Source organism: Cricetulus griseus, chromosome 2, assembly GCF_003668045.3.
Source record: "Cricetulus griseus strain 17A/GY chromosome 2, alternate assembly CriGri-PICRH-1.0, whole genome shotgun sequence".
Taxonomy (NCBI): Eukaryota; Metazoa; Chordata; class Mammalia; order Rodentia; family Cricetidae; genus Cricetulus; species Cricetulus griseus.
In genome coordinates this window covers 35,838,010-36,126,367 of record NC_048595.1, presented here as the reverse complement: position 1 = coordinate 36,126,367, position 288,358 = coordinate 35,838,010, and the positions used below count along the sequence as shown (strand labels likewise).

The 288,358-nt window shown below is 41.0% G+C and overlaps 3 protein-coding genes across 11 annotated transcripts; 2 read left to right on the top strand and 1 right to left on the bottom strand.

The window, feature by feature from the left end:
* Window positions 1-6,030: 6,030 nt before the first annotated feature.
* On the top strand, window positions 6,031-85,252 carry LOC100774067 (phosphatidylinositol 3-kinase regulatory subunit gamma). Of its 2 annotated transcripts, XM_027402548.2 has the most exons (11): window positions 6,032-6,497; window positions 6,732-6,841; window positions 38,170-38,278; window positions 48,972-49,070; window positions 59,829-60,009; window positions 62,494-62,619; window positions 72,084-72,226; window positions 73,091-73,267; window positions 78,098-78,169; window positions 78,533-78,703; window positions 81,848-85,252. In XM_027402548.2, the coding sequence occupies exons 2-11, from the start codon at window positions 6,736-6,738 to the stop codon at window positions 82,044-82,046; spliced, it is 1,383 nt and encodes a 460-aa protein (XP_027258349.1). In that variant the 5' UTR covers window positions 6,032-6,497; window positions 6,732-6,735; the 3' UTR covers window positions 82,047-85,252. The 2 variants fall into 2 exon arrangements, with proteins under 2 accessions (XP_035295586.1, XP_027258349.1); XM_035439695.1 differs by lacking the exon at window positions 48,972-49,070 and having other exon boundaries at window positions 6,031-6,841.
* A 2,551-nt stretch (window positions 85,253-87,803) lies between these two features.
* On the bottom strand, window positions 87,804-229,433 carry Mast2 (microtubule associated serine/threonine kinase 2). Of its 8 annotated transcripts, none has more exons than XM_027402541.2 (31): window positions 229,309-229,433; window positions 208,954-209,101; window positions 202,647-202,789; window positions 172,197-172,228; window positions 150,318-150,512; window positions 130,401-130,492; window positions 118,599-118,674; window positions 114,841-114,861; window positions 111,585-111,663; window positions 108,994-109,148; window positions 107,464-107,539; window positions 104,263-104,472; window positions 99,906-100,007; window positions 99,266-99,398; window positions 98,436-98,497; window positions 97,606-97,691; window positions 96,976-97,184; window positions 95,832-95,970; window positions 94,935-95,067; window positions 94,165-94,330; window positions 93,634-93,735; window positions 93,288-93,410; window positions 93,019-93,128; window positions 92,567-92,721; window positions 92,067-92,341; window positions 91,777-91,971; window positions 90,843-91,069; window positions 90,535-90,657; window positions 89,982-90,118; window positions 89,662-89,855; window positions 87,804-89,381 (listed from the first exon to the last, which is right to left on the bottom strand). In XM_027402541.2, exons 2-31 carry the CDS (start codon window positions 209,096-209,098, stop codon window positions 87,850-87,852), a joined length of 5,427 nt encoding a protein of 1,808 aa, XP_027258342.1. In that variant the 5' UTR covers window positions 209,099-209,101; window positions 229,309-229,433; the 3' UTR covers window positions 87,804-87,849. The 8 variants fall into 8 exon arrangements, with proteins under 8 accessions (XP_027258342.1, XP_027258338.1, XP_027258339.1 ...); XM_027402537.2 differs by lacking the exon at window positions 229,309-229,433 and adding an exon at window positions 228,430-228,869; XM_027402538.2 differs by lacking the exon at window positions 229,309-229,433 and adding an exon at window positions 228,430-228,869 and having other exon boundaries at window positions 89,662-89,852.
* A 25,047-nt stretch (window positions 229,434-254,480) lies between these two features.
* Ipp (intracisternal A particle-promoted polypeptide) lies at window positions 254,481-285,890 on the top strand. The gene is made up of 9 exons (XM_027402551.2): window positions 254,481-254,523; window positions 257,410-257,740; window positions 261,199-261,630; window positions 263,866-264,021; window positions 265,996-266,163; window positions 271,229-271,366; window positions 273,216-273,338; window positions 278,192-278,412; window positions 285,468-285,890. The coding sequence occupies exons 2-9, from the start codon at window positions 257,449-257,451 to the stop codon at window positions 285,690-285,692; spliced, it is 1,755 nt and encodes a 584-aa protein (XP_027258352.1). The 5' UTR covers window positions 254,481-254,523; window positions 257,410-257,448; the 3' UTR covers window positions 285,693-285,890.
* The last annotated feature ends 2,468 nt before the right edge of the window (window positions 285,891-288,358 follow it).

Sequence of the window (288,358 nt, the reverse complement as noted above, 5' to 3'; positions counted from 1 at the left end):
ACTCCAGTGAATACTGGGGGGAAAGCCCCAAGTTTATTACACACAGTCTTTACGACACACTGGGCTACATTTCAGGATTTATTTGCTTATTTATTCTTTTTATTATTTAGCACCATCACTCTAACTGTGTGGTGTATGGACTAAAGAAGGCAAGAAGATTAGGAAGAAGCTATTCAAATGTGATTCAAGAAATTGAGGGTTCTAGGGACAGAGGACACAGCTCAATTGGTGGGGCACTTTCCTAGTATGTAGGAAGCCCTGGGTTGGGTCCCAGCACTCCATACAATCAGGTATAGTGGCACATGCCTGTCATCTCAGCACTGAGGAAGTAAAGGCTGAAGATCAGATGTGCAAAGTCATCCTTGGCTATATAGTGAATTGGAAGCCTACTAGGCTACATGAGACCCTACCCTGAGTAAACAAAATAGAACAAAACAAAACAAAAAATTAAAAGTTTCTGGCAAGCTACAATCTGGGTTAGCTTTTTCAATGAAAAAATTTAAAATTTATATATATATGTGGCTGTCCTGGAACTTGCTATGTAGACCATGCTAGGCTAGAACTCGGAGATCTGTCTGTTTCTGCACTGTCTGCTGAGTGCTGTGACTAAAGGCATGCACCACTACTTAAGGTATATTTTTATTTATTTTATGTGCATGAGTGCTTTACCTGTATGTATGTATGTGCACCATGTGCATACCTGGTGCCTATGGAGGCCAGAAAAGGGCATCAGGTTCCCTAGAACTGGAGGTAACAGACAGTTGTGAGCCACCATGGGGTGCTGGGAACAGAACATCAGTCCTTTGCAAGAGTAGCCAGTGCTCTTTTTACTGTTGAGCCATCTCTCCAGCCCCTCAGTGAATCTTTTTCAGGCTTGAACTTAATTGTATGTGTTGGAGAAACAGAAATAAAGAGATCTCATGTCTAAACCAGGTACATAAAAAGTTCAAGAATGTAAAAGTTCAATCCCAAATATGTCTACTGGGAAGCTTCTACTTACCTGCTTATATGTCTAGACCACCAGTTCTCAATCTGTGGGGCACAGCCCCTTTGGGAGGTTGAATGACCCTTTCATATGGTCATCTATCAGGTATCCTACATATCAGATATTTACATTATTATTCATATCAGTAGCAAAATCAGTTATGAAGTAGCAATGAAAATAATTTTATGGTTGGGGGTCACCACACACGAGGAGCTGTATTAAAGGGTGGCAGCATTAGGTAGGTTGAGGACCACTGCTCCAGATGATCACTTCTTTGAGGCTCCTACAGCATTCTGTCAATTTCACTTTCCATGTTTACCATTATTTAACCCTTTGTTGGCTCTGCTCTATGAGTCTGGAGAACTCAATGTTAGGGATTCTTACTATTTTTTGTATCTCTAGGTAAAAGCATTTGCCAGCTGAATAAAGAGGTGAAACTATGATGTCACCCAAACAGCAATGAATCTGTAGTGGAGACATGGGGCTCTAGTGTCAGCTTTGTTACTAAGTGAGTGCATGACTTTCAACATGTTCCTTCACTGATTTGGGTCTCAATTTCCTCATCTGTAAAATGAGAATAAAAATACAACCTTCTTCTCCAGGTTTATGGAGATTAAATGAGGTAACAGAGCTCACCAGCTGCTTGCCCTGTTTGTGCCCTGCCCTAGCAAAACAGCCTGGACTATTGTTCCTGTCATCTGGCTCTCATTTGCTCTGTCTCCTGGTGAGAGCCAAGCTGAAATCTGTTGCCTTGTTGAAGGGGACGTTTGTAGAAGTGACATACATATCATTCAGGTGGCCTCTGTGTTGCTAGAAGGACATATATTAAAAGAGAGGAACATGTCAGGCTACAGAGAGATGTACTCTTATATCCCTTAAAGCTGAAGGAGAACCCAAGGTGGGAGAGTGTGGCAGAACACATCTCCATCGTGTGCTGATGGGTCTAAGCTCCCTAAGCCCAGGACGTCATCAACATTTGGACAAATGCCACTTCTCTAAAGCCTTCTCATTCATCTACTGTCATAATTTTTCAGTGCCTTAGGCTGATATGATTAACTCTATCATGACTATCCAAGTGTTAAAAAAGATGAGGGGAAGTAAAGAAATTGTAAATGCCATATAAAGGAGATGATATTCAGAATGATTTTAGGTATAGCTATCTCAAGAGATGTCTATCGGTTCCCAGGTGAAATGTCTTTCTAGAAGATCTTCTAACATTGCTCTTTTTGCAATATAGAGGAAACTTTTCCATCCAAAAGCATGTGGCTTAGGGACGCCCTAGAAGCTGTTAACTGGTAATTTTTAGTGTTTTCTTTGCTTTCCGCTTATTAAGTGAATTTATTTAGCTTCATGGACTGGGTCTCAGGAGATAAGTGGTCAAGGGAAGGTGATGAGAGGGGGAAAAAGGAGATTGAGGTCAGTGGAATTCTTCCTCAAAGGCAAAAGTCAGTCCTGATGTTAAAGCTAATGACCACAGGGAAAAAGACACACTTTCATTTTGCCAAGCTTAAAAAAAATATTTTGTGTTCAGATGGCACCTTTAATCATGAATAACTTTTGGCTGAGTTCCAGGCAGATTCTGCTGGCACCGAGGACTCTGAGATCATATACTATATTCAGAGCACAGAAGTAAATTTTCATCCATTTCTATAATATAGGGGGTGGGTGGAGCATATTTGAACAGTTTCGTAACAAAACCATACCAGGGTAAAAAAAAGAACGGGCATTCTAGCTATTTGGAGTTCAGAAAGGTACTATTCTAATTATTAAGTGGCGTTTTTTTTTTCATTCTGAGTGTTTCACAATCAAGTAGCTTTTATAAATCCAATGGCAATCTCCTATTACAAATATATAAATGAAGGTAGATAGTTTTTGTGATTTACCTAAGGCTAATTTAAACTGAAGAAAGGAGGGAGGCAAAAGAAAAAAAAGCCCCTCCCAAAGTAGCAGGTTGTGACCCTGGAGTTTGAGCTCTTAAAGCTGAATTTAATCCACACTCAGGCCAAATATAATCCTCCAGTATGGAAGTGGTCCAGGACACCAGAGCTAACATTTTCTACCTTTGCCAAAGAGCCAGAGGCAGTTAAATGACAAGCAATCAGAACATTGATTCTGTTTCTTAACTGAAGGGAAAGCCAACATCATATGGTAGACACTTCCCACCAAGGTAGGGCAGTGATTTAAGCATCTGAAAGGGAATGCTCTCTTTCTGGATGTCACCGTAGCCTCTTGTGCCACCCATTTCTTGGAAGTCTATTCGACGGTCTTCTAGAGATTTGGGTCATACAATTTTTGGTGGCAAGGTTGAATCATTGCTATCTTAGGGTTACTATTGCTGTGATGAAAAACCATGATCAAAAGCAACTTGGGGATGAAAGGGTTTATTTCACTCACAGTTCTATATAATAGTTAATCATCAAAAGCAGTGAGAGCAGGAACTCAAACAGCGCAGGAGTCTTGGAGGCAGGAGCTGATGCAGAGATCTCGGAGGAGTGGTGCTTGCAGGCTTGCTCCCCCTGGCTTGCCCAGTCCTATAGAACCTATGACCACCAACCCTTCCACATCAATCAAATTAAGAATGCCCTACAGCTTTGCCAAAAGCGTGAGCTTATGAAGCCATTTCCTTAAATGAGGTTCCCTTCTCTTCCATGACTTCAGCTGTTTCAAGTTGACATAAAACTATGCAGCACACTTGGTTTATGTTGTGTATCAACCCCGGAGCATATGACTTATGTTATTTTTCACACCATCACCCTAAACCTTAGATATGGGAAAGGCCTGGGTAATTCCTCTGTACTTTAGAAACTGAAAAGCCTCACTAACTGATAAACAGTGATCCAGGCAAAAGCTGCTGTGGAACCATGAAAGCCATTATCATTTTCCATACTCTGTCTCTTGACTTTTTGTTTGGGAATGCAAAGGGACACCTGTGAGCAAACATTCACCAACTTGTACTTGACCCATTGTTCTGCCTTTTGAGTTATCAAATGTGAATACTCTTGGCACTCAGATATGGTGAAGTAGAGACTGCTGGGAAGTCAGCCGCAAATTACAGTTGATCTTCCAACATCTTCTACCTGAAGGAGCAGTTCAGGAGATTAAAATTAATGAGCCTTGCCCCAGAAAAGCTGCTCTAGCTTTTGAAATACATTTCAACTCAAGAGATAGAAGAAAGCATCTCAAGGATCCTAAAGGAATTCTTCTTGCGTGCTTTCGAAATTTGTTTCCTTTAAAGCTTAACCCTATCTGTATTTCCTGGATTATTTTTATCCCTTTACTTTGTATCTAGTCTGTACACTTTTTTTTTTTTTTTGATTTTGACTGTTTCTTGGGTCTGTCTCAATGCAGGACTTTTTGTTGTTTTCTTTTGTTTTGTTTTAGAAACAGTTTCTCTGTTTCAGTTGCCTTGGCTGTCCTGGAACTTGCTCTGCAGACCAGGCTCACACTCAGAGATTCACCTGCCTCTGTCTCCTGAGTGTTAGGACTAAAGGCGTGAGCCACCAATGCCGGCCTAACTCAAAACACTTTTAAGAAAAGCAGAACCACCTCAGTAGGATGAAAAGTGGCGACCTTTCCAGAGGCTAATCAATACTCAGGGTAGGTTTTGCTAGGGTTTAAATCAGGTTGTCAACTAAAACACAATGGGCTTTGTTGCTCTAGTGTAAAGAGGAAACAGCAGTTTTTGGCCTCCTCAGACTGTATTGTAGAGCAGGATGGCAATTCCAGGCACAGGTTAGAGCTATTCAGTGTTCCCCGGCAAGTTAATTAGCTGTTTCTGCAATGAATGGAAATGTTCAGCATTTTTATACTGAAGCTAGTCTCAGAGCTTTAAGCTTGGAGGGAGGGGACTGTGTGAGGAAGGGGGTCTGTCAGGGAACAGAAATAGCGGCTTTTTGGCGAGAGAATCCAACACCTGTGATTTATCTCAGAAATCACACACCGTAATTCCAGAAAAAAAATATGAGTACTGGAACTGGAGGGCTTGCTGAGATGCCTATTTACTTGAGCGTTGAGTTACTGTGGGTTCAAAAGTCCTTCAGCGGGAAGCAGAGTAGCGGCAAAATGACTCCCCAAGAAATGCCCAAGGTTCAGGTGCCCGTAGGGAGTTGCGGGGGGCGATGGGCGCCTTGTCTGGACAGGAAGTCATGCAAGTGGGTTTGGCGATCTTTGGGGTATCAAACGATTTAACACAGGGGTAGGGGAGGGAGCACGCAGCAAGGTGAAGAGGTTTGTGAGGAGGAACTCTGCTCTGAGACTTTCGGTGGAGCTGAAGAGTGAGCGCGCCCAGCCAAGTGACAGCACGCCCCGCTACCACCGCTCCCCTCCCCCGCGGCTAGTCTCCAGGCAGAAGAGTCTAGCGCCAGCCCGTCCTCCCCCTCGTCACTAGTCCGGGCGGACCGAGCCACAGCGGGAGCCCCGCCAGTCTCCGGGCAGCTTGAGCCCCCCGAGCGCTCGCCCAGCCTGTCAGTAACCGCCGTTTGCGCCTTCATTCTTTCTCCCCAACCCCTCCTCTTCCTCCTCTTTTCTTTTCCCCTTCTGCCTTTGTCCCGCTTAGTAACTGAAGTCCGACCAATCGCCGCCTTACCGGCCGGCGCCGGCTATCTTCTGATTGGCCCGCTGGGGGCGCGCAGCCGTCTCCGCTCCTCAGCTGGAGCAGGGCAGACAAAAGACGCAGGCTCGGGCTCCGGCAACCGCGATCAGCCAATCACCTTCTGCCCCCCTCTCCGGGCTGAGCTCGTGTGCGCCCGGCTCTGACTCCTGGCGAGCGGCCAGCGCCCGGGCTGTACCATTCTGAGTGAGCCTGGGGGTAGAGACAAAGGTTGACTAAAGAGTAGAGTCTTACACGGTGACAGGGAGAGCTCAAAGTCGGCGTGAAGGACTGTCGTCGCAATTGTATCTCAGGCACTTGACAATCTTTGCATGTCAAGATGGTGCGGAGTGGGAAGGACAGTCGAGCCGCCAGCTCTTCCCCCTGCCCCGCACGGTTGGGTGGCGCCCCAGCGGGGGTGGGGAGGGCGGGCGGGGGAGGAGGTCCCCTCCGCGCAGTTAAAATGAAACTCTAGTGGTTGGAGCCCGGGCAGAGCGTGAGGGAGCCGGCGCTGGCGGGGCTACCTTTACTACCCGCGCACAGCCGTGCTGACTGGACTCTCCAGCGGGTCGCCATCCCGAAGCGGCGGAAGCTTGGGTTCCCAGCCCGACGCGAACACAGCCCGAGTCCCTGTCCCAGAGGGAATCGCTCTCTGCAGACCAGTGGGACCCCGAAACTTGAACGCAACCCCCCTTTTCAAGCCTTTGTCACTTCCCCAGCTTTCTCCCAACGCGTTCTTTTTTTTTCCTCCTCTCCCATTCTCTCTCCTCCGAAGGACACAAAAGTGGCTTCCGCTGAGATATTAGGAGGCGGCAGGGAGCTTTTTTTCCCTTTGGAGAGCGACTGTGTAGGAAGGATTTTTCGGGAGGCGGCTTTTTAACACCACTGCTCTGTGCTTTCAGAGCCTCTCTGTAACCCTCTGAGGTAAAACCCCGTAGCTTGAAAGTTCGGGGCATTTTGTTGGGTGCTGTAAGGAGAGAGGGGGAGGACCTTGTCCTCATCCCAGTAGTTGGCTGGACTTGTACTGGCCGTTGGAAAACCCCGAAGTACATTTCCGTTTGGAACTTTAGCAAATATATACATAAATATATAATTATAAATATCAGGTAAAAGATATATATGCTTTCTATATATTTCCTGACGACCTGCCCCTGACAGCGCGATGTACAATACGGTGTGGAGTATGGACCGCGATGACGCAGACTGGAGGGAGGTGATGATGCCCTATTCGACAGAACTGATATTTTATATTGAAATGGATCCTCCAGGTATTTGGGAGTAAACTTTTTATTTTTATTTTTCAGATGGGTCTGATTTGTGCTTAACAAAACCCCGGTGATGTTTTCAGGCCAGAAGTATTCTTGGGTGCGCCAGGTTCGGGATGAGGGGCTGATTGCAGTTAAAGCTGCAGTAAAACTGCTCTGGCTTATACCTTTAAAGTTTGCAGTTAGGACCCTGATCCCATTGTCCTGAGAAGGTGGGGGTGGGGTGGGGTGGGGGAGGGAGGGAAGATCAGTTTTTGGTTTTGCCTTTGCATGTCATTCACGGCCCTCCACTTTTTTTTTTTTTTTTTTAATTTAAGATTTCTACCTGCAAGAGATGTTTTATAAACCATGCACGAAGACAGTCTTTCCCTTTGTGGGAATTCCTTAAAGCTTATACCTTAATGCAGTTGCCCGATTTGGTTTGTTGTATTTTACCTTGGTTAACTTCAGAAACTGAGTTGCCTTTGTGATTATTCATTTTAAGACTCTGTGTTTCTCTCATAGAAACCAAACGCCGGTTAGTGATTTTCAGGGATTGGGCGGTCTTATTCATTCATGGCCTTAGTCTGAGGTTCTTTTCCGTCTATGCATATAGTCTCTTAGGTCTGCATGCAGTATTTTATTACTCGTCAATTAATTTGTGGTGATTTAACTTAATTTGAGTGTCAGAATTGATATAATTTTGACTCTTAAAAATAGAACCTTTCTCTTTACTGTGAATGGACTATATACATATATGTGACAGGTTTCTGTATGTGTACATGTGAGATGTATATATAAATATATTTTTATTTGAGAGCTTTGAGGCCACTAGAGATATTTTGTGTCTCTGATAGGGAAGGAAAAAGGAAGGGAAATGAAAAACTTTTGTTATTTAAAGTATGCCTTATTTTATGTTATAGCTGTCAGATATTCAAACCTTTGCAGTTACCGACAGTGCTTTATGTAATGATTTTGAATAAGCAGAGGGCCTTTGTGATTCCTTGTGTTTATTGAGGATGAATTCGCTGTCTTTTTAAAATGGGTTATAGTTAAGCCTACAGAATAATGTTTGTCATTAGGGAACCTTGCTTATTATAAGAATGTATTTTTGGAAACATTTAAAAAGAATGAAGTCCATGAAAGTATAATGAATAAATGTCTTGTAGAAGGTATGTACTAATTATTTCTTGTGTCCTTGTGAATGGAGAATTATCTTCTTTAAAAATTAGTGATAGTGTTACATGATGCCTTGAAAACTAATACTACTATTGAATCACCTTTTTGAAAACTCTTAATTATCACCAAGAATTTTTCTCTTTTCCTTTGTTTTAGAACCGCCTTGGTTTACTTCTGTGGTTGTGGTTGTGATCCACTTGCAGCTTTTCTGTGTTTTGTAAAGTTTCCTAAGATTTGCCACCCATCCATTGTGTTTTCCCCTTTGTTTCCCCAATGGTAAAGCATTGCTTCTGTTAGATACATTTATCATTCATGTGTTCAGAAATCCAGTATACCACCGGTGTCTCTCCCGTAACAAGTAAATAATGCTATATATCTGTATTTATAAAAATGATAAATGCACATTGCCTTAGGATCATGCTGGATCATACAGTAATCTTGCCTTCCATAGATACAAAGGGGATTTGTTGGGTGGGGGAGTTGAGTAGGGAGAACGGTAGAAAATGAAGAAGGCACTAATGATTGAAAAAACTCAATGTTATAGAAAAATATTGGCCAAGTTGAGTTGAATATATGATTTATTTATTTATTTTTGAGATTGAATCTCGCAGTATAGCTCAGATTAGTCTGTAACTCTGTGGTGGAGACTGGTCTCTCAAACTTGCATTCCTTCTGTCTCATCGTCTGAAGTACTGAGATTACAGGCATGTACCACTGTGTTTGGGCCAGAAATTATTTTTTGGAAAGCTATTATAATTATGCAAAGATGTGGGATTTAATATGATTGAGTAGAAAATTCTGACCCAAAGTTTATTTTCATAGAAATAAACTTTTGAGTTTTAAGATGTTTATCCTTGAGTGAAATTCTATATACTAAATATTCAGAACACTGAAAATCCGTTCATATTATCTTTTGTTTTGCATCCTTACTGAAGAATATGTTTGTTAGCCAGGCAGTGGTGGCGCATGCTTTTAGTCCCAGCACTTGGGAGGCAGAGGCAGGCAGATCTCTGTGAGTTCGAGACCAGCCTGGTCTACAAGAGCTAGTTCCAAGACAGTCTCCAAAGTCACAGAGAAACCCTGTCTCGAAAAACCAGAAAAAAAAATCCTCACTCAATTATTGTCATTTAAACAATGATATTGTAATGTGAAATAAATGATATAAAGATATACCAATTTTTAATATTTCATATATTGTAGTTTATCCAACTCTGGTTCATTAGAAGTGTGGTAACTCTCCCATTTGATAATGCTTTTTAAACTTCTCATCACTGTTTTGATACTAGTTTTACATTTTTTCCTAAATTGTAAAAATGCTGAACTATCTTTTTATGGTTTTTGTATTTAACAAGATAGTTAGAAAAAGAATTACAGGGTTGGGAATGTGACTTAGTTGTTAGAGCGCTCAGTGTATAAGTCCTAGATTCTATGTCTAGCAGTGCATTACGTTGGGAGTACCTCCAGCTCTTAGGAGGAAGAGGCTGGAGGACTGATCAGAAATTTAGGGGCATCCTCAGCTACATATTGAATTGGAGGCCAGCCTGGGATACATATTTGATTACTCTGTTACAAAAATTTAATAAATGGGGCCTGGCGTTGGTGGCAAATGCCTTTAATCCCAGCACCTGGGAGGCAGAGGCAGGTGGATCTCTGTGAGTTTGAGGCCAGCCTGGTCTCCAGAGCGAGTGCTAGGATAGGCTCCAAAGCTTCACAGAGAAACCCTGTCTTGAAAAACAACAAAACAAAACAAAACAAAACAAAAATAATAAATGAATAAAAAAAGGAATTACAGATATATTTGTGACATGATGTATTTTTTTGTTTTAAAAAAAATACAGCTTGTGTAGAAAGAATTCAAATAGATGATATCAACTAAAACCAGCATTGCTTCTTTTTTGTATATGTAAATTGCTGAATGTGTATATATGTGTATAGGTGCACGTGAACACATGTACATGTTGGGGCCAGAAGTAGATACTGTTTTCCTTCTTATCTTTTGAGACAGGGTCTCTCACTGAACCTGGAATTCAGTGATTGGTTATACTGGCTGGCCAGTGAACTCCGAGGATCCCCCTGTCTTTGTATACTCTGCCCTAGAGTTATAGATGTACCTGGCTTTTTATGTGGGTTCTGGGGTTGAGAACTAAGATTCTAAGGCTTGCAGGCAAACCACTTTACCTACTGAGCCATCTCCTCAGCCCCATATTATTGTAGACTCAGTATGGCTTTATGTTTCCTTTGTACTATTTCTTTTAGCCAAATAGCTATCCTTATAAAGCAGATACTTTGTTTCACTTTATGAAGGATACCTAGGCTCACAGCAAGTAAGAAAGTGGGCGTGACTGCCTTGCTCTAAAGTCCAGTCTTTTTTTTCCAGACAGGGTTTCTCTGTGGCTTTGGAGACTGTCCCAGAACTTGCTTTGTAGACCAGGCTAGCTTCGAACTCACAGAGATCCACCGGCCTCTGCCTCCCGAGTGCTGGGACTAAAGGCATATGCCACCAACGACTGCCAAGTCCAGACTTTAAACCAGCACCTGGTACTGGGTTCTGTGGTTTTTATTTCTTTTTTCTCTTCCTTGTAAATTTATCCTGAATTCTGCATCTAGGTTGATCCCACCAAAACGTTGTTTTCACTATGTTGCTATTTTATTAACAAAAACTGACAGTTTATTACTTTTAAACTAGGCATGGCTGATCTTTAGTAATACAGTGTCAGTTTACACCTTTACTGCTAATCTGCCAACTCTCTTCTAGCTGGATTCCTTGTAGCCTAATAGCCTGGGTATATCTTTTTGTTCCTATCCCCAAGCTTTTGCTCATACTGCTTCTGTGTAGTGCATACTGAGTACCTTCACACCTGCATCTTCAAAGCATGATCCTGGGCTAGATATCTTTCCTTTTTAAACTTTCTAGGGCTGGAGAGGTGGCTCAGTGGTTAAGAGCACTGGCTCTTCTTCCAGAGGCCCTGGGTTCAATTCCTAGCACCCATATGGCAGCTCACAGCTGTCTGTAACTCCAGGGGATCTGATACCTTCATGCACATAAAATAAAATAAAAACTTTCTAATTTTAGAGATTCTAGAACTGTGTTTTTGTTTTGTTTTTGTTTTTCAAGATAGGGTTTCTCTGTGTAGCTTTGGAGCCTATCCTGGCACTCTCTCTGGAGACCAGGCTGGCCTCAAACTCACCGAGATCTGCCTGCCTCTGCCTCCCGGGTGCTGGGATTAAAGGAGTGTGCCACCAACGTCCGGCTCGAACTGTGTTTTTTTTCATGTATGTCTGTAGCTTTACATTCAGGAAATATAATTTCATATAACTTCATTTATTTCTCTAACAATGTAAACTACAACTTTTTTATTTCTTTATATTTATCTGTTAGAGACAGTCTCACTGTGTAGTTGTAGCCTGGAACTCCCTTATGTAGACTAGAATGGCCTTGAACTCATAGCTGTCCTCCAGTTTTTACCTTCTGAGTGCTGGGATCAAAGGTTTGTACCACCAACCACATCCAGCTGGATACTGTAAACTTCTCTGTGTGGCTCATTTCATCTTCCTCTTTTCTTTTTGGTGTGAGTATGTGTGTGTGTGTGTGTCTGTGTTTTTGCTGTGGATGTGTACATGTTTGTGCATGTGTATGCATATCTGTGTGTCTGGTAGACTGTAGCAGCTGACATTGGGTGTGTTCCTAGTTCACTTCCCTTCCCTCTTTCCTTCATTGTTTGTTATTCCTGCCTTCCTTGAGGCAAAGTCTCTTAATGATCTGAGAGCTCACCGGTTGGGTGGACATGTGCTTCCCTGGGCGGGGGTGGGAGGTGGGGGTTGGTTTACAGAGTTAAACTGTTGCACCTGGCTTTTAGGAAGGTGCTGGGAATCTGAACTCAGGTCCTTATGCTTGCTTGGCAGGTCCTGTGAGTGACTGAGCCATCTCCCCAGCCCCTGATTGTGCATATTTGTAAGTTTATATAAAGTAAGAAGATCATTTCTTCTAATAAGTGAGACAGTAGTAGTCTAAGTTCAACCCTTCAAGTGTATTATGTACCACATCAAGTGGAATCTGCCCAGTGATCTGGTTTCGAAGAGTGAAAACAAAGCCAAAGGCAGTACCATCCACCATTATTTAGCCTTGGGTGTCCAGAGCATGTAGCCATTGTAATCTTGAATTGTGTTAATATTTTAAATTTATTATTATTATTGAGACAGGCTTGGTGGCAGGCACCTTGACTCACACTATGTATTCTTGGCTATCCTGAACTATGTAGATAAGGCTGGCTTCAAATTCATGGTGATCTGCCAGCCTCTGCCTCCCAAGTGCTGGAATTAAAGGCATGCATTAGCACACTCAGCTAAAGTATTTTTAAACTTATGATAAATCTGTCATGATTCAAAATTTATAATAATTATGCATTGCTTTTACAAAGACCTTATTGAAATGAATTGCTTTTAGAGTCCATTCTTTTTTTTTTCCGTCTTCTGTTTGTTTTACTGTGTGTGTGTGTGTGTGTGTGTGTGTGTGTGTGTGTGTGTGTGTGTCACACATGTGGTGATCAAAGGGCAGCCTTCAGGAGTTGGTTCTCTTCTGCCATGTGGGTTCAGGCTTGGTGGCAGGCACCTTGACCCAATTAGCTATTTCTCTGTTCCTAGAGTTTTTGTATTTGACTTTTTTTTCTCAGACAGGGTTTTGCTATACAGTCCTAGTTGGCCTAGAGCTTGCTACAAAGACCAGGCTGTTTCAACTCACTGAGATTTTCTTGCCTCTGCCTCCTGAGTGCTAGCATAAAGATGTCCAGTTTCTATTAGATTTTTTGAATTTCAGTTTTATAGTAGAGACACTTGGTGTGGTATACTGTATTAATAATCATTTTTCTGCTATTGGCATATGTTTTGTAAAAATAGTTACTGTTTTCAGGGGCAAGTTGCATAGCTGGCTCAAAATGGCGTAAGAACCAAAAATTTATCTTTCCATGTAACAGGCTTCAGGGTTTGTTCATTTTAGCAGTTTAACAGTTTCAGTAAAAAACTAATTTTGTTCAATTCATATACTGCTGAAGTCTTCGGTGCTTGAGATTGGCTTGACCATCAGTTTAGTAATAAAATGGTTTCAGTGATTCCAGACAAGCTCATATACAGCTTCTAAAAGAAGAAAGATGTCTGTTTTTGTGCCTCAGTTTTCAGAGAGGAGACTCCAGAAACCTTTCCCAGACTTCTTTCGTGTCCTTTTGCCCAGAGTCATGTCATATGCTAGTCCTGAACCAATCACTGAAGATCACCCTTACACTAATTGTGTTCCTGAAAGTGGAGTGGTGTTGGTTACCCTAAGGCATACTGTTGTAACCTGGAGCGATTCTGTTAGGAACAGGAGGAGGAAATGCGTGCTAGCTGAGCTATCAACAGTGGCTATGTTTTGGAAAATCGTAGCTTTCTTCAAGATTATTTTTGTGTTTGTACATAAAAAGTATTAGGAAGTTATTTGTTCACCCTTTTTAGAACTAAAATTTGGTGATGGGAAGTCTGTTTTCACTTTCTAAGTTAGAGTTCACAAGATCAGATAGTATTAAAGAGTTAAATAAAAAGACAGTGAGGTGAATCAATGAAGAAGAGCATTTGCTACCAAGCTTGGTGACCTGAGTTTGATTCCTGAGATGCACATGGTAGAAAGAGTTACTCTCCAACTTCCATAGTTGTGCTGTGGCCTTCGAACACACAGATAAATGGGTTAAAGAACAAAGAAGAAGAGCAACTGCAAGGTTGCTTGCTCCATGCATATAAAGTGCTTGTTGTACAGGCCTGATGACTGAGTTTGATTTCCAGAACCCACATCGAGAACTGACTCCATGAAGTTGTCCTCTGGCCCTCCAGGAGTGCTGTGGTTTGAATGATTTTACACACGGCATATACACTCAATTAGCACACCACATAAGCTCTCTGGGTCACCAAGTTAAAAAAACAAACAAAACAAACAAAAAACAAAGATGTGTTTGTACATGCTTTTAATCCCAGCACTGCACTCAGGAGGCTGAGGCAGGAGTTTGAGGCCAGCCTGGACTTCATTGTTAAGACCCCATGTCTTGAAGACGAAAAAGAAAGAAAACTCTAAGAACTTTTCCTGTTTTCTGTCAATTACTATAAGATGAAGGTGACTTCTCTGGCTGATATTTTTCTCAGTTCAGGAATATTAGGTCTGGAATAAAGTGTATTTGTATAGTGACTAAAACTGTGAGAGAAGGAACATTACATAATTATGAACTTTTTTTTACATTTTAACTTAGTGTGTGTATGTCTCTGTGTGTCTGTGTGTCTGTGTGTTTGTGCATGCTTATGCATCTGGAGATTAGAGGACAAGTTGTGGGAGTTGGTTTTCTCTACCACCATAGGGTCAGAGATACCGTTACCCATTGAGCCAACACAATTGACCATAAACGTCAAAGTCTAAAGTAAATCAAGTAAACTTGGAATGGGTTATGATTAGAGTACTAGCCTTAAAAATTAGGAAATTACTATAAAGTAAGTTATAAAATTATATCTTTTAATTAAAATGTATGGTATACCTAAAATTGGTTGCCTTTCCCTCCAGTATGTTGGAAACTAGAGTCTATATCACAGGATGTTTAAGAGACGTGACTTTGGAGTAAAGTGCCAGAGTTGATAATGTGTCTCTGTTACTTATTAGCATGTGTCTCTGGGTAATTTACATGTGTTATATTTTCCTCATATAAAAATATGGAGGTGAGTCTAGGGTGATAGCTCCATTGGTAAAGTGCTTGCTTTAATAGACATAAGGACCAGAAAAAAAAATTGGAGGTGGTTCTGATCCTTCAGTAGGGTTACTGTGAAAGTTTATTGCACGTGTGTGCAGGTGTATATGCGTGGTGTTCATATGAAGGCCAGAAGGCAGCACTGGGTGTCTTTCTTGATTGCTTTCCACATTGTCTCTCATTGGACCCAGCACTCACTGATTAGCTAGGCTGGCTAGCCAGTGAGCTCTAAAATCCCTCCTGTCTCTGCCTCCCAGTACTGGGAGTACAAGTGTGCACTGCCACGCCAGGTTTTCACATGCATGCTGGTGACCCATAGTCAAGGTCCTCATGCTTGTGCAGCTAACACGTTATCGACTGAGGCATCTCCCTAGCTCTCACATTTGTGTATTCATTGATATTTTTAACAAATGTTTGAGTGCCACACACTGTTCTAGGTTCAGTAGTAAGAAAACCAATAATCTTCATGTGGGGACATTTTTAAATGAGGGGAAAGAATCAACAAATTCATAAGTATAATATATAGTGATTGTGATAAACACTATAAAGTAAAACCAAAGTACAAAAATATAGAGTCTGAGTCGGGGAACTGATATATTAACTGGTTGGGCAGGGAGGCCTTACCTAAAGGAAGTGAGAAAGCAAGCATGTAAAAATACATGGCAGATGTGAGAGCAGAGGAATTTGTCAGGTAGATAGAATATCTAATATCTTACCTTGAGTCAGGACCATCTATGCTAGTGACATATTCAGGGACACATAGGCCAGTGTGGCTGGAGTAGAGTGAAGAGAATGTATAAGAAATGAGATGCTGAAGAGATGGCACAGTGCCGAAGCACTTTCAATGGAAGTGTGAGGACTCGAGTTCAGATCCCCCAAACAGTAAACCTGGGCACAGTGGCATGGATCTGTAATTCTAGGTTCCTATGACAAGATAAGAGCAGAGGTAGAACCCCTGGAAGCTTGCCAGACAGATGTGTACACACACATCATACACAGAAACACAAACACACACACATTTTTATTTATTTGTTTATTTCGTTTTTTTTGGGACAGGGTGTCTCTGTATAGCTCTGGCTGTCTAGTAACTTGCTCAATAGACCAGGCTGTCCTCTGCCTCTGAAGTGCTGGGATTAAAGGTGTATGCCCGTGTGCCCAGCAATAAAAGTGAATCTTAAAAAAAAATAGATGAAGACAAATAATGATGTTAGGTGGTAGAGTATTTTATTATATAGAGCATTGTAAGCCATTGTAATAACTTTGGCTTTAAAACTTGAGTGAAAGCCAGTGAGATGGCTCAGCAGGTAAAGGCACTTACTGCCAAGCCTGTCTGTTTGATCTCTGGGACCTACATGGTGGAAGGAAAGAACCAGTTCCTTGAAATTATCCTCTGACCTCTACACACATACTGTGTTACACCTGTGCGTGTGCACACATACACACACATCACACAAAATATAATGAAAAAACTTGGATGAGTGAAAATCCATCCAGGTGTATTAGATAGTAATGTACTATAGCTGCTTGTAGATAGTAGAGATTGGTAGAAGTAGAGAGACTAGTGGGGGGCTGTGGAAGTGATAAAAGAGTAGTTGCATTCTGAATATTATTATTACCAATTATGTGGCATGTCACTTCAAAACTGGCGGTCTTTTTCTAGTTTCTTTGCTTTATATTTCTTTATATAAGTTAATTTAAAATTAAGCAAAACTATATATTTTTACTATGTTTTTCTCTTAAAGTGTTAGGATTCTGATCTCTGAGATTTAGTTGTTTAGTAGAGGCATATTTGTCCTTAGTTATTTTATTTTATTTTTTAAAAGATTTTATTTATTTATTATGTATACAACATTCTGCTTCCATGTATATCAGCACACCAGAAGAGGACCACACCAGATCTCATAACGGATGGTTGTGAGCCACCATGTGGTTGCTGGGAATTGAACTCAGGACCTCAGGAAGAACAGTCAATGCTCTTAACCTCTGAGCCATTTCTCCAGCCCCTGTCCTTAGTTATTTTAAGAAGAGTTTGTTTATAATCATAACATACTATCTGGTATAAACCTAGTTTATATTCTAATTTACTTTAAAAGGTAATTTTAAGAGGCTGGAAAGATGCCTCCCAGAGGACCTGGGTTTGATTTTCAACATCCACATGGTGGCTGGTGGCTCACAACTATTGGTAACTCCAGTTCCAGGGGATCTGACACCCCCCTGGCCAACAAAAACACCAACCATTCATATGGTACATAGGCATACATGCAGGTAAAATATCAGTAAAACCTTTAAAAATTATTATTATTTGTTTTCTGAGGCAGGTTTTCTCTGTGTAGCCTTGGCTATCTTGGAATTTGCTATTTAGAACAGGCTGGCCTTGAACTCATAAGATCCATCATCTGAATCTGCTTCCCAAGTGCTAGGGTTAAAAGTGTACACTATTATTCCAGGCCCAGTTTCTCTTTAATCCATTCATTTTTCATTTTGCAACTAAACAGTGCTAACCAGATGCTGGCAAGATCAGTAGTTTAACCCCAAATGTCTTCAGGGCCTTTTGTGATTTGGACCTCATTTGCCTATCAGACACATCTAACACTTCCCACCTCATATATGTTTCAGCAAAAATTAAGGTACATTAACCCACACATGTTCTGAGTCTGTTACTTCTCTGTGATCTCACCAGTAACACATACATTCCTTCTCTGTTTATATTATTTTCTTTTACTATGATTCAAACATGTAACCAACCACTATTTACTAACAGAGTTAGGTATTGGAGATTTATTGATTGTGTCCATGTCCTAATGGAATTTATAGCCTAATAAGGAATAAAGAAGCTAAAATACTAAAAAGAAATACAAATAATTTAAATAGATGGATCAGAAAAATAGCTCACAGGTAAAAAAGTACTTGGTCTACAGCATAACAACCTGAGCTCAATCCCAGAGACCCACATGCATGCATCTGTGAATACGTTATACAGCAGCACTTTTGGTTTTGTTCCATTTAGCAGCTTGTTTTGGCTTTTAGAAAGCTATCTGCTTAATTTTAAAAGTGCCATTGAGTGATTTAGACTTGTGGGGCATTAATTCATAATAGGAGGCTAGCCTTTCTTCAAATAATCATAAATTTTAAGAGTGGCTATTACATGTCTGACCGGGACTGATCTGAGCTGTTCTTTGGTTTCTAGGTTCAGCAATGGAAATTTAGAGCTGTCAGATAAAATACATGCTATGTATCTCATACAATATTTGGGGCATACTACACTAAAAATTATTTATTTGCAATTCAAGTTTAGCTGGGCATTGTGTATTGTATTTGTTAAATCTGGCAGTCCTAAATTAGGGAGAGGCTATTGACTAGACCACATTTTCTTATACATTTTCTATACAGAAATATGTAACCTGATTCAGTAGATATCTAAATAGAAAAGTCCACAAAAAAGTGACTCCCTTTGGCTCCTGGAATTGCAAGTATCCTCATTCCTAGGAGATAAAGATTATGTTACATAATATACTACTAAAAAGAGTGATGTTGACAGTAATTAGACCATCCTTGTGCTTTAAAGGATCAGGTCTTAAAATCTGGATAGCTTTCTCATCTACACAGTGGCTGTTAGAACTACTTGAAGGGTTTGTTAAAATACATTGCTGGGTGGGGCTTACCTTCAAGGTTTCTGATTTAGTAGGTCTGGGGTTGAGTTCTAGGAATTTTTAAGGAGTGCTTTGGGTGAGAGTGAGTGGCTTTGCTAGTCACAAAGCACACTTTTAGAACCACTGCTATGACATATCAAGGCCTATTCCTGGAGCTGAGGAACAGGTTAGTCCCACCTAAATTCTTTACCAATGTTGGGAGGGAACAAAGCATTTTGGAGAGATAATAACTATGTCTAGTAAAAAGAAAAAAGAAGACTACTATTTTTTGGATATCTACTTTTCTTCTCTTTTATTTAGACAATAACTTCTTGAATTTTTTAAAAAAGTAATTCCTGTTATGAGAACCACAAAGATATATGTGTGTATGTGTGTGTGTGATATGTATATCAGTTTATTAAGGGATGCTATAGGGAAAACAGACTCACGGATACAGGACAAGGTATAACCAGTTACAAAGTGCTTCTGTTCTGCCCAAGGTAGCTGGGAACCACTCATGTATGCTGCTTCACACCACCTGACCTGGTCTTCACAACCCTCGAGAGGGCCTGACCTCTCTATCTCTCCTTCTAAGAGATCACATCTGCAGACAAGAAGCCATGCCCTAATGTGCAGTGGTGGCACACTCCTTTAGTTCCAGCATTCAGGATGCAGAGACAGGAGGAGCTATGTGAGTTAGAGGCCAGCCTCTTCTACAAAGCTACACAGAGAAACCCTGTCTTGGAAAATCAAGGAAAAAAACCCAAAAAAGCCATGCCCTAAGGTCAGTACCCCAAAGCTATTGACAGAATGAATTTTTACACTTCCCTTTTTGTCCCACAACTTTCCCCCATACCTTTTGCAATCAGTGTGAAATAGGTGGAGATGACTGAATCCATGGTCTCAGGGAAGGCTTATGATACATACACTCTTGATCAATAAGGGCAGTTGCTGAGTGATTAGCCCACTAGTGAACAGGGCAGTGAGTATAATCAATGAACTCTATTGATTATAATAATCTGACAATGACAGAAGCCTTGTCTTCAAGGAGCTCAGTCTACAATTAAGGAGACCCACATATTAACAACTACATAGCTGGGAGGTGGTGGTGGTGCACACCTTTAATCCCAGCATTTGGAATGCAGAGGAGGCAGAGGCAGGCGGATCTCTGAGTTCTCCTGATCTACAGAGTGAGCACCAGGACAGCCAGGGCTGTTACACAGAAAAACCCTGTCTCAAAAAACAAAAACAAAACAAACAAACAATAAACAACTACATGTAATACTTCCCTTTGTAACTCCTTCCCTTTCTTCTGGGCAGTCAATAAATGTACATTTTCATTATATGGATATTGTATTAACTCCTTTTTTTTTCCTTCTGTTTTTTTCTAGACAGGTTTTCCTGTATAACAGTCCTAACTATTCTGGAATTCACTCTGTAGACCAGGCTGGTCTCAAACTCTCAGAGATTTGCCTACCTCTGCCTGCCAAGTGCTGGGATTGAAGGCATGTACCATCACTGCCTGGCTGTCTTTTACTTTTTTTTTTTTTTTCCGAGACAGGGTTTCTCTAAGTTTGGAGACTGTCCTGGAACTCTCTTTGAAGACCAGGCTGGCCTTGAACTCACAGAAATCGGCCTGCCTCTGCCTCCCAAGTGCTGGGACTAAAGGTGTGCGCCACCACTGCCTGGCTTTCCTTTACTTTTAAAATTACATTTTATTTACTTATTTGTGTGTATGTGTGTGTTTGTACTGTGTTCTGAGGGTTCAACCTTGAGGGTGATAGCCAAGAATTCTTACAGAAATCTACATCTTGGTGGGGTTCTACAATAGTAGGCAGACCAGAAATAAAGATCCCATTTTTGTGAAACACATAAAATACAAAGTATATTTTACATCTTTAAGATTGTATGAACACAGAGAAAGGTATAAAGGTATATTTCAGGTCATGTACTCAGTGGGACATAGGAAGGTAACAAAATAATCTTTGTGTTATATGGGATGAGATAAAGCAGTATGCAAATAAGTAAATATAGTTTGGTAGAGATAAGTAAAAGAAAATGTTACTGGCTAAGGGAGGTGGAGGACAGAGAAGGAATTGCTGTTTTATTTTGAGTAGTCAGAGAAGGCCTCACTGCTACAGTGCTTTAACCTTATTGTAGAATATATTCAGAAATATCTAAAACATAAATGTGCAGTTTATTGAACTGATATAGAGTAACAGCCATGTAACCATCCACATAAAGATGTTGAAGATAGCCAACCCCTCAGAAGTCTCAGGCACTCCTATTTCCAATTATATCCTTCATCCCGACAGAGGTAATTATTAACTTGACTTTTTATAGTAATTACTCCTTGATTTGCTTTATAGTTATATCTCTAAATGATATATATTATTTCTGCCTGCTTTTGAATTTGTTATACATGGAATTTTGCAAAATATGTTTTATTCTTTCTATTCAGTATTATCTCTACTATTTTCATGTAATGGTAGTTTCTTTTTGTTAATATAAGTTATAGTGTTGTATATTAGTTCATTTTTACTTTTTTTCATGGACAGGGCTCACTCTGTAGGCTTGGCTGGCCTGGAACTCCCTTTGTACATCAGTCTGGCCTCAAACTCACAGAGATCTACCTGTCTCTACTTCCTGAGTTCTGGGATTAAAGACGTGCGCCACCATGGCCCTGCCACACAACCTTCATTTTAATCGCCTCTGCAGAGCCTTTTTAACCAAATGATGTAACATATTCAGAAGCTTCAGGGGATGGTATGTGAACATTTTTTTTTGAGCGTAGTTATTCAGTCACTAACTCTAAATTTGAAGATAAAATTCCACCAACCCAAGGTGGACATGGTAGCACAGCACTTGGGAGGCAGAGGCTGGCAGATCTCTGAGTTCAAGGCCAGCCTTGTCTATAGAGCAAGTGTCAGGACAGCTAGGGCTACACAGAGAATCCTGGCACTCGCTCTTGTAGACCAGGCTGGTCTTGAACTCACAGAGATCCAGCTGCCTGTGCCTCCTGAGTGCTGGGATTAAAGGCATGCACCACCAACACCCGGCTTTTTGTGACTTTTTGTTTTGTTTTATATTTTTTTTTCAAGTAGGGTTTATGTAGCTCAGGCTAGCCTTGAACTTGCTATGTAGCCATGATGACCTTGAATTTAGGATTCTTTGCCTCCAACTCCTGATTGTTGGGATTATAAACATGTGCTGGGTTTATGTGTACTCAAACCCAGGGCTTTATGCATTCTAGGCAAGGATACTCCTGCCCTGAGAAACATTTTAAAAAAATAGAGTTGAAATTGTTTCATATTTTTGACAGTCTCTATAGAGATAAAAATTGAAAACAATGGGATTATGTGATTAGATGGACAAGAAGGTGCTGGATTATTATTTTAGTGAAGGAAGAGAAGCCTTTGTCCAACTTAGAAGGCTGAACTTGAATTTCAAGAATGCCGGTGGTTGACAAGATTGGATGACATCATTTTTTTTTTTTTTTCTGGTAAAGGGCTGTTGTAAGAGGAGAAATAGAAAATAGTTCTCACTTGTCTGTGTTTTGATTTTCATGGTTTCAGGTGCTTGTGGTCAACTGCAGTTTGATGATAATAGTTGAAAAAAATCTAGAAACAGTTAATAAATTTTAATTGCGTGTTGTCCTGAATAGTGTGATGAAATCTCATCACGTTCTGTCCCATCATCTCCTTTATCAAGCATAGGCCCTGCTAGCCATTTAGTAACCATTTTGATTATTAGATCAACTGCTGGGATATCTCAGGGCTTGTGCTCAGTTAACTCTCATATAAAACTATAGCACAATGCCTTCTTCTCTTACTTTATCCCATCATTTGGGCATTGTACCATCATCTCACAGCATTAGAGAAGGGTAGATATAGTATATTAAGATATTTGAAGTCCTGGCATTGGTGGCACACACCTTTAATCCCAGCGCTCGAGAGGCAGGCCTGGTCTACAGAGCAAGTGTCAGGATAGGCTCCAAAGCTATACAGAGAAACCCTGTCTCGGAAAAAAAAATATTTCAAGAAGGGACCACATTCAAACAAACTTTATTATATTTTCTTACTCTCTTACATTTGCATTATAAGTTAAAGTTAAACTTTGTTGAAGGTATATAAGATAGTGTCTGTTAGAGTCAGGAGTTATCTATGGTTTTAGGGATCCATGCATAAGAAGGGGTAAACTCTCTATTACAGTGACCACTGATCACTCTGGGGGCTAGAAAAGGTTGCTGCTAGAGGCATATGGATAAATTACTAACTGAATGGTAATCTCAGTTACCATTAGAAACTGTAAATTGGTATTGGCATGAATTTCCAAGCTATTGTGATTTCCTTCAGCAGAATTCAGAAGTTGTGGCATAGTAATAGCAGAAACAGGTTTCTGGGGTTTTCTGCAGTGATATGATAAAAGAATAAGGAACTAGCTAGGTGCTGGCAAGACAGTGTTGATCACTGAGGGGGACATTTAAGGAGGTTATATAACATTCATTTTGGCCATTACCATTTTATTTAAAAGTTTATAGAAGTGTTTTGTGCAATAGGAAAGTATTACTTATTGTATAAAATGTTAGTAATGACCAATTGTAATATTCTAAAGATTTTAAGAACAGTGATGAAACATATTCTTCAATCAGAATATTGGTCATATCTATTTTCATATAGACAGTCATTTTACAGGAATTAATAATACTTTAAGCTGGTGAAGAAAATGCAGTGTAAGTACTGAAGAGATTGCTCAGTGGGCAGAAACACTTGCATGCAACCAGAGTTTTAGGACAGTCATCTTGTCCCACCTATGAGTCTAGCACTTGTAAGGCAGAGATGGGATCCCTGGACCAAGCTGGCTTCCTAGAACAGTCATATGAGAGATCTCTGGGTCCGTTTAGAGCTCCTGCCTCAAAAAGTTGGAGAGGCTAGAGCTATGGCTCAGCATTAAGAGCACTGGCTGCTCTTCTAAAGGATCCTGGTGTTGGATTTCCAGCACCTGTATAGCAGCTAACAACTGTCAGTAACTCCAATTCCAAGAGATCTGATGCCCTCTTCTGGACTCCTCAGGCACTGCATGCACACACTAAAAGGACCTACATGAAGGTGAAACACCAACAAATAAAAATAAAATAAAAAAAAAATTGGAAAAAATGAAGTAGAGCCCGGTGGTGGTGGTGGCGGCTAATGTCTTTAATCCCAGCACTGGAGAGGCAGAGGCAAGCAGATCTCTGTGAGTGAGAAAGTTCCAGGACAGACAGGGCTACGCAAAGAAACCCTGTCTTGAAAAACCCCCAAAAGAAAAGAAGGTGTTGGAGAAAACTGTTAACCTCTACCCACTTATGCATGTATACTCATATGTGTCTGCACACATTTGAACATGCATGCACATATACCGCAGCCAGGGTCTCACTATGTAGTCCTGGCTGGCGAAGAACTCACTATGTAGACCAGGTTGGCCTCAAACTCAAATTCATCCAACCCTGCCTGTTGAGATTAAAGGTGTGCAGCACCAAATCCAACTTGTCCTTGATACTTTTGTGTATGGAAGGAACGTTTGAATATGAAGCATCTTACATTAATTCATAAGCTATGATAAGAATGATATACTCTGGGCTGGAGAGATGGCTTAGAGGTTAAGAGCACCGGCTGCTCTTCCAGAGGTCCTGAGTTCAATTCCCAGAAACCACATGGTGGCTCACAACCATCCATTAATGAGATCTGTTGCCCTCTTCTGGTGTGCAGATATACATGGAGGCAGAATGTTGTATACATAATAAATAAATAAAATCTTTTAAAAAAAGAATGATGTGCTCTGCTAAAAATTAGAGTAGGAATGGGGCTGGAGAGATGGCTTAGAGGTCAAGAGCACTGACTGGTCTTCCAAAAGTCTTGAGTTGAGTTCAATTCCCAGGAATCACATGGTGGTTCACAACCATCTATAGCGGTATCTGGTGCCCTCTTCTGGTGTACAGGGATACATACGGGCAGAACACTATAAATAATAAATCTTTTTTAAAAAAGATTAAAATAGGGATTGTCATGTGTGAATTTTGTATTTTGAGGTGTCCATAATTGCTATCTCAGTAAGTTTTTCTTTAAGAAGTAGACACTAGGGGTGGTGAGATGGTTCAGAGGGTGAAGGCACTTGCCACCAAGCCTGATAACATAAATTTGAACATGGCAGAGGGAGAGAGCCAGTTCCTGTGGGCTGTCCTCTGACCTTTGTGCCCAGGCAAGGGCACACAGATAAATAATGGGAAAATGTAATCACCATTGTTAATCTTCAGAGTTTGTAGATAAGTCTCCATTTAGTGGATTTCACCTTCAAATGGATTTATGATATACCTTGATAGAATTTATCTGTTAACTATAAAGCAAAGATAAGAGTTGAGTGGGCTAAGAAGGCTAACTTCTGGAACATGATACTCCCTACTCATCTTTTCTCTCACCCCTCAATCCTGATTACCTTTTTTTGTTTGTTTGTTAATATGGAATTTTTTCCACATGGTTCAAGGTGACCTTGACCTTCAGATGCTCTAGCTTTCTCCTTTTAAGTGCTAGGCATGTTCTACCAGGCCCCTAACTCTGTTTTTGTAAACGACTATTTTTCTTTAATTTATGAGACAGGGTCTCTGATATAGCTCAGGCTGGCCTCAAATTCAAATTCACAAACTCATGCCTCTCCCTCTAGGTGTTGGGGTAACTGGTGTGTAGCATTATGCCTGGCTACAGTTGAGTATAACTGTACTTTGAGTTCAGGGTGATCCTTCTGCTTCAGCCTCTTGTAATGCTAGGATTACAAGTGTTTGCCACTGTGTCTAGGAGACATTTGACTATTTAATTTTTTTATCTTATTATTTCATATGTTTGTTTTACCCCCTTGTATTTCTGTGGACCACATGCATGCTGTAGCTCCTGAAGCCAGAAGAGGTCATCTGATCCCCTGGCACTGTAGTTAGAAATGTTTGTGAGCTGTCACGTTGTTGCTTGGAATTGAATTCTGGTCTTCTAGAAGAACATTCAGTGCTCTTAACCAGTGAACCATTTCTCTGCCCCCATTTGACTAGTTAAAGTTTTTGTGTTTTTGAGGCACAGTTTCTATGTATAATCCTGGCTGTCTTGGGAACTTGCTCTGTAGATCAGGCTAGCCTCAAACTCAGAGATCTAGAGTTCTGGGATTAAAGGTGTGCGCCACCATGCCCTGCCAATTTATAGACCACTTAGTTTGCTTCCACTTAGCTATTGTAAATAGTTGATTATTGATATGGAAGTGCTAATGTCATATCCTTTTAATGTCTACCTTTTTTCTTTTGGATAATACCTATAAGCAGAACTGATGGATCATATAGTATTTGTTACAAATTGTTTTTATATAATAGGTGATATTATTTTAATTTAAATGTATTTTATTGATATTTGAAAACTGTACATATATGTGGGGTACCACATGATATCTGTCTTAGTCATTAGATCAGGTTAAACAGACTTTTGTTTTGTTTGAGATAGGGTTTCCCTGTAATAGCCCTGGCTGTCCTGGAACTCATTCTGTAGGCTGGCTTTAAATTTACAGTGATCTACCTGTCTCTGCCTCCCATTTGCTGGGATTAAAAGTGTGAGCTACTACCACCTAGCCAGATCTATATTTAAAAAAAAACAACTCATCTGTCTCCCCTTTTTCCAAACCATGGCCTTGAACATAATAGGCAAGTACTTTACCATTGAGCTACGTCTCCAGCCCCCTGCCCCATTTTTAAAGGTAGGATTTCTGTATGTTGCTCAGGCTGACATTGTATTTGAGAACCTCCTTCCTTTGCCTCTCAAGTGGAGGGATCATAGATCAACATCTTAATATTTTACATGTACATGAAATCATGCTGTATTTGTCTTTCTGTGTCTTGGGTATTCTGTTTAACATTTTTCCACTTTCATGTCACAAATAACAGAATTCCTTTCCCCCTTTTTTAAAGATTAAGAAATTGTTTAGGTTAACTTATTCTGTTTAATGTGTATGATATGTGTGCCTTGTGCCCAGAGAAGCTAGATAAGGGTAACACATTCCTTTCAAGTAGAGTTACATGTGGGTGCTGGGTATTGAACCCTGGGTCATCTAAAAGAGCAATAAGTGCTCTTAACTGCTAAACAATATCTCTAGCTCTTTAAAAATATACTAATTTTATTTTAAAGTGTGTGTGTGGTATGTGTAGGTGGAAGTTTCTGCCCCATCTGGTTCTGTAGCCTTTTAGACCCAATTAAATATACAGAGGCTTCTATTAATTATAAACTGTTTGGCCTATGGCTCAGGCTTTTTATTGGTTATCTCTCTTTTAACTATTAACACATTTCTATTAATCTGTGTATCTCCACATGGTCTTGGCTTACCGGAAATGCCTGGGCCTCTTCATCCCCCATTGTGTGTGTGTGTGTGTGTGTGTGTGTGTGTGTGTGTGTGTGTGTGTGTGTGTGTGTGTGCTTGTGAGTGCAGGTGACCTTGGAGGTACCTGATGTGGGTGCAGAGAATCAAACTCCTCTGCAAAAGCAGCAGACACTTTTAACTTCTGGCCTATTCCCACCACCACTTTTTTCTTTTTTCTTTTTTTTTTTTTTTTTTTTTTGAGACAGGGTCTCACTGTGTCTCCCTGGCTATCCAGAGAATTCACTATAGCCTCAGACTCACAGAAATCCTCCTGCCTCTGCCTCCTGAAAGCTTGAATTAAATATATAGGTTGTTTGTATTTCTTATGAATAGTGCCTCAAGAAGCAGACAGTATAGGTTTCTCTTTAACACATGACTTCATAGGAAGAGAGTAGAACTGTTGGATCATATGGTTCTATTTTTCTATTTTGACTACTGGGTCATACAGTTTTTCTTTTTTTCTTAACTACCGTAACTTTGCCTTTTTTTTTTTTTTTTTTTTTTTTTTTTGAGACAGGGTTTCTCTGTGAAACAGCCCTGGCTGTCCTGGAACTCGATTTGTAGAATAGGCTGGTCTCGAACTTCTAGAGATCTGTGTGCTTGTGCTGGGATTAAAGGTGTGTGTCCAGCCCCCCTACCCCCACTAATTGTTACCTTTTAAAATATGTATGTATGTATATGGATATTTGCGTGCATGTTTTTCTATGCTTGAACATGTTTGAATGGAGGCCAGAAGAGGGTGTGGATTCCATCAACCTGGAGTAACAGACAGGTGTTAGCTGTCTTATGAAACATTTGTTATCCTTAGTTATGCTTGCCCATCCTTGGTGCTGGTGATTGACCCCAAGGCTTTATACATACTAGGTAAGTGCTGTAGCTTTGAGCTCTATGTTATCCCTATCTTTTGTGTTTTTATAGTAGCATGTAGCCCTGCCTGGCCTGAAACTCATTCTGTAGACCAGGCTGGCCTGGTTGTCACAGACATTTGCCTACTTCTGGCTCTTAAGTGCTGAGATTAAGGATGGCCTTAATTTTTTAAAAACTATATTTATTTTTATCTTATGAGTACTGGTGAGTAACCAAGTGTATATATGTGCAATATGTGTGTCTGGTTCATGGGGAAATCACCAGAGTGTGTCAGATCCGATGAAACTAGAGATACAGACAGCTGCTAGCTGTCATGTGGCTGCTAAGAACCAAACCCAGGTCATCTAGAAGAGTGGTGCTTATTCTTAACCATTGAGCCATTGCTCTAGCTCTTACAATTATAGTAGCCATTCTTACTGGAATCAGAGATGTTGAACTGTTTTGATTTGCATTTTCATAAGATTAGTGATATTATTTTTTCATATATTTGTTTTCTCAGCTACCTGATAGAGTATTATAAGTCAGATCCAGATTTTTTTTTTTGTTTTTTTTGTTTTTTTTTTGTTTTGTTTTGTATTTTGAGACAGGGTTTCTCTGGGTTTTGGAGGCTGTCTTGGAACTAGCTCTTGTAGACCAGGCTGGCCTCAAACTCACAGAGATCTGCCTGTCTCTGCCTCCTAAGTACTAGGACTAAAGGCGTGTGCCACCAATGCCTGGCCTTTTTTTGTTTTTTGATGCAGGGTTTCTTTGTACTGCTTTGGAGCCTGTCCTGGAACTCACTCTGTAGACCAGTCTGGCCTCGAACTACAGAGATCCACCTGCCTCTGCCTCCCGAGTGCTGGGATTAAAGGCATGTGCCATCAACACCCGGCTAGATCCAGATAATTTTTTATAAGCACAAATAATTTTAATGAGTGAAATAATGAGAGTGAAACTTACCAGTTTTTATTTTTTTCAAGACAGGGTTTCTCTGTAGCAGTCTTGGCTGTCCTAGAACTCACTTTGTAGACCAGGCTGGCTTTGACTCACAGAGATCTGCCTGCTGGGATTAAGTGTGCCACCACTGTCTGGCTGTTTTGTTTTTTAAATAGAGTCTTACTATGTATCCTTGGCTAGTCTGGAACTCACTATGTAGAGCAACCTGGTCTTGAACTCAGAGAGCCACTTGTCTCTGCCTTCAGAGTACTGGGATTAAAGGTGTGGGTCATTACAAATTGACCTAAGTCATTAAATTTTAAAGACTATAAATATATATGATGGGCTCTGAGAAATGGGTTAGTAGTTAAGAGCATTAGCTGCTTTTCCAAAGGACCTGGGTTCAATTCCTTCAGCCATCCTTAACTCCAGTTGGTGGTAATCAAATCCCTCTCTGAACTCTACAGACACCAGACACATATGTAGTGCATAAACATACACACAAAACAAATAAATATTTTTAAAACTATAAATACATATGACAAAATTTGTCATTTTTGCTTTTTTTGGGTAGTGCTTGTCAAACTAATTGGTATTGGTTACATTCACAGTGTTGTCAGTTATCAGCACTCCTTATTTTAAAAGTTATTGGCTGGGCCCTTTCCGCCGACTAACCCAGGAACTAGAGCCCTCATCCAGTGGGTGATGGAAGCAGAGACAGACATCCACAGATATACACTGAGCTGAAATCGGGAATTTAGTTGAAGAGAGGGAGGAATGAAGAGCAAAGGGGTCTGTACCAGGTTGGAGAAACCCACAGGAACAATTGGTCTGAACAAGGGAGAGCACATCGACCCCAGATGCTGTCGGGGAGGCCAGACAAGACTGATCCAGACCCCTGAACATGGATGTCAATAAGGAGGCCTCTGCACTCCAGGGAGCCTCTGGTGGTGGATTAGTATTTTTCCCTGGTGCCAGAAGGGACTCTGAGAGCCCATCCCACGTGAAGGGTTACACTCTGGCCCTGGACACATGGGGAAGGGCCCAGGACCAGCACAGGAAGATTTGGTGGACTTTGCAGAGCCCCCGTTGAGGGCCCTACCCTGCCTGGGGAGTGGTGGGTGGATGGGGTGGGGGGTAGGCTGGGGGTGGGGGAGGAGGGATGGGGGTGAGGGGAGGGAGAGGGAGAAGGGACTTACATGTGAAACAAGCTTGTTCCCTAACTAGAACTAATAAATAAATTTAAAAAAAAGTTATTGGCTGGGTGATGGTGGCACACATCACCAACACTGGAAGTCAGAGGCATGCATATCTCAGAGTTTCTGGCCAGACTGGTCTACAAGTGCATTCTAGTATAGCCATGGGTACATAGAGAAACCCTGTCTTGAAAAACAAAACAAACAAAAAAACCTGCCTGTGTAGGCAACATTATGTGGGCTGATGCTTGGTTTGTTTTAGCAAAATAGAATTTTAAAAGATACTATTTATTGTAGTATCAGCAGGAAAAGTAATGACTGAAAAATAAATCCTGTCATGGGAAAGGCAATTTGATGTTCTCTCAGGTAACATGACTTAAAAAGCCATATTATTTAATGAAATGTGGTATTGACCCCAATGGGAGATAAGAAATATCTGCTCAGAAACTGAAACTTTTTTTTTTGTTTGTTTTTCAAGACGGAGTTTCTCTGTGGCTTTGGAGGCTGTCCTGGAACTAGCTCTTGTAGACCAGGCTGGTCTTGAACTCACAGAGATCCGCCTGCCTCTGCATCCTGAGTGCTGGGACTAAAGGCGTGCACCCGACTGAAACTCTTATATATCCCTGAGTACTTAGTAGATGAGTGAGGAAATGAACTGTTTTAATAGTTAATGATAATGAAACAAATAATGGAAAATAAAATAGGTTTTTTACTTAACCATATATACAAATGAGTTGAATAATGTGAAAAACAAAAACTTTAGAAAAAATATGGAAGGATATATTTTACGATACAGAGGAGGAAAGATAGTGAAGACTCTTCATATGACTTGAAATTTGAAAGACAAAGTTTGGCAAGTATGTCTATTAAAAGTTACAGTGTGTGGACTGGAGAGATGGCTCAGAGGTTAAGAGCACTGACTGCTCTTCCAGAGGTCCTGAGTTCAATTCCCAGCAACCACATGGTGGCTCACAACCATCTGTAATGAGATCTGGTGCTCTCTTTTAGTGTGCAGATATACATGGAAGCAGAATGTTGTATACATAATAAATAAAATCTTAAAAAAAAAACTTACAGTGTGCAAGCCAGCATGGTGGTTTTTTGTTTGTTTTCAACCTAAATGCTTGAATTCCATGGCTAAGCTTCCCCACCGCACCCCCAGTCTAGGGCCTCGTGCATGCTTGGCAACTGTTCTTCCATTGAGCTACATTCCCAGTCCTCAGCCTCCCCCATCCTCTCTTCCTTTCTCTTCAGAAAAGGGCAGGCCTCCCATGGCTATCAGCCAGCCATGGTATATCAAGTTGCATGGTATATCAAGACTAGGAACTTCTATTAAGGCTGGATGAGGCAGCCCAGGAGCAAATGGTCCCCAAAGCAGGTACCAGAGTCAGAGATAGCCCCTGATCCCACTGTGTTGGGAGTCTCACAAGAAGACTAAACTACGCAACTGTAACATGTGCAGAGGGTCTAGGTCAGTCCCACGCAAGGCTCTGCTGGTGGTTCAGTCTCCGTGAGCCTCTACGAGCCTAGGTTATATGATTCTGAGGTTTTCTTGTGGGGTCCTTGGGCCCTTTGGCTCCCATAATCCTTCTTCTCCCTCTTCCACAGGATCCCCAAGGTTTGTCTAATGTTTGGCCATGGATCTTTGCGTCTGTTTCCATCCATTGCTGGGTGAAGCCTCTCTGATAACAATTGGGCTAGTCAGCAATATATGGGTATAGCAAAATGTCATTAGGAATCATTTCATTGACTTTTTTTTTTTTTGCCAGTCAACCAAGGTTCTATAATAGGTATATGGGCTGTCTGGCCTCTGGGTCCTGGCCTTCCAGGCAGTGTAATTCCCAGTCTTAAAAAAAAAAAAAAAAAAAAAAAAACGGGCTGGAGAGATGGCTCAGAAGTTAAGAGCACCAGCTGCTCTTCCTAAAGGTCCTGAGATCAATTCCCAGCAACCACATGGTGGCCCACAACCATCCGTTATGAGATCTGGTGCCCTCTTCTGGTGTGCAGATATACATGGAAGCAGAATGTTGTATACATAATAAATAAGTAAATAAAAAAGAAAGAAACTCGGTTGTCTTTGCCTCCAAAAAAATTTATCAAAAAAAAAAAAAAAACACCCCCTCAAAAAAACCCAATAACAAACTTTCAACTAATTAAAACTTTTTCTCCTAATTGTTGAAATTATTGTTCAAGTATGATAGTCTTTAAAATGTTTTAAGAATATTTTTAATATTTTATTTTTTACTTATATGTATGTGTGTGCCTTCATGAGTTTATGTGTGTCTTGTATTCAGGAGTCTGTGGAGGCCAGAAAAGGGTATAGGATTGTCCTTGGAAATGGAATTGTTATAGGCAGTTATGAGCCACCATGTGGGTGCTGGGAACTGAATCTGGGTTCTCTGTAAGAGATTCTCTCTCTCTTTCTCTCTCCTTTATTTTATTTTTTTATTTTAACCTTGACTGTTCTGGAACTCAAAGAGGCCTGCCTCTACCTCCTTAGTACTGGGATTAAAGGTATGTAACACCATGAAATAGTCTTTTAAAAAAGACATATTTTGAAAGAAAAAAATAGGCTGTGTTTTGTGACACCCATCTTTTAATCTTAGCAATTGGAGGCAGAGGCAGTTGGATCTCTTGAGTTTGAGGCCAGTCAGTCTGCATAGTGAATTCTAGGCCAGTTTGGACTACAAAGTGAGATCTTGTCTCAAAAAGAAACATATAAATAAAGATCATCCTGGGCTACCTATGTTCAAGGTCACTTTGAGCTACATGAAAGACCCCTGTTTCAAGAGAAAAGAAGGAAAAAGAAGGAATAAATATCTTCAAAGATAAAATGATATTGTAGTTGAGCCAGAAGCTCAACCAAAATACCTGCCAGAAACCACAGATTTCTGCCTCAATGTCACTAACACATTCTGTGTAGTGACTGGCTATTTTAATGTTTTCATTCATAGACGAGTGTTGCCAGCAATATCTGATGTGGGATTGGGGTTTAGCTTACAAAACAGATTGGTGGTTGGGGCATAGGCCGGGTTAGTGTTACTGAGGAGTAGAAATCATTCCACCAGGGGGAATTCCATTTGTCCATGCATGAGCAACATTGTTCTGTACTTCATGCTGCATGCCACCTGTTCAGTGAAGTCTGGATTGAATGTGGCAGCTCACTGATGCTGAGGAAGATTGTGTTTAATCATTTTCTTTTTAAAAACAAGTTGATTAAGCTGTCTTTTTTTTAATCTTAGAAAGATGAGTATTTTTGTTTTTTCCTACTTCTACAATTTTATTTTTAAGCTTTCAAGGAGTTGAAAATTTAATTAAAATAACATTTTTTCTTTCGATATAGCTTCCCTTCTAGAGTAAATTGATTAAGTAATTATTTTTTCTAAGTATTTTTGTACATAAACAGTTATAATACTCTGAGCAGTTCTAATTTCTTGTTTTTTTTTTTTGCCTTCAAAATAAAGTAGTTTTGGTTTAGGGAATATATTTTAAATGTTTATTTTGTTTTATTTTATATTTTGAACCTTTTATAATACTTAGTTGTTGTTTTTTTTTGTCTGTTTACTTTTGTTTTTGTTTTTTTGAGACAGGGTTTCTCCGTGTAACAACCCAGGTTGTCCTGAAACTTGCTTTTTAGACCAGGCAATAATATCTAGTTATTTACAAATATATGTACTCAGATTTTTTTTTGTTTCTTAACAATGATTAGTAAAGTTGATGTAATGTTTCCAGAAATTCAGAATATGGTTCTACTAACATGATCAGTCATAATACCATGGCTAGAGCCTTCTATTGGAATTCATCATTTGATAAAACATTTCAGGTTTGTTGTACGTCTTTTATTGATAATTGATTTGCTTTTGATGGAATTTAAACTCTATAATCTTTTAGTTTCCTTATATTTAAATATCTGTAGCACTCTAGGACTATACAGCTAAGAATGAATGAAATTTTTTCCTTCCTTTTTATGTTTTTTTCTCTTAATTTTTTAACATTTTCCCTGCCTTCCTTCCATCCTTCTCTCCTTCCTTCCTTCCTTCCTTTTTTTTTTTTGTTTTTTTTGTTTTTTTTTTGTTTTGTTTTTTGAGACAGAATTTCTCTGTGTAGCTTTGGAGCCTGTCCTGGAACTAGCTCTTGTAGACCAGGCTGGTCTCAAACTCACAGAGATCCACCTGCCTCTGCCTCCCACAAGTGCTAGGATTAAAGACATGCGCCACCACGGCCCTGCCATTTTTAACATTTTCTTAAAGCTGAGAGTTTTTCACATCAAGGACTGTTGTTGGGGAAAGGATTTACTGTTTGGAGGGAAAATGTTTTGTTTTTTAAACAGGCTCTTACCATGTAGCTCAGCCTGGAACTCTTGAGTTCTGCTAAAAACCTGCTAAATGCTGGATTACAGACCTGCATCACCAGGCCTAGCAAAGACGTTTTTAAAAAACCAAATTTGAGAAATTAAGAAAGTGTGGGGAGTATTGAGGGACATTGCAAGTCTTCTTTAAAGAAGATACGGGGCCATCTCTTCTGTCCCCATGCTCTTTACAGCTTGTTTTATTGTATTGTTTTTGTTGACATTCTTTTCCTTTTTAACTTAAAAATTATTTTATGCTTTATGTGTATAGGTGTTTTGCCTGCCTGTGTTGTGTGTCTGTGTACTACCTTGTGTGCTTGGTGCCCCGGAGCCTAAAAGAGGGCATTGGATCCCTTGGGACAGAGTTACTGAGAGTCGTGAGTCACTATGTGGTCTAGGAATCAAAACTGGGACCTCTGGAAAAGTGGCCAGTGCTCTTAACCATTGAGCCATTACTCCAGCACCCCAGTTTTTTGAGAGGTCTCATGCATCCCAGTATGGCTTCAAATTCATGAACCTCCTGCTTCAGTCTTCTAGGTAGTGTGTGCCGCTATGGATAACTTTTATTGAAATCTTTGAAGAAACTCCAGCTTCATACAAATAGCTATTTGCAAAAAGGTACTATTTAATGATTAAGTTAGTATTTAAACTTCTCCTTGATACAGGAAAAACTTCACAAAGGTTAGTTGAAATGTGGAATCTAAAATCATATTGAGAAAATTAATGTTGCATTAAGGGGGCTGGAGAGATGACTCAGCAGTTAAAGATACTTGTTGCCTTTGTAGAGGATTTGGTTCTGTTTCCAGCAGTCACGTGTGGCTTGAAACTATCTGTAACTCCAGTTCCAGGGATTCAACACCTCTTGTAACCTGTGCAACCTTCTTCACACATACACTCTGGCACACATGCACACATAATATTTAAAAAATATTGATTTGCTTTGTAATGTGAAAACTCTTACGCATGCATGATTTTTAATATTATGCATAAAGCTCTTTGAAAATATTAATACATTGTCTTAGTTACTTTTCTGTTGCTGTGAAGACATCAGGTCCAAGGCAACTTATGGAAGAAAGAGTTAGTTTGTAGACCAGAGTGAGTTCCAGGACAGCCAGGGCTACACAGAGAAACCCTGTCTCAAAACAAACAAAAAGCTGAATTGAAGCTCTGTGTGAATGAACAAAACTTGTTAGTGGAAGTCTTTGCTGATTAAAGATAAGGTGACAAGTACCTTTTTTTATTGGGTAATCCTCAAGTATTTTCATTTTTAGATTTTTTTTAGACTCTTTTTCTGCTCGGGGTTTAAATTTAGCATGGTATCTATCTGCTTGTTTTCTTTAATTCTGCTGTTTTCAGTAGAGGATTCACTTCTTTTCTCATCTGTGTTTGGTATTCATGAGTCTAGACCCTCTAAGTTATTTTTCCTGAATGTGTAAATTGACAGCCTGATGCTGTGAAGACAAAGAAAACGACTTGGGGGAGAAAGAAGCTTACTGTGGTTTACAGAGTTCCAAGATATAGTCCATTATTGTTGGGGAGTCAAGACAGGAACTTGAAACAGTTAGTTATGGTGCATCTACAAAAAAGAAGAGGTGAATACATACATTTGTGCTTTGTGATTTCACTCAGTTTGACCTCTCCATTTGCACAGTTCAGGATCCCCCAGCCAAGGGAGTGGTGCCACTCCCTGTGGTCTGTGTCTTCCCATATCCATTAATTTAAGACATTCTCTCACAGACATGCCCATAAGTCAAATCAATGTAATCAGCCCCTTAGTGATTACCTTGTCCCAGTGTAATCTGTTACATCAACTTGACAAAGCTAACCAGGAGGCTAGCAGGAGGGAGGGCTCAGTGGTGAAGAGTGCTTGCTGCTCTTCTAGAGGACCTTATTTCAGTTCCCAAAACCCACATCAGGCTGCTCACAACTTCTGAGACTCCAGCCTCAGGGGATGTAATACTATTTTCTGGTCTCCAAGGACCCCCCAATTATGTGTGGCATACACACAAATATGTGCACACATTCACATAAAATATATATGCTTTTAAAAAATGATTTATTTTTATTTTATGTGCATTAGTATTCTGCTTGCATGTCTGTGTGAGGGTGTCTGATCCTCTGGAACTGGAGTTACAGACAGTTGTAAGCTGCCATGGCTTGTGACTGGTTTGGCTTTCTGAATCCTCGGGCAAGCTTTAATAAATCATAAATAATATATCACCACAATTATATACCATAGTATAGACATAATTCATGAACATTGCATTGTAGTGACTCTTAAATTAGTATATCAGAGTTGCACAACTACCACCATAGTCAAAATTGCAAGAAATCCTGTATATGCCAGTAGTCATTTCCTGTTCCTCTTAATCTCTCAACCTGGGTGAACATTGATCTGCTTTCAATCTCTGTCAATTCTTCTGTTCTGGACAATGGAATCATATCATTGTCAGGTCCAATGGAAACTCCATTTCCCAGAAGACATTAAAGTCTCTATTAAGACTGAATTTAACTGGGTGGTGGTGGCGCCTTTAATCCCAGTATTTGAGAGGCAGAGGCAGACACATCTCTGAGTTTAAGGTCAGCCTGGTCTACAGAGCAAATTGCAGGACAGCTGGGGGTCAGGGAGGGATGGGACTGAATTTAGCAATATAAGGGAGAGACAATCAAGCAGAGCAAGGAAGGCTTAGAGATAAGAGATTTTTGAGAGTAGAAAGCAGAGAAAATTTAGAGATAAGATATTTGGGGATCATTTGTTTGTGCAGTGGCAGAAGTTGTTAAAGTCTAAGAATTTGGAAATCTTGTGTGCTGTTTTTGGCTATTGAACTATACTGAAGCCAAGCCATTTGCAGTAAGACGTCTAGCCTTAATAGAATCTCTGAGTTTGAGGAAGAAAAGAGATTCCAAGAGGCAGCCAGGAGCCGAGTAAGAGGATGGGCAGGAGACAGAACAAGCTCCAGGAGTGAGCTGAGCATATGTAGGGAGAGAGAGCAAGGATGGGAGAAGGCAAGTGTCCTAGTGACAAGAATTTCAACCCAAAGAGACTTGCCAGAGAGAAATGTCCCAAATCACAAAGGGTTTCTTTGTGTAGCCCTGGTTGTCCTGGAACTTGCCCTGGCGACCAGGCTGGCTTCAAACTCAGAGATCCGCCTGCCTCTGCCTCCCGAGTGCTGGGATTAAAGGTGTGCACCACCTCTACTTGGCTAGTGGAATTGTTTATTTGTTTTTGAAGATCCTTTCTTAGGAATTGTATACCACAGACTGACCTGGAAATATTTATGTATCCCAGGTTTACCTCAAACTCCTATCCTGCCTTCTGAGTGCTGGGAGTGCAGCATGCACAATCATGCCCTGCTCTTTGTGATTTTGTTTTACAGTTCCTTGATGACTGACGATATTGAGTAACTTTTCATGAGCTTGCTTTGGCTATTTGTTTGTGTGTGTGTGTGTGTGTGTGTGTGTGTGTGTGTGTGTGTGTGTGTGTTTGTTTTAAAATAGTGTGTATGTTGAAGTCACAGTGTGTATGTAGTAGTCAAAAGATGGCTCCTTCCACCTTTCTGTGGGTCCTGGAGACTTGAACTTAGGTCACCAGGCTAGCTCAACACACACCTTACCTGCAGTCCACATAGGTTTACTTAGTACATTCCAGGACAGTTAGGATGGTGCAATGAGATCCCATCTCAAGAAGAAAAAGAATACCTAAAATCTAATATGGTGGTACATTGCCAATATCCAATATAATACTATGTAGAGTCTTTGTATTAATAGCTTTTGGAATGAATTGCTCAGGTTAGAGCTTTACTTGTGTTTTGAAGATGTTAAGTTTTACTGAAGTAAAAGTATTTTTTTTTTGAAGTAAAAGTATTTTTATGAGGAGGAGAAACCTTTACTTTCATAGTGTTTCAAAAGTGCCCCCCTGGCCAACATTAATGTGACAGCTGGTTTGACTGGCAGTTGTTTGAATCTTATTGCAAATAGGTTAAGGAGCTATTCCTGGGTGGAAAATGAATCATTTACATATACAAAATAACATAAATTTCTCTTCTAGCTCTTCCACCAAAGCCACCTAAGCCAATGACTTCAGCAGTTACAAATGGAGTGAAGGACAGTTTCATTTCTCTTCAAGATGCAGAATGGTACTGGGGAGATATTTCCAGGTAACTAAAATGCTACCCTAATTGAATGCAGTGTTTTTCATTGATTCTGAGAGTTAGTAGTTAGACATTTTAATGACCTACTGGATTTCATTTAAAGATTACCGTTTTAAAAATTGTGTATGAGAACCCTTAAAAAGTGTATTTAGGGGTGGGTAAGATGGCTCAGAGGTTTAAAGATGCTTGTAGCCATGCCTGATTACCTGAGTTCAATCCCCTTCATCCTCATGGTGGAAGAAAACTGACTCTAAAAGTTGTCCCCTGACCTTTGTGTGTGTGTGCGTGTGTATATATCACACACACACAAGAAAAAAATTTAAAAGAACCTTTAGTGGGCTGGAGTAATGACTCAGTGATTAAAAGAACACTTATTGTTCTTCCAGAGATTTGATTTCCAATACCCACATGGTGTTGTAAATACACACACACACACACACACACACACACACACTATAACTCTAGTTCTAGAGGATACAATGTCTTCTTCTGGTCTCCACAGATATGTGGTGAACAGACATACATACAGGCAGAACACCCATACATATTTAAAAACATTCTTTTTTTTTTTAAGTGTCATTCTTTCATTCTCATGACAAAATGACAGAAAAATCTTTGGGTTATTGGTGTGACTTACTTTTTCATACTGTGTCAGGGGTGAACTTTTGAGTAGATGATCCTTATATGTTTAAGATAGTTACATGTGATTTATATAATAAAAGATACTTATTTTAGATACTTAGATTCCCTTTACCTTTTTTTTTTCCTTTCCAATTTTAGATAGGCTATCATTCTGAAGTCTTGGCAAGCCTGAAACTTGATCTTGTAACTCACAGAGATGGATCCCCTTCTGCCTCCCTAGCATCACCATGCCTGGTCTTCCTTTACTTTTCTTTATAATCCAGTCAGGCCTTGAATTTGGGATCCTCCTCAGCACCACTTGGCTTGGCTCCTTTACCTTTTTCTCCCTAAGGCAGTAGTTCTAAAATCTTTGCACAGGAGTCAGTTGAGGTGGAACCCCAGAATCTTTGAGGCAGGGTCTTGCTTTGTAATCAATGCTGACTAGAATCATTGCAAACTTTTGATTTCTTGCCTCAGCCTTTTTAGTGCTAGGATTATAGGCAAGTTCCACCATACTCATCACTAGGTGATTTTGATGCAGTTCTTTTTGTTTGTTTGCATTTTTTGAGACAGGTTCTGTCTTTGTAGACCTGGCTGTCCTAGAATTTGCTCTATAGACCAGGTTGTCCTCAAGCTCACAGAGATCTACGTGCCGCTGCCTTCTGAGTGCTAGGACTAGAGGCGTGCACCACTACACCTGTTTTGAAGCAGTTTTTTAAAAATTATTTTTTTTTTAGTTTTTGAAACTACATCATTTTCTTCTTTCCCTTTCCTCCCTCAAACTCCCATATATCACTACATACTCTCTTTCAAATTCATGACTTCTTTTTATAATTTCTTTATATAGCTCATTTTAAGAAATAGACATTCAAGACAGATCTGCTTTTTGTGTAAAATGTGGATTTGGAAAATCTTGAATACAGAGAGGAAATAAATGTATACTCATATTTTAATTTATTTTACATACCAACCACATTTGCCCTTCCCTCCTCTCCTCCCATTCCCTCCCTCTCCCTCCTTTCTAAACTACCCCCCATTCACTTCTCAGAAAGGGCCAGGCCTCCCATGGGAGTCAACAAAGCAAGAAAAATCAAGATGAAGCAGAACCAAGCTCCTCCCCCTGCATCAACTCTGGGCAAGGCATCCCACCTTAGGGAATAGGTTCCAAAAAGCCAGCTCAAGCACCAGGGGCAGATCCTGGTCCCACTGCTAGGGACCCCACAAACAGACCAAGCTACAGGACTGCCACCCACATGCAGAGGGCCCAGGTCAGTCCCATGTAGGCTCCCTAGCTATCAGTCTAGAGTCTGTGGGTTCCCATGAGCTTGGGTCAGCTGTCTATGTGGGTTTCCCCATCATGACTCCACTTACCCTTGCTCATAAAAACCTCTCCTCCCTTTCTTCAGCTGGACTCCCAGACCTTGGCCCAGTGCTTGGCTGTGGGTCTCTGCATCTGCTTCCATCAATTATTAGGTGAGGTTCTATGATGACAATTATGGTAGTCACCAATCTGATTACAGAAGAAGGCAAGTTCAGGCACCCTCTCTCTTCAATATTGCTAGGAGTCTTAGCTGGGGTCATCCTGGGAGTTTCCCTGGCACCAGGTTTCTCCCTAGCCCCATAATAGCCTCCTCTATCAAGATATCTCTTTTCAATGCTCTCCCTCTCCAACCCTCCCCCAACTTGGCCATCCTGATACATCATGTTCCTATCTCCCATCCCCTTCTCCTTACCTCCCCTACCCTCAGTTTACCCAATAGATCTCATCTATTTCCCCTTCCTGGTGTGATCCATGCATCCCTTGTAGGGTCCTCCTTATCACCTAGCTTTTCTGGGGCTGTGGATAGTAGCCTGGTTATTTTTTGCTTTACATCTAATGTCCACTTATGAGTGAGTGCTTGTGGTGTTTGTTTTTCTGGTCTGAGTTACTTCACTGAGGATTTTTTTTCTAGTTCTATTCATTTGCCTGCAAATTTTATGATGTCATTGTTTTTGATTACTGAGTAATACTCAGTTGTATGAATGTACCACATTTTCTTTATCCATTCATTGGTTGAGGAGGGTCTAGGTTGTTTCCAGGTTCTGGATATTATGAATAATGCTGCTATGAACATAGTTGAGCAAGTGTCCTTGTGGTATAATTGAGCTCCTTTGGGTATATGCCCAAGAGTGGTGTCACTGGGTCTTGAGGTAAATTGATTCCCAATTTACTAAGAAACCACCATACTGATTTCCAAATGGCTGTACAAGTTTTCACTCCCACCAGCAGTGGAGAAGTGTTCCCCTTACTCCATATCCTCTCCAACATAAGCTGTCACAGTGTTTTTGATCTTAGCCATTCTGACAGGTGTAAGATGGTATCTCAGAGTTGTTTTGATTTGCATTTCTCTGTTGACTAAGAATGTTGAGCAATTTCTTAACTGTCTTTTGGTCATTTGAGATTCTTCTGTTGAGAATTTTCTGTTTAGGTCTGTACCCCATTTTTAAATTGGATTATTTGGTATTTTGATGTCTAGTTTATTGAGTTCTTTATATATTTTGGGGATCAGCCCTCTGCCTGATGTGGGGTTAGTGAAGATCTTTTCCCATTCTGTAGGCTGCCATTTGGTCTTATCGCCCATGTCCTTTGCCCTACAAAAGCTTTTCAGTTTCAGGAGGTCCTATTTATTAATTGTTGATCTCAGTGTCTATGCTACTGGTGTTATATTCAGGAAGTAGTCTCCTGTGCCAAAGTGTTCAAGACTACTTCCCACTTTCTCTTCTGTCAGGTTCAGTGTAACTGGCTTTGCATTAAAGTCTTTGATCCACTTGGACTTGAGTTTGGTGCTTGGTAATAGATATGGATCTATTTGCAATTTTCTGCATGTCAACATCCAGTTATGCCAGCACCATTTGTTGAAGATGGCTTTCTTTTTTCCATTGTGTAATTTTGGCTTCTTTGTAAAAATCAGGTGTTTATAGGTGTGTGGATTTATGCCAGGGACTTTGATTCAATTCCACTGATCCACATGTCTGTTTTTGTGCCAATACCAACCTGTTTTTATTACTATAGCTCTACTCTATAGTAGTAGAGCTTGAAATCAGGGGTAGTGATGCCTCCAGAAGTTCCTTTATTGTACAGGGTTGTTTTGGCTATCTTGGGTTTTTTTATTTTTCCATATGAAGTTGAGTATTGTTTTTTTTTTTTTTTGAGGTCTGTGAAGAATTGTGTTGGGATTTTGATGGGGATTGCATTGAATCTGTAGATTGCTTTTGTTAAGATTTGTCAGTTTTACCATATTAATCTTGCTTATCAAAGAGCCTGGGAGATCTTTACATTTTCTGATATCCTTTTCAATTTCTTTCTTCAAAGACTTAAAGTTCAAGCTGGGCGTTGGTGGTGCGCGACTTTAACCCCAGCACCTGGGAGGCAGAGGCAGGCAGATCTCTCTGAGTTTGAGGCCAGCCTGGTCTCCAGAGCGAGTGCCAGGATAGGCTCCAAAGCTACACAGAGAAACCCTGTCTCGAAAAACCAAAAAAGAAAAAAGAAAAAAAAACCAAAAAAACCCCAAAAACTTAAAGTTCTTGTCATACAGGTCTTTCACTTGTTTGGTTAGAGATACCCCAAGATATTTTATGTTATTTGTGGCTATTGTAAAGGGTGTTGTTTCTTTCTCAGCCCATTTATCATTTACATATAGGAGGGCTACTAATTTTTTAAAGTTAATCGTGCGTGTATCCACATCACTGATGGTGTTTATCAGCTGTAGGAGTTCCTTGGTAAAATTTTTGGGGTCACTTATGTATACTCACATATCATCTGCAAATAGGGAAAGTTTGACTTCTTCCTTTTCAATTTGTATCCACTTGATCTTCTTTTGTTGTCTTAATTGCTCTAGCTAGAACTTTGAGTACTATATTGAATAGATATGGAGAGAGTGGGCAGTCTTTCTGATTTTAGTATAATTGCTTTGAGTTTGTCTCCATTTAATTTGATGTTGGCTGTCAGCTTGCTATATATTGTTATTATTATGTTTAGGTATGTTCCTTGTATCCCTGATCTCTCCAAGACCTTTATCAGGAAGGGGTGTTGGATTTTGTCAAAGGTTTTCAGCATCTAATGAGATGATCATATGTTTTTTTTTTCTTTCAGTTTGTTTATATTGTGGATTACATTGACAGATTTTTATTTTTTGTTTTTTGTTTTTTTGAGACAGGGTTTCTCTGTGGCTTTGGAGCCTATCCTGGCACTCGCTCTGGAGACCAGGCTGACCTCAAACTCACAGAGATCAACCTGCCTTTGCCTCCCGAGTGCTGGGATTAAAGGCGTGCGCCACCAACACCCGGCACATTGACAGATTTTTATATGTTGAACCATCCCTGCATTTCTGGGATGAAGCCTGCTTGATCATGGTGGGTGTTTTTTTTTTTTTTTTTTTTTTAATGTATTCTTGGGTTCAGTTTGCCAGTATTTTATTGAGTATTTTTGCATCAATGTTCATGAGGGAGATTGTTCTATAATTCTCTTTCTTTGTTGCATCTTTGTTTGGTTTGGGTATCAGGATAATTGTAGCCTCATAAAAAGAGTTTGGGAATGTTCCTTGTGTTTCTATTGTGTGGAACAATTTGAGGAGTATTGGTATTAGCTCTTCTTTGAAATTCTGGTAGAATTCTGTGTGAAGCCATCTGGCCCTGGGCTTTTTTTGGTTGGGAGTCTTTTAATGATTGCTTCTATTTCATTAGGGGTTATAGGTCTATTTAAATTGTTTATCTGGTCTTTGTTTAATTTTGGTATGTGGTACATATCCAGAAAATTGTCCATTTCTTTTAGATTTTCCAATTTTATGGAGTACAGGTTTTTGAAGTATGACCTAATGATTCTCTAGATTTCCTTAGTGTTTGTTGTTATGTCCCCCTTTTTATTTCTGATTTTATTAATTTGAATATTCTCTCTCTGCCTTTTGGTTAGTTTGGATAAGGGTTTGTCTATCTTGTTGATTTTTCTCAAAGAACCAACTCTTTGTTTCATTGTTCGCATTGTTTCTATTTTATTGATTTCAGCCCTCAGTTTGATTATTTCCTTTTGTTTACTCCTCCTGGGTGAATTTGCTTCTTTTTGTTCTAGAGCTTTCAGGTGTATTATTAAGTCACTAGTGTGATATTTCTCCAAATTCTTCATGTAGGCACTTAGTGCTATGAACTTTGTTTTTAGCACTGCTTTCATACTGTCCGGTAAGTTTGAGTTTGTTGTGCATTGATTTTCTTTGAATTCTAGGAAGTCTTTTATTTCTTTCTTTCTTTCTTCCTTGACCAGTGATGATTGAGTTGAGCATTGTTCAGTTTCCATAAGTTTATAGGCTTTCTGTATTTTGTGATATTGCTTAAGTCCATTAGAGTCATAGTATCTGTTAGATCCCTTATTTCTCTGTTAGGTTTCTGTCTGGCAGACCTGTCCATTGGTGAGAGTGGGTTGTTGAAGTCTCCCACTATTAGTGTATGGGGTTTGATGAAAGATTTAAGCTTTAGTAACGTTTCTTTTACAAATATGGGTGCCCTTATATTTGGGACATAAATGTTCAGAATTGAGACTTCATCTTGATGGATTCTTTTTCCTGTGATGAACATGAAATGTTCTTTATCTCTTTTAATTAATTTTAGTTTGAAGTCTAATATGTTAGTTATTAGGATAGCTACACCAGCTTGTTTCTTAGGTCCATTTGCTTGAAAAGTTTTTTTCCCAACCCTTTACTCTGACTCAATGTCTGTCTTTTAAGTTGAGGTATGTTTCTTGTATGCAGCAGAAGGATGGATCCTGTTTTCATATCCGTTCTGTTAGCACATGTCTTGTAATGGGTGAATTGAGTCCATTGATACTAAGAGATGTTAATGTCCAGTGACTTTTAATTCCTGTTATTTTTTGGTTTTGTTCTTGTTGGCAATGCATGTGTGTTTCCCTTCTTTGGGATTTGCTGGTGGTGTGGGATTATCTATTGCCTGTGTTTTCATGGGTGCTGCTAACTTTTTTTTTTTAAGATTTATTTATTATGTATACAGTGTTCTGCCTGTATATATATATCGCTGCACACCAGAAGAGGGCACCAGATGTTATTACATATGGTTGTGAGCCACCACGTGGTTGCTGGGAATTGAACTCAGGACCTGTGGAAGAGCAGCCAGTGCTCTTAACCTCTGACCCATCTCTCCAGCTGCCTGCTGCTAACTTCTTTGAGTTGGGAGTTTTCCTTCTAGTACTTCCTGTAGGGCTGGATTTTTGGATAAGTATTGTTTAAATCTGGTTTTCTCCATCTGTGGTGATGGAAAGTTTCGCTGAGTATGGTAGTCTGGACTGGCATCCATAGTCTCTTAGTGTCCTGGACATTTGTCTAGGACCTTCTGATTTTCAGAATCTCTGTTGAGAAGTAAGGTGTAATTCTGATAGGTCTGCCTTTATATGTTACTTGGCCTTTTTACTTTGCAGCTCTTAATATTCTTTCTTTATTTTGTATTTTTAATGTTCTGATTATATGGTGAGAACTTTTTTTTTTTTTGGCTCAGTCTATTTGATGTTCTGTATGCTTCTTTTATCTTTTCTTAAAGTTTTTATTTATTTATTATGTGTACAGTCTTCTGCCTGCAGAGGGCACCAGATCTCATTCAAGGTGGTTGCTGGGAATTGAACTCAGGACCTCTGGAAGAACAGTCAGTGCTCTTAACCTCTGAGCCATCTCTCCAGCCCCTGCTTCTTGTGTATGATTTTGTTGAATTTATTTTCTGTGCCTTTGTGCTGGAGTTCTTCTTTTATCCCTATTCTTAGGTTTGGTCTTTTCATGGTGTCACAGATTTCCTGGATGTGTGTTAAGAATTTGTTGAATTTAACATTTTCTTTGACCAATGAATCTATTTCCTCTATCATATCTTCAATGCTTGGGATTCTCTCTTCTGTCTCTTGTATTCTGCTGGTTATACATGCATCTGTATTTCTTATTCATTTGCCCAGGTTTTCATCTGCAGAATTCCCTCAGTTTGTGTTTTCTTTATTGCCTCTATTTCAGTTTTCGAATCTTGAACTGTTTCCTTCACCTGTTTTTTTCTTGAAGGGATTTATTGATTTCTTCTAATTTTTTGTTTGTCTTTTCCTCGATTTCTTTAAGGGGATTTTTCATTTCTTCTTTAAGGGCCTCTATCATCTTCATAAAGTTATTTTTAAGGTCATTTTCTTCTGCTTGGGATGTCCAGGTCTTGCTATTGTAGAACCAGTAGGTAATGGTGCTGTGACATTGCTCTTGGTGTTGTTGAATATATTCTTACACTGCTGTCTACCCATCTGGGTTTGGGATAATTATAGGTACAGATGCTGATTCTTGTAATGTCTTTGTTGAATGGGTCTTTTGTTCTTTTATTGTCTGTTTCCTTTATTGTCTTTTGTCCTGAATGGCCAAAGGTTGTCAAGTCGAGCAGGGTTGTCTCACCTGAGTTTTGTAGGGATTTGGATGCCTAGATCACAGCATATCCTCCAGTTCTTCTGGCTGGTGTGGGCTTTACTTGTGCCTATGAGGTCTATTCCTTTAACTGGTGTGGGTTGTGCATGTGGGTGTGCCTGTTCTTCCAGCTGGTATGAGTGGAGCCTGTAGGGTCTGTTGATGTTGCTGGAGAGGGCTGTTCATGGGGTTAGGGTTAGGGCTAGGGCTAGGGGTTAGGGTTAATCATAAATCTTTCCGCCAAAAGCCGCCGAACCACACCGCCACGTGTGCGTTTTACGCCAGCAGCCCGCCCGCCCAAGTTTGGGCCCATATTAATACACAGAAACTTGTATTAGGTTCAAATGCTGCTTGGCCAATTGCTAGGATTTCTCATCTGTTAGCTCAGTCTTAATTATCATAAATCTACATATTTTATAAGACTTATCTTATAGAGGATGCCTTCTGCTGGCACCCTCTCTTGCCAGTGGCTCACATGGCGCTCTGCTGGAGCAAGAGCAGAGGAGAAAAGGGAACACTTCCTGTTTCTCCTTTCTTAAATATGAGTCTCCTTGCTATGTCACTTCCTGCCTGGAACATCATTTCTCTACTACATTTCCCAGAATCCTCTTTGACTCCTAGTCCTGTCTAACTTGCTGTTTCATTGGCCAAACAGAGCTTTATTCAACAATCAATAAGATAAACATACACAGAAGTACTTCCCCCATCAGGTTAGGGGTTAGGGGTTAGAGGTTAGAGGTTAGAGGTTAGAGGTTAGGGTTAAGGTTAGGGCTAGGGAGGCTGCTCTTCTTCCAGTTGGTGCAGGTGGTGCTTGTACCTCTAGGGGCTGCTGATCTTGGGGATGGGGGTTGGTTAGCCATGGGGAGAATGATGGGTTTTGTGGTTTGGACAGTGTAGTGGTCTTGTAGGTTACAGAGCTACTTACTTGTTGGTGAAGCAGCCTGCCTGCAGGACTCTTAACCTGATGGCTGGCTGCTGGGACTGAGAGGGAGGGGGATGGGTAGGGAGACGGATGTACCCTCAGGTTTAGGGCCTAGGGATTGGGGCAGTTTAGCTGGGAGAGCAGTCATTCACCTCTTCTCCCAATTGGTGCAGGTGGTGTTTGTGCCTCTAGGAGCTGTTGATCTTGCAGGGGAGGGGAATGTTTGGCCAGGGGGAGAATGATGGGTTTTGGTGGGTTTGGGCAGTAGAGTGGGTCTTGTAGGATCCAGTGTCCAGTGGGTGGCAGTGGTGGTAGAGTGACTTTTACCTGCTGGCTGACTGCTAGGGCTCATACTTTTTTTTTTTATATTGTGTCTTTTATTTACTTTCTCATTAAACTTTAATGGATCTCTAATGGTTGTTTGTTTGTTTTGGTTTTTTTAAAGATGGAGTCTCACTGTGTAGTCCAGTCTGGCTAGAAGCATGTTCTGTAGACCCTGCTGACCTTGATTTAATCCCCCACCTCAGCCTCCTGAATGGCCAGTTTAAAGACTTGCACTACTATGCCCAATATCTATTTTATTTCCTTTTCTTTTTTAAACATTGATTGTTGATATCAAAGCAGGCTGCAATTTGATGCTGGAGTACCGTAATATACCATAAGCCGGCTCCCAAATCCTGACACGGACACTTATTAGTTATGAATGCTAGGCCTTATCTTACACCTGTCCCACTGGCTCTTACATCTTAACCTGTTTCTCTTCATCTATGTTTTGCCTCAAGGTTCCTTCCTTCCTTCCTTCCTTCCTTCCTTCCCTCCCTCCTCCCTCCCTCCCTCCCTCCCTCCCTCCTTCTTTCATTCGTTCGTCTGTTCTGTTCTGTTCTACTTTCACTGATTCTCATGTCTGGCTGGCTGGCTACTGGGCATAGGTTCTGGCCCTGGGCATGTCCCTCTCTTTCTCCTTCTTTTCTCTCGAGCCTGTCTGTCTCCTGACTATTGGCCAGTCAGCTTTTTATTAGACCAATCAGATGCCTTAGGCAGACAAGGTGAAACAAATGCAGCACACCTTTACATAATTAAACAAATACAGCATAAACAAATTTGACACATCTTTGCATCATTAACAAAGGCAGCATAAACAAATGTAACACACCTTTACACAATATTTCACAACATAAAGGCCATCTAAATTGTACTTTAAAATCATGTTCTACTGGAATTCAAGGATCTTTCATGTCCTACATTCCACTGAATAATGTTTCTGAAATTCCTAAACTGCAGAAGGAATTTGTTGTTAACATGAATTCAAATTAGAGAGCATGGTGTTGATAAGGGTGTGAATGTCAGTAACAGCTGCCACTGCTGCTTAAAATAATGTCCTCCTTCTCACACAGCTGTGGGTTTTTCTTGACACTCCTCATGTTCAGACCTGCCTAAGAAAGCCCTGAAGGCATAGTAGAAACATGATCTGTACAGACAGTTGAAATCTGGAGGAGTTAAACATCGAGTAGTCTTTCCCTAGATTACATAATACCAAAAGTGAAAACAAATCGTTTCCATGGAGAGGACCTAGGTGACCACTGGAGACTTGAGGGTATTGTAATCTGTAATCTTCCAGCTGATCTTGATAATATGTGAGGACAACCAGTGCTTAAGATTTTTTTCTTTTTCAAATGTTTCCTATAATTTTGCTTCTCAGGGAAGAGGTAAATGACAAATTACGGGACATGCCAGATGGTACCTTCTTAGTTCGTGATGCCTCAACAAAATTGCAGGGGGACTACACGTTGACTCTTAGGTGAGTGCTTTCCTGCCTTTGCTAGTGTCCTCCTAGCATAAGTATATATAGAGTTCTGTATTTTGCGTAAATCTTTTTTATATTTTCCATATTTTATTTAATTTAGATATATAATTTTTAGTTTAGCTCACATTTAACTTTAAAATCCCTTTCCTGTACAAAAAATGTTTAAATATATAATACCTGTTTTATTTTAATATTTTAAATGTATGTAGCAATAAAATAAAAAGGCTAAAATTTCCTAAATGTTATGGAATAAGGAATATATTATCTCATTCTCTTACTTCATTAATGAAGTAAATGTCATGGGTATAGCTCAAGGTTATTAATGAGCCTGTCTAAAAAACTCTATTTTTTTCCTAATGTGGGGTCTAGGAAGTAGAATTCAGCATAATTTTGACAGTTTAGGATATGTAGACAATAAAACAGCTCTCAGCATGTGTTGTGCCTTTCATGTAGATAGATTAGTGTTTTATAAATGCTAGAAATATGAAATTTTATACTTATAAAGATGGGACATATATTAAAAACAGGCTAAGAGAAACTTTGTTAGATATTTCAACATTTATTTTTAATCATTAGAGTCACATAGTTGGGGGCTGGAGAGCTGGCTCAGTATTTAAGAGCATATATATATTGCTCTTGAGGCCCTGATTTTGGTGGTTCTTTGTACCCACATTAGGTGGCCCACAAGTGCCTGTAACTGCAGCTCCAGAAGATCTGATACCCTCTTCTGACCTCCATAACATATGCATAATTTAAGTAAAAATTAAACTCACCCAATTATAATAAAGTTTAGTGATTTGTTTGTCTAATATTAGTGATTAATTCATTCCCTCATTCATAAAGGCTTCATATATACTAGGCAAGCACTCTACCACTATATCCCCAGCTGTTATTTATTGAGGCAGAGCCTTACTTACTGTGTAGCTCTGGCTAAATTAGAACTCATTATGTAGACGAAACTGGCCTTGACCTCAAGAGAGCCTCCTGCCTCTACCTCCCTGTGCTAGAATTAAAGGATTAAAGGTGTGTGTGAGGCATGTGTGTGGGCACATCTGCCATAGCACACCTGTGGAAGTCGAAGGACAACTTGTGGGTTCTTTCTCCACCTTTAATTGGGTACTGTGAAACAAACCTTGTTTCCAGGTTTGTACAGTAAATGCCTTTACCCACTTCGCCATCTCACTGGACCTCTAAAATTTTTCTTTTTCTTCTCCCTAAGACAGGATTTCTCCGTGTAGTCCTGGCTGTTCTGGAACTTGCTCTATAGATCAGGCTGGCTTTGAACTTAGAGACCCACCTGCCCCTGCCTCCCAGGTGCTGGGATTTAAGGCATGTGCCACCTCGCCTGGTTAGAAAATGTTTTTAATCTCACTGAGATGCTATTTTATCCCCAAATTCTTACTCATATCTAACTAAAATTGTGCTTAAAAGTAAAGCCTGTAAATGTTACATAACCATGCACTCAGTTTTAGTATTCTTTAGGAATAAAGCAGTACTTCCTAGTCTAGGTCCACCTTTAGGATTTGATGCTAAAAAGAATTAGGTTGGAGAGTTGGGTCAGTGGTTAGGAACACTGCTGCAGAAGACCTGGGTTCAATTCCCAGCACCCAGATGGGCAGCTCACAACCAACCCTCTGAGGTTTCAGTTGTAGGAGGTACCATTCATGCCTTGGGTGTACATATAAACATATAAGCAAAACACTTGTATACACATAATAGGTTTTTTTTTAGATTTTATTTATTTATTATGTATACAACATTCTGTTTCCATGTATATCTACACACCAGAAGGCACCAGATCTCATAACTGGATGGTTGTGAGCCACCAAGTGGTTGCTGGGAATTGAACTCAGGAGCTCTGGAAGAGCAGCTGGTGCTCTTAACCTCTGAGCCATCTCTCCAGTCCCCAATTGTTTTGTTTTTTGAGACAATGTTTTTCTATGTAACAGCCCTGGCTGTTCTGGAACTCATTTTGTAGATCAAACCAGTCTCAAGAGACTTGCCTGCCTCTGCCTCCTGAGTGCTGGGATTAAAGGTGTGCTTTAATACCTGGCTTTAATAATAAAATAATTTTTTTCAAAAATTAAAGGTATTATCAATATTTCCTAGTTTACATGGGATTCTCTAGGTGTAGGAATTCCTTGAATAGCATTGCTCAAAAAGGGGGCCTGTGATATTCTTTAGAGGCAGTTCATTTTATTGTTGGGCAGTAATAAAATTTACAAGATTATCTTTGCATGGGGTATTGTTTCTAGGATTGAGAATATTGCATGGGTTTACCCTGAATAGTTTATAATCTAAGTGTGTAATTGTGGAGTAGGAGAAATAAACATTCCCTGTATCTTAATTGTTTCATTAGAGTTCATCCAATTTCCCCATCTTTCTTCCTCTTCCTCGTTCTTGTTCTCTTTCTCTTTGTTTTTCTTTGGTTTGTTTGTTTTGAGACAAGATCTCTCTAAATACCCCTGGCTGTACCAGAACTTGCTATGTAGACTAGACTGGCATCTGCCTGCTCTGCCTTCCAAGTATTTAGAGTAAAGATGTGTGCCACCATGCTCAACTCCTTCTTTTTAACCCCTGTAACTATTCTACTTTCTGTCTCTAAATTTTATTATTTCAGGGGCCTCATAAATAGGATAATACAGTATTTATCCTTCTGTGTCTTGCTTATCATTCTTCAGTTTAACATCTTTAAGGTTCATATATGTTATAGCATGGGTTTGAATTGTATTACCAATAAGGCTGAATAATATTCTGTTGTATGCATATATTTATTCATTAGTTGATAGATGTTGGCAAGGATGCTTTAAGGTTTCCATCCATCTAGAAAAGATTGGCAAATAGCTGGTTTTCAGTAAATATTTGAATAGAGGATAGATTAAATGAGAGGACAAGGAAACTTTCTCAGAGGAAACGGCATTTGAACTGTCCCTTTGTTGGTTTTGCTAGGCAGACAAATGATGGGCTTAATTAAGTTTAATAACTACTTAATCTCAGTTATATTTAATTACACAGGTCATCTAACAAGTTAAATCTTTTGTATGTTGTAACTCCCACCCAGGAGGCAAAGTCAGGAGGATTATAAATTCAACCTTACCTGGGTAACTTACTATCTCAAAAAAAAAGTGAAGGGTGGAAGGAAGAGTGCTGGCTATTCTTCCAGAGGGCCTGAGTTCAGTTCCCATCATGCACATGGCAGCTTACAACTATGTGTAACTCCAGTTCCAAAGTATCTGGTATTCTCTTCTGACGTGTATGAGCACCAGGGAAGCACATGATGCACAGATATACATGCACATTAAAAAAATTAAAATAGGATGGACATACAGCTTAGTGCTGGAGTGCTTGCTTAATATGAATGGGGGCCCTAGGTTCCATCTCCAGTGCTGCCAGAATAACAAAACAAAACAAGCCTGGCATTGGTGGCGCATGCCTTTAATCCCAGCACTTGGGAGGCAGAGGCAGAGGCAGGCAGATCTCTATGAGTTTGAAGCCAGCCTGCTTTATAGAGCAAGTTCCAGGACACCCTCCAAAGCTACACAGAGAAACCCTGTCTCGAAGAACAAACCAAAAAACCCAACAAGTTTTGCCTAATGGACCACTTAGGCAGGTAAAGACAAAGGAAGTAAGAAAGCTGTATTGAACAAGAGTTCAAATAAAAACTGAGTTTGAGGCCAGCCTGACGTACATAGTGAGTTCCAGACCAGCTAGGGCTGCACAATGAGAAGCTGTCATGAAATAAAAGCAACAGCAGCAGCAACAAGAAGCTGGTGACTGGGGAGATGGCTTACTGGGTGTTTGCTGCCAAGCCTGATGAACTTGTTCAACTCTGGGAGCCTCAGGGTGGAAGGAAAGAACCACTCCTGAACATTGTCCCATGACCTCCATAAACAATGTGATACATGAAGATAATACATTTTCTTTCTAAAGGAAGAAAGGAGCTGGTATTCTTCTTAGATGGTAGAGTGCTTGTCTACACACATGAATCCCTAAATTGCATCTCCAAAACTGGAGGTGGGAACAGGACAGTTTAGAGTTAAGCTATTCTTGGCTAGTAGAGTTAGCTGGCAGCCTGGCTACCTGAGACCCTTCTCAGAACAACACCCCCTCATATACAGAAAAGGAAAGAAAGAGCCGGAAGAGAAGGAAGGACTGGGGCCAAGGAGACAGAGCCTGGATTTGGTGAAAGTTACTGGTGATCCTTCCATGCAAGAGATGAAAGTGAAACTGGATGTAGAGAATAGCAGTGAAGAAGCTTTCAGGTCCTTAGCCCAGGTTTAGCTGGGGTTGGTGGGATGACTCAGTAGTTAAAGGCACTTGTTGTGCAAAGCCTAGCAGCTTAAGTTCAATCTTCAGAGACCATTCCTCCAATAATGATATATTTTAAAAGACAAACATAAAACAACTGTATAAACTTAGTACCCAGATGGTCTATTAAAAAAAAGAAAAAAGAAAAAGTATCCCCACCAGGATGGCCTGTGGGCAAGCATGCAGTACATATTCTTGATTGATGATTAATGTAGGAGGGGCCAGTTCACCATGGGTGGAGCCACCGCTGGGCTGGTGGTCCTGGGTACTATATAAAGCAGGCTGAGCAAGCCATGGAGAACAAAACAATAAGCAGCTCCCCTCCATGGCCTCTGCATCGGCTCCTGCCTCCAGGTTCCTGCCCTGTTTGAGTTCTTGTCCTGACTTCCCTCAGTGATGAACTGTTACCTGGAAGTATAAGCTTAAATAAACCCTTCCCCACCTCCAAAAAAAAAAGGATACTATGTAATTAAAAATGTCTAGAATTTATTGTATGCCTGGTATTGACCAGGTGCTAGGATACAAAGAGGAATATTACTATTCCTTGGTTTAAGATTAAACTAAGGGAGAGAGACATAACTAAAAATTCATGAAGATGTGTCTTCATTTCTCTACTGCTCTGCTTAGAGTCCATGGTCCGTTATTATAATGATCTCTGTAAAAATACAATTTTTAAAATGTCAATATCAACTTGTTACCTACTTCCCTTTACTTGAGATGTTGAACATGGAGAAAAAGCCAAAAAACACTTTGATTTCACAATCTTATTTTACATACGAATCCCAGTTCCCTCTCCCTCCCTTCCTCCCATTCCCCCCACCAACCTCCCATTCCACCCCCATCCACTCCCCAGGGAGGGTGAGGCCTTCGTCATCAAAGTCTGTCACATCATTTGGGGCAGGGCCTATGTATCTAGGCTGAGAGAGTATCCCTCCATAGGGAATGCGCTCCCAAAGTCTGTACACTAGGGATACATCCTGGTTCCACTGTCAGAGGCCCTGTAGACTGCCCAGGTCTCCTAACTGACACCCACGTTCAGGGGGCCTAGTTTGGTCCTATGCTGGTTCCCCAGCTGTCAGACTGGGGTCCATGCCCTCCCTTTGCTCAGGTCAGCTGTTTCTGTGGGTTTCCCCAGCCTGGTCTTGACCCCTTTGCTCATCACTCCTCCCTCTCTACAGCTGGATTCCAGGAGCTTGGCTCAGTGCTCAGCTGTGGGTCTTTGCTTCTGCTTCTTGACTGCTGCCTTAAATGGATCTTAGGAAGCATCCAGCTTCATTTCTGAATTCCACAATCTCATTATCCTCCAGTTTTCTAGATGAAAACCTGCATGTTCTTTATTTCCAGATCTGCAATTCTCCCCTTTAGCTAAAGAACTTACTCCTGTTTCACTGGGGATGTATGCACATAAGAACTTCCTCATACTCTTACTGCCATAGCTATCAGTATTTGTCCTCTAGGGTGAACACTTTGCTTTCCTCTAAGTCTGGTGAATGGTTGTTTCAGTCTGGGTCTACATTTCTATTTGTGGAATGGCTCTTATCCACCCTTGTAACCCACTGATGTCCATCATTCTATGGATTATCTTGTCTAAATTTTAGGACTACAGCTCAGAGGTAGAGTACTTGTTTCTGGTGAACAAAGCCCTAGGTTCAGTTCCCTATTATTGTCCCATCCTCCACTTTCCCAAGTAACTATCCTGTCTTTTTTCTTTCCTCCTTTTCCTCCTCTTCCTTTAAAAAAATAAAGCCGGGCGTTGGTGGCACACATCTTTAATCCCAGCACTCGGGAGGCAGAGGCAGGCGGATCTCTGTGAGTTCGAGACCAGCCTGGTCTACAGGGAGAGTTCCAGGACAGGCTCCAGAGCTACATCAGGGAAACCCTTTCTCAAAAAAAACAAAAAACAAAAAACAAAAAAAGTAATAATAATAAATACAATAAAAACAAGGGCTGGAGAGATGGCTCAGGGGTTAAGAGCACTGACTGCTCTTCCAGAGGTCCTGAGTTCAATTCCCCGCAACCACGTGGTAGCTCACAACCATCTGTAATATGATCTGATGCCCTCTTCTGGCATGCACTGTATACATAATAAATAAATAAATCTTTAAAAAAATAAAATTAAAATAAAAGCAAAACAAATGAACAAAAACAAAACAAACAGGAAACAAAACTGGATCTCACTGAGTAGTTTGGCTGACCTGAAACTTATTTTTTTTTTTAAGATTTTATTTATTATGTATACAACATTCTGCTTTCATGTATATCTGCACACCAGAAGAGGGCACCAGATCTCATAATGGATGGTTGTGAGCCACCATGTGGTTGCTGGGAATTGAACTCAGGACCTCTGGAAGAGCAGTCGGTGCTCTTAACCTCTGAGCCATCTCTCCAGCCCCCTGAAACTTTCTTTGTAGACCAGACTGACCGAAAACTCAGAGATCCCATTTCTGCTGTGATCAAAGGTGTGTGCCGCCAAACTTGGCCTTATCTTTAGTTCATTTAGTTAGATTTATGTACTTATCACTAGCTAACACCTTTTTAAAGATTTCATTCAAGGTCTTACTTTGCCAAACCCAGTGCTTATTGGATCTGTTGATAATTTCATTTTGAAAACCTTATTTTGAAATGTCATTTTCAAAAAAGATTTAATTGTGTGCTTTTGTTTGGGTAAGTTCATGTGAGTACAGGTGTTTGTGGATGCCAGAAGAGGCAATTGATCTGGAGCTGGAGTTAAGGTGGTTGTGGGTTTCTTGAAATGGAGCAGAGGACCTGAGTTCTGTCCCCTGCACCTCCTGCTGGCAGCCCACAACCTTCTGTAAATCTAGTTCCAGAGGATCTGAAGCCTTTGGCCTCATCAGACACCCGCAAGCTTGAGGCACACACATACAATTAAAAATAGTAAGTCTTTTTAAAAAATTAAAGCCTTATAGTCTGTAAGCTGTTTCATGATCTGATATCTCCTCTTACAGTGCTTATTCTTCTTTCTTGATCATTCAGCCCCAGAATCACTGGCCTCCTTACTGTTTTTTTTTTTTTTTCCTCTTTCTTTTTTTAAAGAAGGTAGATGGTAACACTATGTAGTCTGGAACTTTATTTGCAATTTTACTTTTTAAAGTAAGTGTGTGTGTGTGTGTGTGTGTGTGTGTGTGTGTGTGTGTCTGTCTGTCTGTCTGTCTGTCTGTCTGTCTGTCTGTCTGTTTTTTGTCTTCAGGTGTGCTTGTGGAGGTCACAAGGCAACTTCTGGGTCTGGCATTTTTCTTCTAAGTAGGTTCTGTGGATTGAGTTGATATTATCAGTATTGGTGGCAAGGGCCCACACTTGAGAGTCATGTCTACAACCCTTCTGTTTTTGTCCTGAGGCAAGAGGATTAACCACAATTTTGAGGCCAGCTTCATCTACATGGCAATTTTAGGCAAACCTGGGTGATGATGTAAAACCCCGTCTCAAAAAGCCAAAACCCAAACAACAAAAATCCCCACAACCCCAAAATCAGAATGCAACCCTCTCCCTCCCCAAACCTCAGACCTGTGAAATATACATAAGGTCTTTGGAGTTCTGTGAGAGTATGAACTATATACGACTTGTTTGTCATTGTGTCCATAGCACTTTGTGTAGTTCCTGGGGTTTGTGGGGTCTGTAAACAAAGGGCAGGCCCAGTAACCAAAGCAGGAAGGAAATCTGGTTCAGCCTGACTTAGTTAGCCAGTGTTGGTTCAAACTTTTAGAGTCTGACCCTGGGCAGTTTATTTTAGACATATTTAAGCACAGCACAAATTTGGGAAAAAAAGTTTCTTGATGATAATTAACTCAATTCTGTGTGTACAACAAACTTAAGACATGTTTACGTTGAAACTCTTTGCATAAGTCCTCTTCCAAGTGATGAGGTCCATTGACTCAGAAACAATGCTCAAGATAAGAGTCCAGGGAGAACGACTGAGGTAAACACAATGCCTGTGGGAGTCAGGAGTGGCCTGGCCCTAAGATGACACAGAAGTTACCTAGGCTGTTGTAAAGTACAGGTGACTTCTCTCATAAGGATGGGTTTTATTGACTGAGAAGCGATGCTCACCATCTAGGGAGGATAAACAAACATTATAGTCTGGGGAATTCAGGTTAAGAGACCCTACAAGGGGCTGGAGAGATGGCTCAGCAGTTAAGAACACTGGCTACTCTTCCAGAGGTTCTGAGTTCAGTTCCCAACAACCACAGGGTGGCTCACAGCTCTCTGTAATGGAGTCTGATGCCCTGTTATGCTGTGCAGACAAACTTGCAGACAGAGCACTCATATACATAAATTAACAAATTAAAAAAAAAAAAAAGACTGACACTACAGATGGCAAAGATTACCAGGTGTCTTAGTTGGTGTTCTGTTGCTGTGAAGAGACACCATGATCGCAACTTTTTTAAAAAAAAAGATTTATTTATTTTATATATAAATGTTCTGCCTGCAAACATTCCTGCCCACCAGAAAAGGGCACCAGATCTAACTGTAGATGGCAGTGAGCCACCATGTGGTTGCTGGGAACTGAACTCAGGACTTCTGGAAGAACAGCCAGTGCTCTTAACCTCTGAGCTATCTCTTCAGCCCTGATCACAGCAACTCTTATAAAAGAAAACATGTAATTGGGACTTGCTTACAGTTTCAGAGGTTTACTCCATTGTCACTATGGCGTTGACATAACGCTGTGCTTAACATTCCTTGTTTCCCTAGTGTTTAGCTGTGAGTGCAGGGACCTCATATCCCCTTCAGGTGTTCAGCACATTAATTTGAATGAATTTTAAGAGAGACCATCTTGGATTTATTTTTGGTATATGTGTGTTTGTACACCTATAGTAATCACAAACAATTAGGTGGTTCTTCTAATGTGCATTTTATAGGAATAGTTCATCATCCATCTAAATACTGACCTAGGCCTTGTGTAATTTGAGTTTTAACCAGTCCATAGATTCAGACCTATCTTGTTTAGTCTTTCACAAATCCCAGTGTATCATTTGTCATATATAATAAATGCACAACATTAAGAATGATAATAGCACAGTATTTTGCTGTTATACAACGAATCAACTGGATAAGGGTTTAGATTATACTTCTGCTGTTTTGGGACTGGAGAGATGGCTCAGAGGTTAAGCGCACTGGAAGCTCTTCCAGAGATCATGAGTTCAATTCCCCACAACCACATGATTGCTCATGCCCACATGCCAGAACAGTGTATACATTATAAATAAATAAATATTTAATGTTTAAATATTTAATAAATAAATAATAAATAAATATTTAATAAAAATTGTAATTTTAATTTTATTTAGAAATTCTTTTTTTCTTCTTTCTTATTTCTCCCTTTTTTATTTTCTTCTCTTTGATTTTCTTTTTCTGGGGCAAGGTCTTGCCTTGAAGCCCAGACATATTGGCTTCACACTTGTGATCCTCCTTCAAAGTGCATCTTATCACTTAAGCATCAAATTATATCTGTAGTAAAACCTTGAGTGTTTTGGAGATGATATTGAGACAAATGTTTATAATTCCTTTTATAGCGAGCTGGCTTCTGCTATTGCTCAGATAGAGCTGTCCTCATGAGGTTGCCTTTTTTTTCCATGACAATTTTTAAAAAATAATTTACAAAATAACCAAAATTATTTACTTATGTTTTAGTTATTTTTAAGTTAATGTTTTGGGCTAAGTTTGTTGATATTGAATGCTTTATACATTTGAGTTTTTTGTTTGGTTTTGTTTTTGAGATAGGGTCTCTCTATATAGCCCTGGCTGTCCTGGAACTCACTGTTTAGATCAGGGTGGCCTGGAACACACAGGCCTGGGATTAGAGGTGTGCACTATCACGTTTAACCTAGATGTGTTCTTTTTTAATAACTAAGATATTTTATGAACAAAACAAATAGGAAAAAACAAAATAAAGAAATGTGCCAAGTGTGATGCCCTTGCACTTGGGAGGCAGAGGCATGCAGATCTCTGCTGTTCAAAAGAAATCTGATTACAGAGCAAGTTCAATACAGCCATGGCTACAAAGAGGGTTTGTCTCAAGACATACAACAAAACAAAGCTGGGGTGGGGGTGGGGCGGGAATGAAGAGGAGAAGGAAAAATAGGTAAGGAAATAATATATGCCAGGCAATGATAGTGTGCACTTTTAATCCCAGCACTCAGGAGGCAGAGGCAGGCGGATCTCTGTGAGTTCAAGGCCACACTGGTCTACAGAGTGAGTTCTAGGACAGCCAGGGCTACACGGAGAAATCCCGTCTTGTAAAAACAATAACATCAAAATGAATATATACTTGCAAACACATTGTTAATGCATGCTGTTTTACCACCTCTAACCTTATTAACATAGTAGTACATTTATTTGATGTAACTAAATTTTTGTATCTCTATATAAAGGTAGTGTTTTAAGAGAAATCTGGGAAAAATGCTACAGTTATTTTTTTGTTGTTCACAGGAAGGGAGGAAATAATAAGTTAATAAAGATCTATCATCGGGATGGTAAATACGGCTTTTCTGATCCCCTGACATTTAATTCTGTGGTGGAACTCATTAACCATTATCACCATGAATCTCTTGCTCAGTACAATCCCAAACTCGATGTGAAGCTGATGTACCCAGTATCCAGATACCAACAGGTATGACCATAGGCATTCTCATATCGTTATTTTATATAATTTTATTCTATTTATCAGGCTCACTGGTTAAAAAGAAGTCTGGGTTATATTTATTTTCCTAGTTAATCCTGAGTGTGGTGGTGCTTGTCTTTAGTCACAGCAGAGGCAGGCGGATCTCTGCGAGTCCCAGGCCAGCCAGGACTGTGTGAATCTCTCTCTCTCTGTCTCTCTCTCTCATAGACACACACACACACACACACACACACACACACACACACACACACACACACACACACACACACACGTACGTGAGGTATGACAGTAAAACCTACAATCCTAGAACTCAGGAGACTGGGAGCAGGAAGATCAGAACTTCAAGGTGGACATTAACTGCATAGTGATTTCAAAGCCAGCCTACCTACATGAAACCCTGCTTCAAAAACCAAAACCAAAAAAACTAAAATACCTAAAATGCTACTTAGGAAATATGTGGTCCTTCCTTCTTTCCTTCTGTAGTTTTTCTTTTTTTCTTTTTTTTTCTCTTTGGGGGCCTACCACCCAGCTCTCAAATAAATACAAAGAGTCTTATTCTTACTTATGAATGCCTGGCCTTAGCTTGGATTATTTCTAGCCAGCTTTTCTTAACTTAAATGATCCCATCTACCTTTTGCCTCTAGGATTGTACCTTTCTATGTTCTGTATACCTTTTTTTATTTCTTACTCCATGTCTGGCTGTGTGGCTGGCTCCTGGCATCCTCCTTACTAAAATAAGTTTTTAAAAGATTCTGGCTCCTCTTTTTTTTCACTCCTCCTCTTTTTTCTCCTTCTATTTATTCTCTCTGCCTGACAGCCCCACCTATCCATCTCCTGCCTTGCTATTGGCCATTTGGCTCTTTATTAGACCAATCAGGTGTTTTAGACAGGCAAAGTAACACAGCTTCACAGAGTTCGACAAATGCAACATAAAAGAATGCAACACATCTTTGCATCATTAAACAAATATTCCACAGCATAAACGAATGTAACACATTTTCAATTAATATTCCACAACAGGGAGGGTTTATGTAGAGGTCTTCCTTGGGTGTTAGTCCTCAGGAGCAATCTACCTTTTTATTTTGAGTCAGGGTCTCTCATTGGAACCTGGGTTTACTGATTAGCCCAGGCTGGATAACCTTGAACCCCAGGGATCTACCCATTTCTAGTAGTGGAATTTAAGCATGTGGCAACAAACCTCACTTTATACTTATGAGCTGAGTATCAGATTTAGGTCTTCATGTTTAACAAGCTGAGCTATCTCTTCAACCCTCTTCCTGCCTGCCTGCCTTCCCATCCTCCCTCCCTCCTTCCTTAATTTTAAAAAAGTGTGTGTGTGCCTGCCTGTGCCTATGTGCCTATGCCTGAAAAGGCTAGAAGACATGACATGGCAACCCCTAGAGTTGGAGTTACAGGCAGTTGTAAACTGCTGGAGGTGAGTGCTGGGAATGAACTTGGGACCTCTGAAGAGCAGCAAGATGCTCCCAACCACTGAGCCATCTCTCTAATCCCTCTGGTCCTATTTCTTCTTAAAAATTTTATTATATTTTACTTTATGTTTTTGCCTGACTGTATGTCTGTGCATTTATATATGTGCATGGTGCTCACTGAGGCCAGAGGAGGGCATTGAATCTCCTGGGACTGGAGTTACAGATGGTTGTGAGCTACCATGTGGGTGGTGAGAATCACACCCAGGTTCTCTGGAAGAGTAGTCAGTGCTCTTAAGCACTGAGTAATTTCTCTAGCCCCATATTTCTTAATAAATATTTTTAATTGATTTTTTTAATTTTTCTTTTGAGACAGGTTTTCTCTGTACTGCTTTGGAGCCTGTCCTAGAACTTGCTCTGTAGACCAGGCAAGATCTCTTGAACTCAGAGATCCGCCTGCCTTTGCCTCCTGAGTGTTGGGATTAAAGGCATGTGCCACCAATGCCTGGCTTAATAAATATTTTTTAAAATAACATTATTTTTACCTAACTTAAAATCTGGTCTTACGCTGGGTGTTGGTGGTGCACACCTTTAATCCCAGCACTCGGGAAGCAGAGGCAAGCGGATCTCTGTGAGTTTGAGGCCAGCCTGGTCTCCAGAGCAAGTGCCAGAATAGGTTCCAAAGCTACACAGAGAAACCCTGTCTCGAAAAACCAAAAAAAAAAAAAAAAAAAAAAAAAAAAATCTGGTCTTAGTGTTACTGAAAAGTGTTTTTCTTGCCAGGTTGGTGATGCGTACCTTTAATCCCAGCACTAGGGAGGTGAGGATTGCTATGAGTTCCAGGCCAGCCTGGTCTGCATACTGAGACCCTGTCTCAAGAAACTGAACAAAACAAAATCCTCACAAAACCAAACAAAGTGTTTTTGGTGCTTGCTATTAAAACAGTGACTTCTAAAGTTGAAATATAATTTGAATGTAAATAGACTTGGACAAACATGGTAGAATTAATAATATTGCTTCATTTTGTTTTTGTCTGCCTGTGTAGGATCAGTTGGTAAAAGAAGATAACATTGATGCAGTAGGTAAAAACTTGCAGGAGTTCCACTCTCAGTATCAGGAGAAGAGTAAAGAATATGACAGGCTGTATGAAGAGTACACCAGGACATCTCAGGTGAGAACTGTTGTTTGGGGATGGGCTTTGTGCAGAGTTATGGCTCATCAGATTCTGAGTGGTTGACTGGGTGATCTTCTGCTGTCTTCATATCTTAACTGTCTTTTGAGATTTTGGTTGATACAAATATACTCCCGTTCAAACCTTTTTTGTTATTGTTGTTAAAAATACAATTTTTTATTAGTATTAACTAGTGGTCTAGGAATGTGGTTTAACTGGTGGAGTGCATATTGTTTGTCAATCAGGTTTGATCCTTTCATCACATAAAGCTGGATGTGGTGGTACAAGCCTTTAATCACTGGCACTGGGGAGTTGGAAGCTGGAGGATCAGAAATTGAAGGTCACCCTCAGCTGTGTAGCCAGCCCAAAGCTTATCTGGGACTCATGGGAACCTGCCCAATTATTTATTTATTTATTTATTTTGGTATTTGAGGATAGGTTTCTCTGTGGCTTTGGATGCTGCCCTGGAACTAGCTCTTGTAGACCAGGTGGTCTCGAACTCACAGAGATCTGCCTGCCTCTGCCTCCTGAGTGCTGGGACTAAAGGCATGTACCACCACCACCCGGCTCCAGTTTTGTTTTTTTTTTTAATTAGGTAATATTGAATAAATAGTTGTAAATTAAGGAAATAAACAAAATGACAAATTCTTGAGATAGAAATTAATTTTTGTCCATATGCACAGTACAGGGCTGTTTCAGTAGCTCTACTGTCATCATGATTCTTGGATTTTTCTGTTGTATGCTCTCCTTATCTCACATGAGCAGGCACCACCATATTTCTAGTAAAAGAAAAGAATAGGAAGGAAAAAGGAAGCGCCTCTCCCCCATACCCCATCCCCAGGGTTTCTCTGTGTAGCCTAGGCTGGCATGGAACTTACTCTGTAAATCAGGCTGACCTCAAACTCAGAGATCCACTTGCCTCTGGGATTAAAGGCTTGTGCCATCTCACCCGACCGATTTTATGCTTTTTAAGACAACTTATTAAATGTGTATGAGTGTTTTGCTTGTGTGTTTGTCTGTGCACCATGTGCATGCCTGGTGTCCATGGAACCCAGAAGAGGCCATCAGAACTGGAGTTACAGATGGTTGTGAGCCACCATGTGGGTGGTAGAAATCAGAGGTGGCTCTTCTTCAAGAACAATGGATGCTCCTAGCCACTCAGCCTTCTTTCCAGCCTGAGGGTTTCTGCTTTGAAATTTTTATTCCTATTTATTTTATGAAGTTGATAGTAATGATCCTTCTTTGAGTCTCTTTGATGTTGTGTTGTTTTGTTTTTGAGACAGGGTTTCTCTGTGTAGCCTGGGCTGTACTAGAACCAGACTGGCCTCACACTCACAAATACCACAAGTGCTGGCATCACAGGGTGTTGTTTTGCCGGTTATTTCTCCTCTAATCTTTGTTGTTTCCTTCCATCTGCTAGCTTTGCATTTTGTTTCCTTTTTTCTTTTTTCCTAGTTTCTTAAGTTATCCAATTAGATTATTGATTTGAGAGCATGCTTGTCTTTTAAATGTAAGGATAATAGTGTCACTGCACACTGGTGCAGGTCAGAGGACAACTTTGTGGAGTCCTTTAGAACCTGCACGGTCTGATTATCGGGGCCTTTTTACCCACTCTCAGTTTGCTTTCTGTTGCTGTGATAAACAGCATGAACAGAAGCAACTTGGGAAGGAAGAGTTTGTTTCATCTCACAGGTGCAGTCCATCATGAAGGAAGTCAGAGCAGAACCTGAAGCAGAAACCATGGAGGAATGCTGCTTTGTGACTTGCTCCCCAAGGTTTACTCACTTTCCTTCTCAGGGGTGGTACCACTTGCAGTGGGCTGGGCCCTTTCATATCACTTATTGATCCAGAAAATGTCCCACATACTTTTCTGCAGGTCAGTTTGATGAAGGCATCTTCTCAACGAGGTTTTCTCTTCTGAGATGGCCCTACCTTGTGCCAAGCTAATAAAAGTAACCAGCATACCCACTGAGCCGTTTCAACACCAGCCTCTCTCCTACTGTTTTTTTTTTTTTTAAGATTTTTATTTATTTATTATGTATACAACATTCTGCTTCCATGTGCATCTGCACACCAGAAGAGGGCACCAGATCTCATTACGGATGGTTGTGAGCCACAATGTGGTTGCTGGGAGTTGAACTCAGGACCTCTGGAAGAGCAGTCGGTGCTCTTAGAACTTTGTGTAAATGACAGTAGCCTAGAGCTTACAGAGGTCTGTCGAGCACTGCTTCACAAGCTTCTGGGATTAAGGGACACACCGCCATGCACGGCCTTCGTCATTTATTTTTTGAGTCATTAGTCGTGTAGGAGCATGTTATTTAATTTCTGTATCTTTGTTACTTTTTAGTTTTTCTTCTATGATTGATTTCTACTTTTCACTGTGGATCAGAGAAGAGTCTCTGTATGATTTTAGTCTTTTAAAATTAATTAAAACTTGGGGCTGGAGCGATGGCTCAGCATTTAAGAGCAATTGTTCTTGCAAAGGATTTGGGTTTGGTTCCCAGCATGCACATGTTGGTTCACAAACCAAATGCCTTCCTTTGAGTGAAGGCATCAGGCACAAATGTGGTTCACATATAAACATACATGCAAAACACTCATGCACATAAAATTAAATAAGTAAGTCTCAAAGAAGATAAAATCTTTTAAAACTTGTTTTGTGACCTAATGTGATATATTTTTGGAGAATATTATGTTTTTTCTTAAGAATTATCTATAGTCTACTCTTGCTGTCTGGAGTGTTCTTTATTATGCCTAGTATGTATATAATTGGGTTAATTTACAGTTAAAAAAATCTTTGTAATATTACATAAACACTACTATTATGCATCTCTGCCCCTGCTTCCCCCTCATTTTTTTGAGTCAGGGTCTCACTATATAGCCCTGGGTAGCCTGAACTCACTATGTAGACCAGGCTAGTCTTGAACTCACAGAGACCTATGTGACTTTACCTCTCAAGTGCAAGTGCTAGCATTAGAAGTTTGTGCCAAGCTGGGCAGTGGTGGCACACGCCTTTAGTCCCAGCACGCAGGAGTCAGAGACAGGTGGATCTCTGTGAGTTGGAGGCCAACCTGGTCTACAGAGTGAATTCATTTTTTTCTTTTATTAATGATTTTTTTATGCATTTTCCTTTAAAGTCATATAAAATAGAAGAGGCAATACCCAGGGTATAGCTCATTGATAGAATCTGGTTTTGCTTTCTAGCCCTGGAAGAAAAATCCCCTAGTTTACTAACTGTAAAGCCTTATATTATGATATATAATGGCCATTTCACCATCCATATAATGCTGATCACTTTAATGGATTTAATCTGTAAAAGTCTTAATAACTTTTTCTCCATTCTGCCATCATACACTAGACTCATCACAGGTAATTCATCCAGAAATGCTAAAGTAATAAAAGATGTTGAAACTGGAAATTAAGGTCTAGACACCAGACACATACATGGTAAAAATAAATAAATGTCCTCAAACCTTCTGGCTCCTACAGGCTTTTCTCCCCCTCTTCTGTGGGGTTTCCCTGTCTCTGCTGAGTGTTTGGCTGTGGGTCTCTGTATCTGTTCCCATAAATTGCTGGATGATGCTTCTGTGATGACAATTGGGCCAGGCACTGTTCTATGTGTATAGCAGGGTATTATTAGAATCATTTCATTGATTTTTTTTTTTTTTGATATTCATGTTTGGTTCTATCCAGGGCTTCTAGGCTTTCTAGCCTCTGGTTTCTGGCCATCCATTCAATGTCAGGCATGGGCTTCCTCTCATGGCAGGGCTTCAAGTTGGACTAACCAGTTGGTTGACCACTCCCACAAGTTCTGCATCACCATTACCCCAGCACATGTTGCAGGCAGGACAGATTGTGGGTCAAAGGTCTATGGCTGAGTTGTTGTTCTGTCCAGCTGCTTTCCCAGGAACCTTGCCTCACTATAGAAATGGCAGTTCAGGCTCCATATCCCCCATTTCTGGCAGTCTTTGCTAGGATCACTCTCATAGGAGCCAGAGGGGTTGAAAACACTAGGAGAACATGACCCACAAAATCAACTAAGCGGGACTCTCAGAGACCATAGCAACAATCATGGGCTTTTTGTATAGCTGAGCTAGGTCCTCTGCATATGTTATGGCTGTGTAGCTTGGTGTTCTTGTGGGGCTCCTAACAGTGGGAATGGGGGTGTCTCTGACTCTTTTTGCCTGCTCTTGGGACCCTTTTATTCCTACTGAATTGCTTTGTCTCGCCTTGATAGGAAGGTTTGTACCTAGTCTTATTGTAACTTGTTATGGCATATTTGTTTGGTTGATATCCCTGGGAGGTCTGCTCTTTTTTTGAAGGGAAATGGAGGAGAGTGGATCTGGGGAGAGGGTATGATGGAAGGAGTGGAGGGAGGAGAGAGAAGAAGAAAAGTAAATAAATCATGTTTTTTTATTTTATATTGTTGTTGTTGTTATTATTATTATTATTATTATTATTATTATTATTATTGGTTTTTCGAGACAGGGTTTCTCTGTGGCTTTGGAGACTGTCCTGGAACAAGCTCTTGTAGACCAGGCTGGTCTCGAACTCACAGAGATCTGCCTGCCTCTGCCTCCCCAGTGCTGGGATTAAAGGCATGTGCCACCAATGCCCAGCATAAATCATGTTTTAAAAATCGAAATGAAACACACATATTAAATACACACATGCATTTAGGGTTACAACAAATGTAGCATAAATATTAAGTAGCTAGAAAAGTTATCAAAATATTTTTTTTGTTTTTGTTTTTTGAGACAGGGTTTCTCTGTGTAGCCCTAGTTGTCTTGGAACTAGCTCTTGTAGACCAGGCTGGACTTGACCCATAGAGATCCACCTGCTCCTGCCTCCTGAGTGCTGGGATTAAAGGTATGTGCCACACCACCCAGCTCAAAATAATTCTTAATAATTAAAAAGATAAAATGGAATCAGTTTTCACACAGAACTATGGATCAGCACATTTTGGCCATATACTTTTTCAGCAGAAATCTGGTATTCTACTTCAAGGAAGGCTTACCTATAGGCTTTACTATATTGATTCAAAACAGTCACATCTTCCTCCTTACTTAGGCAAAGCCTTAGTGTTACAGTAGGCTTTTATAGCTTGGGACCATTCAAATAGACCCTGTTCACTGTGTCTTCAGTATATATACAGAACCCAAATGTTTCTCACCACCTTTCCTACTATACCTTGTCCAAAGCTAGCACCATTTCTTGCCTGATGTGTTAGTTTTTGTGTTGCTGTGACAAAGTACTTGAAGACTGGGTGTGGCGGGGCACCTTCAATCCCAGCACTGTGAAGACTGGGTGTGGCGGGGCACCTTCAATCCCAGCACTGTGAAGACCGAGACAGGCAGAACTCTGTGAATTTGAGGCCAGCCTGGTCTGCATTGCCAGTTCTTGGCCATTTGGGGGATGTGTAAGAGACATAACATGTAACATACAACGACAGAATACTTGAGAGAGTCGGCCTCAAAGGGGGAAAGGTTTGCTTTGAATCGCAGTTTTACATGTTTCAGTGCAGTATCAGAGGAGAGGGAGAGGAGCCAGGGTTCTGCTAGCCCCTTTAAAGGAGTGCTTCCAGTGACCTAACTTCCTGAAGGTTCCACTTCCTCCCCGCTTTCAGGAAGCTGTCCATAAAGCCTTAACACATGAGCCCTTGGGGGAACACTCCAGATTCAAGCTATAATGTCTTCATCCTCAGCAGAAGCCTTCTAACTGATATTCTTGCCCCCCCCCCACCTTCCACTTCTCATCTCCTAAATCAGTTTTCACCTTATCAGTCAGGGCGATAATTGTAAAACTTAGGTTAAGTTGTACTCTTTTTTTTTTTTTTTAACTATGTATACAGTGTTCCGTCTGCATGTATGCCTGCAGGCTAGAAGAGGGCACCAGATCTCATTACAGATGGTTGTGAGCCACCATGTGGTTGCTGGGAATTGAACTCAGGACGAGCAGTCAGTGCTCTTAACCTCTGAACCATCTTGCCAGCCCCCCCCGTTTTTTTTTAAGATTTTATTTTTTTATTATGTATACAGTCTTCTGTCCGCATGCTAGCAGAGAGCACCAGATCTCATTCAAGATGGTTGTGAGCCACCATGTGGGTGCTGGGATTTGAAGTCAGGACCTCTGGAAGAACAGTCAGTGCTCTTAACCCCTGAGCCATTCCTCCAGCCCCTAAATTGTACTCTTGTGTTTGTTTTAGTGCATGTGTGGAGGACAGAGGTCAAGCTCAGGTGTTGTTCATATGGCATTGCCCACTTTGTTTTTTGAGATAGGTTCTGTCTGAAGGTTGTCCAATAGACTAGGCTGGCTGGCAAGTGAGTCCCAGAGGCCCATTTGTCTCTACTTCTCCAACATGGGGATCATAAGCACATGACTGTGCATGTCCTTTATATGTTGGTTCTGGGACCAGATTCAGTTCTTTAGCTAGTGTGGCAAGTGCTTTGCTGACTGAGCTATTGCCACAGGCTTACTCCTTGTTTTTAAAAAACAAACAAACAAAACCCTCAACATAATCCCCAAACTCTATATTAGTCAGGGTTCTCTAAAGTTTAAAAAAAAAAAAAAGGTGTGAGCTCATTATATGCTTGAGGCAAGCCTGAATTTCTTAACATACTGTCTCTACCTCATGAATGCTAGGATTGTAAATGTGTGCCACCATGCCTGGCTCTGACTTTAGTTCATTAATAATGTTTTCTTTTTTTGAGATAGGGTTTCTTTGTGTAGCTCTGACTGTCCTGGAACTCACCCTGTAGACTAGGCTATTCTCAAACTCACAGAGATCCACCTGCCCCTGCCTCCAGAGTGCTGGGACTAAAGGTGTGTGCTATCAGTGCCCGGCTTTATTTATTGTGTGTAAGTGTGTGTGCATTCGACAGCATGTGTATGTCAGAGGACAGCTTCCAGTGGTTGGTTCTCTTCCTTCCCTGTGAGTCCTCAGGTTTGGTGTCTGTCAGATGTTTTTCTCACTGAGCCATCCTCTTGGCCTGGACATTACTCCTTAGAACTGGTCACTGTTCTCTCCTGGCTTACTGTTTTTGAATATAGGACACCTGATTTCCACCTTGCAGTGTTTGCATTGCCTGCCTGCTTCAAAAACTTTGTAAAAACCTGGCTAATCCCCTTGCTTCCTTTAAGTCTTCCCAAGGCCTGCCTGGCATCTTTATTTAATAAATTTAATTTATTGTCGAGGCTTATAATCCCAGCACTTAGAAGACAGAGGCAGGAGCATCTGGTATTCAAAGTCATCCATAGTTGCATATAATGACTTCAAGGCCAATTTGGGGTACATGAGACAAAAATTAAAATTGTGCTGGGCGTTGGTGGCATACAACTTTGATCCCAGCACTCGGGAGGCAGAGGCAGGTGGATCTCTGTGAGTTTGAGGCCAGCCTGGTCTACAGAGTGAGGTCCAGGACAGCCTCCAAAGCCACAGAGAAACCCTGTCTCAAAAAAAAAATTAAAATTGTAACATGCCACTGGGTATAGTAGCATATACCTATCACCCTAAGACTAGGAGACTGAGGCAGGGGGACTTCAGATTATAGGCCAGCCTGGGCAATACAGTGAGGTCTATTATAACAAGCAAAAAACCATACAGCAATAACAAAATTAATCAAAGGTAAGAGAGATGGGTGAACAGGTAAAGGTACTTGCAACAGTATCGTGGAGACCTGAGTTTGAATCCTGGCTCCCATGGAAAAGTGGAGGGAAAGAACCAGTTTCACCACGTTGTCCTCTGACCTCTACATGCATGTCATGGCATAAAACCTGCCTCCCTATAGCAATAATTTTTTTAAAAAAATTAGTTAACTTCATTTGGTTACTTCTACCTTGACATGAACACAAATCCTAGTAGAGTTCAGAAATCTATGTACTCTGAGTCCTGGGTGACAAGCTTCAGTTTCACAAATTCTCTTTATTGTCTATCAGGTAGTACTTGTGGTGTAGTGTGTTCTTAGTAACCATTCATTGAAATTAGTAAATGTAAGGTAGTTGAAGAACTGTCCTGCTAGTGTGAGAGTTTCTAGAATTACAAATATACAGGCTAGCCATCTTTCTGGAATCTTATGCATAAATATTATTTTTCTGAGAAGTACATTGAACCAGAGTTAAGCCCTTTCTGAAGATTTTAGGACCATCCTGATTCAGATGCTAATGTAATGTATTGTATCCTGGGATAGTGAGATGGCTTAGCACGGAAAGGTACCTGCCTCTAAGTGAGATGACCTGAGTTCAGCCCCAGGACCCACATAGTGGAAGGAGAAAAACAATGACTTCCACAGGCATGCACCTTGCTGTGCACATATGCATACATACAAAAAATAAAATATAATAAAACATAAAAAATATTAAAACCTTGCTATCCTCAGAGATCATTAGAATGTATGAAGACTAAATGGCTTAATCTAATTGGGATCTTGGAGTTAGTAAGTCTGTTTAGTAGGATTTTTAGTTTTTCATCTTAGTACATCTGACTAGCAGATATTCTGTCCGCTTTTTTTCTTCTAATCAGATTACTGATGAATCTGGAAAATTCAGCATGCAGTTTAGTAATGAAAGGGATAATAAATAGAATCTACACAGCTCTTCTGGGAATAAGACTTTAAATTTTGGTATATGAACTCCTGGTCTCTCCAGTCACTCATTCAATTAACTTTTAGAGATTAGTACTGCAATAATCGGTGTACAGTAAAACGATCCTTGTAGTCATGGTGTTCAAGGTCGGTCTCATGGCAACTGCTAGGTCTTTCTGTGGTTCTTAGCCATATCTTAGGTAATGGTTCTTTTTATTTATTTTATAACCGGAAGTGTTTTATATGTAAGTAGTAGAGAAGGGTTGAATAAAGCGACTGTTTTTGCCCTGCTATAGGGTCTTAATAATCTTTTTGTTTGTTTGAGATAGGATGTTATACAATCTAGAGTAGCCTTGAACTCTGTGTCGCCAATCATGACCTTTAAATTCTGGTCCTTGGGTCTCTTTACCTTCTAAGTATTAGGATTACATGTGCTACCATGCCTGGTACTGGGGTTCAGACCCAGTACTTTGTGTACGATAGACAAGCACTCTAACAATTGAGATACGTCTCCAGTTCCCCACCACCTCCACAAGTGCTGAGGACTGAATCAAGGGCCTTTCATATGCTAGATGTTATGGCTGGACCACTTATCTAGTCTGTATAATTGGTCTGATAAAGGGTTATAACCAAAACTACAAGATTAGTTTTAAGATGAAGACTGTAAAAATATGATAGTGTGTGTGTGTGTGTGTGTGTGTGTGTGTGTGTGTGTGTGTGTGTGTGTGTTTGAAATGGATTCTCTTAAAGTGGCTTTAAGCTTGCTAGATGAGGTTGGCCTTGAATTCCTGATCCTCCTCCTACTTGCCTCCTGAATGCTGAGATTATAGTCGGGAACCACCCTGCCTAGTTATAAAGTATATATTGTTTCTTTTCCTCCTGTAGGAAATACAGATGAAGAGGACTGCAATTGAAGCCTTTAATGAAACTATTAAAATATTTGAGGAGCAGTGTCATACCCAAGAACAACACAGTAAAGAATATATTGAGCGTTTTCGCAGAGAGGGGAATGAAAAGGAGATTGAACGGTGAGTGTTCTTAATACCTCCAAGTGAGTAATGAAATAAGACTTTTTTCTTCATTAATAATTTTTGTCTTGTTTGTTTATACCCCCTCAAGTTGCCCATATAAATGGTATATGGAACTGTTGGCTGTTCACAGTAATGCATGGTACCAAATGCCATCTCTTCTTTTTTTATGTGTTTTCTCTTATTCTCTGTAAATTCTTTTATGTGTTTTCTCTTATTCTCTGTAAATTCTTTTTTATGTGTCTTCTTTTTTTTTTTTTTTTTAATTGGTGCTTTTTGCCTGTTTGTCTATGTGAGGGTGTTGGATCCTGGAATTACAGACAGTTGTGAGCTGCCATGTGGGTGCTGGGAATTGAACCTGGGTCTTCTAGAAGAGCAGTCAGTGCTCTTAACTGCTGAGCCATCTCTCCAGTTCCTTACCTCTGTAGAGCCATCTCTCCAGTTCCTTACCTCTGTAAATTCTTAATTCTTACCCATCCTGTAGGACTTAGGTTAGACATAACCTTTTCCAGAAGAGTCTTCCATTTAGGGGTGTTGTATAAGTGTTCATGCAGTGTTTGGTCCTGATCCCAGTATAACATATGCCCATTCAATTGCATAAGAATAGACATGCTGGTTCCCGCCTGCCCCCCAATATAGCCCAGCACCTATGTCTATCATAGTCATGCTTTTATGGTACTCGGCTGGGAATTGTGACATGTGCCTATAATCAGCTGTTCCAGAGGCTGAAGCAAGAGGACCAGCCTGTGTAGCATAGTGAGACCCGGTCACAAACAAGCCCAACAAGATATTAGGACCTTGTTTATGCTTCTTGACCCTCTGCTTCTGTTTATATTTTAGCCTAAATATGTCATGTTTTCACAGAATTATGATGAATTATGATAAGTTGAAATCACGTCTTGGTGAGATTCATGATAGCAAAGTGCGCCTGGAGCAGGACTTGAAGAAACAAGCTTTGGACAACCGGGAAATAGATAAAAAAATGAATAGCATCAAACCTGACCTGATCCAGCTGCGTAAGATTCGGGATCAGCACCTTGTGTGAGTAGTCTGGGCTGAATGCTGAGGTACACACCAGCATCAGGTATTAGTAAAACCAGAAATGTTGTCAATGGGAGAAGAACTTGAAAACTAGAAAGCAATATGTAAGAATTTAGGAATGTGGCCCTATAGTAGTAGGAGGTCCCAGAATGGCACAAATCAAGTCAGAATGTAGTACTCTACTTCATGCAAATACTTAGAAACTCTCAGACAAAATTAGCAAAGTTTTATAGAGTAAATATACATGTTGGGGCTGGAGAGATGGCTCAGTGGTTAACAACACTGCTGTTCTTCCAGAGGGCTTGGGTGTGGGTCCCAGCACCCACATGGTGGCTCATAACTCCAGTTCCAGGGGATATGCCCTCTTCTGAACTCTGTGAGTATCAGGCACATGCATGATGCATAGGCATACATGTAGGCAAAACAGTTATAATATAAAATAAATCTTAAAAAATTAAAAGTATGTTGATGTTTTAAAACTAGGAACTGTAGTTTTGTGATAGAATCACAGAAGAAGAATTATTCCTTCAGGGTAAATTCTACAAAAAAGTAAGTAGAACAGGTAGTTCCTTAAAGGATTTTTATGCTTGAGAAATAAAATTTGGTATGTGGTGACACATGTCTGTGATCCCAGTTCTCAGGTGGCAAAAGCAGTAGAACCAGGAGTTCAAGGCCAGCCTCAGCTACATAGCAAGTTTTAGGCCATCCTGGGTTCCATGAGGCACTGTTTAAAAAGGAAAAGAAATGTGCTGGCAAGATGACTCAGTGGGAAAGGCCACCAAGCCCGACAACCTGATTTCAGTCAGTGCCTGGGATCCACATGGTGGAAAGAAAGAACCAACTCCTGTAAATTCTGTTCTCTGTAATTCTGTGTTCTCTGACCTCCACTAAGTGCCATGCCTCCTCTCCCTAAAGTATCTCTATAAAAAGTATCTCTATAAAAAATGAAATTTGTGTTTAAATAAGAAAAGTGTGTGTATAGTAGGTGTTGTTTGCTGTAGCCACAAAACACAAAACCCATGTGGCGTTTATTGGGAAAGGGAGCGCCAAAGGAAGGGTAGGTGTTTGCTGACCAGGAGCAGAAATGGAAAGGGAGAACAGGCAGAAGATGCTTTCTTAAAACGGAAAGCTTGCACATGTGTACAGAGTTCTTACGCAGCCACATAACACATGATGTAGCCACACAACATAGGGCCCTTTGAGCTGTCTAAGTATCTGTCTGAATGCCAGTGTGTGTACCCTGCTAGTTGTCAGGGGGCAGGGTCAGCATGATGCCAGGATTTCAACAGTAGGTACTTGAGATACTTTCAGTAGTAAAAAACAATACTTTTTTAAAAAACATTTTTCTTTATTTTTATGTGCATGAGTATTTTGCCTACATTTATTTATGTATGTATATGAACTGTGGTAGTTTGAAAGAAAATGACCCCCAAAGGGAATGGCACTATTAGGAGGTATGGCTTTGTTGGAGTAAATGTGTCCCTGTGGGGGTGGGCTTTGAGGTCTCTTTCTCAAGCTTCAGTTACTATGACAGTCAGTTGACTTAGTGTTGCCTGCAAGATGTAGGACTCTCAGCTCCAGCATATCTGCCTGCATGCTGCCCTTGTCCCCACCATGATGATAATGGACTGAACCTCAGAACAAGCTTTTTTCACATATCAGTCCCTTGAACCTCAGAAACTGTAAGTGAGACACCTCAATTAAATGTTTCCTTTATAAGAGTTGCCATGGTCATGGTGTCTCTTCAAAGCAACAGAAACCCTGACTTAGACCATATTCCTTCGGAGGCACTCCATGTTGGATCCTTTGGGACTAGAGTTACGGATAGGTGTGAGGATGCCTTATGGGTGCTGGGAATGAAACCTACACAGCCTGTGATTATAGGTGGAGCTTCTTTGTGTCCTGGCAGCCACCCTCAAATATACCACATTGAGACTTATTATTAATTATAAATGCTTGGCCAATAACTCAGGCTTGTTACTAGCTAACTCTTAAATGTTAAATTAGCCCTTATTTCTTATCTATGCTCTGCCACGTGGCTTGGTACCTTTTCTCAGTAGGTAAAGTTCACCTTCTCTCCAAGTCTCCTTGTGATTCTGAGACTCCTCCCCTTCTTCATTGCTCTCTTTTTGTCTGCAAGTCCCCACTAACCTCTACCTGTCCAGGTATTGTCTAGTCAGCTTTGTTATTAACGCAGTCACAGTGATACATATCTTCACACAGTGTAAAGGAATTTTCCACATGTACTCTATCTAATTGCACTTTCTCCACCCCCTAACCCCCTCTTCCCACATATATCCACACCTTCCCACCCATTTACACACCACACCATACTACCACCACACAAAACCACCGACCCACATATACCCCCATACACATACACCTACTCACACAATACTACCACCACCAGAGCAACAGACAGAAAGAAGGAAAATGTGAGGACTCAGGAGAAATCATGTTGCAACTTTTTCAATTTAAGTTTCTTCCGAAGTGTGCTTATCTCTTAGTACAGTTTCTTTAAGCAAAGAGCATGTTGGTGCTAAGGATGTTTAGAGAAAGGGGTCTGATATTTTTCTAAAAGAAGTGATGGTATAGTGGGGTAGGATCAGATGATTGATATAAAATGACTAAACTTCATTTTATCTCTTTTCCTGCTTCACTAAGTATCACAAATGAAATTCAAGTTAAGTGAAGGGCAAGTCTTCCTGAGAAAGTCTTCAAAAATCTGCCTTTTAGAGCTTTAAACACTTAGGTGTGATGCAGGTTATATAATGTACTTGGGGTCAGTGGCAGATACTAAGGTGATCCTAGATTGTGAAGATAGTTCTTAAAAACATCCTACCAGTAAATATTTACTGAATATTGATTATCTTTGTGCATGCACTGTTTAAGAAATTGGCAATAGGGGGCTTGAGAGATGGCCCAGAGGTTAAGAGCACTGGCTGTTCTTTCAGAGGTCCTGAGTTCAGTTCCCAGCAACCACATGGTGGCTCACAACCATTTGTAATGAGATCTGGCGCCCTCTTTTGGCCTGCAGGTGTACATGTAAGCAGAACTGTCTGGGCCAGTCTGTATTGGCCCCTTGTTGTGGGTCCATAAGTGGCGGCCTGGTGTCTCCGGGCTGCGATCAGAACCAGCCAAAGAGCCCTGGGTCCATCCTGAGTTGGGGGAGTGTGGATGAGGGAAGGCTAGCTGTCGTTGTTAAAGAAAAGACAGATATTTAGTCATATCAGGAGGGCAATATCAGTTAATACTGAAAGCCCCAGTTTTTTGATGCATCATCTTAAGTAACCATCCAAAGGTGAGGGCAATGGCAGAAGACATCTATTAATATGTATAAAGGGCAGATAGCAATTACTTCCCTTAATCCTAAAGGCACTCCTTAGCGTTCAGGCACTCCATAACACCATATGTCACCCAACCTTCAGGGTGAGTATAATACTCACCTTGGCCTAGGGCTGTTGTTACTTAGTTAGGAGCTATTCACCACCAAGGCTAGGACATCCTGCAGCCATTAGCTGACATCTTAAAGACAAGGAAATAGGCTCTCCTGAACTTGTAGCAGGGTGGAATAGATTTCCAAATATAGACACAGAACACTGCATACATAATATTTAAAAAAATGGCAGCATAACCATAGCATAAGAGAAATCTCTTCAAACAATGTATAGTTTTGTAGGGGAGACAAGCATAAACATTAAAAATACAAAATAATGAATCTTGGGGGGCAGTGGTGGCGCACGCCTTTAATCCCAGCACTTGAGAGGCAGAGGCAGGCAGATCTCTGTAAGTTCAAGGCCAGCTGGTCTACAGATTGAGTGCCAGGACAGCTAGGGCTGTTACATAGGGAAACCCTGTCTCAAAAAAACAAAAAAATGAATTTTGCTGGGACTCTGAAAACTAATAAAATGGTGACGAGTCAGCCTTAGTCGGGATGACAATCAGAGCAGAGGGCCCCGAGATGACATTTATGATGATATTGAATGACAAGGAAAGGAGATTTGGTTGGTGATGAACGAGTGTATTTTTAAAAGTACTTATTTTTATTATTTTAAAATTATGTGTATGAGTTCGGGTGGACAGTGTGGAGGCCAGAGGCAATAGATCCCCATGGAGCTGGGTTGTAGGTAGTTGTGAGCCACTATATGGATCCTGGGAACTGAATTGGGGTTCTTTGTAAGAGCAATGTGTGCTTTTTAAATAATTTTCATTTTATGTAGATAGGTATTTTGCCTGCATGCATGTCTGTATGAGGGTGTCAGGTACCCTGGAAGTGGAGTTACAGACAGTTGTGAGCCACCTCTCCATCTCAGTGTGAGCTCTTAACCACTGAGCTGTTTCTCTAGCCTCCATGAAAGGGTTTTTGCTTTTGCTTTATTCTTATTTATTTATTATGTATACAGTGTTCTGCCTGTAGGCCAGAAGAGGGCACCAGACCTCATTACAGATGGCTGTGAGCCACCATGGGGTGTTGGGAATTGAATGCAGGAGCTCTTAACTTCTAAGTCATCTCTCCAGGAAATGAAAGTGTTTACTCCTGTTTTAGACCATGGGCCTCCACTATGTTTGAATGCAAGGGTGTGTGTGGACTTACAGAAAAAAAAGAAAGAAAATGCCCAATTTAAAAGTTTTCTGCGTTTCTTCCTTTTCCAGAAAAAATCGATTGTGGTACTAAGGAAAATAATAGAGATATTAATTTAGGGAAAATTCTGGCCACTTTATTTTCTAGGGAAAATAAGAGGCTCCTGGACTTTGAAAGCTCAGACTGGTTTTGACATATTTACTTGTCTAGACAGTTAGAGTCTGACACAGTGTCTTCCCTCTTGGCAGATGGCTCAATCACAAAGGAGTGAGGCAGAAGCGCCTGAATGCCTGGCTGGGGATCAAGAACGAGGATGCTGAGTAAGTTCCTCCTGCCAGAGGGCTTTGTTCTCAGTGTAAGGCTCCTCCCATCATGTGTGTGGATAGTTAGCACTCAGTGTCACTAGTAGAACAGAGAACTTTGCACCCCTTTTGAACTGAGTTGCCTGAAGAATATGTTGCACACATGAGACTTAGATTAGATGCATACACTGCCACTCAGATGCCTTAGCTTATTAAATGAGTACTGTAGTTTCTGCACCAGAGTTAAGTGGTAAAGTTGTTTAAAATTCACCTAATTACAATTTTACTTTGTTATTTAATAAAGATGAAGAATAACATTTTATTAGTTTTAGATAAAAGAAAACTGATTTCTAGAATAATATTTCAAAATTTAACTTTTAGAAGCTATTTTATTAATGAAGAAGATGAGAATCTGCCACATTATGATGAAAAAACCTGGTTTGTGGAAGATGTCAACCGAGTACAAGCAGAGGACTTGCTTTATGGGAAACCAGATGGTGCATTCTTAATTCGTGAAAGTAGCAAGAAAGGATGCTATGCTTGTTCTGTGGTGTAAGTCTTCTCTGGGGAAATAATTAATGAAAGTCATCATAAAATTGAGATGGAATTAGAGTATGGTGATAAGGACTCGTGGCTTACTTAGGCCATCAGTGTTTAATGGTTTTAGGATGTAATGGATTTTAGTCTGGCCCTGCTGCTTCCTTGCTGTGTAACGTGGGTATGCATGTAACTTACCTGTCCCTTGTCTAATCTCACCTGTAAAGCAAAGGTGATAATAATACTTGGCTCTGAAGTACGTGCTACCTACTAATGTTGTTATGGTAATAATGACGAGACTGTAAGACAGAGTAGAAAGCAAAGAAAGTGCTAAGTGACTGCTCTCAAAGAGCACATGGCTTAGACAACTATGGATGTTTTCTTTCACACAGAGAATATAAATAACATAAAAGTGAAAGACGGACGGTCAAGGCTACACAGAAAAACCCTGTCTCAAATAAAAAAAAAAAGTAGAAGACACACTATTTGGGAGAATGGGGGTTGGGGGGGGGCACCTCGAGGGTACGATAGAGAGCGGATAGCCAGGGGAATATATGATCAAGATACACATATGTCTCAAAAATTCTACTGGGATCAGCAAGATGGCTCAGTAGGTAAAGGCACTTAGTCACCAAGCTTGATGACCTGAGTTCAAGACTCACATGGTACAAGGAGAAAGCAACTCCTTCAAGGTATCCACTGATTTCACATGTATGCCATGCATACACAATATGTGTGCCCCACCATAAAGAAATAAAAGTAATTTTAAATGTGACTTTAAAAAGTCACATTGAAACCAGTTATTTTGTGTGTTAACTTTATTCATTCTGGTAAGGGAGTTAGAGGTTTGTGGAAGAGGTGTTAGAACTGGATCCTAAAGCATGAATGCTGTCTATGGAAGAAAATGAGGCAGGATGGAAAAGTATACATAGTATACTGTGTTAGTCATCTAAGAGTAGGACTCCTTACAGCATCCCACTTTTGTTTGCCTTACTCTACTTAAATTGTGTGAGTTGAAATGACAGGGAGGGCAGTTCTCACCAGATTTGAAGTCTTATAACAAGAAAAGGAAGGCAGTAGCGTGTCTGTGTCTCCTACAGCTGATAAACACTTTCAGCAAAGAGGCTGAATACAAAACTTACAAAAAACAGTAGCTCTCCTACATGCGAATAACAAGTCAGCTGATAAATCAGGGAAACAACACCTTTCACAATATCCTCAAATAATGTAAAATGTCTTGGGGTAATGCTAACCAAGCAAGTGAAAGACATGTAAGATAGAAACATCATTCAAATAATTTAAGAAATTGAAGATCTCAGAAGATCTCCCATGTAGGATTCAAATGGTAAAAATGGCTATCCTGCCAAAAGTAATCGACAGATTCAATACAATCCCAATCAAAATTCCAACACAGTTCTTCACAGATCCTGAAAGTACAATTTTCAGCTTCATCTGGAAACACCCAGGAGAGCTAAAACGATCTGAACAATACAACAACTGCTGAAAGTGTCACCACCCCCAATTTCAAAGTTGTATTACAGAGCTACAGTAATACAAACATCATGGTATTGGTGCAAAAACAGACAACATTGGTCAATGGAATAGAATTGAAGACCTAGACATAAATTCACACACATATGGACATCTAATTTTTGATGAAGAAGTCATAATATACACTGGAATAAAGACAGCATCTTAAACAAATGGTGCTGGTCTAACTGGATGTCTGCATGTAGAAGAATTCAGATATATCCATACTTATCACCCTGTACAAAATTCACCTCCAAATGGATTAAAGACATCAACATAAAACCAAATACACTGAGCCTGAAAAAGAAATTGGAAAATAGCTTTGAATTCATTGGCACAGAAAAAGACGTTCTGAACAGAGCACTGTTAGCACAGGCACTAGGATCAACACTAATAAATGTGACTCCATAAAACAGAAAAGCTGCTGCATGACAAAGGACACCATCATTTAGACAAAATGACAGCCTACAGAATGGGGGGAAAAGGACATTGTGATTGGAAGAGGTAAAATAGGTGTATGGAGGTTACAGGTTTTCTCTCTCTCCCTCTGCCCACACACATACTCATTTATCTACATTTATTTTTGGATAGGCTCTCATGTACTCCAGGCACGTCTTACTTAAATCTGTTGTATACCTGATTATGACCCCGAGCTTCCGATAATCAGGCCTCTACTTCCCAGGTGATGGGTGCTACTATGCCCAGTTTATACAAAACTGTATTTCTGTGTGTTAGTAATGAGTAACCCGAAAATGAGGTGACATGCCATTTAAAATTATGAAATGCTAAGGAATTAAACCAATTTGTATAGTGACATCTGAGAAATGTGACTGATTGAATGACGCTAAAGAGTTTAGTCAGTGAAGATGTCTGTATGTTAATATCTACAGCAGTGGTTCTCAGTCTTCCTAATGCTGCAACCCTCAGGATGTGGTGACCCCCAACCATAATTTCATTGCTCCTTTGTAACTAATTTTGCCACTGCTATAATCATAGTGTAAATATCTGTGTTTTCTAAGGGTCTTAGGTGGCCCCTGTGAAAGGATATTTCAACCCCCAAAGGGTCAGGACCCACACACAAGTTGAAACCCACTGTCTAGAGGCAGTTTTCCTGTTCTATTACACTTACTCAGCTCCTTGAAACACAATAAACTTCATTTTCTTTCCTCAAAAAATATTTGAAATATCAGTACTTCATAAAATTAGTCTACGAAGTTAGCACAATCCTAACAAAATCCAAAGTCCTAGCTGAATATTTGCAGAAATAAGTTTTCTAAAAGTCCTATGAAATGCAAAGGACCTAAAATAACCAAAACAATCTCAAGAAAGGAAGTTGTAGCACTACCACCTTGATTTCAGAGCTCATGATTGTAAGCGATAGCAACCAACACTGAGGAGGGATTAACAAAGGACAGACATGTATGTGGAATGACAGGGATTGAGGGCTGAGAGGTTAGGTTTACGTAGAATTTATGGTTGTTTTAAGTATCTGAAGTCAAGCCTTTAAGAGGCACAGTGATGCCTGATTGACAGCTACTTGTGCATGGGATCCTTTGTGTAACTGTTGCTCTGGACTTCCCTGTCTACTGTGACCAACCTGCCTTAGCATTTTCTGTGGTATTGTTACAGCGCGGACGGGGAAGTGAAGCACTGTGTGATCTACAGCACGGCTCGAGGATACGGCTTTGCAGAACCCTACAACCTGTACAGCTCGCTGAAGGAGCTGGTGCTCCATTACCAGCAGACATCCCTGGTTCAGCACAATGACTCCCTCAACGTCAGGCTCGCCTACCCTGTCCATGCACAGATGCCCTCACTCTGCAGATAAGCAGGGTGGGAAGAGACATGGCTCTCCAGCATTTTCCTATGGTTTTAATTAGACTATGACGAGGGCATTCTTTCTACGTAGACTGCTTGTTTTGCACAAGTGATTCTGTGGATGTGAAATGGAGAGGCCGAGCAGTAGCTGGCCAGGATTTGGGGATAAACGAGGGGCCCGGGGTCTCTGGACTCGCTGTGCTGCTGCACTCATGTACTGAGCTGGAAGCAGAAACTGGTTTCATGGGGGATTTGTTTTGTTGTCAGGCACCTTGAACAGAAGAGTTAGACTTGTTGTGGGTGGGGGTGGGGTTTTTATTTGGAAGCCTCTTAAGAGTCCATGTCCTCTTGTCTTCAGCTCTGAGAATGCAGCGGGTCATGGTTTTGTTGGGAGTTGTTTTGCTTTTATACTCTCCCCCCATAAGAAGCAGCTAACTTTGGTTCTGTGATAAGATGGGGTTTGGTTTGGGTGGAAAAAGGCAACCAAAGGAAATAGGGAGGTGTGGGATTTCATTTACAGAATCTAAACCAAGGAGGCAAAAGACCCCTTCAGTCAATTTTATCAGCATAATTTAGGCTTCAGAATCTTACCATCTCCTCCCTCTAACGCACTATGTTCATGAACCAACAAAGCAACATTGTCAGACCAGGGTCTAAGGGGAGAAGGTAACACTAGTAGCTGAATGTACACTTCTGTACCAAAACTTGACAGAAAACTACAAGTGTGAGTTTTAACAAACACTAAAATTGGTCAGTGTGTTTCCTTTTGCCCTGGCCTTGTTTTTGAGATGAATAGAATTGTCTTGTGGAGATAGTGAGCTTTGAGTCATATTGAAGTCGGTGCTTGTGTGGTGTTTCTTTAGCCTAAAGAATGATGTTTGAAACCTTTGTAACTAGTTTTATGAGTAAAGAAAAGGTGCAATCCAGTGCTTTTAGATGGCTTGATATATACCAAATAATGATAGAGAACAACATCGTTGTGTGTTCCCCCAAGTTTAAAAGCCTTGCCAAAACTATACAAGGATTAATTTGCCTTCATCTCCCCTTCCTTTTCTGGGTAGGGTTTAGGGAGCCATAGGTAGCTAAAGGACGACTCAGTTTGTGGTCAGAGACCTCAGTGAATCACAGACACGTGGGCCCTTGTGTCCAGGGTGAAGGGCCCATCACATTACACATTCTGCAATGTGGCTGAAGCTTTTGCCAAGAGAGGGGCTACTACAGCTTGGAGTTGAGACTATCTGAGGGGAAGATCTACAAGCTTTCCTGTTTGCCACTGAGTTAGTGTCACATCCTTTCTTCATGCTTCAGTGGCTGTGATTTTAGGCCAGGAATCTTCTGCTCCATGTGGCTTAGGCCTTCTAGCTAAGTGAAATTCGTTAGGTAGAGGACAGGCATCTATTCCTGGCTTCATACTCATTTAACAGAGTCCAGCTGCTTCAGAGCCAATCCTGGAGCCATAACAGACTCAGTGTGACTCAGCTGCTTGAGCCTAATGCTATGCAGTCAGGCATTCTAGTTGAACAAGTCAAGCAGCCAGTACCTGGGTCTTGGCTCATAGGCTTCTATCAGGGAAGATCACATGTGGGGGGCCAAAATAAAGAGGAACATCATTTTCCCTGAACATTTACTTTGGTGACAGTGTCTAGAGAGAACCACAGTATTAGAGAGAGAGCAACATTTTTGGAAAGTTGTCATCAAAGTAAGGATAGAAAGAAAAGGCATGTCATTCTCTTTTGAGAATGAGAGGAAATTGATCTCAAGGCCCTCCCTGCCTTTCTCAAAATTGCCAGCCTGAAATCTCAGTTTACCAGGTAATGCCAGGCTGTTTGCTGACTTTACCTGATTGAACTTGCTGAAGCAGGTCCATGATCAGGCTAAGATATAAGGAATCCCTGTCTGGCACTAAAGCTTTAGTATGTCCAGGATGCTTTCTTCCCCCCAAATAAGTCAAAATGGACTATCTATAGCTGCAGTGTTGAATATTGTCATTACTCTGTAGGGCAGACATGGAGGATGCACAGGAGACAGACAGAGAGCAGAATCTTTGCATTGACACCGGTGCTCAACTGTGGAGAAAGGCTGTTTTTCAGTCCTATATTCTTTCCCTTTAAGTGATCCACCTTGTGAGATCTAAGATCAGCTAATAAATTGGAAGGAATCTTTTTCTGACAAGTTCCCACACGATTTACTCGGTCCTGAGCTGTGGAAATGGCATGAAGACCAGTCTCCTAACAGTGGTCCTTGTGTCTGGGGAAGTCAGCATGTTCCTATGGCTCCATGGCTCAGAAGCAGGTCATGGTCTTCTTCCCAATGTTCTGTCCCATGGTCTGGCCCTGAGACTATATCTCTTTTGGCATCTTAACTGCAGTCTCACTGACTAAAGCTGAGGGTACAGAGACAGATTAACCAGAGATGCAGATCAGCCAGCCCCCAACATGAACGCAGCTTTTGGTTGGCTAGATACACTTGTCTTTTAATAACAAAACAATGCTGTTTACACCTGGCATCATTCAACCTATGTTCTTGTCACTGCTCCCGCCATAGATGAAGATAGCCTACGTTCCACTCCTCCATACATCATAGGTCTCCACATTTACTTCAGACTCTTTGAGCCAGTGTATGGTATCTTCCACGTGTCTCACCTTGCTGCCAGGTACCAGCTCCATGTATTCTCCTGAGCTTAAAAAAAATTGTATCTGAGCAATTTCTGTTCTCTAGGATGATCTCTGTTGCCAGTCAGGACCTCAGAGTAGAGCTCTGTGAAGTTTCCATGGCATCAAAAACCAGAGGGTCTATGCTTGGTCCTTTGCTACCAACTGTTCAGTTTTTACTTAGCTCTAGCCATTTGTGACAGCCAACCTTGTTTCTTTACAAATCCTCGCATGTAACTTTGGTATCCTGTTGTTTCTTGTGAAAAAATCTATTCTGTTGTCTTTGATGTAATAAAAAAAAAATTCATGTAGTTTATGTAAAAATACCTAACTCAGAAGGAAGCCAATTGTGTCTTGTGTGGGACAATTCATAATGTAGTTCCTAGACCACTTTTGCAATTGTTCTTGTCACCAAATGTGTTTGGACATTGCTGTGCAGTTGTGGGGCAGGGGTGGGAGGAAGGTAAGGCAAGAACATTGTTGGGCTTTTTTTGTTGTTTACCTTCTCCAAGACTGGGATGGTCTGGCTGACTCGATCCAGATGCAATAAAAATATTGCAACGAAGCACCTTTCTGTGTTCTTGGCATGGAGGGCAGTGGTGGGCTTGGGGCAGGGTAGGGAGGATGGTAAGTGGTCCTGCGGTCTTAGAGACTATACTGGGACCACTAGAGGCTCTCCCTCCTTTGAGAGGAAATCAATACTTAAACAAAAATCTACCCCAACAGTATACAAACTCAAATACTAATTGGAAAAATCAGAGTTTGAGAGCTATTTCCTCCCCTTAACATCCATTCCTAGTAAGTGTGTTTTATTGGTTCTCATGCCCAGAAATGAGCATTTTCTATTTCTACTCTAGGGTTATGAGAAATGGCCTTACCAGTCTTATCCAGTCCCTCTCTCAAGCACTTTATCCACATGGCTTGGTCAGGGAATGCCTGTTTACTTACCTTGTTTTGTGCATTTCTTCCCTGCCGTGTCCTAAGTACAAGGCATGAACTGTGCATGTTTAATCCCAAAGCAGTCAAAATGATCTCACTACTCCTCTTTGGAAGTCTCCACCTTGTCACCCCACCCCCAAACCTATAAACTGCCTATAACCACATAACTCCTCTCCTTCATGTTAAATTACAATAGGTAGCCCTCTTCCAACCAATTCTATCCTTCTGGAATCTTTTCAGCTCCCCCCACCCCCAGCTGGATCAATCTACATTTTACACTTACAATGGCTGGGTGTATAGTGCTGGAGAGATGGGTGATCTTCTAGAGGACCCAAGTTCAGTTCCTAGCACCCACAAGCACCTGAAATTCCAGTCCCAGAGGATCTGACACCCTCTCTGGCCTCTGTGACACTGTATGCCTGGTGGTGCAGATACACAAGTAAGGAAGATCCATACACAAAAACTCATTTTTTTTTTTTTTTACAAAACAAAAATAATTTGGCTGTCCTCACACTAACTTAAATTCTATTCATACCTTTCCCTTATCCTTCTTCAGAGCAAGCATTTCCTTCACTCAGTTTTCTTCAAACTGTGCTCTTTGAAGTGTTAAGTAACCATTGCTTCTTTTCTTAATGAAAACTCATCCACTCCACTATAAGCTATTCACCTAGCTTTCTTCTGTCATGTTTCAGCTAGAGAGCTTTTCTAGTCTCACCTTAGTGCTCTCTTTTCCTAAAATTTTCCTCTATCACTAGGCCAATACATTTCTCTTGCCCAGATCTCCACTGTAAGGTATCTCCTATTCTGTACATTGACTGTAGTAGCAGGGCACGTGGGGTGTGGTGGTCTGAATGAGACTGGCATCACAGGCTCATGTCTGAATACTTGGTCCCCAGTTGATGGAACTGTTTGGGAAGGACTAGGAGGTATGGCCTTGTTGGAGGTGTCTCATTAGGGGTGGGATTTGAGGTTTCAAGGTTCCTGCCATTCCTGGTGTTCCCTTCTGCTTGAGGTTCAAGATGTGAACTCTCAGCTCTCCCTGATGCCATGGTGGGGTTTGTTGTTGTTGTTAGGGTCTGTGTAGCTCTGGCTGTCCTGGAATCACTGTGTAGACCAGGCTGGCCTCAGACTCGAGAGATCCTCTTGCTTCTGCCTCCCCAAGTGCTGCTGGGATTAATAGTATGTTCCAACATGCCTGGCAGGTCTAACTTCTTTCTGATTAAGGATCTCTCTCTCTGCCTGCTTCCCCTTCCCCTGGGCACCATGCATGTCCTTCCTGTTTCTCCCCCCATCCCTACACTACCCACAAGCACACTTCTAGTCATTAAGGGCTTCTCACTACAATATTTACCAGAAGTCCCACCCCACAACAAACCAGAATGGCCTGCTGCTAAATACAGATGGTCACCTGTCTTGTCAGCATTGTATCTGGTCATTCTGCTTCAAAATAGGAGGCTATTTTGAAGCTCTTTCCCTCTCTTGGATCTGGTGCCTGTGTTACTGACTGGACTCTGTACCTGTTCTCATGCCAGACAATTCCCTCCCTCTATGTTGCTGTGCCCAGGGGTGTCACTATTAATAAAATGTAGCTCTCATTTCTGTATATTTCATTACCTTCTGGATACCCCATATATACCTCAAAGTAAATATATCCAAAGTTAAACTCATCACTTCCTTGTGTCAGAGACCTGAGTTATCTAATCCCAGCCCTTCCCAAATTGTATTGCCTAGGGCAGGAAAGCCCATTTCCTTATCAAGTAGGTAGGAATGTTAGTGGCCCCAAGTCCTATCCAGTGCTCTGTCACCTACAGAATCTGGGAGCTAGCCTCTTCTTTGTTCCTCGCGTACAATGATGGCTATGCTAAAGGTTGTAAACCACAGTCTGTCTTCCAACCATCAGACCCTGTTCTACTTTGAGTTCTTTTTGGTTCCTTCAACAAAGCCAAGTATATTGTATACTCTGGCCATTCTTTCCTGTGCCACTTCCTACTCTGAGAAAAACTATTCAGCACCCACTTATGTCTGAGCTCAGATATTTCATGGTCTGAGAAATGCAGCTGGTTTGAGTTCTCTTCCAGAGAGTGGAAACTTAGTCATTATAACCCCAGTAGTAATAGGCCCCAGACCTAGAGTCATTATACACATGACCAATAGAAAGAAGCAAACAAAGGCCAAGATGATTTCTAGGAGGGTGTATTACACAGGTGAGTGCAAACCCAACTGCTATGTTTGCTTTAAAAGCTCATCTGATGCCAGTGCCAAGTCCTGATGCTGTTGTTGGCCCCCAGGTTCTTGGCTTCTCCAGGGCAGGCTGGGCCCGGTTTCTGGGCTGAGGGGGCAGGCTCGGCATGCAATGTCCTGCCTCTTGTCACCTGACACATCAGGCACTTCCATGATGCTCAGGGCCGGCTCTTCTTTCTTCAATTGTTCACATTCAGACTCCCATAGCCAGTTTTGCCTGGAGACCTCACCAAGTGGATAGGTTAGCCCAGGGACACCAGGTGACTGTGGCTTCTCCTGCTCATGAGACAGGTTCTTTGGAAGAATTGGAACTGTGGTTTCCAAATCTTGGGTGTTAGCTGGCTCAACTGTCCTTGTTATCTTCTTGTTTGGGGATGCCCTGTCTGGACCTTCAATAAGGAATTTCCAGGACCACGTTCCTGGCTTTCCAGAGGTGGAGGTGGCAGCAGAGCAACTGGTAGGGCAAAGTTCTGAAGAGCTGGGACAAAGTGCAGCTGGTGCCTGTGCGTGGAGGTGCTGGACCTCCCAGCAGCCTTCAGAGGGGGCTGGACTTGTGGGCCTAGACGTACTCAGGCTGGGGGCTTGGAAGGAACTGGTAGCTTCCTCAAAGGTTTGTGATCTCCAGACCCTCCTCTGGGAAAGTCCAGGAACTTCTATTTGGGGGGAACCTAGTATGACCCCTGTCAATAGGCCTGAGAGTACAGGACCCTGGTTCTTTAGATCCCTATTCAAGAAAGTGTCCTCTTCCCTTCCCTCTCCTGAACCTTTAGTGGGTAGATTCTGGCCAGCTTCTGGTTGGGGGGCCAATCTTGGCTCTTGTGTGGCCTGGCTCTTCTCAGGCTCCTCATCAGTGTCGTCTTCTGAGGAGTCTACTTCCCGGATAGCCTCTTGTTTTTGCAGTGACTCTCGGCGTTCAGCTCGATCCTGCCGGAGGGTCCCAAGGGCCCGAGAAGGAGCAGGCTGCAGCACTCCTTTTCCTGGAAGTGGCCCTTTCCCAGATAGCACACTTCTGGGTCCAACCACCTCCAGAGGGCTGGCTTCCCTGGGTGGCAGTTCCTTCTTTAGCTCACCATGGGGCAGGTCAAGACTATGTTTGCGGGAAGGGGTTAACTTCTTCTCAGAAGCTGCCAGTGCAGCAGCTAGCTTTTCAGCAGACTGCACCCTCTTAAGCAGTGGAGAGCGGGGTGGCTCTGCACTCTTGGGCCGTGAGAGCTGCCTACCTAGTGGAGGAGACAGGTGAAGTTTGTTAGGAAAGGCCTGGGCTCCGTGTCCAGACAGAGGTGATGGGGAGCGCTGAGGAGAGGCTGCTGCTGCTGCTGATGCTGGTGGAGAAGGGGTGTGGGCCAGTGGTGACAGTGGGATGCTGCCTGCTGACTTGCGTCGTGGAGAGCGGTATTGGCGTTGGAGCTTGGGTGCCAGACCATGTAGAGAGCTGGGCCGTGTATGTCCAGAGCCCGCAGGGGAACTGGGCACACTGGAGCTGGGAGAGCTGCTCTGTGATGAATTCCCTCCCACTTTGGTTAGAGGCAGGGATGGATGGAAAGAAACAGAAAACAGCACCTCAGTGTTAGTTGTTAGAAGTGACTGAGTGGCACTGGAATGCCCTAGGGCTGTCCACTTTACACTGCTGGTAGACTAGAGTCCACTTAATCCACCCCCACCCCCCATCAATTCCTCCCAAAACTTCTGGCTCTTCAAGGGTGGGCTAGAGTGGGGCCTATGGGAAGCAGAGGGCTCGGGTTCATTCCTATTTTCCAAAGGGGTGGTTTCTGATCTTCAGGGAGCTCCCTGTACCTGAGTGCATAGCATCAGGGGCTACCCGGTAGCCCTGAGGAGGAGATCGAGGAGAGAGGCTGTGGCTGTGTGTGGGAGAGCCTGGACCACTCTCTCCTGATGACAAGGAGCGGTTAAGGGAAGAAAGGCTTCGGCTGGTGTGTAGCAAGGAGGCCTGCTTGGTGATCTTCCGGAACAGGGAGCTTCTTTTTCTGCTGTAGAGGTAAGGGCAAGACTGAGTTGCACAGGGCAGAGAAAACTCCCAAGTGGGGAGCCCAGATCCACAGCAAATGTGAGTACTCAGGTTCACTTGGTAGACCTCTGGATCAAGTCTGTCTCACCTTTCTTGCCCATCCTTGCCCCGGTTCCGTTTGCTCCTTCGGGCCATCTTGGCTTTGTAGCTGCCTTTCCGAGCTGGGCCCACTTTGATGGATGTATTCTCTAAGGGTGTTGTTGATATCGATACCTTGTTTCCACTCTGAGAAGCCAAGCAGAGAGAAGCATGACACTTTGACCAAGTGTGGGGCTATTTTCTTGTCTTGCTCTTACACACCAACATGCACATCTAAACAAGTGCTCTTTTCCCTCACAGGATAGACAATGGTTCCAGGGGCACCCCAGAGTGATTTGGGAATGGGAAGATAGAGCAGCACCTCTTCTGTCCTGCTCATCTGTCTCACAATTTATAAGAGTCATTGGGCCTTGGCCAACAAAGGCAATTACCACATGGAGAAACTTTCCTGTACTGCACATTCAAATTCTTCATGTCCCGACACCTGCCCTTAATGCTACATGTGTGTGTGCCTGACACTCACGCTCCCCTTATAGCTAGCCCAGGCTCCCAAGTCTGGGGCCTCCATAACACCGCACACAGACAGCATTTCCAGCACTAACCTTCAGGACCAGCTCCACCACTTCTGTATGGACCAGCCCATGCACAGGCTCACCATTGACATGGGTGATGAGGTCACCCTGACGAAGCCCCGCCTCACTGGCTGGACCACCATCCTCCACATGCTGCACAGGAAGAGAAGACTCTTTAGTTTGGACTGTGGCTCTGCTGCTGTGATCCCTTGACCCGCCACCCTTTGGTTTCTGTGAGTAATGTGGGCAGTGACCAAAGAAAGGGTGGACAGGCTCTGGTAAAGGGAAGGAAGGAGTAACAAAGCTAGAGGACAACAGCTCTGCCTGGCCAGACATACCCACACCATGTGGTGTACAGTGTAGACATCTGAGTCACCCATGTAGACACGAATGGCCCTCAGGGTGAAGCCATACTTCTTGCCAGCTCGGTGGATGATGATGGGAGGCCTCAAGCTGCCAAGGGCTGGCAAGAAGTCTCTGCTTGGAGAAGAGTCCCTGGAGGATGGATTAGATGACTGGGAATGTGGGGACATGGGGCTGGCCAATGGTGAGCAGGTGTGGTGTTCTAGAGGAGAAACCAAGACTTAGTGACCAGAAATCTTGACCTAGCCATGATCCCAGCCTACTCCTAGTCATGGACAGAGCTAGGGCTAAGAGCATCGTTCCTGCAGGACTTGATTCACAAAGCATCCTTAACTGTACAGAACTTTTTGGGCTGTAGGTAAATGGTGAGCTAGCACTTGTGTGTGTATAATGGACTATGTAAGCACATCATAAGCATTTAAATTCAAAATTACCTCATTTTTTATATCCACTTAATATTTTAAAACAATGACTTATTTCTATTTTATGTGAATTGGTGTTTTGCCTGCATGTGCAAAGGGGGCTGGGAACGGAACCTGGGTCCACTGGATGTACGTCTGTGTGGGGGTGTTGGAATGGAACCAGCCCCATACGGCCACATTTTAAAAATGAAGAACTCAGGGCTTCCTGACAAGGTCTTCAATTCAAGGTCAAGCACCTTTAACATTGGTGATGTAAGCATTAGCTCTTTGCCCCTCTTATGCCACTATACAGTCCTGCCCTCTGGTGCACACATGCACATCACAGACATCAACACAAATCTTCAGAGACCCCTGCTTGGATGGTAAGAAGGCAGTCTCTCAGACACCTGCTTGCACACATAGGTACCTGTTGCACACAGACTCCTGTAGATCCCCAGCCTCCAATGTCCTTCCTATGAATTTTATTTTAGTTCCCTGGTGGCCTTACCTGAAGGAATGAGAAGGGAAAGGGCTGTAGCCGAAGCAGACTTGATTACTTTGTTGACGGGGCGAGTGGTGCGCTTCTCTATAGAGTCCCCAGAGAGCAGCCGGTGACGAGCCCTACGCACAGCTAGGTCACTGATGGCTTTGGCGGCAGCTTCCTCAGCCAGCTGTGGGGTCCTGCGGCCTCTTTTCTCCATGGCTGTAGGCCCAAGTGAATAATGAGACCTACAATGTAGCTAACCCTCCCTCCCTGTAGTGAAAGGCCTATGCCTTTCACCATCCTCTGGGCCACACCTGAACAAGACCCACTGCTTTGGCCAGGAGGTTCTTCATCCAGTTTCAGCTGCCTCTCCAGTGGTCGTTCAGCGACAGGCCCAGCTGACCCCTCTCCAGATGGGGGTGTGAGGACCCATATACCCTCCTGTTGTGGCCTCCGAGGGATGCTACTGATCTCCTCAGGGCAACGAAGCACATCTGGGAGACCTGAACAACGGTGTCGCACTGTCATTGGAGGACTCGAATCACTCTCTGTGTGGGATGACTCAGACACGGACAATCGCTTCCGTAATCTGTGAAACAGAAGGCCCAGGTACTACAGGGTAAAGTGGCCCAGGTCATTTCCCTCTCCTGCCTCTGCTGAGACTACCTTAGTGGTATAATTTATGGTCACAGACATTTTGCCAGACTTCCCTAGCAAATGTCATTTAACTATCGACACCCACCCCTCCAACATCTCCAAATGACAACCGAGGGATGACTTGATCTACCCACCCTGGTGAGCCCTGGGTGCTTACATCTCGGGGGAACCAATCACCCAGCTGCGGTCTTTGCCCTTCAGCCCTGCCAAGCCATCTGAGCGATCTTCCTTCTCCTCACTTAGGCTGCGCTTGGTTGGGGGTGGTGTCTGGCGTTCCTCAAGCAGGGAAAGCCGCTCCATGCTACTATAAACCTGTGGGCACAGGAGACACATGGTATGGCTCTGACAGCTATACTTTCCAAGGAACAAAGGGTCCCCAGCCTTTATGCCCTCTTCCATCCATGTTGCTGGTTTACAGAAGCTGTTCTGCTGACCTGATTCTAGCAGGGCCTGAGTGATCCTAGAAGCTCTTTCTGTATGTAACCCTAGCCCTCTGATCTCTTTTTCTGGAAGTGGTTCTATCAAAATTCCTTGAGCCTGCCCTAGGTATGTCCCTCAACAGGCTCTCTTCTCCCAATCCCCCAGCAACCTGGGCTTCCTTAGTCACACCTTGCTGAACCTTGGAGAGCAGGAAGAAAACTGGCGGATCTCAAGGCAGCCATCCTCACTCACTTCCTCTTCATCCTCAGAGTCTACATGGTGGTATCGTTCTGAACGGGCTAGACCAAATACACAGTTTAATTAACTTCAGCGCCCTTGTTGGTGGCATCCTGGTGGTACCAGCAGGGCCCTGAGCAGCTGCTCCTGACCAAGGGATGCATAGGTATTTCCTGGCAAATACAGGCTCATGCTTCACTCCACCCCACCAGCAGTCTTACTGTCAAAGTAGCTGGTGTCGTCCTCTGACTCCAGCTGAGGTATAAATTCAGCCTTTTGGCGAAGAAGTCCTGTCCAGTCCAGACCCAGGAAAAACGGGTGCTGTTTCACTTCACAGGCACTACCTGCAGACAGAGAGTGGGCAGGGGGACAAGATGAGCTGCTTGGAGTATAGGTCATTGAGTCATGTGAGAAGCTAGACTACAAGAAAGTAGGCCTGGGAAGTCTCAGTTCAAGGAGTCTTCCTTCTTTGCCTACAGGAATAGGGCAGAGTTTTAGGATCAAGAGGGACTTTACACTCCCTGACCCGTTTCCAAGTGTGAGAAACGGGAGAAAAGCCCAACTTACTTGTGCCCAGTCTTTCTAGTGGGTTCTGGTGAAGCAGTTTGGAAGTGAGGTCTTGAGCATCTGGTGGTAGCGCGTCATCGCCCTCAGGCCACACAATCTCATCTGAAGGGTCACAGGTAAGAGAAAGGAAACATCGTGGGCAGAGTAGGGAGATGTAGAAAAAGGACAGTATAAGGGAAAAATCTGGGCTTAGAGCTCCTCAAAGCCTTGTCTGGGATCCCGGTTCCTAAAGTCCTATAGGTTCCTCCCCTCCTAGGGGAGTCTCACAGTCCCCAGAACACAGCTTGTTCTTTGATCCAGTGTGGGCAATGGGAACAGTGACTTCCCGCTCCTGAAGCTCCAGCTCACTTGCCATTTTACTCTAGACACAGAACTCACACGCACAGATATAAGCCCAGAGCACCATGATACAAAAACGACATGAATATGCCGCCTACCAGGCATACACACACATTCAGAAAAAAGCGCCAGAGCCTCCCAGCTGTATGTATACAGCCTGACTTCACATTGACCCGGGGTGGCAGTACCTACCACTGATCACTTGCCCAAAGAGCTCCTCCGGAGTGTCTCCAAAGAAAGGGACGCAACCCACCAGGAACTCATACAGGATTATGCCCATGGCCCACCAGTCCACTGGCTTCCCATATCCCTGACGCAGGATCACCTCAGGTGCTATATATTCCGGGGTCCCGCATACCTGAGCACAGAGAAAGCAGGCTGGCTCAGTACCCTGAGGCTGGAGTAGAGAAGTCTCTGAATGAAGAGGCAGCTTTCCTTAACTGATAAACAGGACCAACAGCAATCCCAGCGTCCCAGAGTTAAAGCTCTTGGTCAGGAGGGTTTCTGTATTTTTCCTAATTAATCAAAACATCCAATTCTAGCCTAAAAACATCACTCTCTAAACTCTAGTTCTTTGGGTCTGGTCTTAGAGTTGGTTCCTGTCCCCAGAACAGAACCTACCAGTCACCTGTGGTCATTACAACCTGAAATAGAAAGGCTGAAGAGTGGAGGTATATTCCAAGAAGAACACACCCAGGAGAGTTGTGCCTCAGGCTGACCTCACATGAAGATATATCAGCAGTTAAGACACTTATTTCATCCAAATCCCAGGGGAAATTTTATACCCAGTTTTACAGGGCTCACCCTGTTTTCCAAACGTGCTACCTATTTCAATGCTTCCCTGAAACTAAAGGCAAAAAGGTGGGTTCTCAATACTCAGGCACAGATTATAAGCAAATATCTCCAAGGCCTTATTCTGAGGCCTGAATTTCAACCCCCAAGGTTTTCCCCATGTTTCCTACCTGCTTGTCTAGGAACTCCCGGGCATCCTTTTCAATGTGGCCCTCATACAAATTGGTTGTCAAACTCATGAGGCCAATTTTAGAAAGTCCAAAGTCAGTGAGTTTGATGTGCCCCATGGATGTAATCAGAAGGCTGTGAGACCACAGAAATAAAACCATGGAGTTATTCCCAGCTGTCCCTTAGTACTGATTTAGTATCAGCCTCCACATGGTACCAAGGCGAACAAACTGGGAGCTGGGCTCTCCTTACAACTCCATCTCTGTTGTTATACCTGCATTCCACACCTGGACAGGGATTGGCAGAAAAGACTTCCTCCAGGGCTGAGATTCCTGTTCCTAAGGAAATGGAATCTCAACCATCCTAAGGAAGCTGCTGTAGTCATTAACAACCCCCACATAAGCCAAGGGACTGATGAAATCTTTTTTCATCCTTGACTTGGGAGGGAGAAACTGGAAAGCAGAGGCTGCTTTACATACCAAATTTGCCTGGGCCATTCTACTTGATGCTAAGGGCTTCACCCTGCCACCTCTCTATTCTGGTGATTCCCAATTACTCTCAAAGTCCCGACTTCATTTATTTGTTTTATTTGAGACGCGGCTTCTTTGTATACCCCTGGTTGTCCTAGAACTAACTCTGTAGACCAGACTGACCTCCAACTCACAGAGTTCTACCTGCCTCTGCCTCCCAAGCCCTGGGATTAAAGGTGTGCGCTACCACAGCCTGGCCCAAAAGCTATTTTCTAGAGCCATTCTTAGATGTGCTGATTCTTTTGTTCTGCTTGGTTTCTTCTGTTCCCTAGTAGCCATTCTAAGATAATCCAAACATGTTTTGTTTGTCCCACTTATCAAGAGACTTAAGAGGAAGACCTGAACAATAGAAACAGACAGTGGGCATACTTGTCAGGCTTGAGGTCACGGTGCACAATGCCGTAGTTATGTAAGTATTCCAAAGCCAGCACAGTTTCTGCAAAGTACAGACGCGCCATGTCCACAGGCAGGGCTCCAATGTTCTTCAGCAGAGTGGCACAGTCTCCCCCTGTGAAAAGCCCAGGCTGGCTATCATGTTCCAGTACCCTGCTCCAGCCAGTTCTCAGGCTCTGCAGTCCCTAAGGAGATAGCCTCACACAATACCCTAATGCTGGAGCCTGTGACTCCAGCCCTTCTGCTACTAGTGTGGGTGGGAGATACCTACTAGGAAGCAGGAAATGGATTTGCCGGTGACTTTCAATACTATCTTTTAGGGCACAGAAGGAAGGAATCAATACCTTCATAATGACATAGATATAAGACTATTTTTTTGTTTGTTTTTCGGACAAAGTTTCTTTGTAGCTTTCAAGGCTGTCCTGGAACTTGCTCAGATCCACCTGCCTCTGCTTCCCAAGTGCTGGGACTAAAGGCGTGCACCACCACCGCCCAGGAAGACTACATTTTTTAAGGATGGGAATACTGTATTCAAATTCATCTGCTAAAACATTCGTGTTTGTTCACTTACTAAAGTAAAATGTAAACCTCCAGCAAATACCCACTGAAGTAAAAACATGGCTTTGTACAGGTTCAGCTTTAAGCCTTAGGGAAAATATGTTTGTAGCTGTACAGAGTGAGGGGGTCCAAGGAAGGACCACTGCAAAACTACCGCTTGCCCCTCCCCAGGGCTCTGCCCACGCTGTTCTTCTAGTCTCTTGCTAGAGTATTTGACTAGGTGTAGAGATGTTCCCTTTACAAGTCATCAGCTGGGGCAATCTTGGTGGAGCCCTACCTTGGGCTTCTGTGGCTGCCACCTAAAACCTCTGTCCCTGTTTGCATTGACTTTGAGGAAGAGACTTTCTAACTGCTGGGTTACTACATCTGTCCATCTTTCTCCTTGTGGAGCTATATGCTCACTGTGGCCAGCAGTCTCAGGGTTCCTAAGCAGAAACTGATGACAAAGAGGTCTCAAAAGCTGGAGCCTGAAGCTTCACTATTCTACAAAGAAGCTGTCCTTAATTAGGACAAAGGCCCAGACTGCACTTTGACTTCTACACAGACCATGCCCCTCCAGTACCTTCAACATATTCCATCACCATGCATAAGTGACGTTTGGTCTCAAAGGAGCAGAACATGCTGACCACAAAGGGGTTTTCAGCGAACGTCAGTATATCGCGCTCCACAAATGCCTGCTGGATCTGGTTCCGTAGGATCAGGTTCTGTTTATTAATCTTCTTCATAGCAAAGCGCTGCCGAGTGGACTTGTGCCGCACCAGAAAGACCGCCCTGGGGAAGACAGCCAGCCCAGCCCAGCACCCAGAGGCTCTTAGCACCTCAACTGTACATTCCATAACCCCAAACTGCCTCTTCATCCCCTATATGTGCACAGAACAACAAAAATCTTGGGGATAGGCCTACTAGTGAGAAGAATCTGGGATTCTGGCCCAATTAACTCTCCCTGACAGAGCAGGTCCTGAGGACCCAGTTCAATGTTTCCAGAACTTAGAGGATTGCTACCATGACAGGTGGGTCTCCTGCCTGGGCAATGAAAACTGAACTCTTGACACTCCAGGAGAATTCAAGGAGGAAGTGGGTCCACCTTGAGGTATCTTTTGCCCAGGGGATTGGGAATCATACACTTTCAGAAGGAAGAAACCAAGGGCCGATTCAACTCTAATCCTGGCCTCCATCTGACCCATGCCTTTACCCATAAGCGCCATTGCTGATGAGCTTAATGGTTTCAAAGTCCTCTTCAGATGGGGTCTTTTTATTTGGAAGAGATGCCCCACGACCCTGGAAGACAAAGGAAAAGGAAGGCAGTAGGTATGTCTTCAGAGCACATACTTGGAGAACCCATGCATCCCAGTCTCAGCTGGGCATTCATGAGCGCCTGCTCATTCTTTCCCAGGAACCACATAATTTCTCATTATTGGCAGCACCAACTCCCCATTGTAAGTATTCAGGCATCTTTACTGGCCTGCCCTTAGGGTCCTGACAGGATATGTCCTCAGCTGTAGCCACAAGAGCACCCGCTGTGCACATTTGCTATATTCCCTTTAAAAGGCAGGCCTTGCACACCTCCCCTTCCCCTCCTCTCTCCCCCACCATCTTGTCACCAGGGACCAGTCTCTGCCCCCTCTCCTCTCCCAATAAGCCTCCTCTGTGAGTCTTGTTGCATAGCGTCTTTTTCTCTAGCATAGCTTTTTAACTACAACACCCATCCCTTTAGCTGTTCCTTTGTTTTTTTTTTCCGTTTGTTTTGTTTTGTTTTTTTTAAAGACTTATTTATTGTTATTTTATGTGTATGAGTATTTGCCCACATGTATGTATGTGTGACTAGTATCCATGAAGGTCAGAGGAGGGCATTGGATCTCCTGGAACTAGAGTTAAAGTTGGTTGTGAGTCACCAATGTAGGTGCTAAGAATTGAACGTGGGACCTCTGGAAGAGCAGCAAGTGCTCTTAACCCCTGAACCATCTCTCCAGTCCCCAGATGCTCTTTTAAAGCAAAACTGTAGCAGGAGCTCAGGATCTTTACCTCAACTGAATCATCTGTCTCCGGAGTATCAGGACTGTCATAGCTGCTCAATTGGGCCATTTCTAGAAACACAGCAAGGTGATACCAGAGAAAATTGCATAGCAATCACAAGCATTTCAACAATACCCTCAGATCATACAACAGATACATGTGCAGTAGGTATTAATACTTAACTGTATCAGCCCAAAATATAAACCTAGTCCTGTGGTTCTGTCATCAGTAAAGTATAGATTTTAGACAGGGAAATAAGCCAAGTGCTATTTTTCTATCGTTTCTAGAAGTCCAGTGCCATTTACACGACCTGGCACAATCAAGAAAAGCTTCTCTCAAACTTGGGGCATTTCCTGGATAACAGGCTAAGGGAGGCTTCAGTAGCCACCCTTCAGGCCAAGACTACTTTACTTACTGGGTCAGGCATGACAGGGAAAGAACTACTAATAAACAGGACAGGGAAGCCCAACAGTCACACAGGGATCATCATAAAGTTCAGAAGAACAGAGCTAAACTCTAAAGCAACCAGATAAACTCTAAACAGGAAGGCTTATAAGGTGGCCAATAGGAGAGGCTACTATGTAACAGGGTGATAATTTTTTAAAATGTGGATTATGGCCCTTTCTTGTTGACCTTGTTTGATCTAAATCCAACCTAGCTGGGTCCAAGGGAAGCCTGTCTAGAACACAGCAGGCAAATGTGAACAGTGGTTCCGAAGAACGGGCCATGTAACTGCAGAGATTACAGAGTATCTCCTGCAGTCCTGAGACCCCTGAGGTCACATTATGCCCATATCTATGCTAAATCTCTTTTTTATAGCCACCAAGCAGCATGCTTACCCTCTAGGGGATCCCGTGTGAGGCCCAGCTGGCTGACAATGTAGCGGGGAATGTCACATTTAATTCCATGTCCCTCTTTGGCATGACCCTCAGCTGCTTCTAACAGGTGATAGAATTCTTCAGGGTCAAATTCCTACACCAGAGAAAAGAGGTGGTCAGTGGGGAGAGATAAAAGCATATGCTGCTGCCTTTCTTGGCATTAAAGCACATACTATGGGGAAAGAAATCTGGCTCCTAGACATCCAGAAACAGCAGTTACAGATCATGGAACAAAGCGGTCTTGTAGGTCACCTCTAGATGATTCCCTAAGGATAGCATAGTTAGTCATTTTAGAAATAAGCACAAGAGCTTTTGACTTCAAGACAGCTTAGCCTAGTCACCTGTTACAGGTCGGATTCTTTTAGCCAGGTGGCACTGTCAGATATGTTCAGGTGGTCAGCCTGGAACACTCCTGGTGTATATCCAATCATAGCTGATTTAGCATGGGGTAGGCCTGACTATTAATAGTTCTTACTGCCAGTCCCCCAAGTACTTGCAAATTATATTTAAAAAAAAGTAATTCACCAACAGAAATGTTAATGGTCTTGCCCGTTTCCCCTCTCCCCACCTGCACCTTTGTCAACCCTCCACCTCGACCCACCAGGCATTCCAGGAGACGAGCTGGGCGGGCAATGACAATCATCAACTTTTTCACCAGCTGCATCACAAAGGCTACATCTGAGCTCTCCGAGCGCTCGTGAGCCTACACAGAAAAGAAAGGCGGTTTACAAAATTTCCTTCTGTAGGTAGGTTAAATAGGACCAGACTGCACAGGGCTACCTACAGGAAGAAATGTGGAACTATATGTTGAGGATCCAACAGCTTACCTATCAATTTCTTGATTCTTTTTTTTTTTTTTTAAGATTTATTTATTATGTATATAGTGTTCGTCAGTATATATGCCTGAAGGCCAGAAGAGGGCGCCATATCTCATTACAGATGGTAGTGAACCACCATGTGGTTGTGGTTGTGGGAATTGAACTGAGGACCTTTGGAAGAGCAGCCAGTGCTCTTAACCTCTAAGCCATCTCTCCAGCCCAATTTCTTGATTCTTTTAAAAACGTACTTTGTATTTGTGTGCATCTGCATGTGGGTATATGCACAGAGGACAAGGGTCCATGGAGACTAGAGACCAGAGGCCCTGGATCTTACTGGAGCTGCTGTTTTAGGTAGTTGTGAGCTGCCAGATATGAACTCTTAGGAACTAAACCTGTGTCCTCTAGAAGGAGTATTATGTGCTCCTAACCACTGAGTCATCTTTCCAGGAATCTCCCAACTCACCATTAAGAAAAATGTTAAAAGAAAGCTATTCTTTATTTTGTTGACTTTTTTTTTCTTTTCATTTGGCATGTGTATATTTATGGCATATTTGTATGTATGAATTTGTCATATAGATGCACATGTGTTTAGAAATTGATATTGGGAGCCAGGCGTTGGTGGCGCATGCCTTTAATCCCAGCACTCGGGAGGTAGAGGCAGGCGGATCTCTGTGAGTTTGAGCCCAGCCTGGTCTCCAGAGTGAGTGCCAGGATAGGCTCCAAAGCTACACAGAGAAACCATGTCTCAGGAAAAAAAAAAAATTATATTGGGGGTATCTTCCTTTATTGTTTTCAAACTTTTTTTTTTTTTTTTTTTTTTTTTGAGACAGGTTTCTCTGTGTAGCATTGGCTGTCCTGGTTTACAGAGCAAGTTCCAGATAGGCTCCAAAGCTACAGAGAAACTGTGTCTCAAAAAAATAAGAGAGAAAGAAATCTCCACCCTAGTACTAAGGGTGACTAGGGCCTGATACAAACCAGTTGAGTACATTTTATTTATTCATTTTGTGTGCATGTAGACATGTTTGTGCCATGGTGTGCATGTGAAGTTTCTCTCCAGTCATGGTTGGTGGCCAAGTACCTTCACCTGATGAGCCATCTTACAGCACCAGAACTTTATCTTTTGTACAGAAACAAACAACTGCTTTTCATGGGAATTTGACATTCTCAAGTTGCTCTTATACAATGTTTATATTTAAGTATTCATTTTGAAATCAGAGATTTTTTATAGATAGAATTACTTTTTTAACATATTTAAATAAAACTTACTCACTGTAACGACTGCCTACTGAGTTATATCTTCCAAGGTACAGGGACTGATTTATTAGCATTTGGCAGTAATAATCATGATCAGTTTGAATTGTATGTCCCTAGATCAACTGGTCCCTGAAATTCCCTGCTCTTTCTAGACCCAAACCAAAGTCCTGTTTTGTCATTAGCTCTGGGCCCCCAGCTACATTAATACTACTCTTGAGAGGAGTCTAGAGGAGACTGGTTCTTAATTACTTTAGTGACATGAAGCACCTGGTAAAAACAAGGGCTCCTGAGCAAGGTAACCCAATCACAAAAAGACAAATGTGCTATGTACTCACTCATATGTGGATTTTAGACATAGAGTAAAGGATTACCAGTCTACAATCCACACTGCCAGAGAAGCTAGTAAACAAGGAGGACCCTAAGAGAGACATACATCGTCCCCTGGAGAAGTGCAAAGGGTCAAGATCTCCAAGCAAATTGGGAGCACGGGAAGAGGGGGGAGGGAGCTAGGAGAATGAGAAGGGGAGAAAAGGAGGGGTGCAAAGGATATGAGGGAGCAGAAAGGTTGAGTCAGGGAAAGAATAGAAGATAACAAGAATGGAGATACCATAATAGAGGGAGACATTTTAGGTTTACAGAGAAATCAGGCACTAGGGAAATGTCTGGAGATCTACAAAGATGACACCAGCTAACAATCTAAGCAACTGAGGAGAGGCTACCCTTAATGCTCTCCCCTGATGAGATTGATGATTGACTTATATGCCACCCGATAGTCCTCATCCAGCAGCTGGTGGAAGTGGAAGCAGACACCCATAACTATTCACTGAACTGAACTGGAAACCAGTTGCAGAGGACGACGAGTGAAGAGCAAAGGGGTCCAGACCAGGCAGGTGAAACCCACAGAAACAGCCGAACTGAACATTGGGGAGCTCTTGGTCCCCAGACTGATAGCTCGAATACCAGCATGGGACTGATCCAGACCCCAGGAACATGGATTTCATTGAGGAAACCTCGGAAATCTACGGGACCTTCTGTAGTAGTTCAGTACTTATCCCTAGCATAGGTGTGGACTTTGGGAGCCCATTCCACATAGAGGAATACTCCCTGAGCCAAGACACACGGGGGTGGGCCTAGGCCCTATCCCAAAGGATACGATAGTCTCTGATGACCCCCTATGGAAGGCCTCACCATCAGGGGGAGCAGAAAGGGTATGTGATAGGTAGGGTATTAGTGGGAGGGGGATGGTAGGGGGGAGAGGAGGGAGAGGGAACTGGGATTGTGATGTAAAACAATCTTGTTTCTAATTCAAATAAAAAATCTGCAAAAAAAAAAAAAAAAAAAAAAAAAAAAAAGACAAAAAACAAAGGCTCCCTTCTCCTCAAATGTGTTAATGGTATTGGTTGAGTGAGAAGGCATCTGAACACCTGACCTGAGAGGCTGACAAACTGCAAAGTGAGCGAATGAGACCCCGAGGAAGGCAGTGCTTAAGAACTTATGTATGTATGCTTTGGTCTTGGCTACTTCTGGATTATTTTGTCTTTTATTTCCCAGAGACTTAAAATTTTCTTTTTTCTTTTTATTTGCGTGTATGTCGACATGAATGAAAGTGCCTGCAGAGGCCAGAAGAGGGCGTCAGATATGCTGGAGATGGAGTTATAGCCAGTTGTAGTCACTGGGACCCAAACTAGTCCTCTGCAAAAGCAGTACATGCTCTTAACTGCCAAACTATCTCTCCAGCTTTCTCAGAGACTTAAAATTTATTTATTTATTTTTATGCTTATGAGTATTTTGCCTGCATGTATGTATGATTGTATGTATGTATACCATGTGTGTACCTGGTACATGGGTAAGTCAGAAGAGGTTGTTGAATCACTTGGAACGGGAGTTATAGATGGCTGTGAGCCATCATGTGGGTGCTGGGGGTTGAACCTGGGTCCTAGGGAATACCAGCAAGTGCTCTTAACTGATGAGCCAAATTTTCAGTTCCTCCCAGAGACCTTTTTATATTTGAAAGGATCACATCTTTAAAGTTAGAACTTATCACTGTGTCAATGAAATATCAGTTAATGGACACACTCACAGGATAAGCCCTAGCTCTGCTTTCCCTGAGCTGAGGATAGTTGGAAAGCTATGCTGAAATAAATGATTTTCAGTAGAAGACAATTCATATATCCACTACTGTATTTTGTATTATTATTATATGTGTTTGTTTGTTTCTCTTAAGGTTTTACTATGTAGCCTAGGCTTAGCCTAACACTGGCTTAGAATTCACTAGGATATGCTTCAGTCTCCCACGAGCTAGGATTCAAGGTATGCACCATCACATCTGGTCAACCTCTGCTGCATTGTTTGCTTTTGGTAAGAAGTCAAATACCTATGTACAATACCAAAGTTAGTTGGTATTGGTAGACTCCAACTACCAATGTTGGAGTCTCAGGCAGAGTAATGGCTTTGGTTTTAGAAAACCACTCACAGTGGGGCTGGAGAGATGGCTCAGTGGTTAAGAACAGTGACTGCTCTTCCAGAGGACCTGGGTTCAATTCCCAGCACCCACAATGCAGCTCACAACTCTCTGTAACTGTAAGACCTGACACCCTCACACAGACACACATGCAGGCAAAACACCAATGCAAGTAAAACAAAAATAAATTTAAAAGAGTATTTAAAAAGAAAAGCACTCACAGAACTGAGTTCCTCTGAAACTAAGCAGGCTTCTCTTAGTGATGGAGAGGCCTAGGAAGGGATATGAGCTCACCAGCACCAAAGCTGGAAGTTCCTACACACTGGCAAGGAGATGTGTTGGCTAGTAGCTGGGAAGAGTAGGCTCTGTTAATTCTTGAAATTACCTTGTGGAAGCTTTATCAGTCCCCACATCAAGACACTTACATCTTGCAAAAGCTTTTCCAAATTTTCTTGAAGTTCATAGAAATAGTGTGATGTAATGAGGCCACTCCGAGATTTGTCCAGGCAGTCTCGGGCCATCTCAATCACCTGATGATGAATGAAGCTTAGGGTGCCATCTGCCAAGGGCAACACACTCTCTGGAGTGTTACAGGAAATGAATTCAGCTAGTCGCTCTTCCATTTGTGCAGTGGCCTGGGAATAAAAGAAGAGATGATAATTCCCTTCTGGTCCCAGCTTAGCTGCAGCAAATTCCGAAGGACTGGATCTCTATGTGCCTTACTTCCTCATGCTACTTTGGGAAACCTAATGAAAGAAGACATGAAGAGGTCACTTCAGATAAGTCAGACAGACTAACACCGGATTCGAGGCCTCTATCATCTTGGTTTGCCTGTCTCTTGCCATACTCTGTAAGGCAAGCTTTTTGGTTCTATAGACAGACAAGTTTGCTAGTCTCTTACTGGCCATATTTCATGTCACTGTCTTTGTTACACATTCTCTGGGGGTGGCCCAGAGTTATTGTTACTGTTGCTCCTCATGTTACTCAAGCATCATCAATCCTCAGATGAGTCTTTTGCTTCCTCTGTGTCTCACTTGGTCCCCCTGACTGCATAACTCAGTACACAGATGAAGTTCTGATCCTTTCTATGCACTAGAAGTTCTGGCAAGTCAGAGAGTTTCATTGTCATGGGGTTCTCATATTAAACGTGAGTTCACGCTGAATACAACAGGTGCTCAGAGAACATGTATGAATCTGCCTGGTTTTGGAAGCCAGGATGGAATGGAGCGTTTTGAATTGCAATATGACCCTGGCCTAGATCCCCGGCAGAGAAGAATGGAGGTTTGGCTCAGAGCTCTTTTGGGCCCTTAACTCTCTTAGGCTTTGACTCTGTATGTGTACAGAGGGATTTTAAAAAAGTGAGAGCAGCAGGGAGAGAAGGAAGGGAAGGAACCTTAACACATTTTCTCTAACAACAGCCCATCTTATATGAAGGACAAAGGAGTAACTATAAATACCAACACTAAGTGCTAGATGTGTCAAAACACATCTCTGTACAAAGAGGATGAGACATGCAAAATACATTTTTCCAGACTGCACACTCTGGAATTTTATTAGGAAGTACAATAGCATGGCTTCCTAGCTGCTTTCCTGTTCTTCCTTTATTCTTACTCCTGTGTCTACTTCAAGGCTACCATGTGGAGACCAGAGACAACAGATTAAACAGAATAATAGCTAATATTACTGAATACTATGTCCTGCATACTGTTAGAAAACCAGTGCTCATTTATCCTCATATGAGACAGAATCAAACAGGATTCTATTATTATGAATTGTCAATGAAGCAAACGAAGCTCAAGGAAGTTAAATAATCTGACCAGAAGAATTTTGAAGCTAATACATGGAGCAGAGTGAATGTAGACAATCTGGGTCCTTGTTACAAGGTGTCACTGGTGTATGTCAAGAAAGAAAAGCACAGAGCATTTTTGTCATCTTTCTCAGCTGTCATGTGTATGCAAGAGAATGTATAGTTCAAGGTTAGTACTGCTGAGAGCAGCAGGAAGCACATACCCCAGATACAAACACACTGACAACCCAGAGAGGCCTGGACAGAGAGAGGATGAAGGAGGCCTGAGCACCTCTGCCCCCCTTAGTGTCTCTCAGATAGGGCTGTGATTGCTATTTTGATTGTCATCTTGACTACATCTAGAATTAACTAAAATTCAAAAATGGCTGGGCACACCAGTGAGGAATTATGCTTAATTACATCATTTGAAGTGGGAAGATCTACTTCTCATCTGTGTCTCTGACGTGGGAGACACACTTTTCATCCACATCTTTTGAGGTGAAAAGACCCACCTCTAATCCAGGCCACACCTTCTGCTTTGAAGCCTATGTAAAAGACATCTCTTTTTGCCTGTTCGCTCTTACCCTTGCTAGCAAGTCCATTGCTTCACCGGCACTAGAATCTTTGGGATTCTGGTGTAAACTGAAAACCAGCTAAGACACCTGAACATGGATTGAACATCTACTCAATTACTGAAGTTTACATTCATAGGCAGCCATTGTTGGATTAGCTGGACCATAGCCTGTAAATCAGTCTAATAAATCCCATTTCTTTCATTTTTTTCTGTTTTTTGAGACACAGTTTCTCTTTGTAACTCTGGCTGTCCTGGAACTCACTTTGTAGACCAGGCTGGACTCAAATTTGCAGAGACCCACCTGCCTCTGCCTCCTGAGTACTGGGATTAGAGGCATGTACCACCATCACCCAACCCATAAATCCCATTTCTATACAGATTCATTTTTAAAATCATGTTACTCTAAAAGACCCTGACTAATACAGGACTGACTGCTTTCTATAGGAACCAAGTCTACCCTCAGAAGATCAAGTATGAGTACACAGCAAGTGATTCTTGATCAGAATTGCAAATTCACCTGTGATGGCAGGCCAGGCTGGGGCAGGATTGAGTTTGAGGCTAGCCTAGGTTAAATATCAAGTTCTAGAATAGTTCCTGCTACAAAGTAAAACTAACTCAAAAAACCAAACAAAAACCAAACAAGCAAATTTAAAAAATAAAGGAGCATATAGGAAGGGCAGGGGAGACAGGCAAGTGGTGTCCTGGTTCCAAATCTAAGGAGGTTTGTAGCAGAAGTGTGAATACTATTTCCCAGTTATCTTGGGATAGGACCAATCTTCCTTCTCACTTTGAAAATGCAAATACAAATGTTAGCAAGCCACTCTAGGTCTCCTGCCTCTTGCCCTGTTGTTCTTTTGGCTGCTTTTTCTACCAGCTCAGTATACCTCTAGCTGTGCATGTTCTGGGGTGCTACTTAAGAAATCTGTGTCAAATGAAGGTTTTACCACAGGGCAAATACTATCAAGGGGAGAGAAGGAAGTTGGGGACAACCCAATATGCACAGTAAGAACCACGCCTCTAGTTCCTTTCTTCTTTAACACATGATGTGATACTCTCCTCTACTCACCACTTGCTCTGGAGTGGAGAAACAGAAGCTCTGTAAGTAAAGCCCTCTGCTTTTCTCTCCTTGCCCCCTCTAGACGCCTTTAGAGCTGGTGATCTTTTTGGTTACTTCTGCACTTGACCTCCTCACTCTCAAGTCTTCCTGCTGGGTTGGCTATAGAGTCATCCTTGGATATTATTTTTTCCTTTAAAACAAATCCTTACCTTGGGAAATCTTTCTTTGTACACATGATTCATCATTATTATTTCACTGTCGAAGGAAACTGGGGACCGCCCCGGACTGAATTAGAAAGAAATAATCATGTTATTTTAATGCCACAGAAACATTAATGAGAAACATGGCCATCCCTTGAGCCCGAGCCCCAACTGTCTTCAGTATCCCAAATATTCTTACATTCATGAGAGCTAAATTCCAGGCTTTCTTCATTTGTAGAGCTCCTAGCACATTGTTTATAGTTTTAAAATGGTATTATGTGGAAATAGGCTACCTTCCTTCAGGAAGTGTAGCTTTCACACAACTCTCTGCCATGGCTGAGAAGAGGGGAATCTACCTGCCAGTCAATCCACAGCTGGCTTCCCTACAATAACCTCTTTCAGAAAAGGACTCTCTGCCCTTACAGCTTTGCTTAGTAGGATAAGCAAACATGTCCTAGGAATCAAATCAAATAAGCAACCAAAGAAAGGCTGTATATACCTATTTTCATTTCTAAAACAAGCTACAGCCAGTGGGCTACATTGACTGTCAACTAGAGGATGCAAAAGCCACAATGAGTTCTAAGTTTAGGTCTTTTTCTGAAAGTAGACAGTAAGTTTTCAGCCTTTTAATTATTTTTCATAGCAACCTGCACAGCTTTTCCACCTAGAACATTGTGATCATAGCTCCTTAAACATTTCAAATATTGAGTCAAACAGTTGAATATCCAGTTTAGTGCCTATATACTTGAGCTCAGCTGTCGTCAGCTGGGGTAGGTTTAGAACTGTCCTTTGGCTTTGTTTTGTTTAGGGACTTCCCTGAATGTCACTATGGTCCTCACAACCTCAAATGGCTTATAAGATACCCATAGTCCCTGTGAGTTGTGAGACGATCATGATCTGGGTGTGCCTTTATGAAATCAAGAAAATCCCTGGGATCCACACTCTCATTGTATTCTTCATCTTTTGCATTTAAGCCCCAGACACATTTTCAATCTGTGGGTCTGAATTATGTCTTTGTGATCTGGCCAATGACTCCCTGTCACTCGAAGTGCCAACAAGGGATTTTTCCTGGAAGGTACAGCTCCTCTGGAATTACAACCTTTACCTTAGCTAATTCACCATTTCCCAGGAGCCGAAGGAAAGCTGAACTTAGTGATGAAAGCCATGCTCATTTTCAGAACTGATCTCATGAGCCTCCTTTACTGAATGGAAGCTGGAGGGAAAAGAAAGCCAGCTACCTGCACTTGATGCCAAAATGGTTGAGTGTTATTGTACTTGACTCACTCAAGTTTTGGCTATGTTTGACCAGGAGTCAGCGAATTATGGTTTGTGATCTTTTTGTAAATAAAGCTTCTAAAGTAAGCTGCCCAAGGAAGTTAACTGTACTGCAAGAGTAAAGTGGTAGTAGTTTGATAGAAATGAGTTGACTGCAAAGCCTAAAGCATTTACCCTGGTGGCTCTTTTCGGGACATATGTGCTGAGCCTTGCACCATGCAGGAGCCCACAGGTACTAGGGCAATAGGTAAGAGTAGCCCTTACCTGAGGCTTCGGGAACGGGGCCGCATAGCTGGAGACTGCCGTCCCTCCTCATCTGGTACATTCTCTGTGCTAAAATGCTTTGTCAGAAAGTGTAGCTCATCAGCTGTAGGCTGGAAAGGTAACTGATGAAGCTTTTCTTGTGAGGAACATGATGACTAGAAAACAAACAAAATGCACCAGCATTAAAGACACATGCAAGGGATCCGGAGAACTAGTTCAGTGGTTAAGAGTGCTTGTGGCACTATCAGAATGTCAAAGGTTCAGATATCAGCAGCCTTGCAACAAGCTGGGTGGGAAAAAAGCAGATTCTTCTACATGAACTCTTTGCCTTCTAGTTAGTTACAATAGCAATTAACCAACCATGCTTTCTGCTCCAAAAATATTCCAGTTGAACAATGGTACCCCCTTGTTTTCCCTTCCGTAACACTGACCCCGGGGACAGCTCAGTAAAGTTTCCTTTAGTTGTTTGTTATCCAGAGAATAGTTTTGCTGAGGTTAGAAAGACCATGGTGGGATTCCAGGGAAACTACAAGTAAAGGAAATCTAGCAGCAAAGAAAACTGCTTTTAAATCTAGACTTAAACATTAGACTTGGAATAAAAAAACAATCTCAAGTTCTCAACAGGGCTTAATACCTAAGAATTTCTGACAAGGACCCACCATTCACAGCAGACCATCTGAGGGAGGAAGCTGGTGCTATGGTGGGAATTCCACAGATGTAGGCACTCTGCAAAAGTCACAAAAATTCCAGGATCCCAGAGCGCTTCCTTTACTCAGCAAGACTGGCCCAGAGAGCAGGGAAGTCAGACATAACTGGCCCAATTTTCACATACCAATCAATCGAGGGCTTGGGCTCAACCATCTAAATATATTTAGTGTTCAAGCTTCAGTATCAACTTAGGGAGCTGTAGTTGTAGGGTTATCAAGTGGGAAATGAGCTATGTCTGGGCCAATAGTATAAGCCTCTCTCATGAAATGTTATTATACATGAGTCCTAAAAAATTCTTATTGTGTGTGTGCCTGAGTGCATATATATATGTACCTCATCTATGCATAAGCTTAGAAGTCAGAAGAAGTTGCTGGATCCCCTGAAAACTGGAATTACAGGCAGTTGTGAACTGCCATGTTGGTTCTGAAAACTGAACCCAGATCCTGTTCAAGAGCAGTGCTCTTAATGACTGAGCCATATAGAGTTTTGATTTGTCTCTAAGGTGCAAACAGAATACTCACTCAATTGCAACTAATAAGAATCTAGTGGGCAATGTAAGTCATAGCATACAAAACTGGTATTTTTGTTGTTGTTGTTTTTTGGGACAGAGTTTCTCAGTGTAGCTTTGGAGCCTATCCTGGTACTCGCTCTGGAGACCAGGCTGGCCTCGAACTCACAGAGATCTGCCTGCCTCTGCCTCCTGAGTGCTGGTATTAAAGGCTTGCGCCACCAACGCCTGGCACAAAACTGGTATTTTAAAGAATTTCGATTGCTGCATGTGGTGGTCCATGTTTGTAATTGCAGCATTAAGGAGGCTGAAAACTTTTGAGGCCAGCCTAGAGTACATGGTAAGGTAGAAATGCTGTCTCAAAGTGTGTGTAGGGGTGTGGGGAGTAAATATCCCGATAAGCTGGAGTAGTAGGTTGGTCTACTAAAGTTGAATGAACAGAAATACTTACATGCTACATTTATACACACAGAAAGACACATAAATATGACTCTCTCTTAGGGTTTACAAAATACCATTTGTTTGAGTAAAAGATTATGGGAAAGGGGGTGTTTATTAGGGGAAAGATCTGAAGCTTAACTGCCTAAGACTAATAAGACCTCTGGATTAATAGTGCCTTAGAGGTCAATGGAAGAACTAAGTACTTTTTTCTTGCTTGTGATTCATGACTATAGAAAAATCAAGCAGAGAAGACCTAAAGACTGATAGAAGAAACAGGGCTGGCTGGGGTTATCAAGTTTACACTCTGCAAACCTAAACACTACTTGGTCCTTTGCTGACAAAATTTGTCAGCTTTATCATCTCAGCTTTGTTGAAAAGCTGCTCCAAGAGGAGGATGCAGGATCAATTGTACAAACCCACAATAAGCATATTGGAAGGAACTATTGTCTAAAAACTGAAACTCTCTCTAAAACAAACATTTTAGAGACAGATCTAGCTTTTTGTTGACATAACAAACAGATAATAACCTCCTTAAAAGGTTTTAACAATGATGAAGGCTACTAAGCCTTTGGAAAGTGGAAAGAATGATAAGACTTGATTGCAATCCTAGAAATAAGGTGTGTGTGTGGGTGGCAGGGAACTGTGATTAGTAGCTCCCACACCTGATCTCATGGCAGAGAGAAGCTCTTTTCTGAGTTCACTAGGAGGAACTGGGGAGAGAACAGACTAAACCTTCCAAAGGTCTTATAAATATAATTATGGCTGTGAAAGTTATCAAGCCTCTTCCCCTCAAAAAATCTTCTTATCCTCAAGCAATCTTGCTGACTTTGGAAGAAAAGCTAAGTATTATTTTGCAGGACTGGATGGAGTCCAATTATCTGTAAGGAAATACTTCCAGAACAAAGAAGGTATGGTTACAGCTCTGGCTACTTACCGAGACAGTAGAGCTAGGAGTATTGGTTCCATATCCTGAAGAAGGCAAGGAGGCCAAAGACCAGCGCCGTCCATCAGTCCTACATAAAAAAGTATTATTATGAAGTTCCTAGAGTCCCACTCTAAGCATCAGGGCCCTGCTTGCCTGTGCCCACTGACATTTTGGGGCAGTTAATACAGACTCACAACACAAGGCGTGCTGTCTGTCTAGCATGAGTTCTCACACCTCTCCTTGTGAGGGACTTGCTGCATGACTTTTATTTCAGAGATACCTACCAATACTACAGAGTGTAGGACTTTGAATCAGAATATCAGTTATGGGTAAGTCAGATGGCTTATAGCAGGTGTTTGCCATCAAGCCTGACAACCTCAGTTTGAACCCTGTACCCATACACTGAAAGAAGATCCTGTGAGTTGCTTTCTGACCTCCACAATTGCACTGGCACACACAACCAAGTGACACAGCATGTATGTGGAGGTGAGAGGGAAATGTGCAGGAACAGGTCATCAGGTTTGGCAATAAGCACATACATTTGCTGAGCCATCTTGATGGCTCATAAAAAGATGTTTGTTTGTTTAAATCAGGGCACGGTGGTGCACACCGTTAATGTCATCACTTGGGAGGCAGAGAGGCAGGAGGACCTCTGCAAGTTGGAGAGCATCCTGGTCTACACATCAAGTTCCAGGCCAGCCTGGGCTATAAAGTGAGATCTTGTCTCAACAACAACAAAAATTTTTTTAAAAAGGAATGTATATTACATGGTTGGTGAGATGACTCATTGGATAAAGATACTTGCCACAAATCCTGATGACCTGAGTTTGATTCCAGGGACCCATGATAAGGAGATAAGTAAGGCCCATGGAGTGTTTTCTGACCTTCATTTGTGCTTTATAGCATGCATGCATGCGCGCGCGCACACGCACACACACACACACAAACACACACACACACACACACACACACACACACACACACACACACACACACACACGAACATATACACTTGATAAATAAATGCAAAAGCATTAAAAAAGATTACTTTATCTCACATCCCATCATCCACACAAATAATTACACATCCATGTTATAAAAGCTGCAGCTCAGACACACGCTTAATTTTTGTCTATAACAGTAAAGCACAGAACTGTGTGTGGTAAGTATTTTTAAAAATCCCCAGTAGCAGGTTCCTGTGCTGGTGCAATAAACCAAATCAAACTGAATTAGTAAGACCAGATTTAATAAACAGAGCAAAGGAGAATGAAGCAATTCCCAGGTGACTCTTGGGAAGGGAAGAGAGAGATCACATAGCAGTTCTAGGGTCTGGGTCTACCATATCCTGTAGGTGTGGTCTTGAGCCTCTCAAGGGGAGGAGCCTCCAGTGGTTGGCATTCTGAGGGGTGAGACTTTGGAGGGGGCGCACCTGAGGCAGAACTTCCATCTAAATACTGTGGTTCCTTGTGCTGAAAGCTTTAGGCCATCCTTCTGAAAACAGCCAGAAGCTTCCCCCAAAGTCATAAACAGCCAATAGTCACTTCCTTATTCTTTCACAAGGTTACTGCTGCTCTTTGGTAAATATTCTTGAAGCCAGTTTATGGGTCTTAATGGATCCTAGGACGGCTGTAACTATTTGCTATTGATGGATATTTACTTTAGACTCAAATAGTGTCCACTTCTTTCTGTCAGCCCACTGGCCTGGGAAAGATCCTTTATAAGGGGTGCATATACGGAAATCAAAAATGACTTTGTGTGAGTTGGTTCTCTCTTTCTACCACATGGGTTCTGAAGACTAAACTCATGTTGTCATGTTTGACAACAAGAACCATAACTTGCTGAGCCATCTTGCCAGCCCTGAAATACTCCTTCTTTGGAGCTTTTTGGTATATCCTTCTCAAGTTGAAGCTAAATAAAAATCTTTGCTACCACTCACTGAATATTTTTAAATTAATTTTTATGTGTATAGGTGTTTTGTCTGTGTGTATGTCTCTCCACCATATCTGTGCAGTGCCCATGAAGGCCAAAAGAGGGCTTCAGCTTACCTGGGCCTGGAATTACTGAGGTTGAGAAAAGCCATGTGGGTGCGTGGAAGTAAATCCTGATCTTCTACAAGGGCAGCCAGTGCTGTTAACCATTAAGCCATCACTCCAGACCTGACTCAGAGTTTTAAACACCAACAATGGAGGATCTCTAGAAGTTAAGCTCTGACTATAATTTGCATAGATTTGTCTATTTGTTCAATGTCTCTGTTATAGCAGGGGATAGATAAAAAAAGAAGAAAACAGGAAGAAATCTTGCCAGAGCTTTTCTTTTTCAAGTCTTCCTCCTCATCCTTACCATGCCACATGCACATGATTCAAATTTCATGCTACTCAGACAGAGAGCTTATGTAAATTAGAACTCTGCTGGAACTCAGTCTCTGAGGAAAAAAAAAAGGTCCAGAAATGTGCTAAAACATGTTGTTCTTTCTTATCTCTTTGATCGGTCCTGGGTGGTCTATAAGAAAGCCACTCAAGTCCAGGAAAAAAGAGCTCAGCAAAGATTAGTCAAGTATAACTCAGGGATGGATTTCCTATGTCCCTGTCAAATTTGGTTTTTCACAGGTGTTTTTCAATCCTTTAGATCAGCAGTTCTCAACCTGTAGATTGAAACCCCTTTTCAATACCCTTTTTTTTTTTTACAGTGGTTATCTAAGACCATTGGAAAATACAGATATTTACATTATGATTCAAAACAGTAGCAGAATTACAGCTATGAGTTAGCAATGAAAATGTTATGGTTGAGGTCACCACAACACGAGGAACTGTATTAAAGGGTCACAGTGTTAGGAAGGTTGAGAACCACTGCTCTAAAGAAAAAGCAAATCACTTACAAACAGCTACTTCTCTGAATATACTAAAGAGCAGGGACCAAAGTCAGCATGAAATGTTATCAATGACGGTCTGTTTCCTCTGTTCACTCACTGGGAGACTGAGGAAATATGTGAGAATGAGGGGGACTTAACCCTAGGCTAGAAAGATTGGAAACTATCCAGCAAATTTTGTCTCTAGCCATGAGCTTTCTGAGTCTGAGTTCCAACAGGTAGTACTGAAATCCCATATGATCTCTTTACTAGACAGGCGTAAGGTTCACATCCACATCTAGAAAAGAAATCACCACAACCAGTTCTCCCACCAAACACAAAAATCACAAGCTACACTGACTGGACATGCAGAGCATTAGCCAAGCCAAGCCCCCCCACCCCCATCACACCCATTATTACCTGTCTGCTCTGTGGCCATGGCTGTAGTGAGAAGATGTATATATGAGAACCAAAGGGAATCAGTATAAGCAATTCAACCCCCAGGATTTTGTATAGCTTGGCAGAGACAAACCTTTTGCTCAAGAATGTGTGTGCGGGAGTCTGAAGTAGAATTGTATGACAATTTTCTGTGGTATGATACAAATCTGATCCTGCAGGGATCCTTACTCTACACACCTGGCCATTTTCCTCACATGTTCTAGAAAAGGATTGCCTGGGACTTACATCCCATGACTATAACTCAAATGTCACATTCCCTTGCCCATGAGTCACACTGGTTGATATCAGGCTTCAAAAGCCTTGGCTATTCCTTCAAGTATAAATGAAGCAGTTACAAGGGCATCCCCTCTCTTAAAATAGACTTTATGCCTTTGTCCTCATGCCCAATTCAGTAGCTACTACTTCTTAGCCTGGGGGGGGGGACTTATATATCCATCCAGTGGGGCCCTGTTCCCTTTCTTTCATGCAGCATCATGTTCCTTCCCTTTAAGGTATTTATTAGTTTTTAAATTTGTCTTCCCTGCCCCGTCCCCAGTAGAGGATGGAACCAGGGCCTTCAGTGAGCTAACCCTCCAACCTCTAGCTTATAACTATGCATTCCTTTGCTTCTTTATTTACTGTCTTACTTGACCACTCATCTGACCAATAAGCACTAAGGGCTTACTATTTACCAGGAGGCAGTTTTCAACACATTTAAAGTATCTCTAATTAAAAGCTGATTTGATTCTAGTTTAGGCAAGATAGAAATGATGAAAGCAAGAAAAACATCACATGCTAGCCGGGTGGTGTTGGCTCACGCTTTTAATCCCAACACTCGGGAGGTAGAGGCAGGTGGATCTCTGTGAGTTCGAGACCAGCCTGGTCGACAAGAGCTAGTTCCAGGACAGCCTCCAAAGCCACAGAGAAACCCTGTCTCAAAAAACCAAAAAATCACATGCTAAGATGAAATGGAATGATTTGATAAAGAATGTTCAGACTGTGTGGTAAGAAAAGGTCTCTCACTGGGTGGTGTTGGCGCATGCCTTTAATCCCCACACGTGAGAGGCACAGGCACATGGATCTCCGTGAGTTTGAAGCCAGCCTGGTCTACAAAGCTAGTTCCAGGACAGCTAAGGCTGTTACACAAAGAAAGCCTGTCTCAACCCCCCCCCCCCAAAACCAAAAAACCAAAAAACACAGAAAAGGTCCTCACTAAGGAGGTAACATTTAAGATATAAATGTATAAGGTGTAGGGGGACAATTTCCTTATACCAGGATAAGTACACAGACTATCTAGTAAGATCGAAGTCTCAAGAAAGTGGAGTGCATGTATGTTCACTGTGTACCAGGGAATAACTAAGCACCCAAAGAGTCTGGCTCAAAGTTATTCTCAGTAAATACTTACTGAACAAATAGCAAACAATCCAATGCCACCTATGTGAATCTTGTAACAAGTCTTTTTGTCCCAGCTTCATACTTAATTTGGTACTATGTTCATATACAGCCCACATTTATAAGTTCAACACATTCTTTCAGGATGTTCCTACCTGAACCCTTGATTAACCAGATGTAAGTTATATGAGACATGTGAATTCACAGAACAAACCCACATGAGATTTCTTCCAAGTAAGGCAACTGATGGAGGAGAGGAGAAGCACCATAGTCAGCCTTCAAGCCCTTCCTCACCTGTCCTTTTCAGCCATACAGAATTCTAGGGAGGAATGGGATGCGTTTCTTCTAAGCTGAAATGTGAATAGTAAATTCTAGTCCCATAAATTTTTTCTGTTTCTGCTTTGTTTTTTAAATGATTTATTTTTATTTCATGTGCATTGATGTTTTGCCTGCATGCATGCCTGTGTGAGGATGTTGGATGCCCTGGAACTGGAAAAACAGACAGCTGTAAAGTGCCACATGGATGCTGGGAATTGAACCCAGGTCCTCAGGAAGAGCAGCCAGTGCTCTTAACCGCTGAGCCATCTCTCCAGCCCTCTGCTTTAATTTTTGTTTTTATTACTTTAATTTTTTGGGGACAGGATCTCACATAGCCCAGGCTGTCTTCAAATTCAGTAGGTAGCTGAGGATGATCTTCAAGTTGTATTCCTCTTGCTCTGACTTCCCGAGTGCTGATTATAGGTGTGAGGGATTATAGGTGTGAGTCATTAGACCTCATTTATGTGGTGTTCTGTGCTTATCAAACAAGTCCTCTACCAACTGAGCTACAGCCCCAGCCCTCTGCCTCACCTTTTAAGAAAGTAATTCCCTCCCACAGCGTCACCCAGAGACAAGGTTTCTCTATGTAGCTCCTGGCTGTCCTGAAACTCTATCTGTAGATAAGGCAGACCTTGAACTCAGAGATTCTCCTGCTTCTGTCTCCTGAGTGCTGGGATTAAAGGCTTGTGCCATGACTGCCTGGCCAAGGAAGTAGTCTTAATAGTAGAAACTGCTCTTAGGTTACAAAACTGGAGCTTTATCGCTATTTTTTCTAATGGGTTTTCCCATTTACAACTAAAGACCAATTCTAACAACACTACCTCAAAACCAAACAAGCAAACAACCCCCCTAAATTAAAACAAAAACCCCACAAACTTGAACTTTGGCTAAGAGAGAATCTTAGAATAAGTTCTGAAAATAAGCCACACATGTGTAGAGAGTCTTAGCAAAAGGTCTGAAGAGATTCTGTCAGCAGGCTTCTCCAGAGACTACTTAATGTGGTCTAGCCATGAGTGGAGCTGTCAGGGTTGCTAGGAGAGACCAGAGGCAACACTGTATCATTTGCAAATAGGAGCGAAATGAGATGTGCCAAGTCCTTCCAAACTCAGGAGATAGGTTTTCCTGTACCCACACTTGGTCTCCCAGATAGAAGCTGAGATGTGTAATCCTTGCATTTGGAAGGCAGAGACAAGGTGGATCTCTGTGAATAAGCAGTCCATATGGTCTATGTAGTGAGTTCTGGGTCAGCCAGGGCTACATAGTGAGACCCTGGTTTGTTTGTTTGTTTTAAAAACAACACACACACACACACACACACACACACACACACACACACACACCCCACCCACCCACCCACCACCCACCACCACCACCACCACCAACATCAACTACACAAACAAACAAAAAAAAAACAAAAGCTGAGAAGAAAGGTATGCCAGGTCCTTTTACTTTCTTGGAACTCCATGGGATACAAGGTAAGAGTGTTACTTTGGCTCCTTCCTGAGACCAGAGCCCATTTACTTATCTATCATCTGAGGATAACTCCATTAGAGTATAGTGCTGTAGAATATATTCTTAGGGCATCAATTTTTTGTGTGTAAGATTATAAAAAACGAACCTGCTATTTTTCTGTTCAACTACAAATACATAGTCACTTCAAATGCAAAATTTGAGCAAGATAATTATAATGGGGAAAGAGGACAAAAAAGAAGGAGTTTTGATGGCTGGTAGTTCAAAGTAACCCAATACACATGAAAGAGCACTGATTGAAGGAGGGCTCTGCCATTTAGCAAGCACACAAATCAGCCAGGAGGCAGTGGCACACACCTTTAATGTCAACACTCGGGAGGCAGCACTCTGAGTTCAAAGCCAGCCTGGTCTACAGAGCAAGTTCTAGGACAGCCAGAGCTACACAGAGAGAAGGAAGGAAGGAAGGAAGGAAGGAAGGAAGGAAGGAAGGAAGGAAGGAAGGAAGGAAGGAAGGAAGGACACACACACATGCCAGTCAAAGGAGTTCTCAAGCAACTTACCTACGGGCAGGAACAAAGGAAAAGTGAGCAGGAGCATTTGGAGAGAAATTCCGAGGGCTGTCCAAGGGACTGTTACCTGTGGTGGAGAAAGGAAAAGAAACCTCTATGAGGCCTGCTTTGGGGGTGAGAGGTGAGGGTGGGGTGAAACTGGTGTAACTTTCAGATAAGAAACCTTCCTCTAGCATTAAGTTAGTATTTCTGATTATTTCCTCATTAGCAGTTTATGACAGGCCAGAGATTTTTCTCTCTTGCTATCAAGGTGCCTGTGACAACCCATAGCTCCCCAACATCCCTTACAGATGTAAAAGCAATTTATGTGCTTCCCACTCTCCCAGGAACAGATCAATTTACAGTATTTCAAAGGCTTAAAGATTTTCCTAAAGACAACAGGATTGCTAATCTAATAGTCACTTACACATATAACTTTGAACACTGCATCCAAGGAGCTAAACAGAATGTGCATACTTGAAGGGTAGGCAGAAATTCTCTGGCAGGAATTATGGATAGAAGTATACCATAAATCCAAACTCTGAGGCCCGAAAAGCATGGTCAACCTCCTCAATTACCATTTTCAATTAGTTTTCATGTGTTCCTATTAACTCTCTAACTAAAAAACTCAAAACCTCCAAACAAAACGTGCTTTCATTTATGCTAGTTACTGACATTTTGAGACAGAAGCCCAGGTTGTTTTTGAACACTCAGTCCTTTTGCCGAAGTCTGGGTTCACTCACAAACCTGACATTTTGATTTGTGAAATGAAGTGTGTGTATCTAACTAAGATACCTAAGATGACCTAAAACTCTTAAGCTTCAGTGATCCTCCTGCCTCAGCCTTCCACGTAGCTGGGACTATGGGTTGCTACCTAGACAGGTAAGATATGCAAATTTCAAACAAATCAAGTATAATGTCAGACGATTCCAAGAAAATCTAGCCACATTACAAATGCATGAAGTGCCAGGTGGTGGCGGCGCATACCTTTAATCTCAGCACATAGGAGGCACAGGTAGTCAGATCTCTGAGTTTGAAGCCAGCCTGGTCTACAGAGTAAGTTCCAGGACAGCCAGGGCTACACAGAGAAACTCTCGAAAAACAAACAAACCTAAAAAAAAACCAATCCATAAAGCAGTGTCATTGAAGGAACGGAGGAAAAACTTGCCATAAGAAACTTTAGAAATGGAGTCTATAAAACTAAGGGCAAAAGGAACCACAAAAGGAAGTTCTGAATTCAAGTTGACAAAGTTGTTTCCTGCAGAGTACAGGGTAGCAATTCTGACACACACATCCTGATCACTTACAAAGCCATTATTAGAGTACTGAATCTAGTTTTCCTAACACTTGTTCCTTGTCTCAATAGCATCTTTACACATTTATCACTCAAGCAGGAAATAAGGATTAATGGAGGCTTTTAGGGCATACTCTCCCATGGATCCTGAGGCAGCTGAACATAGGTCAGCAGTGGTCCTAGCTTGTCAATCAAGTAGTACCTGATATTAGATAAAAGCTTCCCCCCAAAAAGAAGGAAGATAAGAAAGAAAAAAACTCCCAAAGATAGGTGGCTTAGCCAGTAAATCGATAAATGACTTGATGGAGGAAGCAAATAAGGTATATAATAATAGAAAGACTCCTGTAGAAAGACAAGCTGGACTGAAGATAAAGGAAAATGAAAGGCAAGAGAAGATTAGGGCAGTAGAAAGAAGAAGGGATTGAAGAGCCAGAGCTGCTGCAGATGAAAAACAGGCTCACAACACGGTTCTCATCCTGCTAGCTGCATTGGCTGTAGATCCAGAGGAAAAGTAAAAAAAAGTCATTGTCTGGCCCAGGAACAAGATAAGATGCCCCAAGAGAGCAACAAGCCAAAGTTGCAAAAGAACCAGTATGCCTGTTGCAAGAAGATGGGCACTGGGTCAAGGAATGCCCCAGAAAGAGGGACCATAAGGAGCCCCGTTGCAAGCTGGCAGCTGAAAGAGGGGAAGAAAGTGACTGAAGGGCACCCTCCCCAAACCCTACTCTTGGAGGGGAAATGTGTCCAATTTATGGTTTACACAGGTGCCTAACATTTAGTTCTGACAGTACCCCTGGGTACAACTTCAAAGGAAAAACTTGGGTACAGAAGGCTATAGGAATGAACCAATACTCATAGACTACCAGAAGACAGGTGGACCTTGGGTTGGATCCAGTATCCCATACTTTGCTAGTCATACCTAATTGCCCATACCTGCTTTTGGGGAAGAGATCTATTCACAAAGATGGGAGCTCAGATATCTTTTTGACAAGGACAGGGTGACCATGACTGACTCGGGGGAGGGGAGGTGGGGCAGTACAGTTTTTAACCATATGACTAGAAGATGAATATAGGCTCGTAACACAAATTAATAAAAGATCCAGAAACTGATACTGGGATTCAAGCTAAGGTTCAGTAAAGCAAAGCAGCCGGCCACTAGCTCTCATCTCTAGCTCAGGCTGAAAGGGCGGATCCACGTTCAAGCTCTTCACTAAGTCTTAAACAGCTGCCTCTTGTCGGTGTGGCAGGAGAATGGATGTCTAAGACTTTGCTTCTGTCTTATATACTTCCCTAATGTTGGCGTGAGATATCATTCTCTTAGACTGATTCGCTCTTGTGTAGATGTGGGTGGCCTTGGACTCACAGAGATCCATTTATCTCTTAACCCTGAGTCCTAGGATTAAAGGTGTTTACCACTACCTCCTAGCTTCTGGCTGCTGGGATTAAAGGTATGTGCCTGGCTTCTAATCTAAGGCTTGTGACTAACTTTACTTTTCTGAATCCTCAGGCAAGCTTTAATAAATTTTATTTAAATAAAATAAATTTAATAGTATATCACTACACAGACTTCTAAGAATCATGTCCCCCACCCCCAACCTCAAGGAGGAGGTCCATGGCTGGCTGGATTTCCAGAGACCTTTGTTGAGACAGGGGACCAGGATTTGCTAAACAGTAAGCCCCTATCCTGGTAAAGCTTAAACTGGAGGCCACCCCAGCACAGGTTCACCAATACCCCATGTCAGCAGAGACCCAGGCAGGCATTACCCCACACATCCATCACCTGATCAATCAAGGAATCTTACAACCTTATCAGCTAGCCTGGAATACCCCAATGTTCCCTCTGTCAGAAAGCCAAGCTGATGACTACCGCCTAGTCCAGGACATAAGAGAAGTCAATAAACGAGTCATTGACATTCACCACACAGTGCCAAACTCTCATACATTACTGAGTTCGTTTTCATCCAGCCTACTGTGGTACACTGTGCTTGATTTAAAGATGCCTTCCTCAGCTTACCACTGGCCCCTGAGAGCCAAGCCTGCTGATATCCTGGCATTATGCTGACAGCTCAAAGGGCCCTGTGTTGTTTGGCTACATCGTGAGTGTGTTAAATGGCTGCACAAAAGCTCTGTATGTAGAAGCCAGGCGAGCTGGGACCACTCAGAGCTGGGCCAGTGACAGCTGTATGACTCCAGTTTCAACTGCACTAACTGCTGAGCCTCATTTTAAACTGCTCCCTTTCCCAATAAACTCATGGGTTTGTTGAGTTGTGTTGTTTGTGTTTCATTGTCCCAAGCTGCAGCAAACAATAACAAAGCCTACTTTGCTTTCGAATGGCACAACCCTGTAAAAGGATTCAACAGGCAGCTGACCTGGACCTGACAGCAGTAGGGGTTCAAGAACTCACCCACCATATTTGATGAGGTACTCAATGAGGACCTGGTGGCCTACCAGACTGTATACCCCAGAATCACCCTTCTACAGTATGTGGATGACCTCCTGATTGCAGCTGCCATTTAAGATGACTTGTAAGGTAGGGACAAGGGACTTGCTTCAGAGTCTGGGAACTCTGGAGTATGGCACAGATGACAGATCTACCAGGAAAAAGTGACATACCTAGGTTACATTCTAAAAGGGAGACAACACTGGGTATAAGAGGCATGTAAAGAGACTGTGTTAAAAATACCTACCCCAACCAACAGGAGGCAGGTTAGAGAGTTCCTGGGATCAGCTAGCTTCTGTCACTTCTGGATCACAGGCTTTGCTGAAATGACCAACCAAGTGTGGCCTGCCACTTGGGAAGCAGGCCCTTTGATGTCCTGGGCAGGTAAACAGGAGTGAGGGTTTGCCCATATTAAAGCAACCCAATCGTCAGCTCCCGAATTAGGAAGCCCTGATATCACAAAGCCCTTCTGCCTGTATGTAGACGAAAATGAAGAAGTAGCTAAACAAGTCCTAACACAGAGGCTTGGGCCAAGGCAAAGACCAGTGGCTAATCTCTCAAAAAGACTGGACCCTGTCACCTCAGGGTAGCACCTGTGCTTGAGAATCATAGCAGCCATTGTACTGCTTGTCAAAGATGCAAACAAGGTCACCCTAGAACTGATTGTGACCACACCTCAAATAGCAACCTGAGTGCTGGTTGAGCAATGCAAGGGTGACCCACTACCAGACCCTCCTCAACACCCCCCCCCATTTCACCTCACCAACAGCCCTAAATCTGGCCATCCTGCTCCCTGACTCAGACTTGGATCAATTCATGACTGCTCCGAGATACTCAGCCAAGTCCATAGCAGCCTGATCTAAAGAACCAACTGATGCCAGAAGCTGAATTTACGTGGTACACCGATGAGAGCAGTTTCATCAAAGATGGAAAAAGGTATGCAGCTGTGGCAGTGGTGATGGACAGAGAGGACATTTTGGTTGAGTCTCTGCCCCCAGGGACATCGGCCTAAGAAGCAAAACTGATCACTCTGACCAGGGCCTTATAATTAGCAGCAAGTATAAGACTTATGTATATACAGACAGTATGCATTTGCCACAGCACACATACATGGCGCTATGTATCAAGAAAGGGGGCTTCTGACAGCAGAGGAAAAGACTATCAAACATAAACAAGAAATCCTAGATTTGCTGAAAGCCCTATGGCTCCTGACTAAGCTGGCAAACCATTCATTGTCCAGGACATCAAAAAGGGGACTCCCAATTTCCCAGGGAAATCAGTGGGCAGACTAGGCTGATAACACAGCTGCAGAACAAGCTGCCTCAATAGTATCTCTAAAGCTGCCAGACTTGGACCCCGTGAGCTGACAGACAAACTGGCATATACCGAAGACAGAAGATTTGGCCCTCATCCACAGCCTACCCCAAGCCTGACAGCTCAAAACGCCAGAAGGATGGTGGCTAACAGGAAGCAGGAGCCTAATCCTGCCTGCCAAAATGGCAATGGATTTGTTTAGACATACCCACCAAGCTACCCACCTGCGCCCCCAAAAGATTGAGAAACTTCTCAAATGGTCTCATCTCAAAGTATTCGACCTCTGAGATGCAAAGCAGGCAACCTCCAAGTGCCTGGTTTGTTGGTTAACCAACACCAAGCCCACGGGAGGGCTGCTTGGGGTGCATCTGAAACCACCCTGGGTCTCACTGGGAGACAGATTACATTCACATAAAGCTCGGAAAATATGGCTATAAATACCTACTAGGTTTTGTTGTTGTTGTTGTTGTTTTTGAGACAGGGTTTCTCTGTGAAGCTTGGAGACCAGGCTGGCCTCTAACTCACAGAGATCCGCCTGCCTCTGCCTCCTGAGTGCTGGGATTAAAGGTGTGCACCACCAATGCCCGGCTCCTACTAGTTTTTATAGATACCTTTTCAGGCTGGATAGAGGCTTTCCTTAACATGAAACTGCCCAGATGGTGTTCAAGAAGTTACTTGAGGACATCATTCCCAGGTATGGTACTCCCACTCTGATTGGCTCAGACAATGGACTGGCCTTTACAGCACAGGTAATTCAGGGTATAGCTAAAACACTTGGGACAGATTGGAAATTAAATTGTGCCTACAGGCCAGAGTATTGTCCAGGGAGAGTGCATGATTTGGACCCTAAAAGAGACACTTACCAAATTAATCATGGAAACTGGCAGTAACTGGGAGGCTCTCCTCCCCTTCGCCCCGTTATCAGGTGTGAAACGCCCCTAAGATCTTTGAGCTTACACTGTTTGAGGCCATGTTAGGTTGACCCCCACCCATCCCTCCCAACTTGTGGTCTGACTAGCTCACAGAGTTTAATGATGTTAACTTGCTTGCCTCCTTAATGCAGCAGCCTCAGGGATCAAAGACATCTGGCTGAGGTTGCAACGGGTGTATGAGATGGCTCCAACACCTATTCCACATCAGTTCCAGCCCAGGGACTGGGTGTACACCAAAGGACACCAACACAGGATCCTAGAAACTCGATGGAAGGGACCCTAGGTTGTGATCCTGATCACCCCCACTGCAATCAAGGGTGACGTAATCGCCACCTGAGTACTCACTCCCATGCCCATGCAGCTGATTCAGAATTGACAGAGCCGCTGAAACCAGCCGCAGAAGACACCAGGCCTCGCCAGAAAGACCATAAAACCTGTCCCTGACCACCCAGAGACTCAAACTTAAAGACAGATCTCCCGAAATACTACTCTGCTAGTCTTATTAACCCTAGACAGGGCTACCAGTAGTCCACATCAACCCCTAAACCTTACATGACACATCTTAGGCACCTATGGATGTTAGGGTCCAGGCATTATTGGCCAACCCCATCAGCCGGCAGGATGTGCCCAGCTGCATTCAGGCAAGTATTTACTCAGCCCAGGGGGCCCTACAGCCATGTCAATACATCATGTGTTGCGTAGCTGAGTAAGACTCTGTACATACGCATAAATGTTCTCTTTAAGTAAGCCCTGCCAGCCCCGCCCCCCACTTCATTTCTTGGTCAATCACCACAAGATCTCTCCCCACTCCCAAATCTCACAGTACCTACTACCTAGTTCAAGACCTCTGACTCATTCATTCTGCAGTAGTCCCCTCTACCTTGTGGTACCTAATCCCTACAACCTTCTCTCCACTCTCCCCTCAGGGACCTCTCATTTCTTAGTTCTGGATCTCAAGGATGCCCTTTTCTCTATCCTACTCAGGATACACTCTCAAAATATATTTGCTTTCACCTGAACTGACCCTGACATTCACCTCCACACAGCTCACCTGAACTGTTCTACCTCAGAGATTCCCCAACAGCCCACATATATTTGGCCAGGCCCTAGCTTCTGACCTGCTCTCTCTGTCTATCCCCAAATCTAAATTCATACAGTATGTGGATGATATTTTACTTTGAAGCCCCTCCTTAGAAATTAGCCAAACTAATGCCTCTGCTCTTCTAAATTTCTTGTTCAACGGGGGCTATAGAGTCTTAATTTCCAAGGTCTAACTGTCCACTCCTCAGGTCACCTACTTGGGACCAACCATTAACCCAAATCACAAACCTTTAGACAGAAAAAAGCTAATCCAGTGTCTTGCAATCCCCTCTACTAAAGAGGGGGTTTTATCATTCCTAGGAATAGCTGGATTCCCTCTTTTTCCCTCCTGCCCTGCCACTTCTATAGGGCAGCATTAGTCCAACCACATGAACCTTTCCTTAATCCTGTTACTAAGTCCTTTCAGAAGCTCCAACAAGCTCTCCTCTAGGCTCCAGCCCTTCTTCTCCCACACCAATCTTGTTCTTCCTCCCTCTATGTAACAGAAAAAGAGGGATGTGTCCTTGGGGTCCTAGGCCATCAACTGGAGCATTCCTTTGCACCTGTAGCATACCTGTCCAAAAAAAAAAAAAAAAAAAAAAAAAAACCCAGATCTTACCACTCAGGGGTGGGCGCCCGGCATATGTGCTTTAGCAGTTGCTGAGCTCCTTATTCATGAATCAAAAAACTAACTTTGGGTCACCCACCACTATCTTCTCCTCCTACAACCTGTCCCATCTCCTATCCTATAAAGGCTTACAAACTCTACCTCCTTCCCAAGTTCTTTCTCTCCAGGTGGCACTAGTAGAAGATGCCACACTTCAGGGCCCAGACTCACCTCACCTACCACAGGGAGTTCATACAGTACAACCCATGTCCCCACAGTTACCCTGACACTTGACAAATTCTGTCCTATTTACTCCAGCTCTTTCATCCTAATAGTGAAGCTCTGTCTCATTTTGTCAACCCTCACCTTCAGCCCACTCCTGAGGACTTGCATTCTTAAGAACTATTGCTGCCTCTTGTAAAACCTGTCAGATGTCAGACCCTAATTCCAGGTATCATGCTCTCTCTTTTCCTACCCACCAAGCCAGGGGCTCTCTCCCAGGGACTGACCAGCACTTTGACTTTACCCATATGCCTATAGTCGGACGAGTCAAATATCGACCGGTGTAAGTGGATACATTTTCAGGGTAGACAGAAGCGTTTCTGACCTCTAACAAGAGAGTTCAGACAGTTCCTTCGGGAAATTATCCCGATTTGGAATTCCAGACTCTCTTCAGTCAGACAATGGTCCTGAGCACACCTCCCAGATTTCCCAAACCTTACCTAAAGCTCTATGCCAGCATCCCCTGGCATTTTCATATCCCATACCACCCCAAGTCCTTAGGAAAGACAGAACAACCTAATTGCTTCTTAAAAACACTCTCATTAAAATGTCACAGGAACTTCACCTTAACTGGGTCAACAACATCATAGAGACATCCACACCCCAGACTCAAAAAAAAAAAAGATTCACAGAACAGATTTTAATACAATGTTTTACTATTAACAGCCCTCAGAAATCAACCACCTGTGCCTCCTGAGTGTTAAGGTGACACCATGATGAGGAAGGAACAGGTGCTGATAAAAAGCTGACTGATAACAAGAAAAAGTGTTTGAGATGTTTAGAAACATGTTCCAGCACACACATACACACACACAATACTCTCCTCCTTCCCTCCCTCCCTCCCTCCCTCCCTCCCTCCTTCCCTCCCTCTCTCTCTCTCTCATTATGTACTAAGACTCCAAAGTTCATAGTCTTAACATTAACTGATAACATCCTAATACGCTATTAAGCTGACAGAATACTACCACTATGTGAGTACACCACAACATGGACTTAATACAAATTATAAACAGTGAAAATACTAATGTGTTTGTTTAAAACTTATTTTTATAAACTCAAATTTCTTGTAAGTTCCAGGAAGTCTCCTTTCTTGCAGAACTAAGTACCTGGGGGCAGCTAGGGTTGAGATGCTACCCTCTTGCATTCTTACTGAAGGTGGGTTGCAGCTGTCCAAGGTGGAGGATACTAGAAATGGGAACCATATCTTCTGCAGGAATACTAACAGTACGTGCCAGCCCTTCACGGGTGAGAACCAGAAAGGCCTACATAGGACACGAACTCGGCAACAAGTGGCTACACTGAACAAGCAATTCTTAAAGAACCCATATCCAAACACCAATGTCAAAGAAAGAGCTTCAAGTCTGACCATGGACCCCACAGATGTGAAGGTTAGCCAGCACCGACCTTTTCCATTTTCCTAAGGTTAGGTTCAAAAACCAACGAGCAAAATGCAAGAGACTCAAATGTGACACTCAGAAGAAACAAGTAAACCAGCAATAACCCCAAGACGAAGAGAAACACCAGTAAGTTCCAGGAAGTCGACTTAGATTCACTTCGAACAGGTCAGACTCACTCCAGATAAGTACTGTCAATCAACAGCCAAAGCCCCTACCACCTTTCCCTGGTCTTAACACCCCCTCCCTCAATTACCAGGACCTAAGAACATTTTTTTCCCTAAATCTAACTTTATTCTCTGCTCTGATAGCATCTCACCAGGTCCAAAGAACACTGGCAGTTCCACACAGCCTAGACAGCAGTGAAACGATCCACTACCAGCACCCCAGCTTTCCCAGGTCCCCTAAAGATGGTTGATACCCTCTAAGTCAGCTGGAAGCAATCTTAAGAACTTGGCACCCCCATCCCTACCCCACCTGGTAACCCCTTTAATACCTCACCTTTTAATAATAAAAAAGGTGGGAATGTTAAGGTACAGTCATCAGGATGTGCCCACTGGCATTCAAGCAAATACTTGAGTAAGGAAGATTTACTCCTAAACTCTATCAGAAATATAGAGATAATCAAAAGATAATCAATTTCAGGGAGCAACAGCCAGTAGTAATTACTGCCCAGTACTCACATTTACAGCTAAACACAGGGTCTAGATGAGCTAAATTTATTTTTATGCAATGAAAATACAGGTCAGACATATGCTGAAATTCTACAAAGTTCTAGGATAGGAGTGCTATTTAAAGAAAATAAAATCCCACTTTAAAAAAAAAAAACAGAACAAATAAACAAAAAACCAGGGATGTATATAAGAAAAAGAACTTTTCTTTAAAGGTCAAATGTGTCTGTAATTCCATGTAAACCCTTTGTTGCTAGTGATGTCTCCTAAAGTGACAGTTTTTCAGAAGAGCTCTTTCTCCAAAGATGAAATTTAAATCAGAATTCCTCTCAGGTTATTGACATCTAATCAAACAGTAAACCATGAGCAAAAAGACAAACCCACAAAGCTATTTCAGTCTTAATGAGTTTGATATCCACCTGTTTCACTACTTAATGTCTACTTTTATTGTTCAAAGACAAAGATCATGCTTAGGTTAATAGTTCCCAAGGATTAGGAAATCCAGGAAACAATCTTTAAATGACTTCTTCCAAATCTGCTCCATTTCCATTAACCCTATGTTAAGAGGTTCTGTTGTAAACATTGACAATGAACTGCAGGGTACCCCAAAGATCTTTCAGCAAAGGTGGGTCTGACTCTCATGATACCAGCCATGAACAAAGCATCTGGCTAAGTCAAATGAGGTCTTCTGACTCTCTCCTAGGAAGCAGTGTACGCCTGAGTCAGTGCTAACCTCACTGTAAATGCGTCTCTCTCTTAATCAGATGCAAGTAAGTCAGCTCTTACATTATAAAAGTTCATATTCTAGACGGAGCTGATATTGACTACACTAAGTCATGTGTTTAAGTTCTAATATGAAAAACTCAATGTCAAAATGAAGCAAACATCCTTCCTTTGAGTTTCAACAGGGAAAACAACAGGAATCTCACAGGGTAGGAAAATCTTGTTGACCTGATTCATGGGCATGGTAGGTGTTGTTTAACAGTTTTCCCCAAGATCAAAACATTCCAGCCTGTAGTGAAGCTTAAGAGTGGGAAGGTAAACAATTCAAAATAGCTTCAGGAAGTCCCTAAAACTGACCAGATGCACTAGGGCCCTCCCTGCCAGAGGAAACAATAAAAGATGAGAGTTCCTCAAACAAAGCTAAGCTATAAAAAATGACTATCAAACTAGCAAAGCTACAAAGACTCTGAGACCAGACCAGCTGCCTAAAAGAAGCAAAAAAGCTGCCTGGAAGAGGTTTAGACCAGCTAAATCACTTGGAAAGGATATTCTCAAACTTGCTGAGTTGCCTGCCCTGTGCTCTGGGATCCCAGCCTTTGTGAGCTGTCATCTGTGCTGGGGTGGGCTTTGGTAATGTAGCTATCCTTGAGCCATTTCTGTGCCTGTAAGTACCCCAATACAACTCACTGGCTCACCAATGAGGTGGTACCCATACTTTGGTTTGTCATGGATCCCTATCTTTGATGAGCAGAAGTAAGTATTATGTCTCTCCAGAAAAAAAATCACAACAGTAGGTTGTGCTACTGGATGGTCATCATGTGACCCAAGATAACTAAAGCCACATGTGGGAAAAAACATTAGAACAGAGGCCCATGGATCAAAAGACACAATGGCTTCAAGAGATGTACAAGATTAGAAGGAATGTTGTAAGGCAACGAAGATATAAGAGTCAAAAGCAAGTAAGTCTATGAACTCTATATGCATTAGTCAGACAATCGGCAATGTGAGAAGTAGGAAAGGAACCTGGTATCTGTGGATATGTTTTATTAAACTTTTTAAAACCTGCAAGCACTTACCTGTGTGGCCATGGAGCGGGGAGTGTGGCCTCGGTAGTGTAGGTGATGTGCTAGAAGTTACAATCAAGCTCTTGCGGTTACTTGTCCGACAACTGCAATAAAAACAAATGTCAGTTATAACCCTGTCCACGGCCTTAAGTGGCAGATTATGAGGCACCTGAGTAGCATGACTCCCTGGGTTGAGCATTACAGTGCTTTAAACTTTACTGCTCAGCAATTACAATGTCAAATTCTCAGACTTCATAATTCACTGTTCTCTACTTTGAAATAACTTTTGCCACTGCCCTGACTTTTGTCTTGATTACCATTTTCCCACCACTATTAATTAAGTTTGCTTCTGGAAGAAGCCCTTCTGTAAGGGCAATAATCTTGTTCTAAATTGTAAACTTACATTTTGGGATTAAATACATGTCAAAATATTAATATTATCTAGGTTGGTGTAGGACACTTATCAAGTACATGCAAGGCCCTGAGTTTGACTATCAGCATAAATTAATGAACAAATACACAAAAGATCCTGATTTTATCTCATAAAAGCAATGCTTTTCTCATAAACAAAAAATGAAGCCAATTAACACAGACTATTAAATTATTATTTTTACAAATAGTTAATTGATGAATTACCTAACATCCTCATTTTGGAGTTGACAATTCAGTAAAACTGAATTTCCTTACAAGTTAACAATGAACTTGTTTTTCCTATGGTCAGAGAAAACCAGATCATGATGAAAAGCCATTTTAAGCCATATTTGTTACTAAAAAGAATCTTAAAATGTATTTGAAAGTCAGCCTATCTTTTAAAGACACCAGAAAGAAACATTGAAAACATCAGGAAGAAAAACAAAAACAGGCATTAAGAACTCTGCTTCCCCTGCCAGCCATGGGCCATCCACCCGCACCCACCGATGGCTGACAGGATCCTCATATGAGGCAGAGCAAGATCAAGACCAGTATGGTCAATGAAAAAGTAAATGAAAAATAGAACAAAGCAACAACATAAAAGTCTGGGCAAAAAAATGAAAGCTGAAGATGGTGAAAACTATGTCATTTAGAGCAGCTGGCAATCATGCAAGAGTCTTGGATGATGATCCCAGACAGCCAGTAAAGATTAGAGGCTCCATATAGTGGAAAAGTCTTAGAGAAGCTGATAAGTGTAGAGAAGCACAAACAGTGTTGGATTCCATGAGGTTAGAAGCCTGCAACTTTCCTGCACAGGTTGTTGGTATTACTTACTAATGAGTTCGTCTTAAAAAAAGAAAAAAAAGTATCAGGGCAATTTGCCATTGAGAATAATCGAAATATGTTTACTGAATAGACTACCTTTTACTTACTAGGCACTGTTCCAGGTGCCAGGAAGGCAGCAAGGAATAAACAGACCCTATAGAAAGAAAGAGAGAAAACAGGAAAAAGAGGAAGAAGTGGTGGAGAAAAAGGAAATGAATCTGGGAGTGGAAGCAGATGTACCCAGGGAAGTTGACTCCTGAGAAGAGATCTGAACGTTCTGAAAGACAGAGACACAAGATCCCACAGAATGGTAAGAGTAGAGAGAAAGAAGATATTTGCTATGTGAGAGACCCAGGCCCCGGAAAATCCCTGATCTACACTCTACACAGTCCCTGAACGGTTTGGCTCCAAGCCCCAACCCAGCAAAAGAAACACACCCTGGATTTGAGACCCAAGCCAGCAAAAGAGACACTTTATCCCCGAGAATACAACCAGGAAAGAAATACCCTAACTCTGAAACTAGCGTCAAAAGAACTGACCTGGCCCCTAGATTTGGGACATGTAAAAGAAATTTGCCCAGGCCTTAGCATGGGAGCCAAAAAGTCAAAAAGAACTATATAAAGAAACAGAGTTTGGCCCTGGAATTGGAGCCGTCTTTGCCCCTGACTCAAAATTAATCAATCCCAGGCCGGCAGGCTTGGAACTGGGTTTGGAATCTCCTCAGCCCCTAGACTGGGAATTCCCACTACTTCATGGGGGCAGCCAATCACCATCCAGAGGGCTTGGAATTTCTAGCCCCACCCAGACAGGCTTGAGCCAATCCCCAGGCTGTAACTATGCAGTTTTAGAGGATTTGAGCCAATCACAAGCCTGTAGCTAGGCATGTTTGGTGTTCCCCAAGTCCCTCCTTCTAGCCTGGACACTATATTAACCCCACTTCCCTCACTGCTCTGGTTCTCTTCTGCTCCCCTGTTGCTGCTGCCACTTCTGCCTGCCAGGCACAGACTAAAGGACCAGAGTTAACTCTCAAATAAAGACTCTGCTTTTGCATCAGAATCGGTCTCGTGGTGGTGATTCTGGTTCCGGATTTGGGGCTTAACACTATGCTTAAATACTATTGGATGTCTCTCCACACATCATCCTCAGTCAATCCAATTTCCCTCATATGCCAACGCTGCCTTTTACTGAACAAATGATAGACTCAGCATGGTTTGCTATGCAGGAGCTTTTCAGTTTGGTGGACCCCTATTTCTTATTTCTGCTTTTGAGGACTGAGCTTTATCTCTGATAACCTAAAAAACCCGCATGCAGAAAGAGGATCACAATTTATAGGCAGTCTGGGCTACATGACAAGGCCCTTCCTGGTGAGATGAACACTGATAACAGCTCTTGCTGTCTGTCCTTCCTGGTGAGATGCACACTGGTAACAGCACTTGCTGTCTGTCCTTCCTGGTGAGATGCACACTGGCCAACAGCACTTTCTGTCCTTCCCCAGGCTCTGAGTTCAGTTCCCAGCACTCATACCAGGGGATTTTAACTGCCTGTAACTCTAGATCCAAGTGAAATCCAGTGCCTTCTTTGGGCCTCTGAAGGAACCTGTGCACCTGAGGCATTATGGACACATAAACAAGTATGTGTGGGGAACATTTCTCAAAAATAAGCCAAATAAACATACAATTATTTAAATGAGGCTTCTTAGGGCAAAGGAAAGTGATAGCAGATGCAAATCTAGATAACCACAAAACGAAGCCACTAGAAACATGCATAAATATAAATCTCATGTTTCTTTTAGAATGAATTTAAAGAACATTTTTTAATGATTTATTTTTATTTCATGTGCATTGGTATTTTTCCCACACATATGTCTGTGGAAGGGTGTCAGATATTTCAGTGTTACAGACAGTTGTGAGCTGCCATGTGGGTGCTGGGAATTGAACCCCGGTTCTCTGGAAGAGCAGTCAGTGCTCTTAACCACTGAGCCATTTCTCCAGCCCCTTAAAGAACATTTTTTAAAGGAATTATGATTAACTTGGGATTTACAGCACTGAAGTTTGAGAGAAGTAAGAGAAATGAGCTTCAAAGCTTTTACATTAAATATGACATGGTATGAGGATAAATAATGACAAAGTAAAGTTTGTTTTACTATACATTAATACAAAATATTGTAAAAAAAAATAAACAAATAGAAGAGATCTGGTGAGATGCCTCAGTGGGCAAAAGTGTTTTGCCTCCATGCCTGACAATAACTGGAGTTCAACCCATGGGTTTCATAGTGCAAGTTAAGAACTGACTTTTTTTGTTTGTTTGTTTTTTGGTTTTGTTTGTTTGTTTTTGGACACAGGGTTTCCCTGTGGCTTTGGAGGCTATCCTGGAACTAGCTCTTGTAGACCATGCTGGTCTTGAACTCAGAGATCCGCCTGCCTCTGCCTCCTGAGTGCTGGGATTAAAGGCGTGCGCCACCACCACCCGGTTAGAACTGACTCTTAAAAGTTATCCTCTGACACCTCCTCCCATATGTATGCTATGACACAATTATGCATGTGCTCACTCACCATAGTAAATACAATTAAAATGTTTTTAAATGAAAAAAAAGCTGTCAAAAAAGGGGAAAAAATGGACTCAAAAGGAATTACAATTGAAGCCAGGCGGTGGCAGCACATGGGAGGTGGAGGCAGGAGGATTTTTCGAGTTCAAGTGCAGCCTGGTCTACTGAGCAGGTTCCAGGACAGGCTCCAAAGCTACAGTGAAATCCTGTCTCGTAAAACAAAGACAAAAACCGGGTGGTGGTATCGCACGCCTTTAATCCCAGCACTCAGGAGGCAGAGGTAGGCTGATCTCTGTGAGTTCAAGACCAGCCTGGTCTACAAGAGCTAGTTCCAGGATAGGCTCTAAAGCCACAGAGAAACCCTGTCTCGAAAAACCAAAAAGAAAAAAAAAAAGAAAGAAAGAAAAAAAATCCAAAACAAACAAAAAAGAATTGCAGTTGAACTAGACAGAAAGCTAATGTGAGACAATGGATAGTAATACTAATCCAAGCTAAAACAATAATTACATTACATATCAATGTTCTAAGTTATGTACTATCAATTAAGCAGAGATTATCAGAATGGAAGAAAACAGCAGAACTCAGTATTATTATTTAGGGCAGCCAAACAAAATAAAACAAAACAAAAATCCATACCCACTGATGCCTGAAAGAAAAACCTTTTTTTGTTTTCTGTTTTTTTTTTTTTTTTTTTTTTTTTTTTTTTTTTTTTTTTTTTTTTTTTTTTTTTTTTGGTTTTTCGAGACAGGGTTTCTCTGTGTGGCTTTGGAGCCTGTCCTGGCACTTGTTCTGGAGACCAGGCTGGCCTCTAACTCAGAGATCCGCCTGCCTCAGCCTCCTAAGTGCAGGGATTAAAGGCGTGCGCCACCAACACCAGCATGAAAGGAAAATCTTAGTACACAACCATTTTACTCAGTGAAAGATTACTTAGCAATTGCAAGGAAGGAATTGTTGACTCACAAAATGGATGAATCTGAAAAATAAATGCTTCAAGGTTGCTACAAATGACATTACCTTTATTATGTTTTGCACCAGTTCACACCCCTCCTTTAGGTCTGTTTAATATATTCTTAGTGAATTTCCCCCTAAGTCAGTGGCTCTCAGCCTTCCTAATGCTGTGACCCTTTAATTCCTCATGTGCTGACCCCAATCATAGAATTATTTTTATTGCTACTTCATAACTGAAATTTGGCTACTGTTATGAATCAGAATTTAAATATCTGTTTTCTTATGGTCTTAGGTGACCCCCGTGAAAGGGTCATTTGACCACAAAAGGGGTCACAACCCACAGGTTGAGATACACTGCCCTAAGCATTTTGTTTAAAACTGTAACCCTCGAAAGCTCTATTCTCCTTTCCTGATATAGTTTTCTCCACAGTACTTACCATTATCCTAACACCAAATATTTTACTCATCTATTTTGCTGTCTGTTTTGCCATTAGGCTCTGAAACTCTCAAGAGGACAGTGATTTTTATGTTTGCTATGCTTACTGCATGTTGCTAAAGGCCAAGAACAATGTAAGGTAGGCTCTCTAGGCTCTCAAATGTTTACTAAATTAATAAATTAATGATTATGATTTGCAATAAGGACTAAATTAAGGCAATATGTATTTACCTGTTACATGTAAATCAAATTATATTTAAACTTACTATGTAAAAAAAATGAAAATCCTGGGGCTGGAGAGATGGCTCAGAGGTTAAGACCACTGACTGCTCTTCCAGAGGTCCTGACTTCAATTCCCAGCAACCACATGGTGGCTCACAATCATCCCTTAGGAGATCTGGTGCCCTCTTCTGGTGTGGAGATATATATGGAAGCAGAATGTTGTATACATAATAAATAAAATCTTTTTAAAAAATGAAAATCCCATGAAACATGGGATGAATAAATTGATTTGAACTAAATTTGTTTCTTTAAACTTTGAAATAAAATATAGAACACCAAAGATCATATTTCTACGTCACATGCCTTTTAACAAAGGTACACATAATATCACTTGGCTAATCTGTTAACAGCTACAAGAGGGAGAAGAAAGGTCAAACACTCTGGTACAGATGCCATGATTAGCTGAGATCTAAAACAAGGAACTGGTTAACTTTTCCCTTTCTATTTTTTTTGGGGGGGTGGGGGCTTTGAGACAGGGTTTTGGAGCCTGTCCTGGAACTCACTCTGTAGACCAGGCTGGCCTCCAACTCACAGAGAATCCGCCTGCCTCTGGCTCCCAAGTGCTGGGATTAACGATTTGCGTCAACACCACCTGGCTAACTTCTCCCTTTCAAGAGGCTCTAGCTGTTTCCCCAGGATTAGAAGAGGATCAAATGAAAGATCAATCATTCTTTCATTTCAATGAAAAAAAAAGGTACTTGGTGTCTGAACAGTCAGGTATACTAACTCAACTGATGACAAGTAACCTGAAAGTTCACTGAGCTGATGCTCTGCTGCTAACTACAAATATTTGGTCAGTCCAAGTGAGGCCTGGCATTTCACCTTACATGCCTCACTGTGGTCACCTCAATGGACAGTGGAAGCAGGGTCTCAGGCACACCATACAGTCTCTGAAATATCACTAGATTGTGAAGCAGCATAGTACAGACAGGATGCTCAGCAGATTCCTTAAGCATCTCCAAATTTCCAATCCCAGAGATCTAGTTTCTATTTGAGCACTTGGCTAGTTCCTTTAGGATCAGGAAAAGATCACTTCTGTTTCATTCAGTATAAGCAAGAAAGAAGCCCTGTCCAAAAAAAAAAAAAAAAAAAAAAAAAAAAAAAGGGAATAGCAAAAAGGGAATAATGATTAAACTACAAAATCATGTAACTCAAATGAAAGAAGCTAGAATCAAAACACTACAGCAATTACGTGTATGTATGTGAAATGTTCAAATACATGTCTTCAATCCTAGCATACCAGAGACAGACAGATCTCTATAAATTCAAACCCAGTTTGGTCTACATGGTGAGCTCCAGGTCAGCCAAGACTAAATAGTGAGATCCAGTCTCAAAATAAAATAAACTATCAGGTCAGTTGTTGCCTAGGGGTAAGACTAACACAAAGATTAAATACAAATGGGTAAAAGAGAACTTCCCGAGAAAAGGAAATAAATACTACACTTTGACTATGGTGACAACCGTCTGTTTCTCTAAATATAAAAACAACCACATCACTTATAATTGGTGTGTTATATAATATGCAAATTATATCTTAAAAACCTACTTTTTTTTGAAACCCTGTACCTATGAGTCACAGCCCCAACTTACTTGTACATTCAGTGGACTTAATTCTCTCTCCTCCCCTTCCTTCCTTAATAATTCAGTTTAGAAAATAGCCAGGTAGTGGTAGTGCACACCTTTAATCCCAGCACTTAGGAGGCAGATGGATCTCTGTGAGAAACCATGTCTTGAAAAACCAAAACAAATAAACAAATAAACAAACAAACAAACAAAAAGAAACCATAAGATACCTGCAGTGGTCATGTGGATCAGGATAAGTGGTGAGATACTTGACAGAGATGTTGAGATGTTATCTACTTAAAGAAAACAGTGGTATTGGTGTGTCACCAAATGCTGGAAATCAACAAGGTAAGGAAAGCTTTTGTACACACATGTGGTCAGTGGGTACACAGATCAGATGTAAAGTGAAAAAAAGTAAGGAACAATACTGAGGATAACTGGAGTCAAGGTTCTCATTAGCTAAAGAAGAAAAAAAAGAATTATAAAACAGAAACTACAAAAAGATAGAATGAGACAGAATTGAAAGCATCTGAGATATCAAGTAAGAGTTTTAAGATATGTGTACGCATTACCTAAAACAGTGTACTTAAGTAACAGTAACTTCTTTTAAATAACATTCTCTACTCACAAGAACTATACATTTTACAGAAATAGCGAAATCCATGGCTAGAGAAGAGAAGGTAAGAAATAAGCCAAACACGAATACTTTATGGGACCAAAAAAGAAGCTTTCAAAAGAATGACATGAGATATATATCTCATATCATAGTGACATAGAGACCAACATGAAGAAACAACCTTGGACAAAATGGTGTAACTTCAGCACCAGCACATGTAACGATAGTGACAGGCCCTCCCTCCGTCCTCTGCCCTTGCCTGTTGCCTGAGCGGAGTCTGGGCGATGCTCTGCCTCCCCCCCATCACCCCCTGCTCACTTCTTCCTGAGCCTCCCCCTGGACAAGAGTGGACCTGCCCAGACAGGATAGCCCACCCTGAGTCTGGATGCAACTCACCCTTGTCCTCCCTCCCTACCCTCTACCCTCCACCTGAGAGAGGGAGAGACCCCACCTACACCCACTGGAAGAAGGGATGGGAAGACAACAGAGTAAGAACACACTCAACAACAGAAAGACCAATGTGACACCACCAGAATCTAGGGACTCCACATCAGCAAGAACTGAAAAGCCAAACGCAGAGATGGACCTTAAAAATTATCTTATGAAGATGATAGAGACCATTAAAGAGGAAACCAGAAAATACCTTAAAGAAATAGAAGAAAAAAACAAGCAAAAAATTACATGAAATGGAGGAAAAGACAAACCAAAAAATTCAAGAAGTAAATCTCTTAAAGAATCTAAAGAAAGCCAAGAGGGGGAAAAAAAAAAAAAAAAAAAAAAAAACAACCAAATAAGTGAAGGAAACAATTCAAACAGTTCACAGTTTGAAAGCAGAATTAAAAATAAGGAAAACACAGAATGAAGGGATGCTGGAAATAGAAAAGCTGGGTAAACATCAGGAACCACTGATGTAAGCATAACCAACAGAATACAAGAGATGGAAGAGAATCTCAGTTGTTGAAGACTCATTAGAGCATATACAGTCATTGACCAAAGAAAATCTCAAGTCCCTAACACAAAATATCCAGGAAATATGGGACACTGTGAAAAGGCGGAACCTAAAAATAATAAGTATAGAAGAAGGTGAAGAAATATAGCTCAAAGGTACAGAAAACATATTCAACAAAATCACAGAAGAAAACTTCCCCAACCTAAAGGATATGTCTATGAAAGTACAAGAAGCTTACAGAAGACTAAATAGATTGGACCACAAAAAGAAGTCTCCTCGACACATAATAATCAAACACCAAAGCCAGGCGTTGGTGTCCCATGCCTTTAATCCCAGCACTCGGGAGGCAGAGGCAGATGGATCTCTGTGAGTTCAAGACCAGCCTAGTCTATAAGAGCTAGTTCCAGGACACCCTCCAAAGCCACAGAAAAACCCTGTCTCGAAAAAAACAAACAAAAAAATCAAAACACCAAACTTACAGAATAAAGAAAAAGGCCAAGTAACATATAAAGGGAGACCTAGCCGAGTTACACCCGACTTCTCAATGGAAACTTTGAAAGCCAGAAGATCCTGGATAGATGTTATACAAACGCTAAGAGATCATGAATGCCAGCCCACACTACTGTATCCAGCAAAGCTTTCAATCACTATAGATGTAGAAAACAAGATATTCCAAGACAAAACCAGATTTAAGCAATACATACCCACAAATCCAGCCCTACAGAAATTACTGGAAGGAAAACTCCAACCCAACAAAAATAACTACATTCAAAAAAACCATAGGCAATAGATAATCCCACTTTACCAAACACCAAAAAAAAAAAAAAAAAGTGGGGAAATCCACACACAATAAATAACACCACCACCGCCAAATCCAAAACAAACTAGAATCAACAATCAATGTTCATTAAAATCCCTCAATGTCAATGGTCTTAACTTGCCTATAAAAAGATACAGGCTAACAGAATGAATATGAAGACAGAATTCACCCTTCAGCTGCATACAAGAAACACATCTCAATTTCAAAGACAGACAGTACCTCAGAGTAAAGGGTTGGGAAAAGATTTTCCAATCAAATGGACCCAAGAAACAAGCTGGTGTAGCAACCCTAATATCTAACAAATTAGAATTCAAACTAAAATCAATCAAAAGAGATGAAGAAGGGCATTTCATACTCACAGTAAAAGTCCATCAAGATGAAGTCTCAATCCTAAAAATGTATGCCCCAAATACAAAGGCACCCACATTCATAAAAGAAACATTACTAAAGCTCAAATCACACATAAAACTCACACACTTATAGTAGAGCTCTAAAACAAAAGGAAGCAAACTCTCCCCTGAGGAGTAGACACCAGGAAATAAACAAACAGAGGACTGAAATCCATAATGTAGAAACTAGAAAAAACACAAAAAAGCTCAATGAAACAAAGAGTTGGTTCTTTGAGAAAGTCAGCAAGATAGACAAACCTTTATCCAAAAGGCATAGAGCATGCTAATTAACAAAATCAGAAATGAAAAGGGGACACTGAGGAAATCCAGAGAATCATCAGGTCACCTATACTCCACAAAATTCAAAAATCTAAAGGAAATGGACAATTTTCTGGATAGATATCCCTTACCAAAATTAAATCAAGAACAGATAAGCAATTTAAACAGACCTATAACCCCTAATGAAATAGAAGCAGTCATCAAAAGTCTACCAACCAAAAAAAGCCCAGGGCCAGATGGTTTCTGTGCAGAATTCTACCAGAAATTCAAAGAGCGAATACCAGTACTCCTCAAATTGTTCCATACAACAGCAGCAGAAGGGACACTGCCAATCTCTTTCTATGAGGCTACAATTATCTTGGCACCCAAAGCACACAACGAAAAAAGACAATTACAGACCAATATCCCTCATGAACATCAACACAAAATATTCAACAAAATACTGGCAAATCGAATCCAAAACACATCAGAGAAATCATCCACTATGATCAAGTTGGCTTTATCCCAGGAATGCAGGGATGGTTCAACATATGAAAATCCATCAATGTAAACCACCATATAAACAAACTGAAAAAGAAAAACCACATGATCATCTCACTAGATGCCGAAAAAACCTTTGACAAAATCCAACATCCCTTCATGAAAAAGGTCTTGGAGAGATCAGGAATAACAGGAACATACCTAAACATGATAAAAGCAATATACACCAAGCCAACAGCCAACATCAAACTAAACGGAGAGAAACTCAAGGCGATTCCTCTAAAATCAGGAACAAGACAAGGCTGTCCATTCTCTCCATATCTCTTCAATATTGTACTTGAAGTTCTAGCTACAGCAATAAGACAACAAAAGGAGATCAAGGGGATCCAAATTGGAAAGGAAGAAGTCAAACTTTCACTGTTTGCAGATGATATGATAGTTTACATAAGTGACCCGGAAAAACTCTACCAGGAAACTACTATAGCTGATAAACACCTTCAGCAAAGTGGCAGGATATAAGATTAACTCAAAAAAAAAAAAAATCAGTAGCCCTACTATATATAGATGATCAATGTGCTGAGAAAGAAGTCAGAGAAACATCACCCTTTACAATAGCAACTAACGATATAAAATAAGTTGGGGTAACACTAACCAAAAATGAGAAAGACCTGTATAGTAAGAACTTTGAGTCTACGGGAGGCATCACCATCCTTGACTTCAAGCTCTTATTATAGAGCCATAGTCCTGAAAACAGCTTGGTAATGGCGCAAAAATAGACAGGTTGACCAATGGAATCGAATTGAAAACCCTGATATAAAATCACACACCTATGAACACCTGAATTTTGACAAGGCAAAAGTTATACAATGGAAAAAAAAAGAAAGCATCTTCAACAAATGGTGTTGGCATAACTGGATTCAGACATGTAGAAGATTGCAGATAGATCCATATCTATCGCCATGCACAAAACTTAAATCCCAATGGATCAAAGACCTCAACATAAATTCAGCCACACTGAACCTCCTAGAAGAGAAGGTAGGTGGTACACTCAAACAAATTGGTACAGGAGACCGCTTTCTGAACATAGCACCAGTAGCACAAACATTAAGGTCGAGAATTAATAAATGGATCTCCTGAAACTGAGAAGCTTCTGTAAGGCAAAGGATACAGTCATCAAGACAAAACACCAGCCCACAGAATGGGAAAAGATATTCATCAACCCCACACCTGACAGAGGGCTGATCACAAAATATACAATGAACTCAAGAGGCTAGCCACCAAAATACCAAATGCAAGTAAAAAGTGGAGTGCAGAACTAAATAGAGAATTCTCAACAGAGGAATCTAAAATGGCTAAAAAAACACATTAGAAAGTGCTAGACATCCTTAGCCATCAGGGAAATGCAAATCAAAACAACTCTGAGATGCCATCTTGCTCCTATCAGAATGGCTAAAATCAATAACACCAATGGCAGTCTATGCTGGAGAGAATGTGGGGAAAGAAGAACACTCCTCCATTGCTGGTGGGAGGGCAAATTTGTACAACCAACTTTGGAAATCAGTATGGTGGTTTCTCAGGAAAATGGTAATCAGTCTACCTCAAGATCCAGCAATTCCTCTCTCGGGCATATACCCAAAGAATGCACATTCATACAATAAAGACATATGTTCAACTAGGTTCATAGCAGCACTATTTGTAATAGCCAGAACCTGGAAGCAACCTAGATGCCCCTCAACTGAAGAATGGATAGAGAAAATGTGGTACAATTACACAATGCAGTACTACTCGGCAGAAAAAATACAATGGAATCTTGAAATTTGCAGGCAAATGGATGGAACCGCCCAGCGGTTATTTTGTTTTTTAAGACAGGGTGTCGCCAGGTGTTGGTGGCACACGCCTTTAATCCCAGCACTCAGGAGGCAGAGGCAGGTGGATCTCTGTGAGTTCGAGACCAGCCTGGTCTACAAGAGCTAGTTCCATGACAGTCTCCAAAGCCACAGAGAAACCCCGTCTCGAGAAGAGAAAAAAAAAAAAAAAAAGACAGGGTCTCTCTGTGTTGCCCTACTGTCTGGAACTCACTCTGTAGACCTGGTTGGCCTGGGACACACAGAGATCCACCAGCCTCTGCTGCCAAGTGGGATTGAAGGCATGCATTGCCACTGCCCAGCTTCCTCTTGTTTTTCTTTTTTCTTGTTTTTTTTAATTCTGAAGTTATCATTTCTTGAACAATTTTATCCTCTGGTTTTGTTTTGTTTTTTTTTTTTAATCTATGTGTTTATCCTGTATATAGTGTTCTGTCAGCATGTTTGCCTGCACACCAGAAGAGGCCATCAGATCTCATTATAGATGGTTATGATTCACCATGTGGTTGCTGGGAATTGAACCCGTATCCTCTGGAAGAGCAGTCAATGCTCTTAACCTCTGAGCCATCTCTCCAGTCCACCTCTTGTATATTTTTTATATCACTCTCTTATTATAAAATTTTGTCTTATAATTTGAATTGAATTGCTTTGTTTTTTGACACAGGGTTTTTCTCTGGGTAACAGCCGTGACTGTCCTGAAACTCAATTTGTAGACCAGGCTTCACACTCACATCCATCCACCTGCCTCTGCGGCCAGAGTGCTAGGTTTAAAGGCGTGCACCACCACTCAGCCTGAAGCTTTTTCATTTACCATAATCCTACTTATCTACTTTTGTTCTCATTTCCTTTATTTTTTGGGTTATACTGGATTAGATCTTTGGGCTGTAAGACTTTACTGGGACAGTAGCTCAAATATGAATTAAAGTTATGAATCAGGTGGCTGTATTTATGAATTTAATGGATTAATGTATATATCATGGTTATAAAATGTGCATAGGAAGTATACATTATTCAGAAACTGATCCTTGAATGCATTAGGGCATGAGGAAGGGTCTCAGCTTGTTCTGTAATGGGATGCATAGTGTCTTGGCTTTAGTGGGTTACATGTAGTCTGTCTGTATTACATTGTTTTGTTCTAAAAATATGTGTGTCATGGCACATATGCATCTTACATACACACACACACACAAACAGTAAAGAAAAACAGAATCATGTCATCTGTAAACAAGGAAATTATACTTACTAATATGTATGTCTTCATCCTCTGAATGGGATATTAAGACAGAGAAAGTGGGTATCCTTGTGCTGTTCCTCATTTTAGATTTATCTTAACCTGATGTTTTGTACTGTATTTCCTAATTTCTGTATATTAAGTCAAGCTTGGATCCCTGAGATGAAAGCAATTGTGTCATGGTACCGAGTCTTGCATTTAATTTACAAAAATTTAACTGTGACCCAGGAATGGTGGCACCCATCTTTAATCCCAGCACTTAGGAGGCTCAGACAGGCAGATTTCTATGAGTTTGAGACCAGCCTAGTCTACATATGTCTGGCATCAGGCCAGACAAAGTTACTCAGTGAGACCCTGTCTTAAAAACAATATAAGAAACAATTTTACTGCAAATTTTTCCAATTTGTTCAAATAAGTTTGTCTGTGCTTTTCTGTTTTTTCTTTGTATTCTTACTCACTTTGGGTATCTAGGTAATACTGTCTTTGATGATTAATTTTAGAAAATTATCTTGATACTATCAAAACACAGGCTTCAAAATTTGCTTCATTTTGGAGCACCTATACATTTGCCATATAAGTCTATGGGAAGTCTCTTCCACCTGTGATACAGGAGGTACCAGTGGACTGAAATGTCATCAATGACTGCAAGCTTCAGAAAGAAACTACCTGTTGATGAAATTCAAAACTAAAGGGACTGTTGTTAGATGCTGTATGGAAGGAATTGCCAAGCAACAGGAAGTGAGCTAAAGCTAGAGTCCTTCAAATACTGGGCAGTGGTGGCACACGCCTTTAATTCCCACCTTGAGAAGGCAGAGACAGGTGGATCTCTGAGTTTGAGGCCAGCCTGGGCTACAAAGTGAGTTTCAGAACAGGCTCCAAAGCTACAAAGAAACCCTGTCTCGAAACACACCCCCAGCAAAAAAAAAGAAAAAGAAAGAGTCCCTCAAATACCAATTATCACTCTCACAAAGATTTCTTGCTGTAGCCAGATGAATCTCTGTGAGTTGGAGGCCAGCCTAGTCTACAGAACTAGCTCCAGGACAGCCAGAGAAACCCTATCTCGAAAACAAAACAACAAAACAACAACAAAAAAGAAAAAAACAACAAAAAAATTCTTGATGCAAATCAAGAGAGCTGTAGCAATTAAAAACTGACTTCTGTGTCTCACAAAGTTGCGAATACCAAACTTCTGTTCCCAGTTAATTTACAGGTAGGTAAGTGACTAAATAGAGAAACAACCACCACTTTGTGTTATCTATCACTTGTGTTATTTATTACTTACATTAGCTATCCTTTGAGGACAGAAAATCAACCAATACATATAAAGCACTTAGAAATGTTCAGTACAAACAAATCTCAGCAAATAGCACATACTCTTATTCTTTAGTGATTTTATTTCTCAGCCTTTTCTTGCTTTTTATTTTTAATTTCATTTCATTTTAAGCAAGGTCTCATAGTTGGCTTTGAATGCCAATCCTCCTGGCTTCACGTCCCAAGAATTGGAAATGTATAGGCAAGGTCCAGCCTCACAGCTTTTCTTGATAAAGCATGATAAAACACAATAAAAAGAACGTGGTACATTTCTTCTAGGTTTAACAAATGTGTGCATCAGTCAAATATCAATATCTGATATCAGAAACATGAGCTCACATATTAAGAATATTAGATTTTTGTTCTTGAAGATGATGAAGAAACTAATCAGATTAACTTTTGTGTCTTTAATACCAACCAGCCAACCAACAAACCAAGCAACAATTAGCCAGGTATGGTGGTATACAGCTGTACTTCCATCCCAACTACTTAGGAGGCTGAAGCTTGTAAAAGGGAGATCTTAATTGGTCTAGATAATAAAAGACCAGAGTCAAATATAGAGGGAAGATCAGAGAGAAGGAGCAAGCCACAACACACCTTAGCTCCTAAGCAATTTTCTGTTTCTCCCTGCTTATATCCTGTTTCTGTGCAGCTATGTCACTTCCTGTCTGTCTGTACAGACCTCCAGACCTCTATGGTTAGCTGGTGGCAAGCTCCATTCTCAGACCCCCAGACAGACTTTATTTGTACAAGAAAGATATCACCAGCCTAGAGAGATGGCTCAGTGGTTAAGAGCACTGGCTGCTCTTCCAAATGACCCAGATTCAACTCCCAGCATCCACTTGGAAACTCACAACCGTCTGTAATTCCTATTCCAGGGGGTCCAATCCCCTCACACAGACATACATGCAGGCAAAACACTGATGTACATAAAATACAAATAAATAATCTTTCGGGGCTGGAGAGATGGCTCAGTGGTTAAGAGCACTGGCTGCTCTTTCAGAGGACCCGGGTTCAATTCCCAGCACCCACATGGCAGCTCACATCTGTCTGTTACTTCAGTTTCAGGGGATCTGACACCTTCACACCAATACACATAAAATAAAGTTAAATAAATTATTTTTTAAAAAAAGAAAGATATCACCACAGAGGCTGAAGGATCACTTAACTCTATAAGGTTAAGGCCAGGCTAGGCAACATAGTCAGACCCATTTAAAATAAAATCAGGGAAAATATGAAAAACAACATTCAACAGGAGGGAAACTTAGAGAATAAGCACTAAGATTGCTTCAGCTCACTACCTAGAGAATATTTCTAGGAAGCAACACATGAGATATACAAAAAGAGCCCAAAAATCTCTTTGAGGAGACAGAATTTGGAGAGGATAAGTTGGCTAGAATTTTCAAGACAGAGTACCAGAAGGAAGACAGCTACAGAAAGAACTATGGAAATCTGCAAAGCACAGTTGGCTTTAGATGAGAACTAATCACTGAATAAGAATAAGGAAACTGCTAGAGAAATCAAGCAGGTGGCATACTCCTCACACACGCAGACAACACTCCACATTCCCACCAACCTGACTGCAAAAACTTACAATGCATAGAAACAAGAAGAATACTCAGAAAGTATACCTCAAAAGGGGGGAAATGAGTTCCAAAATCTGTTCAGGTCACACCAAAGATTAAAAGTAATCCCTAAAAGGATCTAATGGTTTAATAAGTACATCTAGAATCATAAAACTAAAGAAATAAAAAGATATTCTGTAAATAATCAAAACAAACTTGTCATACATTGAACTAGCATTTTGCACCAAATAGGAAAAAGGAATACAGTGAACAAACATGCAAACAAGTCTACCAGAAAACAGCAGATTCATATTTTCATTATGCCTATCAATGTAAGATACTGCTCAAGGTTATGTATTCTAAAACTACAGAGTTAACTAATCCAAGTCATGTGCCAAGACTAGACCCAAATTAGGCATCACTGTTCATGCCAACCTCACACATGCATGAAGAGACGCCTGAAGGCAAGGTCAAGCTCCTGGCATTGTCCAGTGTCTAACACTGTCCCAAGACCTGCAGATTTTGGTGTTCAAAATCAAATTATGTCATTTAAATCTGAACACTCTGTAGGTAAAAATACTTAACCTTTTGACTTCTTGGATACATTTTTTCTAGTAGAAAACTTGTTATATGTATTTTCATTAATCAATCTTCCTTATACAAAGTTTTACCCCCAAATGGCTTCCAAGGTATCTTTTTGGTTCTTGCTGAGCAGTTACTTCCCAGTCTGCTGATTCTCCCTCCCCTCTAAAAGTCACACTACTGACTCACTCTGTCCTTAGACATGTCTTCATTTTCTATCAACAGGCATTCGCAGATGATTTCATAAATCATTAAAATGTTCTTAATTTTTAATTATATTACCTATTACCTAGATTTCTGCTTCTCTCTCATTGACTATGTAACTAGCTTTCCTGCAATTTTAGAATCTATTACTTAACTCTATTTTTTGGTTACTGCATCCAAAATCTTTAGCCATCCATAATTTACCTTTTTCTTAGAATCCCATACTCACTCCATTATATAATCCTATCAATTATACCTTTAAAAGAACACACTGGGTCTAAGGAGATGGTTCAGTGGATAAAGTACTTACTCTGTGAACTTGAGTACCTGAGTTTAGATCCCCAGCAACCCATACAAAGGCCAGGAGAGGCTACATGGACTTGCAATCGCAGTGCTGGGAAGGTGGAGGCAGGAAGATCCCTGGAACTCATTCACTAACCAAACAGTTTAACTCAATCTGTGAGTTTTGAGGTTAAGCTTATGTATTAAAACATAAGAGAATGGTTGAATCAGATACCCAACAACTAACTCCGGCCTTCACATGCAAGTGCACATTTATGGATTCATATTTTCAGACTCTTGTGCATGGATCCTCTTAAACAAGTAGGTATACTACACTAATACAAACCACAAAAATAACTTCCCCAAGATGATCACTTTTCACTTGCACCAACATTCTAACAATATCCAGAATTTTATTTACATTTGATTTTTATTTTATTTACTTTTTATTGTATATTTGTGGCAGTCAAAGGACTATGTTGAACTACTTTCAGTAGTCAGTTCTTTCCTTCCACCATGTAAGTTCTGGGGACTGAACATAGGTCATAAGGGTTGGCTGCAAGTACCTTTACACACAGAGTCATCTCTCTAACCCTCTTTTAGTTACTTTTGAGACAATGTCTTATGTAGTCTAGGGTGGCCTTTATGCACATACTGTGTATCCAGGTTTGCCTTGAACTCCTGACCTTCCTTGCTTCCAATTCCCAAGTGCTAAGATTTTGGGATTGCGCCACCATGTCTGTCACAGAGGAACCTTTATAAGTTCTTGTGCTTTAACCATTTCATGTCTACTCACCTCACTCACATAAAAACAAATACACATACACTGGCCTTCAAAGCTCCACTTAATCTGACCAGCTCCACATTACTCCTTGCATCTCATTTCACAGTATTCCCCACCTAGCTTATGGCACACCAGCTTTGTGGAACTCTGCTGTACAAATCCATAGGAAGGGAGCTCTTAGACCAGTGGTTCTCAACCTGTGGGTCACAACCCCTATGGGGGTCAAACCAGATATCCAGCGTATCAGATATTTACAATTTCTAATAGTAGTAAAATTACAGTTATGAAGTAGCAACTAAATAATATGGTTGGGGATCACCATGACAGGAGGAACTGTTATTTTTTGTTGTTTTCGAGACAGGGTTTCTCTGTGCAAACAGCCCTGGCTGTCCTCGAACTTGCTTTGTAGACTAGGCTGACCTCAAACTCAGAGACCCAACTCCCTCTACCTCCCCTGTCCTGGGAGTAAAGATGTGTTCCACCATGCCCAGCCATGGAACTGTATTAAAGGGTCACAGCATTAGGAAGGCTAAAAACCACTGTCCTAGACCAAGCCCATGACAGCTTACTGCCTAAGCTTCAAGACTCTTCCTGTAAATAGCTTTAGCAGGGCTCTGTGACAACTTCTATTTTTCTTTGTTTGTATATTTGCTCTTTTGTTTGTTTGTTTAGATAGGGTTTCTCTGTCCTTGAACGAGTTCTGAAGACCAGACATGTCTCAAACACAGAGTGAGTCCTGCTTCTGTCTCCCAAGTGCTGGGATTAAAGGCATGCACCACCTCCTCCTGGCTATACTTCTCCGAGGTCTTTTCTCAATGTCAACTTATCACTAAGGGTGGTCAACCCTGATCCTCGTATTTCTACTCCCTCTATCCTGCTATTGTGTTACATATTCACTCATTAACTCTGTCTTCTTCCACTATAACCCGAGTTCTCTGAGAATCAGGACTTCATCATTTTGTGGTCATTGCTTTGTCTCCTGTACCTAATGCACTGCCTAACAGCATTATGTTCAAACAGTGTTGGATATATAAAAAGAAAAGAATAAAGAAACAGAAGGAAAGTGATTTTCATCAGTTGGAACAAATCATTTGGCCTGTTTTTAGAGTTAAGTGTGAGTGTGTATATAATGATTCATTTATTTTACTTTATTTATCTGAATCTTCTGCCTGTATGCCTGCTTGTTCCCCTGGAACTAGCGTTACAGTTGTGAGCTATCATGTGGATGCTGGGAATCAAAGCCTGATCCCCCACAGGAACAAGTGCTCTTAACTGCTGATCCATCTCTCTAGGCCCTATAACGCAGATATATTTGTGCTATATAAAAGATGGACATGTTATGAAATGGTCACAGTCACAGGGTTAGGATGCCCACAAAAATATCTTATTACCAATATACTACCCTATACTTTCTTCAGAAAATTTGAATATAGCAGAGATCCATGAAGGACTTTTATAGCCTCTTACCAAATTCTTCCCATTACTAAGGAGCAAAGCACAGACTTTATCTATGAGACCAAAAGCAATTGCCAATAACCAAATCAATTCATTGCAGGCTTCCTTACCTCCACTGCAGTGTGCGGCTGGAACAGGGACTGCAGGGACTGCTGTGGGCTTGAGGGTTCAAGAAAAAGACAAGAGGAGAAGTAGACAGCACACAGTCAGCACTAAGTGGGACTTTAGCCAAGGAGAGGACTGGAGCCGATGAGGGTGAGAACATGTGCTGATTTACGTCGGCTCCTCGGCAAAGAGTAGAGATTCTGACAAGGTATCATAGTAAAAAAAAAACAACAACAACAGGGTCAGTGTTAATTTCTCTACCAAAAAGAAGCATATTCAAAGTGAATTAAGTTTAAGCAAGAGTCTGGAAAAAAGTGGTCAAAAATCATTCTCAAATATTCTACACCAGTACCAATGCTGGCAAACAGCACACTGACTAAAACCTAAGCCACAGAGGACAGATAATGCCTCAAATGGTACTTGTCTATAATCTCAGTGCTTGGGCAGCTGATACATAAAGATCATGAGTTTAAAACCAGCCTGGGCTACATGGCAGGCTCTTCCCCCAAAGAGAAAAATACATTTTAGGCATATGCCTCCCCCCAAAAAATCATGGGTATACCTGAATTTTCACAAATGTTAACTTATTTTCCCTTGCATATATTAGTTAGGATTCATTAAACCCTACAATAAGCTACTCTGTTGTTATTCTGTAAAATAATGCTTAATTTTTAAACCTTTCTTCTTGAGACATCTGATTAAATTGCTCAAGCTGGTCTCTATCTTGTGGTATCCTTACTTCAGACCCCCACAGAGCTAGGATTGTGAGCACCCATCACCATACTTGACAGTCTTAAATCTTATCATATAATGTGAAGTTAAGTCACTTTAATGACTATGTTATCGGGATTATCAAAGTCTGTAAAAACAATCTCATTTTTATTTTGCTCCTAAATACTAATCTGGAACATAATTATACAACAGTCTGTAGTCTAAAAAGGACATATAATGCCTCAAATGGTACATGTCTATAATCTCAGTGCTTGGGTGGCTGATACAGGAAAATCAGGAGTTTAAAGCAAGCCTGAACAACATAGCAAGGCCCTGCCTCAAAAAGAGTAAAATAAATTATAGGCATACCTAAATTTACTACAACAGGCTGTAGTCTAAAATGAATTGTTTGGGGAACAAAAAAAGAATAAGAGTAACAAGAACAACAGTGGCCACTGGTGGTAGCACATGGCTTTAATCCCAACACAGGGGAAGCCAAGACAGGTGATCTCTGCAAGTTTGAGCCCAGCCTGATCTACAGAGTGACTTCCAGGACAGCCAGGGCCACACAGAAAATTCCTGTCTTTAAAAAAAAGAAAAGAAAGGAAAGAAGGAAGGGAGGGAGGGAGGAGGGGGATAAAAGATAAAGGATTAGTAAACTACTTATTAGCTCCTTCATCAGGGTTACTTTTCAAATTCATCTCTAAAACTGATACAAGACTCCCAATATAATGCACCAATGTTCAAAGATCATAATTGCTAACTATGTATATTTTTAGAAGTTCACAAACTCCATTTAAGAATTCATACTCAGCTAACAAGTCATATTTACTTTATGTTTCCCTTTTCGATCTTTTTACTCTAGTCTCTAGTAAATCAAGTTTTAGGGTTTTTGTTATTGTTTTCTTTAAAGTATATGAATATGCCAATTGGAATTCAAATGAGTGCTATTTTCTAGGGACTAGTAGAAATAGTAATTCAATGAATGAGCATGCTAAGGGCTTCAACCTACAAAAAGTCACTGTGAGCACTCAAATGCCCAGGAAGAGGGTGTGCTCCCCTCAACTCTGGTATTTAAGGCATAGCTCAAACATACTGAGAAGACAAGGACACTAGGATTCTTTCCTCATCCATGACTTACTCAATGATTTTCTCATAACCCTGAGCAGATCTTGGGGAAACCACCCTGAAAATAGAACTCCCCTCATTTCTCAGCTCTGAAATCGTCGCCTCATAGTTTCTGTGTAAGCCAAGGAGAAACAGAATTTAAGGCAAAGAATCCCACTTGGATCTGCAAGGGAGACCTGAGATTAGGAGGTGACCGGCCAAGGGCAGAAATGTATTCCCCCTACACCCTGGGTCAAAGAAGGAATGCTTTTCATTTCCTATTTTTTTCTCATTCTTAAGGCTTTTATTTTCAACTTTAACAATAACTTTAAGACCTGCTTTCAAGGCAAGGGGAAAACTATGATTATTGTTAACCCATGTTCCCCAAGCATCTAGGAACCCTAAAATTACATCTGAATCCAAAAAAGCCACAGGACCACTCTTTTGACCTTGAATTGACAAAGTCAGCTCCACCCTCTTCCTAACAGACATTTCCAAGACAGAGTCTTCATCCAAGCAAATGAAGGAGTTAACTTGGCATTGGTTCTTTTTCTGACATCTGCCAGTTTCCGAGTCAGAGACCCCAACCTCCTTACTGAATCCGAAGGCACGGTGCTCCCAGTCTCTCTCTCCTCCGTTTCATCATTCTCCTGCCTACTCAAGATCTGCCTCTCACACTGGAATCTCAGCAGACACTTCTCTCACATAAGGGGCATTTTAGCCAGTGAAAACCTAAAACGGTTCCCAAAAATTCTGGGTAACAGTAAGGTATTTTTCTTTAAAAAAATTAACCAGATTGGCAGTCAGAATCCCCTCACAAAAACCAAGAGCCCAAGAGAGGGAAAAGTTCCAGTTCCTAAATGAATCAGCTGTCCTCTGATATGCCTGACATCATTCACACTCAGCCTGCAGCAAATCAGAGACCCAGAGAGCACCTTGTTCCCTCATAGTCACAAGCACCCTTCCCCTCAGATCAGCTGTACCCTCCCACCCTCAGACCTGGCAGCAGCAAAGGCTCTGGCAGAAATTACACATACCAACTTGAAAACTCACACTGTGTCAGAAATACTATTAACCCTGGAGCCAGCAATAGGGCAGGATACAAACAGCTGTTGCAGGGGGCAGGGGATTGGATGAAAGCCTCTTACAGATCCCAAATTGGTAAATTTAATGAGCTAAGAATAAGTAGGTAGTTTGGCAACGTTATTCATTCTCAAACCCAGGCCTGGTGGAAGATAACACAACTTTAATTTTAAGATTCTAAGCATAGTCATTATTCAAATTCTAAAACCGACCAATTTAAATATTAACATTCTTTAAAATTTTGGCATCAATTTTATTCCATTTCTATTATTCTCTTATCATTTCAATAACCTTGGTGAGAAACATGGTAAGAAAATAAATCCAGGCATGGTAATATCTAGACTTTGGAAGTAGAGGCATAAAAATCAGATTCAAGGTCATCTTTGCCTACAAAGCAAAATAAGACCTGTTTCAAAATAATATAAACAAATAATTGTAAGCCCAGAAACTAATGTAATTTGATCTATTAACTGCCACAGAAACCATTTACATTAAAGACATATAAGACTTTAATGTAGCCAGGCTATGGTGGCGCACGGTGAAGAAAGGGATGGGCGGATCTCTGTGAGTTCAAGGCAAGCCTGGTCTACAAAGTGAGAAAGCAAGTTCCAGGACAGGGGGTCTTTAATGTAAACTACTTATGTATACTTTAGTTTTCCATCTGTAAAACTAAGATAATTAAGGTATCCAATATAGACGAATAATATGTAAAACAGAAACTGCACAACACAGAGAAAGAACTGTGGAGATGTTGGTTACTATTACACATCTTCCTATTTTAAAGAAGATGCACCTGAGTAATAGTAAATCAGAAAAACACCGTGACCTGTAGAAAGCTAAGTAATCAAAGGAAACTGTGAGGAGCTTAAGAGTAAGAAGTCTCATCCCTTCTCTAGTGTACCAGCTAACTGTGACAGGTTCTTAACTCATCTACACAGCAAAGTATGTCCAACTGTTTTCTAGGTTAACATCAAAAGATTAATTTATACTCTAACCAGTGCTTCTGCAACTGCAGGTTTAGTTAATCATCAAGTCAAGGGAGGAGGGTAGGGTCAACCATTTTTTAAAAGGGGAAACAAAATATAGTGTGTTACAGTATTATATACAATAAGGTTAAATGCTGTTTTATGAAATTAGTTTGTTACAATTACTACTAAAATATATAAAATATGTGTACAAACATATGATAAGACGTAATGTAAAATGTTACTAAAACATTTGAGCTGGGCAGTGGTGGAGCATGCCTTTAATCTCAGCACTTCAAAGCAGAGGCATAACTTTTTGAGTTTGAGACCAGCTTGGTCTACCAACCAAGTTTCAGGACAGCCAGGACTACACACAGAGAAACCCTGTCTCAAAAAACCAAATAAATAAAATGTTTCTGCCCAATATTTTCCAGTTCTTTAATATCTCAACCAAAATGACATAAAAATCGATCATTATAAAGTGCTTAGTCAGTAGATTAAAACCTAAGTACTTCCCAGGCAATTCCCATATGCTAAAAGAAGCCCTATAAAATATGTACTATTAGCTGGGCGTTGGTGTCAAACGCCTTTAATCCCAGCACTCAGGAGGCAGAGGCAGGCGGATCTCTGTGAGTTCGAGGCCAGCCTCGTCTCTAGAGCGAGTGCCAGGATAGGCTCCAAAGCTACACAAAAGAAACCCTGTCTCGAAAAACCAAAATAAATAAATAAATATGTACTATTAATATTCCCATTATTTCAAATAACAATAGCAACCTAAAACCAAACAGGAGAGTAAGCCATATTGGTAAACTGAAAATCAACCTCTCCTCAATTCTTATGCTTAGTTAACCTATGTATGAAATTTCTTAGCCGAAAATATCCCTACCTTCAGTTTCTGAACCAAAGCACTCTGCCTCTACAATGATAGAAATTTCTGAGCTACACTTTTCAGTAAAACTGTTTTACAACAACAGCAAAGAAGTTTTTCTCTCTATTGCTTTGCACTAATAACTTCAGGAAAATCAACACAACATTGAGTTTCTTCAATAATATTGAAAATGGAAAATATTTATGATCTTTAGAGACTATTAAGTCATATCTTATGTCCTTTATTTAACCTCAAAGAGGATACTACTTTTAATCCAGATCCAGAGTTTAATACTGTAGGGGCCCAAAAATTATCGATTATAAAGTTTTGGGGTTCAAATCTCTGCTGGATTCCCAGGAGCTCAAATTTCACATTGTCTTTCAGATGTCCAGCTAATTACTGTTGGACTGCTTGGCCTCAGTGGAGAATGTCTCCTAGTTTGCATAACAACAGACCTAGGCCCTGGGTGAGAACCTGTTCTGAGGGTTTTGTTTATGTGCCTAGGGACTGTTTAGGTGTGCCATTCAGCTGGCTCTGATAGAAGCTCCATCAGTCCAGAATAGATAGCCTCTGTATCTTGGGACTGGTACAAGCCGGGCCCTGGCATAATACATCCCCAGACAAAATACTGTTTATTGGCATTGGAGTCCATGTACCAATATGCCTGTTCCTTTGCCAGATTGGAAGACCCTAACACTTTATTGAACTAACAGAGTTCAAATGTGGTAGGACAGCAAATGAAATTCATAGAAATAGTTGCAGACTATGTTATCACTCAGATTAGGGAGAAAGGGCCTGTGGGAGATATCATTCACTTTAGAGATCTGCTAAATAGTACTGAAGGAACCGGCTTCCCTTTTGGCAGCCATAACAGCCGAACACGTGCTTGCCATAAACCTACCTTAGTCACTTAGAGATCAGATGTCTGTCTCATGACAAGGAACCAATCAGAAGTTAGCTGGTGGCGCTGTGCTTTACGACCCTGGGTGTGCTTTACGGACAAGCGCACAGCAATGACGTAGAGAGCATAGCAACCACCCTGGGAGGGCCTATGGGCCATAACAACCAGTTGACCAATCAACACAGGGCAAGCCCTCCAAGCCTGGAGGCACACCAATCCTGAGCCTGTGCGTACCCCTAGACACTCCCCTTATGCTGCCCCATAAGATCTTTTGGGAGCCCATAGGAGCGGTCTTTGCTAGTCATCCGCCATGGCGGGTGGGTGAAAGACCCAAGCTAACATGGGGTTAGCTCGTTAAATTACAATAAAGCCTCGTGCAGTTTGCAGCAAGCTCTCGAATCCGCCTGGTGATTGGGGTGACCGCGAACGTGGCGTGGGACCCCGGATACTTGAGTTTTTCGGGGGCCTAACAGTACAAACAAAAACTAAGCTCCTTAAAGAAATGAAGCTACCTCTGTCACAAGACCTAAACATATACACTGGCACAATGGAATGCTAAAATTCTACCCAAGAACTAATTGTTCAGATGGGAAGATGATCACACACACCCCCTCCTTAAAGGTATGGAGAGAAAACAACCAGAATGCCATTAATGTGAAATAAAAAATTTAAAACACAACAAACCTGGAAACTTCAGAAAGAGAGAGAATTCTAAGAATAATGACTAAGCAGAAAAGACAAAATAACCCATGCCATGTATCCTCTTGGGAATCACAAATACAACTGATGTTGAAAGACCCCCCACGGGGTGAGACACCGGGATGACCACTTGGGAATGCGGAGACCCCAGCCACCAGAGGCAAGGACTTCATGCAAACCAAAAGAAGCTTTCTTGCGGTTGTTTAACGAGCTAACCCCATTAGCTCGGATCTTTTGTCCACCCATCATGGCGGATGGCTGGGGAAATAAATGACCCTGAGAAACCACGGGATAAAGATCTTATAGGGCAGTGTAGGGGGAGTGTCTAGGGGTACGCACAGGCTCAGGATCTGTATGCTTCCAGGCTTGGAGGACTTGCCCTGTGTTGATTGGTCAACTGGTTGTTATGGCCCATAGGCCCTCCCAGGGCGGTTGCTATGCTCTGCACGTCATTGCTGTGCACTTGTCCGTAAAGCACACCCAGAGCCATAGCATAGCACCACCAGCTAACTTCTGATTGGTTCCTTGCCACGAGGCAGGCATCTGACCTCCTAGTGACCAAGGCAAGGTCAGGCAAGCATGTGTTAGGCTGTTATGGCTGCCAAAACAGGGAGCTGATCCTTTCAAAGTCTAGCCTAGAAAATTATCTTCCTCTGGTTTGAATAAGAATGACCCCCAAAGGCTCATATATTTGACTACTTAGTCATCCGGAAGTGGCCTATTTGAGAAGGATTAGGACGTGTGGCCTTAGAGGAGGAAGTGTGTCACTGGTTAGGTAGGCTTTTAAAAGAATTAAAAGGTCATGCTAAATCCAGTTTCTCTGCCTTTGGATCAGTTCTCTCAACTACTCTCCTGAAACATGCCTGCCTGCATGTTGCCATGCTCCCAGCCACAATAATGAACTAAATCTCTGAAACTGTGAGCAAGCCCTCAATTAAATGCTTTCTCTTATAAGAGTTGCCTTGGATATGGTCTCTTCAAAGTGACTAAGACACTTCTGGCAGAGTAAACAACTTACCTGATTTAATTTTGTTTCAATTCTTAGTTCTATAGTTATTCCTTATACAAGTCAGTGTTCATACAGTTGTATAACATTTTGGAGAATTAAGGAATTCATATTAATAGACTATGTTTACATGTAGGCCTACATATAGTATATAAGGTAAGAAATCAATACCCTATACTAATAACACTTAAAATTAGAACTATTATTTAGTTTTTTTAAAGTATATATTAGATTTAGAAATGATGGATGAAAACAGCAGAACAAAGGGTCACTGGATAGGTAAAGTATAAATAAAAACATTAACTTGGCTGGGTGTGTGGCACAAACCTTTAATCCCAGAAGTTGGGAGGCAGAAGCAGGGAGACCTCTTAAAAGTCCAAAACAATAAAAAAAAAATTACCTGGTAATAAGAAAACTCATGTCTAATCTTTTAAAAAGTATTATTCAGCTATATAGATTATAATAGGAACAAAAATCAAAAATAACAAATTTTATTATGTGTGTTGTTATTCAGTATCTTCAAGATGAAATCAAGGAGTAAAAGTAAAAAACTCATTAGCTTAACTTGATAGAAAAATATAGTATTTTTTGAGAGAGATAATTAAAAACTTTCAATTTTAGGCATTAACTTACTAGCAAACTTCTACTTGTAACTGTGAAAATATTGAAATGGAACTATTTATTCTAAACAAAATATATGAGGCAACAGCTTTCAGGCGTAAGAAACAGGTAACACAGGAAAGCAAATTTAGAAAGAAGGGGAATCTTTTTTTTTAAAAAGATTTATTTATTTATTATGTATATAGTGTTCTGCCTGCTACACACCAGAAGAGGGCACCAAATCCCATTATAGATGGTTGTGAGCCACTATGTGGTTGCTGGGAATTGAACTCAGGACCTCTGGAAGAGCAGCCAGTGCTCTTACCTCTCTGAGCCATCTCTCTAGCCCCAAGAAGGGGGATCTTAATAACTGAAGGAAACCAGGCATGTCAGTACACACCTGCAAGCCAATAATTCAGAAGATTGAAAGCAAAAGGATCAGTTTAAGCTATGCTCTACTCTAAAGAATTCAAAGCCAGACTAACATACAAAGACTCTGCCCTCCCCGCCCCCCAAAAAATAAATTAATTAAAAAATCAAAATCAACGCCTCTGTTTTTCTATTGCATAATAAATGACCAAAAGCTTAGCCACTTAAAGCAACACATATTTATTTGCTTGCAGTTATTACAAATTCAAAATCGGCCTAGCTATGTTTCTTATTTAGTGCCTCAAAAGCCTGTAATCAGCTGGGCTACTTTTTTCACAAGGAATTTTGATTCAGAAAAAAAAAAAAATCCAATTCTAACTTCAGATCACTGGAAGAATTCATTTCCTTGTGGTTTTAAGACAGACAATCATAGCTCTATCAACTATAAATTACCCTTATATATCCTAGAAGCTACCCTTGGTTCCTTTTTACCTAGTGTATTAGTTACTTTTTCTTATTATTATGATCAAATACCAGGCAAAAGCACATTAAGGAAGGAAGGCTTGACAGTCCAGTCCATAGTGGCAGAGAGAAGTCACATAGCATCCACAGACAGAGAAAAATGCTAATGTTCAGCCTACTTCCTCCTTTCTCAACTAAATCTGGAGCCCCTGGCCATGGAATGGTGCCACCCACATTTAGGTGTTCCTAGATTAATCCACTCTAGAAACTCCTTCACGAGCATGACCAGAAGCTGGTTTCTACATTCTGTCAGTTTTACAATCTATATTAACCATCATACCTAGACTTTTCCTAAGATGCTTACTTCATTAAATCAGTACAGGCAGCCTATGATGAAGTGTATAGTTATATAAAACTATATATATTATAATATAGTTACAGGGGCTAGAGAGTGGACCTGGGGTTCAATTCCCAGCATCCACATGGCAGCTCATAACTGTCTGTAAGTCCTGTTCCAGAGGATCTGGCACCCTCACACAGGCATACAAAAAAAAAAAAAAAAAAAAAAAAAAAAGAGTAATTGGAAAAAAAAGGAAAGAATGCAATATAGTTACAAGAGTGACATCCCAAAGACCTGAAAATGTTTTGGCATATCTTACTAGGAAACAACAAACAACTCAGTATCTTCAACATTGATTTCAGTTGTCTAAAATACTCATTTAGTTATCACATTGCTTTAAAATTTGTTATCAAATATCTTATGGATCAATGTAGTACCCCCACTCCCCAGACAGGGTTTCTGTGTAGCTCTGGCTGTCCTAGAGCTTGCTCTCTAGACCAGGCTGGCCTTGAACTCACAAAGATCAGCCAGCCTCTACCTCCCGAGTTATGGGATCAAAGATGTGTGCCACTACCACCCAGCAGGATCAACATAGTTTTACAAAAATACTTATGTCTAATATTTATACCAGGCTCCCTTCCTTTAAGATTTATTTTTGTTTTATGTTTATAGGTGTTTATCCATACAGTGTTCATGGAGGCCAAACATAAAGTATCAGATATTCTGGAAATGGGGTTACAAATGCTTGCATCGTGTAGGTATCAAATAACCTACCCGAGATATTTACATTACGATTTGTAACAGTAGAGTAGCAACAAAAATAATGCTATGGCTGGGTCACCACGACATAAGAAACCATATTAAAATGTTGGAGCATTAGGAAGTTTGAGAACCACTGACTGATATAGGGTATAGAAATCGAACCTAGGCCCTCTAGAAGAACAGCTTGTACTTTTGAGCCACTGAGACATCTCTCCAGCCCCAACCCTGACACTTTTTACATGATAATTCCTGGTTACATTTAGTAAACATATTGAATCACAAGATTATCATGTCACAATATTAAGCTTCTGAGTGTTATTTAAAAGCAGGTGTGTGTCATGGCCGGACAGAGAAACCTCCATTTACATATGGTACCCAAACACCCACACAAGCCCAAGATAGCTTTAAAAAAAAAAAAGATTCTATACAAACAAAAGAACACAGACAAGCATGGCTTCTTGGTAACAGTCTTTTCTCAGGTGTTTCTCAGGTACCAGTGAAGGCCATGCTGATGCCAGGGGTCGGCCATCACCTGGGGCCATGTGGTCTGAAGGTCACTCTGCTGTAGGGGCCATGCCAATGTGAGTGGCCTATGCTGCTACCTGGGGTCAGGCACAGCTCCTTTAAGAGACAGCTTAAGGTTCGGTGCTGCCAACAGGGATGGTTCAAGTCCTGCTATGCAACACTTGAATGAGGTTTGTGGGCAGCGGGCTGTAGACTACTTAGTGACTGCTTCCCAGAGTTGTGGTGGTAAGCATGACGCTCGCTGGTACCACCACCATGAGACAAGCTGCTCAGAGAACAGAGGTGGAGAGGCCAAAGTGAATGCCATTAACTAAAGCTGAGCAGTGCAGACAGCTAACATAGCAGCTTTAAGATTCATCTCATTCAATCAAAAAACAACACAGATGCACAATGAAGGCAGATTCAGACGGAAAAAAAACATCTAAATGGGTTACAGTGTGTTTAAAAATGTACGTAGGCTTGGGAGAGAGAAAGTGTAGAAACCATCATATATTTTAAAAAATGATTTAAAAATAATAAGTAAAACAGAGTAACAAAAATATATAATAAGCCATGTAAAAATGGAAAATACACAGTCTGGATAATGTATATTATTATGTTATCTTTAAAATTCTTTAACTGCTAAGTGACCTTGGATTATAAAAACTGCTGTATTAATTAAATCAACCTATATATATTTAAAGTATCTTGATTTCAAAATTTAAGTCAAAATATAAGACACTTTGGGAGAGAAGTTTTGCTTTTATTTCCACAGGAAATGAGAGGCCATGGACTCACTCTGGTATTAAGAAAAATCAGGTTTGATTGAGGAAGACCCCCTGAAAAATCTCCAGTGGGAACAGATAGCCCACATGATGCAACATTACATAGTACCTCTGTTACAAGTTCCTCTGAGTTCTACATCCAGAATAGCTTCAAGGCTCCTGGCTGAGAAGACCCAGCCTCTAAGTCAGGACTTGACCATAATTCTAAATTCTAAATTTTTTCAGGGTCCCTCAAAGTTCACCAAAGGCAACCAATTAACAGGAAGTAGTATAGAGAACTATGCCCAAATTCCCAAAATAATTGTTTGTAAATGTTTGTTTTCATTTAAGAGGGATTGGTTACAAATTGTTATTGGTCATAGTCAATCTGTTTCCAAAAGAAAGGGGTATGATATAAAAATGATGGGAGAAAGGGGTAGATTATTGAATCCACTTTAATCCAAAAACAAAAAACAACAAAAAAAAAACCAAAAAACCCAAAAAACAAAAAAACCTGTTAATCTCAAAATATTTTACATTGGTATGGATTTTGATTTATTTATATAAATTTAAGGTTACTTTGTTATACTGATGTATATTTCTAATCTTGTTTAAAGATTTGTGTTTACACAGATCATTTAAAAATGTAATATATAATTAAGACATACAGGTTAACAGTCATCTATAATAGTAAAACTTAAGGTCATGTTAGTTAGCTTTTCTAGATATACATCTGTGATGCCCGTCATCGTCTCTGGAGTACATTGGTGTTGCCAGGAGCACATATGTCTCACTGTCATGAAAAGTCTAAGTTATTAAAACATTTTAATTTCATATTCTGTAGGTCTTTGAAATGTTTGAAGAATACCTATGTATCTGAAATATATCTTTGTTTCAACACAGGGTTTCTCTATGTATATGCAGTCCTGACTGTCCTGGAGCTTGTCCTAGAGATCAAGGTTGCCTTAAACTCAAGAGACCCAACTGCCTCTGCCTCCTCAGTGCTGGGATTAAAGGCAGATATAACCACCACCCTGCTATTTTGTATTTACATGGTATAAAGCAACTTAATTCATCTGTTAATTGTATCCTCTTAATGGATTTTTATCAGAACTTTTACATTTGAAAGTTACTGGTAAAATCACCATAATTATTTCACATCTCTGTTATCTACAGACACCCTCTTTAATAGTTATGAATCAATTAGTAGTGAGAGTCTGTGTTCTCAGCAAAGAAAGCTTATCTCAGCAAAGGAGTCAGCAGGTATTTAAAACTATTGACACGTCAAAGAATAGACTCTTGGGCACAGGCTTCCAGTGGTATCACTAGGACAACTGGAGAACGTCCAGATCATTCCAGTGGACTGAGTCAGAATTTCCAGAACTCTTTTTTAGTAGAAAAGCAGACTGCTAACATCTGAACCAGTAAAATGAAAATTAATATATAGATAGGACTAAATAAGCTGAGAAGGAATGACTATAGTTACTTGTCCAAAATATTTGTCTGTTTATTTTCTAATATATAAAAGAAGCCCAATATCTTTCTCCGTAGGTTATTTATAACCCTTCAGCTTGTAGCCTCAACTCTTGTGTAATGAAACACTGATAAATCACTTCTCATTCTCTTTGGCTCTCCTCCAACCGGGATTAAGAAAGGCTTAGTAAGTCTCCTCACTTTTCAAAGCAATATAGTTAAGTGAATAGGTATAATAAAAGTCTCCTCTTTTTTTAATAACTGTAAACAGTTTTGCAACTGAGGATTTGCCTCTAATGTCACATTTCAGAATGATATTTGTTCAATGAGGTTTAACAAGGCATTTTTAAGGAAGTACAGATAATTCTGTGTGGCCAGTTCAAATAAAATCTTCCTAGGAAAAAAGTGGCCTGGCACTTGGCTTAATAGGGTCAAATCCTAACGGCAAGTATGGAAGAACTTTTCCTGCAATGGCCAGGGCTTATAAGGTATCTGAGACCTTGAAAGGAAAGGAAATGAATTCCCTAATTCAATGGAAAATTCCTTAGATGTGGCTTCCTAGCCTCAAAATACAAAGCTTTCAAATTTTCATGAGATTTTTTTGAGTAAAAATTTTCCTTACTTTCATTAATGTGTATGTGCTGGATTGTCTATCTGTTAACCATGTGCATGCACACACCCTCAGAGGCCAGACAAGTGTCAGGTCTTCTGAGAGTGCAGTTACGTTTGGTGAGCCATCTGATATGGGTGCTGGGAATTTGAGTCTTCTTTCTAGAACAGTGAGTACTCTTCATCACTAAGACATCTATCCAGTCAACCAATCTGAAATTTGTTATGAGTTAAAACAAACTTTAAGAGGAATATGGTAAATTAACATTCTCGCTAATCAAAAGAGGGCTAAATCTATCAAGAATCACTGTGTGTGTGTGTGTGTGTGTGTGTGTGTGTGTGTGTGTGTGTGTGTGTGTGTACACGCGAGCGCATGCGTAAAAATGGAAGGGGGGTGATTGGAGAGATAGATGGTTCAGGGGTTAAGAGCACTGACTGCTCTTCCAGAGGTCCTGAGTTCAATTCCCAGCAACCACATGGTGGCTCACAAACCACCTGTAATGAGAACTGGTGCCCTCTTCTGGCTTGCAAGGGATACATGCAAACAGAACACCTTACATAATAAATAAATCTTTTAGATAGATAGATAGATAGATAGATAGAAAAGAACATATAGAAGAAGGAGAGAGCATAAGAAGTGAGGGGAGGAAAGGAAAGAATCAGATTAGAATACTAGGTATCTCCAAAGGAAAGCTATGTGTTGAGAAAACATTTTTCTGTTTGATTGTAGTCTTCTATTACATTTAAGTTATTTTTTATAACTCGTAAGTTACCCATAACTGATGGTAATACAAAATATTTTGTCTATATACATGCAAATAAATTCTGTAAAGATCTAATTACTTCCTCTATTCCATAGAAAAACCCAGTTTGCAAAGACCTAAACACTTATTTTAATCTTTCTTTAATCCATATAATTCATACTTCTTTAACTTCTTTGAACTGTTACATCTGTCTGCCTCCCTTACCAGTAATTTAAAATAATTAACATGTCTTTTAAAAACAGTACTTTTATTCATATTTTACTTATATTTATGGAGTACGAATTCAACTTAAAGTACAGGTCTTAGGGTTCTAACATTTCTAGATTTTTTTTTGGGGGGGGGGAGATACAAGGATTCTCTGTGTAGCTTTTTGGAGCCTGTCCTGGAACTCACTTTGTAGACCAGGATGGCCCCAACTCACAGAAATCCACCTGCATCTGCCTCCCGGGTGCTGGGATTAAGGGCATGTGCCACTAACCACCCAGCCTTTTCTGGCTTTACTGAAAATGCTAAGCAGTACTTTTGCCTCTGAATATACGCTGCCTAAAAATCCCTGTCCAGTTCTATGTATTAAAATAAATAAATAAATAAGAAGGTTCCATGAAGCTCCAATTGTCTGAGGAAATGACCAGGCACAGAGATCAAGTAGCTATTCAAATTCTCTTCATACAAGAAAATCAAAGTGCAGAAATTACAGTTCCTATTTAAGCTACTTCAACTCAAGACAGGAAGCAGCAGGACTAAGATTCACATGAAGAAAAGGTTAAATGGGTGTGACAGCCTCACTTCTTTTGAAGTAGTGCTAGGGTTATTGTATCAAAAAGAAGAGAGAAAGACATTTCTGATCATTATTAACTTAACATTTTAAGGCTTGGAGTAGCTTAACTTTATTTGCTAATGCTTAAGAAACTTTTTTGTTTGTTTTAAAAAGATTCTCCCCACCAGCAGTTACCTTGAGTCCATCATCAGCTGTCACCTCTAGTACTACTTCATTTACCTCAAGTCCATCACCAGCAGTCACCCCAAGTCCATCACCAGCAGTCACCCCAAGCCCATCAACAGCAGTCACCCCAAGTCCAACACCAGCAGTCACCCCAAGCCCATCACCAGCAGTCACCCCAAGTCCATCACCAGCAGTCACCCCAAGTCCATCACCAGCAGTCACCCCAAGTCCATCACCAGCAGTCACCTCAAGTCCATCACCAGCAGTCACCTCAAATCCATCACCAGCAGTCACCTCAAGTCCATCACCAGCAGTCACCCCAAGTCCATCACCAGCAGTCACCCCAAGTCCAACACCAGCAGTCACCCCAAGTCCAACACCAGCAGTCACCCCAAGTCCATCACCAGCAGTCACCCCAAGTCCATCACCAGCAGTCACCCCAAGTCCATCACCAGCAGTCACCCCAAGTCCATCACCAGCAGTCACCTCAAGTCCATCACCAGCAGTCACCTCAAGTCCATCACCAGCAGTCACCTCAAGTCCATCACCAGCAGTCACCCCAAGTCCATCACCAGCAGTCACCCCAAGTCCATCACCAGCAGTCACCCCAAGTCCATCACCAGCAGTCACCCCAAGTCCATCACCAGCAGTCACCCCAAGTCCATCACCAGCAGTCACCCCAAGTCCATCACCAGCAGTCACCCCAAGTCCATCACCAGCAGTCACCCCAAGTCCATCACCAGCAGTCACCCCAAGTCCATCACCAGCAGTCACCCCAAGTCCATCACCAGCAGTCACCCCAAGTCCATCACCAGCAGTCACCCCAAGTCCATCACCAGCAGTCACCTCAAGTCCATCACCAGCAGTCACCCCAAGTCCATCATCAGCAGTCACCTCAAATCCAACAACAGCTGTCACCAAGTCCATCATCAGCAGTCACCTCAAGTCCATCACCAGCAGTCACCCCAAGTCCATCAGCAGTCACCCCAAGTCCATCACCAGCAGTCACCCCAAGTCCATCACCAGCAGTCACCTCAAATTCATCACCAGCAGTCACCTCAAGTCCATAATCAGCTGTCACATCAAGTCCATCATCAGCTGTCACCTCAAGTCCATTATCAGCTGTCACATCAAGCCCAAGACCAGCAGTCACCTCAAGTTCAATGCCAGTGGTCACTTTATGGTGGAGTCAATGCCAGTCCATCCCAGAGTAAGGAGAATATACTACCAGAAGGCCCTACCAGCAACCTGCCTGAAGCCCACATTTATACCAACAAAGTGATGCCCTCATTCCAACTCTTCCTGTACCCTGACCTTAAGGACTCCAAGTATCCCCCTGAGGGCCATAAGATGGTCCATTTTGGTTGTTGCCAGGACTCTGCCATATACTGGCTCCAGCCCATCCTGAGGTCTCGAAAACACATGTAGTACTTCGGGTTAAAGAAGCTAGAAACAAGGATGACTCATAGTTGACACGTTTTGGGTTTTTTTTTTTTGTTGTTGTTGTTGTTGTTTTGAGACTGGATCTTCCTATATAGTCCGGTTGGCCTGATACTATGTACACCGAAGATGACCTAGAATTCATGGCTATCCTGTTACTTCCTACTCCCAAAGACTGGGATACATCCTTTTAGAACTTATTTATTTTATTATTGAATTGAAACTAGGCTTCCTATGTGTATCCTAGGATGACGTCCTCTTGAGTTAAACTTGAGCCTCCTAGAACCCTGGGATGAGTAGGATCATCTAACTTCGAACCTGAGACTTCAGCCACTCTAGCCTGTGCGTCCCTGCCTGATCTTAAGGTTGAAGGAGTTCCCAAAGAATTTAGAGCATTCCATGTACAAAGATATAAGGCTGTCTTCTTTGGTGTTAAATTGAGACTTTCTGGTATGTCTGTGTGGTGGTTTGATCAGGAATGGCCTCCATAGGCTCATATTTGACTGTTTGGTCATTAGAGGAGCACTACTAGAAGGTATGGCCTTTTCATAGTAGGTGTGAGCTTGTTGGACAAACTGTGTTACAAGAGTTGACATAGGGGGAGGGCCTAAGCCCTGCCCCAAATGACTTGATAGATTTTGATGGGAGGGAGAAGGAAATTAGATCGTTTCTAATTTAAGTAAAATGTATAAAATTGTTTCTAATATAAATTATGAAGAAAAAGAAGATTCTCCCTATCAATAAAATTAGCCTCACAATCACCTTGCTTCAACGTTCTGAAGGCTGGGATTATAGACATGTATTACTTTGGTCAGCTTGTATGACCAAAATATCCTTCCAGTACCAAATTAAGTAAGTATATCTCTCTTCCTTCCCTAAAACTTTATTCACTGGAAACATATATTAGTAGAAATTAACTGTGTTGGGCTTTGATTTCATTTAATTTTGGTGTGTGTGTGTGTGTGTGTGTGTGTGTGTGTGTGTGTGTGTGTGTGTGTGTGTGTGTCCATGCCTTAACATGCCTATGGAGATCACAAGACAATTTTAATGAGCTAATTCTTTCACTATGTAGGTACTAGGGATCATGTTTAGGTCATCAAGCTTGGAGGTAACTGTCTTTACCTAATGAGCCATCTTGCTAGTTCAATTACATTTAATACTAAGAAATGGAAAATCTCAGAGTTTCCAAATAAAGTAAGAGGAGAAATGGAAGACATATAGAAAATAACCAAATACATACATACATGCTGAAATATCTACTACGCACACCCACTCAAGGCATCCCTCCAACTGACTGCTAGTGGGGATCCTGACTTCACCAGCTTTGAGAAGATTCAGGACATGTGAAATAAAACCCATTGTAAACCCTCATTTAAATTAATAGAGGGGCTGGAGAGATGGTCAGTGGTTAAGAGCACTGGCTGCTCTTCCTGAGGCTCCAGGTTCTGTTCATAGCTTCCACAACTCTAGTTTCAGTGGAGACCTAAAACCATCTTCTGGCATCCTTTTTGTCACCTCATCAACATGCTACATGTACATACATGCAGATAAAACACTTGCATAAAATAAAATTTTTTAAAAAGAAAGAAATGTAACCTTAAAAATAGAATTTATCCAAACTTAACTCAAGATGCCCAATAACAATTTTAAAAATACATCTTAGAACAAAATCATAATTAATGAAGCAACATTACCTACTATTAAGTGATCCTTCTAATAGTTTTAACAGAAAGGGAAAGCAAATATCATGACATTCATTTCAAAGATTAGGAAAATAAGATTTAATTAAAAATGAAGTGATCTTCATTCTGTGATAGAGTCAAGATTGAATCCCAGTTCTGATTTGTATTCAGAATTCCTTTACATTAAACTCTAATGAGCTTTTGTTTTAAAAAAAAAAAAATCCACAACACTCAGAGAACAAGTTAAACACAAGAATACTAATACAAGTAAAATACCCAAATAATAGTAACAAAATTACCTGTTTGATACATTAAAATATATGTAAGTATATTGGGGACTGGGAGACAAGTGGATTGAGGACAGTGGGATATGCAACAGATAGTAGGGATAGACCAAGCATGCTCATGTCAGCCACAGGTGGCAAAAAGAAGCCCTCGAAACAAACAAAAAGAGGAGCAGAAGAAATTTGAAGAGCTAAAAGCCAAAGCCCTGGGGAAGGACCCCCAGGTCACAAATAGTTATGAAATCTGGCAGTAAGTTGTTCCTTGTGATGGTGACCTTCTTCCACTCCTATTTAAACATACAGATTCTCTGCCATTAACATCTTTTACCTCCTTCAGGTAGAATGAGGTGTTGCCATAGAGCTTGTTGTACATTTTAATAAACTTTTGTTTAAAAAAAAAAAAGTCACAAAGTGGCTACTGTCTATAGTTCTCATTCCGACACTCCTACCTCAGCTGTGAATTTAAAGCAAATTCAATGTGGAATCCTACCAGAGCCTACTGTTTCATCTTGTTGTAATCTGACTTCTGCACCACCTTGAATTAAACCAATTCATTTAAAAGGCAGGGGAGGAAAGTCATACGATGTGTGTTATGTGTGTGGGGCGGGGAGAAAGAAAGAGAAAGAGAGAAAGAGAGAAAGAGACAGAGACAGACAGACAGACAGAGAGACAGAGAGACAGAGGCGCAAACACATTTAAAGGCCAGAAAATGGTTCAAAATGTAAAGAAAGGCATTTACCATCCACCCTAATAACCTCAGTTCAAGCCTCAGATGGAGAGAATGGGTTCCTGCTAGTTGTCTTCTTGTTACACATGTCACAGCATAAGCATGTTCATCCACACATACACGCAATCTCTTTAGTATACTTAATAAACAATACCAGTGGACCCACCTCATATACATACAATAGCTCATGTTTTCATAAGGAAAAGTTTCAAAGTCATTGTTTATCATAGTTCTATTTTACCAAATTTGTGTGTATGCATGTGTATGTGTGAAGGTCAAGAGAGCAACCTCCAGTGTTTAACAATGTCTCTGTGTTGTTGACTCCTGTACATGCTCACCTAGCCAGTCCATATCTTTCTAGAGATTCTCTTACCTTCACCTCCCAGCTCCCCATAAGAACACTGAGATAGATATACGTACCATACCCAGCTTTAGGTGAGTTTGGGGGATTTGGCCCAGGTCCTCATGCTTATACATAAAACACGCTGTCCACTAAGACATATGCTCAGCCTGGTGTTTTCCAAATTTTGACCCTTAGTCAGTCAATGGACATGAGAAACACAGCAGGATAACTAATATTCAACAGGCCAATCTACCAAATGAGTGACAGAGAGCTCCACCTGGCAAGAGCATGGAGTCACTGGCTGTGGAAATCAGTTGCTCCTGTCTGTAATTTCTCTGAGTTACTTCATCTCTTCTCTAAGATAGCTTTGGGTGTTTCCACTCCTTGAGTGTGTTTATCTCATGAAAAATATTCCATCTTCTGGACATATTAATCTGTGGGAAGTAGGAAGATGACTTTGCATTTGGCTGTATAATTTTGATATATAGAATATATTCTGGGAGCCTTGAAGGCTGGAAGCAGCAGCCTCTGGATTTTACACTACATAGCCTTAGTATTTCCCTTTGGTAGAGTGCTGAGAAGTTCCCTTTAATCAACTAACATTTGATGAAAATGCTAATGCAGAACAAATGCTGCCCCCTTCTGTTGCCCTTCTGCAGTTTCTGCTGGTTGCCATGGCTAACATAAGGCTGTGTTCCCAGGCATTGCAGAAGGAAGCAGGAGAATGTTTGGAGAGCGCATAGCAGGGCCGTTGCTTTCTTCCCTGTTTTCTACATGTATCAACTACAAACTTCTAGCTTAACTAGCCACACAAATGCAGTTTTGAGTACTAACACCCCTTCTCCCTTCTTAGAAATCATAGCCCCTTACACCTATTTCCTGCCTCTTAAGTTTTTGTCTACATTTTAAAAGACACATCCCCTCTGAGACATCAGGTGCCTGCTTTGTCAGATCCTTGCATTTGCCAGAGAATTGCTAATTGTGTCTGTGTTGGTATATAAACTAGAAACCTTGTGGGTTCTGGAAGAATTTTGGAAGAATAAAGAGACACGATGAGAAGAATATATGTATAAGCTGATTCATTCACCCTCAGATACCCTCAGCAATATTCCATGCTTGCTTAGTGTCCTGTCTGAACCCTGAGAGGAGACCAATGCTGAACTTGGAGGTCTTCGATATTAGTCAATTATAGTAGATGTTGGTATGAGTGTAAATTAGGTAAAAGTAAATCAAATAACAACTGACAGGCCTTAGCATGGAAATTCTAATTCAGTAAATTCACATTCTACCTCTTCTTCTTCTGCATCGCCAGAGATGGAACCTCATGCATTAGTCTCAAACAAGCTAAGCATATGCTCTGCTGCCACTGAGTTACTTCTCAAACACTAAATTATGCTTTTTAACACAAATTCCAGAGTTTCTAATTAGCCAAGTCAGCAATGAGTCCCCAAAAATTCTTAGGAAAAAAAAAAAGTACCGAAACAAGACATAAATTAAAATCCAAGAACAAAGACTTCTTTCCAATTTCCACTAACCTTAAATCCAGAATAAAATTAAAGAGAACAGGAGCCTATTTTAATCTACTCTCTAAATGTGGCAACCTTTGCTCCAACTTATAAGAAGAAACATACTCTGTGGTGGTATCTTGTTTGTACAAACAAAGCATGTCTGAAGATAAGAAGATGGAGCTTGCCACTAGCTAACAGACAGACAGGAAGTGAGATGGCTGGGCAGAGAAAGGATTATAGTCAGGAAGAAAAGGGAACTGGGTCTCTTTTCAGCTAGAAGGTTATCGAAGTAAAGGTAGCCTGTGGCTTGCTCCTTCATCTCTCTGATCTTCCAGCTTTTACCTTGATATCTGACTCCAGGCTTTTATTCTTAAAACTACTAGAACTTGTGCTACAATTCTCTTCACCATAGCCATGTTGTGGAATACAGACACAAAGAATTTCAGATTAATTCTCTAACACTGTTAGCTTAATAAAACTACCAAATGTAAATCCCAAAATAAGTATATTAATTGTGATGGATATGTGCTAGCACCTCTACCAAAAGGTTAGGCACAGTTTGGGCCAGAGAAGGGGACTAAGGGCAAGGAGGTTACTAAAGGAAAAAGTCTCTGACCTAATGGGAAACATAGCAGTAAACAAGATTCTTTTTTTTTTTTAATGTAAATGAATGTTTTGCATGCACATATGTCTGTGTATCACGTGGATGCCTGAGTGTGCCTGTTGCCCATGGAAGTCAAAAGAGGGCATCATATCCCTTGAACTGGAGTTATGGGCGTCTGTAAGCTACCATGTGGATCCGGGGAACTGAACACAGGAACTGAGCCATCTATCTTACCAGCACCCAAAAAACAAGACTCTTGAATGAGATTTCTACAACAGATACTAACAATAGGTTCTTAAGGACAGTTTCCAATCAGGAGATCATTATAGAAAAAAAAAATCATAATGGTAAGGACCATCTACTTACAAGCTGCCTCTCCTTGGAAGGCTCAATTCCTTCTGAAAAACAAAACACATAAATAAGTTAGACAAAAGAAAGTGCCCATCTGAATCCTATGAACCTGCCTAAATGGCCTAAGAAATGTAGAGCATAGTCTGAATAACAGCACACTAATGTTTCTATGTAGTAGTCTCTTCTTTTGCCTCTAAAACTTGATCAAAGTTGGGCATGGTGGTGGAAACACTCATAAGACAGACACATGCAGATCTCTCTGAGTACCAACCCAGCCAGATCTATACACGTACTCCTAGGACAGCAAGGAATATACAAGGTTCTGACCATTCACTTGTCCATACCATTTCAGAAATATTAATCTATTACCAATATTCAGCCATATTTTACATTCAGAAGATATTTTACGGTTATGCTAAAATACAAACAGCAATAAAATGACAACATAAAACACAGAAATGTGAACTGAAGGATTTCAAAGTATCTCTATTTCAAATGAATTGCTAAAATGTCCTCAAATGAATTCTAAGACCTAAAATGTGTTTCTTTGAAAGTGTTTGTTAAATAAGTCAATTGTTGCTGGGCAGTAGTGGTGTACACCTTTAATTCCAGCACTCAGGAGACAGAGGCAGGTGAATCTTTGTGACTTCGAGGGCAGCCTGGTCTACAGAGTGAGTTCCAGGCTAGGCTCCAAAGCTACACACACACACACACACACACACACACACACACACACACACACACACACACACACACACACACACAATTCAATTGCTAAAAAAATCCATCTTTATTACATAAAACCCAAACTTTCCTTTCTTTTACTCATTCCATATGAACATCTCAAAATGTTATAATTATTGATTTTATCTTAATTACTATCAATTACCATTTTTCTTTGGTTTTTGTAATTTTCATATTAACTGCTTTCAAAAACAGCTTTTGCTAAAAGTTTATATAAAAGTCAAGAAAACTATAAAAAAAAGTTACTGAAACAACAAACAGTCAGCTTGACCTCTTTATTCTTCCCTCTTAAAAGGAAGATCATAGATGATTACAATATGCTTCCCACTAGATGTAACCACCTTTCCAGTGTAGTTTCTAGTAACTCTTTGAATCAGCCTTTATAGTTGGTAGTGCATTACAAAGGCTTCATATCATTAGCAACAAAGATATAAAACAAATAGGGAAGGAGTATGCTTCAAAATATTTTAGTCAAACATTGTAACACAGAAAATACAAAATCAAAAGATTATTACAACAATGAGAGAGACAGTTTAGTAACATACTTAGCATGCAAGCATGAGAACCTATGTTAGCTCTCCAGAGATTACATAAAAAGCCAGATGCTTAACAATTTCAATGCTACAGAGGCAGAGAGGGATCTCAAGGGCTTGCTGGTCAGCCAGCTTCATCTAATAGGGCAGCCCCAAGTCCCAGTAACAGAACCTAACTTAAAAAACAATGACACTCTGTGGCTATGTTCACACACACACACACACACACACACACACACACACAGAGAGAGAGAGAGAGAGAGAGAGAGAGAGAGAGAGAGAGAGAGAGAGAGAGAGAGAGAGAGAAACACTTTGGCATATGGAAGATAAAAATGCCATTATACTTACTTTTATTAGGAAATCAATTACCCCCAAATATTCCAATTTTTAAACTACATGCAACATCACACCTGTCATATGTGCAGTGTCTAGCTATCCCAATTGACTGTCAGATATTGCTATACCACACGGTTCAATTGCTATAACTTGGCAATATACTTCAAGTTTCTTTTGATTTTGTTTTTTTGTTTTGTTTTGTTTTTCGAGACAGAGTTTCTCTGTGGCTTTGGAGCCTATCCTGGAACTAGCTCTTGTAGACCAGGCTGGTCTCGAACTCAGAGATCCGTCTGCCTCTGCCTCCTAAGTGCTGGGATTAAAGGCTTGTGCCATCAATGCCCGGCTCTTATTTTTATTTTTATAAGCATCAGTATTTTACCTGCATGTATGTCTGTGTGAGGGTGTCAGGTCCCCTGAAACAGATTACAGACAGCTATGAGCTGCCATGTGGGTGCTAGGCATTGAACCCAGGTCTTCTGGAAAGGCAGATGTTGGGGGAGGTCCTTCTGTGTATATATTTGTCTTATTGGTTGATAAATAAAGCACTGTTGACCAATAGGGGAACAAGTTAAGTGGGACTAGAAGAGAAGGAAGATTCTGGGAAATGTAGTAAAGAGGAGGGTCGCCATGTGATCCTGAGAAGAGAGGACACATGCTGCTGGCGTCCTCGATATGTCTTTATAAAATATATAGATTAATGGTTGTGGTTGATACTAAAGACAGAACTAACAAATAAGAAATCCTAGGCATTGGCCAGCAGCATTGTGAAACTATTAATCTCTTTGTGTTATTTGGGGACCCTAACGTGGCAGAACTCAGGCAGTTGGCGGAAAGAATCATCGGTTACAGGCAGCCAGGGATCTCAACCATTGAGCCATCTCTCACAATCCCTGGCAATTCATCTTTATACTTATAAAGCAATGTCTATCCTTCTTTAGTATTAATCAAAATTATAGGAGATCCTCTTAAGGTTAGCTCTTCCATATAAATTTTCAAATCACCTTGTACACATACACTTAGACTGACATCATGCTCAGTCTAGAGCTGACCTTAGGAAAATTCATATTATTTACAACACAGAGAATGCTTAGCAAAGAACATATTGCTACTTATGTTTTCTTAAATATGTATAACATATTTGTTTTTTATTATTACTGGCAGTGTCACAGTGCACACTTGGAGGTCAGAGAACTATTTGCAGGAGTCAGTTCTCTTTTCTTACCATGCAGGGGTCCTCTGGAACATTAGCTAGTGCTCTTAATTAATGAGCTGTCACTCCAGATCAACAGTCATTGTTTTAATAAAATTCTTTTTTCACCTGCCACGTAAATATTATACAGATCTTGTCAATTTCAAGCTAGCAGATATGTTGTAATCATGGTATCTTTTTACAAGATATAATTAACAAGTGTTACATTCCATTATACTAATAGCATTTGCCTACCAAGAATCATTAAAAAAAAAATCACCTAAAATGAAAACTGAAAAAAATTTAAGGAGATGATACACACACATATACATATATACATACATACATACATACACACACACCCACACACCATCCTCATACCATAGCTTCTTAATATATGAAACTTTTTATGTAGGGTTTTTTTCCCACTTAGCACAGTATATTTAAAATTCATCTACATTGCTGCATTTAATAGTAACATTATACTATTTATTATTATTATTATACCATTATACTATTGCTGATAAAACATTTGAGTTATTTCTAGTTTGGGGCTATTTAACAAGTCTTTTCATAAATTATGTTTTGTTTGTCTAAGGAAAATACAAATAATGTGCAATTAGTTATATGAGAGACTAGAGGCATTTTTTTTAAAGTGACAGAACCATATTCTCATTAAAAATGCACAAGTTTTAAATGTTCCACATCCGAGCTAAAATCTGCTATACTTACATTAATAATGTAGGAATATTGAATGCAGAGTATTTTATATTCATGCCAATATATTATCTAGTCCTTTATTACATATATAATGGTATCTGACTATGGCTTTAATTTTCCTGATGACTGTGGTGTCCAGCATCTTATTTTCATGGGTTAATTAGCCATCGGTACATATGTAAAGTATCTTCAAAATCTGTCATGTCCTCCCTCCTCCTCCCCTCTTCTGAGACAGGGTTTCTCTGTGTAACAGCCCTAGCTGTCTTGGAATTTGCTTTGTAGACTAGGCTGACTCTGAACTCAGAGATCCGCATGCTTCTGCCACCCAAGTGCTAGAATTAAAAGTGTGTACCACCTTCGCCCAACCTGTGCCCTTTCCCATTATATTGTGAATCTAAGATTAATTCAGTCTTTATACTAGAGTTCTAAACTGTCTCTTGAATGCCATCACAGCTTCCCCTAAAGTATGCTGTACTAATCTCCTAGATGTTTCTCAGTTCAATCAAGTGGTAATTAAGATTCAATATCACATAGGCAGGCATAGTGAGAGGCACATACTGTAACCCCAGTACTTGGGAAATTGACACAGGAGGAATACAAGTTTGAAGCAGGTCTGAACTACACAGAAGATTCCAGGGGAGCCTAAACAACAAAACAAGGTTGGGAAAAGAAGAGAAAAGAAAAAAGAAAAGGAAGAAGGAAAGGTATTTTAAAAACAAAAAAAAACCAAACCAAACAAAAAAGAACACTATTACATGAGGCAAATTCACTATTTATCATAACTATTTTGGAAATTATTTAGAATTTACTGTATAAACAATCTTGTCTTCTATTAAGACAGAATTTACTTCTTTCTACTTTCCGTAATTGTTACAAAATGAATACAAGTACAGACATCTTGTCTTGCTTCTCATCCAATCTCAGGGTGAAAGCATTCAGCTACATTGTCACTAAATATTAAGATAGTTTTTTTCATAAATAACATTAATAAAGCTCCCCTCTAATATTAATTTGCTTAGAAGCATTTATCATTTCATAGATAGAATTTTTTTTTTAAAGACCAGACTGGCCTACAGCTTGACATTCTGCTGCCCAGTCTCCTAAGTACTGAGATTCTAGGTTTGTACCAATGTCTAACTTATACCTTGATTTTCATAATGGTTAACAGTGTCTAGCTTCCTTTTTATAAAGTCTGTCACATTTTTGTATTATAATTATGCTGGTTTCCCAAAAAAAGGGCAAGGAAGGAGGTAACTCTTTTATTTTCTGAATAAACTTGTATAAAATGTATTTGTTAAATCATAAATGTTACCACAAACAAAATCATCTAGGCCTGGGGGCTTTTATTTAGGATTTTGGCCTCTGCTGGTGAGATCCATGATGTATTTCCTCTTCTCAAATTGTTCTTGTCCATAATATATTTATATTATTCTCTTTTGAATGTTTCTCTCCCCTTCATGATTCATGTTTGACTTAAATACCAATGTGACAGTGTTATGAACTGGGATCTTTAGAAATAAATAAATCATGGGGATCCTGCCTTCCAAGTTAGACTAATGTCTTTATTAGAGGCCTCATTCAACATTTGGCCCTTTTTGCCTTTGCAGATTCTGCTACACAAAGATGAAGCAAAAATGCCCTCACCAAACATAAAATGCCTGGGCATTCATCTCAGAATTTCCACGATTCAAAATTATGAGAAAATGTCTTATCCTTACAAATTACCCATTTGGTGGTATTTTGTTATAACAGCATGAATGGAAAAGGATATTCAGAAAATATGCTTGTGTACTATATTCCATTTTACTAGCATCTGAAATAATCTACATAAAATATTGGAAATAACTCTTCTTGGCTTCTTAAAAAATAATTTCGCTGAGTACCATGGGCATAATTTTAGGTAACAATGATAAGCAAGCAAAACTACATAAAATGAAACCCTTTATAGTACAGAAAGTGTATCAATAGAAATGAATACATGGAAATTCATTTTATTGATCTATTTTCCTTATCACTTCTTACACCTACATTTCACACCCAAGGCTTCAGATTACCACGTACAAAAGAGGACCAAATTCTAGTAGAACAAGAAATAGCCTCTAATCTGGCAAGGGCAATAAAAGAACAATGACTTCCCAGTCTTTACTAAACCAGGGAATATTACTAGTATGTTTGGTCTAAATAAATAAATAAATAACCTCAAACACTCTGCATTATTTATAAAATTTCAATTAGTGTGCCAAACACCTATCCCCCTTGAAACAGGAAAACAAAATTCCCTTAATTACTACATACCTCTTTTCAATTACTACTTCATCAAATGAAATGTTAGTCTCTAAAAACTATTGCTATTCCCCAAACTCTAAAACACATTGTTTGAAGAGTCTCTACAATTTCATTAACCATTGTAGGTCCTCCAAACTCATGCATTCGCATACTTCCTGTTGAAGATACGTCCCCCCCCAAAAAAAGAAAATATTTTCTGATTACCCTGGAAAAGAAAAAAAAAATGTAAGTCCAAGAACTATATTCTGAAGTTATAGAGAAGACTACACATACTAAATGCTAGAAACCACTTACTCCCTTTCCTTGACCATTGTCCTTTATGCCCACTCCCTTTCCTTAACCTTGTCCTTTATGCCCACAGTCACCAGTTAGAGGAAGGGTTGTTTAGTTGTCTTGGGATGAAAGGTGTGAGCTATAATTCTGTTTTAGACTGATTCGCTCTTATGTAGATCTGGGTGGCCTTGAACTCACAGAGATCTGTCTAACTCTTAATCCTGAGTCCTAGGATTAGAGGTTTGTGCCACCACCTCCTGGATTATGGCTGCTGGGAATAAAGGTATGTGCCTGGCTTCTATGGCTTGTGGCTGACTTTGCTTTCTGAATCCTCAGGCAAGCTTTAATAAATCATAAATAATATTTCACCACAAAGTCTCAACTGGCCATCTCTTGTAGCCACGAAAGGCTTCCATAGGCAAGACTAGGTTACAATCAACTAAGTTGTTGGCAAAGGGGGTGGGGGAGTTCATGAGACTCCAAACAACCCAGGCTTTATTCTGAGACTAAATGTTCTCTCTACAAACTGACAACTGAGCCCCACTGCTGAGGACAATAGCCACACAACTCATTGAACTGGAGGAAGTAGAGCTGGTGCCTACATGGAGCCTTCACCCCTACATTCTAGTCTCTTTATAGTGTAGGAAGGTACTTTGAAGAAACATGGACACCAAACCAGCCACAAAACCTTTGACCTACAATTTGTCCTGCCTACAAAATATGCTAGGGCAGTAGTGGAAAGAAACTTGTGGGAGAAGCCAACCAATATCTGATCTGACCTGGGTCCACTCCAAGAGAAGGAACTCATACCTGACATTGCTTGGGTAAGCAGGAACTAGAGACTAGAAACCACTTAGCCTAGAGACCTAGGGTAAAAACCAAACACTACTATGATGGGGAATGTTTACCTTATTGGTTGTTGAATAAAGTACTATTGGCCAATGAGAAAGCAAGTTAGGTGGGATTCTGGGAAATGTAGTAAGGATAAGTCTTGTGATCCAGGCAGGAAGTGACATAGCAGGCAGACTCAGAAGATAAGCAGAGACAAGAAAGAAGTCACCTTGCCGGGCGTTGGTGGCACACGCCTTTAATCCCAGCACTCAGGAAGCAGAGACAGGCAGATCTCTGAGTTTTAGGCCAGCCTGGTCTACAAATCAAGTTCCAGGACAGCCAGAGCTGCGATAGAAAAATCCTGTCTTCACGCGCGCACGCGCGCACGCACGCACGCACACAGACAGAAAAAAAGAAAAGAAACTGAACGTAGGTCCTCTCCAAGAACAGTACACAAGGTTAACTATTGAGCCACCTCTCTAGTCTCTAGGCTGTTTAGGGAGTTTTGTTTAGTTGATTTGGTTTTGTTGATACAGGGTCTAACTATGTAGCTCTCACTTTCCTGAACTAACTATGTAGACAAGGCTGGCCTCAAATTCAACGATTTGCCTGCCTTAGCCTCCAAAATGATGAGATTAAAGGTGTATACTACTATGCTCAGTTTTTGTTTTTTTATTAAACAGTTGTCTTTAAAGTTAATGCAGTTTAATCCCAGAAGTTAGGAATCACTTACTTAGTTGTTTACTTACTTTGTTTAAGTTGATTACTTACTTTGTTTGTTTTGAGACATAGTCTCCCTTATGTAGCCCTGTATGGCCTCAAACTCAAAAGAACACCTAGTGTAAGGATCAAAGACTTGTGTGCCACTACATCACAACATCAGGCCATTCTAATCAACTGTATAAATTAGCATCTTTATAATACTTCTACCTCTACCGTTATATACATCTTTACTTCTTTTTTTTTTTTTTTTTTTTGGGTGGGGATGAGGGTTGAGGCAGGGAGGGTGTCTCTGTGGCTCTGGAGCCTATCCTGGCACTGGCTCTTGTAGACCAGGCTGGTATCAAACTCACAGAGATCAGTCTGCCTCTGCCTCTGCCTCCCGAGTGCTGGAATTAAAGGCAAGCGCCACCAACGCCCAGCTACATCTCTCTCTCTCAGAACATTTCATAGTTTTCTTATAATAGGCATGTTTCTTTGTAAAGGTTATTTATTTATTTAATATGGGGGAATTCTATTGTTAGTAATGGTGACATATCTTCTATGTATTTTTTAATTGGCTTCTGCTAGTATATTAGAATATTATTTTTTGATCTTATATCTGATAACTTTCTTCAGTTGTGTATCTTGAGACCAGTCTCATATAATTCAGGTCTGCCTAAAATTCACTACATAGCTGAGGCTGACCATAAACTCTTGCTCTTTCTGCCGCTGACACTACAGACTTGTACCATCATACCTGGCCTAAACATCCCATTTTCTTTCAGAGAAAAGTTATGCATCCCAGAATGATCTTAAAATCATTATATAGCTAACACAATTTAAACACCTGGCATCATTTCCTGATTACAGGCACAAGAAATCATGCCTAGTTTATACATTCTGCAATTCAACCCAAGGCCACATCCATGCCCGGAAGGCACTCTTATATTTTTGGTTGTGAGTCTAGCCTTTAACGACTGAGCTATTCCTCCAGCCCTCTGAAGGCACTCTTAACTGAACTATATATACTTAGCCAGGACCTAAACTTTTTATTTTAGTAATTTTTAGTTAGCTCCTTTGGCATTCCATCAAACAACAATCTCAATACATCTGTTAGAATTTTTTCTTTTTACTCAGTATTTATACAGTTTTATTTTTCACTTATTATACTGCCTAGAACTTTTAAAACTTAGTAGCAATGGTAAGAACAGATATTCTTTACTTCACTGTTGTGCTCATTTATGTATTCAGTAAATGTGGCTTTGTACTTGGTCTATTATCATCATTGGCTATATAGAATGGCAAATTAGACAAGGTCCCTTCTCTTGGGGAAATATTGTGTTGCTTCTTCCAAGAAACCTCATAAAGAAAGCTGGTAGGATGACAGCAGCTTTTACCTTGGCTGATTTTCTGAAAAACTTTTAGGTAGTCTAACTTATTTCACAAAATGAATATGAGTGACTACTTACTTCACTAGGTACACAATTACCTTTGGTATGCTGAGGCACATAAATCTAAAACTTGATCGGAAAGTTTTATTTCTTTGAAAAACTGAACAATCTAAACTACTACTTTTCAAACACTGTTTCTATTTCAAAATGTGTCAGTGCAGTCTTCTATAAAATAAACCTTAAGGTAATAAAGAACATGCAGCTATTACAAACAAAACAAAACACCCTCCAGCTAGGTCATCTGACAGTTTGCTACTCTCACAAGACAAAAATAGATTCAAAAGAAAGGGCTTCAATAAACAAAGTAGCAGAACCTGGAGAATGCCTTAATCAGTAGAGGGAGAAAAAAAAAAAAAAGCCAACCTAAAATTCACCATCAGAGGAATAGGATTCCATTTGTAAATATCAACAACTAAAGAGAAATACATATGAAGTAGGAAATACAATTAAGTATCTTTATGAAACCAATCATTTTTTATTAGCAGTTATACTTGCCTATACACCACTACTTATCAGGGGGTCTTCTGAATACTTCTGAAATGTATTTCAGAATTTCCCTGAGACATCAACTGACAAATCACTGAATCAACTGTTGTAGCAAACAAGGTAACCCACAGGGGCTTGTGATGACTTTTGAATTGGACAACTGCTGAAGAACTCGGTGGGTGTTCTACTTGGCTTTTGAGTGTTTTCAATACAAAAATACTACAAAATGCACTATCATGAGGCTGGAGAGATGGCTCAGTGGTTAAGAGCACTTACTGCTCCATAAAAGGACTGGAATTTGAATACTAGCACTCCATCTGGTGGCTCACAAAGCCTATAACTCTAGTCCTGAGGTATCTGATGCCTGCCCCCACCACACAATCTCAATCTCTCAGTCCTCTCCCTTCTTCCCTCCCTCCCTCCCTCCCCCCCTCCCTCCCTCTCTCTCATACACACACACACATACTGAATGAAAAGTATAATCATAACATAACTACAAATACCATTTGTTTCAACTTATTTTAAGTTTAAGATACTAATCCTATCCTACATACATTCTTTCTGAACACACTAAGAAATTAAAATCAAATTAATGTGCTTTTGGAAGGGTAGAGGATAGCTTTACAAATGTCAAACAGGCCAAACTAAATATTGTTTTTCACATCTAGATCATTGTAACTTGGTTAACCAGCTAGAATTTATACTGGAAGCGTTACTGAGTCAATTGTCAAAAACATCCAATCAGTGATGAGCTAGCTGGCTTGTTTTTTACAAATAAGAATAGGAGAAGCTGATCTAATGATGTGCATTGTATAATAAACATCACCAAATTTGAAAGAATTTGACAAGTTATTTTAATTCTAAAGCTATTCATTAAAATTCAATTTAAAGTTGTCTACTAGTCTCTGTATTTCCTCTCATTTTTAAATACCTTATTTGCCTTTTCAAGTAACAAACATTTAGGAACTGAGGAAGATGGAGGATGGATGGACAGATGGATAGATGGACAGACAGACAGACAGACATAAATGAATGGCATATATGCAAAGATTTAGAAAAGTTCTTAATATTTTATACAGAGTCAAATGTTACACACACACACACAAACACACACAACTTCATTAAGGGGTAGACAAGCATGATGGTCGGAAACAATGTTTACACATCTAATGCTGGAAATTAGGTTTGTATCTAACACAGGTTTCATTTAATTGATCCACTCATTTAATTCAATGCAAGTAACTCCAAGCAGCATTTTTCTATTAAAAGTAATAATAACTAAGCAAGGTGTGGCAACACACCCTGCAATACTAGCTATTCAGGAAGCTTGAGAAAGGAAAATCACTTGAGCTCAGGAGTTGAAGACCAACCCTGAGCAATACAACAAGAGCCTATTTCAAAAGAAAACAGAGTATCAAGGTCTTAACAAAAATTCTCTCTAGTCTGAAGTATATATGACAGAATAATTAATGACACACCCCTTCCCTGCATGCACTGAATAAAATTGCAACAATCTGATACATCTTCAAAAGGCACTAATAGTATTTTTCTAATAGTATTTTTTAAAAAGGCTTTCTTTGACTCACCTGTAACCCTCTCCTTCTCAGAATACTGGAATCATCCATAGCAAAGATCAGACAAAAAAAAAAAAAAGCCACTCCCCAGACACCAACAACTACTAGCGCCTACTTACTGCTGGATAAAGAGGTACAGTCCATTCAGCACAGCAGGCTATGCCCAGTAACCTACCACACTGCTAATCCAGCCAGTATCAGGACACAATTATCACCAAATACTAATACAGAAAGCTCTCACTAGAATCAAAGCAAAAACAGAGAAAATATTTGACATTTGCTTTTCTTTTCCATACATAGCTTCCTTTGTCTGAAATTATCTTAAATACCAAGAAAAGAACAAAGATCCCAGGAAAAGAAATTCCAATCTTTGCTATCCAGACTTCACTGCTTATTAAAAAGGTTTGGCAAACAAAACAAGAATCTCCACCTACAGTTACTAAGCTTATAAAATCCGTGGCACGTTTTCCTTTCCAAAAATAAAACTGCTCCACATCCATTTCTTAAGGTAAACAATTCTTCAGTGGGGAAAAAAAAAAACAAAAAACAAAAAACAAACGTTTTCAGGCTCAAACTCATGCAAAAACCAGTTATTGTTTTGGCTAAGTCGGCAAAATTCCTTTCATCCTTTGTACAGACAAAGCAAATGTCAGATTCTTTCCATACTGTCACAGGCTCTTTGTTTCTGTATCGCTAGATACGCAGATCTTCTTTTGGACAGTCCTGAAGCCTCTTTCTCTACCCCAGCCCCCACCCCGGCCCCAAGCCCGGATCATCGCTAAGGTTGGTCTCATTGCTCTTTTACGTCCTTGTGAGGAGAAAGCACACGTGTTGTGAGTTCTGAGCATGGATGAATTCATTCATCTATTCATCGATGACAGTGCTGCCACAGGAAATGCTCCCCATTCCTCCCGATATCTAAAAGGGCACAGCAAGCAAAAGCTTAGCTTCACCCAAGCTATAATAAGCTCAGAATTCTTTCTTTGGACACTGCCTGCCATACTTAAAGTAGGACTTCCACCAAGTCATGGATCAAAACACAAGAGCAAAAACGTTAGCTCTTATGATAAGATTGTGTCACTTAAATATTCCTAAAAGTGTTTAAAATTTCTACCATTGTAGGGATTGTTAAAATCCTAGTAAACAACGGAAAATTCAAGCAACTTGGTGATTTTTTTAATAAATCACAGGAAAATTCATGAAAGTGGGACTACATAATCAAGATGATTAATATATTATCTCCTAATTTACAACCACTGTTCTTCAAACCACTGTATATACTGCAAAAACTATTAACCCCACAAGTCCAGGAATTAACCCAAATTTCCTATTTTGACAATGAAAGGTCACTGTGAAAGGTCACAGAACACTTGAATCAGCCTTTCATAATCTCTAAGGAGTAAACACCACAATAGCTATAGCACAGATTCAGTCTGTGTCCCACAGGAGGAAAGGCTCTCCTCCTATAGCTATGACAGCTGTAACCAAGCCCGGGGCTTAAAGGAAGTTCTATTTAAAAGATTTTTTTCTGATCCTCTTATAAACTGACTATATAAACAAGAGTTAGCCTCACTGTTGAAAATAGCACAGAAAACAAGATGCATCTCTCTTTCATTCATCAAAAAATTTAAATCCAGTGTAGTTGTTCATTATGAAAGCTAGTAAATCCAACCTCCTTCTTCCATTTCCTCTTTAAACAACCAGATTATATCTAGGGGAAAACAAGACCTGAGCAGACAGCTAATTTGCATAAGGTATGCAACATGGTCTATCTGCAAAGTCACAGACCTTTAAAGCCACAGAATCTATCAAACTAACTTTACCAGCCAAAACATACATGAGCAGAAATCAAAGAGGAATCCATTCAAATCCAATTTGTAGAAATATTTTTAAAGTACATTCCGATAAGCTGTTCAGATCAAAGATTCAAAATTCCTATTCATTTACTAAGAGCTCATTTATTATGCCAACTCCTGAGATAGGGATGAAAAGACCAATTTACTTTTGAGTATATTCAAGAAAAGCTCAAATTCACAGTAAAGCCAAAGACAACAAGTAATGACCTAACACTCATTCTATATCAGGTACAAAGCAAAGTGTACAGGGGTTAAGAAGAGTTAGTTCATTACACTGGGAAAGCAGCAAAAAAAAAAAGGAAAAAAAAAAAAAAAAAAAAAAAAAAGACTTCCAAGGGAAATGTCATCTCGTTACTGAAATTAACGGTTCAGAAATACCAGTGCTTGCTTATAACAGGACTTCATACCTAAAGCATGTGCAGAATTTAAAACCTTTCAACTGGGCATGATGGCACAAACTTTTAATCCCAGCTCTCAAAAAGCAGAGGCAGCCAGGCAGAGTTTGAGAATAGCAAGTCTACAAGCAAACCAGGAATACATAGTGAAACCCTGCTTTTGTTTAAAAACAAAACAAAAAAGAAGCACTATCTTAAAAAAAAAAAAAAGCAAGAAAGAAAGAAGGAAGGAAGGAAGGAAGGAAGGAAGGAAAGAAAGAAAGAAAGAAAGAAAGAAAGAAAGAAAGAAAGAAAGAAAAGGCAGCTAAATAAGGACTCCTTTCCTTGGTATTCAGAGCCCCCATAATCAACAAGAGTGGATTTTATCTCCATCCCTTACTATAACTTATTCTTCCAATCAGAAAGAATAATATAGTATTTCTGAACATATTCTTCCTCAAATACTTTGATTAAGCACCTTGTAAGGTTGTTAGAAAGGGCCATTGAAATGATAAATATCAATTTTTTTTAAAAAAGTTCTTCTTGAGATTTTTGAGATTTATCTTATATTTATGTATGTGTGCCTATATGAGTTATGTGCATGTTTATACAGGTGCCCACAGGGGCCAGAGGTATCAAATACTCTGTAATTAGAGTTACAGGTTTTGTGAACTGCCATATGGGTACTGGAAACCAAACCCAGGTCTTCTTCAGTAAAAACAGTTAAGTACTTTTAACCAATGAGCAATCCCTCCATCTCAAATAAATATATGTTAAAAAAAAAAAAAAGAGCTGGAGAGAATAGGTTATCTCCTCCTATTCCAGGGATTAAACGCAGATCATTGTTAGGCTTGCCAGTAAGCACCTCTATTTACTGAGCCATCTCATTAGTTTCTTAAACCTTTTGAGTATCTGATAGGCCAGAGTGTACACTCTGCCCAAAACTTCCTCTTACAACTTGGATTCTCTACAACTTAACATTTCATAAACGTTTATTTTTTTCAAAACGTTGCAACCTTCTAATAAATGTTAGAAGTATTAAAGTCGTATTTGTATTTATAGTATATTTATAGTATTTACTACTGAGTAACTGCAGGAAACTGAAGATGAGTTATCAGAGAAGTAGGAAAAAACCCAAGACTGAATGCTATGAAAACAAGCATGGTTAACAGTAAAACAAACTGCAAAGAGGCCCATTGCCAAAGCAGATACCTTGAATGTACAGATTTGGAAGCCACTGCTATCTTTTTAATAGTTTAGGGGGTGGGTGCATGGGTAGCAGGAACCAAAGCCCAGAAACAGTAGGCTGTACAGTATGAGATGAGAAAATTCAGAGTAAATAGAAATATTTAGACAGCTTCAACTGATTTTTTAAATGTATTAATAATTATTTTATGTGTATGAGTATTTTGCCGGCAGGTAGTATGTGCCCCCACCTGCATGCCAGAAGAGACTAGAAAACAGTGCTAGATCCCCTAAAACTGGAGTTACAGACAGCTGCAAGCCATCATGTGGGTTATAGAAATAGAACCCAAATTCTCTGGAAGAGGAGACAGTGCTAAGCCATCTCTCCAGCCCCTCAACTCTTTCCTACCTTCCCAAACAAATGAATGCTGGGTAGAAGGGATGGGATGCAGAGCACGAATAGAGACAAGAGCAGGAACATTTAAACAAGTACAAGTTTAATCTCACAGTAAAGGAGCCAATGCTTCCAAATCACAGCAATTTGTTTCCTGAAATAAGAAAAATTATGAAAGGGCTGGAGAGATGGCTCAGTGGTTAAGAGAACTGAATGCTCTTCCAGAGGGCCTGCGTTCAATTCCAAACGCACATGGCAACTCACAACTGTCTGTAGCTCCATTTCCAAGGGATCTGACACCTTCACACCAATGCACACAAAATAAAGTTAAATTAAAAAAGAAAAGAAAATTATCAGATAGCAAGAAGAGATTGAGAAGAACTAAGAACTGGAAAACAAAAATATGAACAAGATGATTCAGGTTAGCCACGCCTTTAATCCCAGCACTCAGAAGGCAGAGGCAGGCGGATCTGAGTTCGAGGCCAGCCTGGTCTACCTAGCAAAGTTCCAGGAAAGCCTCCAAAACAACACAGAGAAACCCTGTGTGTGTGGGGGGGGGGGGGTAGACTCGAGAAATTGGAAAGAAACATGGGACACAGCCATGTGCACAGGGGAGAGTGGCAAAATTACAGATCCTTCAACAAATGGCATGGGAGTAATATGAGCACAGCTGCAGCAGACAAAGAACATGGCATTAATGAATAAGGCCATTCCTAGGCCTGAGGGCCAGCCTGCAGCATGGAGCTGCCACTGCTGCACTCCAGGCTGGGAGAAGGAAAGAGAGGGACCACAGGGAAGCCTGCAAGCTACAAGCACAATGGTCATGCCTGGTGAGCCTTGGGGTGGCTGGCATTGAAAGTTGGGAGGTAGGTGTGTGTGTGTGTGTGTGTGTGTGTGTGTGTGTGTGTGTGTGTGTGTTGTGCAACACATCAGTTTGCAATGCTATTTCAACAAACAAGCAAAGGAGAGGTGGGGAAGATGGAGGAACAGAGCAGTGTGCACAGTGGGCGGTGAAACTAAAGCAGTGACAGGTGTGGGAAAGGATGCAATGAATGAGAAAGCACGTTGACACTAAGCAAGGCAGGCAGGGTGGTATGCAACTGCCTGGAGACAGCTTAGGCTCTGCCCCTAAAAACGCTGTTCAGACGCACCATCATTCTGTCTCAAAGCAACAATAGAATGTCCAAGATGGACAACAGTCCATTTTCTAGATTGGACCTCCTTGAAAACCCCAAAGTCCTCCCTAGTTGATGCTGCCCTAGAAGCCATGTTGGTATCCATGATTCAATGCTACATCCAGGGCACATACTGGCATCTGCAGTCCTTGCTGCCACCCCAAACCATGTTGATGTTCAAGATCCATATGGATGTCCATGGTCTGTGCTGCTGCTGGAGACCATGTCCATGTCCTGGGCCTGTGTTTGCCACCACGCACCATGTTAGTATCCATAACTCACGTTGCTGCCAGAGGCCATGTTGATGTCCATGGTCCATGCTGCTACCCATGGCCATGCTGGTCCTGCTGCAGCTGCGTTAATGTCCATGGCCCATGTTGCCAAAAGCCATGGGATGTCCACAATCTATGCTGGCACAGGAAGCCATATTGATATCCAAGAGCTATGTTCTGCTCGAGTCACATTGATGTCTGTGTCCTGTGCTGCACCAAGAGCCATTATAGTGAAGTCCATGGTTGACCATGTCATCCTGGTCTGTGCTCCCACCTGATTCCATGTCAATGACCATTGTCCATGCTGTCACTGGAGGCTGTGTACATGTCAGTGGTCTGTGCTTCCACTACAGGCCAGGTTGATGTGTATGTGGCCCATGCTGCTACAGAGGGCAATGTTAGTGTCCGTGGCCTGTGCTACCACTGAAGGCCATGTGAAAGTTCATGGTCTGTGTTGCAACCTGAAGCCATGTTGATATCCCATGGCCTGGGCTATAGACAGAAACCATGTGAGAATCCCATGATCCATCCTGCCGCTGACTGTAAAGGGCAAGGAAGCTTATTTTGCAGTGATATCCATGACTGCAGACTCACAGTTGAGAATGAGAGACATAGAAGGCTTCTGTGCCAGCCTCTCCTCCTCCAGCCCACCCCACCCCCCAAAAAAAGCCATTGAAGAGAACTCTTAAAAATTGTAATAGGGATCTAAAGAGTAGCTCTTCACAGTTGATGGCTTCTGGCAGTGGTGAGGGTGGGGAAGGACTCAGTTCTTGTTAAGCGGCTAGCCAGTAGGAGTTTGACCAGGCTCCAGTGAATATACAGGGAACACAAGTATATACAGTGAGTATATATGGAACTTGGTATTTTTTTATTTTTCTTTGTTTTAGGGGTGATCACAAGGGTAGGGGTGGGCCTAAGAGGACTGGAAGTGAGTGTGACCAGGGTACATTATGTGAAATTTCCAAATATAATATTTGTAAAATGAAAATAAAACGTTTGTACAACTGAGCATGCAAATGCACGTACAGGCTCTCATTATTCAACCTGGGTTATAAAAACCTCTTTGTCAGAAAATGTTTTGCCAAGGCTTCTTACAAAAAGAACCATTTAGACATTTAAATATTTATTCAACAAACATTATTTAGAAGTTTTCTGTGTACCAAGTCCTACATAATCTAACTATCTCCCTCAAGACACTCAGCCTCAGAAGAGGCCCAGCTGGAGAGAACGGTTCAGCTGGGTTTGATTTCCAGCACCCATATGGCAGCTCACAACAATTCCAGGTTCTAGGTGACCTGATACCTTCTTTGACTTTAGCAGGTACCAGGCACAAAAATGATGCACACAGGCATGCAAATAAAATACGCACCCCCCGCCAAACACATACACTTTTAAAAATCAATTTATCTGCTGGGCAGGGTAACCTAAACCTTTAATCCCAGCACACCCAGGATACAGAGGCAGGAATATCTGTGAGTTGAAGGCCAGCCTGGTCTACAGTGAGCTCTAGGACAGCCAGAACTATAGAGATATTCTGTCTCAAAATAAACAAAAAGTCAAAGGTCTAAATAAATGAAAAAAGCATACTGTGCTTCTGGGCAAAATGCATTTCACAAAACTCATTATGATTTAGAGTAAGAAATATCTGTTTAATATTTATGAGAATTTTGCATGCATGTATGTCTGTGTACCACATGTATACCCGGTGCTCAGAGAGGCTAGAAGAGGGCTCAGACCCTCTGGAACTGGAGATGGTTGTGAGCCTCCATGTGGGTGCTAGGAATAAAACCTGGCTCAGCAGTTAAGAGAAGCCTGGGCTCTTAACTGCTGAGCCATTTCTCTACTTTTTTATCCCATTTCCTGATAAAAACCTCATACTCCCTCAGAATTTCCTAAGAGACAGACTGTTTTTTGTTCTAATGAGGAGACTCTTACTGAGATTCTGAATGAAATTTAAATACAATGAAGATTATGCCACGATCAGAAACTGAGAACTTTGCACCCCACTCCCCAGGCTGTAGATTATACTAATAACCAATAATGCTTTTATGAATGAAGCTTTCATAAAAATCCTTCAACTACAGGATTCATAGAGCTTTTAGGGGCTAAACATATGGCAGTGCCTGGAGGTTGATGTGTCCAGAAAAGGCATGAAAAGAATTCCATGTTCATTCCTGTTAAGAATACTTGTCAAGGGACCAGCCACCTCAAGAATCCAATGGGGGGGGGGGGCTGGAGAGATGGCTCAGAGGTTAAGAGCACCAACTGTTCTTCCAGAGGACCTGAGTTCAATTCCCAGCAACCACATGGTGGCTCACAACCATCTGTTATGAGATCTGGTGCCCTCTTCTGGTGTGCAGATATACATGGAAACAGAATGTTGTATATATAATAAATAAATAAAATTAAAAAAAAATAATCCAATCAAGGGAAATATAGACATGCTGAAGCAGGAAAGGAGTTTATTTTAGGTTTAGCTAGCCTGAAAAGGCCGCTATCTATAGTATCTTGCTCATTAGAACAGCATCTTCATGATTCTAAAGGAAGGACAACAGCAGGGAGCCAGAAAGTATGTATATGCACAGCAACTCTCAGTAGGCTATGATTCTGGGTGCATCTCTGATTTCAGTGTTCTGCTGGGATCCTCCTGGCACCAGAGAAACAACCATTTCTATTCAAAGAGAACTGACTACAGGAAGCTGTAGAAAAGAAGTAACTCAGAAAACAGGTTAATGGAACAAAATGTAGTTAAAAGGGATAACAACTATGCTCTCCTCCTTTAACGCCCCAATTTTAAAGGCACTTCTGTTACATTCTCACATACCTCACACACTTTATCTGGATTCATCTCTATCCACTGTTAAATCCTTCATAATAAATAGGTAAACACAGTATTTCCCTATGTTCTCTGAGCCATCCTCGCCAATTATCAAACCTAAAGGGGGAGTCAGGAGAACCAGAGGCATTGAGTCTGAAACACAGTTAAATAACCTTGGAGCCCCCAGTCAATAATGACTAGGCTCATAAACAAAAATTACCGGAAGCTTGAGATTTCCTTTTGAAATAAGGGAAGTATTAGATTAAGCGTTGACTTGTGGGACCAAAGGCTAATTCCAGGCACTGTATGTACAGAAGGTAAGTTGAACTGTGGAACACACAGCTGGTTTCTGCTAGAGAATTTCTTGGTATGAATGGAAAACACCGTAAAAATCAAGTATCAGAACTGCTCTGTGTTATGGTGAGTATGAAAATAATAGAGTTAATAGGCATCTTTCTTTCTGACCTGTAAGTTTAATGCAAATTTTACATTTGCAAAAAGTAAATTTTGTATATATAAAAAAAGCTCATCCTCATGCCTTTAATCCCAGCACTCGGGAGGAAGAGGCAGGTGGATCTCTGAGTTCGAGGCCAGCCTGGTCTACAGAGCGAGTTCCAGGACAGGCTCCAAAGCTAGACAGACAAACCCTGTCTCGGGGCGGAGGAGGGGCTCATCCTAAAATTTATATGGGGAAGGAACTAGAATACTGAAAACTTTAGAAATAGAAGAAAAGAAATAAAGAACCACTCAATCTAATATTGTCTTCCTGTATGGTCTCAGTAATGAAGATAGTATGGCAGTGGCTGGACAGCCCAAAAGATTAACAGAGCACAACAAGGGGAATCCAGAAATAAACTACCATATATATAATAAACTGACTTTTTACAAACATACAAAAGGTATTCACTGCAGTAACACCTTCTCAATAAATTATGCCACAACTAAACATCCATACAATAAATAATGACTACCCCCTGCACTGTACGCAAATTACTTCAAATTAGATCCAAGGTTTAGATGTAAACTATATATTCTATACAATTTTTTTAAAAACATAGGAGAGCTGGGCAGTGGTAGTACATGCCTTTAATCACAGCACTCGGGAGACAAAGGCAGAGAAACCCTGTCTCAAAAAACTAAAAAACAAAGCAAAACAAAACAAAGGAAAGGAAAGGTGCTGACTAAAGAACTGACTCCTGGAAATTGACCTCTACCTTCCACACAACATCTATGACTCATTCATTCAGTCTTGAGGGTATGCAAGCTGGCTCATGCTCTCTCATGTTTTCTCTCTCTCTCCTTCCCTCTCCCTCTCCCCCCACACTTTCACTCACTCACACTCATTGATTTATCGTAACATGACCCAGAGACAGATATTAGGGTTCAAGCTTCAAGCTGAAAATCAGAAAAGCAAAGCAGCTAGCCACTAGCTCTCACTCTACCTAAGAATGAAAGGCGATCCAAAACTCAAGACTGTAATTCTCAGCGTGGCTGGAGAATCCTGAGACTTCAGTGTCTTCCTATCCTCCAGATGGCAGGAGAATGAATCCCTGCTCCTATCTTTTATATTCCTCTAGTGTTGGGATTAAAGGCTTGTGATCCCAGGTGCTGAGATCATCTTTATGTGAGCTGTTTCTCTTTAGGACTGTATCAATCTTGGGTAGATGTGGGTGGCCTTGGTCTCAAAGAGATCCATCTATCTATTAATCCTGAATCCTAGGATTAAAGGTGTATACCACTACCTCCTAGTGGCTGCTGGGATTAAAGTTGTGTATCACCACTGCCTGATCTCTATAGGTTGAGGCTGACTTTGCTTTCTAGATCCTCAGGCCACCTTTAGTAAATCACAAATATCACCACATCATATTCTTTTTTTTTTTTTTTGCCATGATTGCAATACATTTTTTAATTTTATTTATTTACTATGTATACAACATTCTGCTTCCATGTATATCTGCACACCAGAAGAGGGCACCAGATCTCATAATGGATGATTGTGAGCCACCATGTGGTTTCTGGGAATTGAACTCAGGACCTCTGGAAGAGCAGTCTGTGCTCTTAACCTCTGAGCCGTCTCTCCAGCCCGATTGCAATACATTTAAAGGACATTCCTGAACCAGATTATGACTAGTAAAGAGCTAGCCCTACTAAAAACTTCAGAGCCTGAGTCCATGGTTGGCAGGAAGGTACAGTGGTTAAAGGAGCTTGCCACCTGAGTCTGATAGCTCAGCTTCAATCAGCTTCAATCACTGGGACCCACAGAAAAGTGGAAGGAGAGAGCTAAGTCCACAAAGCTGACTTCTAAACACTACACTCACCCTGTGGCACACCCAAACCCACAAACAATAATTAAAAACAAATGAAAAGTCTGAAAAACAATAAAAATAAGCTGCTTTTCATTAGGCAAAATTATGAATAAAATTAGCAGGTAGATTTTTAAAAACATTTCATGTGTATGAAATGGTCGTTTTCTTACATCATTTGTACAGGTATCACTACCTGGTGACTTTGTCAAACTAGTCTGCAGGTGGCTGTGATGGTATTTGCAGATGCAGTTACTGTGGACATCAGGCTGTCTTTAAGGTTCATCTCCTTGGTAACATGATAATGTGAATGAGCTTCATCCCAACAGCCAAAGGCCATAAGAGCAAAATCAGAGGTCTCCCAAGCAAGGAAAGAAGTGCCCCTGAAATGCTTCCTTATGCAATTTCTTGTCCCTGCCTCTGTAGAATCCATGATGCAGTTCTTTAGTTCTTCCTTTCTTCCCTACCCTCCCAAGTACTCTTGTATCCCAAGGCTGGCCCAAAACTCTCTATGCAGCTAATGGCCTTGACAAGCATGTGCCACTATACTCAGTTTGGCATTTTTTTTTTTTAATTTTATTAGTTCAAATTAGGAACAAGCTTGCTTCAGATGTCAAACCCTTCTCCCTCTCCCTTTCCCTCTCCTCCCCCCCAGACCACATCATATTCTTATGTTTTTTATGAAATAGAATCTGATAAGATACACAAGACATGCATAAAAAATATGAAATGTTGGGGGCTGGAGAGATGGCTCAGAGGTTAAGAGCACTGACTGTTCTTCCAGAGGTCCTGAGTTCAATTCCCAGCAACCACATGGTGGCTCACCACCACCCATTATAAGATCTGGTGCCCTCTTCTGGTTTACAGATGTACATGCAAGCAGAATGTTGTATACATAATAAATAAAGTCTTAAAAAAATATGAAATGTTATGGAGAGAAATTAAAGACTTTAAATAACTGTAGATATCAATCACATTAATGGATCACAAGACTCAACATTGCTAAAATGTCCGATTTTCCCTAGTTGCCCTATTGGATTAATGCAATACCTGTCAAATCCCAGCAGCCACACCAACCTCATTCCCTTCCATCCTGTTAGTGCTTTAATCTGAAATGTTCCTCTCACAGGCTTACTTTACTAAGTAGGAATGGAATGGCAGAAATAAGTCACTAGGGGTAGCCTTTTTAAGGCTCTACCAACCTCTGGTTCCAACTGAGGATTCTGCCTCCAAGTCCACTACTATGTGAACAAGCTGCAACCTTATGTTCCCATCACCGAGGACTGAACTACTTCCAACCATGCCTTCAGAATAACCAAGATAGAGTGAAATTTCTCTGAATCCATGAGTCAAAACACAATTCTCCTTCCTTCATATCTTGTTGGATGTTCTGTCACACTGATACAAGGGTAACTTACAAAATTCCTTCCATTCATTCTGGTAAATATTAGCAAATTGATTATAAATTAGAAAGGCCTTAGTAAGACATCCCTCAACACACACTAGGAATGACTATTAGAAACACAAAGATATACTCAACTTGGAACATTAACTTTAAAAAAAAAAAAAGATTTTATTTATTATGTATACAACATTCTGCTTCCATGTATATCTGCACACCAGAAGAGGGCACCAGATCTCATAATGGATGGTTGTGAGCCACCATGGAACACTGACATTTTGCTGGTAAGAATGTAAAATGCTATAACAAACCACAGTTACGTGGTTCTTCAGGAAGTTAAACATAGAATTACCAGACAATCTAGCAATTCCATTCCTTGGTATCTAACTCAAAAGTCCTAAACCACATACTCAAGTATTTGTACACAAATGCTCACTGCAGCACTATTTCAAAACAGCCAAAAAGTAGAGACAATCCAAAAGTCCATCAAGTGACAACAAACAGATACATAAAATCTGATACCATACACTGGCGTCGGTGGCACACGCCTTTAATCCCAGCACTCGGGAGGCAGAGGCAGGTGGATCTCTGTGAGTTCGAGGCCAGCTTGGTCTCCAGAGTGAGTGCCAGGATAGGTTCCAAAGCTACACAGAGAAACCCTGTCTCGGGAAAAGAAAAAAAAAAATTTGATACCATAATCCTGCACCCTTACTCTCAGAAGGTATGCTCCAAGACTTCCAGTAGATAGCCAAGACTATATCGGTAGTACCAAAGCCTACACAGTATGTCTTTACCTTTTTGTTCTATTTCATTTTATACGTACAGTTATTTTGCATATATTAATGTCTGTGTACCACCTTCTGCCTGGTGTTCACAGAAAAGGGTGTTTGACCCCCTGGAACTGCAGTTACAGACAGTTGTAAGCTACCTTGCCGGTACTGGAAGTGCACACAGATCCTCTAGAAGAGCAGCCAGTGCTCTTTTCCCTGAGCCATCTCTCCAACCACTATCCTATATTTCTTTATTAGTTAATATTCTGAGATTAGATAATATATAAGAAAGATTTATCTGGCTCATTCTTAGAGGAGCTAAAAGTCCAACATCAGGACAACCACAATTTTAGCCTCTGATGAGGCTCTTTATTACATCACGGCAAACAGCATTACAACAGCCATGACAAAGGGGGAAAAAAGTGTGAAGAAGAGACAGACTTACTCTTTTTGTAGTACTGTTGTTTAAAAATGTTTTTCCTCTTCCAGGGACAGTACTTAGAGACATTCAGAATGCCTATCCCCCGACAGGGGGCTTCCACGATCTTACACACCATTGTAGGCTTTCCTACAATACTGCTGCTAACAAAACTGACTGTCTTGAACCCCTGGTAATAGAATTGTTTACCTTTACACCGATGTTTGCAAAGCACCAAAATCCACTTGTGGTGTGTGCCTACTTCAAGGGGTTCATGCTATAAAACCAAAGTCCTTATGAGATTATCTAAAACAAAGAAATCAGCAGGGCCTAAGATGGTTCTATGTGTGCTGTGTTCATGACCAGATCAAGCAGTCTTCCTTTACCAAGCAGCATAAAATTGTTCCAAGTTTTGAAGACACAAGCAGAGTCAGAAAGCAAAATAAATATGAAGCTATTTTAAGTAATAAAAAAAAATCAAGGCTCTATCAAGAAAAATGTTTATGCAAGATAGAAGGACAGTATTTAGGAACCAGCTCTCTCCATCCGCCATGTGGATCTGGGGTTTGTCATGTTTGACATCAAAAGTCTTTATCTATCTGGCCAGGTCCCAGGCTCTCTTTCAAAACAAATTATTTACACAGAAGGAACAAGAATCTTGCAAGACCTACCTTAATCTTTCTGAGAGCAGCATTCCCCAAAAACCTAATGTCATTCAACTAGGTCCTACCTCAATATCACCACATTGATAGCAAAGCTTCTGCTGTATGAACTTTTGGAGAACAAACCATATTAACAGGCATATCTACAATAAAGTTTAAGTTATAAGGTTATATTATAACAATTACAGTAATATATGTAGTAAAATGGCCATATAATTAATTGTTCTTGTGCTTCAGGGCAATTATTAAGTAAAATCAGGATTACTTTAACGTAAGTATAGTGACACTAGGACGGTTGTCTGATAATGAAGATGTTATTAAGATACAATCAGGTGAACAACATATATGGCTGAAGAAAGGAACGGCTCACATCCTGGGAACAACTAGACAGAGTGATTCAAACTTTCACCATTCTACTCAGAATGCATGCAATTTAAAAAATTATAAATTATTTGTTCCTGGGAAGTTACAGGATATATTTTTAGATTGCTAACACCTCTTGTAAACTAAAACCTTGGATAATAAAAGTATAGATAAGGGCTGGAGAGATTGCTCAGAGGTTAAGAGCACTGGCTGCTCTTCCAGAGTTCCTGAGTTCAATTCCCAGCAACCACATGGTGGCTCACAACCATCCATAATGAGATCTGGTGCCCTCTTCTGACCTGAAGGGATATATGCAGACAGAATACTGCATACATAATAAATAAATAAATAAATAAATAAATAAATAAATAAATAAATAAATCTTTTTAAAAAAAAAAGTACAGATAAATGGGAACAACTGTACATCTACATAGTGGAATCTTATTTACCCATAAAAGGATAGATTTATACATGCAACAATGGAAAAAAATCTTTAAAAACTAACCATTAAGACATTATCTGACCTCCTTTGTCTGACAATAACAAGTCCCCACTTCAAAAGAATTTTCCTTTATACCTTCATAAAGAAACTGTAAAGAAATCTAAACAGGTAAACCTAGATGGGATTCCACAAACTATTAGCATCTGATAATACCCATTTCAATACCAATTCTCCACACTTCAATCATGCCTAAAAGTCTCCATAAAAAAAAAAAAAACCTAAAAACCTATAAGTTTACATAGCTTCTGAATGACTGAGAACAGGGAGGCTTGGCTTATGGCGGCCCAACAAAAACTCATCCATGTGCCACGGGGAAGGTGCTCCCCAACTCACAAAGACACTTGGGACTCTTCCAAACCTCACCTTCTGCAGTTCCTCATCAGCTTGTGTATCTATATCCTTAAAATACCATTCACCATAAACTGGACAATATATATTTCCCTGGGTTCCAGCTAGCAAGTTAATCAAGCCTATTCAGACAGTCGTGGGAACGCAAATTTGTACTCAGACAGTCAGAAATTCCAGGGGTCCAGACAGGCAACTAGTGTCTGAAATGGACTTTCCGTCATTGCTGGGATTGAGCCTTCAAATGTGGGATCTTCAAATGGTCTAGGATCACAGAAGTCTATGTTGTGATATGTAGTAGGAAAAACTGAAATTGTTTTCCTTTAGTAAAATGACATTAATGAAAAAAATTCAATAACATATCATATTCAATATGTACATGCTGGGCAAGAGCTCTACAACTGAAATTATATCCCCAGTCCCACTGTAGGACATTGCGGGTTAGGTATTTGTTTGTTTTAACAAATATTCAAATATTCCTTATAAAATTCATCATGAGGAATCCTTTATTCATCAAGGTGATAAAGTGATGACTGAGAAAAGGATTCTCTGTGAGTTCAAGACCAGCCTGGTCTACAAGAGCTAGTAACAGTACAGCCTCCAAAGCCACAGAGAAACCCTGTCTCAAAAAAAAAAAAAAAAAAGGAAAATAGTGTGATATCATGCCAGGCTGGTAATGACATATTTAAGCAACCTTTTTATATGGGCACCATACTTCAAGCAACTTTTGTAAATCCAATCAGATATAACGCATAGCTAATATGCTTATCCTAAAAGCTCTTTACTCCTTTAATAACTATAAATTATGTACCAGATACACTCATGTAACTAGGAACACAATGGAAAGATTTACTCCTAACAAATGATCATACCTGTAAAAACAAAAAAAAAAAAGAAAAAAGGCAGTATCTTCTCAAAATAAAAAAGGTCCAAAAGGTGCTTTGTTGTCAAGCCTGATGATCCCCAAGATCCACACATTGTAAAGAAAGAACCAGTTCTCATAAACTATCCTGGAATCTTGGGATTTCCATACCATACATGTACACAGAGAAATGGAGAGGGAGAGAGGGGAAAAAGCAAACAGACAAGTGTAATTCTGAAGATTACTAAAGAAAACCAAGACAAGAAATTAACTTATTTTACAGATAAGGAAATGAAGGCTCAAATAAGTTTAGCCTTCACTCAAATTCAAACATCCAGTATCAGACAGATCTGGATCTTCTAATTTCTGACATAAAGGTCTTTCTGCTATATATTTACTATATAGCCCTGGCTAACCTGGACTCATAGACATCCACCTGCCTCCTCCACCAGATGGCCTCTGTTATGAATCTTCAACACTAAATTTTGAGAGTATATACCTTTGGAGGGTTTGGAGGAGGGGTTTGGTTGTCCTGGAACTTACTGTAGACCAAGCTGGCGCTGGACTCACAGAAATCAACCTGTCTCTACCTCCTGAGTGCTGGGATTTAAGGCATGTGCCACCACGCCCACCAACAGTATATACTTTTTAAAAAATAGTTACAATCTTGAGCAAAATGCTATCTTTTTATCCATCCGTAGGAACAGATAAAGATATAAATATATGATCTGATTTATAACATGTCCTGGGAACCACCAATTAAAATCATAGTTTCTATACACACATATTAAACCCTCAACGTGTCCCTTTCAGTACATACTTGAAATATTAAATGAGAAGTCCAAATATCTTTTCATAAACGCATTATGTCAGTGGTTCTCAACCTTTCTAATTCTGCAACCCTTTAATGCCATTCCTCACAACTGTTGTGGTGACTCCCCAATCATAAAATTACTTTGTTGCTACTTCATAACTGTAATTTTGTTAGTTATAAACCGTAATGTAAGTATCTTATATGCAGGATATTGGATATGTGATCTACCCACAAAGGGGTCATGACCCACAGGTTGAAAACTACTGCATTATGTAGCTGGCCTAACAATTAGAAGATTTGCTTCATTAAAGGTTTTTTGCTTGCCGGTTTTCCAGACTCCAGTTAAGTGTAACCTTTGGCAAATTACCTCCCAGTCAAAACAATTCTTGGTTGCTTTTAGTTTGTTTTTCTTTTTTTATGGTTTTGGTTTTGGTTTTTGAGACAGGGTTTTTTTGTGTAGTCCTGGCTGTCCTGAACTCACTCTGTAGACCAGGCTGGCCTTGAACTGGTAGACATCTGCCTGCCTCTACCTCCTAAGTGCTGGAATCAAAGGCATTCACCACCACCACCCACTTTTTGTTAGTTCCTTTTGAAGTCTAGGGATTTTGTTCCAAGACAAAGGCTTATGTATCCCAGCCTGGCCTCTAACTATAAAGCTGAAGATGACCCTGAAGTTCTGATTCTCCTGCCTCCTCCTCCTGAGTGCAGGAATACAAACATGCGCTACTATGTCAGGTTTATAGAGTGCCAGGAGACAGCCCAGGGCTCTGTGCATGCTAGATACGGACTCTACCCACGGAGATAAATCCCCAGCTACCCTTTCAGTCACTTTTAAAATCATAACATATAATTTCTATAAATGTTACATTTTATTACTGTGAATGTTTATCCTACGTTGTCTTGTTATAACCTAAAAGCTCTCTAAAGGCTGGGTTCTATAAATAATGACTCTACCTAATTCTCATTTAGATTTTTTCAAATACATAACAGCCAGAGCAGGAGGAATACTGAATTACATTTCAATATGCAGCAGGACTTTAATACAAACTAGTAAATGTGCTACCAAAAATAAATATTCACCTGAAAATTTTTAAGCCCTTGAATGAAAAAAATCTAGCCTGAGGTTACCATAGGTGAGTAAACAACTAACTATAGAAAAGCACCAGAGAAAATAAAAGGCAGATTGCTAGGAGAAAATAATTAACTCTTCCCTTGAGGCATCCACCAGGGACTGATTACAAAATCTCCCAGCAATATTAAAATCAGAGAACTGTTCAAGCTCCTTCTATAAAATGTCACATATTGGGCTGGAGAGATGGCTCAGCAGTTAAGAGCACTTGTAGTTCTTGCAGAGGACAACCTGGGTTCAGTCCCCAGCACCAACAGTGATTCACAGCCATCTATAACTCCAATTCCAGAAGATCCAAAATCCTCTTCTGACTTCCCTGAGCATCAGGCACACATATGATGCCATATCTACACATGCAGGCAAACATTTATACAATAAAATAAAAACATCTAAATGCCATACATTTACATATGATCCAACCACATCCCTCCATACACTTTAAAAAAGCTCTAGATTACTTACAATGTCTACTATAATATCAGTGTTTTGTAACTGCTTCTTATTGTAGTTTGTAGAATGAAAACAAAACAAAAAAATGTCTACAACGTTAAGAGTAGATAAAATAATCAAAGTCAAAAGTACGAATGGTCAGATAAGAACTGGCTGTACCTACAACTCATCACTTCACTCAAGTGGGTCTAGCGTAGTATTGGGTACAGAGTAAATTCAAGTTTAACATCTTAAAAACTTCTTGGAATTTTCTAAAGTATTTTTTACCCTATTTTCAATTGGCACAATTCAGAACTCATGAATTCAGAGAGCCAACTATCAAGTCAATGTAAAAAATAATAATAACAAATAAATAATGAGAATAAAAATACTCAGTTTTAGCTAGTGGTGGTGGTGGCACATGACTTTAATCCCAGAACTGGGGAGGCAGAAGCATGCAGATCTCTGAGTTCAAGGCCAGCCTGGTCTACAATGTGAATTCCAGGGGAGCCAGGGCTGTTACACAGTGAAACCCTGTCTCAAAACAAAAAAAAAAAAAAACCCAAAGTACTAAGTTTTTAAAATGAGCAAAGAATTCAAACACTTCTTCAAAGAAGATATATAATGTCCAATAAGCACATGAAAAGATGAACACTGTTAGTTATTACAGTGATGAGCATCAAAGTAACAAAAACTACTTTCATCTGGATGATTAAAGTCAAAATGTCAGCTAAAAATGACAAAATTCTTCAAATGATTAAATACAGTTACCATATGAACAGTAATTCCATGCCTAAATATATAGGTACACATACACGAGGTGATATTTTGTTTAAGATCTAACAAGGCTTGCTTGAAGATCAGAATGCAAAGCCAGCTAGCTACAAGAGATAGCCATAGAGGCCAGGCAGTGGTGGTACACACCTTTAATCCCAGCACTTGGGAGACAGAGGCAGGATGATTTCTATGAGTTTAAGGCCAACATGATCTACAGGGGGAGTTCCAGAACAGCCAAAGCTACACAGAGAAACCCTATCTCCAAAAACCAAAAGAAAAGTTATAATCATACTCAATTATTTTCTTGATAATGAGTAGTCAGTACAAATTACAAAGAGATCAGAACATATTTAATAAAATTTTCAATCTTATTCACTTAGAAAACTACTGAAATCCTAAAAATGAAAACAGAACACACATCAATATGATAAATGAGGATCAAGGATTTATTCCTAAAGCAACCCCAAATCTTTACTGAATAATCACTTACCAAGCCAGCAGTAAGGGAAGGTGCAGACTGTCCAAGAGATTGGTTTCTCATTCGTACCAGGTTTGATGCTTCTCCTGTAGACTGCCAAGTTACCTGTCCCACACTACTGTGTACACTGCTGGACAAAGGGAGCAGCTGCTTACCTTCAAACACAAAGCAGAAAACATTCATGTAATTTTATGTTGACAAATGAATGAAATACAAACACAATGATGCCAAGTGGACAAAAAAAAAAAAAAAAAACAAAAAAACAAAAAAACCAAGAGGTTCTTCCTTATCCATTTTAGAATCTTAAAGAGATAACTGTATTGGGATGAGATGTGCAAGTAGGATACTGAAGCCAGTTGAGAATATTAAGTTCTCAGTAATATTCAACCACCACACTAACATCATACCTTAACACTTAGCCTAGCAATCTTAAGAGTTTTCTAAGTCCTTCTACTACCCTACTCAAGTGCAATGAGTGGTACAAAAATATTGTTCAAAACAAGCCTGAGCTGGCTGGTGGTGGTGCACACCTTTAACCCCAGTACTGGAGGCAGAGGCAGGCAGATCTCTGAGTTGAGGCCAGTCTAGACAAAGAGAGCTCCAGTATAGCCAGGGCAGCATGAAGAAGGGGTGGGGGAAGCCTGAGCCTTGTGATTTCAGGAGGCAAATACTAAATCTAAACTGTTCTCTCTATGTGCTCAGTGTAGGTTTACCAACTACAGTAATTGCACTGAAATACGTATGAAAGGCAAGCTAGGCGTAGTAACATGGAGACAATAGTTCAAGGGCAGCTTGAACCACATAGTAAGTACCAAGCCATCCAGGACAATAAAATAAGAACCTATCTCTGTGAGTAGGAAGGACAAATAAATGAAAGTCACCTATGAAGACTAAGTGCCTAGAATTGCAATGATTTTGGAGCTGATATACCAGTCCCGATTCCCCTTTTTTCTTCATGTCCTCCATTCTGCTGCTATCCAAAAATCAATGTAATTGTGTCATTTATTCCCTTTGAAAGAAATTGAGTGACTTCCCCAATGTTTAAAAAATTAAATCAAACTTTTTATTATTCTAACGAAAACTCCAAAATTCAGATTATCTTTCTGGCCTCAACTCTTCTTTTTCACAATCTCCCTTCATTCACCTTCACTGTTACGCCCTGCACTTTCCACTGGGTTTATCTTGATTACTCGGTTCACTTGAAATCTCTTCCTGTACCTGGCAAAATCTTAGTTATTCAAAGTTTTCTTGTTTTTGTTGCAAACAAAACATGATGCAATTAATTTGGAAAGCAACCTGGTAAAACCAAACAAAGAAAATTAAAGTTCAGAAAAAATAAAGATTCAGAATGACTAGAGTCTGCTTGGCATGACATATAACTGTAATCCCAACACTCAGGATGAGAAACCAGGAGAACGTCTGAGGCCAACCTGGGCTTCACAATGAGTTTTGAAGCTACACCGCAAAGCCTTTTACAAAACCAGCACCAAAACATAGCAAAATCACAATTTAAAAAGAATGACTCCATTTTGAAATGATACTTGTTTTATATTCAATCCCCACTGCCTCTCTGTGTAGCCCTGGAACCATGCCGGCCTCTACCACCACCTGGCATTATACTCAAACTTTTTATAACTAGTCTGTTTTACTTTTTTAAATACATTTTAAGGCCTAATTATCTTTCCAATCTCTTGTCAAGCACCTTTTCCTAAAATGTCTTTCCATAAAGCCCTTGATAATAATAAAGTGAAAGACAGAACTCAGTGGTAGAGAGCAGGAGGATTCTACTCAAAACTTTCAGATGGGGATACTGTCTCACAGAGGAGGGGTGCTAGACAAGCAATGTGGAACTGCTTGTAATCCTAGTATTCAAGAGGCTAAAAGACAAATTCAAGGGTACCCTAGGCTATAGCTATATATATATATATATATATATATATATATATATATACACTATCTCACCATCAAAAGGGGGAAGGGACAAGAAAGGGAATGGAAGAAAAGGGGGAAGGCAAGGGAGAGGAGAAGACTAGGCTGAGAGGTGTATATGCCATTATAAAAAAAACTGTGGGCACACACCAGTAAGGACTTGAGAGTTAAGCATCAAAAACTGCAAGAACTTGACCAAAATAAATCACAAAAAATGAAAGGGAGAATATGAACAAACTAGCTCTTCAGTAAAACAAGTAACACCCCACAAATGGGAAACTCTGCTCAGGAAAACATAGCAGAGTGAAGCATGGGTTATCTATCACTCACATCTGAAGTATGGCTGGCATGTATAAGCAAGATGGTGGGTTAGATCACCTTCACAAAAGACAAAACTGAGCACAAGCTTTGATCTTCTGTCCTTCAGAAACTCCATAAAAACAAGAATAAAGTAGTAAAATTAAGACAGAGCATATTAAAGACAGAAAGATACTATGAAGTGACAAAATTATTTTGGCAAGAACTGGCTGAATATAGCTTGGAGGTACACTATTTAAATAACACGCATGAGGCCCTGGCTTTAATCTATGGCATAGTCCCTCTACTCCACAACAGAAAAGATAAATAAGGAGAGAGGAACATATAGTATACGTGGAACATAACTAACAAAACTATGAAAAGAAAGGTACAAGCTATATAAGCACAAAGAAAACTGCATTAAGAAAAGTATCAGCTTGCCCAGCAAAATCTTAGGTAAGTGCAATACTAACAAATGAAAACACCTGTTGGGCATGGTGACACAGGCCTTTAAATCCAACACCTGGGAAGAAGAAGGAAACAAATCTATCTCCATAAGTTCTGAAGTGATCTTGGCCACCTCAGAAGTGCCAGGACAGCCAAGAATACACAGTGAAACCCTCTCTCCAAAAAAACAAAAGGGCCAGTGCTGTGGTGACTCAAGCCTTAATCCCAGCACTCAGAGGCAGAGGCAGGAAGATCTCTGTGAGTTTCCAGATCAGCCTGGTCTCAAGAGCAAGTTCTAGGACAGTCAAAGCTGCACAGGTCAACGCTAGCTTGAAAACAAAAAACCACACGCACGCACGCAAAGAGGAGAAGGGAGAGGAGGGGAGGGGACAAGACAAGACAAGACCTAAGGGACAAATCAAGATACAAGGTTGAGGGAATGGAAAGGTGACTTAGCAGTTAAAAGCACAATCTGGGCAGTGGTGGTGCACACCTTTAATTCTAGCACTGGAGAGGCAGAGACTGGTGGACCTCTGTGAGTTCCAGGCCAGCCTGGTCTTCATAAAGAGTTCCAGGACAGCCAAAGCTACACAGAGAAACCCAGTCTCGAAAAAAACACAAAAACAAAGCAAAACAAAAATTAAGTAAAAGTGATGGATAGCTCAATGAATATGACTGCTTGATGCTCATCCATAGAACCAGAATTTGGTTCCCTTCCTGGCACCCATGTAGTGGATTTTGACCTTCTATAACTCCAATCCCAGAGGATCCAATGCACTTCTTTTAGCCTCCTCTGGCACCAGGGATGCACACAGTGTCCAGACATACATTCAGGCAAAAAATATTCACACATGAAATAATAAAATAAATTTTAAAAAATAAAAAACAAGTATTTCTTAAAAAGAGAAATTAAAGCCGGGCGTTGGTGGCGCACGCCTTTAATCCCAACACTCGGGAGGCAGAGGCAGGTGGATCTCTGTGAGATCGAGGCCAGCCTGGTCTACAGAGCAAGTGCCAGGATAGGCTCCAAAGCTACACAGAAAACCCTGTGTCCAAAAACCAAAGAGAGAGAGGGAGAAAGAGAGAGAGAGAGAGAGAGAGAGAGAGAGAGAGAGAGAGAGAAATTTAACCACTTAATTTAAAAATAAAACTGAGGGACTGGAGAGATGGCTCAGTGATTAAGAGCATTGGCTGCTCTTCCAAAAGTCCTGAGTCCCAGAAACCACATTGTGGCTCACAAGCATCTATAATGAGATTTGGTGCCCTCTCCTGACATGTAGGCATACATGCAGGCAGAACACTATATACATAACAAATAAATCTTAAAAAAAAAAAAAAATCCTAAAAGACCCAGGCATGGTAGCCCATATCTTTCCTTTCAGCACTCAGAAGGGGAGAATCTATGAGTTTGAAACCAGTCTGATCTAAAAAATTATATGTGTGCACAAATGCATGTGTGTATGAGGCATACATATATGTGGAGAACACAGGACAACCCTGGGTGTCTTTTCTCAGGTACCATCCACCTAAATTTGTGTGAGAGAGAGAGACAAATTCTCTCATTGGCCTGGAACTCAACAAGCAAATAGGTTGTGTGCTAGACAGTTCACTACAATCCAGCAACCTTCAGAGCACAGGGATTCTAAGTGATACCACCACACATGACCTAGCCAACTTAGTTATCCCTCTAGCCCCTACAGTTTTCTTCTTTTTTAACATCTTTTTAATTTATTTACTTTATGAGTATGAATGCTTTGCCTGCATGTGTGTGTATGCATGCCTGGTGCCTACAGAAGTCAGAAAAGTCAGATATCCGAAGTCAGAAAAGTCAGATATCCCTCAAATTGGAGTTATAGATGACCATGAGGCAGCACGTGGATGCTGGGAATAAACAGAGGTCCTATGCAAGAGCAGCAAGTGCTCTAAACCTCTACACCATCTATCCAGCCCTAGTTTTGTTTTGGTTTTGTTTTCCTTTTTATATTTATTTATTTATTTTTGGTTTTTCAAGACAGTGTTTCTCCTTGTAGCCCTGGCTATCCTAAAACTCACTCTGTAGACCAGGCAGGCCTCAAGCTCAGAGATCCACCTGCTTCTGCCTGTCAAGTACTAGGCTTAAAAGTGTTCGCCACCACTGTCAGCTAGTTTTTCTTTTTAATTCTTAATTAAATTAGCCCTATTTATAGGGCTATTGAAATGGCTCAAGGAATAAAGGCACTTGAAGCCAAGCCTTATATAACCTCACTGACCTTCCAAATCAGCATGATGAAGAACTAACTCCTAACAGTTGTCCTCTGATCTCAACGTGCATGCCATGGCAAACATAATACACATGTACAAATCAGTAAGTTTTTTTGTTTTGGGGTTTTTTTTTTTTTTTTTTTTTGGTTTGGTTTTGGCTTTTTGAGACTGGGCTAATCTATGTAGCCTTGGCTATCCTGGAACTCTTTATGTAGACCAGGCTGGCCTCAAATTTACAGAGATCCACCTGCCTCTTTCTCTCCAGTGCTGGGATTAAAGGTGTGCGCCACCAACACCCAGCAGTAAGTTGTTGTTTTGTTTTGTTTTTAAGTTCAATTTATCCACAGACAATCAAAGGTAATCCTGTTCTTAAAAGATGAGCAGAATTCTATGAAAAGAGCAGGAAGCGCAAAATAAAAATGACAGCACAACAGTGAGACATTAAGGCCTAGGGGACTATCACTGAAAAGGAACTAAAAGAAAAAGAACTTTCAACTGTTTACTATTGGGGAAGAAGTATAGCAGGACATTTTTCTCTCTACTGGCCATACTCTTTTTTTTTTCCATTGATTGAATAAAATTATACTGTATCTTAACTGTTTTCTACCAGAACCAAGACTTATTTTACAATTTTGTACCTTAGGTATTATAATTGTTTTTTCTTTGGAAGAGGCAGAAAGGCAATTATGAGATTTTGCTGGGGTTACAGCTCAGTGGCAGAGCACTACATATACAAGGCCTTGGGATTTTCTTTTTTTTTTATAATTTTTTTTTATTTTTTATTTATTTATTTATTTTTTAGATTTTATTTATTTTTTATGTATACAGTCTTCTGCCTGCATGCCAGCAGAGGGCACAAGATCTCAGTCAAGGTGGTTGTGAGCCACCATGTGGTTGCCGGGAATTGAACTCAGGACCTATGGAAGAACATTCAGTGCCCTTAACCGCTGAGCCATCTCTCCAGGCCGGCCCTGGGTTTTTCAAGCATAGCTGGGGATAGGGGTAGGGGTAGAGGTGGGGAGTGGAATAGTGGAGGTGGAATGGGAAGGCTATAAAATCTGTAAAGTTGTAAAAGGAGAAAAAAAAAAAAAACATACTGGGGTAGCCAAGAATACTAGTTAGCCAACAGATGTTCAGAGAAGCTATAAAATAGTAGAAAGAAAACAGCATTCTATACAATACTATCAAAGAAGAGGCTGTCATGATGCCATGACAAGTGATGTGTCTTTAAATATTAACAACATGCAGGGGATGTTGGCACACACACAGTCCCTCAATTATTCCCCAGCCTCCGTTTTGGTTCCCGAGATTGAACCCAGGGTCTATGCACACTAGGCACACCGTCTACCACATACTAACATGCCCATTGCCCCACATTCCATTAAAAAGCAAGTTTGGTATTTACCTGACAGAGAACTGGCCAGGCTTCCTCTCCGTAATTTACAGTCATCCTGACTAAGTTGTCGATGGAGTTTAGCTTTTCCAGTAGATGAGAATAAGTCAGGATTACTAAGCTTCCTGAAGAGCAGGGGACTAAGTCCAGTAACCATATCCTTCAATGAAAACAGGAATGAAACATGAATCCTTAGTATCTTTTTAAAGAGCTTTATATTAAACATTTATACAATATTCATTCTAATTAAGAAGTACCATTAGGGCTACAGAGATGGCTCATCAGTTGAGAAAACTCGATACTCTGCCAGTGGACAAGGGTTTAATGCCCAGCATCCAAAATAGCAGGTCACAGCCATCTCTAACTCCAGTCCCAGGGGACCCAATGTCCTCTTCTGGAATCCACAGGCACTTCGTACACATGGTACAAAGACATATATACAGGCAAAATACCCATACATATAAAATAAAATAAAAATAAAAATTTTAAAGTGCCAATTTTCAGCACTTGAGAGACAGAGGCAGGCAGATGTCTGTTAAATTCAAGACCAACCTTGAATGTGCTACAGAGCGCATTCCAGGACAACCAAGGCTACACAGAAACCTTTATTTAGTTATTGGGGAAGGGACATGCATATGGCACAGCACAAGTACAGAAGTCAGAAGACAACTTTCAGGAATCCATTCTCTCTTTCCATCACACGGGTAAAAAAAAAATAGAACTCAAGTCACCAGGCTTGGCAGCAGGTATCTTTACTTGCGGATCCCTCTTGCTGGCCCAAAAAGTACTACAATAAACACTATGTACAAATATCTCTGATAGGTTAACTTAAAGTCTTTTGGGTAAATACCCAGGAGTGATATAGCTGCATCAAAAATGTATTTCTTAGATATAATTCACTGTCCTAGTCAAGGACATGAAATATTAACCATGAAATGCCAATGGGAACAATGAAAGAATCAGCTTACAAGATGAATTAGGACATTTTCATATAATGAGTGTGATTCTGTTTACTTAATTTATTTTTATTCTCTCTCATCACTTCTATCATGACATACATAGCAAGAAGTGCCCTCACAAGATACCAAATCTGCCAGCACTTTGAGCTCAGACATCCCAGGCTCCAGAAGTGTTAAAAATGCATTTATATTAGTCAGGTGGTAGTGGCACATGCCTTTAATCCCAGCACTTGAGAGGCAGAGAGGAGGATCACTGTGAGTTCAAGGCCAGGCTGGTCTATAAAGCTACATAGAGAAACCCTGTCTCAAAAAACCAAAAACAAAGAAGGAAGGAAGGAAGGAAGGAAGGAAGGAAGGAAGGAAGGAAGGAAGGAAGGAGAGAGCTAATCTAAAAGGCAGCACATAAATTTCATCTAACACAGCTTTTCTGTACTGACTTGAAATCTCTAACAATCTTAGGTATAAAACAGAAAGAAAATTATTGAAAAAACTCAGCCAGTTTATTTTATATATGATAACTGTATTGATATTATGTATAATAACTCTAGCCAATTTTATATACGATAATTGTATTGATTTCAGTTGCAAATATTTGAAAAAATAGGATAATCTGGCTGTAGATTTTCCTCAGTAGGAAGCAATGATATTCCTGAAATGGGTCTTGCGGGGCTTTTATTCCTGCTGCTATTTTGTTACCATGCATAGGCAATCTACTTTAATTCAAAAAAAATCATGAAACTGGTCATTTACAACAATATTAATAGGTTTTTTGTTTAGGTTTTATAGTTTATTTATATCTGTTTTATGTACATTGATGTATTGCCTGTATGATGTAGTATGTCCTTCTGTATGCTGAAAATATGTGTAGCTTTTATTGGTTGATAAATAAAGCTGATTTGGCCAATGGCCATGCAGAATAGAGCTAGGCAGGAAATACAAACAAAGATACGGAGAGAAAGAAGGTCGAGTCAGAGAGATGACATGTAACCCCGAAGTAGTAACATGCCAGAACACTACTGGTAAGCCACAACCAGGTAATGACACACAGATTAGTAAAAACGGGTTAATTTATATGTAGAGCTAGTCAGTAATATGCCTGAGCCACTGGCCAAACATTTATAATTAATATTAAGCCTCAGAGTGTTTATTTGGGAACTATCGGGCAGGATGAGAAACCTTCAGCTACACCTTTATGTATACATATGTGAGGGTACTGGATCCCCTAGAACAGTTAGTTGTGAACTTTCATGTGGGTACTAGGAACTGAACCCATGTCCTATGGAAGAACAGCCAGGGCTCTTAACCACTGAACCATCTCTCCATCCTGAAGAACTTTTAAAATTTCATCTAGGTTAAGAGATGTTAAAAATACCTAGGAAGCCAATTGTGGTGTCAGAAACTGATAGGATTTGCCGAAGGAGGCAGAAGCAGGAGCATCTGAGGTCAAGGCCAGTCTGGTCTAAAGAGAAGTCCAAGACAGTCAGGACTACACAGACACTTTGTTTCTTAAAAAACTAGAGAGGGAGGGAGGGAGAGGAAGAGGGAGTGAGAGGGAGAGAGAGAGAACTTTGAAGGTTATGGGACAACTGAAGATAAATTCTCAGTACCTAACTTATCTCAGCCTCCTATTCCAATCTAACTTTCTCAAACCTTACTTCTTCATTCTTTGTCTCCAGATAGAACAAACTGAATATCAAAAACTGCTAAGGTCTGAGGGAGAGAAAGCATATTAAAAATTTCCATGTGGGGGCTGGAGAGATGGCTCAGTGAGGACCCAGGTTCAATTTCCAGCACCCACATGGCAGGTCACAACTGTCTGTAACTCCAGTTCCAGGGAATCTAACACTCTCATACATACAAACCAATGCACATGAAATAAAAATCATTTAAAAAATTTCCATGTGGCTGGGTGTTGGTGGCTCACGCTTTTAATCCCAGCACTCAGGAAGCAGAGACAGGTGGATCTCTGTGAGTTCAAGACCAGCCTGGTCTACAGAGTGAGTTCCAGGACAGCCTCCAAAGCCACAGAGAAACCCTGTCTGGAAGGAAAAAAAAAAATTTTCCATGTGTAAAGGCATCATTTTCACTTTAAATAGTGTTATAATGGAGACAGACTCAAGCCCGTATAACAAGTTACAGCTTTTATCTTATTTTATTGGTCCTTTTTCACATCTCAGAAAGATAAAACTTTCTGCTTTGTTTTGATGTAATTGTGTCATATATGTTCATGATCATTGTTTTTATGGATCTGAAGTTTTTTAATGCATCATTATGAGTCTAAAATAGCATGGGCAAGACTAGAAAAATAAATCAGTGGTAGAGTACTTGTCTAGATGGCTTAACAGTTAAGAGCACTGACTGCTCTTCCAAACAACCTGGGTTAGATGCCCTCTTCTGGTATCAATGGGCACCAGGCACACACGTGGTGCACATACATACATGCAGGCAAAATACCCATATACATAAAACATATTTTTTTATTTTTTGCAAGACAGAGTTTCTCAGAGCTGGAGAGGTAGCTCAGCAATTAAGAGCACTGGCTGTTCTTCCAAAAGTCCTGAGTTCAATTCCCAGAAACCACAAGATGGCTCACAACCATCTGTAATGAGATCTGTTGCCCTCTTCAGGACTGCAAGCATACATGCAGCCAGAACACTGTATACTAAATAAACAAGTAATAAATGGATGAATGAATAAATCATTAACAAAAAAGACAGGGTTTCTCTATATAGCCCTGTCTGTCCTGGAATTCCTTCTGTAGGCCAGGCTGGCCTCAAATTCAGAAATCTGCCTATCTCTGCCACCCAGTGCTGGGATTAAAGGTTTGCACTACCACACATGCATCTAAAAAAATAAAGAAAGAAACAATGTGGACAAACCACTGCTAAATTTCCTGAAAATAACTAAGTAAGACATCCTGTGGCCATTATACACTGTTTTTCAAAACTTAACAGGGCTGAACCAGGAAGATTGAGTCCGGGGAAGAAAAGAGGAAGGCAAGAAAAGAGATACCTTAATGGAGGGAGCCACTATAGATTTAAAGAGAAATCTGGCACTAGGAAAATGTCCAGAGATCTACAAGGATGACCCCAACTAAGATTCTAAGCAATAGTGAAGAGGCTATCCTAAATGCCCTTCTCCAATAATGAGATTGATGACTACCTTATCTGCCATCCTAGAGCCCTCATCCAATAGCTAGTGGAAGCAGAAGCAGAGACCCACAGCTAAGCACTGAGCTGAATTCCTGGAATCCAGTTGTCGAGAGGCAGGAGTGATGAGCAAAGGGGTCAAGACCAGGCTGCAGAAACCCACAGAAAAAAACTGACCTGAACAAGGGGGGACCCCAGACTGACAGACAGCTCGGAAACTAGCATAGGACAGCACCAGGACCCCTGAACTTGGGTATCAGTTAGGAGGCCTGGGCAGTCTATGGGGCCTCTGGCAGTGGAACAGTATTTATCCCTAAGTGTATGAACGGACATTGGGAGCCATTCCCCCATAGAGTGATACTCTCTCAGCCTAGACACATGGGGGAGGGCCTAGGCCCTGCCCCAAATAATGTGACAGACTGTGGTGATTCCCCCATGGAAGGCCTCACCCTTTCTATGGAGCAGAAGAAGGATAGGATGGGGGTCGGTGGGGAGCATGGGAGGGAGAGGGAACTGGGATTGATATATAAAATAAGACTGTTTCTAATTTAAGTAAAAAAAAAAAAGTAAATAAAGAGGAGGCATTAAAAAAAAAATAGGGCTGTATCATGGTGGTACATGCCTCTAATCCCAGCACCCTCTGCTCCCCAATGCAAAGGAAACAAAGTTCAAGGCCAGCCTAGTCTACAGAGAAAGTTCAAGGCCAGCCTAGTCTAGACTACAGAGGAAGTTCAAGGCCAGCCTAGTCTACAGAGAAAGTTCAAGGCCAGCCTAGTCTAGACTACAGAGAAAGTTCAAGGCCAGCCTAGTCTAGTCTACAGAGGAAGGTGTGAGCTTGATTCGAAGCTCACAACTGTCTGACACTAACTCTAGGGAGATCTAATGTCTCTGGCCTCCTGCACTCACATGCGTATACCCACACACATACATAAAACTAAATACATTTTAAAACATCTCACTGTACATTCAAATTACTATGCTGGACATGATTAATTTGAGGGAGAGAGAGAGACAGACAGACAGAGAGAGAACACATTTTTAGGTTTTTTTTTTTTTTTTTTTTTTTTTACGTTACTACCTCTTTAGAAAAAAAATTGCACCAGGCAGTGGTGGCACACGCCTTTAGTCCCAGTCCCAGTACTCCGGAGGCAAAGGAAGGCAGATCTCTTCAGTTTGAGGCCAGCCTGGTCTACAGGATGAGTTCCAGGACAGGCAAGTCTACACAGAAAAAGCCTGTCTCAAAAAAAAAAAAAAAAAAAGAGAGAGAGAGAGAGAGAGAGAGAAAGAAAAAAGAAAAGAAAAGCGTATTTTTCAAAGCCCTTATCTTAGCCAAGCCTAGATACATTACACCTCTAAAATTCTGGGACAAAAAAAATTAAGAAAGGTCATTTTAAATCAAGCTGTTATTACTTACTCAACATGCTTACAGGTTTATGAAAGGCATCATGTGACCAGGTGTTTTGAATGTATTTCATTCAATTCCCTCAAGCTGTCTTCTGACCTCAACACACATGCCATGGCACAACACATACCCACAAATATAGCAATAAATTTGAAAATACTTCTTAATATGCTTAAGCTGCTAAAAGATAAAATTATTAACTTGAAATGTTTATCAAAACTATCCTTCAAAAAATAAGGAAAAGTTGACATCTTCAGATAAAAAAAAAAAAAAAAAAAAGCTGAAGAGGTCCATTACTACTACACCTAAACTACAAGAAATGCTAAATAAGAGTGCATGTGCCAGGAGGTGGTGGCGCATGCCTTTAATCCCAGCATTAGAGAGGCAGAGTTTGAGGCCAGCCTGGTCTACAAAGAGAGTTCCAGAACAGGGTCCAGAAGCTACACAGAAAAACCCTGTCTTGAAGGAAAAAAAAAAGAGTTCTTCATGTTAAATTGAAAAAACAGAAAACAGAAACTTGGCACTACATAAAAAAATAAATAAACATCTGAGGCTGGAGAGATGGCAGTGGTTAAGAGCACTCGTTGTTCTTCCAGATGACAGAGTTCAATTCCCAGCACCTGCATAGCAGCTCCAGTTCCAGGTTACCCAACATTCTTACACAGACATACATGAAGACAAAACACCAATTCACATTTAAAAAACAAACAAAAGACTTTCAAAATTAACATCTCAATAGATGACTTACACGATCAAATAGGAAAGCCAATTATTTCTATATTTCTAGCTTACAATCACTTTTTTTGCTTTATTTTATGAAATAAGGTTTCTTTTTTGTGTTTTGTTTGTTTGTATTTCTAGACAGGGTTTCTCATTATGTAACAGCCCCGGCTGTCTTCAAACTCACTCTGTAGACCACGTGGCCTTACACTCAAAGAGATCCACCTGTCTCTGCCTCCCAAGTGCTGGGGTTAGAAGTGTGTGCACTACCATCACCCTGCAAGACAAGGTTTCTACTGGACAGGTTGGCCTCAAACTTACTACATCTTCCTGCCTCAGTCACCAAGAAGCTGGGACTACAGGTACTTACTGCTACAATTATGGCACCAGAAAACTTTTGTTTTAAACTTAAGGGGCAAAAGCATTTCAAAGATTATGAATTTATGTTATTGAATATACAATGTTTGTCTTTTGGAGACAGGGTTTCTCTGTTTAGCCCTGGCTGTCCTGGAACTCCTATGTAGACCAGGCTAGCCTTCAACTCAAAGATCCGCTTGACTGCTTCCCCAGTGCTGACATTCACCACCACGAACAACAACACACTGGATATACAATGTATAAAGATGTAATCTGTCAATAACTTAAAAAAAGAAAGTACACACATTGGTACCAAAAGAGTTACATAGAAACAAAAGTTTGGGGGTCTGGAGAGATGGTTCAGCAGTTAAGAACACTGGGTGCTCTTCCAGAGGACCTGGATTCAATTCCCAGCACCCACATGGTAGAACAGTCATGTATCAGGATCTGATGCCCTGATCTGGTGTGGAGATAGAAACTTATCTACATAAAATAAATCATTTTTTAAAAAAGAGAGAGAGAGAAAGGAAGGGAGGGATGGGGAGGGAGGAAGGAAGGAAGGAAGGAAGGAAGGAAGGAAGGAAGGAAGGAAGGAAGGAAGAAAGGAAGGAAGGAAGGAAAAGAAATAGGGGGCTGAAGAGGGCTCAAAGGTTGAGAGCACTGGCTGTCCTTCCAGAGGTCCCGAGTCCAATTCCCAGCAGCCACATGATGGCTCACAATCATTTATAATGAGATATGGTGCCCTCTTTTGGCATGTAGGCTTAATAAATATATTTTTTAAAAAAAAGGAAAAGAAAAAGAAAGCCAGGCGTTGGTGGCGCACACCTTTAATCCCAGCACTCAGGAGGCAGAAGCAGGCGGATCTCTGTGAGTTCAAGGCCAGCTTGGTCTCCAGAGCGAGTGCCAGGATAGGCTCCAAAGCTACACAGAGAAACCCTGTCTCGAAAAACCAAAAAAAAAGAAAAAGAAAAGTTTTGGAGCCAGGTGTGGTGGCACAAGCCTTTAATTCCAGCAGGCCAGAGATTCAGGTCAGCCAGGGCTAACACACAGAGAAACCCTGTCTCAAAAGCCAAAAGAAAAGAAAAAGAAATAAAAGTTTAAACTGGGCATTGGTGGTGCACGCCTTTAATCCCAGCACTCCGGAGGCAGAGGCAGGCAGATCTCTGTGAGTTCGAGACCAGCCTGGTCTACAAGAGCTAGTCCCAGGACAGCCTCCAAAGCCACAGAGAAACCTTGTCTCAAAAAACCAAAAAAGAAAGAGAGAAAGAGGTTTTGCATACAATTAAATGACTACCAATTCAGCATGGCAGTAGTGGCTCATGCCTTTAATCCCAGCACTCAGGAGGCAAAGGAAGGCCTCTGTTGAGTTTGAGGCCAGTCTAGTCTAGAGAGTTCTAGGACAGGCTCCAAAGCTACACACACACACACACACACACACACACACACACACACACACACACACACACACAAATTTACTACCAATTCAACTTAGAGTGTTAGAAATTTAAGGGTTGGAGGATGTAGGTCAGTGGTAGAGTATTTGCTTAGCATATCTAATACCATGTTTGATCACCAGCACAATAAAAAATAAAAACAGAATATTTAGGATGTCATATGTATAATCTCACAGTAACCAGAAAGACCTAAAACTCACATACAAAAGAAAATTAGTAAAGAACCAAACAGTTCTCTACCCACCCACCCCCAAAAATAAATAAATCAACAGGGTACTGAGGTTATAGTTCAGCTGGTAAAATGCTTGTGTAGCATGCACAAATCCCAGCATTCTATCCCCAACACTTAATAAACGAGAGTGGTTGGCATACACCTGTAATTTTAGTATTAGAGAGGTAGAAGAGAGTTCATCTTCAGCTACAAAGCCCAGCCCACAGTTTCCCAAAAAAAAAAGCAGGGAGGGGCTACATCCCAGCCTCTAGAAGCTAATTCATTTGCATTATATTACATGGATAATATCACAATCTAACAATAGATTATAATCAAGGTCTCATGAGTGTGGGAATAGTCAAAGATCTGCTGTACCAAAAGCAAAAGGAAACAAGTTTTTTCAGATTTTGTATCAGGCTTGGGGAGCAAGGCCTTTTTCTTGTATTCAAAATGGTTGTGACTCGAAATTCTGTGGGTTCTGAAGGAATAAATGGAAACTAAAAATCTACTGACTACACTGAGGTTGGAGATCCACAGCAGACAGTAGCAAGAAGTTGAGAAAGTACGATTTCCCTTCCCCCTGGGCATCTACATAATGTTCTCAGCCCTATAGCAGTTAGACAAAGGCCTGTAACTGAGTCTGGAAGTAAAATACAACTGAAAGTGACTGTGCTGGCCCATCATTCCAATTTCCTCAGGTGACCTCACAAGAACCTGGATAGAGAATGTAAAAGTGTGTATCAGTCTAGGTCATTCTGAATGTATCTGTTACAGCAATCAGTCCCTAACTAGTATAAAGACCAAACCTGGGCTGAAATAACAATGTCCCCTTTCTTTTACTAGTCAAAGGCAGGAACTAAATATCCCAGGTTTACCTGAACAAAATCACATCAATAAGATTCCTTTACAATAACTTAAAAAACTATAACCAACTATATGTAAATGCTCTGCTTCATAAGATCATTCCTAAATACCTAGCAGAAACCCTAACAATACTAGAAAATAGCTCTGAACACAGGCAGAGGTACTAGGTAGCAAATTAATCTCCACTCAATTAAATATTAAAGGAATTTGCAACAGCTCAATTTCTCCCTCAGTGAACAAGCACTGCTAGTAAAGATAGTTGCCACAGCTGAGAGGATACCTCAGAATTTAGAAATGAGGGCCTCTAGCGCTTTGATCTTAGTTACATTCTCAAACTTCTTTTTGTTGTTGTTGTTGTTTTTGAGGAAGGGTTTCTCTGTGTAGTCCTGACTGTCCTGGAACTCACTAAATACACTAGGCTGGCCTCAAGATTAGAGATTTCTCCTGCTTCTGCCTCCTGAGTGCTGGGATTAAAGCTGTGTATCACCACCACCTGGCCTAAAACAGTTTCTTTTTTTGTTGTTTTTTTTTGGGGGGGGGGGTTGTTTTTTTTTTGTTGTTTTTCTCTGTATTGCTTTGGAGGCTGTCCTGGAACTAGCTCTTGTAGACCAGGCTGGTCTCCAACTCACAGAGATCCTCCTGCCTCTGCCTCCCTGAGTGCTGGGATTAAAGGCATACACCACCACTGCCCGGCTTTGACTGGGTTTTATGAGCAGCAGGTAGCTCAATACTCAGTGGCGGGAGACTAGATAGAAATGGCCTTCTGCAATGTGGACCAGATTTGATCAGGAGAGACTTCCTGAAAATCTTGAATACAGACAGAAGGGAAAAAAAGAAAACAACTACAAGACCAGGTGATGTACACGCTGATCCCTGTACATGGGGACAGCTCTGAGACTAGATGAGACATGAAAAATCTTATTGGCTACAGAGTCCTCATGCCATCCTTTCATATAACATGGATGGAAATTCACATTACTATTTGGTTATACAGCCCAAACGAACTTACAAAGTTGACAGATGTCTTTTACCTGCTCAAACAGAAAACAGAAAATCATCTCTAGCTGACTTGTGCACACTGCACACTCCATACTTGTGTTAATGCAGATATGTACGTTACCTTTAAAGATTTGTTTGTTTTCAGAACAAAAGAACCAGACACAAATGAAGACAAACCTCTCAAAATGTCTCTGTTGCAGTTTCCTCAAAATTCTGCAACCAGAACAACTTCAACGCTGCTAGATGAGATGATTCAGCCTCACAGACAACTCCAGCCAGGACTTCCAATAAGGTCTACACTTTCCCATCACACAGAGACTAAACAAAAAATATTACAGTGGGCTGGAAAGATGGCTCAGAGGTTAAGAGCACTGGCTGCTCTTCCAGAGGTCCTGAGTTTAATTCCCAGAAACCACATGGTGGCTCACAACCATATATAATGAGATCTGGTGCCCTCTTCTGGCATGCAGGCATACATGCGGGCAGAACACTGTATACATAATAAATAAATCTTAAAAAAATATTACAGCTAACTCTCCCAGGACTTGACCATTATCCCAATTTTTTCAGGGTACCTAAAAGATGTCACCACCTATAGAAAACAGGAAGGATTCTAGAGAAGACAACATCCACCTATCCAAGAGGTGGGGTGGGTGGTTTTTGGTCATTCAGTAGATTATGGATGTTTAGCATCGTTCAGGGGGGTTGATTATAAGTAGTTATTGGTCATGGTCAGGGAGGAAACTAAGCAAAGCAGATTAGATTCAAGGCTTTTGCTCTGAAAAGAAAAGGGGGGATATAGAAATGAGAGGATAAAAAGGTAGATTACTGAATCTACTTTTAAACTAAAAGAACAACTACTATTCACAAATATTTAGTACTAGTATGGCTTTTTATACACTGATACAAATTTAAGGTTATTTTTTATTATACTCTAAATATATTACTACTCCTGTTTAACTAGGTACTCTTGTACCTATGCAGCTCACTTAAAAATGTCGTTTTAGTCCTTGAGAGCTATTTATGATAATAAAGAAACACTGGGTAATGGTCATCTATAACAATCAAATTTATAGTCATATTGTGTAGGAAGCCGGTTCCTGCATTATCCATTACAATAATAGGTGCCTGAAGACACCAAGATGTAAATTACTTCACAGGCGCTGGGTAATCTCCATTCCTTTGATCTCTGCCTATCCCGTGGCTCATTTTGGCCTGAGGAGCTGAAGCCATTCATAGGGTAACACGTCCCAGGCGGCTGGCCAGCCTTTATAAGGGATGGTTTTCTTGGTTTAGTGTCTCCGCTCAGTCTCCGCTCTGGAAAGCTTATGCTCTCCCCTCTCAAGATGCATTAAAGCTTGTCTGCAGAAGGATCCGAGTGTCCTGCGTGTGATTTCTTGCCGGCGAGAAAATACAGAGCGCGCGGGACAATATTGGGTATGTTTTTAAAGTTAAACTGATATTTTTATAGATAGATGGTCCTCAAACACTTCACAGACCTACAGAATATGCCTTTAAAATGTTTTGTTAACATAGGGCTTTTCATGACAGCGAGACAGGTCTGCTTCTGGCAGCAGCAATTTACTCCAAAAAGAAATGATGGGCATTGAAAAGCATCCATATGGAGCACGATTTTTATGTGGCAAAGCTAACCATCGGGCAAGAAACTGTCCTTGCCTCAAATGATAACAGTATGCTGTCCAAGTTGGACAAGCAGGACACAAAAAAAGGCAACTGCTGAACTTTGCCAAGACAAGGTAGAGCAATCCTTCAAAATCCCTGCTGCCCAGAAAGGTCTGTCATATATTCTAGGCCTGTAAGCTGCAGATGGATGCACGTACATTGCAGAGGAAGCTTGGGTGACTGTCCAGGCCGCCAGATATTTCTGCCATTTCCATAGTTTTGGAAGCTGCTTGCTCTACACTTCCTGTTTACATGGGTAACAATATATCCTTCTCCAGACTCTGATAGGGGTGAAGACTAGATAGATAGTTTTACAGTTTTCCTTGTTACCCAATGCAAAAAAGAAACTTACATAAGAGATGTAAAGTTTATAAGGTTGAGAAACATAAAAACTTAAGTTACTTATCTAACAAGATGCTTTAAGGTCAAAAAGATATTTTTAGGATGGTAATACCAGTTACAACAGAAGGCAGTTTAGGTATAAAACTTTGGACTCACAAAGATAGTATAGATAATAACACTATTTGCCAAATACATGTATGTGGACTGGACACTGTAAATGTAATTCTTATCTTTCTCTAGTTTACTCTGGTTTTAATGGAGTCACTATTGTTGTTGCTATTTTACTTTAGAGATAAAAGCACATCTCTTGCCTAAGTAGAAAGTGGTTTTATCTCAGTCATAAACACCTTCAGTTTTGAGAAGAGCTTTTTTTTTTTTTTTTTTTTAAGATTTATTTATCACAGTGTTCTACATGCAGGTGTGCCTGGATGCCAGAAGAGGGCACCAGATCTTATTATAGATGGTTCTGAGCCACCATGTGGTTGCTCACATACAGAACACTATACATAATAAATAAATAAATCTTAAAAAAGAAAAAAAGCAGGCAGCACTCTTAACCCCTAAACCATCTCTCCAGCCCCCCAAGAAGAGTTTTTCTTATTTTGGGGTTCCTTACTTATGGGCCAGCAAAAGTGACCTTTCACCACTGCCTCCAAGACATTTTGCCTTTTAGAAGTTCTGTTCCCGGCTAGGCAGTGGTGGCACACGGCATTAGTCTCAGGAGGCAGAGACAACTGGATCTCTGTGAGTTCGAGACCACCCTCCAGGACAGGCTCCAAAGTGACAGGCTCCAAAGTAATAGAGAAACCCTGTCTCAAAAAAAAAAAGTAAGTCCTGTTCCCAGCAGGCCCCCATAGGTTCCAGGGTGTTTGAGTTAACATTCATATAAAAAGAGAGCGTGCGTGCGTGCTTGCATGCGTGCGTGCGTCTGCAGAGGCCAGAAGATGATCTTGGATCCCTTGGACCTGGAATACCTGCCTGATATGGGTGCAGGAATCTTAACTTGGTCATCTGGGAGAACTGCAAACACCCTTAACACTGAGCCATAATTTTCATTCTTTTAACTTTTAAAAATTAAAAACTCTTCAAAGCCTACTCTTCCATCCCTTTCCACCGACCGATCCACAACAAGAGCCCTCATCCAGTGGCTGATGGAAGCAGAGACAGACATCCACAGATATACACCGAGCTGAAATCTGGAATTTGGTTGAAGAGAGGAAGGAATGAAGAGCGAAGGGGTCTGTACCAGGTTGGAGAAACCCACAGGAACAGTTGGCCTGAACAAGGGAGAGCACATGGACCCCAGATGCTGTCGGGAAGGCCAATACAAGACTGATCCAGCCCCCTGAACATGGATGTCAATAAGGAGGCCTCTGCACTCCAGGGAGCCTCTGGTAGTGGATTAGTATTTTTCCCTGGTGTAAGAAGGGACTTTGAGAGCCCATCCCACGTAAAGGGTTACACTCTGGCCCTGGACACATGGGGAAGGGCCCAGGACCAGCACAGGAAGATTTGGTGGACTTTGCAGAGCCCCCGTTGAGGGCCCTACCCTGCCTGGGGAGTGGTGGGTGGATGGGGTGGAGGGTAGGTTGGGGGTGGGGGAGGAGGGATGGGGGTGAGGGGAGAGAGAGGGAGAAGGGACTTACATGTGAAACAAGCTTGTTCCCAAACTTGAACTAATAAAAAAAAATTAAAAAATAAAAAGGAAAAAGAAATTAAAAAAAAAAAACTCTTCAAAGCCAAGTCTAGTGGCACACTCCCTTACTTTCAGTACTGGTGAGGCAGAGGCAGGCAGATCTCTGTTAATTGGAGGACAGCCTAACAGGTAATTGGCTCAGGACAAGGGAGTGGAAAATGGCAAACATCAGCTGCAATCTCCACTATGAAAACAAAATAAAAGATATAAAAGAGAACATTTCAAAAGAAAAAAAAGAAAACACTACTTCAATTATGTAATAAGCCACTGGCCTCTAGAAAGCCCTAACTTATTCCTAAATACAAATATTTAGTATTATAAAGTATAACATGTACTACTCCCAAATGTAAGAAGTAGAGTGTAAGCAGGCTGGAAGGATAGCTCAGTTGGGTAAACATCACTATGCAAGTGTAAAGACTTGAGTTCAAATCCTCAGAACAAGGTAGAAGGCAAGGACAACACTCAAAATTGTCTTCTGTACACAGGAGTTTCAAGACACCTGTCTACCCACATAAAGTCATTTGTCCAGAATTTAGGAGGTAGAGACAGGAGAATGAGTACAAAATCAGTCTCAGCTAGCTGGGCAAGTGGTGCACACATTTAATTCTAGCACTGCAAAGGCAGGCAGATCTCTGCCAGTTGAAGGTGAAGTCTACAGAGTGAGTTCCAGGACAGCCAGGGGTACACAGAGAAACGCTGTCTTGAAAAACCAAGAAAGAAAGAAAAGAAAAATGGTCCTCAGCTAACTACAGAGTCCCAAGGCCAGGCGCCGCTAAATGAGACCCAGGGAAGGTCTTTCACTGCAATGCAGAGAGAGGATCCATCTAACCTCTTAACATACTCTACTGAAATTTGTTTTCTCAAATTCTATAAAGTTGTTACCAGTTATAGACATTCACAGTCAATACTAAATTACAAAAATCAAAAACATTAACACAAAGACTAGTGAGATGGGTCAGAGGGTTACAGCACTTGCCCTAAGCCTGGCAATCTTAAGAACCAAGAGACACCTAGTGGAAGGAGAAAACCAACTCCCAAATTGTCCTCTGACCTCCACTCATGCATTATTTAAGTCAAATAAAAAAAGGAAGGAAAGGGCTGGAGAGATGGCTCAGAGGTTAAGAGTGCCGACTGCTCTTCCAGAGGTCCTGAGTTCAATTCCCAGCAACCACATAGTGGCTCACAATCATCCATTATGAGATCTGGTGCCCTCTTCTGGTGTGCAGATATACATGGAAGCAGAATGTTGTATACATAATAAATAAATAAAATCGTTTAAAAAAAAAAAAAGAAGGAAGGAAGAAGGAAAGGAAAAGAACAGACATAACAGAGAGAACTTTTAATCCCAACACTTAGGAGACAAAGACGGCCAGATCTCTGTGTGTTTGAATCCAACCTGGTCTGCAGAGTCAGTTCTAGGCCAACCAGGGACACAAGTGAGGTCTTGTTTTTTGTTTAAAAAAAAAAAAAAGAAAAGAAAAGAAAAGCCAGGCAGATCATCTCCAGGGCTCACTGGCAGCAATGCCAACTTGCTGAGCTATAGGGTAGTGAGAGATCCTGTCTCAAAAACCAAAGGAGGGGGGCGGGGCTGCGAAAATGGCTCAGCTGTTAAAAGTGCTTGCTGTTCTTCTTGATGACTTGAATTGAATTCCCAGTACTCATTACATGTGGTTCACAACGGCCTAAAACTCCAGTTCTGGGGAAGCCAATACCCTCTCAGACCTTGATGGGCACCTGACCTCCCATACACAAACGCACATGCAACAAACATACACAAAATATTAAAAAATGAAATAACATATTTAAAAAAGAAAAAACATGGCTTTAATCCCAGCATGCAGGAAGCAGAGGCAGGTGGAACTCTGTGAGCTCAAGGACAGCCTGGTCTACAGAGCAAGTTCCACAACAGCCAGGACTAAATAGAGAAACCCTGTCTCAAAAAAAAAAAAAAAAAAAAAAAAAAAAAAAAGCACATGGTCAACAATGGCAAATAGTTCACATAGCTTGAGAAAATGAAGATTAAGGAAAAACTATGAGATTTAATTATATAAAAAAAAAAAGTTCCCTGAGTCATTCACAGAATTCTCTTTTTAACTCTTTCATAATGAGACTTTTCACAAGTATCCTCACCCTATTTTAAGTTGCAAAATAAATTTTAGTATGGCTACACTGTGGAAAATTATACAACAATGAAAAAGAAAAGAATTTCTATAAGGAACTAACACAGAAGACATGCACAGAAATTATTTGAATAAAATAATTCAGTAACAAAGACTACAAATTTCATGATTTTTATTTACATGAGGTATTAGCTACAAAGCAATCTATGGTGCTAGGGGTGGGAAGTTTGGTAAACCTTGGAGAAGAGCAGTAAGTAGAAAAAAGAGTAAGGGAACTGGAAATGTTCTCCACCTTGATATGTGTAGTGACCATATGGTTGTATTAGTCATAAGAATTCATAGGCTGGCCAGGGTGTGGTGGCACACACCTTTAATCCCAGCACCAGAGAGGCAGAGGCAGGCAGATCTCTGTGAGTTCGAGACCAACCTGGTAAGAGCTAGTTCCAGGATAGGTTCCCAAGCTACACAGGGAAACCTATCTTAAAAAAAAAAAAAAAAAAAAAAAAAAAAAAAAAAATCGTAAGCTGAATGAACCTTAGATTTGTGCATTAAAACTAAGTTAAATCCCAATTTAAAAAACAAGCCAAATCATGACTTTGAAGGCAGTTTGGGGAAAGTGTAAGTATACAAGACAAATCATATCAAGATTATCTATACAAAGTAAAGAAATTGAGGTAGAATACAAACTCAAGAAGGTTGTTGGTAAGGCAACAAGATAAAACATATTAGGAGAGAGGAAATAACACATTAAGAAAATTATAGTTTTTATTTTATTTGAGCTGTGAGACAGAACAACATAACTAAGATCTTCAACAGACAAAAGGTTATCAAGGATTTAGCCTCAGAGAGAAGGATAAACACTTCTTTCTCTGTGATTGCTAAGGATGGATGAATATAGAAATTACCCTTTAACAGGGGCTGGAGAGGTGGCTCAGAGGTTAAGGGCACTAACTGCTTTTCCAGAGGTCCTGAGTTCAATTCCCAGCAATCACATGGTGGCTCACAACCATCCATTATGAGATCTGGTGCCCTCTTCTGGTATGCAGATATACATGGAAGCAGAATGTTATATTCATAATAAATAAATAAAATCTTTTTTAAAAAATTACCCTTTAACAGAGGATAGAAGCTGGAGAGATGGCTCAGCAATTAAGAGTACTTGCTGCTTTTGCAAGAGACTTGGGTTTGGTTCCCTATAGCCACCAGCAGCCCACAACTGTCTGTAACTCGAGTTCCAAGAGATAAGACATCCTCTTATAGTTTCCAAACTATGTGATATACTAACATACATGCAAGGAAACATTCATACACTTAAAAATAAAAACAAGGGGGGCAAGATGGATCAGTGATTAAGAGCACTGGCTGCTTTTTCTGAGGTCCTCAGTCCAATTTACAGCAAACACATGGTTGCTCACAACCATCCATAGTGGAATATGATGCCTTCTTCTGGCATAAAGGAATACATGCAAGCCAGGTGGTGGTGGTACACAGAGAAACCCTGTCTCAAAATCCACCCCCCCCCAAAAAGAGGCATACATGCAGACTAAGCACTCATACACATAAACGAAATATTTAAAAATAAGTAATAAGGGCTGGAGAGATGGCTCAGAGGTTAAGAGCACTGGCTGCTCTTTAAGAGGTCCTGAGTTCAATTCCCAGCAACCACATGGTGGCTCACAACCACCTGTAAGGGGATCTAGTGCCTTCTGACCTGCAGGGATACATGCAGACAGAACAGTGTACACATAATAAATACTTAAAGCCGGGCGGTGGTGGCGCACACCTTTAATCCCAGCACTCGGGAGGCAGAGGCAGGTGGATCTCTGTGAGTTCAAGGCCAGCCAGGTATACAAGAGCTAGTTCCAGGACAGCCTCCAAAGCCACAGAGAAACCCTGTCTCGAAAAACCAAAATAAATAAATAAATAAATAAATAAATAAATAAATACTTTAAAAATAAATAAATATATAATAAAAAATTATATTTTGGAGACAGGGTTTCTCTGGGCATCCCTGGCTGCCCTGGAACTCTCTGTAGACCAGACTGTCTTCAAACTCAAGAGATCCACCTGCCTCTGCCTTCTAAGTGCTGGAATTAAAGGCGTTCACCACCATCACCCAGCTAACAAAGTCTTTTTTAAAAAAGGAAGAATTGGGGCTGGAGAGATGGCTCAGCTTCTGGCTGCTTTGACAGAGGACCTGTGTTTAATTCCCAGTACCCACATGGCAGCTCACAACTTCTGTAGCTCTAGACTCCAGGTAATCTGACACCTTTACACCGAATAAAAGAAGGCAAAACACCAATGCACATAAAAACTAAAAAATCATTAAAAAGTTTATTTAAAAAGGAAAAAGAGAGATCAAGTAGCCTTGAGCACATCACTGAAGCATACAATAAGGTCAACTGCACCAGAAGAGGAAACACATTTCAAAAGTTTTGAATAGTACTCGAAGGGGATTAAACAAGTCAGCAGTCTAGAAGCCATGGCAAAGCTCTAAGGCTCAGAGAATAAAAAGTGGGGAAACAAAAGCGCGGGGTAGGGGGGGGTTAAAAACCATAGGCTAACATAGTATAACTCAAAGTATATAATTATGCCTAAGGAAACTTATTTTATATGAGGGGCAAGAGACACAAGAACTGGAACCCCAAATACTCAAGGATGAGGTCTCAGCAGGGGTTTGAAACAGAACTGTAAAAGCAATGCTGTCCCTGAAGTTCGTTACTACAGAACATTTTCCTACAAATCCAACAAGATCGAGGATCTTGCAATGTCCCTTCTTGCCAGTCTCCTTTCACTGAACTTTTACCGCTGTGGCAGTTTATCCTTTCTGATAAACTTTGCTGACCTTTATTCCCTACTCATAAATGCACCTACTGTTGTCTAATAAAGTATATAAACACATCCAGTTCATTCAGAACTTTCACCGGTACTTTTACATTTCTCTCTCTTTTCCCATTAAAGGTAAACTAGAAGCCAGAGCCTTCATCTATAGATTCTCCGTCCACAGGCCTTGAAACTGCACACATGCAGGTTATTTGTAAAGTGGTTTGTCGTTAAGGAGATGGTTAACTGAGGAGAATATTAACGATTCTGAATTCTTGCCTATAAAAGTATAATGACCACCAAATCAAAATGCCCAGGAGTGGCCCCGTTTTTGTTAAGTGTAGGGATAAACTCTAAGAAACAGTCAACACTATCAAACTGGCATTCCTCCCTTAAACTATCCACGCCTCTAGATAACTCAATAAGCCTACTCTTTGCGGCTCATTCACCCTGTCTACATTCCAGCACCCCTTCTCTCCATCCAGACCCCCGGACTACAAATGCCCCCACCTAGAAGCATTTTATTTATTCCTCCACCGCCCTTCCCCAAGTCCACTGCAACCCCAGGCCCCCTTTTCTCAGCCTCCTCAGACCTCCCACTCCTCCCAACCGACTCAGTCCCCACCCCTCAGCGCCGCAGCCCGGTCCTCCCGCGAGGTCCCCTCCCCCACGGCGCCCACCCTCGCCCGCCGACCCCAGCCCGCCTTACCTGCTCCCTGCCGTCGGGCCCCGCGGGCCCGCTCCGCTCCTCCAGTCGCTGCCTCCCGGGCGGCGCTCGCCGGCACGGGGGCAAGGGCTGCGGCTGGGGCAACTCGGCCGCCCTCAGAGCCGCATCCTCCCGGCGGGCGGGCGGCAGCGGCTGCGGCCGCTCGCGGCAGCGACTCCGCTTCATCTCCGTGTCTGGGCCCCGCGGGCGTCAGCACAGCGACTGCGCCGGCCTGGCTCGGCCCCCGGCCGCAGCGCTGCCGCGGCAAGCCCGGTCCACAGCCACCATGGCCCGGCGGGGGCTCGAAGCCACCCGCAGCCGGCCCGCGGCGTCTCCGCGCTTCCTGTGGGCTCAGGCGCCGAGACCTTCCCGGCGCGCCTCACGGAGGCAGCATAGCCACCGCCGCGCCCTCCACGCCCGGCACACGCTCGGCCGGCCACCCGCCGCCGCCGCCGCCGCCGCCGCCGCCGCGCCTCCGCAGCCAGCCGCCGGCCCGCCAGCCCGCCCGCCCGCCGCCGGCCCGCCCCTCGCTCGCTCGCGCGCGCGCAACGAGCAGCCCGCCCGCCGCCCACAGCCACAGCGCGTGGCCTGCCGCGCACGCGCTGGCGAACGGTCACGAAGACCGCCCGCGGCCGCGCTGCCGCGTCTGAGGCGGAAGGGGGCGGATCCCGGTGCGCCCCGGCGGCTGCGGCTCGACCATTGATTCTGCCATTCATACTTTTTGGATAAAAAAAAAAAAAAAAAAAAGGGGCCTACGGAACCGAGCGCTGTCCAGGCTGGGGATCCGAAAATGACTTCTAACGGGCGGGGCGAGACCAAGACAGTTTACCGGCAGATGCACACCTAGTTCACACCTCACCCCTCAGAGACAAATTAGCTCACCCTCTTGATACAGATGGAAGACTGAGGTTTGGGGAAACGAACACTGTCACCAGCATATCAATAGTCACGTTACTGTAAACAGACTCTGTCCTGTTTACACTCTCTTGACCCTTCCAGACCGTGTATAAAGTCCTGTAAAAGAAGTGATGCATTCCTTCGGGGCGCAGGGACTTAAAAGGCTTCCGGAAGATATAGGCTTCCCACTGACAATGAAGTCATCTTGCTGCCACAGTCCAGCCCGCTGCGGCCTGGGCAGCCTGACCTGCCCCTTCCAATGACTCATCTGCTTAACAACACGTGGCAGACAGCTCAGCCATGCCTGGCCTCCTCCTGGCTTCAGATGGTCTGCCACAACGCTGTTTTTCCTCTTTGACCTAACCAGAGTTCATTCCCAGAAGCCTTTCCTGACTGTTTCATCCATTTGTCATCGGCCTCCTCCCTGAATCCTTTCTGAGTAGTGATAATGGATAGCACAATGGCGCCTAGTGGATCCCAGACACTGCGTTCAATTCATATACACACGAAGAGGTCAGTAGTTTCCATTTTACAGTTGAGGAAACAAGCTGAGTTATAATGCAAAGGCAACTCAAACCAAGGTCTGTTGAGAAACCAGAACCCACAACATAACCAGTGACCTGTACAACTTGCTTCTGCTCTCCCTCTTCCAAGTTCCTCGCCGTCCATCCAGTTACCTCAAGTAGAAACAGAAAGCCGTCCTTGGCTCCTTCTTTCTCCTCATTCCCTCATATCTAGTAATGAAGAAGTCTTGTTGCTCTGTAACCTCACCATCTCTCCAGCCGGCCTTCCTTCCATCCCATTGGCACGAACTCATAACCAGATTTACCTTTCTGCACCTGTTTGGCTGGGAAAGTCCCCCAACTAGTTCCCCTTCATCATCTTACTCTCTCAGGACCATCTTTCCAAGAAGAGCCTTTATAAGAATCTTTGTAATACTTTCTTGTTTAGAATAGTGAAATAAATCTTAAGATAAAGTGTACACTTTTTAAGAAGGCAAGGCCATCATCCAAAATCCAGTCTCTGCCTACCTCTTTCTTCTATTAGCCCATGCTGTGACCACTATTTATAGTTATCCCTGCTACTTGATAGGGCCTGAGCATTCTTGCTTACAAACAACAGAAACACATGCAGAATCTGGAATAGACATACTAGAGAAGATCAAAACTTCCTTGCCTGGGGTCTGGAGAGACAGCTCAATGCTAGAGTTCTTGCCTATCATGCACAAAGTCTCAAGTTTAATCTTAGGATCTTAAAAAAAAAAAAAAGTTTTTGTTTGGGGGCTGGGAATGTAGCCCATTGGTAGCATATTTGCCCAGCATACACAAAGCCCTAAAGTTGATTCCAGAACTACATAAACAGAATGTGTCAAGAGAATTCAAGAGAAACATAAAACATTCTCTAAACAAATATGACAAAAAATGAATTACTGTGCACCCTGCAAAGTGGTGTAACCCAGTGTCTGATGATAGGGGTGAAAAAAACAGTATCCTGAGTTTATTGTTGATGTTTCAATGGGCTGTTTCTGCAACCTCTGCTTGATTCTGTGGTCTTTCCTTAACAAACTCACTAGGCTTAGGCCAGTTCATCTCTACAAAGACAATCCACTGACTCAGTTTTGACCAGAATCTCATCCTACTTGCTCATCTTCCACTATCAGGAATGACAAAGCTGAAGGTGGAAGACAGACACTGAGGTGGTTCTGATAGTCACCCCTTCCCTAGGATTTACACCCTTGTGTAATCGTCACCCTTTGACTTGTTCCTAATGAGTTAAATAGAATACCATCACTTCCATAGTTATGTTACAGTATGTAAGATGGTATCTTGGTACAAGTCTCACTCTCAAATTCACAATGACCTTAAAGATGAAAATGTCCTTTATGGCAGGGCAGGATATGTAACCCATCCTCCTTTCTCTTCCTCCCAAATGCTTCCATTACAGGCCTGTGCCCTCAGGCCTAGCTACAAAACTCATGTTTTACATTGGAGATGGACAAGTTCATGTAGCAGGAAATAGCATGGCAACCTGCAGGAGATTAGAACAGCCCTTAGTCCAACAGCCAAAAAAAAACCAAAAACCAAAATAGACTAAAGCAGTCCTTGAAGTGCTTGCTTAGTCCTGTACCCAGGAAGAAGTTAATTCTGATCAATAATGAGTGTGTCTCCCAATTGAGAACAAAGCCCAGCCATCACTTCGATGGAAGCCTGATGAGATCCCGAGACAGAGAACCCAGCAAAGCCAGAGGTAGACCTGTAACCTACAGAAAGCATGAGATAAAAGTATATTATTTCAGGAGAGTGTGCTAATCAGTTTTGTTTGTTTTGGTTTTGTTAATTTGCCACAAGCTGGAGTCATCTGGAAAGAGGGAACCTTAACTGGAGAATTGCCTCTATCAGACTGGCCTGCAAACCAATTTGTGGAGCATTTTCTTGATTATTGATTGATATGAACCAGTCCAGCACATCCCAGTACCAGCCCTTGGGAAGTGGTCCTGATTTGTTTAAGAAAGCTGGCTGAGCAAGCCATGAATAGCAGGTCAATGAGCAACATTGCTCTATGGTCTCTGCTTCTGTTCCTGCCTTGAGTCCCTGCCTCGACTCCCTTTTACGATGGACTGTGCCTGGAATTTGTAATCAAAATAAACTCTTTCCTTCCAGTTGCTTTAGATTATAATGTTTTATCGCAGTAACAGAAAACGAACTAGGACAGGACTAAAGAGATGGTGGCATAGTTCAGAACAATTGGTGCACTTGTAAAGCACCTGTGTCAGGAGGCTGACACCCTCCTGTGGCACCAGCTCCAAAGGATCCAATGCCCTGTTCTGTTGTGGGATATTTGTACACTATGTAAAGATGTGTTATCGTGATTGGTTTAATAAAAAGTTTAACGGTCAATAGCTAGGCAGCAGAAGAAGTTAGGCAGGACTTCTGGGCAGAGACAAAACTCAGGGGCTGAAAGTAGGCTTGCAGCATTATCCATCGAGACATGGAGGGAGTCAGACATAGAGAATGGAGGAGAGAAAAGAGAGCTGTATGGTAAAATGTAGATTAATAGAAATGGGTTAATTTAAGTTGTAAGAGCTAGTGGGACAAGCCTAAGCTAAGGCTTTCATATTTTATAAAAAGTCTCCATGCTATTATTTGGGGTGGGTGGTCCAAAGAAAGTCCAACAAGAAAGTCCACCCATACTGTTCTGGGCCTAATTGTATACCCACAAGCATGTGTGCAGACATTCACAGATGCATACACATTTAAAATAATTTTTTTTAATGTGCTGAGCATTGGTGGCTTACACCGTTAATCCCAGAACTTGGGAGGCAGAGGCAGGCTGGTCTCTGTGAGTTCAAGGCCAGTCTGGTCTACAAAGCGACTTTCAGGACAGCCTTCAAAGCAATACAGAGAAACCCTGTCTCAAAAAAAAAAATTTAAATGTAACCAGGCATAGTGGCACATGCCTTTAATCTCAGCAATCGGGACAGCAGAGCTTCCTGCATACACCCACACACATAGTTTAAAGTAATTGTCTTAAAACAACAAATACTTCTCTTTTTTTTTTTTTAGTGTGTGCGTATGGTGCTTGCATATGAGTATGTGGGTGCACATTTGCATGCAGAAGGCAAAGGAGGACATGGGGCATCTTCCTCTATCACTTTCCTTCTTATTACTCGGAGTTAGGGTCTCTCACTAAATCAACTTTCGTTTATGATAGGCTGGCTAGCTAGCCAGCACATTCCTGGTATCAGCCTATCTTTGTGCCCCAAATGCTGGATTTATAGGCACATGCAGCCATTCTTGGCTTTTTGTATGTGTTCTAGGGATTCAAACCAAGGTCCTCATATTTTCACAGGAAGTACTCTTACCCACAGAGACATCTACCCAACCCCAACAGATACTTGTTAGGTTGCCAGTTGTGTGGGCCAGTTACTCCATGAGTCTCATGGTCTAGAGTAGTCCAGCTGGTCATTGCTGGGCTTGGGCATATGTCTGAAGACAGTTGAGAGTGACCTGGTTGGTGAGTAGATCATCAGGCCTCTCTCACACATCTGACAGTTGGCCATAGCAATGAAAGCAAACGGAATATAGATGCTGCATCATCCATTAGGCATGCATGAACTTCTTCACATGCCAACAGTAGTAGGAATCCCAAGAGAAAAGCAAGACTTAAGATTAAAGTACTTTTCAAGTCTCTGTTGGTTCCACATTGGTGACTGTGTCATTGCCAAAGCAAGTCATGAGTCACAAAGCAAGTCTGTGTGGGAAGGGACTAAAGTTGCATGTCAAAGAGGACTGGATTAAGAGAAAGGGAAGATTTTGCGACTATCCCTGAAATCCAAGTCCAGCTATAATTAAATTAGTCTATTATAACATTTGTTTCCTAAAACTACATTATGGATCAAATGTTTGTGCTACCTCAATATGTACATGTTGAAATCAGGCATCCCAGCACTTGGAGAGTGAGCATGAGGAACATTCTTTCCAAACAAACTGACTACTACTTTAGGGGGATCTAAACACAGAAAAAAAAAATCTAAATATCATCAAACATTTAGATACTATTGCCAGCTTGCAGTAAAACTATGGTAGGAAAGTATGAAGAACCATGTCGTAAGACTTGTATTAGTCTCTAGATTAACAGAATTTATAGAATGAATCTCTCTGTATATAAATTTACTTACTTATAGACTGTGGTCCAGCTAATCCAACAATGGAAGACTATGAACGGAAAGTCCAAAAACCCGGTAGTTGTTCAGTCAATGAGGCTGGATATCTCAGTTTGATATCAGTGTACACCAGAGTCCTAAGAAGTAAGCTCTAATACCAGTGCATGAATGGACTGCCAATGAGGTGAAAGCAACCCTGCAAAGAACAAGAGCTTCTTTCTCCCATATTCTTACATAGGCTTCCATGAGAAATCGTGTCCCACATTAGAGGTGGGTCTTCCTGCCTTGAAAGATCTGGATTCAAGATATGTCGAATTAAGCAAAAACCCTTCACAGGTGTCCCCCTCCATTTAGTTAATTCCAGATGTAACCAAGTTGCCAATGAAGAAAGCCATCACAAGACTAATCCAGTCCCTAATACTGGGATTACAGGCACGTATCACCATACCAGCCTAGACATGTTTTCCTTTGCAGGAATATTCCATGCATGGTGTTGTATACTTCCCATTGTACCATATCAAGAAGCACATGGTAGGGGCTGGAGAGATGGCTCAGAGGTTAAGAGCACTGACTGCCCTTCCAGAGGTCCTGAGTTCAATTCCCAACAACCACATGGTGGCTCACAACCATCTGTAATGGGATTTGGTGCCCTCTTCTGGCCTTCGAGCATACATGAAGACAGAACACTGTATACACAATAAATAAATCCTTAAAAGAAGAAGAAGAAGAAGAAGAAGAAGAAGAAGAAGAAGAAGCACACAGTAACAAGAGATTCCACTTTTTTGTTTGTTTTGTTTTTCAGACAGGGTTTCTCTGTAGCTTTGCAGCCTGTCCTGGAACTCAATCAGTAAACCAGGCTGCTCTCAAACTCAGAGATCCACATGTCTCTGCTTCCTGATTAAAAGCATTTGCCACCACCACCAGGTGGATATTTAACTTTTAATGATAAGAATAAGAAGGTCCCTATGCTGTGAACTTGATCCATTTATTATAGATTTTCCCATCAACCATTCATCTGATGTTTTTAGTAGATGGCGATGATCATTGCCTGACTACACTATTACATTATGAAGTCTAAATATAATGTTCAATTTTATGGAAAAGCCAAAATATATACCTAATTTTTATTTGTTTACCAATTTTCACAATAACGAGTGTTCTACTATCTCCATAAGGAACCTGTAAGATATGTTTTGTATAACGATAGCTATAGATTCATAGTTTTTTTAATATTTTATTTATTTATTTATTATGTATACAACATTCTGCTTCTATGTATATCTGCACACCAGAAGAGGGCACCAGATCTCATAATGGATGGTTGTGAGCCACCATGTGGTTTCTGGGAATTGAACTCGGGTCCTCTGGAAGAGCAGTTAATGCTCTTAACCTCTGAGCCATCTCTCCAGCCCAGATTCATAGTTTTAATAATTATATTTGTTGCCTTATTTTTGACTAATGGGAGGCTCTTTATATGTTATTCTTGTCATTTTATTCTTGACAAACCTCAGTCACCTTTGGTACTTTCCTTGCATTCTGTCAACAAAAGAATATCCAAAGATTATCTTGTTTCCTATATCAACCCTGGAACTAACCTGTCCCTGCCTTCCGAATACACTTTCCTATTTATCTAGCAGACGTTGAGTGGCACTTTCATCTATCCAGTTGCCTCATCAAAAAAACCTAGGAAATAGGCCAGGTGGTGGTGGCTCATGCCTTTAATCCCAGCACTGGGGAGGCAGTGAATTCAAGGTCACCCTGATCTACAGAGCAAGTTCCAAGACAGCCAAGGCTACACAGAAAACCCTGTCTCGGGGGAAAAAGAAAGAAGAGAAAAGAAAAGAAAAGAAAAGAAAAGAAAAGAAAAGAAAAGAAAAGAAAAGAAACCTAGGAATTACTAGGCAGTGGTGGCACACAGCTTTAATCTCAGCACTTGAGAGGCAGAGGCAGGCAGATCTCTATGAGTTCGAGGCCAGCCTAGTCTACAAATCAAGTTCTAGGATAGCCAGGCCTACACAGAGAGACCTTGTAGTCAGATTTTCTTTGGACTGAGAAGTCCCAATAATGACACAGAGACTTCTTATTAATTATAAAAGCTTGGTCTTAGCATAGGCTTGTTTCCCACCTAGCTCTTATAACTTAAATTAATCTGTTTATATTAATCTACAGTCTGATATGTAGCTTGATACCTCTCCTCCATACTGTAAGTCTGACTTCCTCTTAGTCTTGCTGGCGAATTCTGTCTCTCTTCCCAGAGTTCCTATCTCTGCCTGGAAGTCCTAGCTATCCTCTCCTGCCTAGCTATTTGTTATTCGGCTCTTTATTAAACCAATCAGAAGATTACTTGGCAGAGATACATCTTCACATTATACAAAAAGGTTATCCCATAACATTACCTTGTCTGAAAAAAACAAAAACAATAACCTAGTAGTCATCCTTCATACTTCAGACGAGCTATTACCTACATTCAATCAACTACCAAATTCTGTTGGCTCTATCTATAAAGGAACATGTCAGTTTATCAACCTACTTGGCCTAATATCTACCACTACCTACTTAGTCAAATCCACTATCATTCCTCATTTTCAAAACTGTAATAACCTTACAATTGGAATCCTCATTTGCCTTTTGTTTTAGTTTTGAGACAGGCTCTTTCTACATAGCAGAGATTCACCTTGGACTCTGAATCCTCCTGCCTCAGCTCCAAGTGCTGAAGCATGCAGCAACAGAGTCTGCCAAACCAAGGTCTGATGTCTAAGGTCTTTCTATATTCTGAATTTGAGATTTAGAAACATTAGTGGGATGGTATTTGTTTGTTTGTTATGCTAAGAATTGAACCCAGGGCCTCACCCAGGGCAGGCAAGTGCTACACCACGGAATTCTATCTCCTGCCCCCAGCACTGGTTTTTAGAGATTGTGTGTCAAAAGAGTTTGTTCAATATGCTAATCTAAGCATATGTTTTCACAATTTCTCTTCCAAAAATCCCACTGGACTTGTAACAAAAATTAGTAAAATAAATCTAATTTGTGACAAATTCCTAGAAGACAAAAAGCTTTTGAGTTGTTTCCCCATAGCTATTTCACTGCCAACCCATTTGTAGTTAGTTTTTCTTTTTTTTTTCTTAGACAGGGTTTTTCTGTGCAAACACTGGTTATCTTGGAACTCCCTTTGTAGACCAAGCTGGCTTCAAACTCAGAGATTGGCCTGCCTCTGCCTCCCAAGTGCTGGGATTAAAATTCCTGCTATTTAAATGAGTTACAATGGGGGCTGGAGAGATGGTTCAAAGTTTAAGATCACTGACTGCTCTTCAAGAGGACCCTGGTTTAGGCTGGGGAAACCCACAGAAACAGCTGACCTGAACAAGGCAGAGCTCATGAACCCCAGACTGATAGCTCAGAAACCAGCATAGGACTGATCAAGACCCCCTGAATGTGGGAGTCAGTTAGGAGACCTGGGCAGTCTATGGGGCCTCTAGTAGTGGAACAGTATTTATCCCTAATGTACAAATGGACAATGGGAGCCTCTCTCATCCTAGACACATGGGGGAGGGACTAGGCCTTGCCCCAAATGATATGACAGACTTTGATGATTCCCCCATGGAAGGCCTTGTCCTTTCTATGGAGCAGAAGAGGGATGGAATGAGGGTGGGTGGGGGCCATGTGAGGATGGGAAGGAGAAGGAACTGGGATTGAAACATAAAATAAGATTGTTTTAGCCGAGCATTGGTCGCACATGCCTTTAATCCCAGCACTTGAGAGGCAGAGAGGAGAATCGCTGTGAGTTCAAGGCCAGCCTGGTCTACAAAGCTACACAGAGAAACCCTGTCTCAAAAAAAAAAAAAAAAAAAAAAAAAAAAAAAGCTGTGTGTAAATGGAAGTAATAAGGAATATGGATAAAGAAGAAGCAACTTGTAACCAGATCTAAGAAACACTCTGAATATCAATCTTCAAAATATAGACCTCAGACATTGGGCCTTGGTTTAGCAAACTGCCATACTAGGACCAAATTTGGCCTGTAACTTGCTTTTACAGTTAACATTGACAGTTTAATGATAGAGCCCCAAGTAAATGAGATGTTATCTCTTTTCCCAAAAAGGAACTTCATTCTTTCCACTAGTAGCTTGTATTATGTTTTAAGGAACATACTCTATTTATTTATTTATTTTGGTTATTTTAGATAGGGTTTCTCTATGTAGCTCTGGATGTCCTAGAACTCTCTCTATAGATCAGGCTGACTTTAAACTCAGAGATTCACCTGTCTCTGCCTCCCCCAAGTGGGATTAAAGTCATGTGCCACCACTGCCTGCTATAATTTTTATTTTATTATTTTTTGAAGTTTATTTAAAAAAATTGTCTAAATTTGTTTTCTGTATTGTATATATATCTGCAAAATATCCTTAATATTTCCTCTTGCTCCACAAAGTCAGAAATATTTACTATATAGCTTTTTACTATGGACCAGTGAGATGGCTCAGCAGGTAAAAGCATTTGGCAACCAAACCTGAGGATCTGAGTTAAATTCCCATGACCCACATAGGAAGGAGAGAACCAACTACCAAAAGCTGTCTTCTGATTTCCACACATATTTATACTCTCACAGACATCACTCACACACACCCAAATAAGAATTTACTATATGGCTCTTTGCAGAAAAAGCTTATCTCTGTATTGGGAAGTAAAAAGCAAAACTGAGGAATTACGCTTTTGAAAGGCTTACTTCATTTGCATACATTCCAAATAAAGTAGAAATTAAAAACAAAGCACCTTTAAACCCAGCAGTCAGCAGATAGAGGCAGATCTCTGAGTTCAAGGCGAGCCTGAACTACAAAGCCAATTCCAGGTCAGCCAGGACTGCATAATGAAAGACCCTGTCTCAAAAGAAGGGGAGAAAGAGGAGTGAGAGGAGGAGGAGGAAAGAAGGAGATATTCAAGTTCATCTTGAGCTATGTAGCAAGTTCAAAGCTAGCTTGGGCTACATGAGATCCTGTTTGGGGGGGAGGGGTCGAGAGAAAGAAACAGAACAGGGAAGGAAGAAAGGATGAAAGAGCCAGCAGGTATACAGAGGTTCCAGGGCTTTTATGACAACCTGGGACCTAGAACAGCCGATCTAGTCTTAGAATGCTTATCTCCAAGCCCTTGTGGAAAGAAAATGAATATCTATACGTTCAACACGCTTGAAGTAACATCTCTGAGTGAGTCATAGAATTGGTAAGAACAAGCCTACAGTAACTGGCAAATAGCACAAACTGAACTGGAATTGAAAAACTGTATTTGGCAATAGCTGGAGCTGTCTAGTTAGTGCTTCCCTTTTCTGTGATTGGTGTTGACTAGTTTCTCTCTCTTGCTTCTCATCTGTCTTTCTTTACTCCTTGGTCCATGTGGCATTAAATATGGGCAACAATGTTTGTGTTTTGCATTAAATATATACAGTCAGAAGATATTCCTGAAGAGATTAACTGCACTGTCCTCCTAGATATAAAATGCTAAAAAGAAATTCACTGGTCCAGTGTCAGCCAGATTAGGATGATGAATCAAAGGCAGGTAGGAAAGTCCAAGTGATAGAACATCTGCAGCAAGAGCCGGATGGATAAATTGCAACAGTGGTTGTTCTTACAAGAAGGGGAATGCCTGGCTGTGGAGAGCAGAGGAAGCCCTGAGTGTGGCAAGTCCTGAATGTGTGCTATTGACACGAGTCGGTCGTGTCAAGGACCATAGTCTCAGACCCAGGGGGAAATGATGAAGACTTCCCTCTAGGTCTATATGTGGATATTGGTAGTGTGTGCAGAAAGTATCCACCATAGCTTTCTCCCTCCTCCCTTCCATATTTAAGGCTTGAAGACTGCTCCCTTCAGAGAATGCACCCACACAGATTACCTAAACCTATCTCCTTGATCCAGCTGTATACCATAATCCTAGTCTCCCTGTTTATTGAATGTAATAACTCCACCTCCTTGTTCAGCTGTATGCAATAACCCAGCATCCTCTGAGCTTGGGGGAGGGGTTGGTTTCTCTATTAGCCATCCCAGTCCTCCTGACTCCAACTATTTCTGTGTGTCTGGTGTATGTCTTTTCTTCATTCACTCACAACCCCAGACAGGTTGAGTACCTGGCACTAGGCAAGGACTCAGCACCTGGCAGATAAAACAATAGATATTTACTATTGTTGCTTCTGTTAGAAGAGGGATTCTAAATTAAGGGAAGAATTCCTAGGTGGCTGACCAGCTGGTAGGGGGAGGAATGGAGAAAAAAAAATTGAGAATGACTTCAAAGTGTCTTTTTAAATGTTTATTTATTATATTTTATGTATGAGTGCTCTGTATCTATACCTGCATGCCAGAAGAGGGCATCAGATCCTATTACAGATGGTTGTGAGCCACCATGTGGTTGCTGGGAATTGAACTCAGGACCTCTGGAAGAACACCCAATGCTCTTAACCTCTGAGCCATCTCTCCAGCCCCTCAAAGTGTTTTCTCTTTTCTTTTTCTTTTTCTTTTTTTTTTCTTTTGAGACAGGGTTTCTCTGTGTAGCTTTGGAGCCTACCCTGGCACACCCTTTGTAGACCAGGCTGGCCTCTAACTTACAGAGATCCGCCTGCCTCTGCCTCCCGAGTGCTGAGATTAAAGGTGTGTGCCACCAATGCCCGGCTTCAAAATGTCTTTTCTTTATCTTTCTCTCTCTCTTTTTTCTCTTCAGTGCTGGAGATTGAACTCAGAGCCTGGTTCATCCTAAACAAGAATGATCGGTAATTTACATCTCTACCCTTGCAATTTGTTTTCTTGTTGAAAAAAAAAAGAAAAAAAAAAGAGTGGGAAGAGCTAGATATACTTCACATGTTTTTGTTGTTGATTATTTTGTTTTTCAAGACAAAGTTTCTCCGTGTAACCCTGACTGTCCTGGAACTCGCTCTGTAGACCGGGCTGGCCTCAAACTCACAGAGATCCACCTGCCTCTGCCTCCCAAATGCTGGGATTAAAGATGTATGCCATCACCACCTGTTGTGGTATATTTCTTTTCTCTTTTTTTTTTTTGTTTTTTGTTTTTTGTTTTTTGTTTTTCCAGACAGGGTTTCTCTGTGGCTTTGGAGGATGTCCTGGTCTTATAGACCAGGATGGTCTCGAACTCACAGAGATCTTCCTGCCTCTGCCTCCCAAAAGGCAGGATGCCACCAATGCCCAGCCTGTGGTATATTTCTTTACACTGGAAGATATGCCACTGTGATTGGCTTAATAAAAGCTGAATGGCTGAGAGCTAGGCAGGATTTCCAGGCACAAAGGATACTGGGAAGAAGGGAGAAGGTAGACAGATGGAATGAATCAGACACATGAAATGAGATAGAGGGAAAAATCACATGGTAGACCGTAGATCATAAAAATATGGGTTAAGTTATAGGAACTAGTTAGAAACAAGCCTAAACTATCAGCCAAGCTTTTATAATTATTAAGTATCTGTGTTGTGATCTGGGAGCTGGCAGGAGGAACAGAAAAACCACCTACAACCACCTGGCTCTTCACACGGTTGTTTTGTTTTTCAGATAATTTTATGTGTATGAGTGCTCTATTTGCATGTACACCTTTATGCTAGAAGAGGGCATCAGAACCCACTATAGACGGCTGTGAGCCACCGTGTGGTTGCTGGGAATTGAACTCAGGACCTCTGGAAGAGCAACCAGTGCTCTTAACCACTGAGCCACCTCTCCAGCCCTTCACATGTTTTCTTTAAAACCAAATTTTGATCTTGGCTCCACAAAAATCCTACACAAACCAATTTGAAACTCACAGGCAGGTGATATGTCTCAGTCACTAAAAGTGCCTGCCATTAAGCCTGATGACAATGACCCACATCACAAGGTCAGTGGTTCTCAGCCTCCCTAACTCTGTGACTGTTTAATTCAATCCCTCGTGTTGTGGTGACACCCAACCATAAAATTATTTTTGTTGCTATTTCATAACTCTAATTTTGCTACTCTTATGAATCCTAATGTAAATATCTGATATGTGAGCCCTGAGAGAATGTTATTCGACCCCCACAGGAGTCACAATCCACAGGATAAAAACCCTTGCACCTGGTGAAAGGAGAGAATTGACTCCCATGGATTCTTCTCTGGCTTCCACACAGTTCCCAGACTCTCCCAACCCACACATAAATAAATAAATAAAATAAATAAATGTAAATTTTTAAAAATTATTTTTGAAATATATGAAAATCACAAAGTTTCAATGAATAAAGGAGCAGAGGTCAGGGGATGGGTAATTCATAAAGGATGAATTATAGGAATTAATAAACAGGTAAAAATGTTCTAACTTATTAGTAACCTGCAAGTGACCAAAGAAAACCAAATGGAAACAAAGGGATGCCTAGATTAAAAGATTACCTGTGATGTTTAGATTAGTGAATAGGCCACTGAGATGATGTCATAGACTTGGGCACTCACCTGTTTTTCAATTGGCAGAGGAAGTAGGCTCAGCCTTTAAGTATTATGGCTAAAACAATTTGTGAACCATAGAAATGTTCCACCCTAGCCGGGTGTTGGTTGCACTCGCCTTTAATCCCAGCACTTGGGAGGCAGAGGCAGGTGGATTTCTATGAATTTGAGGCCAGCCTGGTCTCCAGAGTGAGTGCCAGGATAGGCTCCAAAGCTACACAGAGACACCCTGTCTGGAAACACCCCCCCCCAAAAAAAAAAAGAAAAAAAAGAAATGTTCCAACCTAATAACTTTATTGCCTAATAAAGGTTTCTAAGCATCTAAGCAAATAATCCAAAATGTGGAAGAAAGCTTTATGTAAAGATATATTTTCAGTCTTACTCAAACTACTTTAAAAAAGAGAGGGGGGAAAAAAAAGGCCAACAAGAAAGCACCAAGACACCAAGATTGGCCATCTGAGTACGATCCTTAGACTGCCTAAGGAGAGGACCAACTCCTCCAAGTTTTCCTTGATTGCCATATCATACTCACACTGTGGCACTTACACAAAGTAAATGTTTTAAAAAAAAAACTCAAAAATGATAAGAATATAATAAATACACACACACACACACACACATAAATGCTCATAGTACTGACTTAAATTATGATAATCTTATAGAAACCTCGAAGTTGACTCAAGACACCCCAAGACCAAGGTCTCCGAACAAAGGAGATTTATTTGTTCCAGAGGGACAGACTGGGAATAATGGACAAAGACAGGAGATAGAAGACAAGGGCGAAGTGGAAAGGGAAAAGGAAAGTGGTATTTGTCCCAGAAGGTCAGAGGACTGACTGCCTCTGGTTAGAGAGGACACAGATGTGGCTTGTAGACAAATAGCAGTCTATTAAGGTAAAAGGGGAAACACCATGTTAGAATGAATTGGTTCATTTGGATTGGGCATACTAATTAGGGGTGGCAAAAGAATGGCTTTTGATTGTTGGGCTTCAATACTTTGATAGCTGGACCTTAGTAGTCAGCCTCAGGAGAGGGAAGTGGCCAAATAAGGAAATGGACCGTAGTCAGAAGTTTTCATGTCCTGACTGCCCACCCACTCCCTGTCCCAGCAGCTTCCAAATTACCACACAGAAACTTAGTAATAGTTATAAATGCTTGGTTAATAGCTCAGGCTTGTTACTAGCTACCTCTTACATTTAGATTAACCCATATTTCTATATATGCTTTGCCACATGGCTTACAGCTTGTTACATCATTTTCTACACATCCTGCTTCCTCAGTGGCTGGCAGGTGTCTCCTCTGACTCTGCCTTCTTCCCAGAGTCCTCTGTTTCTGGCTGTCCTGTCTATACTTCCTGCCTGGCTACTGGCCTGTCAGCTTTTTATTAACCAATGACGGTAATACATATTCACCATATGGAAGGACTATTCCACAGCAATGGACTAGCTTTAGGAATATAATCTAACGGTTTTTAGCAAGGCAGAGGGAATGAGGGAGAAGGGAAAGGCTTGCCAGAGCCCTGTTCACCATGCTCAGGCCTAATAATCCTCTTATACAAAGTTATGTAATCATTAAAATCATATAGCAACACTTAAAGTTTTCATAAATATCCTTGATTATGGTAGTTTTAATTATAATTAAGTTATATACCACATGTAAATCAAATAAAACAAAAGTAGCTGAAGTAAAGATGAGGCTGAGGCAGGAGAATTCTATAGATTCAAAGTCATCCTGGGTTATAGAGTAAAAATACTGTCTTGAATAACAGCATTTTTAAAAAAGAAATGAAAATAAATAAAGCTACTGGAGTGTTTCACAGAGTGTAGACATGGGAATGTGGGGATTAAAAAGCACAGCGAAATGCCTAAGGGAAGTTTTTTTTTTTTTTTGCCTCTTTTTTTTTTTTTTATCTCTCTCCACAGCTCTGCCTCATTCTCTTTTTTTCTGTAGACATCACACAGTTCTTTCCATTCAAGGTAGCCTAAAACTAAGCCAGAACAGAATTCCTTCTTGGGAAGCATAATACAACTGATCTCGTTTGGTCAATTGTCTATCCCAATACAATTGACAGCAGTCAGTGAATACAAATTCAATTCATGAAGCTGTAATATGGGAGGTGGTGGAGAAAATAGGTCCCTTTTCTTTCGGAGAAGATTGAAACATTGTGTGCTGGCAGGACACCCCCCACCACCACCACCAAAGACATGGACAATGACCTCCATGTGCCTACTTCCTTCCTTAGAGTGGATAGGTAAGTAAAACGGTTTGGTCAAGTGACTCAAACATTTTAGTCTGGCTGCTTTCCAACCTCTCTCATCTGTATAGTACTTGTGTTATTTGCCTATTATCCTTCTCCTTCCAATTCTGAGCAAACAGGTAATCTGATGTTTCACTAATTTGAAAAGGAAAAAAGAAGTGCTACCCATTGTTTCAATTTGGCACTTAAAAACAAAAAAAAAGATTTATTTTGGCCAGGTATGGTGAAGCATAACTTGAATCCTAGCACGTGGGAGGAAGAGGCAAAAGGATCTCTAGAAGTTCAAGGCCAGCCTGGTCTACATAGCTAGTTTCAGGATAGCCAGGGATATTTAGAGAGACCCTATCTCAAAATAGTTTTTATTTGACTTTATATGTATGAATGTGTTGCCTGCATGCATGCATGCGTGTACACCACATTCGAGTGCCTGTTGAATCTCCAGGAACTGGGGTTATAGATGATGCGAGCTACTGTGTGGACACTGGGAATGGTACTTGGGTCCACTGCAAAAATCAACAAATGCTCTGAAGCACTGAGCGATCTCTCCAGGGAATTTGTACTTTTAAAAACACTGTAATATTGGGTGCTTTCTCAGAATTTTGCATCCTTGCACTTCATTTTTTTTTGTTTGTTTGTTTGTTTGTTCGTTTTTCGAAACAGGGTTTCTTTGTGTAACAGCCCTAGCTGTCCTGCAACTAGCTCCAACTCAAAGAGATCTGCATGCCTCTGCTTCCTGAGGGCTGGGATTAAAGGAGTTCACCACCACTGCCTGCCTGACATATCCTGGCACTTCTAAGGAACAGGAAAGAACTGTTTTTCCATCATTGTTGGTAAAGACAGTAAAATTCTCCTGTAGAAGGTTGAGGAATTTGGCTTTCTGAGAGAAGAGACGACTGGACAGGGCCAGAGAGAGAGAGAGAGAGAGAGAAAGAGAGAGGGAGAGAGAGAAAGAGAGAGAGAGAGAGAGAGAGAGAGAGAGAGAGAGAGAGAGAGAGAGAGAGAGAGAGATGTAGCAGTTCTATCATGAAACACAGAAGTTGAGTTCTTATCTGCAATCCCAGAATCATTGGCAGCCTGGAGAACCTGTCTCTGCTGTCACCCGGCCCCACCGAAGCAAAGTATCAACTCCCTGAGACTGACAGTTTCTGTCCTGCTTATCTCCTGTGCTCAGTGCTGGAGTACTCTTCTACAAGGCTATTACGTCAGCACCGCTCAGGCCCCTTAGATAACTCCCCAGACTACCACCTGGTAGAGAAGTGGAGCCTAACAAAGCTCATTTGTCATCCAAAAGACCAAACATTTTCTAAGGACCTGCAGACAGTTAGGCATTTATGTTATTCTTTAATCTTCTCACTTATTTGTTTGGTTTTTGTGTTTTTTTCTCTGCATATGGGAAAGAGAGCAATGACCAGGCTGTTTCTTTTGGCCCACCAACCAGCTCCCAAATCATGACATGGATATGACTTATTAGTTATGAACTTCAGACTAGCTTAAGTTCATTTCTGGCTAGCTCTTTTAACTTAAATTAACTTGTTTATCTACCATTTGCCGTTGGAATTTTTCCTTCTTTTCCTGCTTCTTCCGTGGCTGGCTGGCTGGCTGGCTGGCTGGCGTCCTCCTTCTCCTCTCCTTCTTCTCCAATCTAGAGTCCCCCTCCTATTTATTGTCTCTGCCTGCCAGCCTCGCCTATCCCTCTCCTGCCAAGCTATTGGCCTGTCAGCTTTTTGTCAGACCAATCAGGTGCCTTAGGCAGGCAAGATGAAACAAATGCAACACAGCCTACATTGTTAAGTACATTCAGCAGAAACAAATGTTGCACACCTTTATACAGTTAAAGTAATATTCCTCAGCATAAACAAATGTAATGCATCTTTGCCTAGGTAAAGTAATATTCCACCACAGAGCAGTCAGATTTCCCCGCTTACATTCTCGCAGAAACTACACTCTTCTAGCAGTGAAATGGCTCAACAGGTAAGGGCACCAAGCCTAACAGCCTGAATTCGATCTCCAGAACCAATAATGATGGAAGGAGAGAACTGAATCCTGAAAGTTGACTTCTAACTTCCATGTGTGTACTCATGGCATTTTTCTCCTGAAAAATAAATGTAGAAGGAGGAGGAGGAGAAAAGGGGGGAAGTGGAGGAGGAGAAGCAGCCACTCTCAGGCAAAAGGGAAAGCATTTCTCTAGAATGTTTGAGACCCTGGGTTCAGCCCTTGGGGCTGTACAAGCTGACAGTAACAACAATAATAATGTTTCTGGATTTGATGGCAGGAAGATCCCTTGAGACCAAGTTTTAGGTCAACCATCTAATAGAGAGACCCCTATCTCAAAACAAAAAGAAAAGGAGAAGAGCAGTAGAAAGGATAGAAAGTAAACCTAAGCAGATCTGCTTCTGTTACTAGATCTTCAGAACTGATGTTAGGATAGACAGGAAATGTCAGGCCCAGACAGTATCATCAGTCCCCAAGCAACTGGGATTGTTTTGAGACAAAACACAGTCATACTCCATTTATGTGACCTACTTCCTTCTCACGTCTCTTTACAAAAAAAAAAAAAAAAATTACTTGGTCCTTCAAACTGACTTGTCCCATTTTATCCACTTTTTTTTTTTTTTGTATTTCACAGAGATCAGCCTGCCTCTGCTTCCCAAGTGCTGGAATTAAAGGCATGCACCACCATCCTCCAGCTCTACTCACTTTTTAAAATGCTTTTTAAAAAACATTTGTTTATTGTGTATGAGAGAGAATGTGGGGTGGTGACCCAAATGTCACAGCATATGTGAGCCATAACGAGGGTGCTGGGAACTGAACCTGACTCCTCTTCAAGAGCAGCAAGTGCTCATAACCATTAATCCATCTCTCTAGCTATCCATTTATTTCTTTTCCCCAAGACAGGGTCTCTCTGTGTAGCTCTTGTTTTTCTGGAATTTGCTCTGTGGGCCAGGCTGGTCTTGAACTCGCAGAGATCCACCTGCCTCTGCCTCCTGAGTGCTGGGACTAAAGGCATGTGCCACCACCACCTGGTTTCATTTACTTTTAAAAACAGACTTATTGCCATTTGAGGTGGCACAAGAATTTATGCTCATCACTCAGCAAACAGAAGCAGGTGGAGCTCTAGGAGTATGAGGGTAGCCTGGTTTATATGAGTTCTAGGCAGCCAGAGCCACAAAGTGAGACACTGTCTCAAAATAAATGAATAAATAATAAGATATATAGATAGATATGTAGATATATGCTACGTGAGCATGAGACTGTAGGTGCACTTGTGGAGGTCAAAGGGTAACTTTCAGAAGTCAGTTTCTCCTGCCAGGGATTCTAGGGATGACCCTCCAGTTATCAGTAAGTGTTTTTCACCCTGTGTCTCTCTGGAGAATGCTGACGATTGATTACACTAGGTGACATAGTGTCCTACTGTCCTGCTCTAATCCTTTTTGAACTCAGTCACATGACAAATACAGGACACTCTTTTCAATCAAACAAATAGACCTACTTAACAACCAGGGGCTTGGAAAAGAAGTGTTTTTCTAAGTGTTCTCTATATCTAATTGAATGCATGCACATATGTACTTAGCCTCCACTTTGGCCCAAAGCTAAATGGCTCTGACTTCAACAGCTGTCTCTACAGCTGACAGTTTATCTCTATAACTTAGCAACAGCAGTAATAACAAGGTAAGCCCCACACCAGTTGCTCAAGGGTGCCTCTGACAACGTGTCTACTTAGTAAAGCCAAATACCCATCCTGGGCTTCTTTATCTCTGTCTTGTTTCCAGACAAAGTCATAAAATTGATTTCTCCTGGACAGGTTAATCTACTCCCTAACTTCTGTGGTGCTATATGAACTATAAAAGCTGATGAGAGTTCTTGTGTCCTTTGAAACAGAGGTATAGCACTCTCTAGACTCCCCTTAGAATTCAGGGTGAATTCTCAAGCCTGGCCTGGATCTCTCTGTGCTACAATTTACAGATGTAACTGGTTGACCAGCCAGTCTTCAAAATTAAAGCCTTCAACCAGGTGGCAGTGGCACACACGTCTACTCCCAGCACTCTCAGGGGCAGAGGCAGAGGCAGAGACAGAGGCAGATGGTTCTCTGAGTTCGAGGCCAGCCTGGTCTACAGAGCAAGTTCCAGGACAGCCTGTGCTACACAGAGAAATCTTTTCTCAAAACAACAGCAAAACAAACAAACAAACAAACAAAAAGTAAAGCTTTCAACCCATCTAAAACCTTGTAAAAGTAAACCAAGGATTAGGAGTTTGTCTCAATGCTAGAACAATTGCCTAGCAAGTACAAGATCATAGATTTAGTCTCTAGCTCCAAATAGGGGTGGGAGGAGACAAAATCACACACACACACACACACACACACACACACACACACTCCAAAAAACAAACAAACAAACAAACAAAAAATCCTGGGCTTGCTAGATGGCTCAGTGGGTTAAGGCACTTGCCACCAGTCCTGATAACTCAAATCTAATCCCTAACATCCCCATGGTAGAAGAAGAGAACCAACTCCTGAAAATTGCCCGCTGACCTCCAATTGAGCATAATCCTTTCTCACATCTACACACACAAAATATGTGCAATAAACTTTTTGGGGGGTGGGAGTTGAGACAGGGTCTCTCTGTGTAGCCCTGGCTGTCCTAGAGCTTGCTCTGTAAACCAGGCTGGCCTGGAACTCAGAGAGATTCACCTGCCTCTACCTCCCAAGTGCTAGCATTAAAGGCGTGTGACACCACCACCTGGCCAATAAATAAATCTTTAAGAGAATCAGAGACAATCACTTTGCCTATTCACTGAGTGAGGCTTTCTTTTAATTTTTATTTTTGATTTTTGTTTTCAAGACAGGGTTTCTCTGTGTAGCTTTGAAGCCTGTCCTAGAACTCACTCTGTAGACCAGTCTGGCCTCGAACTCACAGAGATCCACCTGCCTCTGCCTTCCAAATGCTGGAATTAAAGGCATGTGAGACTACTGGCTGGCTTGAGCAAGAATTTCTGGTCAAAGTTGTATATATCTGTGTATATACATGTGAACATGAGTGTATGTAACTGTGTCAATGTACAAGTCTATATATATCTTTGATGCATGTGTGTAATGTGAACGCCTGGAGGGTATGAGTGTTAGTACATGTGTGATGTGCATGTTAGCAATATTATCCCTGTTTCCTCCATAGTTTCTACCAATTCCAGTGGTTTCTCCTTCAAAGCTTCCCGGTGGTTTTATGTTGGGGAGAAGTTACAGAAACAAGTTACCCTACAGGCCTCCTACTTGTGACCAGCTAAATAGAGACTGAGTAAATGTCTAAGTAGATGACAGAATTAAACTGATGTTTTATGGTCTAGGGAAGCCCAAGCCCTGGGCCAGAATGTAAGATGGCATGTAGAAGGAATTTCTGTCCTACCCAGTCCCATAGCCATTTAGTCACAAATAAACACACAGAGGTTTATGTTAATTATAAACTGTTTGACCATGGCTCAGGCTTCTTATTAGCTAGCTCTCTCTTAGTTATTAACCCACTTTATTAAACTGTGTATTGCCACCAGGCTGAGGCTTACCCGAAATGCTCCTGCATGTTACTCCTTTGGAGGCTACATGGCATCTCCTTGGGCCTCTCTTCGTTTCTCTTCCCAGCCTTCTCCTAGTCTGGTAATCCCACCTATACTTCCTGCCTGGCTAGTATCCTGCCTGACCATTGGCCAAAACAGTTTTATTCATCAACCAATAAGAGAAACACATAGGGGGGTGGAGAGATGGCTCAGCGGTTAAGAGCACCAACTGTGCTCTTTCAGAGGTCCTGAGTTCAATTCCCAGCAACCACATGGTGACGCACAACCATCCATTATAAGATCTGGTGCCCTCTTCTGGTGTGCAGATATACATGGAAGCAGAATGTTGTATACATAATAAAAGAAAGAGAGAAAGAGAGAGAGAGAGAGAGAGAGAGAGAGAGAGAGAGAGAGAGAGAGAAATACATGTTCACAGCATACAGAAGTACTTCCCCGCTTTACTTCCAAGCACGTTTATAAGCGCAAGCAGGGAAACAGAAACAAAAAGCAGGGAAAGCAGTGATAGGTGAGTACAGAACCAGAATGAGGCAGCATAAAAGCTGGATGGAGGTAAAGGCGAAGAGCCGAGAAGCCCTTATCTATGATACAGGATCCAGAGAATGGTTTTCCAACTGCTTATCTCAGGAGACTCAGATCAACCGGGCTGTACTTCCTGTATGGAATCTGTTCAATGCCAGCCCAAGCTGAAGTAACGCCAAATGACAAAATAAACCATTTGCATGAAAGAGGAAACTGAGCTTGGCAACACAGGGATCCCTACAGCAGCTAGAGCCTGAGCAGTTGCATGCACCCCATGCAGGAAATCCATTAGCCTATTTGGCCATACAGGAAACAATCACGCTCAGAGGAACAATGCTGTGTGTTTACACAGGGACAAACAGCGCATGAGGTCCTTTAACTACGTTATCGAGTTTTCCTTTCTAATTTTTTAACATATATTTATTTATGTGGGGGTCACACATGTGTCATAGTGTAGTGTTGGATATCAGAGGACAGCTTTCAGGAGTAAGTTCTCTCTTTCCATTGTGTGCAATCAAACTCAGGTCATCAAGCTTAGTGATAGGTACCTTTACCCACTAAGCATTGCGGCAGCCCTTTTATCCCTTATGAACCTAGGTTCCTTGGGGACAATGCCCTATCTACAGATGGATAAAATAATACATAAAGGTTAAGTGGTTTCCTCTGTTTATGTAACTGGATGGTGACAAGCTGAAACTGGAATTTAGATGTGTGTCCAACACGAGAAAGATCTGTTTCTTTTGTTTCCTTCCCCACATTGGTCTTTTCATTGCTCACTTTGCAGAAACACATGGGATCCTGTAGAAAAACAGGGTTCTCTTTTAGTTGAGTCCAAGAATTTAGTTTTTCTTAAATAAGTAGGGCCCTCAATTCTCTCTCTTCCTGGAAGTTTATCCAGGAAAACTTGTATGAGCTGAGAAAGCAAAGATTTGAAAGCAGAAAGTTTCCGATAAGTGAGAAGCTTTGCTGTGTGTATGCGGTAAGTCCTGTTTGGCTCAGACAGAGAGAGCAAACGTAACTCTAGGGCTCCCCGTCAGAATCAAGTACTAAGACCCTCATCCCAGCAAGAGACCTGGATGCCCTCAGCTCCTGGTCATGAAAATATCAACTTTCTTCTAGAAGATCCATAGTTGCTAAAATTATTTATCTGAATTTATAGGCGAATAAGTGAACTAGACTGTCCTTTTGCATTTCAGTCCCTCCTCCCTTTTTTTCTCCTACAGTTCAGTGAACTCATGGCTTCACTTCCCATCTCTAAGGGAAAAAAAATGACATCTCATACCTAAAACTATGTATCTTGGTTTTCAGAGTTAAAATTTTTGACTGCAAATGCACATGATGGAAAAGAGCAAGCTTCCTGTGCCTAAGACTAGTTTGGGGTATAGGAAGTAGAAAATAGTTGAGGGGAAGCAAGGAGGATGGACAGAGTCCAGGCTTGATTGATGGGGTGTGGTTATGGCAGAAACTTCAGTCCTGGAGAGAATCCAATTACAACGTGAACCTTGGCATCCTTTTAGATAGAGGATACAAAAGGCAGCAAGACCAAATAGAGATGTTTTGGTGGTGTTCTTGGGTAAACAAGTCTTTGGCCTCTACACCCTATTCCCAGGGTAGTCAGGGAGGAAGTAACAAGATTCTACTGTTCCCTAGAGTAGCATGGAAATATCAAGTGACAGAAAGTCCCAGAGTTTCACGTGACCCTAGCAAGTTATAAGAGCAATAGAAAGGTCTAGTTCTCTGGATACAGTATGGATGTAGAGAAGCCAGGGTGGGGCTGGAGAGATGGTCAGTGGTTAAGAGCACTGGCTGCTCTTCCAGAGGACCCAGGTTCAGTTTTAGCACCCACATGGTAGCTCTCAACTACCTGTAACGCCAGTCCCAGGGTTCCAGTGGCCTTGAGGGCACAAGACATGCACATTGTTATAAATACTTCATGAGGGGTCTGTGGCAGGAAGCTCCATGGTAGGTGAAGGACAAATGGCAAGTAAGAGATAGACAGAGACCTGCAGACAAAACTTATGTGGAAAGTTTATTGGGGAAAGGGAGGAGAGATGAGAGAGGGGAGAGAGAAAGAAACAGAGACAGAGAGACAGTGACCTCAGAGAATTGGCAGAAAGAAGTAGGTAGAGCTTGTTTCTTTTTTAAAATTTATTAATATGTGCATTGGTGCTTTGCCATGGGTGTCAGGTCCTCTGGAACTGGAATTATAGACAGTTGTGAGGTGCCATGCGGTTGCTGGGAATTGAACTCAGCAGTCAGTGCTCTTAACCCCTGAGCCATCTCTCCAGCCCCCAGGGCTTATCTCTTAAAGGGACCTTTGCACTTGCGTACAGAGCCAGGGTGCTACCTGACATGTGTGCCAGGTCCCCAAGGGGTGGGGCCCAGTTTGCATTTGCCTGGATGGTAACATTCCTCCCTTGTTTTTTTATTAAAAAGGTGAGAAATTAGGTGTGGCAGGTTAGGAAATGAGGCATTAAGTTCTCAAGACTACTTCTTGCTGACGTAGGGGTGTTGACCATCTTTGAGGGACCTGAGAAAGCTGGGGTGCTGCCACATTCTGGAGTAGCTGGTTGTTTTGCTGCTGTCCAGGCTCTACGGTACCATCGGTGTTTCTTTTTTTTTCTTTTTTTTTTTTTAGTTTTTTGAGACAGGGTTTCTCTGTGTAGCTTTGGAGCCTATCCTGGCACTCTCTCTGTAGACCAGGCTGGCCTCGAACTCACAGAGATCCGCCTGCCTCTGCCTCCCGAGTGCTGGGATTAAAGGCATGCACCACCATCACCCGGCATTTTTTTTTTTTGCATTTTTTCATGATGAAATGTAAAGCAGAAATTGAAGGTATGTGGGGTAAATGTAAGCATAGTTTTGTGAACATTTTGTTTTAGCTACACATCTGTATATACAAGTATGTGGTATGTGTTTGGTGTAAAATAATTTTTGTGCCCTATATGTCAGGATTTAAAAACAAGAACAAAAAGTTTGAGGGACACATGCACCATCTCTGTATTTTTGAGAAAGGGTCTCTCTACATAGCCCTAGTTATCCTGGAACTATGTAGACTGGACTAACCTCGGATTCAGAGATCCTCCTGCCTCTGCCCCCTGTTCCACAACTCCTGGCAAAGAGCTCACTTCATTTAAACTGAGGAGGACCTGAGTGGTTCCCAGGCTGTCTCCAGCATCAGGGGATCTACGGCCCCCTTCTGGCCTCCGTGAGCACTGCACTTACAAGCACAACCCTACAGTTTAAAAATAAAATACATTTAAAAATAAAATCTTTAAAAATTGCTCGGAAGTCACTAATGAGACGCATTATGGTGATCCACACTGAAAAGGAACTGGGCGTTTTGAGTCCTTCTCTCAAAATAGGCAGGAGTCTGTCAAACAGAGGCCCAGGAAATGATCCAATAAAACGGGTAGAGAAGCAACACCGTGCACTTGTTTTTCCTCAACGCCGAGATCGATGACTGGCCTGGGACACCTCAAGAACAGAAAATGTGCATGGAACGGACTAGGGGAGCCCACTAGCCCAAGGCATGAGGGAGGCTTGCAGCAGCAGCAGCAGCAGCAGCAGCAGCAGCGACAGATTGGTTACCGGTGTCTACAGTGCCTGCGGCTGTGCCGAGCATGCGCAGTAGACGGTCCCCCTCACAGGCGTAGAGGCTGCGCTTTCAGCTGTCGCAGCCGCCAGTCACTACAAGCTGTCCCCGCCCCCTGGCTGCCCGCCGCGGCTGCGCGCTCAGAGCCTCTGAGGGCGCCGGCGGGAAGGGACGCGGCGGGTAAGCAGGGCGTGCGTCCGGTGTTTCTCACAGGGTTGGGAGCTTCCTTGTGTCTGGCTCACCGGACCGGGAAGATGCGAGTGACTGGTGCTTTGGACCGCACTTCTCCTCGGCTTTCCTCCTGCCATCTCCAGAGGCCCTCCGACCGTCCAAGTGTTGTCGCCGTCGCGCAGCTTCCTCCCATCTCCAGCGCGGCGGCCTCTGCTCTTCCCCACCCCCACCTGTGAAGCCCAAAGCCGGCTGCTGTCCCTGATTTCTGCCTGCTTTGTGGTCTAAAATGCCTTACCTGCTTGCGTTGTCAGTAGCACAGAGTTGATTTTCTGCCTTCAGTGTCGGTCAGTTTAGGAAGAACTCTAGCCACAGCCTCCAACTCAAGCACAAAGAGTCTAAGTTGTTTTGATGCTCAACTGGACTTTTGGCCACCTTATGCAATCAACTTTCAGATGCTTTTGAGAGGAAAATCGAGGCCACCAAAACATAGGTCCTCTTTAATTCCTCAGATCGTGTCCATCGTTAGACTCAGCAATGGGATAGACTCAGCGTTTACTGGGAGCAAACATTTCGGCTTTCCACTGCCAGAGTGAATATTCAGTTAACTGTTTTTTGTAATAGGCATTTTGACTTAGTGGCTGTGCTTTGTTACCTTGAGTAAGAGACAAATGTAGGAAACCTGGCATCACACCTCAGGGGTTCAAAATCTACTACCAGGGAGAATACAAAACACAAAACTGACAGCCATGCCATGTTTAGTAACATCTACAGGTTGAATTTCTACATGAGGGAAATAGACTTGTTTGTAAGATGTTGGCATCCTGTTCATGCTGAAGTGAAATTTTAGTGGCCCCCTTCAAGCCTCTCAGTTTCTAGATAGTCATGATTATCAGTTTCATTGTAATTAAGACAAGGTGTCACTATGTAGTTTTGGCTGGCCTGGAACTAAGAGATTTGCCTGCCTCTTCACTGCCACACCCAACGCCAGCCTGTTTTTACTGATAATTTTGACTGAAAGCTATATACCGAACAATTTTTTTTTATTTTGTGTTCATTTGTGTTTTGCCAATATGTATGTCTGTGTCAGAAGTCCTAGAACTGAAACAGTTGTGAGCTGCCACGTGGATGCTGGGAATTGAACTGGGGTCCTCTGGAAGGGAAGCCAGTGCTCTCAATCGATGACCCATCTCTCCAGCCCCATGAACTAATCTTTAAAAGATGTCATCTTACAACAGTTCTGGCAATTTTATTACTAGTTTCCCTTCATACCTAAATTACAAGACCTTAATCATCTTAAAATTTCCTCTACTTTATCTGCCTATCCTATAAGAATACATGTTTTCTTTATTCAGTAACTTGAGTTTATCCCTTTGATTCTCATTGCAATCTGTCACATTGCTTATCTCCAATTTTGTTTGTGACATAAGAAATGCTAAAAAGATTGGAGTTTTGTTCTCTCCTATTTCATGCCTACTTGAAGAGCCCGGGAGTTCTGAAATGACTATTGACATTTTTTTGTTAAACCCATAAAGATTTAGGTTGAAGTTTCTGTACTTGGGTTCCATTCTCCACAACCCGGTTTGATAATTGCTATGCAATATGATATGGTGGGAACAACCCTAGGCTTAGAATAAATAAATATTAGACTGTCAATATAGTGCTGGGGGGATTCTGATTGTTTCCTTTTCTGTGACCTCAGAGATCATTTTTTTCTTCTCATCTTTTAGTTATAAAAATTGCAATTGAGGATGAGGCATGGTGGCATAGAACTTTAATCCCAGCACTCAGGAGACAGAAGCAGATGGATCTTTTTTAGTTTAAGGGCAGTCTGGTCTACATAGTGAGTTCCAGTCTGGCCAAGGCTATATGGTGAGACCCTGTATTAAAAAACAAAAACAAGAAAAAAAGGTACGGTTTGGCATAATTTGTGAAGAAGCTAACAATTGAGCACATGCCTGCAATCCTGGTACTATGGTGTCAGAGGATAGCAGAGTCATTATACGTTTGAGACCCTTGTCTCAAAACAAACACCTAAGCTTTTTATTATTTCTTATGTCACAACATTTGAAATGCTGATAAATGTTGCAGACTGATCCTATGTTAACAGAAGCTATTTCCTGCTACAAAAGGACTATTTTTTAAAGAACTTTGTGTATGTGTGTGAGCCAGGATTAAGATGGAAGAGGTATCTAACAAGGTTTAACATAGGTAAGATTAGGATGGCCACAAGTCTAAAGGAGAGAGAAACAGAAATGGTTGTCTGGAAAAGCTGTATTTGAACAGAGTCTTGGGTTATGACAAAAATCCACAAAGGCTTTGTATGTTAAGGGAAGCATACAGATTGAAAGATTTTAAGCAGACATTTGGGCTGGTCACAGTTGATTTTTAGAAGTTCGTCCTGCCAGCCAAGCAGTGGTGGCGCACTCCTTTAATCCCAGCACTCTCGAGCCAGAGGCAGGGGAATCTCTGTGAGTTTGAGGCCAACCTGGTCTACAGAGTGAGTTCCAGAACAGCCAGGGCTACACACAGAAATCCTGTCTCAAAAACAAAAAACAAACAAAAAGTTCATCCTGTTTAAGATTTCTACTTCTCCGCTGTAGCAATCCAACTTCTGCCTTCGCACCTTTATCTCTTTACCCAAGGAGGGGTTTATGACCATTCTTCATACCTTACTGTTCTTTATCATTTAGTGCCCGATTTAGTGCTTATTTCTTCTGTGAAGCATCCTTTGGTGTACACATTCCACTACCAGGAAGTGTATTACAAGTCATACCATACAGTTTAGCCCTTATTTGTTTGGTATGTTTTATGATCCTAAATAAATGATAGAGAATGTTTCATCTGTATGTGAATAGAAAATATACTAACAAAAAGATATGTTGTTTGATCTTACAGATAATGGGCAACAGTCTCTTTGGCTAAACTGTGATCATCATGTCTAAGGAAGAGTGTGCCAAGGCTGGTGATAGTTCATTTTCCTCTGATAAGCATGCTGAGCTCATCTTGGCCCAAATCAACAGAATGAGAAATGGACAGCATTTCTGTGATGTACAGCTACAAGTTGGGAAGGAAACCTTTCAAGTTCATCGGCTGGTTCTAGCTGCCAGTAGTCCATACTTCGCAGCATTGTTCGCTGGAGGAATGAAAGAGTCTTCAAAAGATGTTGTACAGATTCTAGGAATTGAAGCTGGAATTTTTCAGTTACTTCTAGATTTCATTTACACAGGTATATCCATGTATTAGTTTTCTGTTGCTGTGATAAAATATCATGACCAAAGTAACTTACATAAGTTTATTTGTAAAGGTGTATTTATTCTTATTTTATATGAATCAATGTTTTGCCTGTATGTGTAGAAGTGTTTCACTTGTTTGTAACACCCATAAAGACCAGAAGAAGGCATTGAATCTCCTAGAATTGGAATTATAGATAGTTACGAGCCACCATATATATGTGCTGGGGACGGAAGCCATGTCTTCGGGAAATGCAGCAAGTACTTTTAACTTCCGAGTCATCTCTCCAGCCCTTAATTTAATTTTACAGTTAGAAAAAAAAAAAAAAAAACAGAAACAAGTACTTTATTTGTTCTAGTTTTGACAATCTACTAGTTCCCCTTAAGAAGTTATGCAGAGGGATCTAGTCAGATGGCTCAGTGGGTAGAGGTACTTACTACTGAGCCTCATGACCTGAGTTTAATCCCTGGAATCCGTGTGGTGGAAGAAGAGAACTGACTCCAGGAAGTTGTTCTCTGACCTTCATTCGTGGTGTGGTGATTTGCATGTACACACAGGTTGAGGTGGGGGAAAATATTTACATGACCCAATAAAGTATTTTGCTTTTTAAATACTTGCTGTTTGAGGCTGGAGAAATGGCCCCATGGTTAACAGCACTTACTGTTCTTTCAGAGGATCCAGGGGTGGTTCCCAGCAACTATATAACCCCTCAAAACCAACTGTAGTTCTAGTTCCAGAGGATCCAATGACCTCTTCTGACCTCCACTTGTATGTCCATGGTGTAATAGATACATTCACACACACACATACATAAAATAAATATTTTTAACTTTAAGAAAATACAAAATGATTTGTTTTCTTGTATTTTTTCTTGGAAATTTTCAGAAAGCAATGATAAAATTTCTTCTGCAGCCTATATATATATATATATATATATATATATATATATATATATCCCATTGCTGGATCCTATGATCTTATACTTTTAAACCTAAATTTGTATTCAAAATACTCTTCCTGTAACTTTAATTCTTTTAGTTATTAACTCAAATAATTTTTTGAACATCTAGTTTGATTAGATCATTGGGAATAGAGAAGGCAAGCCATGCATACATATATATGTGTGTGTATATACATATATAATTCTCTTCACCCAAGAATTGGTTTCTCTGTAACAGCCTGGCTGTCCTGGAACTTGATTTGTAGACCAGACTGGCCTCGAACTCAGAGATCAGCCTGCCTCTGCCTCCTAAGTGCTGGGATTAAAGGCATGTGCCACTATGTCCATGTCAAATTTTATAAATAGAACCAAGAAAAATAAATCTGGGACAAATAATTTGATGCAGTGGTTGTTATAAAAGGCTGGAGGTGGCCAGATATGGTGGTACACACCTTTAATCCCAGCACTCAGGAAGCAGAGGCAGGAGAATCTCTCTGAGTTCAAGGGCAGCCTGGTCTACATAACAAGTTCCAGGTCAGCCAGGACTACAGTAAAACCCTATCTAAAGAAATAAAATAAAATAAAAAATTTAAAAACATTGGAGGTATAGCTTAGTGATAAAGTGCTTATCTATTATGTGCAAGGCTCTAGGTTGTCCACAAACTCTTTTTTTGCTGGGGGGGGGGTGCAGGGTTGAGACAGGGTTTCTCTGTGGCTTTTGAGGCTGTCCTGGAACTAGCTCTTGTAGACCAGGCTGGCCTGAAACTCACAGAGATCTACCTTAAAAGGGATAAAAGCTGGAGAGATGGCTCACTAGTTAAGAGCACTGGCTACTCATCCAGAGGACCCAGGTTCAATTCCCAGCATCTACATGCCAGATCCCAGCTACCTGTGACTCCCCATTCTAGGAGATCCAACACCTTCACACAGACATACATGCAGGCAAAACACGTGCATATGAAATCAAATAAATACAAATTTTAAAAAAGCACAGGACTGGATGGCAAGTTTATTAGGTAAGAGAATTATAGTGTTTCTACTACCTTAAATATAATTACCTATTTGATGTCCTCCAAAGTTATTACATAAAGTATGAAAGTGAAGCTGAGTATGACTTCACATAATTACAATCCCAGTTGGGAAGTAGAAGGAGAAGAATTAGGAACTGAAGGTCATCCTCAGCTACACAGTGAGTCTGAGACCCTGTCTTAGAAAAGAAAATGAACATGGAGTCTTTGGGGGAAGAAATCCAAATATTTAGTGAAAATGTTTAGTAGTCTCTCATGTGTTATAGATCCTTGATTAGGACTCATTAAAAACTAACACAGTATGACATTTTATTATAAATGAATATAGTAAATATTTCTTTCTCTCCCCTCCCCAGTACCTCAGTAGGTTTGTTAATTGCATATAATCTATGTTAAAAGTATGAATTTTACCTGGATGTAGTGTGCACTCCTTTAATCCCAGCACCCTGAATGCAGAGACAAGAAGACTGGGAGTTGGAAGCCAACTTGCTCCATATAGTGAGACTTTGTCTCAACAAGCAAGTAAAGTGTTGGCTTTAATGTACGCCTCTAATCTGCAACTTACTAAGTCAAACAGTTTTTTCAAAACTTTTTTTTTTCTCTTCAAGACAGGATTTCTCTGTGTAGCTTTGGAGCCTGTCCCGGAACTCACTCTGTAGACCAGGCTGGCCTCAAACTCACAGAGATCCGCCTGCCTCTGTCTTCCCAGTGCTTGGGATGAAAGGCGTGCACCACCACTGCCTGGCTTCAAAACATTTTTAAAGAGTTACTCATTTTTATGTTCTGTGTAAGAGTTTTTACCTGCATGAATATATGTGCATCACATATGTGCAATGCCTGCGATGGCCAGAGAGGGCTTTTGATTCCTATGGGAACTGAAGTTATAGGCCACTATGAGTTGTCCTGTAGGTGATAGGAACTGAATCCTGGGTCATCTACACGAGCCACAAATGCTGTTACTGCTTAGTCATCTTTCCAGCCTTTCTGTTATATAATTTGGAGAAGAGTTATTTAAACTCCCTAATTCTGTTTACTTACTACAATAATAAGAAAATTTATATCTACTAGCCAGGATTATAGTGAATGTTAAATGAGTGTAAAGCAATTAAAACTGTGACTGATTTATTATAGTTGTTCCATAAATGTTGTTGGGTGTTTTGTTTTGTTTCTTTTTCCGAGTCAGGGTTTCTTTGTGTAGCTTTGGAGTCTATCCTGGAACTAGCTTTGTAGGCCACGCTGGCCTTGAACTCACAGAGAGTTTCTTGTCTCTGCCTCCCAAGAGCTGGTAGATTATAGACATGCACCTCCGTACTGGGCCTAGTTGTTCCATGAATGTTAAATATCATTGTCATTTAAATGTTTTTCATATGTCCTGTTTACTTAGTTTCTACTGTGCAAAAATTAAACTATCATTGGAGGCAAGTAAAATATTAAGCCAAATGTTTGTTCTGATTTATTGACTAGTTTATCTTCCTATTTCCTTAGGACTAGTGAACATAGCTGTGAATAATGTTCAGGAGTTGATTGTTGCAGCAGACATGCTACAGTTGACTGAAGTTGTTAATCTTTGCTGTGAATTTCTGAAAGGACAAATTGATCCACAGAACTGCATTGGACTCTTTCAGTTCTCTGAGCAAATTGCCTGCCATGATCTTTTGGAATTTACAGAAAACTATATTCATGTCCATTTCTTGGAGGTTCATAGTGGAGAAGAGTTCCTGGCACTTACAAAAGATCAGCTGATCAAAATTTTACGAAGTGAGGAGCTTAGCATTGAAGATGAGTACCAAGTCTTCTTAGCTGCAATGCAGTGGATTCTGAAAGACCTGGGAAAGAGAAGAAAGCATGTGGTAGAAGTGTTAGATCCAATTCGATTTCCTCTATTACCATCTCAGAGGCTTTTAAAGTACATAGAAGGTAACTTTTGTACTATGTATATCGGTTAGTTGATCTCTGAAATTTTTTAATTGTGTGTGTGTGTGTCTGTAGAAGTGCATGCACTTAAAGGCCAGAGGTTGACCTCAGGTGTCTTCCTCAGTTGTTCTTTTTTTTTTTTTTTTTTGGTTTTTCTCTGTGGCATTGGAGCCTATCTTGGAACTAGCTCTTGTAGACCAGGCTGGCCTTGAACTCACAGAGATCGCCTGCCTCTGCCTCCCGAGTGCTGGGATTAAAGGCATGCATCACCAAAGCCTGGCTTGACCCTGAATAGTTTTAAGTATCATTTGAGAGTCATCTTTTTTCAAACTGGTGTGTGTGTGTGTGTGTGTTGCCTATGTCTGTGCCTTTGGAAGCCAGAAAAACATACCTGATCTCCTGGAACAGGGGTTACAGACAGTTGTGAACTGCCATGTGGGTGCTGGAAATCAAATCTAGTTCCTTTGGAAGAACAGCCAGTGCTCCTAACCCCTGTTCCATCCCTCCACTCCACCCTCCTTTTGAGATAAGGTCGTAAGTAGCCCAGGCTGGCCTTAATCTCATTATGTAATCAAGGATGACCTGGAATTTCTGATCCTCCTGTCTCTATCTCCCAAGTGCTAGGATTATAGGTGGGCACTGCCATCAACAGTTTAGAAACAAAGTATTTTGATGACATGAGGAGCATTTCCTAAAAATCCTTTGGGTATGGTTGGGTAGGTTGCTTCTGCTCAACATACTTAGATGAGGTGGTGTACTTGAGATGAAAGTCAACCAGTGTTCTATTAGTCAACCTGTATATTTTGTCTTCTCTGAAAGAGCAGTGTTTTCCGATTTTCATAAAGAACTAGTAAGGGACATAGAGATCTGCCCCCTCTGCCTCCCAAGTGCTGGGATTAAAGGAGTCCACCACCACACCCAGCTAATCAATGGATAATTTGGAGGAAGAATGAATAATCAAAGAGCAAAGCAGAGGAAGATGAGAAATAAAATAATCAACACAGATCTTGGTTGGGGTAGAGCTCAGTGGAGGCTTTGCTCAGCACAGATGTGGTACTAGGTTTGATCCGAAGTAAGGATATGAGCCCTAGTAAGGCTTTATTCCACAACCCTCATGTTTCAAACTAGAAAGACAGTGAGAATAAGACATGTCTTACTCAAATTTTAAACTGCAGAATACAAAGTAATTGTACTAAGATAAAAAGAGTGAGAGGGAGAATTAGCTCTTTGTCAGAGCATGGTTTGAATAAGGAGGCCATGTAAACAAGATACAAAAATAATAGCATCTATTGAAGTAGATCCCAGGGAAAAGAAGAGAAAGAAATTGAAGAATTCAGCCTGGGTGGGTGGGGAGTTGGGGTGGGGTTGGAGGGGTGCAGATTAGGCATAAGCAGAAACACTTTCATCTTGAAATTCAGACAATAGTTACTTGAAAACATAAATTTTATGAAACAGGAGTATAGGAGATGCAGTGCTAAGGAAACAAAGTGAGAATTGGAACACCAATTTTGTAGACAGGCATACATACATGGTGCACAGACATGCATGCAGACAAAACATCCATACTCATAAGTAAAATTAATTATAAAAATTTAAAAGATTTTCGTTTCTTTGTGTTATCATTTTTGAAGGTTTATAATATAAATGTATTTTATTTTTGTTATTAGAGTTTATGAAAAAAGCTTGTGACTTTTTTTGTTTTTTTTTTTTTTCGAGACAGGGTTTCTCTGTGTAGCTTTGGAGTCTCTACTGGAACTCACGCTGTAGACCAGGTTGACCTCAAACTCACAGAGATTCGCCTGCCTTTGCCTCCCAAGTGCTGGGATTGAAGGATTTATTTTATCTTAAATAATGTCTATGTGTGCAGGTATGTGCATGTGAGTTTGGATGCCTTCAGGGTCTGAGTGCCCATGGATGTGGATCTCTTTGAGCTGAAATTATAAAGTGGCAACCAAACTACAAGAGCAGTACACTCCCTTAGCCCTCTCTCCAACATCAGTGAGGAGGGTATTTTCCCTGTTCTTTTTAGTTGATGTTTTTTGTTCTTTGTTTTTTTGTTTGTTTGTTTGTTTGTTTGAGATTGGGTCTCACTGTTTAGAACAGGCTGGCCTGGAACTTGAAGAGATCCACTCAGTGCTGGGATTAACAGTTTGTCCTGACTTTGACTGACCAGGAAATGTGTCTTTTCAGTAATATCTAAAAGTCTTTTAAAACATTGTTTTTTTAAATACTGTGTAGGAGTATCTGATTTTAATCTTCGAGTTGCATTGCAAACACTTTTGAAAGAATATTGTGAGGTCAGCAAGTCTCCCAAAGAGAACAAGTTTTGTAGTTTTCTGCAGACATCCAAAGTTCGACCTCGGAAGAAAGCAAGAAAATACCTGTATGCAGTAGGTAAGAAACTCTGAAATTATTTTCAGGATAAGAACTTTTTAACAGTTTGCTGTTATTACTATGTAGGTCTTACTAATATGCAAATCTATCAAAGCATATTTAATTTCATATTTAGGCTTAAAACCAGTAAATTGAATTTGCATAATTTAAAACTTAATAGCTTCTCATTCAACATTTCATTCAATGTTCTAAATCTTTGGTCTCTACCTAATTACCATCAAATGACTGATTTATTTACTTATTTATTGTGTGTATGCACATACGTGGATCATAGTATGTGAGTGGATATGAAAGGATAATTCATGGGAATTAATTTTCTCCTCCCACTTTGTAGGGATTAAACTCAGGTCATCAGGCTGGACACCAGTTGCCTTTACCTGCTGAGCTATTTCACCAAAACAAGAAACATTTTTGTAAAAGTTAAAATTTGCCAGGCATAATGTTTCATGCCTACAAGTCTGGAATTCCTAGGCTGAGGCAGGAATGCTGTGAATTCAAAGCCAGCTTGGGTTACATAATGGTTTCTGGGTCAACCTAGGCTACAGTATGACACTATCTTTAAAAAAAGAACAAACCTAAATAAATAAATTGATTAAAGATCTAAAATTCAAGTGAAAAGAAAGGGAAATAGATCTAAAAAATTTGAACTGTTCATAGTGTTTTAGGTAGCATGATCCTTAAAAATATCAGAGGACTCTCTTTCTGCCATCTTGGCTTCTCTGGAAGCATGCTGGGAAAAGAAGTTCCAAAAGCAATATGTCGGGAAGACTGTGGTGCAAGGCCATTTTTGCTGGGTATCAGCAAGGTCTCCAGTACTAAAGAGAGTACACAACTCTTCTTAAAACTGAAAGTGTTTGTCCCTGGCAACAGAAAAGAGCCCAAAGGAATTCTTGGGAGAATCTGATCCAGTCAGGCATGTGTCTGGGCCAGAGTTCTAGGGCTACAAACCCAGAGTCCTTCTAGGGTTCACAGGATGTGCATTGGGTTATATGGTCATCTGTGAGCCAGTTGGTGGCTAAGATGAAATAACCCCCCCCCACCCCGAGTTCTGGAACTAAAGGCATGCGCCATTCCACTTGGCTTATATTTTATTTTATTTTATTTTATTTTATTTTATTTTTTGAGACAGGGTTTCTCTGTGGCTTTGGAGGCTGTCCTGGAACTTGCTCTTATAGACCAGGCTGGTTTCAAACTCACAGTGATCTGTCTGCCTCTGCCTCCCAAGTGCTGAGATTAAAGGCGTGCGCCACCATCTCCCGACTCTTATTTTTTATTTTTAATTATGTGTCTATATGTGTGTATCTCTGTGTGGAAATGTGCATATGTGAGTATAGGTGCCTGCAAACTCCAAAAGAGAGTATCAGATCCCTGGAATTACAGGTGTTTCCTAGTCCTTTGCAATAACATGCACACAACCACTGAGCAATCTCACCATCTCCTCAATGCACTGATTTTTAAAAACAGTTATTCATTTATTTTTATTTTATGTGCATTGGTGTTTTGCCTGCATGTGTGTCTGTGTGAGGGTTCAGGTCCCTGCAACTGGAGTTACAAACAGCTATGAGCTGCCATATGGATGCTGGGAATTGAACCGAGGTCCACTGGAAGAACAGCTAATGCGCTTAACCACCGAGCCATCTCTCTAGCCCCATTAGTGCACTATTTTTAATTGAGACATAAAAAGTGATAATGAAACTCTATAAAGAATATTGCTTAGTTTTATATTTTATATAGTCTTCTATTATAACTGAGAGATGTGGTAAAATATTGAGGCTAACCTCATTGCATGTAATCCATAATTTTCCAGGGCTTGGCATAATCGAGAGTTACATATTTTATATACTATTTTTATAGAGGTGACAGGAACTGAGATATCTGAATGTTTGATATAGGGCCCCAATATTTTCTTTATTACTGCCATTTTTATATTTATCAATAAGTGGTTTGCCATATATTTTTCCCTTCTCTGTTTAGGTGGATATACACGCTTGCAGGGGGGCCGTTGGAGTGATAGCAGAGCCCTCAGCTGTGTAGAACGTTTTGATACCTTTAGCCAGTACTGGACCACTGTATCTTCGCTTCATCAGGCTCGATGTGGTCTTGGAGTAGCAGTTTTGGGAGGGATGGTCTATGCCATTGGAGGTAACAATAAAAATATTTCATTTCTCTCCTTAATCTACTTGGCTACATTGTATATTTCACGTACTTTGGTCTTCATCCTCTTTCGTTTCCTCCCCTCTCTGTGAGGTGTTTTCAAGGAAAAATTATTTACTCATAAAATATAGTAACTATCACTTTGAACTGGCTTGTATGCCAATATATACTTCATATTTAACATTCTACACCAAAATCTGTGTTTTCCTGCCATGACTTTCCATATACTGGACAGTGATGATGATTTGCCTGGTGGGTAAGAACAAAGCTTTTAACATGCTTTTTTGTTCCTTCAGTACTGAGTAATTGATCCTAGGGCCTCATGTATGTAAGGCAACCACTACCACTGAGCTAAAGCACCCCCCCTCAAAGCTTCAGTCATTCCATGTTGTCTTTCTTTCATGAATATAGCCAGTTCATCTGTATTTATGTAGATATATCTTCTTCAACATTATAATACCCAAATCTTATGTTTCTGTTATTATATCTAAAGTTTACTCTTACATTATGAATCTAATCATGTTATTGTCCTATTCTCTTTTTTGTTGTTGTTTGTTTGTGAGACAGGGTTTCTCTGTGTATCCCCAGCTGTCTTCGGACTCACTCTGTAGACCAGGCTGGTCTCAGAGATCCACCAGCATCCACCTTCCAAGTGCTGGGATTAAAGGCATGCGTTGCCACCCGCCACCACCACCACCAGGCTTCTTTTTCTTTTTCTTTTTTTATGACTTTATTTTTTATTTATCATGTATACAATGTTCTGCCTGCATGTCTGCCTTCAGGTGGGTAGAGGGCATCAGATCTCAATATAGATGTTTGTGAGGCACCATGTGGTTGCTGGGAATTGAACTCAGGGCCTCAGGGAGATCGGTCAGTGTTCTTAACCCCTGAGCCATCTCTCCAGCCCCCCCTTATTTTTTTAATAAGTTCATTTATTTTGAGAAACTCTTATTCAAAACTCATGTCTTATATACCTTTTTTTAAAATAAAGTTTTGTTATTACATTTATGTATGTAATAAACCTGGAATTGAGATTTTATGGATAATAGGCAATAAGAAATGGCTTTCTTTTTTTTCCTCCCACATATATAACCAGTTATCACAGCTAGCATAAAAGGCTTATTCGCCATTGTTCTGTAGTAACTTTGACATATCCTGGAATGTCATGTTTTTTAGTTTTTTTATCTGTCACTATCTTAATTACTTTGACTCTATTAAATAATCTTAGTTTAGGGCCAGCAAGATGACTCAGGAGATAAGGGTGGTTACCACATGACCTAAGAACCTGAGTTCCCAGTGTGCTGGCTAGTGCAACTTGACACAAGATAAGATCATTGGGAAAGAAAGTATCTTAATTGAGAAAATACCTCCACTGTATTGGCTTGCAGGGAAGCTTGTGGGGCATTTTCCTAATTGGTGGTTGATGTGGGAGGGCCAATCACACTGTGGGTGGTGCCACCCCTGGCAGGTGATCCTGGGTGCTTAAGGAAAGCAGGCTGAGCATGCCATGAGTATTAAGCCAATAAGCAGCATTCCCCTATGGCTTATGCATCAGCTCCTGCCCTGACTTCCTCAATGATGGACTAGAAACTGTGAGATTAACTAAATAAACCCTTTCCTCTCCAAGTTGCTTATGGTCATGGTGTTTTATCCTAGCAATAAAAACCCTAACTGAAGCCAGGCATTGATGGTGCACAGCTATAGTCCCAGCACTCGGGAAGCAGAGGCAGGCGGATCTCTGTGAGGTTGAGACCAGCCTGGTCTACAAGAGCAAGTTCTAGGACAGCCTCCAAAGACACAGAGAAACCTTCTATCTCGAAGAACCAAAAAAAAACAAAAAACAAAAAACAAAAAAAACCCTAACTGGGCAGGCAGTGGTGGCACACGCCTTTAGTCCTAGCACTGGGGTAAAGTGGAAAATTACCAACATGGAGCCAAGTAGAGATATAAGGGTATTGAATAGGGAAAAGCGACCCAGGCACCCGGCACAGCAGCAGTCTGTACAGCAAGCCAAAAAGGAAATCCGGAAGTGAAACCCAGCCACCTGAAACTCTCACCATACATCACCCTGACCACGCCCTTGAAGGCATGGTCAGACACACCTGTAGCCAGCCCCTAACTAGGCATGGCTATAGCTTCCCCTACAATTCCCCTTTTAGTTTAAAAGAGGATTAAGACTTAACAATGTAAAGTTTCCAAAATTAACAATCATAAAGGTGAAATATAAGAAGACATAACAATCTGCTTATGTCACATCCTAACTATCTATTTTAACTAAACCCTAAAGTCATCTGAAAGAGGTGTCCAAACCTGAACACCTCCGTCCAATCCCAACCATAAACAATAGGAAGCTATTCCTAACTAGGTATATACACTATCCTAACTGACAACAATGAGGAAAGAGGGCATAGCATCCTCCAAGTTACTTCCTGCTGAAATGGGACGACGATAGCCTTGTGGGGGTCCTGTAGGAAGAAAATGTTAGTACAATGAAAGTCTTGAATGGATTGTATCGAGTCCATGTTAGATGGGATTCGCTTGATTGAAGATCTCCCTTGAAATCTTCAACTTGATTGAAGTCAGTACCCGAAGTTCTAGCGGGAGTGTCAGTTGAAATGGAGCAAGTTGGATCCAGTGCAGTCAAGGAGGTGTGGCCCATTTTCTTTCCAGGGTGTCCAGGGATTGCTGTCAGGCAGGTCTTCATTGGCTGTGTGGGACTCAAACATAAACAGTTAGCAGAGAAATGTTTGCATGTGTATGTACACATGCTGGGGAATGCAACCATGGGAGCATAACAATTATGAGAGGGTGTACACCTTGAAAGAAAGATCCAAGAAAAGACAAAGACAGTCCCCAAATTCTTCTTTTATTCTGTATTACATCAATTGGCTTCTTGATACAATACAGAAACTCTAAAGTTTAGTTAAATAACGTGCTTGGATTTTAGAGGAGGAAAGTCAAATCCACCTCTAAATCCAGCATTGGTTTAATTGAATAGGGACTAAAAAAGAGAAATAGAGTTCTCTGAGAGACAGCTATAAAGTTTACCATATGGCAGGTTCCTTTTGTTTGATGGTTATAGCTACCTTCTCTTCTTAAGTATCTACCCATGGAGTGTTCTTTGCCTTCTGGAGATGAGTTTTCCTGTGAAGATAAAAGCAAAACACTTCCCTTTCCTTTAGGAGGTTTCTATTTAGTTTATAAGATATACCTTAGTAGAATACCTGTCATTTCTCCTGGTCGAGAGGTTTTTCCTTTTCCACTCGAATCTTGATCAACTTTGATGGTATCCAAAGTTTTTCTTCTCCTGTGGAAATCAATGCAAAACCCTTACCCCAAAGTAACACATGTCCTGGTTTCCATACAGAGGTTAGTACATCTTTGAAGTATACCAGCTGATTCAGTTCAGCAGTTTTCTCCGTAGTCCAGTGTCTTTCTGCAGCTGTTTGTCCTTTCTCATTGGCATTAAGAAAGTTTAGTGTTAATAAAGCATTATGCAATCTATGTTTGGGGGGTTTAGACTTCCAAGCCTGTCTATTGAGCATCTCCTTAAGTGTTCTATTAGATCTCTCAACCACTGCTTGTCCTGAAGGATTGTGTGGTATACCGTAACATGCTTTATGTTATAATATTTGAAAAATTGTTCCAATTTTGTGGAGACATATGCTGGAGCATTGTCAGTTTTTATTGTGCAGGTATACCCATAACTGCCATCACCTCTAACAGGTGTGTAATAACAGAATCAGCTTTTTCAGAGTTAAGAGCAGTAACCCATTGGAACCCTGAGAATGTGTTTATAGTATGATGCTCATATTTCAAATTTCCAAACTCTGCAAAGTGAGACATCCATATGCCAAACCTCATTTCTCCGAATTCCCTTAGGATTACAACCTGCTGGCAATGGAGTTTGATTATAAAAGGAACTAGTAGGTCATTTTCTCACTATCTCCTTGGCTTGTTGCCAAGTGATGGAGAAGTCCTTTTTCAAACCTTTGCTGTTTACATGATGTTTCTTCTGAAATTCTGAGGCTTCTAGCACACTTCCAATTAATAAATGATCAATCTCATCATTGCCTTGTGCTAGTGGGCCTGGCAGACCTGTATGGGATCTGATATGTGTAATATATATAGGATTACTTCTGTTTCTGATAGTTTCCTGTAATTGCAAAAACAATGAGGTTAATTCTGTATTATCAGGAACGAATTCTGCAGTCTCAATGTGTAACACAACTCTCTGCGTATTGGGAATCAGTAACTATATTAAGAGGTTTTGTAAAATCCATAAGCACCATGAGAATTGCATATAATTCTGCCTTCTGTACAGAAGGACTTTCTGTATGGACTTTGAACTACTTTACTTACCTCATCTGCTTTATAACCTGCCTTACATGCAGGACTCACAAGAAAGTGACTGCTGAACTTACAGAACAATACAGTACTGAAGGGTACTGCTTAGCCAATGGCTTAGGCTTCTTACTGGCTAGCTCTCTGTTAATTATTAATCATAACTATTAATCTGTATATCTCCACGTGGCCCTGTTTTACCAGGGAATGCCCAAGCATCCTCCTTTCCCAGTGGCTACATGGTGTCTGTCCTTTGTCCTTCTTTTCCCTGCCTCTTTGTTCAGAATTCCCACCTAGCTAAATCCTGCCTATCCATTGGCCAAAACAGCATTATCATCAACCAATAAAAGCACCACTTATTTACAGCATACAGAAGAACCTCCCACGTCAATAAGTCTAAATTATTACCTGAAAAGAAATGGGAATGTTAAAATGGAAATTGTCTCCTCAAAATTTATATGAATTGTTTAGGTGGTAGAACTAGAAATAATTAGACATGTGCTTTTGTTTCATAACTGGTCTTTAATAAATGGCAGTGTTTTGAATTAAAAATATTGCTTGCTAGGCAAAGACTTTTAATGGGTATTTTAAAATTAGACCCAATGGTTGATTTCTGACAACAGAAAATGCTAACACTGTTGAATATTGTATTCTAATTCTATTCTTTTACCACCACTAAACCTGACATGTGTCTCTTTTTCAAATTCAGGTGAAAAGGATTCAATGATTTTTGACTGTACTGAATGCTATGATCCAGTTACTAAACAATGGACAACTGTTGCTTCAATGAATCACCCCCGCTGTGGCTTGGGAGTATGTGTGTGTTATGGGGCTATCTATGCTTTGGGTAATTATGCTGTTTGACTTAAGAATAACTGATATTAATTAAGTTCTTGGGATCTGACAATTTTAGAGATGTTCTTTAATGACATAAAAAAATTGCATCTAGATGTAGGGCTGGAAGAGGCAGGATAGATGGTAGTTCAAAACCAGCCTGGTTTACATAGTAAGATCCAGGCCAGGGAGAGCTGCATAGTGAGACTGTGTCTTGAAAAAAACAAGTGAGTCTTTTCAGCTTTGTAAATTTCTTTCTTTCTTCCTTCCTTTCTTTCTTTCTTTTTTTTTTTTTTTTTTTTTGAGACAGGGTCTCACTTTGTATCTCATGCTGCCCTAGAAACATTGAACTTGCCATTTTCTTGCTATAACTATAGGTGTTGGCTGTGATACATGAATGAAGGGAATATTTTCAATTTCAAAAATTGGAGAATGGGCCAGCATTCTGTTACTAGCACTCTCAGGGATTAATGCAAATAACCCTTCATGAGTTTCAGGCCAGCCTGAGATACATTGTATCTCTCTCAAAATACAAAACAGTATCACCTAAGTATCAGAGATCATCACAAAAGAGGGGATGGAAAGAATGTAGGTCCGTTTGCTATGAGGCTGTCTTTAGAAATGTCAGAAGATACACCATAAAGTCTAACCAAAATGGCTGCCTAAACATGAGCTGAACAAGGACACATCAGTAGTAGACAGCTAACATGGATGCAGAGAAGCCCACGCGCCTCAACTCTATACAAAGAATTACCAGCAAAAAAAAAAAAAAAAGAATTACCAGCAACCTAGAAATGCTGAGAGAGGAGAAATAGTCTTCTATTTCAGGTAGCCCATCCCTGATCCCAGGAGGCAGAGGCAGGCGGATCTCTGTGAATTCAAGGTCAGCCTGATCTATAGAGTGAGTTCCAGAACAGCCAAGGCTACACAGAGAAACCCTGTCTTGATAAACCAAAAAAAAAAAAAAAAAAAAAAAAAAAAAAAAAAAAAGATTTTTTTAAAAAGGAAAGAATGAATGAAAGAAAGAAAAGAAAAAAATAGTTTTGGGGTCAGGTATATTAGTGTTTTTCTTTCTTTTCTTTTTTTTTTTTTTAGGTTTTTGGAGACAAGATTTCTTTGTATAGCACTGGCTGTCCTGGAACTCAGACCCTTCTGCCTCTGCCTCCTGAGTGCTGGAACTGAAGGTGTGAGCCATCACCACCCAGGTGTGAGGTGTATCTTTAATCCTAGCATTCTAGCTAGGTAGATGCAGGCAGATCTCTGTGAATTCCAGAGCAGCCAGGGTTATGTAGTAAAACTGTTTCAAAAATTAAAAATAAAAAAGTTTTGGAAAAAAAATCATTTCTTGGGGCTGGAGAGATGGCTCAGAGGTTAAGAGCACCGACTGCTCTTCCGGAGGTCCTGAGTTCAATTCCCAGCAACCACATGGTGGCTCATAACCATCTATAATGAGACTTGGTGCCCTCTTCTGGTGTTCAGATATGCATGGAAGCAAAATGTTGTATACATAATAAATAAAATCTTAAAAAAAAAAAAGATGAGAGAAGGCTGAGGTGATGGGGACATAGGATGTCCAAGTTTGCCAGGTGTTCATCACTTGTCCCCACCCAGCCCATTAAAAAAAAAAAATCATTTCTCATACTAAGCTAAATTTTTTTCTTTGTTCATTTTACTCTAATGAGCAAATCTGAACTTTACTCATAATTACATTCTGATTTTTCATGTCAGCTTGGACAGATCACCTATCTGGTCCATATAGACTCATCTGTAATATGAAACAGTTAAATTAGGTGGTTTCTAAACTCTTTGTCATAAATTAGATTCCTTTATCTCAGAAATTATTATTTTTTGTTTTGTTCCAGGTGGGTGGGTTGGAGCTGAGATTGGCAATACCATTGAACGATTTGATCCTGATGAAAACAAATGGGAAGTTGTTGGCAACATGGCTGTGTCTCGCTACTACTTTGGGTGCTGTGAAATGCAAGGTAATGCTTTTATAAGATATTTTTTTCTGTTCAGTTACCAGCAATACAGTATTTATCATTTGGTATATATGTATTTATGTACGTGTTAACTTAGAATTGGCCTTGATTAGAATAATAATTTTGAAGATACAGAAGTCATGTTAAAAAATAGTTATGGAACAGGCCACCCCGGCATCTGGGCCATGGGCAGGCAGGCTATGACCACTGTGATCACCAGATAGATATATAGTGGAGAAATGGGAGAGAAGGAGAAGCAAAGTGGTTCACGCACTGTGGAGAGAAGCAGAACTGAAGACACAGATGTGATGAGAAACAGGTTGGTGTGGGTGGCCTGCACTGCCACCTGGGGCCAAGTGATGTCTGCGCCTGTGCTACAGCAGCCAAGGGCCTTGCCTGGTGCCCCGAACCTGCGGGAGCTCACACCCCGATGTGCTGTAGTCACCAAAGAACCTGAAAAGATAGGGTCAAGAGGCACAAAGAACCACAGCAAGACAGGTCTCTGATCAAGCTGTAATTTTTTATTTTTTCACAGGGTCCTTATATAGGGGTGCCAAGCGGGGAGCTTGACAGGCAGGGAGAGGTCGTTTGAGGCTGCTTGCCTGATAACCAGACTCAGGAATGTTCCTGTGTGTGAGTCCTTGAAGGAAAGTGGGGAGTCCAGGATGCTTGTCAAGGTTGGACAGCGCGGGTGTCTAGATAGGGGCTGAAAGGGGAAATGTTAGCTGGGTTACAGAATGCATGGGGGAAGGGTTGCTAGGCAACCTGACCTTGAAATGTTTCTTTCTTTCTACAAGCTACTTCTATGGGCACAAATGCTATGTATCAGGAGGGAAGGATTGAAGACATCTATTCTTTTAACATAAGGGGTTATTCTTAAAATGCTGGCAACTTTCTCTGAAGCAGCCTAAGTCTCTTACAGGTCCAAGGTTATTTTTGCCATGGCTCCCGACAGCCTGGGTCCATGGCCCTCCCACACCTGGGATCTGTGTTGATGTCTGTGGCCCAAGTTACCTGAGAAGGCCTACAGTTGTAAATGGAAGTTTCTGTTCCACCCCATCCTGCAGCCATTCAGTCCCAAATCATATTAATTATAAACTGTTTATCCTATTGCTCAGGTTTATTACTAACAAGCTCTTACAACTTAAATTAACCCATAATTGTTATCTATGTTTAGTCACATGGCTTGGTACCTTTTCACAGTATGGCATTCTCATCTTGCTTTCTCTGTGTCTTGCTGGTGACTGTTTCTGTGCCTTCCTCTTCCCAGAAGTCTCCTAGTCTGGTAGCCCTGCCTTTACTTCCTGCCTGGCTACTGACCAATCAGCATTTTATTTAACCAATATGAATGACAAATCTTTACCCACATCATACAGATGCTTGGTCTGGGCCTGAGGCCATATTGATGTATAAGGGCCATGCTGCCACGGGGCTACTAATCTGAGTTGTCTGTGCTGCCAGTCAGGGCCATGGTGATGTCCTTGGCCTTACTGCAGCTGTAGTCTGTGTTGATGTCTGAGGGTTTGTTACCATTGGGAACCACGGGAGAGCTGGATTTGATAGCATGGGGAAGGGAGAGCTGGCCCTGACCCTTGCCTGAGGGGGTTGGTCCTGGTGGAGGCCTGGACTGACTAACTCAGCTACCACCCAGGCCTATATACAAGGCTTTGAACTGGCCAGCCTCATCTACTCCACCTATGATCTGCTGGAGCAAAGGGACAGGTCCAGAATCATAGCCACAGGATTTCCACCACTCAGGGCAACAGCAAGATATCTAAGAGAAGTTTTGGTGAAAGTCCAGTATTGATGGTGTACACAGTATAATAAACATTTGCAAATAAAGCTGTTTTGGCAAAAGAGTACCCTATGTAACATATTGCAGCTTCCAAGGCCACTAGGACAAATGAATATGTGATGGAGAGGAGGGAAATACAGAGGAGTGAAGTTTTTCTCTATGCTGTGGGGAGGCTACGAGGGTGGAAGGCAGACATAGAAGGACTGGTAAAATAGTGGGATTGGGGTACATGATATGAAATACCCAAAGAATCAAAAGGAAATTTATGAGAAAAAAAATATAGTTTTGGGGAGCCAAGCATGGTGGTGCATATCTGTAATGCCAGCACTTGGGTGGCAGAGGCAAGCAGATCTCTGTGTATATGTGTATATATATTTTTGTATAAAATTCTATGTATAAAAATAGTTTAAGATCACCAGGCATTGGTGGTGCATGCCTTTAATCCCAGCACTCGGAAGGCAGAGGCAGGAGGATTTCTGTGAGTTCAAGGCCAGCCTGGTCTACAGAGCAAGTTCCGGGACAACCTCCAAAGCCACAGAGAAACCCTGTCTCAAAAAAAAAAAATAGTTTAAGGGGGTCAGGTGGTGGTGGCACAAGTCTTTAATCCCGGTACTCAGGGGGCAGAGGCAGGCAGATATCTGTGAGTTTGAGCCCATTCTGATCTCCAGATCAAGTGCCAGGACAGCTAAAGCTACACTGAGAAACTCCGTCTCAAAAAGCCAAAATAAATAAGTGAATGAATAATAAACAAACAAACATATGAAGAAATAAGTTTGAAGGGCAGACAAGACAGCTCAACAGGTAAAGGAACTTCCACCACATCTGACTCAAGTTTGATTAATGGAACCCATATGGTAGAAGGAGAGAACCATCTCCTGCAAATTGTCCACTGAGCTCCACACATGTGGTATGGCATGCACACACAGGTACACATGAACACACAAACTAAATAGGTATAAACTAAAAAACTAATTGAGGCCCTATTTTCACAATGTATTTTAAGGTTGTTATTAAAGGATTAGTGCCAGTAATATAGAAGTTCTCACTTTAACTTCTTGGGTTACTGTCATTTTGTTTCTGTATTGCTAGAATAATTTTCTTGTAATGAAGAAAACTAAGTTAAAAACTTAGTATGATGGTGCATACCTTTAACTCTAGCACTTGTGAGGTAGAGTCCAGAATGGTCTAAATAGAGAAATCTTGGCTCAAGAAACCAAACCCAAATAAGTAAATAAATCCATCAGATATGTGCTAGAGAAATGGCTTAGTGGGTAAATGTGCCTGTTGCCAGCTCTGACAACCTGAGTTTGATACCCAGGGCCCAAATAGTGGACTGCAGTTGTTGTTGTTTTTCTTCTGCTTCTTCTTTAGGGGTCTGTTACCCAGCCCCCAAATAAGTACATGGAGACTTATTCTTACTTACAAACTTCCAGCCTTAGGTTGGCTTATTCTAGTCAGCTTTTCTTAAATTATCCCATCTACCTTTTACATCTAGGCTTTTACCTTTGTTTATTCTATATACCTTTCTTTCCATCTTACTCCATGACTGTTTGGCTGGGTGGCTGGCTCCTGGCATCCTCTTCTCCTCCTTCTCTAGATCCTCTATCCTTCTCTCTCCTGGCTATTGGCCATTCAGCTCTTAATCAGACCGATCAGGTGTTTTAGACAGGCAAAGTAACACAGCTTCACAGAGTTAAACAAATGCAACATAAAAGAATGCAACACATCTTTGCACCAATAAACAAATATTCCACAGCATAAACAAATATAACACATCTTAACTAATATTCCACAACAGTGAACAGTGAGAATTGACTCCCGTAAATTGTCCTCTGACCTCAACATTTGTTACATGGAATGCAGAGCCAATTTATCATTCTTTGTTGAAACTGTAGCCACCAGTAAGTGTTCAAATTGGTTTTATACCATCTCTCTTTTACAGATACACAGACAATCACACAACTAAAATGTTTTATTAAAAAATAAGAAAATTAGGCCAGGCAGTGTTGATGCATGCCTTTAATCCTAGCACTTGGGAGGCAGAGGCAGGCAGATCTCTGTGAGTTCAAGGCAAACCTGATCTACAGAAAAAATTCCAAGGTAAGTTCCAAAGCTACAGAGAAACCCTGTCTGGAAAAAATACAAAAACAAAAAAAAGAAAGGAAGGAAAAAAGAAAGAAAAGAAAAATTAGGCCCGGCAGTGTTGACGCACTCCTTTGATCCCAGCACTTAAGAGACAGAGGCAGGCGGATCTCTGTGAGTTTGAGGTCAGCCTGTAGGCAAGAGTAATGAAGTCCACATGAGCCTGAATAAAAGGATATCAAATATTTATTTGGGGAACACTCATGAATAACAATAAAGATAGATAATTGCCTAGGTCTTCTGGCCTGGGGGCACTGGATGCTGTGTTTTGATCTCCAACCATCAAGGAAGAGAGACATCATGCTTCTTTTCCCTCTTATCAGTCCACCTGTAGCCCTGAAACCACGCATTTAATGGGCCTGTATCCCAAAGGCTGTTGGCTGAATGAGTTCCTACAACACCAGCCTGGTCTACAGAGTGAGTTCTAGGACAGCCAAGGCTACAGAGAGAAACCCTGTCTAAAAAAATAAAAAATAAATAAAAAAAGGAAAATTTCAGATGGTCAGAAGTAGCTGTTTAGTAAATGTTTACTGTATCTTCCATTATTGTCGTTTTTCTCTCATATCAACACCTAAGTTATTTTCCCAAAGTAGGGAGAAAGTACCAAACCAGTTTATTTTTTGGTATGTATGCAGTGTTCTGCTTGCATGTAGGCCTCCAGGCCTGAAGAGTGAACCAGATCTCATTACGGATGGCTGTTAGCCACCTCTCTAGTCTGTATTATTACTAATTTTTGAAAGACAAGGGTCTCACTATGCAGCTATAGTTGTTGTCTTGGAACTCACTATATAGACCAGGCTAGCCTTAAACTCAGATCTGACTGCCTATGCCTCCTGAGTGCTGGGATCAAAGGCCTGGACCACCATAGTTGGCCTATTTCTTTTCCATAGAAACTGAGCACAAATCTTCTGTTTTTCAGGTTTAATTTATGTAGTTGGAGGAATCAGCAATGAGGGACTAGAGCTTCGTTCTTTTGAAGTTTATGATCCACTTTCCAAGCGTTGGTCTCCACTTCCTCCCATGGGAACCAGAAGAGCCTATCTTGGAGTGGCAGCACTCAATGACTGCATCTACTCTATTGGAGGGTGGAATGAGACACAAGATGCCCTTCATACTGTGGAAAAGTACTCTTTTGAAGAGGTGGGTTGGATGATTTCAAATGTTTAGTGTCTTATTTCCTTTCAGTACCTGTTAGATCGGTAGTGATCTGTTCTCTTTCACTCTGAAGTTCTGGCTAGAGTGTTGTAAGAGGTTGAACCATCTCAGCTGACCAATTTGGAATTGTCTTGAGCAGTTTTAGTCCAAAGCCAATCCTTGAGCGGTGTTTATTGGCTCAAAGGCATCATTATAAACCAGGTTGTGGGGCCCCATCCTCTTTCTGGAGACTTCAGAGATTGCTGTTAGGAAAATTCATTGTTCATTGTGGAAAACTTAAACATTACTAATATCAAAATGGAAAGTTTAAATTTTTGATAGATCTGCATTCAAAAAAAGTTACCAGCCAGGCATTGGTGGTGCACACCTTTAATCCAAGCATTCGGGAGGCAGAGGCAAAGGATCTCTGCAAGTTCGATACCAGCCTGATCTACAAGAGCTAGTTCCAGGACAGGCTCCAAATCCACAGGGAAACCCTGTCTCGAAAAACCAAAAAAAAAGAAAGAAAGAAAGAAAGAAAGTTACCATAGAGATGAAAATAAATATGGGGAGAAGTAGAATTTTAAGGGGATAACAGACCTTTGGCAACAATAGTCCCTAGATTTTTGGTTTTCTTTTGTCCTACACCTGGTGGCTCTTCTGATATGAAACAGAAACTCTGAAGTTTTCTTTTAACAACAGGCTTGGATTTAGAGAAGAGAGCCACACTCCAACTCCAAAGCCAGCTTTGATTTTATTTATTTATTTGTTGGTTTTGTTTTTTGAGACAGGGTTTCTCTGTGTTGCTTTCTCTGTAGACCAAGCTGGCCATGAACTCACAGAGATCCACCTGCCTCTGCCTCCCAAGTGTTGGGATTAAAGGTGTGTGCCACTACTGTCTGGTTCAGCTTTGATTTTTAAATTAGTCAGGACTACAACTATTCTGAGAAGTAAAGAGATATAGATGTTTAAGTAGTGAGATTTTACCCCACAGAGAATATTGGTACCATAGGTCAGATTTCTCTTAGCTTGGTAGGTTTTTTTTGCATACCTTTCCCTTCATTAGATGTCTAGATGTCCAAGGTCTTTTTTTTTGTTTTTTGTTTTTTGTTTTTTTGTTTTTGGAGACAGGGTTTCTCTGTGGCTTTGGAGGCTGTTGTCCTGGAGCTAGCTCTTGTAGACCAGGCTGGTCTCAACTCACAGAGGTCCTTTGCCTCTGCATCCTGAATGCTGGGACTAAAAGCATGCACCACAACCACCCGGTGTGGTCTTTTGATTTCCTAAAGATGGGTATTTCTGTTTTCCTGTAAAGACAAAAACAGAACCCTGCCATGACCCTTGTGAGTTGTCCTTACAACTTGTAGGATCGTCACACCAGTGGATGAGCTGTCTTTTCTCCTTATCAAGAGTCTTCTCCCGTTCTAACAGAATCTTAATTAATTTTAATGGTATCCATAGTTTTTCTTCACCTGTGGAAACAAAAGTGAAACCTCTTCCCCAACGTAGCACATATTCTAGTTTCCATTCTGAGGTCAACACATCTTTGAAGTACATAGGCTGATTTAACTCAGAAGTTTTTTTCTGTTGTCCAATGTCTCTCTGTAGCTGTTGTTCCTTTATAATTAGCATTAAGAAAATTCAGGGTTAATATGGCATTATGCAACCTCTAGGGGTCTTGGTTCCACCTCCCTGTTTATTAAGCATTTCTTTTAAAGTATGATTAGATCTCTCATACTTGTAATATGCTTTATATTATAATATTCAAAAAACTGTTTCATTTTACTAGAGACATATGCTAGAACATTGTCAGTTTTAATTTGTGAAGGTATACCCATGATGGCCATAACTTCTAATAGGTGTGTAATTATAGAATCAGTCTTTTCAGAACTCAGGGTAGTTTCCTGAAAATATGAAATCCTGAAAATATGTCTATTGTATGGTGTATATATTTTAATTTTCCATGCTCTGCAAAATGAAATCATCCATTTACCAAATTTCATTTCTTTGCATACCTTTAGGGTTACTTTCTGCAGGTAAAGGAGTTTGGTTATAGAAGGAACAAGTAGAACATATTTTTACAATTTCCTTGGCTTAGATGGAAAAATCCTTTTTTAAACCTCTGCTATTGACATGGTGATTTTTTAAAAAGAAATTCTGAGGCCTCCAGAGTGCTTAATAATTGATCAAGTTCATCATTACCTTGTGCTAGAGGACCTGGCAGACCCGTATAAGATCTGATGTGATTATATATATATATATATATATATATATATATATATAGCGATTCCTATTCCTGATTATCTCCTGTAACTGTATAAATAAGAAGTTAATTCTGTTTCATCAGGAATAAATTCAGCAGTTTCAATGTGTAAAACAACTCTTTCTACATATCCAGAGTCAGTAACTATATTGAAAGGTTCTATAAAACCCATGAGTAGCATAAAATGGCATACAATTCTGACTTTTGCACAAAGTTGTAAGTGCATTGAACCACTTTGCTTAAATTTCCTGATTTATATTCTGCCTTACCTGATTTGTTTGCATCAGTATATAACATAGAGATTGGTGTTTTCCTTACAATGTGTGGAAGGATCCAAATGGTTTTTTTTATGAATTTAATTCTCTCTGCCAGGTGGTGGTGGCGCACGCCTTTAATCCCAGCACTTGGGAGGCAGAGGCAGGTGGATCTCTGTGAGTTCAAGACAAGCCTGGTCTACAAGAGCCAGCCAGCCTCCAAAGCCACAGAGAAACCCTGTCTCGAAAAACAAAAACAAAAACAAACAAACAAAAATAATTCTCTCACTTTTGGGATAATTGTTGCTAATCTGTCCCAAAAAGTCAAAGCAAGGTCTTTGCTAGTATTCATTATCTTTCCATAAAGAGGAACTTCCCTCATTAGTTAAAGGTACTATAATTTCTGCATGCTCCATTCCTGTCAGTTGACAGTCTTAATTTTCCTTTTAAATCAACTCAGAAATCTTTTCCACATAAGTCTTTAGTTTCTCATTCTGTTTACATGGTAGGAATATCCATTTCAATATAATATCTTCCCTCTGCATCCAAATCCCCAAAGGGGATTGTCTAGAGGGTAATATAACCAGAATGCAGTTAAGCTTTGGATCTACAAGATCAACATGTGCATCTTGTGATTTCTTTTCCACCAAAGCCAATTCTCTCTCAGCATCAGCGATAATTCTCTTGGACAGTTTAAGTCCTTGTCCCCTTCTAGGATCTTGGCCAGATTATTCAGTTCATATTTTTCTACTCCAATAGTGGGCCTTAGATAGGAAATGTCTCCTAGCAATCTTTGAAAATCATTAAGAGTCCGAAATGGATCTCTCCTGATCTGTACCTTCTGTGTTCTAATTTTTTCTAGACCTATCTTATATCCTAAATAGTTAAAATCTCCTCTCTGTATTTTTTCAGGAGCAATTTGTAATCCCCAGTGAGGCAAAACTTTCTTTACTTCTTTGAACATGTTTCCTAAAGTGTCTGTCTTTGAATCAGCCAACAAAATATCAGCCATAGTTGAGCATTGGTAGTCCCAGCACTCAGGAGGCAGAGGCAGGCAGATCTCTGTGAGTTTGAGGCCGGCCTAGTCTACAGGGCGAGTTCTAGGACAGGCTCCAAAGCTACAGAGAAACCCTGTCTCAAAACTGCCCCCTACCCCAAAAGATATCATCCATATAATGGTGAATTATATATTGTGGAAACTGTATATGAATTATTTCCAACAGTTTTTACATATAATATTGGGATGGGGTGGGGCCATTTAACATTCCCTGTGGGAGGACCTTCCATTGACATCTCTTGACCAGCTGAGAGTTAATGTAAGTAGGCACCATGAAGGCAAATTTTTCCCTTTTTCTTTCAAAAGTATAATGATGAAAGTCTTTTAAGCCAATAACTATAGTAGGTCATTCTGCCAATACAGGTGGGCTTGAGCAAGCCTTGCATCAGGTATCTTCGGTAACCACCTCTTTCTTCCAGCTCTGGCCCTGGTCAGCCAGCAGTATGTGCATGACCTCAGAGCACTCTGGAACTGGGAAGTAGACAATGGTGTTTGGTGGCATGGCTGAGGTGTAGACGGACAAATGGCCTAAGTACTGTATAGACAGTGACAGATCTTGGGCACAGATGCCTTTTCATCTTTTCATCTCCTTGAGCACTGGACTTTGCTCCATTAGACTTCCTCACAATTCTTTCCTCAACTGTACATTTTGCATTTTTCCTTGCCTATGTGCTCCTTTTCCATTGTAGATCTGCATAAGCATGACTACTAGTAACCACACAACACTGTCAATACTAAGCTGTCTTGAAATCTCTGCCAATTCCAACAATCTAAAACTCTTCAACTTAGCCTCTGGATGAAAAAAAGAAATAAAAAAAGAAAGGACATGACTGTTCCTAGGTATGGTGGAGAAGGTTTGTTGTAGATAAAAGGGAGAAGGTAGGTAGAGGCAGAGACATCTGGAAGAGTCCAGAGTGGACATGACCAGACTGACCTGAGTTAGGGTGTTGAGGGGGGTACCAGGTGCAGCAGCCAGAAGGCCACTAGTCCAAAAAAGTGTGTAACCAAAATGTCTGGATTATATAGGGAAGAACCTCTGGAGGAAGGGCAGCCCAACTCTGGGCTGGAGAATTCAGGGGTATGCCAGCCATACTCTGTAACAGGTAGGGACTGTGGGATGCTAGGAGAACTTGTTGGCGAGTGCTACTTTGATGTGTTAAATAAGTACCTCAGACTTTTGTCCTGGGTTTGAAACTTAATAGCCTGTAGCAAATTTTAAGGACAAGGATAGAAAGCAGCTCTATTCTTCATCAACATATCTCAAGAATGGTCTCTTGGCCACTTATTAGTACATTCTTCCCCTCAAACTTTTTGGGCAAAATCAACATAATTTACATTGCTTTCAGCACCACTGTCTTACATGCTCCTACTAGTATGGCCATTAAACCCAGCTTAAAGCATCCAATAGCTGAGTCACAAAGTCTTCCATATTTCTCTAACAAACAGCATGGTCAGACCTATCACAGCATTACCTCGCTTTTTGGTACCAGCTTCTGGTTTAGTCATTGTTTTATTGCTGTAAAGAGACCATGATCGGGGCAACTCTTATGAAAGAAAGCATTTAACTGGGTTTTCCTTACAGTTTCAGAGGTTTAGTCCACTATCATGGTGGAGAACATGCTGGTATGCAGGCGGGCAGGTGCTGGAGCAGAAGCTGAGAGCTACATTCTAATTCATAGGTGGTGGGGCGAGTGTTGAAACCTCAAAACCCACCTCTAGTGACACACTTCCTCCAACAAGACCACACTGTTGCATGATTAAATAAATGACCCAGAGACTGATATTGGGGTTCAAGCTTTTAGCTGAAAATGAGAAAAGCAAAGTAGCTGCCCACTAGCTCTTACCGCTACCTCAGATTGAAAGGGCTGATCCTGCTGCCTCTCGTCAGTGTAGCTAGTCTGAATGTCTTCCTATCCACCTTGATACTGAGCCTTTCTATCTTCAGTGTGGCTGGAAAATTAATGCCTCCTACTGAATACTGAAGACCCTGCTTCTATCTTTTATACCCCTCTAGTACTGGGATTAAAGGCATGTGATCTGTTACTCTTTTAGACTGATTTAATCTCATGTATCCCTTGGTGGCCTTGAACTCAGAGAGATTCCTCTTCCTCTTAATCCTGAGTCCTAGGATTAAAGGTGTGTACAACCACCTCCTAGCTTCTGGCTGCTGGGATTAAAGGTATGTGCCTGGCTTCTATGGCCTGTGGCTGACTTTGCTTTCTGAATCCTCAGGCAAGCTTTAATAAATCATTATATATCTCACCACACCTCCTAATCCTTCTAATCCTTTCAAATATTACCATTCAATGATGACGAAACACTCAAAAATGTCAACTTATGGGGGCCATTATTATTCAATCCACCACAGGTAGTAAGTCTTTTTAACTGCTGAGCCATCTCCCTAGCCACCTAAATAAAAGTCTTGAAGAATCTTTCAAAAATAAAAAGCCTTTTAATATATAAGCCTTTTTTCCCTTGGGATTTTATCATCTCTTTTTTTTATCATCAGATTTTTATCATCTATTACTTACTGGCATTTCATAGACACAGGTTCTCAGAATGCTAGATTAAATGACTCCTAATTTACTTTTAAGATTTTATTTATTCATTATGTATACAACATTCTGCTTCCATGTATATCTGCACACCAGAAGAGGGCACCAGATCTCAATACAGATGGTTATGAGCCACCATGTGGTTGCTGGGAATTGAACTCAGGACCTCTGGAAGAGCAGTCGGTACTGTTAACTGCTGAGCCATCTCTCCAGCCCCCAAATGACTCCTAATTTTAAAACTGATTTATTTTATTTGCAAGGGTGTTTTGCCTGCATGAATGTCTTATACCACATGTATACAATGCCTGTAGAGCCCAGAAGGAAGTATTAGGTAATGAGGAAGAAGAATGGAACCCAAGATAGGTTATTAATTGGTAACATATTGGGAAATATATATACTCACATGAGGAATCAGTAACCAGATTTGGCACTCCGAGAAGTCTGGTCCCAGATGCTTCCCAAAGCTGGCAGAACCAGAGAGCGAGTGCCCAACTCCTCCTCGTCCTTTATCCCACACCCTTCTCCATACCTGTGACCAGGCCCAGGCGTGGTCAGCAGTACAGGTAATCAGGGTCTCAGTACAATTAGGTACTCTGGAACTGGAGTTACAGACTGTTGTTAGCATCATGTGTGTGCTAGGAACTGAGCCTCAGTTCTCTGCAAGACCAGGCAGTGCTTTTGATCACTATCCCTCTCTCCAGTCCCTCTATATGGTGGCTATGTCATTACCTGATCACATTTTATAGTCAGATATGTTTAACTATTCTCTAGACTGTTTAATCAGGCCTGCCAAAAAGTTCATTTTAAAATGTTGTATATACTTAGTTGAATTGTTTGAATTTAAACATGTAAAGTCTAGAATATATTTCTCAGAGATTTTATTATCATTTTATGACACTATTAATGTTAATTCTTTTCTCACTTTATTTTACTAGGAAAAGTGGGTTGAAGTTGCTTCAATGAAAGTGCCTAGAGCAGGCATGTGTGTTGTGGCGGTCAATGGTCTCCTGTATGTTTCTGGAGGCCGCTCTTCTAGCCATGATTTCTTGGCCCCAGGTACCTTGGACTCAGTTGAAGTTTACAACCCTCATTCAGATACATGGACAGAAATTGGTAACATGATCACTAGTCGTTGTGAAGGTGGTGTTGCTGTACTATGACACACAAAGCATAAAAGCACAGGAAACATTTTGAAAATGTAGGTTTTGACGTTTTGTAAATCAAATACATATTTGTGATATGACCCTTTTGAAGATTACATGTATTGAATAGATAGATAAGAGTGATTTTTTTCTGAAAATTTGAGTAAGAATGGATATGAAATATATCTTAATAAAGAACGCATACAAATTTTCAAAGCTTAGAAACAATAGAATTGGTATTTATGCCCTACTCAGTTATCAATAGAATCCTAGTTGTAAAAATTGTTTGCTAGAAACTTCTGGGAAATAGTGCCTTTGGCTATTTCTCTAGTGCAGTTCAAGTTGTAACATAGCCTGTATACAATGTAAGAATAATCTCCATGAGACAGTGTCAAGATTTCTACTTCGTGATTGGTGAGAACATAGTTTCCATGGTGTCATTTAACCTACAGAGAAAATCCAATGAAACTGTCCTTCAATGGCAAGAGTTTTCACTATCCCCAAGCACTAAACTATTAGGAAGGACATAGTAAATATGTGGGGTTTTTGTTGTTGGTTTTTGTTTTGTTTTTGAGACAGGGTCTCTCTACATAGCTCTGGAGGTCCTGAAGCTTTCTATGTAGACCAGGCTGACCTCAAACTCACAGAGATCTGCCTGCCCCTGCCTCCCAGTTGCTGGGATTAAAGGCTTATGCCATTATGCACAGCAATATCTAGCTATTTAGATACGTAAGTTTCTGCTTTTGGTAGTTTGAGACGATTTTACCCACTCAAATTTTTTGTTTTGATTCTCTTGTGTTCTCACAATCAAGGTGAAAGGTGAAAGTTCTTTATAAAATTAGTTTTACTTTTAAAATTTTGTGTATGTGTCTGCTTGTCTGTATGTGCACCATGTGTATACATATGCCTGCTGAGGACGGAAGAGTGTGTAGTATACCCTGGAACTGGAGTTACAGGTGCTGTGAGTTGCCTGATGTGGGTGCAGGGAATTGACCTTAAATCCTCTTAAAGAGCAGCAAGTGCTCTTAAATTTTGAACTATCTCTGTATTCCCCTTGATGACAGGTTTTTGTTTTTGTTTGTTTGTGTTTTTTTGTGTGTGTTTTACTTGTAGTTTTGTTTGGGATTTGGCACCATGAAAGTTGTGAACTGCCATGTGGGTGCTGGGGTCTTCTGGAAGAGCAGCCAGTGCTCCTAACCTGAGCCATCTCTCCAGCCCCTTGATAACAGCTCTTGAATGAAATAATCTGTAATGGGTATATAATCACCCAGGCATTATTATGTGTTTGGAAGTTTCTTCTTTATTTTCTAGAGTCACCAATATTATCTATTTAATTTTAGGAAGAGGGACTTTTGTTAGATTATTAAGCTTTGTTTAATTTACATGTATTGTACTTGGGTAAGCATATGTAAGTATAATGCCTCTGCCTGGCTTGGAAAAGCTGAATTGTAATTACAAATTTTTTGTTTTGTTTTTTGTTGTTTTTGTATTTGAGACAGTCTCACTATGCAGCCTAAGTTATCCTTGAACTCTCAACAGTCTTCCTGCTTCAGCCTTCCAAGTGCTGGGATAACAGGCATGAGCCATCATGCTTGGCTCTGTAGGTATAGTTTTGATGATCCTTAATCTGAAATCCAAAAGCTTTTAAATGCTGATATCTAATGCAAAAAAAAAGTTTCAGGTTTTGGATCAATTTTAGATTTCTGATTTTCAGAATAGGATGCTCAGCTGGTAAATGTTACAGAAAATAGTCTAAAATCTGGTGTATTCTGAAGTCCAAAACACTTCCAGTCCCAATCATTTCAGACCTTTATCAGGGATTTAACATGTACCCTTTTTTGTTTGTTTGTTTGTTTGTTTGTTTGTTTGTTTTGTGTGTGGGGGGAGGGGGGTTCTTAGATAAGCTGTTTTTGGTGACACACATTTGTAACTCCAGATCTTGACGGTCAATAGGATTTTGAGGCCAGCCTGAGCACTTCTGACTTTATAAGCATCTTATACATAATTCCTAGTTAAATATATATTAAATTATAATATATATTGCCTTGTGCAATTTCATTTGGAAATACACTTACCTCACTAATATATCAAGATAATTAAAGTGAAAAATAGTCAGATATTGATTACTAAAAAAGATATTAAGCCTTAAAAAAGATTTTATTTTTATTTCAGGTGTATAAGTATTTTGTCTGTGTATACTATATACATTTGGATCACATATATGCCTAGTACCTATGGAGGCCAGAGAAGGGTTTTGGATCCTCTGGAACTGGAGTTTACTAATAGCTGTGAACCACCATATGGGTGCTGGGAATGGAATTCCTATCCTCTGCAAGAACAGCCAGTGTTCTTTTTTTTTTTTTTTTTTTTTTTTTTTTTTTTTTTTTTTTGGTTTTTTCGAGACAGGGTGTCTCTGTGTAGCTTTGGAGCCTATCCTGGCACTCGCTCTGGAGACCAGACTGGCCTCGAACTCACAGAGATCCACCTGCCTCTGCCTCCCAACTCCTGGGACTAAAGGCGTGCGCCACCAACGCCCAGCTTCCTAATAATCACTCTTAAGAATTGTTTTATGCTGAGTTCTGAGGCTATGATTACTGCTTTTATTTTTGCTAGCCAGTCAGAGCACATTATTAAGAGTTTGAATGCTTTAGGTTTAACTGGCTGCCTCAAGGTTATGGTTTCTC

Bases quoted from the DNA above. Each gene is read 5' to 3' on its own strand.
- Ipp (XM_027402551.2), top strand. From the start codon at position 257,449: ATGTCTAAGGAAGAGTGTGCCAAGGCTGGTGATAGTTCATTTTCCTCT. The intron at 261,631-263,865 runs GTAACTTTTGTA...AATACTGTGTAG, and splicing joins GCTTTTAAAGTACATAGAAG to GAGTATCTGATTTTAATCTT. The intron at 266,164-271,228 runs GTAACAATAAAA...TTTCAAATTCAG, and splicing joins GATGGTCTATGCCATTGGAG to GTGAAAAGGATTCAATGATT.
- Mast2 (XM_027402537.2), bottom strand. From the start codon at position 228,612: ATGAAGCGGAGTCGCTGCCGCGAGCGGCCGCAGCCGCTGCCGCCCGCC. The intron at 130,493-150,317 runs GTAAGGAAGCCT...TTTTTATTGCAG, and splicing joins AGCCGCACACTGCAGTGGAG to TTGTCGGACAAGTAACCGCA. The intron at 99,399-99,905 runs GTGGGTCGAGGT...TCTCTGGTGTAG, and splicing joins CTCGTCTCCTGGAATGCCTG to GAATTTGACCCTGAAGAATT.
- LOC100774067 (XM_027402548.2), top strand. From the start codon at position 6,736: ATGTACAATACGGTGTGGAGTATGGACCGCGATGACGCAGACTGGAGG. The intron at 62,620-72,083 runs GTGAGAACTGTT...TTCCTCCTGTAG, and splicing joins AGTACACCAGGACATCTCAG to GAAATACAGATGAAGAGGAC. The intron at 72,227-73,090 runs GTGAGTGTTCTT...ATGTTTTCACAG, and splicing joins AATGAAAAGGAGATTGAACG to AATTATGATGAATTATGATA.